The sequence below is a fragment of the Gopherus evgoodei genome, chromosome 24 (genome assembly GCF_007399415.2).
Source record: "Gopherus evgoodei ecotype Sinaloan lineage chromosome 24, rGopEvg1_v1.p, whole genome shotgun sequence".
Classification (NCBI taxonomy): Eukaryota; Metazoa; Chordata; order Testudines; family Testudinidae; genus Gopherus; species Gopherus evgoodei.
Window position 1 is genome coordinate 7859332 of NC_044345.1, and position 219876 is coordinate 8079207.

Below are 219876 nucleotides of genomic sequence, written 5' to 3' on the forward strand. Positions count from 1 at the left end.
TCCCGCTGCAGGGGCGAGGGAGACACCGGCCCTCTGATGTGACTGGATGAGCTTTTTCTGCTGCAGAAACGGGGCCGGAGGATGGTTGTGACGCCCCCCTCCCAAGGCCGCCCCCAGCTTTGACAGCACTTGCTTTACTAAAGTTTTATGTTAAAAAAGGAGAGAGAATCCTCTTAGGCTGCAACCGTTGGAGCTGCATTTTCGTTTCAATAAACGCAGACCAAGCTGGTCCTTTTTTTTTTTTTTTTTTTTTTTTTTTGCAGCTGAATCTGCTTCGTGCAGAACTGCCCCAGCATCTAGCATTAGTAGAGAGTTTTGAAGGGGGCGGTTTCTGGAGTACACTGTGTGGACTTACTGCTCTTCAACCTTGGTGATGACGGGAGCTGAGTTAGGCCAGTGCCGGGGGCTTTTGCAGATCTCAGCCTCTTATTGTCTCCTTTGCTGCGTAAAGGAGAGGTCTGGGCAGAGTGTGTTTAGCCTGCTGCCTGGAGAGTACCTAGCTGGCTCTGGGAATTAGCCAAAGCTCTATGCCTTGAGCCAGCTGGCTTTGGAGGTCTGTCAGTGCACGTCAGCGGAGGCTGCCCTGGTGTGAAGATGGGCATTTTCTGCCAGCTGGTGGTTTCATGGGGGTGGGCACGGGGAGATCAGACAAGGTCTGGGAGGGCTGTGTGCCTCAGCCATTGGTTTCTTTATTAAATAAAAGTTCTGTTGAGAGTTTTTCTTGTGAATCAGCCAAGTCCTTGGGGGCGCGTGGGGGAGGAAGAGGGGGCTTAGAGCTGGGCTGCAGGCTGCCAGGGCTCTGTTTCCTACGTTACCTATCACTCTGAGAGACCATGTTAGTCCAATTCCTCCTTGTGCCACTTGCGCCATGCTGTAGAATGGGGCTGATGATGCATAATTAGTGGGCCAGGGATTTTGCCGTTCATGGGGGTCAAGCTCTGGGTTAGTCGGCTCCAAGGGCAAATCGAGGTCCTTGGGGGATGCTGGCTGGAGGTGCCCAGCTTGGGGGGGAAAGGCGGTGGGGGGGACCTACCACCCCCATCCCTGCCATCACTCCCTCCCCCCGCACTGCTCCATCAGAGCAAGTCCACTCCCCTCCCATGGGTCTCGCTGGGCTCATTCCCTCACCCCTGTAGCCAGGAAATGAGGCTTGTTCCAGTTCTCTCAACCCGCTCGGGGGCTTTGCCCCTTGGGGTCTAGCAGGGTCCCTGGAATTTTTTAATAGAGCAGGTGCAGGTTTTCTAATGCTGTCACGTGACAGGCTGAGAAATGGCTCTGAACACAGGGCCTCGCTTCCCTTGGCAGCTATCTCCCTGAGCGGCAGGAGCCTTGGGTGGACGATGCTATACCCAGCCAGTAGCTGTCTTCTGCAAGACAGGCTGTCGGCAGTCACCCAGGCTAGGGCTTTAAACTGGGCGTGGCACAAGGGCATGGAGATTGGGCGGTGAGTTTTGGGTGCCTCAGGCAAGGGGTAGTGGGGTAACATCCCCTTCCTATTGCTCGGAGCTCCCACGCTGTGAAATCAGTTAGGGCCTCAGTCCAGGTCACAAGGCCAAGCACTGATTGCACAGTGGGCCTCTGTTCAGCTCTGGAATGATCCTGCCAAGGCAGACTCGAGGTGTCTCGTGGGGCAGTTGATCAGGGCCTCATGAACACCTGTTGAAGTTGTAGGGTTGAGTCTCTTTCCTCCCTGCCCCCTGTGCATTCTGCACTGACTGTTAAAGCCCTTCCTCCAACCAGACACAACAACTGTGCTTTCACACCCATTTAATGATGCTCAGTTACACACATCAACTCAAAGCCTCTGCTCGATCCTGCCAGTTCCAGGCCCAAGTTAAGTGGGAGCTAAGCCATCCCCCCACCCATCCCATCCTGTCTTTGCAGAATGCCCAGCTTCAGGAACTCTCATTCCAGCTCCGGACAGCAGTCTCGCTCCAGCTGGTAAACCATGAAGATAACGTCCTGCCAGGGTGGCAGCGCGGGATGATCTGGTCTGACAACCTCAAAGCCCAAGTAGCTGAATGCTCGCAACAGGTCTCCTGTGGGACAGAAGAGGAAGGGTTGCCATTATTAAAACCAGCTGTTCTGACCTCCACTTGGGATCACATGCCCCTTAACCTCAATGCTCGTGTTCCTCTAGAGAGACTAGACACTGACATTACAGGGGGATGAGGGCAGGAAGGATGGGGCACTACATGAAGTAGTTCTAATGCATAAAGTTGGGCAGTTAATTTCCACTGAAAAGCCCTGGCTGCGTATCTGAAGTCAGACCAGGGCCTCAGTCTTTTAATTGCAAAAGTTAAATAGCTTCTGTTACCTACAGATACTGTAGTCATGGCTCAAAATACAGCAGTCCCTATTATAACAGAGAACTGCAAAATCATGTACTTTGTTTTAAAACGGGGGGTTCCCACTGGACCTGCACCATCTGTTCTTACATACAGAAAAGTCAGGAGAAATACTCCTCCGACTGCTGGTCTCTGTGCATTCTACTTTCAGGGTATATAATAGCTTGTCCAGTAATGGCTGTATGCTGGGCAGAGAGCAGCCTCTGCTCCCGATAACAAGCCCCAGATTCTCAAACGGGGGGTCGGGACCCCTCAAGGGATTGTGAGGTTATTTCATGGGGGGTCATGAGCTGTCAGCCTCCACCCCAAACAAACCCTGCTTTGCCACCAGCATTTATAATGGTGTTAAATATATAAAAAGTTTTTAATTTATAAGGAGAGGTCACACTCAGAGGCTTGCTATGCAAAAAGGGTCACCAGTAAAAAAACTTTGAGAGCCACTGCACTAGGCTAGCAAGAAAAAAAAATTTCAGTGGAAACTTTCACTGTACATGAAGTATCAAAAACATGGCACAAGCAACTTGCACTTCTCTGTATGTGGAAGGCGATCGCTCTGTGTGTCTGGGTTCGCCTACCAACCGTCAGCCCGGAGGGCCCCTTACCGCGATCGCTGCGAGCCAGCTGGAAGTTCACAAACACAAGGTTCAGGGCAGTCTGTTCCTCCACGTAGTCCAGCGTCACAGTCAGGCTAGAAGGAAACACACCCCTGTGTTCAAACAAGCTGAGAGATAGCCCGGGGGGGGGTGAGTTTCAAAGGTGTGAGGTGCTCAACTCCCATTAAAATCCAGGGGGAGTTGGGGAGGCTGTGAAAATTCTACCCTCTTGATATGGATTCGATTGATACAGGATTGGTCTGTCTAGTTCTGTAGTACTGTGATTTGGTGGCCCTTGGGAATTAAATCACAACCACAAGCAGCAGCTGTATAAAACCCAGTTTGGTCAGCTGGAAAGAGACAATCAGGGGCGTTTCAAGCCTCTACGACATTTCCAAGAATGAATAGGACCAAGGAGTTGGATTAATTTAAGGGTGGGGGGGCTCGTTTAGAAGCTGGCACAACTGATATGGCTGAGAAGAGCTGCATAAAGTTACATGGGTCACGCAGCCAGCCCTTCCCCTGACTTTGTCAGATTGAAGGCACAGTCCCAGTGAGCACACAATGGGCGTGGAGGGTCAGCAGTCATTGTCTATGACCTTGGACACCGCGGGGCAGGAGCTGCTGCCTTTTTCCTGCCAGCCACCTAATGTTACAAGGTGTGTGGTGGGGGGTGATTTGCAGAAAGACAGGCAAGGGATAATTATAACTTGGTTCAGAAGACTTAGGCCCTGGGATCCTCCATGTCTTAAACGTCCCAGCGCTTAGAAAGAAATGACCCACAGATGGAATAAAGGACCAGCCAGCAGCATGTACCAGAGGGGCGAACTCTGCGCTGCCCTGGGGCTTGGCTGTCTCTAAGCTGCAGGAGGGCAGCTCTGAATGCTTTCAGGCTCTTCAGTGGGTTTGCAAATGGAACTGGATTTACTTTAGATTGCAAGTGTCTTGGGGAAGCAGGGTCCAAAGCAGGAGGGTGATGGCTGGGGCTGCTTTTTCCCATGGCCTCCAGACAAAGGAGGTGGGAAATCACAGAATCTCAGGGTTGGAAGGGACCTCAGGAGGTATCTAGTCCAACCCCCTGCTCAAAGCAGGACCAATTCCTTACCTTTCGCGGTTGTTTTGATCCAGGGCGCCACGGGGCGTGTCCAGGAAAAGCTTGCCGTCAGCCAGGAGTCCGTGCCAGTGAGCAGAGCCGCGGGGACCGAGTTGGAAATGGAAGTCCAGCTGGACAGGGAGACCGGGGAGCAGAAGGTCGCCAGCAAACACTGTCAGGTTCTCAGCCTGAAAGGAAGCAGCGAAGCCCCCGTTATCAGGTGCGCTGACTGGCTGAGAGCCAACACCTGTTAACACTGGGGTCTGCCAAGGGGACGCAGATCCTACTGAATGGGAACTCCCAGCCTGAACCCTTGCCCATGTGCTCCAGATGCTGGGGAGCCTAGACTAGGATCTAACCGAGAAGCCCTGGGATTTACAGGCAGGAAGCCAGCATCACACAAGGCAACTTCCTCCCTGCACTATTTCCCACCTTGAGAATCTGAAACTGTTTCTTGTTCAAAGGGCAAACGTTAATGATTGCTGCCCCTCCAGTTCCCCTGGGCCCAACACCCTATCTAGGCACGAACTGGCCACCCCAATCCTTCTCTGAAGATGTCCACGCAGTGTGCCGCGGCGGTCAAAAAAGCAAACAGGATGATAGGAATCATTCAAAAAGGGTCAGAGAATAAGACAGAGAATATCTTATTGCCCTTATATAAATCCATGGTAAGCCCACATCTTGAACTCTGCATACAGATGTGGTCTTCTCATCTCAGAAAAGATATACTGGCATTAGAAAAGGTTCAGAGAAGGACAACTAAAATGATTAGGGGTTTGAAGAGGGTCCCATATGAGGAGAGATTAAAGAGGCTAGGAGTTTTCAGCTTGGAAAAGAGGAGACTAAGGGGGGATATGATAGAGGTATATAAAATCATGAGTGGTGTGAAAAAAGTGAAAAAGGAAAAGTTATTTACTTGTTCCCATAATATAAGAACTAGGGGCCACCAAATAAAATTAATGGACAGCAGGTTTAAAACAAATTAAAGGAAGTTCTTCACACAGCACACAGTCAATTTATGGAACTTCTTGCCTGAGGAGGTTGTGAAGGCCAGGACTATAACTATTAAACAGAGTTTAAAAGAGAACTAGATAAATTCATGGAGGTTAAGTCCATTAACGACTATTAGCCAGGATGGGTAAGGAGCGGTGTCCCTAGCCTCTGTTTGTCAGGGGGTGGAACTGGATGGCAGGAGAGAGATCACTTGATCATTACCTGATAGGTTCACTCCCTCTGGGGCACTTGGCATTGGCCACTGTCGGAGGACAGGATACTGGGCTGGATGGACCTTTGGTCTGACCCAGTATGGCCATTCTTAAGTTCTCATTTCCTTAGACACAATCACTAGCTATGGAACGATCCCCTGGATGCACCCTGGACTCGGCCAGGCGGCCAGAGATTTCCTACCTTGTACAACTCTTTCAGCTCACCCTGGTTAGCCCCTCTGCCGGCCGGGCCGCCTCCCAAGGACTCAGGAACATTGGAGGCAGTAGCGAGGTCTGAGGGTCAGGCTCTCGCGCTCAGTCACGGTGATACTTGGAGGATGAGAAAACAAGAGAGAGAAGGACAGCAGTGAGGAAATCCTGGCCCATTTGCAAGTCAAGGGGAGTTTTGGCCTTGACTTCAGTGGGGCCAAGATTTCATCCCAGGTCTGTAACAAATTGCTCCTATGAGGGAAAATCCATTGTACATGCCTCAGCTCCTGATCCCTTATCATGCCACAGTCCTTTACTCTGTAATTAGCCGCCGTGTAGGCAGATGCTACCACCCACATTGTTACAGGCATCAGACTCTGGCACCAAGCATGCAGCCTGCTTTAAAGGGCATTTGACTGATTGGTGTTGCCTCGGAGAGCCGGATGCCCTGAGGAATCAAGTCAATGCAGCTGGAAAAGATACTTCGATGCTAAATACTGTAAATGATTCCCAGCTTGGGAGTAAAATCTGTGGTGTGTGTGTGTGTGTAGGGGTATTTCACCCTCCCCACTTCAACGATATACAGAGACGTTTGGGGGGGCTGATTTCAGAAGATGCTGAGCCCCCCTCCTTCTGAAAACCAGGCCTTTCTAAGGAGTCTAAAGTTGGGCTCCTAAAATCACCAGTTGCTTTTGAAAACCCAATGGTTGATTTGTGGTGTGGTCACGCACCGGGACCCAGTTGTGGGACAAATACAGAACAAAAGCCAGTCCCTGCCCCACAGAGCTTATAGTGCAGTAAAATCTTGGCCATAAGAGCTCAGATATACGCCCCAGGCACTCCCCTGTTGGTTTTTTGAAGGATGAATCATTCTCAAAGCTCCAAAGACAACAATCAACAAGTTACAGGCTGGCCCCGGCTCTGGAAAATGGAGACTTCTCCCCTTTCCAGACATTTTTACCAACATAAGTCCCTTTGGGTTTGATTTCCCACCCTCCCCCCCAGTGCCAAACAGAAGGAAAGCGACAGTTCCCTGTTAAACTTCGATAGAGGGGGTGGGAAAAGCAACTCACCTCCCGTGGGAAGGCACCATCCTCCTCCTGTAGATGAGGCGATAGCGATAGCAGTAATAGTAATACGCAAAGGGGGAGCAGATGGGGTATAAGTAGTTCCGTTTCCTCCCTCTCTCAGTATAAGAAAGGGAAAACAGATAGGTGTGGTCCCGGAGCAGCGACGTTTCTTCAGGCAATGCCTACCCGTGGCAAAGTGAGCCCCTGAGCCCCAGGGCCCCAGTTCAAGTAGCCAGGTGCTTTATGACCCAGCCATTGTGACATTCCCCCATGGGGAGGGCATCATTGTGACATGCCCAGCCAGGCCACACACCCCAGGGCCACATCTAGGTTATTCCTCTCCTGGGCATAAGTGTGAGATGTTGCCAGTGTGTGGCTGGCCTTCTAATACCCTGATCTAAGGGGGACAGAGCTGTAGTTGGGGGGCAGGGTCCCTCAGTCTCTGGCATCTGTCACATTCCTTCTTAATCCCCCAAACTGCAGGGTCCATATTGATGTAAACGATGGTTGGGGGTCTCTCTAAACCCTGACTCCCACTGTGGGAGTCCCACCCTGCTAGGCCCTAGAGTAGGTCCTTTTCTCTCTGCAGCACTATGCCAACGGGGCACATCCCCTCGGGTTTGGGGAGTCAAGGACTCAGATAGTTGGAGGCCAGATGGGACCACCAACTCATCCAATCTGACCAGCTCATCCAATCTGATCACCCAGCTCGCACAGGCCCCACATGCTAAACCCAACACCCCAAATGAGACCAAAGTTTATCAGTCCACGAGAGCCTACACTGGTCTGTGCCATGGCAGGGAATTGATGCTGTGAGAAATACCCAGATCATCCCAGCAAGTGATAATCCCACACCACAGAGAAAGTCGAAAACCAACCCCACTCCAGCCAAGCTCCCTGCCCATCTGAGCTGGGAGGCAAATTCCTTCCTGGCCCCACTTCTGGTGATCAGTTAAGCCCTGAGCATGTGAGCAAGAAGCGCCAGCCAGGCATCTATGAGAGATGCTTGGTGCCCCCTCAGAGCACAGCCTCTCTCCAGTAGTGACCATCCCTGAAGCTTAAGAGGAAGGAGATTAAAACAACCCAATCAACCCTCAGAATACAGGGGGGCAGCAAATCCCTTCCTGATCCCTGCTGGTGGCCAGCTGAAACCCTGAAGCATGAGCTCTAGAAACATAGGTGATAAATCGGAAGTGAGCCCCAGATCTGCTGAGCCCTGCCTCTCCCACCACCACAAGCAACCCCATCATACAATTGCACTCATATATTTGTCCAGCGGGCCTCTAGCAACTGGGGTGGCCCCCCCCTTTTGAACATGGACATGGGGACACCTGAGAATAAGTGGCCACAGTTGAGTGATTGGGGGGGAGGGGGCACAGACATGAACACAGGGCCCATGGGAATTTCTATGACCATGGCCATGAGGGCTTCTGGGAATTAGGTGGCAGCCCCATGACCATAGGCACAGGGGCTCCTGGGAATTGCCCCCAACACCTACTGTCCCAGAATACTGGGCACCCTTCCATTGTTTGGAACCCCAATGATGCTTTGGGGGGCAGAAAGCATGGACAGTGGGTGGGTCCCAAAGGGGGGAAAGCATGGGGATCCCTGAGAATGAGTTGGTGGGTCCTTGAAGGGCACTGGGAGAGAGTTGGGGGGAGCAGCAAGGAGACCCGAAGGAAGTAAGGCAGTGGTGTGGGGGGGGAGAGGTTCCTGAGAGGACAAGCAGGGGAAGGGTTCCCTTAGAGGAGCAGGGATTTCAGGGAGGGAGTCTCTAGCTAAGATGGGAATTGGGGGATAAGGCCAGGAAAGTAGGGGTAGAATAGGGATATTAGGGGATGAGAGTCCTTGTGGGAGGCAGGGGAGTGTGGTTATAGTGGGAGGTTAGGAGGATGGGGTTCCCTGGAGGCATGCAGATGGGGGTACAGTAGGGGGTTAAGGGGTCCCTGGGGGAGCAGGGAGGTGGTTTACAGTGCGGGGTTAGGGGATGGAGGTTCCTAGGGGGCAGGAAAGTGGAGGTATAATGTGTTAGGAGGATGAGGGTCCCTGTGGGAGTAGGCAGACGAGTATAGCAGGAGGGGGGTCGGGATCCCTGAGGGGAGCAAGCAGGCAGGGGTACAGTGGGGGTTAGGAGGATCCTGGTGTACAGGGGGTGGGAGTACAACAGGAGGGGAAAGGGGATCCCTGATGGGAGCAGGGAGGTGGGGGTAAAGTGAGGGTTAGGGGATGGGGATACAGTGAGGGGAGAGGGATTCCTGAGGGGTGCAAGGAAGTTGGGGTTCAATGGGGGAGGGGGTCTTGGTGGGGATAGGTAGGTGGGGGTTCAGTGGGGGAGGGGGTCCCGGTGCTGGTAGGTGAGGCGTTCGGTGGTGGAGGGGGTCCCGGTGGGTGGGAGTTCAATGGAGGAAGGGGGTCCTGGTGGGGGGCTGGTGGGTGAGGGTTCAATGGGGGAGGGAGTCCTGGGGGGTCCTGGTGGGTGGGGTTTCAGTGGGGGAGGGGATCCCGTGGGGGGCAAGTGGGTGAGGGTTCAATGGGGGTGGAGGGGCAGGTGGGGGAGGCAGGTGCAGGGGTTCAGTGGAGGAGGGGGTCCCAGTGGGGGGCTGGTGGGTGGCAGTTCAGTGGGGGAGGGGGTCCCGGTGGGGGGGTTCAGTGGGGGAGGGGGTCTCGGTGGGGGTTCGGTGGGGGAGGAGGCCCGGTGGGGGGAGCTGGTGGGTGGGGGTTCAATGGGGGAGGGTGTCCCGGTGGGGGGGTTCAGTGGGGGAGGGGGTCTCGGTGGGGGTTCAGTGGGGGAGGAGGCCTGGTGGGGGGAGCTGGTGGGTGGGGGTTCAGTGGGGGAGAGTGTCCCGGTGGGGGGCTGGTGGGGGGGTTCAGTGGGGGAGGGGGTCCCGTGGGGGGCTGGTGGGTGAGGGTTCAATGGGGGACGGGGTCTCGGTGGGAGGGCTGGTGGGTGGGGGTTCAGTGGGGGAGGGGGTCCCAGTGGGGGGCTGGTGGGTTAGGGTTCACTGGGGGAGAGGGTCCCGGTGGGTGGGCTGGTGGGTGGGAGTTCAGTGGGGGAGGGGGTCCCGTGGGGGGCTGGTAGGTGAGGGTTCGGTGGGGGAGGAGGCCCGGTGGGGGGAGCTGGTGGGTGGGGGTTCAATGGGGGAGGGTGTCCCGGTGGGGGGGTTCAGTGGGGGAGGGGGTCTCGGTGGGGGTTCGGTGGGGGAGGAGGCCTGGTGGGGGGAGCTGGTGGGTGGGGGTTCAGTGGGGGAGGGGGTCCCGTGGGGGGCTGGTGGGTGAGGGTTCAATGGGGGACGGGGTCTCGGTGGGAGGGCTGGTGGGTGGGGGTTCAGTGGGGGAGGGGGTCCCAGTGGGGGGCTGGTGGGTTAGGGTTCACTGGGGGAGAGGGTCCCGGTGGGGGGGCTGGTGGGTGGGAGTTCAGTGGGGGAGGGGGTCCCGTGGGGGGCTGGTAGGTGAGGGTTCGGTGGGGGAGGGGGCCCGGTGGGGGGCTGGTGGGTGAGGGTTCGGTGGGGGAGGGGGCCCGGTGGGTGGGGTCTCGGTGGGGGGCTGGTGGGGAGGTTCAGTGGGGGCGGGGTCTCTCGGGGCGTGCTGGGGGGCAGCAGGGCTCGGTCTATAAGGCGGAACCGAGGCGCTGCGGGGGGAGCGGGCGCGTCAGGCGCGCTGCGGGCAGCCCCGGCTCGGGGTCCTTCCTCTGGGCCGGCGCCTCCTTGGCCTGGGCGGTCGCAGGCGGCCGCGGCGGAGGATGCTGAGGCTGGGAGCGGGGTGGGGCTGCGGCCTCCTGCTGCGGGGGCTCGCGGGGGAGCAGCTGGGGGCGCCGAGCCGGGGGCTGGGCCTGTCGCTCAGCCGGGTGAGGGGTCGCGCCCGGGCTCGTCCCCTGGGGGCGGGAGGAGTCACCCCCGGGGCTCGGCTCTCCCTAGGGGGCTGGGTGGGAGTTCAGCCGCTGAGGCTGGTGGGGGGCTGAGTGTCAAGCCCCGGGCTGGTCTCTTGGGGGCGGGGGGGTCAGGCCCCGGGCTGGTCTCTGGGAGGTGGGGGGTTTACACCTTGAGTTGGTCCCTTGGGGGCGGGGGGATCACGCCCCGGGCTGGTCTGTGGGGGGCCGGGGGGGGTCACGCCCCGGGCTGGTCTGTGGGAGGTGGGGGGTTTACACCTTGAGTTGGTCCCTTGGGGGCGGGGGGATGTGAGGAGGGGGTCACCCCCTGGGCTCGGCTCTCCCTAGGGGGGCTGGGGTGGGAGTACAACCCCGGAGGCTGGTCAGGGTGGGGGTGTCATGCCCCTGGCTGGTCTCTGGGAGGCGGGGGAATCACGCCTCGGGCTGGTCTTTCCCGGCCCGGGGGCAGGTATTTAGGAGAGGTCACCGCCGGGGCTGATCAGTGTCTCCATGCAGGGCACAGTGGTGGTGGAGCGCTGGTGGAAGGTCCCGCTGAGCAAAGAAGGGCGCCCGCCTCGCCTACACCCCAGGAGGCACCGCATCTACAGGCTGGTGGAAGACACCAAGAACCAGCCCAAGGGGGAGCTGGAGGTGATCCTCACTCAGTCCGTGGACAGTAGGTTTCCACTGGAGGCATTTGCTTTCCATACTGAAGAGCTGAGGTGGTGCTGGGTATCTGTCATAGGAGTCCATATGTCTTTCCTGATTTTCACCGATCTGTTATGTGCTCAGTGTTATCTAATGGTTGGAACAGAGAAGTGCACCAGGACTCCTGGGTTCTGTTGCCAGCTCTGCCTCTATGTCCTTAGCAATAAAATGGAGAGATCACTGCACTACAAAGCAGAAGGGATTGTTGGATGTGGGGTTTTACCTGTTAAAACACAGAGTGGTTTTGGAGTTTAGGAATGAAGGAATTATGGAAGTAATTATTATTGTGCTGGTGCTAAGGCCTGCCCTCAGGTCTCAGACACAGACCCAGGAGTTCTGACTCCCCGTCCTCTGCTTTAACCAGTACACAAGAGCAACCACTCAACTTAGTGTCCTTTGGTTTTATTTTTAAATGCTATTAGTAATTTTTAGATATTCTTGTTCAGAGCTTTTACTTCACCATAATAACCTAACTCCACTTATGAGTGTGTACACACATACATGCTCATATGTTCTGAATATGAAGCATGATATAGTGAAGCAGCTGATAGTCCCCATACAGCGTTCAGTCATCTCTCACGCCTCTGTCAAAACATTTCTGCTATTAGGCTGTTTTCCAAACTCTCTTTGAAATGCCAGTTCCTTTTCCTGTGTTTGAAGTGCTCTGGCATCCTTCTCAAGAGGAATGTGCTGTGTAACTATAACAGCTCTCTAATGATCTGTGTGCTGGGTTTGCCAGAGATGTCATATTGTGCCCTGTGTCTCTGATTCACAGATTTGGGAAGCCGTGGTGATATTGTCTCAGTGAAGAAATCTCTGGCTCGTAACAAGCTCCTCCTCGAGGGACTCGCAGTTTATGCCTCTCCAGAGAACAAAAAAATGTTTGAGGAGGAAATGAGGGTGAGTTGGAGGAGGGAATTGCCTTTCCAGCCCACAATGTGCTCTCTGCTGTCCTAATGTGCAGAATTCTGCCATGAGCAATTTGAGATTCTCACTGGATTCAGTGGGAGCAGCATGCAATCTCCCAAAAGCTAGGATTTGGCTCATGCAGTTAACCTGTGATTTTTGTTGGGGGAAATATACCAGGCCCTGAAAGTGTAATGTCTTCAGCAAAACATCCAGGTAGTGCAACCTCAGAATGAAACTACTGCTCGCTTGGGGCTTTGTGATTTTTTTTTTTTTTTTTTAAATCCTATGTGAGATTTGCAATCAGGAGACTGTAAACCAAGAGTAATTTTGTTTTGTTTTTAAATGAGTTGATTAAACTTTTTTTAGGAAATTATGTGTGTGCACATGCATGTGTGTGCTTGTGCACACATTACTGGGATTTGAATTGCTGATTGTTTTATTAGAAATAGAAAATCTTGCTAGCGATGTTAAAGTTGTATTTGGGAACACTCTGTAAAGACTATTGAGTAAAGTCAATTGTTTCTGGTATCCCTTATAAAATGAATGGTGCGTAAAATGCCTTTCAGTTAATGTAACCTTGCTAATGACCAGGAGACCAATTATGAATTGCAAAGTAACAGGTAATTTAACAAATTCAGCCCTAGTACAATAGGCTGTTGGTCCATGATCGGAGCTCCAAGGCATTGCTGTAATTCACAGTCAAGGATTCTGCATTGCCAAAAGTCCTTTCTTCACAAGTGCTGTCTAATTCAATGATGTGACATTGAATACACTAGTAAATCTACCATACAAAGCCAAAAAAAAGTCCTGCTATTAAAGCTTTGTTGCAAAGTAGGGTGAGAACTGGGGCTTTTGACAATTGCTGGATTTGCTGGCTAGTGAAATGGGAATTAATGAGTTGTGACTCGCTTTTATAGCACACCTAAGACGTCTTATTCCTAAATACCCAGAATGGGGACATGGCTGACACTAAGGCATTTTGAATTGAGAGCTCCAAATCCTGGACTGTGCAGACATTAACTGGGAGACATTGTTAACTCTGTGTTCGTCTCACTTCCCCCCGCCCCCCCAATCTTATTTCTTATAGCTGCGTGAGGAAGGGAAGCTGGAGAGACTTCAAACCCAGAGTGGTGAAAAGGTGAGTAAAAGGTTGTTGTGGGGAGGGGGGGAGAGACACATGAATGTTCATGAAATAGCTGTGCAATTCAAGTGAAATGTGGGGAGAATCCCAGCCAACAAACCTGAAACTCCTGGCGTGTTAATGGGAACCTGATCTGATTAGTGATGCCCTTAGCATGGTGTCTTTCTATGTGGGGATGTTTGTTCATATAGCTTTTTTCCCCCCAATACAAAGCAAAGAAAAATACATAGACTGTGAGCCTGTAGGGGGAAAGAGCTTGTTTTATCTAAATTGCCATTCCATACCTATGGCATTCTCTAAATGATTGATACTATCATCCCTTCTAAAAGGAGAGTGAGGTAGCTAAGTTCATCCGGTTTTGAATCGGAGTTACAATGAAGGCTAAGTCAACCAGTGGTACCCATCCCTTAACGTGATCTTGGCAAGAGAGTTTACCAGACCTGTTCTCCATCAGTGACACTGAAACATCTTTACCCTGGACTAGCTCTTCAAACAAACAAAGCCGTTCAGTCAGTGCTGGCTTCATGGCACTGGACAGTGAAGAGCTGCTCATTCCATGAATGTTTGCAGTGTGGGTGACAACTGGGTAAACTCCACCCCCGTCCTGCCAGCGTGACTTAATCCTGACCTTCTGGGACCCTCCTGCAGTGGGGAGTTCATTCTCCATGGGCCATGCAGTCTTGGGTTCTGTTACTGCAGTGGCTTCGTGATGCAGACACTTGTTCGCTAGAAATTAAACTGAGACCCGGCGATTCCTTGTACTCATGCTCCCCATCTGTCATCGTCCTGCCCTTCCCTAGGCCATCCAGTTCCTGAGGAGCTGCCGTCTGGAGGTGGGGATGAAGAACAACGTGAAGTGGGAGCTGAACAACGAGATCGTCGCCCGCCACTTCCTGAAAAACGTTCGTGGTCTGGCTGTGATTGGCGCTTGCGTGCGGACTGAGGGTGGGGGAGGTGACTAATGTAGCTCCGCCCCCGGAATGCTGAGAATGTCCCAGACAGCAGAGCTGGCTCGCTGTAGGTTGGGATTCAGTGAGTGGCTCGAGTGGAGACTTGTGAAGTTATCATAACGGGTTAATCGGGATAGACCAGAAATCTAGGGGGAGGCCAAGGCTTCCGCATTCTCGCTAGACAGCTCTTGGCTGGGGTTAGGATTTACAAGGCCAAGCCTGTCCTAGTGTTAAGCCAGAGGGCATCTGAAGGAGCCTGTCTACTCCCTGCAGGTCTCTGCCATCTCCAGGCCTCCCAGCTCACCAACCCTTGGGCATCTGTCGCAGCAGATACTCCATGTCCAGCCCTCCTGTTTCCAGGCTTCCCCCGCCTGCGGTAGAGTGTTCCTTTTCCTTCCCCAGCAGGCAATCACATCAGTCTGTCCCCTGGTCCCAGCTGGGGCTGGTGAGCCACCTCCAAACGCCTGTTCTTAAAGGGGCCACGCAGGACTAGCTGGCCTCCGACCCCTGCTGCCCTTATAGCAGCAGACGGCCTTGTTCCACCTAGTTTAAGTGTTGAACGCCCACAGGCCGCCGTTTGTGATTAGACTAGAGGGACAGCCGCTGGCGTTGGGTTGGAGTGAGCATCCTAGGGCTAAGTCGTGGTGCTGGTTCTTTCAGCTTAACGTCTTCGTGAAGCCGCATGCAGTGAAGCTGCCTGATGAGCCCATCACGAGATGGGGCGAATACTGGTGTGAAGTGACGGTAAGTGCGCGTTTCTTTGGAAAGGGGGCAGATCATTTAGCTACAAACAGCTCCAACTTCCTAGTCCCTACCCTCCCTGTCACCCTTCATTGTGTTAGAGCCAGTGAAAGGGGAATCAGGACACAAATCCTGATCTCAGCTCTGGCCACCGGCTCGCTGGTGTCTTTGGGGAAGTCACTTCCCTGCTCAGTGCCTCAGTTTCCCCCCTCTGTGACACAGGGAAAATACTTGTCAGCCTCTTTGGGGGGTGGGAGAGGTGGCTTTGTTGCCCACTGAGCCTGCTTTGAGATCCTCAGGCACAAAGTTACTGCTGCATCCTACATCTGCACCACCTGACGTACTCCAGAGTGCTTTATAAACTAGATACCCACGAAAACGTAACCCCTTCTTGGGGGGCGGAGTATTAGCTGGGTAGACAGCCCCTCTGCAAGGCAAGGGGGAGAACTTTGGCCAAGCCACAGACAAACCCCTACTCTTGTGAGAAGTGCTGGCATACCCACAGCAGAGAGGAGCCAGGTTTTTAAGACTTCTCTCTCCCACCCACTCAGGAGGCGCTTTGTAAAGTACAGGGTCCAAGGCAGAAGAGAATTTCACCTGCTGCATTTCTATTCATCTCTTTTCCTTCCTGCCCACTTGGGGGAGGAGAGCCAGCTCTGAAATGTGCAGGACGAAAGCTGAATTGGTGTCATTTACAGCTGTACCAATTTGCATCGCCTCCTGCTTAATTTGCTATATTGAATTCCTGATGTGTGTGTGCGTAAGTGCTACGTTTCCATGTTGGTTACTGCAGCTCAGCAAGCTGCGGGCCTGTAATTGCCAGTATCTTCTCTACATGATGTAACCCCAAAAGAATAGGGAACAGAATGGCCCATTGCTGAGAGAGACAAGGGAGAAAGGAGCTGATGTTGCAGGTTGAGATTTGAAATGGAACTGGAGGGATGCAGGCGATTTCAGAGGGGAGTGGCAGAGGTGAAGGCCCTGTTACCCACCGTGCAGGAACAGAAGACATGGGGGGTGAGGGGGGAGTCAGAGGCAGTTTGTCAGGTCAGCTGTAGCAAGCCTATGAAGGGTTTTAAAGGTGAGATCGCTCGTTCGGCTAGATTTTGAAGCAACTCTAAACATCTTCCCCTCTCCGCGAGGCATTGGTGAGCCTGCGTCTGGACCTGCCCCGTGTGCTCTCTCACCTCAGGCCTAGGGAGGGTTTCCTGCCTGTGAAACCCTTAACCAGCGACCAACAGAAACAACCTGCTGTGGAGGGATCCGCAGGGGCCCAGCCATTTTCTGGCCCTTTGCCTTCAGTTAACCTGGAAGCACGGGGCCGGCTCATTGTCTGGGGCCCTAACCTGTGTCTCCGTCCTGGGCTTGTGTGTTGCAGGTGAATGGCTTGGACACCGTGAGGGTGCCGATGTCTGTGGTGAACTTCATGAGGCCAAAGACCAAGCGCTACAAATACTGGCTGGCCCAGCAGGCGGCATTGAAGGGGTAAAGGCCCCTCCACTCTGTCCTGGGGCGTTCTCCTCGGAAGGTTGAACTGTTGGGGGAATCTCCCTGCTGTGGAACCTGGACCCTTTGGCCTACCAGCTGAGAAGGGCAGCCAGGCCCCAGCTGGCCTCTCTCTGCTGGGAGCAGTTAGCTAACTTCATTTAAACTTTATCGGTGTTTGGGGGAGGTTCTCGCTGCGACCACAAAGGGACCCTCCATCCCTCCCAGGTGGGGCTCTCTGCACAGGACAAGGAAAGCACCCAACGTGCTGTACGTTGCTCCCAGTCAAAGCAGGACACCAGAACGCTCACAGCTACTAATAAAAGGCTCCTGTGTCCAAGCCCCTGGCAATGCGAATCGGCTGTGTCTTGCTGCTGTCGGGTTCAGTCAGACAACACCTCAGAAGTGGGGCAGCTGGAAGCCAAATGTCCTATGGGGAGCAGAGGGGAGAGCCCTGGGAGAAGCAGCCACCAGTGACTCATCTGATCAGTAGAAAAGCACCAAACGGTCTGTTCCCAGATGCGCAGCCTGATGCCCGGTAGTGCTGAGTCCAGTCCAGCCAGATAGGGGGAGAGGAAATGGAAGGTGGAGCGTCCCCTACAGGAAGTTACTTTACTGCAGAAACGAGACTCTCAGCTGGGCTGGAGATCCCAGCTCCCTTTCGCCACCCTCCCTGCCACGGGCATCCTAACAGGAGGAGGGAGGGACGCACCCACACCAGGCACCCTTCCCCTCAGCCCCTGCAGCTACTTCATGGGTGAATGGGGCTAATACCCCAGAGCCGCAGAACCACTGTGGTGTTCGTTGTCAGCTACTGTCACAGTGGCGGAGCAGTGCTGAAATGCAGCAGCTACAGTGCTGGAAGCAGAGTAACCAGAGATTCAGTCCCGCCAACCTGTCCTTGGGGCGTAGCCCAAGACAGGGTCCTCTGTGCCAAAGCCCCTTTCTGGTAGTTGCTCTCAGGGCAGTGTGGGCAGAGACGTCAATGCCCTGCCTCGAGTGTGATGGGGACCCCAGCTGGTTTGGTTCCTGATCAAAGGGGCAGGGGAAGGGAATGTCCATGTGGGGACTGCTTCCTCTACCAGCCCACACCCCCATCTTCAGTTTTTGACATCATCTCTGCCAGGGCTGAGCCCTTTCCAGGGGCCAATTGCAAACCCATCCAAAGCAACATGATCCCACCAGGGCATTCTCCCCTATTCACTGTAGCCCCCTTGCTGGGCTAGTCTGAGTCCTCATTGCTGGCTGGAGCCCACCAGTGCTCCCTCCTGCCTCTGTTCAAGGTTCCCTGCTCTTACTGAGGGGGTTAAATCCATCCATCTGTGCGCCACCTCTCTGCCTCCAGGAGAGGCTGGGCACATGCAATTCCACCTCTGAGGGGGAGAGGCAAGTTCTAAAGCTGAGGGTGCTGGTCAGAACCCTGTGAAGCCCGAGTTTAAAAGGCCTAACAGCATGTGCAAAGTCCTTGGGATGGACAGTCAGCCTGGGCCCTTTCCCGGGGGGCATGCTCCGGTGGGCAGGGAGGATGCAGTGTCCCAAACAGAGCTCAGGCCCTGTCTCTCCCCTGTGAAATACCTGGCCCAAAGAGCCACACACTGCAGAATGTGCTGCCCCTTATGCAGCTAAGGGGGAGCCCAGCATTGGGAAAGACCCTTATGACCTCCCACTGCAGGCTGGGACCTGATGAGATTTGCCAAGTGCGCCATCATCTCTGCCAGCAGACACAGGAAGGTGATTGCTGTGTCCTGCAGCCCAGGGTGCCCCGAGAGCTTGATTTGCAGAAACACCTGTCACCAGCCCCTGTTCTCTGGCAGTGCCCAGGCAGCTGCTTTCAGCCTGGCAGACCAAGGCCATGCTAGCCTCATGCACCCACCCTTAAGCAGCACGGAGGCCTCTGGCTAGAGAGTGCCAGTAGGAGCACGCTGTGGTTCTTGTCCCGCCTCTGCTACTTCAGCAACCCGCTTCCCCTCTGCATTTCACGTCTCCCGCAAGTAACCCGGAATAACATTGAGCCCCTGCATGTCGCTGGCTTTGGGGGTCAGACTCCGCCACACTCTGCCTGGGTTGGGCCCCTTGACTTAAATACATTTCTCCCTTTGTAGCTGTCTAGTACCTGGCACTGCCATCAACAGCTTCTTCCCTAGCCATCACCCAGCCACCGCTAGGCAGTTATAACTCACCAGCTTCCATGATGCTTTGCAGCTCAGGCCAGCAACCAATCAGAAAAGCCTGGCTCCTCCTTTAAATAGCTGCAAGGTGGAAAAGTCAAAGAGGAGACTTCCTTCTGCTGCTGCCACACAGTCTGCTCCAGCAAACTCTTTAAAAGGCAGTGCAAAGGGATAACCTAGGGGTGGAGGCTGGAGAACAGGTACGGTCACTCTCTCTTCACGTAAGAGCTCTAGCGCATCTTGCCTGAAGGATCCCAAAGCACTTAACGAACTGCTGTACAAACAGGATTGTTTGGCCAGTCATCAAAATGCAGCCACTTCTGGGGAGCATACGGCAGTTTCACAGCCCACAACTGCATGGCCACGTTTTGAGGACAGGAAATGAAATACCTGTGGCTTGTATTTTCAAAAGTGAGACGAGATTTGGGAGGCTTCTTTTGTGGGGGCTGCTCACCTCAAGCCATCTCAGAGGGAGCTTGTTTTCTGAGGGGGGGGGCACTTGGCCCTTTCTGAAAATCCAACTCCTTCAAGGTATCTCAAGTTGGGCCCCTAAAATCACTAGGCCTTGGTGAAAACATAGGCCACTGTAGCCCAGGGAAAGCGCAGGTGGAATGTAAGGGGGGCAGAATGTCCTCACACATGTTGGAATTTAGCCAGGACATGCTGGAGATCTGGATCAATTGTTGAGCCACTCAGGGAGGGGGACCAGGGATTTACTGTGGGACAGGGCCAGGATCTACTGGGGATTGAGGATCACCCCCGGTGAGGCATCTACTGCTCACTGCCGAGCAAGCAGAGAAGGGGGGTTCATGGGAAGCTGCTCAGGATCTACTGCAAATAAGGGTCCTTTGAAGGATCTCCTGGCAATTGGGGAGGGGCTAATAATTATGGAATCTCTTTGGGGAGAGAATGGAGGAGGACTTGGGTGTGTGGGTGCAGAAATCAGGGAGAAGTTAGCTGAAATGAGAACACAATGAATGGTATATAAGTGGAGATGTCCAGCCCTGGCATCCCTCTGTCTTACGTGCCTTAGAGATACATTCCTAAAGCTACCATAGCAGGCGAGTGTTGGCTAACACCCGGCACTGATCCATGCCCCTTAGATGAGTCCTTGTGCCACCTCAGAGACTAACAAATGTATTTGGGCATAAGCTTTCGTGGGCTAGAACCCATTTCATCAGATGCATGGAGTGGAAAATACAGGAGCAGGTATAAACACATGAGAAGATGTGAGCTGCCTTCCCAAGTGTGAGGTCAGTCTAACGAGACAATTCAATTGACAGCAGGATACCAAAGGAGGAAAAATGATACAGACTAAGATGGCTACCACTCTGAAACATGCCCCCTAGAGAGGTTTATACCACACAGGCAGTGGGAAATTCAGCCTCCTCCCCAGCTCCGCTTCTAGAGTCTGGTCTCTTCTTGCAGCAACGCATGCAAAGCCCAATCCTCCACCCCAGAGTGCCAGACCTCACCATTCAGACTACATAGTACTTTGCCCGTGCCAGCAGCGATGGAGGCAATGGCCCAAAGGCTTTGAAGGCCAGGCCAGTAAACAGAGATCAAACAAAAAGATCAAAGCTTTGTCTAGGACAGGCATTGGCAACCTTTCAGAAGTGGTGTAACGTGTTTTGGAAGGTCTCTCTAGAAGTCTACATATTATGTAACCAAACTACTGTTATATGTAAAGGAAACAAGATTTTCAAAATGTTTCAGAAGTTTTATTTCAAATTAAATTGAAATGTAGATATCAGTTTAGTGTGATCCTTGCCCTTGCTTTTCCTTGCCGAGTTTTCCAATGTCTGGCACGTATTTGGATACTTTAAGCTGCACACAGGCTTCTGAGTGATCAGTTGTTAACCGGCTGGCAGGAGGTCAGCAGCTGGAACCCCAGATCGGCAGCTGAGGTGAGTGGAACTGGCGGCTGGTGGGGCTGAGCAGGGCCGGAGGCCTGGATCCTGTCTGGCAGGGGGCCTGCACTGGAACTCCAACTGAAAGCAAGGTGAGTGGGGCTGCGGCGGGGACCCCGGCTGGTAAGGGGCAAGCAGCGGGAACCCCAAAGTGGCGGTGGGCTGAGCGGCTCACCCCAGCGCCACTCTGGGGTTTCGGCCGCTGGCTCCTCGGCCCTCTGCCAGCCTCGGGTTCCTTCATCCAGGCCAGCAGCGGGCACTGAGTGGGACCAGCGGTGAGATCCCAGCTGGCAGGAGCCAGCAGTGGAAACTCCAGACCGGCGGGAGGGTGAACCGCTCAGCCTGCCACTGCTGGTCTGGGTGAAGGGTCCAAAAATCAGCTTGCATGCCACCTTTGGCACATGTGACGTAGGTTGCTGACCCCTGGTCTAGAGGCTGATTTAGGTGAGAGGCTGATGGATCCACTAGTGACCCATTGCAGTCCTTTTTACACAGTAGCCAATCCTGCTTGTAAATCCTGAGGTGGCTGGTTCAGTCTCCCAGGATGTTCCATCCAAGAGGTCATTATTATTGAGCATCTCTATTGCGGTGGTGACTGGAGGCCAGCCAGGCCAAGACCCTAGGCGCTGTGGGCAACTGCATCTGAATCAAGGGAGGTGCATAGGCAGACGAGCCCTGTTAACTTTCTCCTTCAGAATCCATCCTGAATGTTATTGAAACTCACAAGTTAAATACGATCCCATGTTGGGAAAGAAATTGATTGGCTGGATGCTACCAGCGTGTTGCATACGATGAAATTACATTTTGTCGGCAATCCGCACGATATATGGGCTCTTTAAATTTTATATGGGGCCCAATAAATTGTTTGAAATATCCAGGCTCAGGTGATGTGGCTGGAACGCAACGTTTTTTATGAGTCGGCAACTGGGCTGGCGGCAGCGAGACGAAATGGAACCGAGTCACATGCGAATGAAGAGTCATAAAGCAAATGCAAAACTAGCCAGGAATGGCAAAGCTGAAGTCAAAGTGATTATGGAAATGCAAGAGCGGGATGTGTGTGAGTTGTGTCTCTATAGGCGGGTTTCTGTGTTGTGTCTGTGCATGTTTCTAAGTGTGTGCTGTGTCACTGTGGGTGAATCAGATGTCTGAGTGTGTGTCTGTCTCTCCCACTCTGTTGTGTACATGTGTGTCTGAGATTGACTGGTTTGTGCATGTCAAATCCTAGGCAAAGCTTCGGGGGATGTTGTCCCAGTGAGCACAGACACAGTGTTGTCCCTGCTGCACAGTCACATTGTGTTACCTCAGCGACAGGGACTGGTCCCTTCGCTGGCCTCTGAGATGAGTTTTTTGGTGGGTCTCAGCCTAGTTCCTCTAGCAAACAAGTGTCCCCACGACAGCAATCTGCCCGACAATCCGCTTCTTAGCAGAGAGGCCAAGGGCTGCATGGCCCCAGAGCCTGGACTGCCTGCTCACCTGGATGCTGTTAGTTGAGGCTGACTTAGATTCTTCCCTTGCCCCTGCCCGGGCTGTGCCTGCCCCACGACTCGCTTTCTGGGCACCAGTCAGTGGCACTGAACTTGCTTGTTTGTGTTGAAGCCGCTTGGACAGGTTGGTGCCGGCTGCTTCTCCCCAGCCGGGTGAGGCTGCTCTGGCTTTGCAGTCTCGGCTCTGTCTATTGTGCCATGGGGAGGCAGCTGGGCATTGGGAGAGCTGTTTGGGGCCTGATCCTACTCCCGGCCAATGGGAGCTGTGGGGGTGGTGCTTAGGATGGAGGCAGTGTGCAGAGTCCCCTGGCTGCCCCTATGCATAGGAGCCAGAGGGGGGACATACCGCTGCTTTCAGGAGCCACGAAGAGCGGGGTAAGCCCTGGATCCCGCTCCCCAGCGTGAGCTTGAGGGCCAGATTAAAACATCTGGAGGGCCAGATGCATCCCCTGAGCTGTAGTTTGCCCAGCTATGGTCTAAACAGACAGGCAGTGGGAGGGGAAATGGGGGTACTGAGCACAGGCCTGCCTTAGGTCATTCTGTGTCCTAGTCCACTGCTCTCCCCACTAGGCCATGCTGCCTTCATCTTCATTCATTTTCTTCCCATGATGCCCTTTAAGCACTCTGTGATGATGTCTTTGTGGCTGACTGGCATTTCTACCTTAGGCCCAGATCGTGTGCCTGTGCTAAGCCCTGCTGAGGCCAATGGGACCCTGTCCAGACGTGGGGCAGCTTGCAGGATTGGGGCAGCGCAGAGCAGAGGGAACGCTGTGGAAAGGTGGGTCAGTAGCAAAAGGCAGCTGGGTTGGGAGGACAGGCACTGGGAGACGCCACAGCTTTACCAGTGGCTTTTTAATGTCATTCCATCCCTCCTAGTTCCAGCCTCTTTATTGTTCTCTCTGCTTGATGCTTATACCCTCAAATAGCCATAGACTCTTCCCGCTCCCCGTCACTGCTCTTCCAAGCCAAAAAGATTCAACCCCTCTTGGAAACTGACCCCTCCAGCCCCCTGCTCGTTCCTAGGACCACTCCCTGCTGTTTGTCACTGATCACAGGAGGGAGAGCAGCCACCCAAGTGCCTTCCGGAGCAGGACACAGGCGTGAGTCCTAGCAGGTGTATATCATCCTGGGGACGGGATGGAGCAGAGCAGCCAACTCCTGCTCAGCCAAGGTCGTTTCTCAGCTCCCTGGTGTGTCTGAGGGACATAAACGTGGAAAACAGCTTGAAAATGGAAATCCAAAGGGGCTGCTGTGTCCCAGCGCAGCTGTGGCAGGGCATAAACCGGAGTCCCTGGACCTGCGTTTGCTGGATCTTTGCTTAACGAATGGCCCAGCGGGGGTTGCAATCGAATCCCTGCTGCTGAGCAGCCCGAAGTGAATGGGCTTTTCTTTTGTTGGGCCATGCAGCTGCCCCTGCTTTCTGCCGGCAAAGGGAGGTGCTTTTAATGGGCAGGAGATGTCAGGGTTTGATCAATGTAATAGCAGAGAGTCTAGCCACAGAGTTTGCTTTGATTCCCACCCCCCCACACACACACACACACATACACACACCCCCACTGGCCTGCTTTCAAATCCTCGAAGTGGCAATTTGCTGGATTTTGCAAAGAGCTGATGAGCTAACCATCAATCGTTAGTAAATAGTCATTAATAATGAAAGCTTGGCTCTTGCGTTGTGCATTTCATCCACAGCTCTCAGAGCTTAGCCGGTCAGATCAGTGGGGCAGGGACTGTGTTTGTTCTGTGTTTGTACGGCCTGCTCCGTCACCGGGGCGCCTGGGCGCTACTGTCACACACCTAATAGACACCGTACAGCACCTAACACCATGGGGTCGTGGTCCATGGCTCAGGCTCCTAGATGTTACCGTAATCCACCTAATGTACAACACCCAGCACAATGGGGTCCTCGTCTGTACTAGGGCTCTGAAGCCCTACCATAATACCATAATAATAAAGGGGTTTACAAAAGAAAGTCTGTGTTTTTGAGGCCTCCTCTTACTTGTGACTATTTATTTCTGTCTGTGTAGAGGATCCAGCCAAGTTCAGGGCCCCATCCTGCTGGGTGTTGCACAGACACAGAGTGAGAGACTGTCCCAGCCCTGCATGCAGTGCTTTTAAACCCGAGAGGGGAAAGAATTCACAAATCCCCCCACGCCACCCACCTGTAATCATGAGACTGCCTTAAAAATTTTGGGGATTTCGTTCTCTCTTTTTAAACTGGGCTTCTTCCAATTTGCCATCTGGATTTTGATCCTTGAGGAGCTGGGGTTCTCAAGCTTCTTTCTGCAACCACGAATCACTGTCCAAGGAGTATGAGCCTGAAATCCCCAGGCAACATTATCTGACTGTTCAGTGAACAGCCTGGCTCCGCAGGACTTTATATCCCCAGCCTGTTCACACAGCACCCTGGGTTTGTCTGCCGCTCTCTCTGCTCGGGCGTTAAGCCAGGATTCCACCCTGAGACAACCCCCCCTCCCCCGCGGAGTGAGGCACAGGGACAGACAGACATTGCTGAAGTACCAAACACCTGATTCCCACAGAGGGCCAGATTCTCTATGGCCCTGGAGCAGTTACTTACTCATGTGCCCTTGGGTCAAGATGATCCAAAGTGACTAGTGATTTGGGGAGGTCATGATTTTGGGGCCCCTTTATAAAATCTCTAGACTAGTCATTGTAAAAATTCATGGGGTGAAAATGTAGCCCCCTTCTAGCCCTACATTTCTACGGTTCTGTGAAGGCAGCAGCAGATCTGTCTGCCTCCCCTGGCCTGGTGTAAAGGAGCGCAACTCGTCTCATTTACAACCCACGTCTCTTCCCGTCCACAGAATATGCAGCACGTCTCCTCTCCAAAGCACCTGGCCAAGCCCTGGAGCCCTGGGCCATGGCTATGCTAGGGACACTTTGGCAGGCTAGGAGCACTTCACTGGTATAGTTCATGCCACCCCACCCCCAAGTGAAGCAAGCTACGCTGGCAGACAGGCGGCGCCACCTGCAGAGCTGTGCCCAGGCTAGGGAGGGCCTGACTCTTCATCTTTGAACGCCAGAGGTTGGCACTATTAGAAGAGCTGTTTCCCGTGTATCCATTTCATCCCTCTAATGTCACATCCTGGCGGGTAACGTTCTTTGTCTTGGGCGTTACCGCAGCTGTCTGAGCCGACCCACCTAGCCAAGTGCTCTGAGGGGATCACTCCTGCTCGGGTTTCGGCCCCTCTCATCCCCCAGCTTGAAACGATTTTTCTTGCCATTGCAATTAGCAGGTTTCCTTTTCTGGGGCTGGGACAATCAGCTGGCCTGCTAAAAGCACAGGAAGCCCTGGCACGTAACAGAGGGGAACATGCACAGCGCACAAAGAGGCTAATGGGAGCAGTCGACTTGAAGAGAAAAGCTGGAAGAGGTGCCAAAAAAGTCATTAAGTCCCTTTTCCAATGGGATTTTAGAGGAGGACGGCCTGAATATTCACGAGCGTGCTCTTCCTTTGTGAGAGACGTTCCATCAATTATCACAAGGTTGGCATCCGGGTGGCGTCAAGGTTATTCCCAGCATAATGAGAGAGGTGGGTCCTGGGTGGTGAAGGGACAGCTTTGCTTGGAAACTCCAGCAGAATTTCTGTACATGGCTGATTATTTTCCCTTACGTGCTGCAAAAGCTACATGCCTAGGCCGATTGCCTTGAAAACTGGTGTGCTACGTGGGGGGCAGGGTTAGTGTGAATGGTGAAAATTTGGGGTCAGGTGGCCAAGGGACCCCCAAGATACAGCTCCTCCCTCGCCAAGGGACCCATTTGAAAAAAATAACATGGGCCTAATTCTGATCTTACACCAGCACAAGGTGCTTAACTTGAAGGTTGTGGGTCGTTCCACTGACTTCAATGGGGCTACATACGTGCTTAACATTCAAGCATGGCTGAAGTTCTTTGCGGGGTCAGAGCCAACGAGCTGTGCAGAATCGCGCCCTCCAGCAGGCACAACGCTAATGAAATCACTGGTGTTACCCCACTGTCGAATCAGTGGGAGATCAGAATCAGCCTTGTGATTTATACAACACAGTTGTATGGTAACAGGTGCCATGGAAGTACCTAAGGGCTTGTCTATCCATGGATTTCCTCTGGAATAGCTAGTCTGGAATAACTAATTGTGCTTTACATTTACACCCAACCTTAATCCAAATTAAGTTTCAAGTGTAGACGTGTGTGTGTGTGTGAGAGAGAGCGAGAGAATGAAGGGTGGGGAATTTACAGAGAGCTCTGGAGATCTGTAACTCCCAGACCAAGGAAAAGCTCTTCGCCCATGCCCCAGTTTGCTTTGTTTCTGCTTGGCCAGCAGGGGGCTGGCACTGAGGCAAGCCAGGCTTGTCCTCCCTGCCGTGAGCTCACCCAGAAGCGCTTTGACGGTGGGTGTTGCCTTGCCACCAGTGTGCTTTGCTCCTTTTTCAAAACAAAATCTTTGCAAGCGAATTTAGGCCTCTCTTGCCATCCCTGCCCTGAAGCTGACAGCTGAGGAGCATCACTCTAGATGAGATAAGAATGTTAGGCAACGGTGCAAAGGGTATACGTACAGCTCCTAGCACAATGGGGACCTAGTCCATGGCCGGGGCCCCTAACTACAACAATACAGATGAATAACAGCTCTCTGACACAAGGGGTAAGTTACTGTCCATTGAGCTAATGCTTAAAGTCTAGGCAAATTAACCGTCATTCCCTGAAACAAGCCTCACCTCAGTCCCTGGAAAAACCATGGAGCAGGTCCTCAAGGAATCAATTCTGAAGCACTTAGAGGAGAGGAAAGTGATCAGGAACAGTCAGTATGGATTCACCAAGGACAAGTCGTGCCTGACTAACCTAATTGCCTTCTATGAGGAGATAACGGTCTGTGGATGAGGGGATGCACTGCTACAGACTAGGGACCGAGTGGCTAGGCAGCAGTACTGCAGAAAAGAACATAGGGGTTACAGTGGAGAAGCTGGATATGAGTTGACAGTGTGCCCTTGTTGCCAAGAAGGCTAACAGCATTTTGGGCTGTATAAGTAGGGGCATTGCAAGCAGATCAAGGGACATGATCATTCCCCTCTATTTAACATTGGTGAGACCTCATCTGGAGTACTGTGTCCAGTTTTGGGCCCCACACTACAAGAAGGATGTGGAAAATTTGGAAAGAGTCCAGCGGAGGGCAACAAAAATGATTAGGGGGCTGGAACACAGGACTTTTGAGGAGAGGCTGAGGGAACTGAGATTGTTTAGTCTGCCAAAGAGAAGGCTGAGGGGGGATTTGATAGCTGCATTCAACTACCTGAAAGGGGGTTCCAAAGTGGGTGGATCTAGACTGTTCTCAGTGGTACCTGATGACAGAACAAGGAGTAATGGTCTCAAGTTGCAGTGGGGGAGGTTTAGGTTGGATATTAGGAAAAACTTTCCCTAGGAGGGTAGTGAAGCACTGGAATGGGTTCCCTAGGGAGGTGGTGGAATCTCCTTCCTTAGAGGTTTTTAAGGTCAGGCTTGACAAAGCCCTGGCTGGGGTGATTTAGTTGGGAATTGGTCCTGCTTTGAGCAGGGGGGTGGGGTAGATACCTCCTGAGGTCTCTTCCAACCCTAATATTCTATGATAGTCTTGAGCGCTGCTGGGAAATAACTAATAGTGTTTCACGGCAGGGAGAGCGCTGAGACATGAGCCGGCCTCAGAGTGCTGTTTTATGGAGACAAACCTGTGCCCAGAAGCAGCTCTGGGATGAAGAAGAAATGTTGGCTTGTCCTTCCTGGGAACCAGGACGATGTTGGAGCTAACACACTTGTTGCTTGAAATAGTAAGACTCCCTGGCTCTTAGCATCTGCAGATCCCCCGGTGCTTTCCAAAGGAGGGCAGTGTCATTATCCTCATTTTACAGATGGGGAAACTGAGGCATGGGGAGGAGGAGTGATTTGCCCACAGTCACCTTGCAGAGCAGTGGAATAGAATCCAGGTCTCCTGAGAGCCAGTGTTCTACTCCCTACCCTCCCTCCTAGAAGAGAAAGGAGGCTTGTAAAAGCCCTGAGATTTATCCCCAGGACATTTAGCGGGAGGCTGGCTCTGCTGAAGGGGAGAAAAACAATCGCATCCTGTGCTGGCTCCCTGCACAGGGATAAATCTCGCTCACCCTGGGCCATTGCAGCTAAGGAGTTATGGTGGCTTAAACACCTCCCACCAAGCTCCAGCAGGCGTCAGCAGTGATTCATGCGGCTAGTTGATTTGTTACCCTTCCCTGGTTCCCCCTGCTTTGACTTCACCCTTCAGCCCCGTGGCTGGGAAAGGCAGCCCAGGACGTGGGTGCTGCACTCCGACACAAAAGCGAGCCATGTTGCACAACAGCATTATTGTCTACCATTTTCTGAGGTGGACCCAAGCCAGCAATTAAGTCACTGGACTTGAAATTAGTCCAGAAGCCTTTCTCCGAGAGGCCAGGTCTTGTCAGAGCGGCTTCAGTTTCTTTCTTCTATCGGCCTGTGCTCCGGGCCATGCACACGTCTCCTGCGGGAATGTGATGGAGATTTGCCACATTGGCGGTGGGCAACATGGCTGCTGTCACAAGGTGGGGTGTATTTCACACTGGAAGAAGGAAGTGCTGGGCTGGGACAGAGATGATCATAGAATCAATCATAAGACTGGGAGGTCATCTAGTCCAGTCCCCTGCATTCACAGCAGGACTAAGTATTATCTAGACCATCCCTCACAGGCGTTTGTCCAACCTGCTCTTAAAAATCTCGAATGGAGGTTCCACAACCTCCCTAGGCAATTTATTCCAGTGCTTAACCACCTTGACACTTAGGAAGTTTTTCCTAATGTCCAACCTAAACCACCCTTGCTGCAATTTAAGCCGATTGTTTCTTGTCCTGTCCTGTCAGAGGTTAAGAAGAACAATTTTTCTCTCTCCTCCTTCCTTATAAAAGCTTTTTACATACTTGAAAACTGTTTTCATGTTCCCTCTCAGTCTTCTCTTTTCCACATTAAACAACCCCAAATGGTTCAGTCTTCCCTCATGGGTCATGTTTTCTAGACCTTTCATCATTTTTGTTGCTCTTCTCTGGACTTTCTCCAATTTGTCCACATCCTTCCTGAAATGTGGTGCCCAGAACTGGACACAATTCTCCAGTTGAGGCCTAATCAGTGCAGAGTAGAGCGGAAAAATTACTTGTCGTGTCTTGCTTACAACACTCCTGCTAATACCTCCCAGAATGATGTTCACTTTTTTCAATAGTGTTACACTGTTGACTTATATTTAGCTTGTGGTCCACTATGATCCCCAGATCCCTTTCCACAGTATTCCTTCCAAGGCAGTCATTTCCCATTTTGTATGTGTGCAACTGATTGCTCCTTCCTAAGTGGAGGCCTTTGCATTTGTCCTTATTGAATTTTATCCTATTTACTTCAGACCATTTCTCCAGTTTGTCCAGATCATTTTGAATTTTAATCCTATCCTCCAAAGCACTTGCAACCCCTCCCAGCTTGGTATCATCCACAAATTTTATGAGTCTACTCTGTATGCCATTATCTAAATCACTGATGAAGATATTGAACAGAATTGGACCCAGAACTGATCCCTACGAGACCCCACTAATTATGCCCTTCCAGTTTGATTGTGAACCACTGATAACTACTCTCTGGGAATGATTTTCCAACCAGTTTTGCATCCAGCTTATAGTAGCTCCATCTAGGTTGCATTTCCCTAGTTTGTGTATGAGAAGGTCATGTGAGACAGTATCAAAAGCCTTACTAAAGTCAAGATATACCACGTCTACCGCTTCCCCCCATCCACAAGGCTTGTTACCCTGTCACAGTAACAGGGTTGGGGAGGGATAGCTCAGTGATTTGAGCATTGGCCTGCTAAACCCAGGGTTGTGAGCTCAGTCTTTGAGGGGGGCCACTTAGGGATCTGGGGCAAAATCAGTACTTGGTCCTGCTAATGATGGCATGGGGCTGGACTCAATGACCTTTCAGGGTCCCTTCCAGTTCTATGAGATAGGTATATCTCCATATTATTTTTTTATAAAGAAAGCTATCATACTGGTTTGACATGATTTATTCTTGACAAATCCATGCTGACTGTTACTTATCACCTTATCTTCTAGATGTTTGCAAATCAATTGACATCGGTTCAGTTCCCAGCTCTCCCCCTCCTTGTGTTTCATGGACTGCAGGCCAGGTGATAGCATGAAGGGTCTCCATGCTTGCAAGACCAAACTTGCTGTTTATTGCTAGAACTATTTACAAAGATGTTGTAACTGCAGCCAGCATTCCAGCCATGAGTGGACAGACTGACTTCCTGGTGCTTCCTCCACACAGTCTCCTCCTGTAACCTGTGCTCCCCCTCCAAGTTCCTGGCAGGTAGCTACCCTATGTGTCCTTGTGCCTGTAACTTTCTGTCCCTGGGCGTCCGTCCCACCATCCGCAGAATGGTGATAGATGATGATCCTTTCACTCAGCCTTGACTGGTCAGAACGTGAGCTCTTTGCAGGCGGGTATCTCTCTGTTCTGGGTTTGTGCAGTGCCAAGCACAATGAGCTCCTGAGCTGGGGCTCCTACCTGCTGTTGTATTGGGGCAGTGCCTTGAACGACTGAGCTTCCCTGACAGAAAGACTGGAAAATATGAGATAAATAATGTGAAGCTCTTTGCCCAGCCTTGTGGAACCAGCGAGAATAAACCAGATCTCCTGGAAGCACCTTACGTACTGGGTAACAACTGAACACCACAGGGTGCCACCCTAGTCCAAACACTAATGTGCAGCGCCTTGCACAATCAGCCCTGATCTCTGCTGGGGCCTTTACTTGCTGCCTGCTACAAATACTATTCCTAGTGGAGAAATGTTTCTAGAACTGTGGCTGATAGCTGAACACTGGCCTACCCTCTCAACGCTGCCTCTGGTGCTCAGCTGCTCCCTGAGGGAGAGCCTCAGACATCACAGGATCAAGCCCAAAGGAATGTATTTGTCCACATACATTGGCAAAGACAGAAAAAGGGTGGAGGACGAAGGGCAGGTGCGAGAGTGACTGATGGAGACCCTTGTGAGAAGCTAGCTGGTACCTCATTCCCATCACTACGACCACTGCAACTAGGGAAAAAAAATCTGCCCCATAAACAGCAACCCTCCTGCCATGAGATCTGCCTCCTGTCTTTGTCATTTCCTTTGCCAAGGAGAGAAGCCAGAGAAGGGAAATGAATCGTCCATGAATAGAACAGGGTTGACCAGCAGATCTATTTTAATGATGCCATCAGAACGTACAGCTGTAAAGCATGAAACATCACCAGCAACACACATTGGTGCAATCTCTCTCTCTGCCTCCAGAGGACACTATACAACTGAGAATTATTAGCCATATTGCAAAGCCTTCAGAATAAAAATAAACACATTCCAGAGAATCTAGAGGATAAATCTAAGAATCATCAAAAAAAAATCTCCTAAATTTCTATCCTGCTTCAGCAAGGAAAGAGTGGGTCACATCTCTCTCAATTCACCTGCTTTGCTTTTTCCGCTAGTTTTTTCTGTGTCTTCATCGGAAGCTCCGGATCCGTAAAATGTTCTGAAATGACAGAGAAAGGTGAAAAGAAATATTGGTGAAAGGCATCTTTTTGTCATTTGGCGCCTACATGCAACAGTGATAGATAGGCCGACCCGATAGGTGGCTGGACAGATGATAGATGACTGGGGATGGATGGTGATAGACCGATAAGGCACCTCTCCATTTCATTCCACACATGTCCGTGCTCGATAGATGGGTCTATATGGTAAATTTGCTGCCCAAAATATTATTAACACAATTTCAAGTTGACCTCCAATGCCTTGTAGCCTCCCAGATGCACCTAGAGTCAAACCTCCGAAAGCCAGGAAATACACTTAAGGGCCCAGATTCACAAAGGTAGTTTAGGTGCCTAACGCCCATTGGAATCAATCAGTGAATCTGTCCCTGTAACACAGCAAAGGCAGTTGTGGTGTATGCAGATGAATGACAGAACACAGAGCAGTGCGACACACCACGCCACGCCACGTTAAATACATCGGCATCAGCCCGCACTCTTCTCCAGCAGTTTTCAGCTGCAGATCTCAAAGGAGGGCCATATCATTATCCCCATCTGTAAAATGGGGAAACTGAGGCCCAGAGAGAGGAAGTGACTTGGCCAGCGGCAGATGGGAATAGAACACAGGTCTGGTGAGTCACTAGGCCACAGTGCCTACATGCAAGTACCAGTGTAAATGGCATGTTTCCTTACTCGTTTATTCTAGGGCAGCCCTGGCTGAGTTATACTGACAGTTCATCCCCAGGGGCTCTTGCCAGCTCCAGGGGGGGCAGAGTTAAGGTTGTGGAGTGAGGCTGGTGTGCACATTGCCATCAATCTTCCTCTTAGAGTCTAAACCTTCCTTTAGAGACTCTAACCAACCCAAGATCCAGTTTCTAACCAGACTCTTCCTTAGCGGCTTGAGGGAAACCTCGACAGGAGTGCCAGCACAGGCCAGCCCCTGGCATCTAGACCTCCGTCCCAGCGCAACAGAGCCAGATCTTTGGGAGAACAGTAAATCATTGGAGGCCCCAGTGGGCCATGAACAGGCTCATTCCAAACATCTGCAATGGCCGCAGGCCACACCTTCCACAGCGAAGGACGACTGGAAACCCGTGCAGTAGAAATAACAAGGCTGTAGTGGGGTGGCCACTGACTGAGTGCCCCCTCCTGGCCAGAGGTCATTCTGCAGTGCCCTGCTCCCAGCTTCTCCCCTCTTCAGCGCCCCTTAATAACTCTCAGTCAACAGGTAACGAAAACACATTCCCCTCATGGGGTCCCGTTTATTGAGCCTTTACATATTGACCCTTCAGGCCCCAACCCCAGTTCAGTCCTTCTCTCCCTGTAGGTAGGGAGTCCTCAGCACTGGCTCCCAGTTCAAAGACTCTCGGCCTTCCTCAGCCCTTCTCCCAGTCAGAGTCTCTCCCGGGAGCCTTCTGCTCACTGCAGCCCCTCACTATCCCAGCTCCCTCGGTCTCAGGGTCTTCTCTGCAGGAGCTTTTCCACACGCTCTGCAGTGTTTCAGCCTTTGCCTGGGCTTCCCCTCTTCTCTGCTGCCCTTCACAGGGTAATCCCCCTGCTCTGTCCCAGGAGCGGCTCATTCCGTAATCAGTCGCCTCGCCCCAGCCCTCCAGCAGCAAGCTGCTCCGTACAAAGGCGAGCCACAAAAAGCCAAAGGGCCAGTTGCTGCTATCAATACCTGCAGCGGGTCAATCCCGAGAAACTCGACTGATGGCTGTCCGGAGCTCAGAAGCAGCCAATGTGCGCCCATACGCCAGGGCTCGGAAGCGACTGTCTCGTTCTCCAAAATCTCACCTTTCGTCAAAAAAACCAAACGGGAACAGAACAAAACCACTGCAGCGGGGTCTGCCTGAGTCTGCAGACGTAGGGTGGCAAAGCACATGGTCCCAGAATACTGGGCATTCCAGGACTTCTGGAAAGGGTATTGGCCTGCCCCCTGCTGGCATGTCCCTGCCCCCTCGGCATTTGAGTTCACGCCAGACCGGGTGGAGCGGTGCGCTCTTAAAAATGGTGTCCCCTGGCCAATACTGGACAGAACCACGGCCGGTTTGGTCCCAGTGCCGGATGGGGGACAAACCAACCCAAAAGAGGACTTTCTGGTTCAAACCTGGACAGGTGGCCTCCCTAGCCGAGAGCCTGGGACAGTCGCTCAGAGAGATGTGAACTGTGTCATTCAGCTCCGCAATGGGTTAAGTCAGGTGCCCCACCATGCTGATTTCATGGTCAACACTGTTAACGATTTCACTCCTCTCACATAAGCGTGGAGACAAAGGGGCACAGACTTACTTTGCCCAACTTATTCTGAGTGGCATCTCATTTTGATGCCTCACATGGGTGGCATTTGGGAGATGCCACCCATTATATTTTCCCTGTCAGACAAGAAGGAGCAGAGGCTATGGGATCCCCAGGAGCACCAAGCAGCAAAATGATCATATTTTGAATACACACACTACCTACTGTGAGCCGTGTCCCACTTTGGCAACTCACAGACGAGTTTATTTTGTGGGTGAAGCTTGGAATAGCTCCACTCTCCTTCCCCTCCCCTTCCAATTCAACCCTTGCTTCAGTGGGGTTGCTCTGGATTTACACTGGGGTAAGCTAGACAGAATCTGGCTCACTTTCTCTAAACTGTTGCCTCAATACTTCTGAAGATGATAATAACACTAACAGGTCTTGCTTTTCATGTCTAACAGGATTAAAATAATGGTTTTACCTGCTGCAAACTCAGGGATATTCTCTGGTCTTCTCAGCATAACTTCTCTGAGGAAAAAGGGGGAGAAATAGACTTTAAACCAAGTTTTACTGATTGCTTTTGTGGTGGCTTATTATGTTAGCCCTATCTGAAGATGCAGAAGACAAACTGGTAAATTACACTTTTATATTGGGAATCAATAAGCCAATTAGTTACTGAAGAAAAACATTTAATTTATGTTTGCTTTCAATTTTAGGGAATTTTATATTTATAAAACCCCACAACAATTTAGACTGGCACAAAGCTAAGGAATATTTATCACAATTAAAGCTTCCTCACTGAATTACACAGCCCTGCATTGGGAATCGATAAGATAATTAGTAACAAATGGGGGAGAAAATATACATTTCACATGAAATAAAACCGCGAAAATTTCATCATGGTTAAATACTATCCCGGGATAATGTCCCAAGCATCTTGTAACCTGAAATCCTATTGAAAGCAATTAGATATTGGTGTGATGGACTGGAATCTGCATTCACCTATGCTCCTGCCGTTCAGCCTACCTCCGCAGGGAAAGGCTCAGTTCTAGCCTCACGCGGGAGTATTTCTGTTGGCTTTGCTTTACAGTAGGGTATGTGTGAAGATAACCAGGCACACAGTATCCATAATACATCAGGGTAAAGCTGTTGACAGCTTCTACAAGTAGCTCTGATTCTCCCTGATAAAATCCTGCTGGGTCAGCTGCATGGAATGGGGGTCAGAATAGATGCCTGGGGGTTACAGTGCACTTGCTAACTGCAACCTTTTCCATCCTGGGAAATGGGGGGAGATATTCACCGAATCATCTCATCTCTGGCTAATTGGTTGCATCAGGGTCTCGTCTTTTAAAGGGAGCTCAGGCCCAGCTTACACCTATGCTTCACTCCCTCCCAGACCATGGGACTTGTTGTCCAGGGAGCATGTGACAGAGTGAGCGAGGCATGCTAGGAAGACGGAAACAGCATATAAAGGGAGAACGCTCTGAAGAGAGCCACAACTGGGAGGGGGGAGTCCTCCAGGGCTAGGCTGGGTCTCAGCTGATAGGCCACTGAGTCAGCAAGACAATCCTGAGTTGAGGGCAGACTGCTTGAGCAGTTGGGGCTAAATCCTGCAGCAGAGGGGCAACATGGGCCCCTTGGTGGTGTAGAAAGCCCTATGCTGAGGTTGCTAAGCCCAGGAATGGCAGAGGGTGACCATATGGACTATGTTCCTCCTCTGAGTGAGAGGGAGTTACAGAGGGGAAAGATTCATCCAGGGCAAAGGGACTGTGAAAACCTCTGTAACCAAAGCAGAAGCCCTGAGCCCAGGGAGGGAAAAAGGAGCCAAGAGCCTGTGAGCAGGGGAGAGGGCTGTTTTCTGTTTGTCTTGGAAGGGAAAGATTTTTGACTTGGCGTGAGGACTAAGTCATACTGGGGAAGACCATCTCCTGAGGAGGGAAAACTGAGGCACAATGAGGCAACTGAGCCAATAGCAGCATGTCTAGTGTTGGAGGTAAATTTTCAAGACTTCAATTAGTACCAAGTGTCCGTGTTGTTGGGAAGATGAAATTACCTCAGAAATCCTGATAGCAGCAGCTCAACTTCTTTGTGAGACCTCAAGTACTTCTCATTGGCAATGCGAGTGTTAATCTGGGAGCAGAAACACAACAGCAAAGGTATGTTTAAGAGATGCAGCTCTGAACTGGAAGTAATCCCATTTCATTAGTCTTACGGTGCCTTGCTGAAGCAGTAGTGATACATAGCATTTACGTAGGCCTCTGTGTCTCCAAAGTGCTATGGGGATGCTAGGTAATCCTCCAAATTCCCTCTGTAAGGGATGATCCTGTAAATCAATATTTTTATGCCCATTACATTGATGGAGAAACTGAGGCATGGAAAGGTCACTTCTTCCACTAGGCACCAGCGGTAAAACCAGGAACAGAACCCAGGAATCCTGACACCCAGAGTCAGATACAAGACTACTCTCTGCTCTGCAGTGGAGTAGACAAGTGTGACTGAAAAGAGAATTGGGCGGTTGGTTACAGTGGTGTAAATCCAAAGTGACTTAGTTCAGATTTACACTGCTCTTGCTGACAGTACATTCTTGCTTGATCCAGGTCTAATCATTAGACCCAGGCCTGAGTCTTCTGTCAGCATTACACCGCTGTAACGCTATTGACTTTAACGGAGTGACACCTGATTTGGGTCAGTGTAAACCAAAGAACCAGGCCTACTGCCCTCCCAGAAAACAAACGGCATGTGCTACATTTGGGCTTACAGGGGGTGGGGAGGGGTGTAAGGAAAGGATTTTGCAATGGACTCTAAGATGGTCCTGTTTCATAAATAATCCTTGCAACAAATCTCTCATCCCTGCAAGGACTAAACAAACAGACAGGTTTCTTGCTGGGGTCCCCTTTGGCAACCTGTCGGACGGAACAAGGATCGCTGTTTTTTTGTGGGAGTTTTGCAAGAAAAGGTTTTCTCTAGTGGTCTAGAACAAAAGTTAATTCTGCCGATCTATAAAGCACCACAGCTTTTCAGAGCACTTGCTGTGCTTCATAACAATTATTTTCTAGTTAATATCTTCTTATTTCTGTGCTTAGAGTCCCTAGCTGAGATCGGTGTCCTGTTGTGCTAGGTGTTGTACATACTAGAAACAGTCCCTGCCCTGAAGAGCTTGCACAGAAACACAACAGCAAAGGTATGTTTAAGGGATGCAGCTCTGAAGTGGCAGTAACCCGGTTTCATTAGTCCAATGGTGCTTTGCTGAAGCACCAGTGATACATAGCATTTACGTAGTCCTCTGCATCTCCAAAGTGCTATGCAGATGCTAGGTCAGGACTGCACAACATGCAGCCCGCGTGGGCTCACTGTGTGGCCCGCAGGCAAGTGGCAGGGTGAGGCTGCTGGGTTCGCCCCCTGCCCGGGGGGGCCCCACCTCACAGCCCAATGCGTGCTGCGCTCCAACCGCCCTAATAGCCAGAACCGCTCGTGTCTCCGTCTCCCGCTTCCCCCTCCTGGTGTACAGCGGGTGCGTCACTTCTGGGGCCCGTTGAGGTGGGAAGCGCTGGGCACGAGGCAGAGCCAGTAAGTGCTGAGCGAGGGGAGGAGCGACCAGCCTGGGCTCAAGCCACAGCTTTTGGGGGGTGACTGGGCCGAGACCCCCCCCAGGCCTCCCCTTTGGTTGGGGGCGAGGCAGCTACTGTGCTGGCTGGTCCCAGGGTGGCCTCCGTAGTGATCGGGGCAGGGGGTTGAACTGTCTGTGGGCAGCCAGGAAATCCCCGGGTGTGTGTGTGTGTGTGTGTGTTGCACCTAGAGTGACCAGATGTCCCGATTTTGGTTTTTTTTCTTATATAGGCTCCTATTACCCCCCCCCCATCCTGATTTTTCACATTTGCTGTCTGGCCACCCTAGTTGCACCTGCCCTGCCCTGACTGCAGCCCCCTTCCCTGATCCAGGGACCTTCTCCCTCCCTGGCCCCCATCACACTGCCTCCTCCACCCCGGGCTCCCTGTGGCCCCTGTGTTTGTGTGTTGGACAGTCACATCTCATCCCTTCACACTGTCCCCCTTTTCCCCTCCCCTTATTTCATGGGGGGATGACGAGCCGAGCGGGCAGGCAGGCAGTGGCGGCGAGGCTTTATACTTGGGGGGGAGAGGGGGAGAGGTTGTTTCTGCTGGGCCAGGCGACGCCGGGGATGTTTCGGGGGGGTATTTCAGCGGGGCTGGGCAGCACTGGGGGGCTGTTTTGGTGGGACCAGGTTATTCAGCCCTCAGCTGTTTTCTTTGGAGTAACATGGCCCTCACCGCTTTACGAGTTGTACAGGCCTGTGCTAGGTAATCTTCACAATTCCCCCTGTGAGGGATGATCCTGTAAATCAATATCATGTATGCCCATTACATTGATGGAGAAACTGAGGCACGGAAAGGTCAACTCTTTCACTAGGCACCAGTGGTAGAACCAGGAATAGAACCCAGGAATCCTGACAGACAAGTTCTGAGGGTGACAGAGGGGCCCAGAAAGGTGGAGTTCAAGCAGCTCAGTAGCAGCACTGGGCATAAAACCCAGCTTTCCGGACTTTGCAGTCTATGCGCTAATAAACATATTAGATTTTATTCACTGACATCCCTAGATCTAAGGTTTAATCTAAATCAGGCCCTGGGGAAGCTGAATGAGTAATTATCACCTTGATGAGAATATTCTCCCTAAATTGGAGGAATGACTGAAACGCACTAACAACTGATCAAACATCTTTTGAAATCCTAAATACGTTGACTCTGCAGATGGCAAAACGGAGCAGCTACAGTTTATGTGCAAAGGCAAAATGTGCGCTGGCTGGGTAGGGTCAAAAGCACTTCAACAGGGTTTTCTGGTTGTTTATCAGTAAATTGGATTGCCAGCCCTCCGGCTCATAGCTTTAAATCCAGGAATCTGTGATCTATCCTTGAGACCATTCCAGCTCAACGTAACTAGAGCTGTGCAGATAATGGGTTTTTTCACTTGGCTGGCAACAAAATCAGAAAACATTTATTTTGGGTCAAACTGAAAAAGCTATTTTTTTCAAAACTTTTTGGGCATATCAAAGAAAAAAAATATTTTGAGTCCAGTGAAAGTTTCTTTCAAGTCTAAATGAAACATTTTGATTTGATTCTGAGCATTTTAAAACATTTTTGATTGTTAATAGCATTAAAGGAAACTCTGAAACAAAAAGTTGTTTTGAACTAAAAAAAAAAAATCAAACCATTTTGATTATTTTTGGACTTTTTTCCCCAAGGTTTTTCAACTAAAACAATTCGGCAAACCTGACACGAATTCATAACACATTTCAGTGTTGCTGAATCTGCATTTCTGGCTAAAAAAAGTTTCTTAGGAAATAATAGATCCTGGGACTGGACATCAAGGGATGGGTCACTCGATAATTACCCTGTTCGCTTGCACTGGCCATGCACAACAGGTCTGACCCAGTCCGGGTGTTATTTAGAACAGGATGAAAATTAACACTTTCAGGGGACAATTCTGGGAGTGAAACCAGGACTCTATCAAACGCTGTGCCCCCATCCCGATGCCTCGCTCATGCCACCGATGTCTTGCCAATAGCCCTTATACAGTCAAGACAGCCCATGGATCGGGTACGAAATCCAATCTTCCCCCGGGAGTGACTGGGACCAGCAGCACCCTCCCTTACTGGGGGGACGACATAGGGTTGTAGAACTAACCCTTAACATCCCCAGTTAAGGGGTCCTGGAGCTGCCTCAGGCCTGCACCCTGCTTTTTTGGGAGGGAAGAAGAGGAGGAGAAATGTCTCCCAGACTGAAAAAATTTTTGGGGGGGGATCAGCCCTCCTTTTGGGAGAGGGAGGGGGGAGAGAGGGAACACCCCCTGTGTTAGGGTGGGATTGCCCCATTATTTGGGGGGAGGTGTTTCTCTAGGACCCAGCCTCCCCCTCACTTTAAGGGGGTGCCCCAGCTCCCCACACACACCTTGAACTCCATGAGCTGTGCCTGCTGCTCTGGGTTCAGGGCCCCCAGATCCAGCCCCTCCAAGCCGGAGGCCACATCAGCCATTTTCTTTGCTCAGGCAAGCTGCTGGGGTTGCTATGGGGACGGCTCCAGCAGGCCCAGCCTTGTTCTGAATCCTGATCCTCCCTCCAGCCCTGGGGTGGGGCCTCCCCTTCCCCAGCAGCAGGGGAGGAATTTACTCCGGCCTCGCCTCAGAACTGGGGGCAAACCCCCCTCCCCAAAATCATGCCCAGATGGAGGGCAGAACCCCCGCAACCCAGCATGCGGGATGCCACCCACCCCAATGATCATGGGACTGAAAATGGCACTTGGCCCATGAAATTAGCCTCCCTGTCTATGCGCCGTCTCTGGCCAGTTACGCCGTCTGGTTCTCATGCGCTAGCCCCAGGCTGCAATGTTTGGGCTGCAAATCATTGTGGGGATATCGCCGGGGCCAACTATCATGATATTTAGTGTGGGTCTTGTTGTGTTTTTAAAAACCCCAGCTCTTGGAGTCATGGGAATGCCCAAGAATCTCTCCTTCTGCTTAAAGAGGAAAAAGTATATTTTTCACCCGTGAGATTGCAGAGAAAAAGTAAAAAACGTGATCCAAATGCTCCCTAAAGTTTCAGAAACCAGGAGGCAAATAAACAGAACCCACAACTCATTTGTTTCTTTAAAATCTCATGATTTTTAAGACAATCTCATTGATTTTTTTTCTTTTTTTAAAGGAGCATTCATGATTTTTTGCTTCATCAGGCCACCAGTACCAAGATATATTTATTTGTTTTTGTTTTCAAATATCAGTTTCCATCAGAACTTGAAAACAAATCATTCTAACCATGGAAACTTTTTGATTGGCGCTGAGATTGGCTTGGATTACAATACCCAAATTTGGGGCTGACTCAGGTCTTTCCAGTATGAACAACCCCAGGCACCTAATGATTGTGAGACTGAAAAAATAAAGTGTGAGGAGGCCGCTTTTCTTTCTGATTTATATTTTTCAGTGCATGGGTCACGATTTCAAGCTTTTCTCAGCAAGCAGGAGAGCTACAAATTAGTGTTTTAATTAAATAAGGCTGCCTTTTTAAATGCCGCGTGTCTGTTTTCTTTAAGCACAGATGGTAGGCGGAGTGAAAACTAAGCCTAAATCAGAGATGGCTAAGCCAAACTTATCTCCAGGTGAAGGATTTTGTCTAATTTGGCTCTGCTCTATCTCATTATTCCCTGTGAAAGGTATGGGAGGGGAAAGCACTGCCATCCCACGTGATCTAAATAAGCAGACATAGAACAGACTGCGTGTAACTTCTTAATCTTTTAGATGTTAATTTACACACACAGAGGTTGAAAAATGTTAGGGGGCAGTTCTGACAGGCTCTCCTGTGATGCTCCCGGGGCATATAGGAGCCATAAATAAACTTAGGATCATGGAAAAGCTGGATACGCACCCTTATACTGTCCTCAAACCTCAGCGTAGGGGATGTGGGGGGTATGGATAGGAATTGGGAGGAGGAGGAAGAAGGAGTTCGCATTGCCAGCTCGTGATTTTACTGCTAGTCTTGCGATATTTGGTGATCATCTCCTAGAGCCATGTGATTAAATGAGAATCTCTGCTCCCCTCCCCCCCAAAGTAGGGTGAGTGCAAAGAAAAGCTTGAAAACATGACCCCAAAGGCCAGAAAGCAAAGAAAAAGAACCTAAATATATCATTTTGACGATTTCATGATTTTTAAGCTAATCTTGTGGTTTTTAGGAGCCAGACGTGATTTTTAGACACATGGGGTTGGCAGTATGGGAGCTGTAGCCCTTGGTGTGCCTATGAAGAGACCAGGCAGTGGCCCAGCGGATAGGCAGCTCCGAAGAGGTCTTTGTAAATCTAGAGCAGCCCTAAGACCGCTCCAGTTTACGGCGGCGATGGCTTGGAATACACTCAGCACTAAGTGAAGTGGTATAAAGCCGTGCTTGTCTGTTTCCCCCCTAGGCTGCGTCTCCAGAACAGAACATCCCTGAAGCTTTAAAGCAAACCAGGTTGGATTCCTTTAAAGGCTGGTTATAATCAGCAAAGCAGTTCTTCAAGAAACCACATGTGAGTGTCCTGCTTTAATCATCTGGGTAATTTCCACATAGATTTTGCCTTCGTAACTTGTGGAGACCCCACAGATGGTCCCTCCATAGGTTCCAGAAAGCCTTTGGGGTCCTTTTGTCTCTTGCATCAAAGGCACCGATGAAGATCCTGCAGTTAGGATGTAGAATTGACAATTTTGATGAGTTGTAAAGCTGAGAGACTTAACTTGAAGAGCCATATGGTGCTCTTACGGACAAAAGGAAGGTACCATTCTTACTTAGCACTTCTAATTATAATAGCAGCCTTTGGAATATCTAGCTTCATTTCAGAATCTTAAAGCACTTTGCAAACGTTAATTAACCCTTAGAGTGTTAATACTCTCAGTCTACAGATGGGGAAACAGAGGCAGAGAGAGCTTGTGCACTCTCATCTCTTTTTATCTATCTGCTGTCTCTTGTCTTACACAGACAAGTGGGGCAAGGGCCACCTTCTCAATGGTGTGTACGGTATCTGGAACAATGGGGTGCTGATCCCTGATTAGGGCCTCTAGTGCTACCGTAATACAAAGAACAACAATTAAGTGACTTGCCCAAGGTCGTGCAGTGACTCAGTGGCAGAGTCAGGAAAAGAACCCAGGAGTCCCGAATCCCAGTCCCCTGCTTTAACCACTAGACTCCACTTCCAATTATCATTTCCACTTGAAAAGGATGCAGTTACATAAGCATAAAAACTGGCTCTGTCTCAAACATTGTTGCAGGATTTGGGGCTTACTGTAAATGTCACATAATAAGCCAGCCATGTATCTGCCCTATGACCAAATGAGGGCCCTCTGTGGAACTGTGTAGCATCGTGAACTCCAGAACCATTGGCGCTGCTGATTATATTTTAAAAACCAGGCAACCAGCAGTCTATTTCTGCCCTCGACACTTACCGATTCCTGCCTTCCTGTGGATTATGCTGCAAAGAGCTAAGAGAAAAGAGGAGGCATCTGCTCCCAAAGCCTGCTGCTTTTCTTGGCAAGGAGTTCCCAGGCCATGGCAGGAAGGGAAAAGAAATAGATCTCCGTCCATGGTTGGGCCTGTCTCTGCTCTCAAGGACGAGGAGAAGGAAGGGCTGAGGGTTCTAATAGTGATGAGTTTGTGGGGTCATGGTAAAGTTCCCAGGGACAAATGTCCCCATCATTCATTGGAGTTTTGGTAGACGTCTGAGCAGGGGAGTAATAGAGTGGGGAGACTCCCCTTCCGCCTTTAGGGCTAAGGTAGACGGGTCGGGCGGGGATTTTGCCCAGCTTGTGTCTTGTGGATACACCCTAATAGGCCCTGATTCTCAGCTCCCACTGGGGTAAATCAGGAGTAGCTCCATTGATGCCAGTGTATTATTATCAATCACCTTTATTAGGGTGGTGCCAAAGGGCCAAACGAGCATGGGAAGTCCAGTGTGGAAGGTGCTGTACAGACAGTGCAGTACATAGTCCCTGCCCCCAATTACAACCTAACTAGAGCAGCCAGCATGGGGTCGGGGGCGGGATGGAACACGCCAGCCGAGCGACCAGTGCACTGGCAGCAGCAAGGCCAGCTTTAGGGCAATTCAGCCAATTCCCCGGAATCAGGGCCCACACCCTAAGAGGGCCCCGCAATGTCCTGAAGGAACTGCCACCAAAGTCCCGCCACTGTCTTCAGCGGCAGCTCAATCGCTCCTGCGGAGGAAGGTCCCTCCGCTGAAATGCTACCAAAGGCACCAGCAGCCGATTGAGCTGCCACTGAAGTCCAGGTGCTGTCGGCGACGGCAGCTCAATCGTTGCCACTGTCTTTGGCGGCATTTCGGCAGAGGGACCTTCCTCCACGGCAGTGATTGAGCTGCCGCCAAAGACAGTGGCGGGATTTCGGCAGCAGCTCCTTCGAATCGGGCCCCGCGGTGCCTAAAGCCAGCCCTGGGCAGCAGATGATGTGTTAGTACCATGATCTTTCTAGTGTGGGTGGGTTTAGTTCAGAGAGGATCAGTTCCCTGGGCTGAAAAGGGAAGAGAGTGCAGGGCCAGGGCAGGGGACAAGAGAGTAAGAAAAGCAGGTGTGGCGTGATGGAGGATGAATGTAGTTGCACCAGTGTAAAATGGGTAGGAAGCAAGCCAGCAAGGACCCGATCCATCGTTGCATTTGTGTTTCTTACACCTGTGATAGACCCAGGCCAGTTGGGAATAGCAGAGTAGTCAAAGGCAAATATACTGGCCACTGGATAAGCAGTTTTCTGTTCCCTGAGTGGCCAGAGCAGGGGCTGCTCCAGGCTAATGAGAAAACCTGATTCTAATTAACCTGCTAAGAGTCAGGTGAGGCTGTTAAGCATCTGACTCTAATTAAGGCTCCTCTGATGCTATAAAAGGGCTCACTCCAGTTAGGCCAAAGGGAGCCAGAGGAGAGGAAGTGCATGCGAGGAACTGGGAGCAAGAGGCTTGCAAGAAGCTGAGAGTGAGCAGGCATACTGCTGGAGGACTGAGAAGTACAAGCGTTATCAGACATCAGGAGGAAGGTCCGGTGGTGAGGACAAAGAAGGTGTTGGGAGGAGGCCATGGGGAAGTAATCCAGGGAGCTGTAGCTGTCGCACAACTGTACCAGGAGGCACTCTAGACAGCTGCAGTCCACAGGGCCCTGGGCTGAAACCCGGAGTAGAGGGTGGGCCTGGGTTCCCCCCAGACCTCCCAATTCCTGATCAAACACAGGAGGAATTGACCTGGACTGTGGCTTCTACCAGAGGGGAAGGTCTCTGGGCTGTTTCCTGATCCACAGGGTGAATCTGTGAGGCGAGCAAATCCGCCAATAAGCGCAGGATCTGCCAAAGTAGAGGAGGAACTTTGTCACATACCATTCAAGGTGCATGCATGACACTGGCATTCTGGTTGGGCTGGATGCTTACTCTGCACTGGAGTAAATGGTGCTGATATCTCCTTGGCCCACATCCACCCAGCCCCAAAGCCAGGCACTTTGCTCAGCGTCTGTCCATAAGGAGCTAAAGCAGCTAATGCTAAACCGAGATTACAGCTACTGGCCGCCCTGTTGGCAAACTGATCGACATGGGACAGTTTGTGCTGACTCTGCCCATCTTTGACCGACTTCAGGCTCAGAACCCTCTGCTGGGACAGGATTCTGAAAAGCTTGTTCAGCTCAAGCTGTTTTGCTTAAAGATTTAATGTGCACGTCTGAGTATTAAAGATCCCCCATAAAGGGATTTTTAGATAGATAGATTAAAATGTAACTGCATGTCAGAGCTCATAATTTACTGGGGTGACTTGTTGGGAGAGGAAATATTGGCTGTCAGGGAAGTTAGGACTGGTCTGACACCACTAGGACAAAGGGACAGATTTACATTGGCACTTATGAGCTGCCAGAGCTGAGGCCAACCAGAAGATCACAGGATGACCTTTGCTTTGGGTTTAGTTTCATGCTGGGGGTTGGAAACTTGCTCTGAGTTGCTTCAGATCCCCACATTTAGAGCGAGACATCATTGAGTTTGGATGAGTGTCAGGATGACACGTGTGGAATCAAGGTGCAAGGTTTGCATTCAGACTTCCAGTCCCTGCGTCTTCTCTGCTGAGTATCTGGATATGGGTGGAGCCGGGTTTTTGGTTCAGCCAACTACAGGGCCATTGCAAAAGAGAGAGATCTGGTTGGACTGCTAACTCAGGACAGTTGGGATGGAACGGTTTGGCTCAGATCTAAAGCAGGAGAAAAGGAACTTGATTTGGTTTCTCCCCCAGGCTTGCTCAGCTCTGCAAACCTGGTTGAGGTTTGGGGGTCTGTAGCAAAGGACAAACTCAGGCAAGGCTTGCCTGGGTTTCCCAGTTCTCTTACGAAGGATCTGTACATCTCTAAATAAAGAGACCAAACGGTCTGTATAGTCCACTGCCCCTTACGTGTATGGGTAGAGGGGATGGATGGACCAGTGGTTAGAACATCGGCCGAGACCTGGGTTCAGATACGCCAGTAACGGAGAGGGTCAGATAAGGACCTTAGATAGATTCGTCAGCTGAGAGAGAAAGCCCTATCTCAGGCTACCACAGTCTATGCATTGGGGAAGTGAGCAACTCAGCTTGCCCCCTGCACTAGGATCTGCCATCCCTCTGATCCAAGCTGGTGTCATCGTGGTGATGTCACAACCTGTTGCAATATCATCACACTTTGGACAGACCTGTGAAAATCAGGGCTGCTTTAACCACTAAACCACTCTCCCGTCCACAGGTGGAACTAGAACCCAGGAGTCTAGATTTTCTTTAATCACACTCCCTTCTATGGGTGGAATTAGGCTGCAAGAGTTCTGCTTCCTACTGCCTGGCACTAACCACTAAACCACACTCCACTCTGGAGCTGAGACTAGACCCCGGGAGTCCTCATGCCCAGTCCCTGATCTAACCCCAGAACAAAACTCCTCGTTACTATATGAAAAGTAACAAGGGTGAAAATTGGTTGATCCTAAACTGTTTGTATTAACACTGCACTGGTGCCTACAGCAGAGATTCGGGGGCAGGACAGGACCGGTGGGGGTTGTTTTCATATCAAATGAGGAAAATCTGGTTAGAGAGTCCCTGACCCATGAGCTGACAGCTGGGTCCCTCCATGGCTCTCAGCCCTCTGGTCCAATCAGATCCCTCTGCTCAGCCGGCTCATTTTATAAATAGCTTTCTGCACCACGTGTCTCTTCAAAATGTCAGAGTGGGGAGAATGACAAAAGGTACTTCAGGCAAAATCAGGGACATGGAAAGGTTAAGACTCAAGCATTTCATAGGGAAAATATGGAGTTCTCTGAGATCCAGCAGCCTGTCTGCAAGGAACTGTTGGGTGAACAGCTGACAGGCCTGTGTTTATAAGAATGAGAAGAACGAAGGGGGATTTGATAGCTGCTTTCAATTACCTGAAAGGGGGTTCCAAAGAGGATGGATCTAGACTGTTCTCAGTGGTAGCAAATGACAGAACAAGGAGTAATGGTCTCAAGTTGCAGTGGGGGAGGTTTAGATTGGATATTAGGAAAAACTTTTTTACTAGGAAGGTGGTGAAGCACTGGAATGGGTTCCCTAGGGAGGTGGTGGAATCTCCTTCCTTAGAGGTTTTTAAGGTCAGGCTTGACAAAGCCCTGGCTGAGATGATTTAGTTGGGAATTGATCCTGCTTTGAGCAGGGGGTTGGACTAGATGACCTCCTGAGGTCCCTATTCTATGAGTGTATGATTCTATAAAGGGGAGGGGGGAATTGCACAAAGAGCAGGGGGTCATCCTGAATGTGGCATAGGAGCAGCTGTGGTGTTGTGGGTTTAGCACAGGGCTGGGAGTCAGGACTCCTGGGTCCTCTTCTGGGCTCCAGAAAGGAGCATGGGCTAGTGTAGGGGAAGTGGGTTCTACTCTTGGCACTGGGGTGGGGAGTGTTGTCTAGTGGTAAGAGCAGTTAACAGTGAGAGAGGACTTAGGGGTTTGATTCTGGGCAGTGAGAAGGATTGTGATCCAGTAGTTACACCAGAATTTTGTGTCTCTGCAGAGAGTCAGGCTTCCTGAGTTCTTTTCCCATCTCTGCCATAGATGTGCTATGTGACTGCTGTCAAGTCACATGTGTTTGTGCCTCACGGTCCCCATCTATAAAATGGGGTTAATGATACTTTAAGATCCAGGAACAAAAGGGACTATTCAATGCTGTGGTATTAAGTTGAGGACCTGATCCAGGCCATAAGTTTTATCACCCAGATAAACTGCCCCAAACCTGCAGGCCCCTGCCCTCTGATTGCAATGTAACAAAATCATGACTACTCAGGAGTGTCACAGCTATTGACAGCAAGGACAGAACTCAAATCTTCCTTCTCCAATAGCTCCTTGACTTAATGGAGAGTCTCCATTAGCTGTTAGCAGTAGAGGACCTATGACACACAGTTGTGTAGTTGTGATTCCATCCAGTAGAAGGAAGTAGTGCACAAAAGAAAATGTGCTTCTGAGAAAGTTTTTTTCAAACATCTTGTGCTGGCTGCATCCCAACATGGCTGCATTAGATCCAGGGCGTGGTCTCTGTACATCCCCCACAACCTTCAACAGATTGCTTTCTTAATTGCTCATCAGCTGTTTTCCTGACTTCTCCCGGGTGGCAGTTGCTTTGGATCCATGGAGCGACCAGCAGTGGGTGCCGATCTGCAAGACAGCCCTTCACATCCTAAGAGACTTGCTTCCTATTTACATTGCCGGGTAAACACTGTTTCCCCTTTCTACTGCACCATGGGAGTTGGTAAAACTGAGTGCTCTGGAACTACAGTCTGGGATGTAGGCTAGCAAAACCTAGGCACCTTCTGATATGGCAGATGCTTCTTTTTTTTAATTGTAAAAGGATTTTTTTAACTTGGTAACAAAATGTGCTTGTCTATTTCCTGACCCCCGCTTGGCTCTGGTGAAAAGGGGAGTTCCACACTTGGTCCCCCTCTCCTGCTCTAGCCACTAGACCCCACTCCCCTCCTAGAGTAGAGGTTGGAACCCAGGAGTCCTGGCTACTAGGATCCCTGCTCTAACCACTAGTCCCCACTCCCAAACATGAGCTTTATCCTTGTGTACAAAGCTCCACTGTGTCAGGGGAAGTCATCAACCACAGTCTTCACCCCAGAGCTTTAGACTCTGAGATACGCTGGGCCTCAGCCACAGAGCACTTTGAAGATAAGGCCCAAGACTTTGAACTGGATTTGCTATTCTATGGGAAGCAAGCATAGAGAGTGGTGCTGTGGTGCTGAGGAGACCCACTGTCATGTTTGGAACTAGCTCGAGTTCCCTGAGCGCAGAAGGCTTCATCCCCAGGTCTATTGCATTGTTGTGGTCCAGCTGAAAGGTGATGTAGGCCTGAGCAACTTGGGATGGAGTCTCCTCACGGACTGTAGACGGTAGGAAGGGCCTGGAAAGTGCGATGTGAGAGCTCAGCAGGAATCCAAGAGTATTCCTAGAGTGAGTTCACCCACTGGGCATGAATCTTCAACCAAAGGAGATTGTGCCATGATCCAACCCTTTCAAAATACTTCCACCAGTATCACCTCTGTCTTGCTTGCATTCAGCTTCAGCCAGATGTTCTTTATCAATGAGCTAATCTCCTCCAAGCACTGGGCCATCTTCATGGTAGCATGCGGAGAAGGCTAGGTTGGGCTATGCATCTTCTGCATATTGCGGCACAGGGGTCCATGTCGTCTGACCAGTTTACCCGGTGGCGGTGTTTAGAATAGGACTGGAGAGAGAACTGGTCCTTGTGGAGCTCTACAGGAGAGGGAACTAGTGGTGGAGATGCATCACGATTCTCTGGGTGTGTCCCTTCAGGAAGGACTCAAACCATTTTAGCTTACAACCCTGGCCCCCCCGCCACCTCTCTCGGAGAAGACAGCACTATCTCAGCGCTGACAGGGTAAAATGCACTGTTAAACAGTTGGTGTAAGAATCCAGAGGCCCGGAACCCAGCTCTGCAGGGGATGGTGCTTCCGTGCCACCATCTGGCAGAGCGGTGATCCATGCATGGTAAATCCTGTGGTGTTTAGTCCCCCAGGAAGTGCCGCCCACAAACACCTGATTGGCAGCACACCCCCGGGGACCTCTGATTGGTCCAGGCCCACTATTTAAGCATGGAAGAAGTTCTAGGAAGCTGTTGCTGCAACAAACCTTGCTCTGGACTCTGACTCTGTTTCCAGGCTTCAGCCCTGACTCCAGCTTTGACCTCTGGCTTGACTCCTGATTCCAGACTCTTGGTCTCTGAGTCTGACTCTGGCTTTGCCCCCGGCTCCAGCTCCTGTACCAACCACTATGCCCTATTCCTGCTCTGAGTCCTGGACCTGCCTGCTGGGTCAGACTGCCCATGTCCTGGTTGTGACAACGGTTTCCTTTTGCCCCACAGAGTGGGTGCCCTTCCCTAATGAGGGAGACATTCCTCTTGAGGTAATTGTGTGCAAAAAGATCACGTTGGTACAGCCTATTGGCATCTGTGGGGGTGGAAGATGCAGCACCATATCCCAATGAGGCAGCATCAGCTGAAGATGCTATCGGCAATGAATAAAGCCCTCAGTTCTTTCAAGGAAAACTCCCAGAACTTTGAGTAGAAAGAACCAACCTGTGAGTGGGCTAGAACCAACTCAGGAGTGAGTTTTTCTGCTGTTTTAGATGGTTTTGCTCATTCCACCGATGCCACCTAATGGGAGTTTTTCTTTAAAGTGAAAACTATTTTTTTTTCTCTCCCAAGGTCTGTCTGACGAAGTTCTAATTAAAAGAGGGAAAGATGTAAAACCAGAATGCCCAAAATAGCTCCCTGGAAAGGTCAGGTGCTCAGCTAGTCAATACTTTTACCAAGATTACACGCCGGCTGAGATCTTGTGTGACGACGACCTTCAGCCGCCTGGAGACAATAGCAGAGGGGACATATGAACAGCTGGGGAGCAGTTTCCCCACTCCCACCCCATTTTTCAAAAAGAAACCACTAGAGAAGTGAGGGACAATGGCGCACCCGCAGCCCAGCTCTGGCTCGTGGTTGTAGTCGATGGAAATCTTCAGGGGCTCTGCTAAGGTCAATGAGAGAATCAGTCCGGTGTTGTGGCTGGACGGAGGCCGGCTGTTTGGGGCTCCTTTTAAACAACTGCAGGAGCCAATGTGCCCCCTCCCCAAACCCTAAGTTGCACCCCTGTTGCTATGACTCCCAATAGAGCTTTGCAGGAACATAGAACAGATCTGCCCCAGCCATACCCCCACCCCAGCATGCCCCCTGTAGCAGGGGCTCCAGTGGTGGCAGTGCAGCGGGTGAAGATGGCTCTGCGCTGGGGTAGGAGCCCCATGTGCCAGGGGCCCCCTGATGGCCCCTTTGTGCCACCTTAGCTGGCATAAAGCAGCTCTCGGGCAATGCTGAGGACAGTTTGCCCCTGGAGTGACTCAGATCTGAGCCTGCCAGGAAGAGCAAGATGCCGCTGTAGAATTGGGAGTCACAGACTTCGGTGGGGTTGCAGCTGCAGAATCTGGCCCAGTGCCACTTTCCCAAACCTGATCATTCCAGAGGCACATGCCCCAGTGGTGGACAAATCTCCTGAGTGTCCCCGGTGCGCTCGCTGGGGGGGGGGGCGGAAATCTCTGCCCCCTACTCAAACCAGCGGGAGGCTGGGTAAAAATATGATCATCTCCTGACGAGTGGCTCCCGTGCAGAGGGGCTGGCGGGGGACAAGGGTGAGTCTAATGCAATTGCACCTGGTCTGTGAAAAAGAGGATCAGCCGACTGTTTACTCCAACGCAGAACGCTGATAACTTTAACACTCACTTGCAGTCATCTGGCTGAGCGGCAGGGCTAGCTTGAGGGTTCCTCGTGGGTCCCTCGGGTGTAGTGGCCACTCAGCAACAGCCCACAGTATTTTCCTTACAGAGTGGGGTGATCCTGTTAAGTCTTGGCCTCTCCTTGAGGGCCACAAGCTGCCAGGCCTGGGCTGCCAAAGTGGGGGTGAGTGCAGGCAAGCCCAGGGCTGGATCCCCTGGCGAACCGGGCAGGGAGCGGGTGACACTGCCCAGAGCTGCCAACCTGGCAGAGAGGCACAGGCAGCCGGGCGAGCCAGCAAACCAGCCCCAGGTCCCCCATTCCCACTGATACAGGAAGTGACTGCACACCCGTTCTCCTCCTACTAGGTGGTCAGGGAGTGTATGGCCGGGGGAGCTCAGAAACTCCTCCCTGTGCAGCCTGACCGGGTTCCGGGGCCAAGAACTGGTCTCTGAGCCCCACGCCCCGCACTGCTGTTCTCAAACTCAAAGAAAGGGCGCCGTTTTCCCTGTCAGAAGTCCTAACCCCCTTGTCCTCCCCACTCTAACCACCAGCTGCCATTTCTTCCAGAGCCAGGAATGAAACCCTAAACTCCTGACCCCTGGCTTTCCCCCAGACACGCTAACCACTAGATCACACTCCCCTCCCATAGCAGGGAATAGAACCCAGGAGTCCTGATCCCCAGCTTCCTTCCCACCACCACCTGCTGTAACCACTAGATAACGCTCCCCTCCCAGAGCAGGGAGTAGAACCCTGGTGTCTTTGCTCTACCCACTGAGAGATACTGCCTCCCTGGGCTCAAGAGAACACAGGGAGATGGTCCCTTGCTAAGCACTTAAAAGCATTGAAGTGCAGAGGCCCAGTATCCCAGAGCCTGGCTCAGCCAGGTGCTTTCTACCCCTCACACAATAGCATGAGGGGTGGGGGAGGAGGGGTATTCAGCTAGTGATTGGAGGCAGGTGGTTTTCAGCTGTGCTCTAGCGAGGTTTTGGCTGGTGCTGGCAGAGAGATGGGAGCAAAGTTTGGGGCAGATGTCACCCTGCGGCATTGCTACCGATCAGCTGCCTTTCAATCCAGAAGGGGAGGGGGCCCGATTTCAGTCTGGGTCCCTGTCCAGTGTGGCAGTGCTGGTGTCCGGGAGGAGCGACGTGGGCCCACAGGTCTGTGCTCCAGATGCGGTGGCAGAGGGAAGAATCTTGGAGTATTGAGTTTTACAGTTTAAAACTTGACCGTTATAAGGGCTGTAAAAGCCACACGGTTACTGGGATTGCTTTGAAATTTGAAGTGCCTCATGGGGATGCAGAGTAGGGTTAGCAAGCCAAATTTGGGGTCATTTCATCAAGGCAGTCCTGAGTTCCAGCCCTACCCCAACCCTGTTTCCTTGAGTTTCATCCTATCTAGCACTTTTTATCCATCGAGCTCAAATCATTTTACAAAGTAGATGGGGAAACTGAGGCACAGGGCAGGGACTTGCCCAAGGTCTCCTGAGTCCCAGTGCAGTGCTCTAGCCACTAGCTCTGCCAATGAATCCCCGACCAGGCCTGTTTGAGATTGAGAGCAAAAGCTGTGGGGAGAGGAGGATCACACTCTCTGCCTTCCCGGGGGGAGTATGGAGAGGGAGGCTGTGGCCCCTGGTGTGATCACAAAGCAGGGCAGGGTGACATGGGTGGGGCTTGCAGGAGCTCTCCGCTCGCTGGGCGCTGAGCGCTCTTGAAAATCTGGCCCCACGAGCCTCTGCCTCCTGCCAGTTTCAGCAGCATAATGCCCCTGTTTTCCTTGGGGCCACTCCTGCTTTGCCCTGCAGTCTGGGAGGTGGGCAGCTTAGGGTCAACACCCTGCTCTGCCACAGCCTTCCTGTGTGACCTTGGGCAGGTCACATCATCTGCCGTCTGCTTCGGTAGGGGGATCGTCCTGCCCGGGTGGGGTGGGGGGCAAACCCCAGCAGGGTGTAGGAGGTGCTGGGGGATCAGGGCCATACCCGTAACTAGCTAGATTGATCTGGGTGCATATTGCTCTGCCGTGGGCCGTGCCCTGCCCAGATCCATGCCCTGCCCCAGAGGGAGTCAAACTTCTTGGGAGCCCGACAGTCCCAGTCACTGGCTGCCCCTGGGGGGTGGGAAAGGGAAGGGCCTCTCCCCTGCAGGTCGCAGTCCCTACAGGCAATGAGGTGAGTGGCTCTCAGCCCCTCCCAGACAGCTGCCTTTTTGCCAGGCTCAGCCGAAGATCCCTGGGCCCTGGAGACTGGAGCCCTCTTGCCTCCAACTGGGGGGAACTGATGCCACTTGTGGGTAAGAGAAAGGGGCAGCGGGGGGGGGGATGCTGAGGGGACATCTCCCTCCTGCTGTGGCTGGTTTTGCCTCCCCTCCTCCCGACCTGCTCTGGCGAGGGGGCCCCCTGCTGACACGGCACCTGTTTTTGCCCCCAGACCTGAGCTCCTCTCTAGGGCTGTCAATCAGGGAGCCCCCCAGGGAGCATTTCCACATTCCTTCCCTGCTCCCCTTCCTGTCCTCTGCTCCCCTGGGCACCTTCCTCCCCCACTACGCCAGGATCTTCCATTCGCCGGGTGCCCGCATCCTGTCGGCATGCTGGTCCTAGCAGCAGAAAAGCCCTGGACTGAAGGGAATGCAGAGACAGAACCAGCCCCAGCAGGGGGCGCTTTCAGGCCCTGTGGGGCCTCTGGGAAACTGAAACCCAGGAGCGTTTTGCTGACTTTTCTGGGAGCGGGGTCCGGCCTTGGCGATCCAAGGATGCCACCTCTTGCCCTGACTCCAACAAGAGCCCTATGGGTCCTGCCCTCGAGGGGGCATCCAGAGGACCAAGGAGGAGACTGTGAAAGGGATCAGAGAGCAGCGGAGAGCAATGGACCAATGCAAATCCCAGTGTCATGCCCTGCTGGGCAGTAGCCCCAAGGCCAGGGCGTCTGCTAGCTACTAAGGGTGATGCCCCTCACAAGGCCCGTGAGGCTCTGTGATCTCATGGGCCAAGCCCTGTGCGCCGGCCATGTGGCTGGGCTGCCTGGGACTCGATCCGCCAGCCCAGGGAGGACAAAGAGCTCTGGGGTTCTTCGTACGGGACGCTTGGCCCCCCTCTCGCCTGGTGGCATTTCACCCCCTTCTCCGGCTCTCGAGTGGGGGCGGGGGGAGGAAGAGTGGGGCACAGATCACTGTGCAGGGACAATGCCGTACTGTTGGCACTGACTGCAGGGTGTTCCCAGCTGCACCCACGCTCACTGGGGATCAGCAGCCGGGAGCGTGGAGCAGCAGCTGCTGAGGGCACCTGAGGTCAGGGAACGGGGACAGAGGATCCTATAGACTTGCTTGGGAGCTGCTCTCCTGGGCTTAGTGAGACAATCCCTGGGCTGGCATTGCTTCACCGGAGAGGCAGCGTGGTCCAGTAGCTAAGGGCTGGGCCTGGGAATCAGGGGGGCTCAGTGACCTTGGGCAAGTCACTTCCCCTCCCTGTGCCTCAGTTTCCCCACCTCATTTTCTGATTAGACCCATCTTCTGTAACCCTGAGAGCTCACTCCCTCCCACAGCAAGAATCAGAACCCAGGAGTCCTGGCTCCCCCTCCCCCACTCTAACCATTAAACCTTATTCCCTCCTAACCATCAGCTCTGTGATGACTGACTGGGTTGCTGGTGATGTCACACTCCTGCTGCTGCTCCGCGCTGGCTTGAAATGTAACAGCTCGTTTAAAAAGAAGTAAACGCAGCCCATGAAAAGCAGGTCTTTTCTCCTCTGAAGCATACAAGACCCAGGCGAGGCAGAGGTAGGAATTCTTTGCATAAAGCTACTAGTAACTTTCCCTTTTTCTGCATGTCTAATGCCCTGGCCACTGCGGGCTCTAGCCCAACAGCTCATGCTCTGAGCTAGCTCCTATCCTGCGTGACTGGGCGCCAGCCCCCACTCGGGCTTCGCTCTCACGGTCACCCTGCTGAGCCCCTCCTGGCCTGCACATGAATCATTCCTGCATATAGCGGGTGGGCCTCTTGGCCAGCAGCAGGGACTGGACGCTGGCACGCCAGCGCAGAGTGCATGACCCTCACCAGCCACAGCCTCCCAGCCAAGAGCAATTGCAAGCTCCTGGTCTCTATGGATCAAGCCCAGAGCAGGCAGTGTAACAGACACCAAACAGCCTAGTCCCTGAGCATATCCTGAGCCTGCCAAACCAGCTCAAAAACACCGATTCCCTCCAGCAGGAGGCGGCTTTGCACCCGATCGCCATGCATGGAGAATGTAGCGGCAGGCAGTGGCACCAAACAGGCAAAGGGGCTGCTCCAGGTCTGCGTGTTTCACAGCTTTGCCCCGCACCCTTCTGCTGTCTGCCCGGGCAGAGAATCTTCCCTCAACCACCTCCCACAGTTGTGCCAGCTGAGCAGTCTCAGAGGGTGGGGAGAAGTGAGTTAGTGACCTGGGAGCAGTCGCTGGGGCAAGGAGAAGCCCCATAGTTATTAGGAACATAGGACTGGGTCATTGGGTCCTGTCCCTGCTACTGCCGGCAACCCCATCATAGGCTCCTGTCCGCAAACTGATCAAGCTCCATCTTCAAACTGCTGCTGGGAGGCTGGTCTGGACCCTGCCTCCTCGCAAGGTTAGAAACCCGCTTTTAATTTCCAGCCTCAGTTGGCTGTTCACCGGTTTATCCCCATTCGTTCTTGGGCCGACACTGTCCTTTAGCTTCAACAGCTCCTCTCCCGCCCTGGGGATTCCCTGCTTATGTGCGTTTAGCCAGCCATCAGCTTCCCCACTCAGCCAAGCTCTTCCACGCTCCTCGCCCGAGAGCGGCCCTCCATTCTCTGATCATCCCCATCGCCCTTTCCTGCACCTGCCCCAGAAAGGACCCGGGCGCCCAGAGCTGGAGCCAGGATTCCAGCTGAGGTCTCACCAACAGCATGACAGTTGGGTCATGATAGGGTGGACAAACCCGCCCCATATCCAGGCTGGCGAGTGGGGCTGCATTGGGAAACTGCTCAGTCCAGGCACTGTTTCCATCCGCAAGTGCTTGTGGGACCCGGGTCCTAGGCCCCTGCTAGAGTAGAGTCAGAGCCCAAGTCCCGCGCGAGTCAGGTGCGAGCCCTGTCATTTGCAGTGTGGACGCCGCTGGAGTCAGAATGTCTGTGAAACACCAAGTCCTCAAGCCCCAGGTCCCACAGACCCGGGCCTAGCGTGCAGAGTAAATAGTTGACTCCTAAGACACTTGGGGCACATCTACACCACAGAAAAGTCCCACAGCCGCGAGTCTCAGAGCCCAGGTCCATTGACTCGGGGCTAAAAATAGCCATGCAGATACTCAGGCTGGAGCCTGGGCTCTGAGACCTGGCAAGGGGGAGAGTCTCAAAGCCCAGGCTCCAGCCCAAAGCCAGACAGCTACGTTGCTATTTTCAGCCCCTGTGAGCCCAAGTGAGTTGACCTGGGCTGAGACGTGCTGCTGTGGGGATGTTGTATCCTGGGTAGCATCTGAAAATGTAATTGCTCTGTGCCTCAGTTTCCGCATCTGTCGTGGGGCTCACAAGAGTGTACGAGGCTGTGAAGTGCTCTGGTATTAGTGAAGGGCGCCAGGTGAGAACCAAAGAGAGGTACTGATTTCAGTCAGCTGTTTTTAGATCCAGCTCTTTAAATAAGCAGCTGGGTAGGTTTTAATTAGCAAAGAAATAACGAAGGAGGGAGAGAAGAGACTCCGGCACGGAGCAAACGGCAGGCAAAAGAATTTCTTCACCTAGTCATTTGGATTCGAGACTCCAGTTCAGTTCAGCCACCGTGGCGTCCTGAGGTGCTTTGAGCACTCCAGCTTCAGGCTTTATTATTATTATTTACTGTCTGCGTTGCAGTAGCAGTGTTGAGCCCCGGTCACAGAGCAGCGTCCTGTTGTGCCAGGCACTGTAGCCCGGATAAATTTTAAGCTGACATGGAAAAGAGGAATGTACCCAAATGACACTGTACGAGGCCGGTTTGCATTTTCCAGTGGCAGTGTTCTATACAGGAATGGCTCACCCAGCACTAAAATGCAGCTACCTCTGGGGTGGAAGGGTTGTAGTTTACCCTTCCACAATCCACGTGTGGTATGCAGGGTGCAGGGGAGATATGGGTGCTCATTCCCCACCATAGAGACAATGGAATCCAGCATAACTCCCCAGTGCCTTCCCAGCCAGGGCACCGAACTGCACTGGGGATATGGAGAGGGAAGACAGAGCCACCCACAAGAAAAGGGCAGCTATCTATCTCTTTCTCCATCCCCCTATGCAACCCTCTGTCTAACCCTGTTCACACCCCTGTATCCATCCATTCCCATGTACACCTCTCTGTCTAGCCCCATTCACACCCTCTACTCATCAGTCCCCATACACAACCCTTGCTCCATCTATCTAATTTTTATATAGCTCCTCTCATGGTCATGTCTGAGCCGCTGTTCCCCTTTCTGTGGTGACCACAGGAGTGTAGGATCTGCCCTTACCCTTCTCCCCCAGCCCAGTGGCCCCTTCTGTCTTGTCTTCAACCATTCACAGCCTTTGCCTGCTAGCCCACTACTGCTGAGCGTATAGCGACTTCCGTCTGGTCACCCATGGGTCATAGGCCCTCTACTCCCAATAGCTAACAGAGATTCCCCTTTACCTTCCAAGTGGAGCTGAGTAGGCAGGCCCCCTCCTTGCTACCCCCACATGCAGCTGCATTGATTATAATGTACTCATGCCAGGGTGAATCTGTCAGCTGCCCACATGCCCCCAACTTCACCACACGCCATCTGGTTGCTGTGCCCTGTGGCCCTTCTCCGTCCCTTGGTGAAGGGGTGGGTGGGATGCTGGCCAGTTGCCTTGGCAGAGCAGGGCACTTTGGGCTCCCTTCCCCCATCCTCCTGCCAGGAGCAGGCCTGGAGCTGGGATAAAAGGAGAAGGAGCCTGCACTCGCTGGCAGTCGGTTCAGAGCCCCCCGCCAAGCCGCCCGTCCTCTCCATCCTGGGCTGAAGCAGACAGATGGTGACCCCAAGGGACTCCAGAGCCCTCCAAGGAGTGGAATGAATGCCCAGGAGTTTGTGATTTAAAATCCTCACCAATTAAGACGGCAGCTAGAGAGCTTGGGGGGGGGGTACCACGCCCCCTTTGTTCAAGAGTGTCTCCCCATCGGGATAATGTGCCACTCCCAGAACCAGAGGGGCTCTGCACGGTCTGTAATATTTGCCAGGGCTGTTCGCCAAATCTGGGGAGAAAGGGTGAAACAGACAACGTCCTTTGTCTTCTGAGTTCTTCTTCACCCCTTTTGTATCTTTCTCTCTCGTTCTTCGAGTGGGGCAGGAAATGCTTCCCTCACTCCCTGCAAAATTTCAACAGCAACGAAAATCCTCCCTTGTCTGTCTAAATTGGGGGGGAGGGGGATTTTGTTAGGGGCAGGGAAAACCCACCACTATTGTTCCCCAGTTTTCAGCACCTGACATTTTCCAGTCTTTTCTGTTCCAAATATTCGGTGTGTTTGACGAAGGCTGGAAAATTTTCGCTGAGCAAAAGCGTTTGGGGGAAATTTTTCTTTTTGTCAAAAAGCCACTTTCCACCCCCAAAAAATGTTTTTTGATGGAAAATGTTTGCCCAGCTCCACTACTTATTACAACCTTTCCTTGCTGTTTCTCTCGCCATCTCCTTGGCTTCCTGTTGTTCTCGGCTTGTCTTTCTCTCCTTTGAGCTGTTTCTCTTTCTCTAGTTCCTTCTGTCTTTCCCTGCGCTTTTCTTTCTCTGTTTATCATCACGTTTTTTTTTTCTTTCTTCTTCCCTCCCTCCCTGAGCACTGGGTAACCAGCTCACTTGCTCTCTCTCTCTCCATCACCCCTGGAACGCAAGTTTCTCCAGAGCAGGGAGAGACACCCCACCCCCAGCCACCAAGGCTTTGCTGAGCTGTTTGCCAGCTCCCCTAATATCACATGAGGCCTGGCACCACTGCTAGCTAGGCCCAGTCCCAGGGTGCCTCAGGAACCCGGCCGGTTGTAGGAGTTCTCCAGTGTCAGGCTAATGGCATTGGAGTCAGACGCCAAATCCGTCTGGACATCAGGGATGGGAGGCAGGACACCTGGGTTCTGTCCCCAGCCCTGGGAGGGGAGTGAGGTCTAGGGTTAGAGAGGGGTGGGAGATGGGAGGCAGGACACCTGGGTTCTACCCCCAGCCCTGGGAGGGGAGTGAGGTGTAGGGTTAGAGTGAGGTGGGGGATGGGAGGCAGGACAACTGGGTTCTGTCCCCAGCTCTGGGAGGACCCTTTCTCTGAGGAGCTCAGATGCATCCTGCTCTCTGGACAGCAGTGGGAGTTGTCAGTGAGTGGCAGCCCCTGGCTGGTAACTCCCGGGGCCCTAGTCCCAGCTGAGCACTGCCCTGCCACTGACCCCACCCCCCTTCTAAGCCACTCCTGGCTACAGCAGCTGCTTGCTCTTTTAGACCATCAGGCACTTTCTGACCCACTTTTCTCAGCCCTTTTCTCTCAGAGCAAATGCCAGTTCTGCAGCAAGCTGCTCTGTGCAGCCAGCAGGCCCTGCCCAGGGTGAGCTTGTCAGCTCCATTACCAATGGGGCACAGGCCTCTCGGTGCCAGGGACCCCCAAGTGGGAAGAACCATGGGTGATGACGAGAGGGCCACAAACGGGCAACATTGAGCACTGGGGTGTCATCTAGTGGCTAGAACTGGGGACTGGGCATCAGGACTCCTGGGTTCTGTTCCTAATTCTTTGAGGGATTATACCCTGGCGGCTAGAGCAGCAGGACAGAGTAACTGGGATTCAGGACTCCTCAGTGGCTTTCTTAGCTCTAGGAAGGAAGTGTGGGTTAGTGGTGAGACCACTGGACTGGGAGCCAGGACTCCTGCCATCCATTTCTGCCTTCCTTTTGAGCCAAGACCCTCCCCCACTCTTTGCCTCAGTTTCCCTCCTTTGAAAAGGAGCTGGGGAAGTGGAATGAATGATTGCAAAGTGTTTTGAGGTCCCAGTCTGGGGGAGTAGAGTGATATATCATACCCCCGCCACCCAGCCTGAAATGCACAGATCTGTTCTGAGGCAGGACGATCTGGGGCACTCCAGACACTTGCTCAGATGCTGCCACGGTGTTCTCACCACTGCATCAGCCGCACAACACGCTGGAAAGGCTGGACAGTCAGCAAAGTGCCGGATCCAACAGCCAGGCTTAAGTTAGTGCTCAGAGTGAACTGCACACTGGGCACAGGGCAGTGCCTGGGCCTTAGGGGGCATGACAGTGTGACACACCGGGGGTCTCCCACAGGAAACAAGGAGTGGCTACAGCTGGAGCTCTTCTGTCCTCTGTGGACCAGCCCAGAAGGGGACGTGTGTTCCCCGGTGGGCTCTGCAGAGGGGGGATTTCACCTAACCTTTCACCCCACCGGGGCATCCTGCCTACCCTGTGCCCTCAGCATGGTACTGCACGTTTCCTCCACTAGTGGGAGCATGGCTGCTGCACATGGTGTGAAGGGGGAGCAGAACATTGCCTGGCCCCCAACCTGCGGGTCAAGAGGATTTGACTCGCCCCTGCTCTCAGTCCAGCACCTCTCCCCAGTGCTAATTCAATTCAAAGGTAATGAAAGAACATCAGGCCAGTAACTCCCCCATCCCCTGCTTTACTCACAGCTGCTTCCAGGGGAATCCTAAACCTGGTGCATTAGAGCTGCTGTTCTTATTTATTGTGTGTATTGTGGTAGCCTCAGCCAGCTGCGGGCCTTATTTCTTCTGTGTATTATGGTAGTATCTGCAGGCATTGACCAAGATCAGGGCTCCACTGTGCCAGGTGCTGCCCAGACACAGAGTGACCGAGATCAGGCCCTGTTGTGCCAGGTGCTGCCCAGATCCAGAGTAACCGAAATCGGGGGCCCGTTGCACCAGGAGCTGCCCAGACACAGAGTGATCAAGATTGGGGCCTGTCATGCTGGGTGCTGCCCAGACACAGAGTAACTGAGATCAGGGCCCCATTGTGCCGGGCGCTGCTCTGACACAGAGTGACCGAGTTTGGGGCCCTGTCATGCTGGGCGCTGCTCAGACACAGAATAACCGAGATCAGGGCCCTGTCATGCCAGGTGCTGCCCAGACACAGAGTTACTGAGATCGGGGCCCTGTCGTGCCAGGTGCTGCACAGATACAGAGTAAGAGATTGTCCCTGCCCCCGAGAGCTCACAGTCTTAGAGGTCTGTCTTCACTGCAAAGTTTACATAAGTGCTGTCCCTAACCCCATCCCGTCCACACACCCTCTCACCCAAGCCTGGTGGCACTTTAAAATCAAGGCCTTGGCCACAGGCCCATTTTGTACAAAAGCATAGCAAGATCCAGCCCCCGTCCCAAACAGTGCCCAATCTACATGGGCAGCCACAGCCCCCCTACCCCCTGGTGAAACTGACAAGTGGGTGGGGCTGAGGGCGGGGCTAACAAAGAATTGAGAGTTTTCACAGGGCCCCTCCCTTGCTGCAGTTCTCAGCCCATAGGGCTGTAATTCCAGCTGGCCCCCTCTCTAGCCCTTACCCACATGCTCTGTGGGTCACACTACTACAGGGCAGTTTCTAGGAGGGCCAGTGTAGTAAAGTGGTCATCAACAGGTTACCTGGATTACTCGGAATATTATTGGCTGGAGCCATTTCCCACCCCTCCCTTGTGTCTGCCACTCCCGGTAGCTGAATAAAGCAGCATGTGTCCCTTTACAAAACTGGGACTAAGGAAAGCCATAAGAACAGCAACTTTGGGGGACATGGAGGCATTTTAATGCAGACAGCGAGGAGTGGCAAGCAAGACAAGTTGAAAGACAAGTGCACCTGTGCCATTGGCAAGGCTCAAAAGACTACCCGAGTACTGCTCACTTGCGAACGCCCTCGAGCAGCTGCGGCAGGTTATGCTGGTGTGCGAGAGAATTCTAGGATGGTTGCTGACAGCTAGGGACTTATCCTGATGATAATGGGATGGAGGGATGGGGTGTATTGGTAGGTGTGTGAGGCTCAACTCAGCTCAGGGCCCCATTGTGCCAGGCACCGCACAGACACACAATGAGAGACAGTCCCTTCCCTATCTGAATAAAGGTTGCTGGCTTGCAAGGTTAAGGCAAGACGTTTGTGTTGCTTGCAGCGGAAGGGCGGGCAGATTTACTCTAGGGATTCGATTTGGCGTTCGTTTTGGGGGAGACGCAGTTCTGCGTTCAGTTTCCATCCATCAAAGAGCGAGACACCCAAAGGCACATGGAGCAGAATAACACCCAGTGAATTTAATTTCCGAGGTAATGGGCTGAGAATCTCGTTTGTATTCTGGACAGAGCGCCAGGACAGGCAAATGGATTTCGCATGATTTGGGGAAGGAAGTTCTGAGCACAGGACATGGTGACATTTTACTGATAGTTTTGTTAATCATGCAGAGTGTGCTGAGGCGAGACGAACTTTGGGAAAATAAATGGGCTAAATCCTCTTAATGAAACTTCCTGCCTCCAGTCCTGTGCCCACTCAGTGTTGGAACAGGAGGGACTGGGGATCAGGACTCCTGGGTTCTCTTCTTGGCTGTGGGTGGGAGTGTGGCCTCGTGGTTAGAGAAGAGGACTGGGACTCAGGATTCCTGGGTTCTGTTGCTAACTAGCTGTTGGGGGCTAGTGGTTAAAACAGGGAGACTGAGAGTTAGGACTCCTGGGTTCTGTTCTGCCGGCTGAGCTGGGGCAAGTCTCTGAGGCCAATGTTTCTGAAGGCTTGGGCCCGCATAAGCAGCTGTTTGGATGCCCTGCAGGTTTCCAGAACCGGTTGCTATGTTGTATCCACACTGTCTAAGCACCCAATGGCTTGGCCCCTCTAGAGGGCGGAATGCGATCTGGGGGATGGATGCCCAAACAGCGTCAGCACTGGGAGCTCCAATGACACTAGGCCAAGGGGCCACTGCTGAGGGAGTGCCCCCCCATTAAAGAGAAGGTCCCTGGAGTGAACCTTCTTCCACACCTCTGTGAGGGGGGTGGGGAGCATTGCTAGGATTAGACTGAGGGGAGGTGGTGGAAAGAGCTGGCGCTCTCACAGCCAGGGACCAGGGAGGGGTCAGTGAGCCTGGCAGGGCCACCCTTGGGATCAGCTGCCTTCCCATTGGGACGGGGGGGTCCCCACCCCTGCAGGGGGAAGGTCTCTAAGGATACAGCCTTGAGACACAGAGGGCACCCGGGTGTCTGAGATGCCAAGACGGACTGAATCACCAGTGTCAGGCCAGGGAGAGGTTATGACACCACTGCCAGCAACCCACGGCATGGGATCACGTCGTCTAGTTAGCTGGGTTTCCCTGACACCTGCCCCAACCACCCGCGCCCATCCCCAGCATGGCCACTCTGCACTGGCATCTGCAAAGGGCCCTAGAGTAGCTAGGCCTCATTAGCATATGCAAAGTGATCATTTGCATAGGCTACTATGCACCTAGTGTATGTTTCCCCTCTGGCTGGAGCCCCCTGGTTGCTCAGGCATCTTGGGGTACCCAGCTCCCACCTGATCCTCTAGATGGGGATGCCCAATAGCAGTTAGTATCTACCCTGCGCCTGACCTTGAATCCCGTTTGGTGCATTCATGACCCTGGGGAGGGTAATGTTCCTTGTCCCTCTCTGTGCCCCCACCTGCAGAGGAACATTACAGTCCTGCCTAGGCAGCTCCTGCCTGCAGCTCTGGAGGGCTGTGGGTGGGTCATCACATGATACTAACCCCCATTCCCAGAGAGTGGGATCCCTAGGGGCTCCCCACAAGCCTGGGGCTCAGGATCCACTTTTGAGTGGGGCTTGTGTTTGAGAACATGAGGGACGGCAGCGAGGGGAACCCCAAGCCTGGATGAGGAGCAGGGGCTGGGGGTTACCAAAGCTAGTGATGCCCTGGGACCTGGGTAGGGGTGGCCCCAGGGCTAGGACACATAACACCAGGACTTGCTGGGTGCCCTTGGATGAGTCTTTGTCCCTGTCTGGGCCTCAGTTCCCCATCTGGGTAACAGCCCCTGCTTTGTCTGGCTTGTCTGTTCAGACAGGGAGCTCTCTGGGGCAGGGACCGTGTGTGTTGGTGCAGAGCCTGGCACAGCAGGGCCTTGACCTCCATTGATGCCCCAGCATTGCACTAATACACCTAATGAAATAGGGGGTGGAGGAGAAATTGGGAGCTAACATCCTGAACTGAGACTGTGCTGGGACCCTGGATTTCCATAACTTGGAGATCCAAACTCATGGGTGTGACCTCTCTGGTTTCCAGCTGGCAGGGAATTTGACATCCCTTTCAGCATCCCAGGGTTTGCTGCAAATGCCAGGCCTGTCTCAGATGGATGGAGAAGGGCCCTCGGAGTGGCTGGTTTTAATTTTATGGGGCTGGAGGACAAGGCAGAGCTGGCTGGGCCAAATCCATGGGGAAACCCTGATGGGTTTCGTTCAAGCCCAGGAGCCTGCAAAGACCTGACAGGGTCAGCGTGGGATTGTCTAGTCTCCAGGGCTCAGTCCGGGCTGCCTTGAAATGACTCGAGCAACGTGGCCTCCCCCACTTACCCCACTGGCTTTGCCAACCTCCAGAAATAGCAGCAGCAGATGCATCTTGGGAGACATGGGGTTTCGGTGCAGGTAGCCAGCTGGTGCTAAAGTGACTTATCAGTGAGACAGAGGCGAGACTCTGGGACACTTTGTCCTGGCCTTGGGTGGCTGTTCAGTGTTACCGGGGTAGCTAATGTCAGGGGAGAACGAAGGAACGCGCATGTGTATATTTGTGTGTGTGTGATTGAAAGGGATAGCCAGCTCCTGGCATTTTGCAGGCTCTCTCTGAAAAATGCTTTGGGATCTCAGGCCAGTATTTTCAAGCTCGGTGCCAAAAGCCAGCCGTGTTTAGGCCCCTGGGTTCATGACCTAATTTTCTGCCTCATGTGGCTCCCCTGGGAGTTAACAGGAATAGCTGGGCCGGGCCCCTTACTGTGCGGCTCTGGGCAGGACGGCAGGGGGCTACCTTTAGGCGTCCGCTGTTGAAAATGTTGGCTGGGTTTATCAATATCAGGACAGGATCGTTATCCATGTGCGGCCTCAACTGGAGAAGGACAAAAGATGGTCCTATGGCTAATGCCCTGGGCGGGGACTCAGGGGATCTGGGTTCACTCCCTGGTTCTGGTACTGACCTCCTGTCATTTAAGCACATATGGGGTCAGCCCAATGGTCCATCTAACCCAGTGTCCTGTCTCTGACTGTGGCCGGTACCAAAGGGAGTGAACAGAACAGGAGGCACTAATGGAGTGAGCCACCTCGTCTTTCCCCCTCCTGGCTTTGGCGGTTTAGGGTCATCCCAGAGGATAGAGTTGCCTCCTTGGCTCATGGCCAGTAATGGACCAATCCTCCAGGAAGTTATCCTGTTCTTTTTTAAATGCAGTTATACCCTTGGCCATCACAACCTCCCCTGGCAATGAGTTCCACAGGTTAACTGTGTTGTGTGCAAAAGTGCTTCCTCTTGTTTGCATTAAACCTGCTGCCTGTTAACGTCATTGGGTGAACCCTGGTTCTTGCCTTGCAGGAGAGGGTAAATAGCACTTGATCTGTCGGTACCTCTGTTCCTCCGCTGTACAAGGACAATCATTCCGCTTGCTTGTTAAGACTGTGAGTTCTTTGGGGCAGGGACTGTCTCACTCTGTGTCTGTGCAGCGCCTGGCCTAAGGGGGCCCTTGATCTCAGCCACTCTGTGTCTGTGCAGGGACCGGCATAACGGGGGGGCTGATCGCTAGGCAATGCTATAATACAAATATTAGCAAACAGTATCACACCTCATTATGCTTCCGTTTCCACCCCTGGAAAATCCAGGTGCTGATACTTACCTTTGGGTCAGTAACTTATGTGTGCTTTGAATCTGCAGAGGGGCGTTTACATGGACAGTAATCCCATTGTTATTTTATTCTGTGTTTTCTTTGGAATCCTTTGGCTTGGGGACATGCCTGCAATTTACTATTCCTTGGCAAAAATATCTGGAGTCTCAGCTCCTTGGGGGCAGGTCCTGGCTTTGTACAGCGCCTAGCGCTCTGGCTTGCTGGTCAGTGCCTGGGGCTCCAAGATGCTACCACAATGCATTATATAGCTAATTAGCTAGAGTGAATCATGGGAGTAATAAATACAATTCCCCACGGGATGTTTGCAGGGAAAAGTCCTTCTCAAAAAGCTCTCTCAAGGTCGTTATTAGGGCCAGATCCCCAGCTGGTGTAAACCAGCAAAGTCCATGGGCTCCAAGCAGACGAGTTGGCCCATTTTTGTTTTTTTTAATTGATGCGATTCAATGGAAACGTTCAGGGGAAAGTGAAAAATATGTTCAGCGCGTTAAAAAAATCATAAATCAAGTCATTTTTCTTTTTTTGCACTGCTGCCCTCCCTCTGGGGGTCCAGTCTCAACACACAAGGCTCTGACTTGATCTGGGGCCTGAGCCTTCTTCGCTAAGGGCCTGTAGTGCCCCCGTAGCACCTCCTTGTGGTAGGGTGCAATGCTGCAAGGGGTCCTTGTCTCTGGCGCCTCCTAACAGCTGACTGCCTGTCACCCAGTTTTCCATAGCTTGGCCTTCTGGCCAAATCACATAAAGTTGAGTCCCCTTCCATGGTAACAAAAAGTGCAACTGAAAGTCCAAATCAAACACTCAAACTAAGAGTTTTGCTGCCCTCTCGGGTGCCACTGAAATCATCTGCTTCCTGGCCTTGGGAAGCCTCTCGAGTCTTTCTTCTTCCGCAGCAGAATTCCCCCACTGCCAGCTTAGTGTCAGGACCCCCAAAGACCAGGGAGCTCCCATCTCAGGGCCCTAACGTGCTCCCTGGGGGGGGTCTCCTTCCTGTAGCTAACTCCATTGCACTAGCTGGTACTACGCCTTGTCCCTCGGTGGCTAGATCACGGGCAAGGCTGAGGGGTAACTGCCAGGCAGTGCCCTGCTTAAAGGGCTGGCCAGCCCAATCCTTTTGCAGTCAGGATTATTATTATTTATGTTTCAATAACCCAGGGGTCCCCAGCATGGTGCCCGCAGGCACCATGGCGCCTGCAGGGGCATCTAAATGCACCCGCATTGTGTCCAGCAGTCGAGCATCCGCCGAAATTCAGCGGCATTTCAGCAGCGACGCCTCTGGATGACGCCACTTGCCGCCGACATGCAGCGTCATCCAGAGGCATCGCCGCCGAATTTTGGTGGCATTTCGGCGGATGCTCCACTGCCGGCACGGTCTTTCATCTGGCACCTGCCAGACAAAAAGGTTGGGGACCACTGCAATAACCCCTGGAGGCCAGCATTGAGATCAGGGGCCGTGCATGTACAGGGAGAGACATTCCCGCACCTGCCGAGTCTACAGTCTGAATACACCAGGCTGACAAAGGAAGGACGACGATTTCCGCTTTACAGCTGTTAGGTCAAGTGATTTGCCCAAGATTACCCAGGAAGTCTGTGGCAGGGGGAAGAATTGATTCCCCAGTCTCCTGAACCCCAGTCCAACATCTTACCCCCTAGTCCATCCTTCCTCTGGCAGCCTAGTGCAGAATGAAGCAAACGGTACTGCCACAGGCCCTGTTATTGACAGCAGTGGAAGGCGGAGGCGGCCTGTAAGAAAAGCTTTCTCTTTATGTGTTTCTGTCCCCCTCCCCCCACCAACACCTGCCTTATCCTTGGGTGGAAAGTTTAAGGGGATTAAACATGACCTCACAACAGGCACAGGAGTGTGGGTGATCAGTCTGCAATTTGTACCTACTGCCTGTTCAGACACTGCACGCGTGCGCGCGCACACACACACACACACACACACACAGAGAAAATGATCTCCCAGAACCCCCCCTCCAGCCCCTTTCTCCTCTGTGGAGAGAGAAGCCGAGATCTCTTAATAAAAAGTCCAGATGAAGGCCAAACAGCATCTCGCCAGCGGCCATAAGAAATGACACCCCTAGGAAGCGTAACATTCACATCACTCTGGCCCATTCCTCCAGCTCTGGATCCAGAAGCCAGCCAGCCAGGGGCAGGAGACACTGCCGGTGATCCTGTGTGCGGAGCAAGGCAGCGGCTTCTGTCCCTCCAGGAAAGCCAGGGCTTCATGACCAGAATTCGATAAAGGATATTAGCCAGAATAGTCTCCTCCCACAGCTTAGCCACCCCCTTCCCCTCCCCGGCTGTCAGACCAGCCCAAAGCAACAGCCAATTTCCGCTCTCCGCAGTAACATCTTTCTGCCTCTGGGCCTAAGGAAAAAAATAATACTCACAACCCTCTCCTGCCTCTTCGGGGCAAGCCCATTGTCTCTGATTAAAGAAAAGGGGTGGGGGGAATCTGGCAAAGGAAAATGGCCTGATTTCAAAACCCTTGGGAAAATTGCAACAGCAAAACAATTCTTTGAAAGCCAAATGAAATATGAAGGGTAACGCTCCCATGCACAGCCTGTAAGGTTTCTCCTCCTCAGCTGCAAAAACTGGGCTGGGGAGATGGCACAAATGTTGCCTTCGCTTTGTGTTTGATACATGGCCTGTCCCACAAAGCATTTAAAAGATGACAATTGGGTTTCTGAAGACAGCAGCTGGGGTTAAGGGACTAGCCAGCTGTGGGTTGCTTCCAGGATTACTCCTGAGGGAATTCTGGGCCAAACAATTAAAAATTCTGCACACAATATTTTAAAATTCCGCAAAATTCTGCACATTTTATTTGTCAAATAAATGTGGAGGCTCCAGCATGGCATTGTGGAGTGGAGATCACTGGCTGCACAGAGGGGGGAGATCATTATGCAGCTCCCCCCATGGGACATGTACTCAGTGGTGAGGCTGCACCCAACCCTGACACAGCGCAAGGATTGGGCCTGCCCCAGAAACAGCCCAGGGCCCTGCCCGTCCATGCCAGGTGCACTAGGTGTGGGCAGGCAGGCTCAGCAAGGCAGGATCCAAGTGTGGAGGGGCTTAGTGTGGGAGGGGGCTTAGGTGGGTGTTGAGAGGGTTCTGTGTGGGGCATCCGGGTGCGGGTGGTCCAGTGGGGGATCTGGGTGTGGGGAAGATCTGGATGCACAGGGGCTTGTTGGGGATTCTGGGTGCAACAATAATGGGACTGTGAATGGGGGGTCCAGGTGGTTGGGGCTCAGGGGGCAGGTCTGGATGTGGGGGGGGGATAGAGCTTGGCAGGAGGGTCTGGGTGTGGGTGGCTCATTGGGGTGGTCCATGGGGCAGGGGGAATGGGGCTCATTGGGAGGGGGCTCTGAGTGTGGAGGAGTGAGGCTGAACGGGAGGGTCTGGGCATGAAGGGGTCTGGATGCATGGGAGCAGCTCCCGGTATGGGGATCCCTTCCCATGCAGCTGAGGAGTGATGGGTGGAGGAAGTGGGTGGGGGGGTGAGTTTGTGGAGCTGGGGGAGAAATCTAGGGGTGGGTCTGACCCAGCCCTGGATGCCATGCAGGGGAACAGGAAGTCTTGTCCTCTCCAGCCCACTGGGACTAACAGATGAGCCTAACACAAGGGTAGGAGCCACCAGCCAGGTCTTCTCCAGTCCTGCCCCCTACTCCACAGTGATTTACTTCTCTGCCGGCTGCCCTGGGCACCCGAAACATACTGCTGGGGAGGGTCGCATGACTGTTCTTCTGGCTTCCTTTTGCTTCCCTGTCAGAGAGTCACTTTTCTGTGGGGAAGCAAAGAAATCTGAGGGGGACATAAATTCTGCACACATGCAGTGGTGCAGAATTCCCCTAGGAGTACAGGATAAATGGATATGTGTATAAATGCACGAAGACAGGTAGATAGAGGATGTGTATTAGGATGGAGGTAGGGATGGCTAGGTGAAGGTGTATGGGGATAGAGGGATGGCTAGGTGAGTGTTGGGGGGATGGCTAGGTGGGTGTTGGGGGAGGGATGGCTAGGTGTGGGGAGGGGATAAATGGCTAGGTGGGGGTGTATGGGGATGAAAGGAGGGCTAGATGGGTGTTGGGGGGTGGGGGAAGAGATGGTTAGGTGGATGGGGGTGGGAATGGTTAGGTGAGAGTGGAGCTGGCTTATCTGATGTCACTCCGTGTATATAAACTGAGCACTTTGACCCATTAAAATAAAATTATTTTAAAAGATTTTGGGCTGGTTGGTTACTTGCCTTGGTTTCCAAAGGGCCCGTTCTTTTTATTTTTAGCAACCAGTGAGGGGGGGCTGCAGCCCCAAATCATTTCTCTGAAACCCACTTCCCACAGCTGCCAGCTCCCAGCAGGGCGTCTCTCCGTCTCTGTTACTCTGATTTGATTAGGATTTAAATCGCTCATGTGTGTGTGTGTGCGTGTGTCTACGTGCATGTATCTGTGTGTGTGTGTCTGTAAATCTCCTTTATATGTGTGTTGCCATGTGTATATATCACTGTGTATCTATGAATAGGTGCATATCTGTGTGTACCTTTGTGTGTGTGTGTGTGTATGTTGCTGTGTGTATGAATATCTCCTTTATATGTGTGTGTTCTGCTGCGTGCATCTCTAGATGTGTATTCATGTGTGTGTAAGTGTGTTGTCATATCTGTGTGTGCATCTGTGTGTTGCTGTGTGTATCTCTTCTGTGTTTGTATATTTATGTGTGTATGTGTACATCTCTGTGTGTTGCTGTGCGTGCATCTCTCTGTGTGTATCTCTCTGTATGTATACATATGTTGTGCATTGTCATGTGTATCTGTGTGTGCGTTGCTGTATGTATCTCATGTGTGTGTGTGTCTCCCCTCAGGATATATATGTTTGTGTGTGGATCTGTGTGTATTGCTGAATGTATCATGTGTGTGTGTGTGTGTGTTTCTGTGTGTGTGCGTGTGTCTCCTCTGGGTGTGTATATTTGTGTGTGTTGCTGAATGTATCTGTGTGTGTTGCTGAGTGTACTGTGTGTGTGTGCGTGTATCTCCTCCAGGTGTATATATTTGTGTGTGTTGCTGAGTGTATCTTGCGTATGTATGTGTGCATGTATCCCCTCCGGGTGTGTATGTTTGTGTGTGTTTTATGTGTGTGTGTTGCTGAGTGTATCTAGTGTGTGTGTTGCTCTGTGTTTGCGTGCGTGTCTCTCCTCCGGGGGTGTGTGTCTGTGTGTGTTGTGGATCTGTGGTTTCAGGGGTAGCCAAGCCGGGGGTCCGACCCGGCTGTCCCGGGCGATCCCGGGTCCCGGCGCCGCTCGACCCGGCTCGCTCCATAGAGGCCCAGCTGGGCTTCAGCACCGCGGACAGCTCCACGAACAATGGGCAGTGCCCAGGGACCGGCTTAGAGACCCTCGCCAAATTCCCAGCCCGGCTGCGCCGTGCTTGTGGCTCTCCCGAGGCAGCGTGGTCTAGTGCTCAGAGCAGGGCTGGGCTTGGGGGCTTTTCTCTGCCCCTGGGGAAGTGTTGTCCAGTGGTTGGAGCAGGGCACAGGGACTCAAGATCCCTAGGTTCTGTAGCTGGCATGGAGGGTGGGGTATTTATGGCAGGGGAGCAGACCTCTGGACTCCTGGGTTCTCTCCCAGCTTGGGTGGATCTAGCAGCCCGAGCAAGGGACTGGACGGCAGGACTCCTGGGTTCTCTCCCAGCTCCCAAGTGTGGCCTTGACTCAGTTTTCACTTCTGTCAAACTGGGTTAACGAGACCTACCTCTGTACCCAGCCCCACGTCCCTGTGGCCTGTGGATGGATGGTGTTATGTAAATGCAAAATGGTACAGTGGTGACGCTATAGCAGAGTGATGCTTAGAACTGTGTCCTGTGCTGCACCCCTTCCACCCCCAGACCCCAGCAGGTGGCGTTCGCTTTGGTAAATAGTTTAAATAATAATAAAATAGATGTTTCTACTAATTTCTCAACCCATTTTTGTGCAGATTATCCCCCAAACTAAAAAGGCATCAGCTTCCGTATACCAACTCCCTCCCTTGGTCGGCCTCATCTCATTTTCTTCTGTGATCCACCCTTAGTTGCCTGCGTTACAGCAGTGCCATACTACCCAAAAGCAGGTGCTGGTCCTGGGATACGTAGCCAAAATCTCCTCTTCCTGTGATATACAGCAAGCTGCTGATGCTCCCCACCCCAGAGGTGGTTGCATTTCACTAGAGCTATGTGTAGAATGGTGAGGCAATTCAAAACAAAAGAGGCTTGAGAGATGTAAACCTGTGTATTGTATTATATTGTATTGTATTACATTTATTCATGCAAATACATGCACACAAAATACACAGACACATGACACTGGTGTGACCACGGCTGGAATTCTGTGTTTAGTGCCGATGGTTCAGAATTCAGGAAGGATGTTGATAAAATTGCAGAGGGGTCGGAGAAGAACCAGGATTGGAAAATCTGCTTTATAGTGAGCGACTCAAAGGCCTCCATCTATTTAGCTTCACAAAGAGAAAGTTAAGGGATTATTTGAGCACAGTCTATAAGTATCTACATGGGGGACAGAAATTTGATAATAACGGGCTCTTCAGTCCAGCCAACAAAGATCTAACCAGATCCGATGGCTGGAAGTTGAAGCAAGACTAATTCAGACTAGAAATAAGATGCACATTTTTAATTAACCCTTGGGACAGTTAGCCAGTTGGGCTGGTGGATTCTCCTGGCAATTTTTAAATAGAGGTTGGATCTTTTTTCTAGAAGACCTGCCTGTGGACGGGGCAGTGCGCAGATCCACCTGGCTGAACCTCCATGTAGGATCCATAGTGGGGACATGCCGCTTCCAGGAGCTGCTTGAGGTAAGCACCACCCAGAGTCTGACCCCCTCCTGCACCCCAACCCCCTGCCCCAGCCCGGAGACTCCTCCCACTCCCTGAACTCATTTCTGGCCCCACCCCAGAACCTGCACCCCCAGCCAGAGCCCTTATCCCCTCCTGCACCCCAACCCCAATTTCGTGAGCATTCATGGCCCGCCATACAATTTCCATACCCAGATGTGGCCCTCAGGCCAAAAGATTTGCCCACCCCTGATCTAGGAAAAGATAGAGAAGCCAAGATTTTCAAACGAGACCCGGGATTATGTGGGCCTCTATTACTGGCTTATGCTTGAGACTCCTTAAAGAGATCGGAGCCCCTGAGCATCCAGATCCTTTCAGGGGGGTCTCCGCTTGGGCCGCCCCAGTATTGTGGCACCCAAAACCACTCATCGCTTGTGAAAGCCGTGGCCTGTATATGCTCATTCATGTACATGTGCACACCTAATAAACCCAAACTAGAATATCTGTGGGGGGGTTCTGTGCTCTGTGATCTGATCTTATATGGTGCAGTATTTCCTTATATGGACCATCTACACTGGCTTCTCAGGAAGTGGTCCTTAGAAGACCAGCACAAGCAGTGCTGGTAGCAAGCTGGGGTCTCTATTTTTCGGTCCAGACTTGTATTTATTTGTATCAATTGGCCTGAGCCTGTCATTTTCTGTGGCACTGCCTGCGTCTCTCCCGGGGCTGGGAGTTTGCTCCCAGCCCCTAAATCTGACATCATTATGTGTCAGGGAAGGAGGGCGGGCTGGAGAGGAGGGTTTTGTTGGTAAAGAAAAGATTTGAATCAGAGCTCAAGATCCATTAAAGGGAGAAATCCAGCAAAAGCAGCTGAAATCCAGCTTGGAAAAGGGGTGGGGAAGAAGGAGGAGAAAGAAATGAATCGATAATTTATTTTTTTTTTAAACAACCCCCCAACAACCACCCAAGAATTTAAACTGGTCTCAACCTCTTCAAGGAAAGTTAATCAATAAACTAATTAACTGCTTTGCAAGCTCTGTAATTAATAGATCAAAAGTATTAGCGCCAGGGCTCTGAAACTGCAAAGAGCTCAGACCAACACCTCGCTTCCAAGGAGGCGGCATTGCAAGATTCTTTAGAGTTGATTTTTTTTTATTATGATTATTTAATTTTTTTGCACCAAAAAAAATCGGGATTTTTAATTTTTTTTAAAGGCTAAAAAAAATCAGAAACAACGAGGCGGCGACAGGGAGGAATTTCCCACCCCCCTAAAAAAAACCACATTTTTTTTTTTACAGATTTGGGGAATCTTGGTTCAAGCATCCAGAGCCACCAACCAGCCTCTGCTCCCTTTGTTTGATTCGCCGCTGGGTAGTGTTGGGACCGTAGTTAGGGCTGGGATTGTGTTCTCGCTTCTTCCGCTGGGGCCGGGTAGGCGATTCGAAGCTCGCCCCCAGATTCGCCCCTTTGGACCAATGAAGGAACCCGATGCTATTAAACTTTTCATCGGGCAGATCCCACGGAATTTGGAGGAGAAGGATTTGAAACCCATCTTCGAGCAATTTGGGAAGATCTACGAGTTGACAGTGATTAAGGATAAATACACGGGCATGCACAAAGGTAAGAGAGCCAGGCCCGGGCTGCTAGAACAATAAAGAAGATCCCAACAATGAGATGGCGGGGGGGAGAAAACTGGCTATGAAATGACAAAGCAAGAGCAGCCCAAGGAAAAAGGAGTCTTGGGGATGTCGGGGGAGATCAGATCAGCTGTGGCCAGGAGGGCAGAGAAAGTGGGGGCCGTGCGAAACGGCCATGCATATTAAAATGTCAGGGCTTCGGGGGTGGGGGCCATTCAACAATAAGCTGTTTGCAGCGAGAACGAGATGGTAACAGATGGCAGGAGGTACAATCAGATGAGAGGCATCATGGATAGAGGCCGGGGGTTGGATGTGCAGTGGGTTTAAGGAGTCGAGTTGGAGGAGGGGAAGGGACAGTTCTCCTCCACCCCACCCTGACTCCAGTGGGGTAGCTTTGCACTGGGGAGAGTCAGGCCTTGTGTGGGTGGGGGTGGTTTGTGACCCCATTTCCTTCTGCCCCTGGACACCTTTGAGTCTCCTTTTAGCACCAGGATTGAGTTATCATCTGAGTCCCAAACCCAGTGAATATTTGCCACGGGTGAAACTCTGGGCCCGGGGAAGCAGAGGTAAAACTTGCAAGGTTCTGATCCCAAATACCCAGGCTGGGCTTTGACAGTTCCCTCATGATTCCTTTACTCCTGTATAAACAGAGGGTCTGGCCCCTCTCCTGCCCCCTCCTCGTGATCTTGCCAAATGGCATATCCTTCGCTCCTGCTAAAGGAGGCCTGTCTTCAGCCTGAGGCCTCTAGGTCAGAGCTAAATTTGTCTCTGCTGGTTCATTTCTTGTCTTCTTTTTTAAACACACTTCTCTGTATCAGGGAGGGAGCAAATGGTCTTTAAAAAGCAGAAGGGGGGCTGCAGATCAGCATGTGAAATAGGTCCCAGGGAAAAATAAACAAGGGCTCTGGCCAATTTGTTAATTCAAAATAAAGTTAAGAATGGCATTGGTAAAAAATCCTGCTCTGGGAATATTGCTGAAAACAAAAGAGAAGGTAGGGCAGAGTTTGCTAAGGAGGCAATTTGCATAAGATCATTTTCTAGAATTTGATAACATTCCACTTTTTTACAAGCCTGGAATGAAAGCAATTGTGGAAACCCGGCTTTGTTGGAGGGTATTTTGAGCTGAATTGAGGGATTCAGCCCTAGGGATGGAGGCTGGCTGACAAAGGTTAGTCACAGCGTAATGTTTCATCGTTCGCTGTTTCAGGGCAGATTTCAAGCAGTGACAAAAAGAGAGGGGATCAAAGTGTAGGAAAATGGGGTGTATTTTACCCCTTTGTAAATCAAGTACATTGGCTGATATTTTTGTAACCTGAGGTGAGAAAGATCCAGCACGGGTGTAAAGCAGGGTAGCCCCGCTGACTTCACTAGATGCTATGCCCATTCAGCTCAGCTGAGAATCTGGCCCTTAGCATATTTCTATAGCTGGTACATGTGGAAAACATCAACAATAACAACCAGGCTTTCACTTCAGAGCTGGCTCTTGGGTCTTCTATGGTTTTAAAACTTCAGTTCTAACCCTGAGAGTGAGAGTGGTTATAGGACTGGAAGGCAGGAAGGTTTGAACATTACAAACAAACCACAGATAAACAATCGCTCAGATTTTCGCTAAACCAAGCGGATCCCCTTAGGTGCGACGAATTATTTTATCAAATACAAATGCAAATGATTTACATGCAAGCCACAAAGCAGAGAATGCTCCAGGACAAGAGTTTTGTGCTTAAAAACTAGCCAAACCTCCTTACGTAACAACGATGTTTAAATTATTCAAGGTGTGAAAGTAGCTTCCATTTCCAGGCAGTCCCAGCGGGGGAAGATGTAGCAGAGTGGAACTGGGCTAATGTGACACAAATTCAGCGTTGGTTGTTTTCCCTGGCTCGCCAGCGTGAGTGAAACTCGGGGTGGGGGGGCTGAGATACACCGCTGGGGTTGGCCAAGCTGACAAATTCAGGGAATCAAAATGGAGCGTCTTTGGGAGGAGAGGGAGCCAATGCGAAATATGAAGAGTTTCTGACTCCAGTCACCAGCACCCAGAGGAGCCCCTATGGACTGGATCAGTGGTTCTCAACCAGGAGTACTCAGAGCTCTTCCCGGGGGGGTACATCAACTCATCTAGACATTTGCCTAGTTTTACAACAGGCGACATAAAAAGCCCAACTAGTACCAACTAAAATTTCATGCAGACAGTGACTCGTTTATACTGCTCTGTGTTCTCGGCCCTGAAATGTAAGTACCGTATTTATATTCCGCTTGCTTTATTTTAGAATTCTATGATAAAAATGAGAAAGTCAGCCATTGTTAGGTACTAGCGGGGCTGTGACGCGCCTGTATTTTTATGCCTGTTTTGGAAGCAAGCCGTTTTTAAGTGAGGTGAAACGTGGGGGTATGCAAAACAAATCAGACCCCGAAACGGGGTACAGTCGCCTGCAAAGGTTGAGAGCCAGGGGACTAGACCCTTCTTTGTTTCTGTAGCAATGACAGCGCTAGGTGCTTTGAGATGAAAGCAGAAAGTCCATGTCTCCACAGAGTTTACGCCAGCTAAGGCCCAGTCCACCTAACCAGGTATAGCACTTCCTGAGACAAGCAGTGCCAGGGAAGCCCAGGGGCTAGCCAGCACTGCACCGGCCAGTCAGGAGTCTGCAGGATCAAAATAATGATAGTCCGGGCGGTTGGGAAGCTTTGCTGTAACCCCAGCTGCTGGGCTGGGCTGAGGTTTTGTTGTCCGTGTACATTGAAATGGCCGGGGAAGGGAAGAGAGAAATCCTGCTTTCCAGCAGCAGTGGAATCTGATCTGGGTGGCCCAACTGAAGCCGTTTTGAGTCGGAACGATAAATGCATTTGATTATTATTTTTTTAATGACTGTGTTTTGGTACCGCTCCCGCTCCAGATGGAGCGTAGGATAAACCCGGATTCATGCTCTGGAATTCGGCTGCCATTGCTGCTGGGAGGAAGTTAGCTCAGGAGCTAAGGCAGAAGGGATCCTCCTTGGCTAGGCCCTGGCAGATCTGCCCTGGGCAGCCCCTGGCTGAAGATACCATTGTGTGCTGGGGTGCCCAGAGTCCTGTACAGGGCCAGGCTGGGGTCGTTACTGTGGGATAACGAGGTGCGATGACCTTTTCCCCTGAACAATCAAGCCTGAGTAGAGAGGGTTTTACCCTCTGCTTGGTCACACTTGTCAAACCAGGGGCCTGGCCCTTTCCCACTGGCATGGAGCCATGCCACAGGGCAAGCTCTCCCAGGCCCACACCTCTGGGGGTCCCATGTAAGAAGGTGATGCGGGCTCTGCACACTCTGCGCCATCTGGCCTGGGCAGGATTGCCCCCCACCCCCAGAGTTCTGTCTCCACAAGGGGCAACACTGACCAGCAGCCTGGGAGATGACCACCACCCCTTCCCTGTGCAACCCCTTAATGACCTTCCCCAGAGCAGGACGCACCCAGCCACGGGGCCCAGTCACAGAACTGGTGGCTCCATGGCACTGTGTGCTCACTGCTGGGCCTGCCCAAGCCCCTAGCTCGACTCGGGCCCAGGTCTTGGGCCAGGCCTAGTGCCCGGGGGTGGATTTCTCTTGGCTCTGTGTACCCTGGCCCCAGGGGGGCAGAGGAGCTGGCAGACCCTGGAATCCAGCTCTGGAATCAGGGGCAGGACAGCCTGCCCCACCTGGGATCCGGGTGTAAATGGCTCGGCAGGTGTTCCACGCGTTCCCACACAGGATAAGAGTCTGCTATTGCTACCTGCCAGGGAGCTTCTTTCTGTCCCAACAGTGGAGGCAGGGCCCTATTGGTGCTGGCGGCCTCTGGGTTCAGCCCCCACATGGTGACGCCTAGGCAACTTGCCCTGTCCCAAGGAGGTTTCTAGTGGGTTGTTAGCAAGACAGGGGCAGGCTTCTGTGGTCCCTGGGCTGGGATACCTCCCTGGGCTAGCTGGTGCAGGAGGAGGGCTCCACAGGACAGCAGTCCTGGGCGGATGAGGGGAGGGAGAATGGCCTTGGGGCTTAGGCAGCAGCGCTGGGATGCGGGAGGTCTGGCTGCAATGTCTGGCTCTGCCTTCTTGGCCAAGGAACGGGCTGCTGCATCCTGAGTCAATCCTTCCTCCGGGAGCCACCCACTGATCTCAGAGGGGTGACTTGGGCTGCAGGCATGAGTCGGGGGATTAGGATCCGGCCCGTACTCACCCCGTGCCTCAGTTTCCCCATCCGTACCAGGGGGATACGGCTTCCCTATAAGGGGGCGGGTGTAAGACTGGACCCAGGGTGGTCTGGGAAGGGCTATGAGGAGGGGAGACTGGGGATCGGATGGCTATAGCTGGGCAGCACAAACAGAGGATTGGAGCAACACACGCACACCCCAGTTCCACCCCGGAGCAGGGGAAACTGGTGCATTGGCAGGGTCAGCTCCCCAGCTGGTGTGCACGGGCGTGCAAGGCGATAAGGGGGCAGTGCTGGTGCCACCCCAGCTGAGGATCGGGCCCCGTCATGTGCCTGGCTTCCACCAGGAGCGGCTGCGAGAGAACCGACTCCTCTGGCTGCTGGCAATGGGGCACCTCCAGGAGGGCCGGCTGGAGCCAAACTGCTTTTCCACCTCACTGCCCTCCACAGTGCTCTTGCTGGCAGGGACCGACGGTTACTCTCTAGCTAGGAAGAAAAAGAGGGTATTTTGCTCAGGAATGTTTTACAGAGCCGGTCTTCCCAGGCCCTGCCCAAGCGCCATGTGCAGCTTGAGTCAAGGCCACTCACAAGAGTGCCTGGCACACGCTCCTGCACCGTGACCCACACGCTCGTCGTTTGCTCTGAGCTCACTAGCAGCTAGTTCAGGGAGAGACTGAGCTGATGGGGGGAGGGAGAAGAAAGAAGGGAGGTGGCTCTTATAAAAAGAGGGAGTGGAGTCTAGTGGTTACAGCAGGGGACTGGGAGTCAGGGCGCTTGGGTTCTATTCTTGGATCCGGGGGGACATCTAGAGCAGAGGACTGGGAATCAGGACTCCTGGGTTCTGTTCCCAGCTCGGCTGCTTTTGCCCAGCATGACTTTGGGCAAGTCAGGTCCCTTTCTGTGCCTCGGTTTCCCCTTCTGTCACATGAGGATGAGACGAACACCATATGGCTGGGCGAATTAATTCATGTTCCCCAAATGGTTTGCACTCTCAGGTCAAAGGGCTGGATTTCCGAGCGACCCTCTCCCGCAGACTTTCAGAAGAGCTCAGTTCCCATTCGGGCGTCTAAGCAGCAGGCCGGACTGTCACAAGAGCAAAACTGAGCATAGCAGCGGGAACAACTGACTGCTGAGCACCCTGGGGAAACTGGCCCTGATTTAGGTGTCCTGGTAACCTGACCCAGCCCACCCAGGCCTGTAGTGTCTTTGGGGAGGATTCAGACCAGAACTACAGGAATAACCCAGGGTCTGGAACCCCCGCCAGCGGGAGAGACTGGAGAAGCTCAGGCTATGGAGTTATCCAAGAGAAGGTGAAGGGGGAGGCGTGATCAGGATCTAGGTGGTTTTTAGAGTAGGTGGCTCTTTAATCTAGCACCAAAAGGCCACCCCAAAGGGAGTGGCTGGCAGGTGAAGCCAGACCAACAGCCTAGAAATAAGGTGCACGTGCTTAGCAGGGAGGGTGATTAACCACTGGGACAGCTCATCTTGGGATGAGGTGGCCTCTCCCTCACGGGAAGGCTTTTAACTCCAGACCAGCTGGCTGTCTAAAAGCCGAGCTGTAGCTCGACCAGAAGTTATGGCCTTGATCCCAGAGACGCTGGGGGAGGCTCTTTGACTGGCGATCCGACCAGCTGGTTCTAACAGCCCCTGCCTTAAAATCTCCGACTCTGGGTTATGCCTGAGCAATCGGAAAACCTGGGGTTTGTTTAGTAACATCCGGCCTCCTCCTTTGCTGTGCCTTTGTGGCGACTCACGCTTACTGGGCGGGGCAGATATTTTTAGCTTTCTTTTTTTTCCCCTTTTATTGCCGATGGAAAATGTTCAGTGGATCAAGCTGGGGTGGAAAGGAGAGAGAGAGAGAGAGAGAGTGTGTGTGTGTGTGTGAGAGAGAGAGAGTGTGTGTTTGTGTGTGTCGGAGAAAACTGTGTTATTGCCGAGTGAGTTGAACCCGTAGTCAGGGATGACAAGGCCCATTAGCCCACCTGTTGCTGTTCTTTGTTTCTATTCCAGCCTTGCGCAAGGGCCTCAATCAAGATTCCCCTATGCTAGGAGCTGTAGGTAAAAGCAGGCAGGCCCTGCCCTTAGGGGCTCGCAGCCCCAGAGCAGGACTGCTGCATGCCGAACGCGCTGCAGAATGCACGGCTGTCTGGGCTGCGGCGTGGCTGGTGCACGGCACGGTCCCAGTGGGACAGGCCCAGACACGGAGCCTTGTCTACACCAGGGCAGTGCGGGGGCAAGCTTTTCCCCGCCGCTATGTCGCTAAGCCCCGCAGGGGGGACATTTGGGAGGCTGAGGTGGGGTTAGCCCATTCTATCCTTGCTGCCACTGCTGGGGCTGCTGGCTCGGGGCCAGAAAGTGGCAGCTGCAGAGGAGGGGTTGTGCTGCAGATGCCTGATCTCCATAGGAACTGGGCTGAGTCCTGCCAGACTCATTGCATGCAAGCCACCTGATTCTGACAGCTGCCAGCGCTTCCTCTGTCCTCCCACCCTCACCCCGGCTTGGCTTGCAGATGGTAACTGACAGAATGTGCCCTGGATCTGCTGCTCTATTCCCAGAACCCAGCCAGGTCTCTACCCAGCCCATCACAGGCCTGGAAGTTCCCCTTCACCCTGGACACACCATCTTCCCTGCCTCCCCAGGAGCTGAGAGGGTTTATTAGAGTTGGATATAATGCAGGATACCCTGTTCTCCTTTGAGAGGGGGATTTCATTGCTCTACCTGCTGGGGGTTCCTGCTGCGTCTCTCCTTGGTGGGAGCCATGCTCCTCTGGAGGCTAAGCAGATGAGTGGTTAGAGCAGAGGGCTCAAGGAGTCAGATCTCCAGGGTTCCACTGTCCCACCTCTGGAAGGGAAGTGGGGTTTAGTGGTTGAAGCAGGGGAGGGCTGGGTACTGTTTCCAGCCCTTCCACTGACTCAGTTTAGTTTTCTTTGCTGTGTAAACAAACACCTTGATACTTCAGGGCAAGTCATATCCCAGCTGTGTCCCTCAGTTTCCCTCCTCCCATGAAAAAGGTCAGCACTGCAGGGGTCTTGGGAGGATGCAGGCATACAGGATGCTATGATATCAACAGGAAGAAGGGGCTAGCACAGGGATTACCAAGAGGGTCTGGGGCTTGCAACCCCTGCCCCACACATCAGCAAGGGGGAGGTGTGCACAGGTGCCAGATTACCCTCATGTCTGCAAGGTGGGTCTGAGAACAGCCATCCCAGATTTCCACTTATTAGGTGTGTCCCGACTGCGCCACGCACTGTGAGAATCAGGTAGACAGCCAGGCGGGCACAGACATTAATATCCTGCTTGGAGGCGCTAGGACAAAGGGCCAGGTTGGTTTGTTGTATCGCTGGAGGCTGCACTGAAGAGGGAGGGCTGTTGGGGGTGAGGCTGCGATATGGGCTGGGGGGGGGCCCTTGGGATGATCCTATTTTAATCTCCCCAGTCCCGATTTGCCAGGCTCCAGCCCTGCTCTCAGTTAAATCGGGAGTCACTCCAGTGTGCTTCTGATCCACCCAGAGGGACATCACTGGACTCAGTGGCACCCGAGCCAGACTCTGAGCTCAGTTCTGGTGTAAATCCAGAGCGACTCCACTAAAGTCAACGGCGTGGCCCCTTATGCCAGTGGTGTGACTCCAGATTCACAACCGTTGCCTCTCCGAGTAGAATTTGCTCTGGAACTCTGGCGTTTGCTGCTTTCCACAGAAGCCCCAGTCAATGGCAGGAGACCGGCGATGCCCACGGTGATCCCTGTCTGCCCAAAACATGGGTTGAGCCTCTGAGGCCGCCTTGGGCTTTTGGTTCCATCGGGGGTTAAATCAACCATGAAGCTGTCTCTGTTTATCTCTTGGGGGAGCCGCAAGGCCCCGTGATTCTGACACTGTGGGACTGGAGGGGGCTGAGTTTGTTGATAGCAGTCAACTTGTTTTCCATTGACAAGTAGAATGGCCCACAGCTCTGGTAGGCGCAGAGAGCCAGGGTAATTATAGAGCGTGATGGGCCAGCGGTCAGGGTGAGACCCTAGCCTGGCCTCCCTGCAATGCTGCAGACTCCCTGGGTTAGCTTGGGCAAGTTACATGGCCTCACTGTGCCTCGGTTTCCCCATCTGTACAATGGAGATAAGAGACCTGCCCTGGCTTACAGGGGGCGGGGGCCGGAAGAATAAGTGTGGTAAAGATTGTGAGGTGCCCACACACTAGGCTGATGGAGCCTGGCACAATCATTCAGTCCCCTGGGCCCGCAGTTTCTGAGCCCCTGGTCGCGCTCCTGGCAGGGAACCCAGAGAGAGAAATTGCTGAGTTTTCAGCGAGGCTCAGCACCCACAGCCGGGGACAGCTTTTCAAAACGGCTGAGCGGACTGGGCCCTTGGGGGCAGGTGTTAGCTCCTTTTCTGTTTTCTGTCCAGTGCCTAGCGCCAGGGGGTCATGGCCCAGAACCGGGGCTACTAGATGCTGGGACGATGCCAAGAACCAATCGTGACCTTGCCAAGTTAGGAGCTGCTGGCTGCTGAGCACTTTGGGCAACTGGAGCCCTTCAAGTGAGCCGAGTGCTTGGAAGACTGGCCTCAGTTGGTCGTCCTGACACCATCAAATCTGGCCTAGCGTGACTTGCCCCAGGTCACTTTGTAAGTCTGTGGCAGAACTCAAAAGTGAGGCCAGATGCTTTGAGTCCTGGATCAGCATCTTAACGTCAACCCTGCTATCCAAATGCTCACAGCTTGCTTTCCCCAACCTCAACCCACCTCATCCATGGGAGTGAGGCACCTCAATGTCTTTGGGGTTCTGAATGCTGTGGTCAGCAGCAGTATTGCGACCCCGAGCCTGCAAAATGCATGAGTCGGTCCTCGAGAAGTCAAGAGATCAGCTTAAAAATCAGGAGATTTGTTTGAAAAATGATAAATGTGGGGGCTTTTTTGCAGATGATACAAAACTACTTGAGACAAGTAAGGCCAAAGCAGACTACGGAGCGTTACAAAGGATCTCACGAAACTGGGTGACTGGGCAACAAAATGGCAGAAGAAATTCAATGTTGATAAATGCAAAGTAATGCACAGTGGTAAACATAATCCCAACTCTGCATACAAAATGATGGGGTCTGAATTAGCTGTTACCACTCAGAGTCATTGTGGATAGTTCTCTGAAACCATCCGCTCAACTTGCAGCAGCAGTCCGAAAAGTGAACAGAAAGTTGGGAATCATTAGGAAAGGGATAGATAATAGGACAGAAAATACCATGTTGCCTCTCTATAAATCCTGATAAACCCACATCTTGAATACTGTGTGCAGATGTGGTCGCCCCATCTCAAAAAAAATATATTGGAAAAGGTTCAGAAAAGGGCAACAAAAATTGTGAGGGGTATGGAACGGCTTCCGTATGAGGAGAGATTAATAAGACTGGGCCTTTTCAGCTTGGAAAAGTGACAGCTAAGGGGGGATTTGACAGAGGTCTATAAAATCATGACTGGTGTGGAGAAAGTAAATGAGGAAGTGTTATTTACTCCTTCTCAGAACACAAGAACTAGGGGCTACCCAATGAAATTAATAGGCAGCAGGTTTAAAACAAACAAAAGGAAGTATTTCTTCACATAACGCACAGTGAATCTTTGGAACTCCTTGCCGGAGGATGTTGTGAAGGCCAAGACAGGGTTCAGAAAAGAACTAGATAAGTTCATGGCCATTAGCTAGGATGGCCAGGGATGGTGTCCCTAGTCTGTGTTTGCCAGAAGCTGGGAATGGGTGACAGGATCTCTGGATGATCACCTGTTCTGTTCTTTCCCTCTGGTGCACCTGGCATTGGCCCCTGTTGGAAGCCAGGATATTGAGATAGATGGACCATTGGTCTGGCACAGTATGGCTATTCTTATGTTCTTTGTCTCCTGGTTCTTCAGACGCCCCCGGCTCACATTTTCAAGTTACCCACTGTAACCAGGAGAGCTAGAAACTTACAGAGATTTTTGTTTTAAATGGAAGCTAAGTTTCTCCTCTAGTCACATGAATCCAGGAGCTGGGCCTTTGAGGGAGAACATCCACTACTGCGATAGCAGCTGCAGTAGAGTGGAGAGCAGAAGTCAGGGTGTTCTCTGTTGTGTAATAAGGATAAAAATGGACAGCAGAAGGGTGGTGACTGGGAAAAGGTGCTATGTAAACTCCATAGGGAAGAGGCTGTCTTTCATTTCAAGGCACCCGAGGAGGGTTCCCCAGACTCTCTAGTATTCATGTCCATTGCTTACTGCGCTCTGATGGGGCCCCTGACATTGCTCTTTTCCCCTTGTCCCTTTCAGTTGCTTCCTCCGTCAGCCCCTTGCTCTGTAGCACTTGGGTCAGTATCATCTGCAGTGCAAGTAGCAGCCCCAACAAGTCCAGGCCCCAATGCGCCAGGGGCTGTACAAACAGAGTGGGAAGCTGCCGCCACCCCGGAGAGCTTGCAATCAAAACAGACAAGAATACGTTTTAGCCCCTTTGTGCGTATTGAGGCTCAGAGAGACAAAGGCCCAGATCCTCAAAGGGAATTAGGCACCTAATTTCCATGGACACCGATGGGAGTTAGGCACGAATTCCCTTTGTGGATCTGGCCCGAAGAGACTTGCCCAGGGGCATGCAGGAGTCAGTGGCAGAGCTGGGAACTGATCCTAGATCTCCCGAATGTCAGCCAAGTGGCTTATCCCCTTTCTTTCCCCCTTCCCTTCGAACCCCCCCCCCCAAAATCCCCTTTCCCCTTCCCAGGCAGATGCACTATATTGAGCCAATCCAAAGGAGGAGACATGGGGCTGGTATGGGCCTTGCCAGCCTCGCTGTCACATTAGCGCTTGGCTCAGTTCCACCCCCATCTCCAAGCCTGGGAAGCTGGGTTCACGGTTCCCCCTTTGGCCCGAGGAGCCCGACACCCCCTAACTATTGTCCCTTTGTCCCAGGAGCCCTTTAAAGTGGGGGGATTGGGGGGATCCATCGTGTTGGGGGGCAGGGATCCGAGGCGCCCATGACCCTTCCCCTCTGCTTTCTCTCTCCTGCAGGATGTGCGTTCCTGACCTACTGTGCTCGGGAATCGGCCCTCAAGGCACAGAGTGCACTGCATGAGCAGAAAACGCTCCCGGGGGTGAGTCCTTGCAGGGCGATAAAGGAGGGCGGGGATGGGGGGAGGGAGTCGGACAGGGGAGTCTCTGTTATCTCTGGCTACAGCTGCCCAAACGTCAGCAAACCTCCAGCACTGGTTTTATTGTATGTGTCATCTCCCCCCACCCCAGTTCGTTAGCATTTGCGATAACCAGATGGCCCTCTCCATAAAATCTCCTCTGTGAGCTCCCAGCACGTGCCTGATACGGGTTTGATTGGAGTCTGGGTTGGCGGTTTGGGCCCTGTCACTGGCGTGGGGAGAGGAGAGGGGGGTGATTTTCCATGGGGGCACAGCTCTGCCTGGCTCAGATGAGGGGGGTGGAGGGAAGCGACCATGGGAGGAGAGGGGGGTGACAGATACACACCCTCCCACCCATGGACGTTGGTCGCCTGCCAGCGTCGTCGCAGCTCTAATCATGCCACCACCTCTCCCCCATGTTGCCCTCCGCCAAGGTGACTCTCTCCCAGCTCCTGAATCTTGATGGAAAGGCAGTATGGGGCTGGCTTTCTTGATTTCTTCAAAGGGCTGCGCGTCACCAGCTTAGAATTTCAGGGTCACAGCCGGTGGTTTGCTGTCATGGTGCCAGGCAGGCGTCTGTGCCCTCGGGCTCTGCCAGTCAGTTTGAATGGACTTTGGAGCATTTTGGGTGCCGGGTTGGCAGCCGTAGAGAGAATAGTCCTGTGTGTGGTCCCAGGCACAGAAGTAGTCCAGGGATCGTATAGGACCCAGGAGTCCTGGACTCCCGCTTCCCTGCCTAGCTGTATCACACTCTTCTTCCAGAGCTAGGACTGTCCTGACTCCCAGTAGGGGGAGCAGCTTGAGAGGGTTCCCCCTGCCCCCCCGGCAGGCTTGGTGCGCCAGGGCCCTGGCATGCCGACGGGCCCGGGCCGGGCATGTCTGGAAATGCATCAGGATTCTGACTGATGGGAAATTTGCTGCTGATGGACCACACGCAAATGTGCACCGAGGAGCGGGCTGGCGAGATTGGCGGATCTCAATCACTTTAATATGACGGCTCTCAAATGGGAGTGCCACGCCTCCGGGTCCTGTAGCAATACGTGTCCTGTCTTCCCTGCTAAACAGGCCTAGCCTGTAGGACTTGCTGTCTCCCTGGGGTGTCCAGGGAGTGAGTGGGAGGTAAAGACACCGGGGACCTGGCTGATCCACCAAGGGGTCCCCTCAAAGGCATCCGTGGTAGAGGAAGGTGCCCTGCACTGCTCAGGATTTCCATTTTCCTGCCTAGTCTCATGCTTCCTCCCGTGGTAACCTTTGGGGCTGATGCTTGTCCCCCTCCTTCCTCCACTTCCCTGGGGATCCAATGCTCAGGGGTCCTTGGCAGAGCTGAGCTCTTGGGGGCTCTGGCGGGTCCTTGCAGGAGAGATCTTTAACCTGGTGTCTCCCAGTCCGAGTGTCTGGCCCAGGGTGACTCAGATATCAACAGAGTCAGACACCTCAGTGGCCGTGAGGCCTGAATCCCAGACTGCCTAGTGCATGTCCCCAGGGCATCGAGCCTCAAAGGTCTTGAGGTGTCAAAGTCCCCACCACTGCCCCACATCTGCCACTGATCCTGCTGGCCACCCCCCAGATGCGGTCCCAGGGGCTTTAAGCCATTGGGGCCCAGACGCTATCTCTTTGTTAGGGCCTCTGGATGGCAGTTTGGTCCTAAACATCAATGAGGATCTGGGACTCTCGGCCACCACTCCCTTGTGCACAATGGGGGAACAACCCTGCCCTGCCCCACAGAGCGGCATGAGGATCCGTGCACTAAAGTCTGGGCAAGGTGCTAATATGCCAGGAGTGGGGGCCTGGCAAAGACAGAACTGAGGCCTAGTTTGCCCCAGGGCTTTTGATCCTCCCCTGGGTGTGATGCTGACCCTTCTAGGGATTGCCATCTCCTGGGGAAACCAGGGAGCCATCTGGGACCCTCCCCGACTTCCTTTGGACTCCCTCGATGGTGAAGGGGCTTGGCCTGTCTACAGCCGGGTCCCGGACCTCAGCTGAACAGGCCACGTTGCCTTGGCTTATTGATGGAAAGTCACAAAGGCTGAAGGTCTCCCCAAGTCCTGGAGGCCTGACCCCCCATCTGGCTCCCCAGGTCCAGGAGGGGGGTGGTTTCCATACAGAGTGTGACTTGAGATTTCCTCCCTTCTGTGGGTGGGGGATAGCAATCTGGGGACCCCAGCCCTGCCCGAGAGCAATGCCCTGCAGGGAGGACTGGCAGGGAAGCAGGAGCTTGGCTGAGGAAGTGCCCGGGATGCCCAGGGTGGGAGGGCACGGCGCGGCCGGGGAAGGTCTCCCGTCTCTCAGAGAACAACAAGGGCAAATAATAATGCCCCTCCGTGCCTCCGGATGGCACCATGGCAGCAGGCTGGGAGGAGAGCGGCTTCCTGGCATCCCCATAGCAATCCATAGCAATCCCCATAGCAACCATAGCATCTCCCACCAAGACACCAACTCCACTGGGGCCACGTCTTCCCACCCTATTGTGCCACGCTCGAAAGAGAGGACGACATCTCTTGCTTGTGCTCCCCCCCCACACACCAGCTTCCCATCATCCTCCCCACCGCACAAACCCAGAATCCAAGTGTATTTTGCCTGGGGAGGGAGGGGGGCCAGATACTTTGTTTCTCACCTCCTCCATTCTGAATGTTGGGAGCAGATGCTGCAGAGCAGGGGCTTTGTCTCCAGAGATTCCCTTTATTCTGTTTTTTCTGCCCCCTTTCGCCACCTGCTTTGCTTCCCTGGCCCTTTATGTGCCGGTGGATTGCTGCATGCGCCTGTGTCTGATTGGGATTGGAGTGTGTAGCCATGGAGCTGGAAGTGCAGCCTTTGGGTGTCTGTTTCCGTGGGGGGGTGGGCGTGGACACGGTTCTCTGTAGCTTTTAGCCGTGTGCCGACGTCATCCCATCCATGTGTATCTGTGTGTAGACGCCCATGTTTATAACACACTTTAAGTCAACACTGCCCTGCCCCGTGTGTTAGCACCTGTGCAAAGTAGGCCTGAAACGCCATGTGTTACACCCATTTGGGGTAAGTGGCTGGGCCTGGTGCAGGGCGATGGGGAATCAGGGCACCTGGCATGCAATCACATGCGTGTTTTTAGCATCTATGTGACTTTTGCTTACATCTTATGGCTGTTCTGTGTGTGTGCACGTCCGTGTTTTCTGTGTCTGGAGGGGACTGGATTCTCAGGGTGTGTCTGTTAGCCCAGGGCACTGGGTGTGTCTCGGTGAACATGGGGGGGGGGTTAGTGTGTAGCATTGCTAGCAGGTATGCGTACGGAACCCTGGGGTGACTGTGTGTCATCATTTTGATTGTGCAAAGAGGGTGTAAAACAGTGCCCAGCCCAAATGTCGTCCCGTTCTCCCCCCCCACCGCGCACTGGGAGCAACGGGACACCTGCTTTGCACAGGTGTGAATGACGACCCCAGTATGGAGACAAATGCTGGAGTCACTGCTCATCTCTAGACCCTACGTTCTAGGCTCCATGCGCTAGGCTTCTGGGTTGCTAACTCCACGCAGACCCCAGCTTATTGTGGGGGCTGGGAGGGAGGCCAAGACCCTGGCCGGGCGGTTGTGAAATACCAAGTGGGGAGGAATCCGGGACAATGCTAGGGGTCAAGATGGCATCTGCATAATGTGCTTAGAGCCATGGAACAGATTTGGACCCAGCCCCCTCCACTCCACACACACACACACACACACTCACACCCCTCCCTAACCACTAGATGCCTCTCCCTTCCCATGGCTGGGAAGAAAACCCAGGAGTCCTGACTCCCAGCTCACCACTCTAACCATTAGATGCCATTCACCTGCCAGAAATAGAGTAGAACCCAGGAGTCCTGGCTCCCATTCCCGTCATCTGTAATTCCTCCATCTCACTCCATGAGCTGGGGACGGAACCCAGGAGTTCTGCCTCCCAGCCCCTCTGCTTTACCCACTAGACCACACTCCCCTCCCAGAGCTAGAAATAGAACCCTGGCGTCCTAGCTCCCAGACCCTCTCCCCCTGCCCTCTAACCCACAGGATCCCAGTGGGGCATCTCCCAGACTTTTCCCTAGTAAAGGCTGGTGTGTGTGTGTGTGTGTGTGTGTGTGCATTTGCAGGGGTCTGCTCTGCTGTTCCCCTCCATCCCCACTTCCATCCCCCATCCCTTCTCCATCCTGTCCCTTTCCCCGTCGCTCCAGCTTTGTTGTTCCTGTCTCACTCTCAGTCTTTTGGGTTGATTTAAAGGAGCTCCCCTGCCCTTGGCCTGGCAGCTGTTGCCCAGGCAAGTCAGGGTGCCTGGCACCGCCCCCTCTCCCAGGGCAGGTGGTCCCAGGTCTGGGTGTCATAGGCGAGAGGCTGTGTGCTGGCTGGGGGAGGAGGGGCTTGAATTTTCAGTCCTTGCAGGGGGGGTCTCTATAACCACTACATGTGCAAGCAAACTCTGCCCGTGTAAGGATGCACACGCATGCAAGGGTACCTGTGTGACCATTTGCACCTGTATGCGTGGGGGGCGTGGGGATGTGTATTCAAGCACCAGGTTGCGTGTGTGGCAGACGTGTGCAAAGGGACGCTGCGTGCCTCTGCGCCTGCGTACGAGCGGAGGCACGTGCTGGCACCTGCAGGGCGTGTGTGTCTGTGAGGGAGGGCGCATGCATGCGTGTGCATTTGTGGGAGGGCAGGAGAGGCATGTGCATGTGCCGGGGGAGGCGTGTGTGTTCATGCATGCGTGCAGGGGATCCATGTGCATTTGCACATGTGGGCAAGCGGATGGAACCCTCCAGGGCCGAGCTCTGGGGACCAGGAGCGTCCTGCTGAGTCTTTCCATTCGAGTTTGCTGGGTCTCAGCCCACATCCTAGCTGGAGGGTCCACATCTCCAGTGCCCACCTGGGCACTGGCTGGCCCCCTGGTTGGCATCCTTGCCTGAGAAACTGCCATATCCTGGTGCCACCTGCATGGCAGAACTCTGGCATAGCTGATCCGTGGTGGCAAATGTGCCCGTCACCGCAGGCTGTGGGAGCCGTGGGTGAAGGGACCTGGCACTGGCAGGTTCCCTTTTGTTTCGGGGAGGCTGCGGGTGCCCGGCTGGGTTGTAAATAGCCCCTTCTGTTCCTGGCGGAGTGTGGACACCAGGAGCCCGGTAGCTAGGTAACCAGCAGGCAGATAATGACTCGTTGCCAGGTAAACATGGGCTGCGGGGCAGGTGCGCTGGGGACAAGGGGCGGCTGAGCTAACAAAGCCGAGGGCCTTTCGGGGGGGAACTCGCCCACAACATCTGGGAGCAGCGACGCCAGCCAGTCTGTGCGTGTGTCTGGGGCCAGGTCTGCTTCCCGAGTGGCTGCTGATGGGGGAGGGCTGGCGGCCTTGGGGAGCCCTGTGCCCAGGCGGAGGTACACGACGATCTCATTTGAGCATGTTCCACTCCCAGGATTCTTGACTCCCAGCTCCCCCTGCTCTAACCACTGGATACCACTCCCCACTCGGAGCTGGGCAGAGAACCCAGGAGTCCTGGCTCCCAGCCCCCTGCTCTAGGACATGTACGTGGATCTGTAGCTCCCATGATCACTGGTTCTGGGCTCCTTCAATCTAATGGGGAACAGGGGCTCTGCTCCTCTCCTCCACAGCCAAGCTTGGGGGCAGCAGATGACCCCCTCGTTAGGGGGAAATAGGGCCAGGGAGAGGGGGCAGCTTTGACCCCCTCCCCAACAGCCTGACCCTGCTGACCTCTGACCCCAGCAGATTCTGGGGACCCCAAGACCCAAAATATCCTGCACCCCAGATGCCCTTCCACTCCCTAACATGCCCCCCCAGCCTCCACCCCTCACATCCTCTCCCTGTGCAACTCCTGACCCCTCCCCATCTGGCCAGCCCCCCCCTCGGCTCAGAGTCCCCTTCCCACCACAGCTCTGTGGGATCCGAGGCGGGAGGCATCTCCCAGCATGGCCGGCTTGTGATCAGGGAACCTTGGATCTTAAACCAAGCCCATTTCTGCCTCCCCCTCCCCGGCTGACCCCCACCCCGGCTATGGGACCACGTGGGGGATGGGGGCTGGGACCACGTGGGCTCGTTCCCAGCTCCATTTCTACTAATACACTGGCTGGTGGTGTGAGGCCTGGGAGCTGCACTGGGGTTTTCCCGACAGCCAATTCCTGTAGCCAGTGCATGCCCCCTCCCTGCCCTGGTGCAAGTCAGGATTGAGGGGCACAGTCAGAGCTGTGGGTGGGGTGCCCAGGGCTGGGATAGCAGGGGGCGGCAGGTCGAGATTAAGGGGTACTGGCAGAACTGGGAGGGGACAGGGCTGGGATAGGAAGGGACTGCGGGTCAGGATTGAGGAGCACCGGCAGAGCCGAGGGGGCAGGGCTGGGATAGGAGGGGGTTGTGGGTCAGGATTGAGGGGCACCAGTCGAGCTGGGGCAGGGGAAGTTTGCACAGCTCTTCTGCCCCAGACGCCTCTCCCCGGCCAGCGCTAACCACTTCCCATTCCCACCACAATTCACCCCGAGCACTGAACCATGTCTCCAGACAAAGGGTGGCCTGGGGTCTGGGTTCAGATTCACTGGGGCTGAGGATGCAGGGTGATCTGCTGGGATCCTCCCTGGGATCACTTGATCTTGGGACACTTTGCTGTAATTCTGCTGGCAGCTCACTCCTGGAGCAACCACTCGCCCCTCCCCGTCCCTTGTCCCGGATCAGGTTCCTGAACCCCACCAGCCAGACGGCGTTACCGCTGCCATCCAGCACGGGGCTCGCGCTGCATGCCGGGACCTAAGGAGCTTTAGATTTGATTGGATAATCTCAGGATTTATGCGTGGTAAATCCCAGGCAAGGCGGGAGGGGCAGGTGGAATTTGGAGGGTGGGATTAGAGCAGGCAGCTCCTAGACAGCTGCCTTGTGATCTGGGGGGCAGGGGGATCAGGTCACTGGCACGTCCTCAGCCCAGCCTGCGCCGGCCAAAAGCCACCCCCGCGAGGAGGCCAAGCCACTCAGCTCCACCCTCACTCAGAGGCTGGCAAGGCAGCTCCTGAGGTCACCCAGTGACGGGGGGCCTCTGCTTTTGTGCATAACCGCTCAGAACCGTCTGCCTCCAGGCCACGAGTCCAGTTCCTGCTCAAGACACCACTGTGCAAACAAGGGGATTTGGAAAATCCAAAGCATCCCCTCCCTGCAAACAGCCCCGCAGGGCTCCCAGGCCAGTGACGGAGCACAGGGGAGCACGTGGTGCCTCGGGCTGGGGTGGGATCCGGTATGGAGCCGTGCAATCCCTTTGGGGGCTTGGGTGGGATGGGCTGAAAGCTGTATCCCCAAAGGGCCAGTCCCTAATTTATTTCCCCTCCTCGGGGTGTGTAGTGCCTTGGGGGTTTTCATTTCTAACAGCGACGGGCTCGCTAGCGGGTTCTTGCTCAGTACGATAATTGTGCTCTCCTCTCTGGTTAATAAGGGAACGGGGAATTTTCCCATCCCAGCTGTGGGCGTCAGGCTCTCAAATCTGGATTCCCGGGCAGTGGCCCAGGCCCCCATGGTCCCACATTGCACCTGGGCAGCTTGCCAGTTCTGCATGGGGTTAGGGGCCGAAAGGAAGCACATTGCTCCCTGGTCCCAGCAGTGGTGGGGTCACACTCCACTCGGGAGAGCTGGGGAGTTTGTAGCTAAGGCCCATGAAACCGCCCAGCCCTTCCTTGAACCCAGACACCGGCTCTGAGTCTACTGCGCCAAGCGCTCCATCCTAGGATGGCATTTATTACCATGGCAACCGTCCCTCACCCAGTTGCCCCAGTAACAGAGGGGATGGTCTTGGCAGCATAGCAATAATTACCCCATTGCATGTCTCTGTTCAGGGGTTTATCATCAGGTGTCATAAACTGTGACCGAGATCAGGGCCCTGTCGTGCCGGGCGCTGCCCAGACCCAGAGTAACTGAGATCAGGGCCCCGTCGCGCCGGGCGCTGCCCAGACCCAGAGTAACCGAGATCAGGGCCCCATCGCACCGGGCGCTGCCCAGACCCAGAGTAACTGAGATCAGGGCCCCATCGCGCCGGGCGCTGCCCAGACCCAGAGCTCCCTGGCTGAATAGACACAGGTGGGAGGAGAGACTGAAGCCCAAAGAGAAGAAATGATTTGCCTGTGGTCAGTGTCAGCCCTGGAATTGAACCCAGGTATCCTGCTTGTAGCCCAGTGCCCTCTCCACTAGGCCCGGCTGTTTCTCCTTTAGCATCTCCCTCGTCCCGTGGCTCCCAGATGCTGGCCATGCCGGGACCCAGCTCCTCAGCTGGTGGCAACAAGGGATGCTTCACTGCAGCCGGTGCTTTGCACCAGCCAAGCAGTTGTTGTCGAGCTGTTAGGATGCTGGATCTCTAGGCTTGGCCAGGTGGGATCTGGTCAGAGAGCTGAGGCTAGCCTCTTACAATACAAATGAAGCACGGGGTGAGCCCCTGTGCCCCCGCCCCAGCACAATGCCCGTTCTGCGGGGCGCTGCCCCGCTGCGGAGGCCAGCTGCCACCATGGAGGCAAGGGACTCAGAGTGCTGCTGTTGCACTGCACGACCAGCTCACAGATGCTGATGGTCTCTGCGGTACAGGAGGGCTCCGGCTTCAGCTGCCTCGACACCCTAGGTCCTGAGCACCAGCTGGGTGATCCTCCTGGGTGGCTGGACCCAGCGCCAGCCACAAAGACATCTGGGGTGGTGCATGGCAGAGTGTTGCTGTGTTAAACATAGCCGCCCCCCCCAGCGGCATCTCTGTGGCAGGTAAAGGGCACCTTTGCCTTGTGCCCTGCCCCAGAGATGTCTAACAGAGCTCGGTGAGCCATCCTTAAATAAACAGCTGCCCCACCCCAGAGGTGGCTGCATCTCAGTGCTGGGCAAGGGAGCCCTGTATTAATAGTTCCCTACGCCTCACCCCAGAGGTGGCTGCATGTTGCTGTCAGGTGAAGTGTACCTGGTACCTTTATAAGCATCCCCTGCACCCCACCCCAGACATGGCTGAATCTCAGCACCTGGCGAGGGAGACCTTTATAAACAACTACCAGGGGATGGCTATTTAGCGGGGTTGGGGGTGGGTATTTCTGCGTTTTCCCCTTGGGGCTTCTCCCTCTACCTCCCACTTGAATATTTTGGAGATCTGAAAAAAAAAACCTTTGTTCTTCTTCCCCTTTGCTCAAATCGTCCCCCTACCCTGGGGTTGTTTATAAAGATAAATGGTGATGTCAGCGTGGTTACTAGGTAACGCAGTGGGTAAATTGGGGATGAGTGGGCGGTTGCCATGGTTCATATTCTCTGGTTGCCATGGTTACCGGGCATCTGCTGCTTTTTTCTCCCCCTGGCGTGACGGCCCTGTGAGGTGAGGTTGCGATGACTTTGTCATGGACGCAGAAAGCGACGTGGCTCATGGGGTGTGTGGTGTGGGCACCCCAAAACCCCAACCCAGGCCTTGATCCTTCCCTGTGACATGAGACGCCTGAGCAGGGGCATCCCTGGTTATTGCAATTAATTCCCCTTCCCCGTCAGCCCCCGTGTTCCCAGCTGTAAAGCTCATGACTAATCAAAGCTCATGCCAAGAGCACCTGCTACGGAGGCTTGCGTATCCCCACCCCACTGCCCTGACCCCTTTAGCTGCGCCCCACAGTGCCGGCCTGCAGAGAACTGCTTGTGCAGAGCCCCGTAGGCTTTGGTCTTGGGAGGGTGCAAAGAGCAGCTGCCAGGACGGGGCACAATTCCCTGCCATGCAATGGGTCTCGAGGCCTGCACCGCAGCTGGTTGCCCCGGATGTACAGCCACAGGCCAACCCAGACTCAGGGAGCAGCTCACCGGGGTGCAGCACCAGCCCCTGCCAGCAGCATTCTGCTGGTGGGTCTCTGGCATGGCTGTGGGCCTTGACTCAGCAGGCCTAGTGGGGCTGAGCTGCTCAGCGTCCTGCCAAAGCCATCAGCAGACCCAGCCCTGGGGGACAAGGCCAGCTGGATGGCCCTGGCTGACGTCTCCCCCTAGCCCTCACCTCCAGAGGCACCCACCCCCGATGCCCTACCCGTAGTCAGTCTCTGTGGGGATTTTGGCTGACTGCTTGGGGACTGACCTCTATGTCTCTATGGGGCTATGCCCCCATGGACCATAGAGCATAACCCTGCAGTGATTCACTGGGGCTGGCAGTTGGCATGGTGGGGTGTCCACATCCCAGCCACAGGGGTGTTATAATGGGTAAGGGATCCCTGTATAAACAGCCACCCCGCCCCAGAGGTGGCTGCACCTCAGCGCTGGGCCATGTGCTCTCTCCATAAGCAGCCACCCTACCCCAGAGGTGGTTGCATTTCAGCACTGAGGTCTGTGCTTTCTGTATAAACAGCTGCTCCACCCCAGAGGACCCAAAGCCTGCCTGAGGGAGAGCAGCAGACACATCCAGTTCAAATCCAGCTCAGGGCAGTGGTGCCAGCCCTGGTGAAATGGGAGTTGTGGGCCTGTTTCTATCTGGTTCCCCATCACCCCTGTTTCACAAAGAAACATGGTGTGATGTGGTGTGGTGTTGCTTAGTGGTTAGGGCATGTCCCTAGCACTTCAGAGAGCTGGATTCTATTGCCACCTCTGCTGGGTGATTGTGGGCAAGTCCCTTCCCCACTCTGTGCCTCAATTTCCCCTTGTCTATTCAGGCTGCGAGCTCTTTGGGGCAGGGGCTGTGCTCAGCTGGGGCATCCAGATGCTACCATCATGCACGTTCAAATAAAGAAAGACATGCTCAGGGGGCACTAAGCTGCCTTCTTGCCCCCTTGAGGGTGGGGTGGGAGGGGTGCCTGTGAACCTTGCCCTGATTAGGCATACACCAAGGCCTTTGATCTCTAGGTCTGTCCTGCCAGCACCACCTTCCCAATGCGCTAAATGGGGCTGAAACCTCAGGGACACTGCCCGTCTGTGGGCTCGGCCTGTGTGCCCAACTCAGGGCGCCACACTGCTCTGAAAAGCCCCTGCTCCTTGGGTGGATGCCAGGCCCTGTTGTTTTTTTACCACGAGAGGAAAAAGCGGTCCCCATGTGGCACCAGTTGCTCTGGCAACCAGAGATAACCTGGCAACAAAGCAAGGCGGGAGGCTGTGGAGGAAGATGCAGGGCAGGGGAGCTGGGGTGTGTTTTCTCTTGCCAGGCGGGCTGGGGGTTGTGTCCGACGGGTTTACCTGCTCCTAAAACAGCAGTGACTGGGAGTCCGCTTGTGAGAAGTGTCTGGGCAGTGGGCTGGGCTCTCTGGCTAGACGCTTCCCAGGGAGATATGTGCCTTCAAGATGGACGGCTGGAGAGATTAGATTAGCGGCTGGATGGACAGTTATGGATTGGCTGGAAGGACAGGTGGATGGATAGGTGGGGAGATGAATGAATGACGAGATGGACAGATATGACAGGGAGAGGTGGATCCCACAGACAGTTAGAGCCAGCAGGCAGATAAAGAGCCCGGCTGATCTGAAAAGGGCTGGGGGTGAGGTTGCCAGACAGCCTGTGTCTAGCCTGCGCCGGGCCGGCCGGTGAGACAGCGTTTGCTTTGGAGTCAGTCTTTTTGCTGGGGAGGCTGACCGAGCGGGATGGAGGGATGTACATACACACCCTGCACCATCTCTGCCTGATCAATAGAGCTCAGTATCTTAGTAATAATCCATTGGGCAATGAGCAAGGCTTTAATTACACTGATTGGGTGGGATCCATGCCCCCCCCATCTCCGCCCACCATGTATGTCCTTCCTGGAGAGACACAAGGTGCAAAGGGCAGGCAGAGTGGGTGGGCAGTGCCCTGCCAGAAATGCCGGCTGCATCACAGGGCACCGGGATGCTGCAAGGTCAGGCATCGCCCGCACGGCCTGCAGTCCCCATCCCCCAGACCCAGCCTGGAGCCAAATAGCCACACTGGCGTCCTGGCAGTGCCTCCACCTGCCCATGCACATGACCAGGCGGAGAGTGCGGGAGCTGTAAGAACAGGTGCCCTTGGCTAGCGGGCGAATCCAGAGCCTTTTTCTTATTGATCTCCTGGATAAGTTGTGTTCCTGCTCACATCAGCCTTGTGCTGCCACGATGGCAGCACCCGGTGGCATTGTGCCTGTGGGGATGCTGCTCAGTCAGTAAACGGTTCCAAGTAAACAGGGGGCTGGGGCCACTGTCAGCTGGGCCCAATGATTTAGGGAAGGATAGATGGGAGGAAAGATGACCCAGTGGTTAGAGCTCTTGTGAGTTCAGATTCCTGCTGTCCCACGTACTCCCTGCGTGACCTTGGGCCAGATCCTCAAAAGTCAATGAGGTGAGGCAGTGAACTACTGGCACCTCAGTTTCCCCATCTGTACTCTTGGGATAAGAGCCCTGCCCTGCCTCTCAGGGGTGCTGGGAGGGTCAATATAGGAAAGATGGTGAGGCGCTCAGCTGCCATGGTGATGAGCCCAGATCAGGGGGCTAGCCATGATTGACAGCTGTCTGAACGGACAGTCACCCCTACAATTTCAATGTGGCATCCTTTGAACCCCCCCCGGCTCCTGGTGTATTGTCAATTGGGCCTAAATTTCTCTCTCAAAGGCAATGGCCAGTCACCTCCATGGAAGGCCGAACAGCCAGGAGCGTAGGGGGAAGGGGTGGGCCAGTGCACGGGCTGCTGGACTCGGAGCCAGGATGCCTGGATTTCATTCATGCCTTGCCGTGTCAACCCCGGGCCTCTGGCTGCTCCCCTGCCTGGTCATGCATCCACCCGCCTTTGGGATCGACGTGCTCAGAATCAGGAGTGGGACCCTCACGTTGTGGCCCCCAAACTTCCCAGCATCTGGAGATGACGGTCACCCCTGTGGTTTTGCTGGTGCAGTCGCACCCCAGCTGCTGGCTGTGGGGTGTCTCACTTTCCAGGTCCCCTTGCTCCAGACGGTGCTGGTGGGGTGAACAGGCATCCCAAGATTAAAGGCTCTGTCTTATATACGCAAGTCTGCCACCACTGCCCCCCGGAAAAAGGTTTCCTGATTTTTCACACTTGCTATCTAGTCACCCTAGGTGCTGGGAGCAGCAGTGGGGGTTACGGTATGACCATGCAGTGGAGGGGGGGGCTGCCTCCCCTCTGCTCTCTCTGCTGCAAGCTGCTACTTTCCTTTAATATGATTACAAATGCTTTTACAGCGACCTGCTGAGTTAATCTCACGGTTCTGCTTTAACGCTCCCCTTGCCAGCTGGCTTTGCTCCAGGAGGGAGCAGGGTGGAGGGCTCGGCAGGGGGTGCTGTCCCCTCCCAGTCAGGGCTGGACCCAAAGCCCCAGCATGGCTCTAGGGGGAGCTGGGCTGCAGGGAGCGGGGCGTTCACCACTCGTAGTGTTCCTGCAGGGCGTCGGGGAGGGGGTCTTTGACACTGAGTTGGGGGGTGTCAGTGGTTTCTGCTGGATACTCCGTCCCCCACCAGCTTGTGTCCAGCCAGGACAGGCCAGCTCTGGAGGACCAGGACTGCTCCGGCCCCGGGTTGGGGGGACTGGCTGGCTCAGGGGGGCTGGGAATAGGACATGGGGCTTTTCCCCTCCAGGGGGCTCCGGCTCTGATCCAGCCCCAGGGCAGGGGACTTGGGGCCTCGGGAAATGGGACACAGGGCTATTAGCCCCAGTTTAATTCCAACCCTGGCTGTTTGGTGAGTCTCAGGTCTGTAGCCAGGGACAGGCGCTTGGCTGGCAGCCACCGCAGAGAGGCCACTCCTGGGCTGGCTACAAACCGAGCTGTCCTTGGGGCCCCTCCAAGGCAGGGCTGTGGCAGCAAGTAGGGAAACTGGCCCAGTGCTGTGCAGGCCTGGCTCTCCCGGGGGTCAGTTGTGCACCTCCCACTGGATTAAATTCACACTAAATAATGGGGAGCCAGGACTCCTGGGTTCCCATTCCAGCCATGAGTGAGAGCCAGGACTCCTGGGTTCCCATTCCTGGTTGTGGGAGGAGTGTGTTATCTAATGGTTATAGCTGATGGGACTAGGTGTCAGGACTCCTGGGTTCTAATCTGGGCTCTGACGTGCCTGGTGACCATGGGCAAGTCACAGACACACCCTGTGCCTCAGTTTCCCCTCTGTATGATGGGATAAAGTGCTATCTCTCTCTCTCTCTAAGAGGGGCTCATGCCTTGTTGTTGGGGGTGGGGTGGGGTCTGGCTGCTGGATGGTTCCATCTCGGGGGGGTGGGGGGGATGGCACCCCGCTCTCTGAGCACCAGGGGCTGCCTACACACGTCCTCAATGTCTCCCCCTTCTCTCCCCCTTGCAGATGAACCGGCCGATCCAGGTGAAGCCAGCAGACAGCGAAAGCAGAGGAGGTACCCGCTGGGCGTGGGGGGGGGCAGGGGCCTGGAACCCCAGCTACCCGTGGTTAAACCCCCATCAGAACAAAGGGGTGATTCCCTGCCCCAACACACACACACCCCTTCCAGCATTGACCCCGGGCCTCCCAAGCAGTCTCTGGGGAGCAAAGCTAGGATCAGCTGGGGCAGGGTGTCTTCTAATAGTCCCCCCTTCACATTCCCGGGATTTCTCACTGGGGCTTTCCCCACCCTGGGCTCTTGTGACATCAGATTAATACTGGGCAGGGCTAACAGTGCTCCCTGTGGATACCAGGGGCTGGATAGAGAGATAGATGGGGTGAATGGGAATAGATAGAGAGATAGATAGAGGGGGTGTGTGAGGATGGGGATATAGATAGATAGATAGATAGACAGGGTTTATGGGTATAGATAGATAGATAGATAGATAGATGGGATGTATGGGGATAGATAGATAGATAGATAGATGGGATGTATGGGGATAAATAGATAGATAGATAGAGGGGATGTATGGGGATAGATAGATAGATAGATAGATAGATAGATAGATAGAGGGGGTGTATGGGGATAGATGAGAGAGAGAGAGAGAGAGAGAGAGAGTCTATGAGTCTATGAGATGGGGTGTATGGGGATAGATAGATAGATAGATAGATAGATAGATAGATAGAGGGGGTGTCTGGGGATAGATAGATAGATAGAGGGGGTGGATGGGGATAGATAAATAGAGTGGGTGTATGGGGATAGATAGATAGATAGATAGATAGAGGGGATGTATGGGGATAGATAGATATGGAGGGGGTAGATACATAGCTAGACCGATCAGCCAGGCTCTAGGGAGACAGAAACACAGACCGATCAGCATTCTAGCATCTAAGGACATGGACGGACAAACGAAGCAGGGTCTGGAGAAACAGAACTAAGGCCAGGCAGACGAATCAGCAGCCTAGGCCCTAGGGATGGAAAGATCCAGCCAAGTGTAGCTGTGATGCTGTCCAGTGCCCCCTGCAGACATGACCCCTGGGGCCTGCCCATCATGGCACCAGGCTTGGACCTAGTGGTTGGCTCCTGGCACCAGGATCCCAGCCTGAGGTGAGAGGAGGCGTCTGGCCCTCAGCAGGGGCTCTGTGACTGACACCCACCCCCTAGTCCCAGGCGGAGCAGGGTTGGGGGCGAATGGGCACGGCTCCCCACTGAGCACTGCCTCTTCCCTGCCAGAAGACCGGAAGCTGTTTGTGGGGATGCTGGGCAAGCAGCAGACGGACGAAGACGTCAGGAAAATGTTCGAGCCCTTCGGGAACATCGATGAGTGCACGGTGCTGCGGGGGCCAGATGGCACCAGCAAAGGTGAGTGCCGCTCCAGGGCCTCTGCCGCTGGCCCTGCCCCTATAGCAGAGGGGGAGCTGCAGAGAGTGTGGGGGTGGCGCAGTAGGGGGCGCTGTGCTACAGAAGCAGGGTGAGGATGCAGTAGGGGGCGCTATGCTGCAGGAGCAGGGTGAGGATGCAGTAGGGGGCACTGTGCTGCAGGAGTAGGATGGGGCGCAGTAGGGGGCGCTGTGCTGCAGGAGCAGGGTGAGGATGCAGTAGGGGGCGCTGTGCTGCAGGAGTAGGATAGGGCGCAGTAGGGGGCGCTGTGCTGCAGGAGCAGGGTGAGGATGCAGTAGGGGGCGCTGTGCTGCAGGAGCAGGGTGAGGATGCAGTAGGGGGCGCTGTGCTGCAGGAGTAGGATGGGGCGCAGTAGGGGGCGCTGTGCTGCAGGAGCAGGGTGAGGATGCAGTAGGGGGCGCTGTGCTGCAGGAGTAGGATAGGGCGCAGTAGGGGGCGCTGTGCTGCAGGAGTAGGATGGGGCACAGTAGGTGGCGCTGTGGTGCAGGGAAGATGCAGTTTGGCCACGGGGTCCCCTGAGGGTTCCCGCCCATTTCTCCCTTGTAATCCCACCACCACCGCCCCCGGGCCCTGCAACTATCCTGGGTGATGCTCCCTGGCTGCGCAGCTGGCATCCATCCCCACCACTGGCATGGACCAGGCAGGGGCTCACTTTTCCCTTAGCCAATGTTGCCTCCCAGACCCACTGCTCGCCTGCCACCCTTGCCCACTGCATGGCTGGGCATGCAGGGCTAAGAGGGTCCCTGCCAGCTCTGGGCAGGGCGGCTGTGTGTGGCATGAGTGGAGACGGGAGGGCACGGGTATACAAGGGTGCCTGGCTCTGGGTGGGAGTAGGGGGCTGGGAACATGTGTGCACTCAGGATGTCTGTGTGCTCGGGGGGTGCACTCAGGGTGTCTGTGCGCTCAGGGGGGGTGCACTTGGGGTGTCTGTGTGCTCGGGGGGTGCACTCAGAGTGTCTGTGCATGCTAAAGGGTTGCACTCGGGGTGTCTGTGCGCACTCAGGGCTTGCACTCGGGGTGTCTGTGCACGCTCAGGGAGGTGCGCTCAGAGTATCTGTGCGCACTCAGGGGTTGCATTTGGAGTGTCTGTGCGAGCTCAGGAGAGTGCACTCAGAGTGTCTATGCGTACTCAGGGGTTGCACTCAGAGTGTCTATGTGCTTGGGGAGTGCACTCGGGGTGTCTGTGTGCTCAGGGAGGTACACTCAAGGTGTCTGTGCGCGCTCAGGAGTTTCACTCAGGGTGTCTGTGCATGCTCGGGGGGGTGCACTAGGGGTGTCTGTGTGCGTTCAGGGGTTGCACTCGGGGTGTCTGTGCACACTTAGGGGATGCACTCGGGGTGTCTGTGTGCGTTCAGGGGTTGCACTCGGGGTGTCTGTGCACACTTAGGGGGTGCACTTGGAGTGTCGGTGTGTGCTCGGGGGTGCACTCGGATTGTCTGTGTATGCTCAGGGGTTGCACTTGGGGTGTCTGTGTGCTCAGGGGGTGCACTCGGAGTGTCTGTGCATGCTCGGGGGGGTGCACTCGGGGTGTCTGTGTGCATTCAGGGGTTGCACTCGGGGTGTCTGTGCACACTTAGCGGGTGCACTCGGGATGTCTGTGTGCGTTCAGTGGTTGCACTCGGGGTGTCTGTGTACACTTAGGGGGTGCACTCGGGGTGTCTGTGTGCGTTCAGTGGTTGCACTCGGGGTGTCTGTGCACACTTAGGGGGTGCACTTGGAGTGTCGGTGTGTGCTCGGGGGTGCACTCGGATTGTCTGTGTGTGCTCAGGGGTTGCACTTGGGGTGTCTGTGTGCTCAGGGGGTGCACTCGGAGTGTCTGTGTGCACTCAGGGTGTCTGTGTGCGCTTCGGGGGTGCACTCAGGGTGTCTGTGTGTGCTCAGGGGATGCACTTGGGGTGTCTGTGCACGCTCAGGGGATGCACTTGGGGTGTCTGTGCACGCTCAAGGTGGGTGCACTCGGGTTGTCTGTGTGTGCTCAGGAGATGCACTCGGCTTGTCTTTGTGCGCTCGGGTTGCACTCAGGGTGTCTGTGTGTGCTTCGGGGGTGCACTCAGGGTGTCTGTGTGTGCTCAGGGGTTGCACTCGGGGTGTCTGTGTGTGCTCTGGGGTTGCACTCGGGGTGTCTGTGCACTCAGGGGGGTGCACTTTGAGTGTCTATGAGCACTCAGGGGGTTTGCCTCGGGGTGTCTGTGCGAGCTCAGGGTGGGGTGCACTCGGAGTGTCTGTGTGCACTCGGGTTGCACTCAGAGTGTCTGTGTGTGCTCCTGGGTTGCACTCGGGGTGTCTGTGCACACTCAGGCCCTGCCCCCCCCCCCACCGCACTGACTCTGTCTCCCCCCAGGCTGCGCCTTCGTGAAGTTCCAGACCCACGCTGAGGCTCAGGCCGCCATCAACACACTTCACGGCAGCCGGACATTGCCGGTAAGGCCCGGCCAGGCGCATGGGCACACGGGGGCGGGGGAGGTGAGGGGGGCTGAGAGGGGGCAATTCCTGTCATGGGCCTGAGTGGGGAGCTCGGCATTAAATCCATCACCCAGACCCCTCATCTCCCAGGGCAGACGCTGGGCACTGACAGACCTGGCTGGATACCTGCCCCTGGGCACTCACTGACCCGGCTGGACACCCACCCACGCTGGGCACTGACCGACCCGGCTGGATCCCCCCCGGGCACTCACCGACCCAGCTGGACCCTGCGGGCACTCACGGACCCGGCTGGACTCCCCCCGGGCACTCACCGACCCGGCTGGACTCCCCCCCAGGCACTGACCGACCCAGCTGGATCCCCCCCGGGCACTCACCAACCTGGCTGGATCCCCCGCCCCCAGGCAGTCACCGACCTATCTGGACCATCCCCCCCCCCGGGCACTCGCTGTCCCTGCTGAACCCCCCTTGCGCTCACCGACCTGGCTGGACCCTCCCCCGGGCACTCATCGTCCCCCTGCCCGCTGAGACAACACGGGGTTAGATCCAGGCCCCTCTGAGCCCTTTCCCCATGCGTGGGGAGGGGGACGGGCTCCTCAGCAGCATCCTGGGAACGCACAGGGCCCGTCTACCCTGCACTGGGAGGCAGCCAGCCTGGGTGGACAGATTCGCACCAGCCCAGCGTGGCCCGAGCCAGTGCGCTGCCAGCCGAGTGGAGGTGGCGGCTCTGGCAGAGACACAGGCTCCTGCTCCCCGAGCTCAGAGCCTGAATCGCTGCCCCAGCATCCCAGCTGAGCTGAAGCCTGGCTAGTGCAAGTCCGTAGACACCCCACAGGCCTCTTCTGCTCCAACACCCCCCTCCCCTGGGGACTCCGAAGGGCACAGGCTGCGAGGACCCCACAGGCCCTTCCTGCCTCCAGGCCTCCGATCCCCCCTGCAGCCTCCATCGGGCACCAGATGGGCCGCACAGCCAGCGAACACCCAGGACAGCAGGACGCCCGCTGCCTATCCAAGGATCTCCAGCCCCCTCTGCCTCTCCCACCCTCTCATGTGGGCAGCTCCAAACCTCAGACCCCCCCACACCACCACCACCACTCCCCACCTGGAAGGGCCCCAGCTCAGCACCAGGGCAGGGGGGCAGGATGCTGCCTGAGGTTCTGCTGCCCCCTGATGGACTGAGCGCGCCACTGCGGCCTCGAGTGCCAGTCGGGAAGGTTCCGAGAAAACGGTTTTTAGTTGAAAAACGCCGAGGGGGCGACACCGTTGCCGTGGGAACAGGTGGACTGGGACCCATTTCTTGATGTGGGAAAATGACAGTGAGGAAGCGTCCGACCGTCCCTCTTCCACGTTCCTGCAGTGAAAAAACACCTGTTTTCTGGGTCGAGGCGACTTCGGCGTTTGCGGCGTGAGAGCATCGGAGTGAGCTGGAAATAACGTCTCGACTGCCCCAAAAGGACATTTCTTCCAGCTTTTCACCCCAAGTCAGGGCGGGGAAAGTGGTTCAGACTCTTGCAAACGTGGGCAGCACGGGCAGCTCGTTTCCTGCCCAGCCCCCATGTCATTCTGATCCCAAGCCCTGCTCATGCATAGACCTCAGAGCCCTTTGCAAACGAGGTTGGGCTCATTAGCCCCATTTGACAGTTGGGGAAACTGAGGCACGGACCGGGGCAGTGACTTGCCCAAGCTCGTCGAGCAGCAGAGACAGGAAGAGACCCTGCTGTCTGGAAGCTTAGGCCGATGCTCTATCCACTAGGCCCTATGACCCGAGGAGGATTGAGACCATCCCAGGCTTGTGGGGGAGGAAGCTGGAGCAGGTACCTGGCACAGGAGGGGAGCCTGCCACCGCCCCTCTGCATGCACACACTCCCCCGGAGGCTGCCAGGCACGGAAACTGCAGAAGGAGGGCTGGGGCCTGTGGGTCACTCTGGCTGGCTGAGGCAGCGGGGGGAAGGGGGCAGACGGGGCAGGGCGGGGGGGGGTCACTGTGCTCTGCTTGTCTCACTAGCCCCCCTGGGGGGGTTCCATTCCCAGGGCGCCTCCTCCAGCCTGGTGGTGAAATTCGCCGACACGGAGAAGGAACGGGGCCTGCGCCGGATGCAGCAGGTGGCCAGCCAGTTGGGCATGTTCAGCCCCATCGCCCTGCAGTTCGGGGCCTACAGCGCCTACACCCAAGCAGTAAGTGGCTCCCCGCCGACATGGGCACTGGGCTCTCAGCAGGGACACGGGGGGAGCCCAGGGCAGGGACAGCAGGGGCTGCAGGTCGGGAGTGAGGGGCACCGGCAGAGCGGGGGCAGGGAGTGCAGGGCGGGGACAGCAAGGGGCTGCAGGTCAGGATTAAGGGGCAGATCTGGGGGGCCAGGACAGCGGGGCATGTCCCCCCCCAGTCCTTGTGCCCTTGCAGACAGGCTTTCCCCCAGCAGTCCAGCGGACCCCCCCGACCCCATCCCGTCTCTTTCTCTCCCTCTGCAGCTAATGCAGCAGCAGGCAGCCTTGGTCGCTGCTCACTCCGCCTACCTCAACCCCATGGCCACCATGGCGGCCGTCCAGATGCAGCAGATGGCCACCATCAACCCCAACGGCCTCATCGCCACGCCCCTCACGCCTCTCACTCCCTCCTCAGGTAGGGCCGGCGCGGGCCAGGATCCGGATGCCAACCCCCTCTGGCTGAGGAGGGGCCATGCCGGGGAGCCAGTGGGTTGGGCAAAGCCCCCCCAGGTGGCAGGCTGCAGAGGGGGAGGGGGTGGGCGAGCCGGGAGCTGGCACCCGACCGGGGATCTCCTCATGGGTGGGGGAAGGGCCCCGAACCACCCCCCCCACCACATCTCTCACCCACAGGTACCAGCACGCCACCCGCCATCGCTGCCACCCCCGTGTCCGCCATCCCAGCCACGCTCAGCGTCAACGGCTACAGCCCAGTCCCCACACAGACCACAGGGCAGCCGGCCTCCGAGGCTCTCTACACCAACGGGGTCCACCCGTACCCAGGTACGCCCCCGCCCTGCCTGCTCCCCCCGCCCCGGCTCAGCCAAGGGCTCCCGGTAACCCCCTCCCCCTCGTCTCCCCTCGCAGCTCAGAGCCCGGCTGCCCCCGTGGACCCCCTGCAGCAGGCCTACGCCGGGATGCAGCACTACACAGGTCTGGTGCCCCGCCCCAGGGCTGGGGGGCCTGGAAGGGGCCCCGGGCAGGGGTGGGGGCTGAGGTGGTGGAGGTAGCAGCATGGTGGGATATCCCGGGTGCTGGCACCAGGTCTGAGCAGCATGAGGGCGCGGCAGTGCCGGCCTCACCCCCCAGGGCCGTCAGGGGCGGTGGGCAGCCAGGGGGACAGAGGGTATGGGGTGGGGGTTCCCTGCAGGTGGAGGGACTGGGAGAGACAGGGGCAGTGGGGAGCAGTAGGGGAAGGAAGCTGGGCCAGTGATGAGGGGAGGGGGGGCCAGATCCTTCCCTTGGGGGTGCGTAGGCCCAGCCCGAGGGGTCACTCACGCCCTCCTTTGCTTCTTCACCAGCCGCCTACCCCGCTGCCTATGGGCTGGTGAGCCCGGCCTTCCCCCAGCAGCCGGCCATCCTCACGCAGCAGCCGCCCCCTCAGCAGCAGCAGCAACGGGAAGGTAAGTGGGGCCCGGGGCCACTGCCCCCCTCATTTCACCCCAACATTATCCCCCCAGTGCTCCCTAGGCACCACCCCCCCACATCCTCCTCCCAGCGCCCCCTGGGCACTGCCCCTGACACCGTCCCCCCAGCACCCCTGGGCACTGTACCCCCAGCACCCCCTGGGCACTGCCCCCGACATCATTCCCTAGGCACCACTCCCTTATATCATGCCCCCAGGAACCCCTAGGCACCGCTCCCTCCAACAATGTCCCCCCAGTGCCCTCTGGGCCCCTGGGCCCCTCACATCCCTTGTCAATGCCAGGAGCCCTGCCCCAACAGCTCTCAAAGTGGGAGGTCCCCAGGGGGCAGATGTGGCCTGGGGTCACCAAGGACCTGCCTCACTGTGCACCTCAGGACTCCCACATCTTCCCTGAGGACCCCAACACTTCACAGAGGGAGTCCAGTGCATGGGAAATCTACAGAGATCCCCAATGGGGGCCAGAATGAGAGGATCTAGAGTGGTCTAGAACACAGGGTCCAGAGCAGGGGAATCTAGAGGGGTCTACACTGGGGAGTCCAGAATGAGAGGTCTAGAATGGGAGTCCAGACTGTTGGATCTACAGGGGTCCAGAGCCATGGGATCTAGAGGAGTCAAGGATGTGGGGGTCCACAGTTAGAGGATATAGAGTGGTCTAGAGCAGGGATTCCAGAGCAAGGGATCTGGAACTGTCTGGAATGGGGGGGGGTCTCCAGACTGGGGTATCCAGAGTGAAGGGTATAGAGGGGTCCAGGATGGGAGGTCCACAGCAGAAGGTTTTAGGGGGTCCAGCGTGGGGGATCTAGAACAGGGAGCCCAGTGTGTGGGATCTAGAACAGGGGCCCAGCGTTGGGGATCTAGAATGGGGCCTGCTGTGTAGTATCTAGAATGGGGCCCAGTGTGTGAGGGATCTAGAATGGGGGCCCAGCATGGGGGCATCTAAGGTGTCCTGAGCACCCGCCCCCTCTCACCCGCCTCCTCCCCGCAGGCCCCGAGGGCTGTAACATCTTCATCTACCACCTGCCCCAGGAGTTCACTGACTCCGAGATCCTGCAGATGTTCCTGCCCTTCGGGAACGTCATCTCTGCCAAAGTCTTCGTGGATCGGGCAACCAATCAGAGCAAATGTTTCGGTAAGCCCAGCCAATGGGCAACCCTGGCCCCTTCCTGCTGCATTGTGGGCCAGCGGCTGAGCAGCAGACCCAGCCAGTGAGCACCGGGGCGAGGGGCTGACCTCCCAGGCAAAAGATTGTTGCAACCCCTCGTGTAGACAGGGGCTGACCCTGAGCCTGATGCGGAGCTGGCTTCCCCAGCGGCTCTGCCCAGCCCAGGGCTCGCTCGCCTAGCTCCGTCTCCTGTCACCCACAGCGGCTGGCACCAGGGAGCAAACCCTGCATCGGGCACCCTCTACCTGCCACCGATAGATGCCCCCAGGCCCAAGCCTCGGGGAGGAGATCCTGGGCATACCGTGGCCCTGGTGCCAAACTGAGAATCTCGGTACGGAGCTGCCCACCCTGAGCCAGGCACCCATGGGGGCACTGCCCTAGCCGTGAACAAAGGGTCTCCCAGGGCCACTCAGCCTTCTCTGCCTCTCTCTACCTCCTTCCTCTCCCCCTGCCTCTCTACCTCGACCCGGCGCCCAACCCCCACCCCCTCTCTCTGCCCCCCCGTCCCCTCCTCAGGTTTCGTAAGTTTTGACAATCCCACCAGCGCCCAGGCTGCCATCCAGGCCATGAACGGCTTCCAGATCGGCATGAAGCGCCTGAAAGTGCAGCTCAAGCGACCGAAAGACGCCAACCGGCCGTACTAAGGCCCCAGGTGGGTGCCCTGCCTCCCCCATGCACAGGGACCCCCCTAAACACAGCTGGGGGGTGCACAGTGGGCTGGGCTAGTGAGCTGCAGCATAATGGGAGTGCGGGGATGAGACCCTGGCTTTGTTACCTTCCGCCGGACAAAGCCCCCTGCGGTAACACTGGGCATCTCCACTCTCAGGGTGTACAGCCCTGAGGCCTTTGGACCACAAGAGGGAAACAGCCCCCAGCCCTGGGCAGGACTGAGCCGAGAGCCCCGGAAAAACGTAGCAGGAATTTCACAGTTTGATTTTTAAAAAGGGTAAAATTTCAATGTCATTTTTGTGATTTCCCCTCTACACAGGCACAAACATCCACACACACATACATACAGGCACACACAGGTACATGCACACAGGCACACTCAGATACACACGCACGGGCACACACAGATACACATGGGCACACACAGATACATACGCACACGGATGAGACATGAGTGCACACAGATATGCACACGGGTGCACACAGATAAACACACATAGGCGCACACTGATACATACACAGGCGCACACAGATGCACGGGCACACACAGATACACACCCACATGGGCGCACAGAGATGCACACAGGCACATACATTGACACGTGCATGGGCACACTGTTACACACATGCACATTGGCACACACAGATACATGCCCGGGCACACTCAGATACACACATGCATGGGCACACTCAGATACACACAAAGAGATACACACATGAGGGCACACACAGGCACACACCTTTACACATGCACATGGGCACATATATAGGTACATGCGAACACATATATGCATGTGGGCACACATAGACACACACAGGTCCCCACAAATACACACACGTAAGCACACACACACACACACACACAGAGCTGGGCTCACGCACGTGGGCACACACATATATTCCTGCCCACACAGACGTGTACACACACATATACACGTAAGAACAGCTGCACTGGGTCAGACCAAAGGGCCAGCTGGCCCAATATCCTGGCTACCGACAGTGGCCAGTGCCAGGTGCCCCAGAGGGAATGAACAGAACAGACACATGGGCAGACGTACGCACACACATATACGCACATATGCGGGCACACAGGTACATATGCATACACGCACACTCGGAGACACATACACACATTCAAGGGCACACACATATTACACACACACACACACGTAAAAATACACACATGCAGTGTACAGGCACCCACCCGCCCATCCGGGCTCACACATACACAGCTACACATGCCCTTGGGTGCGCGCGCGCGCACACACACACACACACACACACACACACACACACACACACACACACACACACAGAGACAGAGGTTGTCTGACCAGCTCTGTCTGGAATCAGGGCACGTGGGACGTGGCAACATGTGACATTTGGAGAAACCTTTTTCCTGCAAAATTACCGTGCCGTTTCCGTTCCAGCGAGAAAGCAGGAGACCTGCAACCTGTTTATCAAGCCCTTCAAATAACCAAGTGTCTCGGAGCCGCGCCAGCTCCCCCCCCCCCCTCCCCCAGCAAAGGGCAGAAACACGCCCCTCCTGCCTGTGCGCACAGGATTATTATTTAGCTGCTGAGATCAAGGCTCCAGTGTGCTGGGCACTGCACAGACACAGGGTGAGCCACTGTCCCGCTCCAAAGAGCCCACGGGCTAAATCACCAGGGCAGTAAATGACCCTGAGGGCTTTTCTGCAGGGTGGAAGGAAAAGCCACAACATGACGAAGTCCCACTAGCTCAAGCATTAAAAAAACAGTGGTAATAATGCCCCCCTACAAATAACGCAAGCTAGCCCCATAGCTGTCGTGCATGTAGCCCGACCCCCCTACCCCACCCCGTCTATCGCAGAGATCTGTATAACAGCCTTTCACCCTGTATTTTAAGAAAGAAGAACATAACCTCCTGCTAGCAGTTCTTTCCGGCTGTGCTGCGCAGAGCCCTGTCTCAGCCAGGTGAAGACTCCCAGCGCGGCGTAGCGTGGGGCGGGGGGAGTCTGTGTGTGTCTGTGTGTGTCGTGGCACGTGAACGTATCCTGCTTTTGTTCTGATCCTTGTTCTCCGTGCGCGGCTCACGGGGGTCGTTTCTCGTTCTGCATTGGTTTGATTTTTTGGTTTGGTTTGGTTTTTGCTTGTTCATTCGTTTCGTGGTGTCTTTGTCATTGACCCGAGTTTCTTTTTTGCACATAAAAGAGACAGAGGGACAGCGGGGGCGGGGGGGACGGGCTTACCTGCGTCGCAGTGGCAGGCTCCATTGCTTTAAGGATTTACTGTAATCCGCATTGCATGTGCTCTTAGACGCCAGCCAAGATTGGGGCCCCGTCATGCCAGGCTCTGCACAGACCCCAACTGAGAGCAGAGCGCCAGGTGCTGCACAGACCCTAACTGAGAGCAGGGCCCCATCGTGCCAGGTGCTGCACAGAGCCCTGCTGAGATCGAGTCCCCGTTGTGCCAGGCTCTGCACAGACCCTGACTGAGAGCAGGGCCTCATCATGCCAGGTGCTGCACAGACCCTGATTGAGAGCAGGGATCCAGGTGCTGCACAGACCCTGAGTGAGAGCAGGGCCCCATCGTGCCAGGTTTCACACAGAGCCCTGCTAAGACTGAGTCCCCGTTGTGCCGGGCGCTGCAGACAGGAGCGACGCCAGGGTTTTTGGTGCCCTAGGTGGGGTTTCTTCCGGGATTCTGGTTGTTGGCGGCAATTCTGCGGCAGGGGGGTCCTTCTGTGCTCCTGGTCTTCAGGGCACTTCAGCGGCAGGTCCCGGAGCAAGTGAAGGACCCGCCGCAGAATTGCCGATGATGACCCATAGCACGGAAGTACCCCCCCGCCGCCGAATTGCCGCCCTCCCAAATCCTGGCATCCTAGGCAACCACCTAGGTCACCTAAATGGAAGTGCCGGCCCTGGCTGCAGAGACCCCCAGCCGAAATCAGGGCTCTCGTCATGCCGAGTGCTGCACAGGCCCCAGCTGAAGTCAGGGCCCTGTTGTGTCAGGTGCTACACAGACAGTGAGGGGCAGGTCCTGCCCCAAGTTGCTTATGGTCTAAACGAACAAAGAGTTGGGGGAGAGGCAGGGTTATTGACCCCATTGTACAGATGAGAAACTGAGGCACAGAGCAACAAAGTGACATGACCAGGTCACACAGGAAATCTGTGGCAGAGGAAGGATTTGAGCCCAAGTCTTCTGGGTCCCAGCCCAGGCCCTTCTCTGCAAGCCCATCCTTTGTTTCTCGGTGCCTGGAAACCGCCACAGTCCCTCCCTGTGCTCTCTCTTCACTGGCTGGGCTCATGTCCTGCTGGCAGGGCCAGTGTAAGGATGTTTTGCGCCCTAGGTGAAACTTCCACCTTGCCCCCCCCCATGCCCCCAGCCTGAGGCGCTCCCCTCCTCCGCCCTGAGGTGCACCCCTTGCGGCAGCTCCCAACCCTCTGCCCTGAGGCACCCCCCCCGCCCCAGCTCACCCCTGCTCCGCCTCCTCCCCGAGCACACCGTCGCCACTTCACTTCTCCTGCCCCCTAGGCTTGCGGCACCAACCAGCTTACGCACCACAAGCCTGGGAGGCGGGAGAAGTGAAGCAGCCACGGCGTGCTCCGGGAGGAGGCGGCGCAGAGGTGAACTGGGGCAGGGAGTTCCCCTGCGTCCCCCCTGCTCATTTACTGCAGCCAGCCCTCCCCATGCCCCCCCTGCTCCAGCTTCCTCCACCTGAATGCCGGCAGCAACTGGGGCGGTCAAAGATCCGGCTGCCGCAGTCGCTGCCGAAGAAAAAGCTGCCCCCGCCTCCCCTCCCCCCAAATTCTAGCACCCTAGGCGGCCGCCTAGGTTGCCTAAATGGTTGCACCGGCCCTGTCTGCTGGGCCTCAGCCAGCGGGGAGATCTAGGCTGCACCAGGGGTCCCTAGTGGCTGGGAGTCTGCCCAAGCCGATGGGGTTCACTTTGCAGGGTGATGAGTCTTGGGGGTAGTGGTGTGGGGGGGGAGCCTTGAGGCTCAAATTTACAAACAGGAGCCAGGCTCTGCTCCCTGACTGAACAGCCTGGGGGTGAGAGACCCCCGCAGTGCCCGATGGCGTCGTGCCCGTGCCTCGGTCTGGGCCCTCATGCTTGGAAACGGCAGCCTCCGCGTGTTTGGTCTGCGGGGGGGAACGTGGGCACTGGGACAGAACCACTTGCTGGGGCGACCAGGGCGGGTTGGATTACAGGTGTTTGTCTGAGGAGAGGCCAGCCAGCGAAGGGGGACCCGGGGCTGGGATAGCAGTGGGGGCGGGGGTACCAAACAGCCCCTGCTGACCCCATCTCTCAGTCACCCCCGTCAGTTAGCACTAGCTTCAGCTCAGCCCCTGCAAAGGCCTCATGCCCCTGCTCCTGCCAACAGGCTCCGGGCCTGGATGCTCCGGCAGTACGCCAGCATGGGGCAGAAAGCCACCCCTGGGGAGTGAAGGGGGGACCTGGTCCTGCTACCGTGGGGTGAGCTCAGGCCACCAAAGTGCACATGGGTCCCGGCTCTGGGGCTCCGTGCTGCTGGCCGATAGCGTGGTCCCAGCCTCCTGTCACCGGACAGCAGGCCTAGAGTGGCACGACGACCCCCCTCCGCCCCAGTCCTTCCCCCCAGCCTGAGAGCCTGGGGTGCCCACACCCCATTCCCTTGGCATCCTATCCATCGCACCCAGGCCCATTCTCAGATGGGTCCCTGACTCCCATATTCTGTATCTCTCCCCCCATACCAAGAGCCGTGGACCCCCCCCCCCACACACACACACCAGTGCAGTAACCAGCCAACCAGCTGGCATGAGGCACGCCCACTGCATGTGGCATGAAGGTGCCCATTTCCCATCAGCCGTGTCATTCTGTCCCATCCGTTTATTTTCTCATTCGCCTTTTTTTCTTCATCTCTTTTTCCCTTCTTTGCTGGAAAAAAGGAAGCTCGGGCATGAATGTGGGGGGAGTTATGGGGCTGAGACTCACAGGTTCCCTCCCCCCAAGCCTCTGCTGCCCACTTGCCCCCCCAGGACCCAGCCCCATCACTCGCGTGCTGCCAATCAGGTCTGGTGCCTGCTGAGGGTCAGGGGGTAAAGGGAGGCAAGCAGGTTAGCGGGGAGAGGCGATTGGAAGACCAGTGAATATGGCCCAGCGAATGACTGTGGGGGCCAAGCAACACCGCGCCCCCCCCCTTAGGGTTAGCAGGCGTTAGCCCCTCTCCAAGCTCCAACATCCTCACCCCTCCCCGGTGGCACTGGTACAGACCCAAAACGCCCAGCTCCATGATATCGCTATTTTCTGTATTGCGGCCCAGAGCGTGCCAGGCACTGCGCAGCCAGAGGGAGAGGCAACTCCCCCCCCCACCCCAAAGAGCTTGGTCTAGGCAAAGGGGAAGTGGCTTGTTTTGGGTCAGCCGACAGCTCAGTGGCACCAGGACTAGACCCCCGGCCCCGGGCCGACATCTGGCAAAGCAGCTGGTGAGAGACCCCATCAAAGCTCTGAGCCCTCCGGCGAGCCAGGCCTTTGACGGGGTCCCAACTCTGGCCTCCCCCAATCAGTGCCGAGGCTTTGCACGTTCCCGGACGCACGACAGATCAAAACACAGCAGTTCCCGGCAGTGACCTCCCCAGGGCAGGGGTTTGGGGGGTGGGGGGGGATGATCCGAAACAAACCACATTGCGTCTCTTTTAGTGTGTAAGAAACAAGGTGATTTACGTACAGCGCTGACATGAACTTTTCCCTTTTCTTATTTAAACCTCCCCCCCCCCCAAAAAAAATCCCAAATCCCGTTTTCTTTCTTTGTTGCTTTAACCCCCTCACCCCGGCAGGGTTACCAATCATATCTTGAGACGCCTCTGTCGCTAGCCGTCATTCGCTGTCACGAGAGCCGTAGCTCCACCCCCTTGTAAGTCGCACCCGCCGGACTGACCGACGTGGTGTAGCTCGCGCTCGCTCACGGGACTCTGCCGCTGCCTTGTCCCCTGTGGTGCTTGGATCCCCGTCATGTGAGCAGAGCTAGCGAGTGCACGACGGCCGTGCCGTAGCGGTGGTTGGCTGTGCCGTGAGGTCTTTTCTCTTGCTGGTGGGCTCAATGGCCAGTAGTTTTCGTTCGGTGAAATCCCCGGTCCAAAAAATAAACCTTCTTCCCTTCCCCAGCTGTGAAACCCAAACCAGTGTACAAGTCCTCTTGTCCTAGTCGCTAGTTCAGTCCCTCCTCTGTTATTTTTCTGCTCTGATTGTCCCCCTGACCCCCACCCCCACCCCATCTCTTAGAACTTTTTTTTTGTTGGTCGTTCGGTCATTGCTTGTGTCATGTTTGCTGCTTGTTTGGTTTGTTTCCTGGCCGTAGCTGAGCTGGGGTCAGGCCTGTTGCTGCGCTCTGTGTGTGTGTGTGTGTGTGTGTGTGTGTGTGTGTGTGTGTGTGTGTGTGTGTGTGTGTGTGTGTGTGTGTGTGTGTGTGTGTGTGTGTGTGTGTGTGTGTCTTAAAGTGCCTCTGTGCAGGCCCCAGGGGGCGGGGAGGGTCCCTTCCGCCTCCCTCTTTGCCACCTGAATGCCCAACACAGCAGCACGGCTCCTGGGCCACAGTAGGAAACCCCAAACCCACCAACCCCTTCCTGTCCCCCAGGACTCTAGTTGCTGTGCAGAGAATAAGCATAGGAGGCTGGGGCATGTCCTCTGCAGTGGGACACTGCAGCTGGTTACATGGAGCTCATGCACCCACTGTTAGCATGCAGCCACCTCTTAGGCAGGGCATGGCTGCTGTTTATGGAGGGGCTCAGGCCATCATTGCTACAATGCACCCATGCTGGGGCAGAGTATGGCAGCTGTTTATATAGAGTGCACCCCACACACACACTAGCAAAATGCAGCTGCCTCTGGAATGGGACACAGGGGCTGGTTATAACAATTGCACAGCACCACTGCACAACATTTAGAGGAAGTCGTGGGGAGGGAAACATGATCCGTGTCATGCAGCGATCAGCATACAGGAGGCTTTCTAGTGATTGGGGGAGGGACTGGGCATCAGGATGCCTGCGTTCGATCCCTGGCTGTGGGAGGTGTCTGTATAGTGGCTCCTCACCCTCCTTCTAATGAACCATCCCTCAGGGCTCCAGCCTCCCCTCACCACTCCGTGTGCCAGAGATGGGCGCAGGGCGGGGGAATGTGGGTGCAGATCCTGGCAGCACTTTTGTGCCCAGCCTCCTGGGAGGGCAGCAGGGTCACACCCATAGGTGTCTTGCTGGGCCAGGCCTTGCCCTTTCTGGAATCAACCCCCTCACCCAAGAATAGAGTGGTCATGAGTCTGGCAGATGCCCTGCAGCACTGCAGACTCGGAGCTTAGCTGGGCGGGCCGGGGGGGGGGAGGCAGTACCCTTGAACAGACCTGGGGAGAGAGATGCCCCACCCGGACCCATTGCCAGGGTGGGCTGCCCACACCCTTTTACCAGCACCTCCTAGGACTGGCAGGGCCTGTAAGCCCCAGGGGCACGTGTTAGGTCAGTGCCAGAATTGGGTTAGCCAACAGCTGTGACTGGGCACGATCCCCGCCTCCCGCCATACACTGCAGGCTCAGGCCAACTTCACCCCCCCATACACACACACACTAGCTGCCCACTGCTGGTGCCAGCTGAGTGGACAAGGTGCAGGGAGGAGGTGGCAGCATAGCCCCCCCGCCCATGTGCCCAGCTTGGCAGTGGCAGCTGCGCCCCCCCCTTCGCAGAGCCTCTCTACTACAGCTGACCCCAACATCACCCCCCACACACACACATCCCCTCCTTTGCCCTTCCATCCCTGGCATGGCTCCAGCACCATCGGTCCCCCGACACTACATCCCATTTGACAGCCTTGCTAAAGGAGAGTCGTGATTGGCTGTTACTTAGCAACCAGAGAGCATCCACTTCTGGTGCAGTGTTTGGGGGGTGGGGGGATTGTGTCTGGGACTTTGACCAGCCAAGGAGGTTACATTTGGGGTGGATGTTGTGTGGCCCTTGGCAGGCCATGGTGGTGAATGTGGGCAGACGGGGGGGGCTGGGTTTAGCTCCAGCCCATGGAGTTGCTGTGGGCTGGGTAAGGCCTCCCCATGGCCGCAGGGGGTGCAGGCCACAGAGCCACCAGCCGAGCTCAGAGGCCACAGCATCCAGTGATCTCGTGCGAACTGTGCTGGGGAATCTGCTTTCAGTCCCCTTCAAAGGGCCATGCCTCCTCCCACAGCCCCCGTGGGCACTGGGTTTTATTGGGGGGGTATGAAATGTCTTAGCCCCGTTGGGAGGAGCCACCAGCCAGCCAGTGCTCCCGGAGGGAATAACCTCAGGCCCAGCGCTTGGGGTGACGCCGGTCGCTCCTGCAGGGGTGTCCCCTCTGGGGCAGGCGTGGGAGCAGGCCCAGCTTTTTCTGGGGGCTCCCTCAGCCTGTCCTGCTACTCAGGGTGGTCCCAGGAGGATGCTCAATGGGGTTATTTGGGCTGTGGGGGCTGTGATTGGCCACCTAGCAGCAGGGCAGGCCCAGCATTCCCTGGCTTTGCCCAGGCTCCTGGCCCCTGGTCCCAGGCAGAGCCAAACCCCATCTTGCTGCACCCCGGTGAGCCGCTTGGTGACAGGCCCTAGTGGCTGGTCCCACACCCCGCCAGCCCCTCGGGGAGACAAGCCCATCAGGGGTCTTGAGGGCAGGGGTGATGCAGGCAGGCGGTTGGGGGGAGAGGAGAATCCCTGGATTTCAGCTGGAATATTCCAATAGTTGCAAGCATGGCCCCTGCCCACAGCTCTGCTGATGCCGCTCCCTCCCGACCCGTAGCCCCCTGCTCTCCCAGGCCTCGGCTCGCCTCCCCGCACAGATCTGTTGATGCCCCTCGGTGCCCCTTGCTACTCCAACTTTTGGTTCCTCTCAGGAGCTTTGGCGTGCCACTCACACCCAACCGGCAGCACCTGGTAACCAGCCATAATCCCCTCCTACCCCCCACCCTTTCCTCCCGTCATTCCAACCCCCACCCCAAAGTCCCAGCCCATCCTTTGCAGCGGGATGACAGGCAACCCCACCCCATGTCTAAATTGTGCCATCTCTGGGGCATGTGGGGACTCGAACCGGCTGGTGCCCTTCTGTGCATGTGCCAGCCTGAGACCCGGCCCCCATGCTCTGGTCTGGAGCAGTGCAGCTCGGGACACCATTAACTCTCCCTCTCTCTCTTCTCTGCCCCTCCCTCCTGCCCCCCCCCCCCAGGTCTGGAGCTCAATGGAGGAGGGAGCCCCCAACTGACCTCCACCTGGCCCATCCTCCCTCTCCCCCACCCACTGCAGCTCATCCCTCGCCTGTGCCTCATCGCCACACTGATCCCGGCCACTTGACCTGCCAGCTGGGAGGACGAAGCCGATCGGCGGAACCAAAAGCACCTGCCTCCACCCATCAGCCCCGGGCTGCGCCTAGCCCCACCAGCAGCCTGCAGTTTGGGGTGGGGGCAGGCTTTTCACCTGTGATCTCGGCCCTGCCTCATCAAGAGCAGAGGAGGGGGAAAGGAGCCCCCAGCCCTGATCCACCCTGCCCCCGGAGTAGCCATGAATTCCTGCCACCGTAGCCCAGGGGGGAACAGACTGGGCTCAGCCCTAGGGAATCAGCTGGAGGGCTTGACCCTGCCCCGGGGCGGGGGGGGGGGGAGGCCCTGTCCCTGTGTCCAGCTGGAAGGCGGGGGTAGGGGGGTCCATCCTCTCAGCTTTCTTCTCACCCAATGGGACCAAAAGCGGCTCCGAGTACCGAAGGCCTCTGGGAGGGGGAGCTAGACACACGAGGGGTGGGGGCAGAGCTAGCAGAGGGCATTGCAGGCCACAGCTGGATGCCTCTGATTTCAGGGGGTGGGGGGGCTGGCCATGGGGGGGGCGCACTGGTATATCATTTTCCTCCACTACTGCCAGGGGAGCCGGTTCCTCCATCTGGGATCCTCCACCACCATTCTGGTCAACCCGGGAGCCTGGGGGGATTATGCCTGGCCAAGGGTAGGAATGCTGGGGAGGAGGGGAGATTAAAGCTGGCCTTCCCCTGCCTCCCGGAGCCTCGCCCCAAGCCCACCTGGGCTCTCTGATTGCCTCTGCATCCGGTTACCACCTGCTGGGGCCCAGAGGTGGGGGGAGGAGAGGCCCAGGCCCTCCCCACCTCTATCCCTCAACACAGCATCCAGGGGCAAACCACAGCAGCTACGGCTGGCACAGCTGGGGGGGGGGGCAACAGCTTCTACATCCAGCAGCCAAGTGGGGGCTAGCACATGGCAAGACTGGGTGCCCCCACCTGGCCTCCATTGGGCTGATGCCCCACCTGCACTCCCCTCCCCCTGTCAATCAAGGCAAGCAGTTTCAGACAACTCCAAGCCCCCACCTCATGCACAATCAGCTCCCTGCCTCCACGGCCCAGGCAGAACCCCCTTTGTGGATTTCCGAGCCACAGCTGCTGCTTCAGTTCCACCCAGTTTTCCCACCATGTGGATTTTCTCCTCCTTGATGGTTAAAAATTTGCTGTTTTCAAATCCTGGCCCGGTCAGGAAGAGCCAGAGAAGCCGATTTCACCTCCTGCTGAACCCCACAGAGAGCCGCAGCGTCCTTTGGGTGGCAGAAGGCAAAGAAACTCTCCACGTACCATCGGGAGTGACAGTTCTGACCAAGGGGGCTCTTGGGGCTGCATCCAAGCAGTTGCCGGCTGCCCCCTGACCTGCCACGGCATTTCCTCCGCATCCGGCCTTAGCTCATTTCCCTTGTTCTGTGCAGCAGCCCTCTGAAAATACCAGCTCTGCACTTGAAATCCAGCTCACTGCCCCGAGAAGCAGCCCTGAGCCTGCGATGGTTTATGCTTGGGAGCAACTGCACGCTCCAAAGTGACACTGTACTTCTGCTGTCATAGTGTCTGGTGCCCCCAACTGAGATCAGGGCCTCGTCGTGCCAGGCGCTGCCCAGACACAGTAACTGAGATCAGGGCCTCGTCGTGCCAGGCGCTGCCCAGACACAGTAACTAAGATCAGGGCCTCGTCGTGCCAGGCGCTGCCCAGACACAGTAAGCAACAGCCCCTTCCTGGAAGGCTTTATCATCTATTAAAGAGTGGGAGGGGAAACTGAGGCACAAACAGGCACATGACTTGCTCATGGTCAGGGGTGCAGAGAAGACCAGAACCCAGGTGTTCTGGCTCCCAGTCCAGCCTCCAAGCCCCTGGGTCAGGCTGCTTCTCCAAGTGGGCCCAGCTGTAAAGTTACTCCAGTGAGATTGCAGGGTCTCTGCTCCCCTCCGCTCACAGCTCCCGGTCAGAAATTACGCTTCTCCGGCTTTCGTTCTGCTCTCCAGCCGTTCTGTTCTGAGGCCCTTGCCAGCCGGCACTTGTAAAATAGCATGAAACTCCACATGCTAAACAGCCTCTCATCTCGACCGTGCTCTGAAATCAACCTATACCACAGGAAAGAGAAGAAAAACTATGTTTACAGTCTCCTGCTAATCCAGTAATTGTAAATAATTTCGTTGAGATTAGCTGTGATCCAAAAGGATTCAAGTTGCTGCCATTTTCTCCTCTCCAATTTTAGAGAATTTTAATGGTTTTTCTTTTTTTTTTTTCTTTTTATTTGAGGGTGGGGGAGAGGGAGGGGGTTTATTACCTGGTACTTTTATTTAGAGGGGAAAAATACAACTTTTAGTGGGGAAAAAGAAGAGAAAAGTTGAAGTCTATGTTTCAGACGAAATCGATGCTTAACTTATTTGTTATTTATTGCCATTTACTTTAAATAATTTAATTTTTTTTCTGTCTAAATAAAAAGAAGTAAAATCAAAGAAAAGTCCCTGCGGCTGGGTTTTTAATATTATTAGTGGCTTTAGAGAGAAAAAAAGACACAGCCAGAGTAACAGATGCAGGGCAACTTGAGCTCGGCACTCCTTCATGCCAGGCACTGCATGGACACAGAGGAACCGAGATCAGGGCCCCCGTTATGCCCTCACTGCCCAGACACAGAGTAACAGAGATTGGAGCCCAGTCATACCAGGCGCTGCCCAGACACACAGTGACTAAGATCAGGGCCCTGTTGTGCCGTGTGCTGCACAGACAGAGTGAGAGACAATCCCTGCCTCAAAGAGCTCACAATCTAAATAGACAAAGGCTGCACAGGAAACTGAGGTACAGCAAGGGGAGGTGACGTGTCCAAGGTCAGCTCAGTGGCAGAACCAGGAGTCCTAAGCCCCAGGCCACTGCTGCATCTAATTTGCTGCATCTGCCCTGCCCACTAGACCATGCTCACTTCATTGCAACACCCACTCCGCTAAACCAAACCCACTTTCCAATAATATAAGACCACCTGCCCACAGCACTGATCAGCTCAATGTCCCAACTCCCCACGTCTAGAAAGTCACCAGAACAATAAAAGGGCAGACGGGCTTCGAGAACCTCAACTGAAGTACCAATACCCCATCCCCAAGGAGCAATGCTGCCCCAAGAACTGGCTGTAGGCACAGAGTCTCAGGGAGAAAGTGACACCACCCCCTGCTGCTTGCAACAGCTCCCCAAAAAGCGACACCGTCACAACACTAACAGTGATGCAGCCTTTCTCCTGAGACTAAACGCTTGTAGCAAGACTGCACGTAACGGCACCGCCTGGAGAGCCCTTGCTGTAACACTTCGGCTCCAGCTCTGTTGAGCGCATGACGTCACTACCAGCTGTTGGCGTGGCAATAGCTGGCTGGAGAACGCTCCCACCCAGAGATGGTCAGATGGGATTGCCCCGGGGTGGGTGGGGGCTGAAGGCTCACGATGCAGGCAACTGCTGCCTTTGAGTCAGGACTGATGAGGGCCCCTCCTGTCCCGCACCAGCAACCGCAGAGAAAGCAGCAGCTGGGCTGGGCGACGGCTCTGAAAATACACGAGGAGCCCACTCCCCTGGCAGCTGTTTGCTCACAAAGGAAGCACGGGCACTTCCAAAGGTTTCCCTTGCTCAGGCCATGGTGGTGGGGGAGAGGAGGGAGGAGAGAGGAGCATGTGATGACGGCCAGCATGCAACCCTTGAGGCCAGGAAGCGAAGGCAGCCATCTTCGGAGGGAGCATGTGATGAGCCCAAAATTAACTGGCAGAGCTGAGATTTGGACCAGGACACCCAGGCTCACACCTGCCGTCTGTGCAAAGCGCCCCAAGATCTAGATCAGGGTTATGTCTCATGAGAAAGACAACGCCCCCCGGCGGCAGGGCATCTCCTGCAGCACAGCGCCCCAGAGCACCACAGCCCCCCCCCAGGGGTACGGTGCCCCCCCAGCAGCCAGGCATCCCCTGCAGCACAGTGCCCCAGAGCACCACAGCCCCCCCCCAGGGGTATGGTGCCCCCCCAGCAGCCGGGCATCCCCTGCAGCACAGTGCCCCAGAGCACCACAGCCCCCCCAGGGGTATGGTGCCCCCCCAGCGGCAGGGCATCTCCTGCAGCACAGTGCCCCAAAGCACCACAGCACCCCCCAGTGGTACGGTGCCCCCGGCGGCACGGCATCTCCTGCAGCACAGCACCCCAGAGCACCACAGCACCCCCCAGGGGTACGGTGCCCCCCCCAGCGGCAGGGAATCCCCTGCAGCACAGTGCCCCAGAGCACCACAGCACCCCCCAGGGGTACGGTGCCCCCCCCAGCGGCAGGGAATCCCCTGCAGCACAGTGCCCCAGAGCACCACAGCACCCCCCAGTGGTACGGTGCCCCCGGCGGCAGGGCATCTCCTGCAGCACAGCACCCTCTAGCAGCACACTGACATTTCCTACAACAACCTGGGCACCTCCCAAGCAGGCTGTGGGGGGCCCTGGCTGTGCCCAACACTGAGTGCCCGTATGATTCATAGACTCAGACTCTAGGACTGGAAGGGACCTCGAGAGGTCATCAAGTCCAGTCCCCTGCCCTCATGGCTGGGCCAAATACTGTCTAGACCATCCCTGATGGACATTTATCTAACCTACTCTTAAATATCTCCAGAGATGGAGATTCCACAACTTCCCTAGGCAATCTATTCCAGTGTTTAACCACCCTGATAGTTAGGAACTTTTTCCTAATGTCCAACCTAAATCTCCCTTGCTGCAGTTTAAGCCCATTGCTTCTTGTTCTATCATTGGAGGCTAAGGTGAACAAGTTTTCTCCCTCCTCCTGATGACACCCTTTTAGATACCTGAAAACTGCTATCAGGTCCCCTCTCAGTCTTCTCTTTTCCAAACTAAACAAACCCAATTCCTTCAGCCTTCCTTCATAGGTCAGGTTCTCAAGCCCTTTAATCATTCTTGTTGCTCTTCTCTGGACCCTCTCCAATTTCTCCACATCTTTCATGAAATGCTGTGCCCAGAACTGGACACAATACTCCAGTTGAGGCCTAACCAGCGCAGAGTAGAGCAGAATAACTGCTCATGTCTTGTTTACAACACACCTGTTAATGCATCCCAGAATCACGTTTGCTTTTTTTGCAACAGTATCACACTGTTGACTCATACTTAGCTTGTGGTCCACTATGACCCCTAGATCTCTTTCTGCCATACTCCTTCCTAGACAGTCTCTTCCCATTCTGTATGTGTGAAACTGATTGTTCCTTCCTAAGTGGAGCACTTTCCATTTGTCTTTATTGAACTTCATCCGGTTTACCTCAGACCATTTCTCCAATTTGTCCAGATCATTTTGAATTTTGACCCTGTCCTCCAGACCAGTTGCAATACCTCCCAGTTTGGTATCGTCTGCAAACTTAATAAGCGCACTTTCTATGCCAATATCTAAGTCGTTGATGAAGATATTGAACAGAATCTCCATCTCTGGAGATATTTAAGAGTAGGTTAGATAAATGTCTATTAGGGATGGTCTAGACAGTATTTGGTCCTACCATGAGGGCAGGGGACTGGACTCGATGACCTCTCGAGGTCCCTTCCAGTCCTAGAGTCTATGAGAGCCGGTCCCAAAACAGACCCCTGTGGAACCCCACTTGTTATACCTTTCCAGCAGGATTGGGAGCCATTAATAACTACTCTCTGAGTACGGTTATCCAGCCAGTTATGCACCCACCTGATGCACAGGCGTTATGTGCTGTGCGAAGCCCTCTCATTTAAGCCCCCAGACGTTGCACAGCCTGACTGCACCGGCAATACACAAGGATGCGCCTTCCAAGGAACCAAGTGACTCCACGAGATGGCAGCGCAGGGCAAAGTTTGTGCCACTCTCCCAAGTCTTGCATACAAGAGTCGATGCTGCTTCTGGTGGGGTCTCAGGCCTCTTCTGGATGAGGAGCCAGCAAACGCTACAGGTGAACGTGTACATAACTGGCATAGATGTGGTTTCCTGTGGCAGATCCTTGGCCACCCACAACCATTGCAGGCTGTTGGATCTTTGCTTTGCATGGGGCACCTTTGGGGGTAATGCACCTTGCTGTGACGTTCACGGAGACCTGACAAAGCTGCTGCCACTTTGTGGGCTGCTGCTGAGGCACCAGGCTTTGGCTGCTCATAAAATATGGCCTCAAGCAGCCTTGAATCCACCAGATGAATGAGATGCTCAGGCCGAGGCAGCTGAGCTTTCACGAGTGTGTTTTGAAGGCCGTCCCTGCACCAACATCCGAGGATTGTGCTAGTAGGAGTCTTGTCGCACCATTCATCCATGCAAACAGACCAGAGGTGGCACACGTGGGATCGATCCAGTTTCCTAAAGTGGTGACCCTACGCTGTCCATCTCTCACATCCAATGAGAGGCGTTGTGTCAGCATGATGGCCCGGCAGACAGGCTGCTTAGTGTCTATTTTGGTGCGACAGTGCCCCAGATGCAGCCAAGGCAGGTCCAGGAGGACGTTGTTGATTTTAATAATCAGGCATACGTGTGTGGCCTCCAGCACAGGTTGGGCACTTCAGACTGACTGTAAAACCAAAGCGACTGACTGCACGGGCAAAGCATTCAGCTATAAACCGGACATGAACTGAGCACGCAAACAGTGCTCAGCCGTCAGCAAAGAAAATCTCCTTGATGGGTGAATCTGCCACTTTCAGGCGAGAATGGCAGCTTTGCAGGTTGAAAAACTCCCCCGCAGTGCAGAACTGGCTCTAGCCTCCTCTGTCAATCATCTCACGTTTATAGGTTGACGATGTTTGCGTGCAAAACCTCCCTCTTGCTCCCAGAGAACGGGGAGGTGCCCTGCAGTGTGGTAGCCACCCTGCTTATAGACCTTGGCAGGAACGCCACCTGCTCCAGGCATTGGGCCCAGTTTGATTGCTGTGACGGCCTCAGAGGAGGTGGGTACCAATGCCCGCTCTGATGTTAATGGGCAGTACGGAAAAGGGAGTAGCCTGTAATGGACACGCAGGGCAGAGGGCTTGGATCTCAGCAGAACCGGCCTCTTCTTCTGGGCCTGCTCTGCTCCATCAGTCTTCCGGTCACCTTCTCTGCGTGAGGCTGGCCTGTCTCGCCCACCCATGCACATACACACGCCTGGGTAGCCCTAACCCTGCATAACCACCCTGTGGAGATGTGAGAGCTTGGACTTCTCTCTACCGAGCCCTGGCTGCGCCCCACGGCCTGCTGAGGGCAGAGGAGAAGAGGCTGTTTTTTTAGCACTTACACAACAGGCATATGGGAGCTGCAGGCCAGCACTGAGGAGCATCAGCAGAGCTGTGGGTGAGGGAACCAGAGCTGGGATAGCCAAGAGCGGGTTGTGCCTCCCAGGGTAGCAGGCACTCCTTGTGAGGGGAGGGGAAATTCACAGTCTTCATGGTTCAGAAGCAGCCCCCCATCTCTTGCAGGTGTCAGGCATTAGTCTAACAAATCGGTGTCCAAAGCTGAGGGCCACTCCTGTCCCAGCTCCTCTGCCACGGCCCTGCCCACAAGGCTTGGCTGCTGGCAACACCCCCACTCCAGGAAGGCCAGACAGGCCTGGCCTCCCACCCCGAAGGAGGCCTGGCCATGGAGTGAGGGCCATGGTGCAGAGGTGGCAGCAGTCAAGTGACACCCACAGCACCCTAGCTTGCTGTGCTGTTGGGGAAGGCGCTGTCCTCTTCCATCGCCCACGGGCTTCTCCAGGTGTCACACCTCGTGCTCTGGTGGCTGGTGGCTCCTCCAGGCCAGGGAAGCCCAGGTAAGGCGGGGTGGGAGGGGCAGCCAAGTTCTTCATGCACAGGAGCCAGATGTGCCACAACAGCACCACAAGAACCGCCTGCAGGGGCGGAGCTCGGCAAGGGAGGGGTTGAGACTGGAGGATGGAGCCTGACATCACTGGGGAAATGGGGCAGGGCCAGGGGGCAAAATGGGGGCCGTCCTCACCAGGGGCAGGTGTGAGAACAGCACAGATCATAGGGAGATGGGGTGGGACTGGGGGGGGAGGGGAGACAAACGGGGGGGGGCGGCAGTGGGGCCTCCATTCCCCCAGCCAGCAGGATCTAGGCCCAGGGCAGATGGGGCAGTTCGACAGGTCCCTGAGGCTGTTTCTCTGCTCACTTAGACCAGATCAGAGCGAGCTCCACAGATGGGCAAGGATCCCCCAGTCCAGTCACTGCCCCATCCTTCCCCAGACCCTCACAACCTCCCTCCCCCTACACGTACCCTCCCAAACCCCTCCCCCACACGACAGACAAAGGGGGCCGGAGAGGTTGAACTAGTCGTTTCATCAATAAATCAATTTATTTAAAAGAGTATGTTACAATTAATTACACTAAGTGACTTGACCAAACAATTTTAGAGTGGTTAGCTCTACAGAACAAGGAATGAAACACTGTTAGCAATCGGGTTTTTGTTTTTTCTCCTTCTTCACATTGCTGAATCACAAAAATAAAAAATACAAGATACTGCCGTGAAAATACGATTAGAGTTCTCTCAAATAAATTAAAACGAGTGTGGCTGGGATTGAAACCTGGGTTATTTGACTGGCTCAAAAAAAAAAAAGGGGTAGGGTGGGGGGCACGTGATACAAAATTTCTGTAAATTTAGTAGCAGGCATCAGTTCAATCCCCCTCCCATTCCCCCACAAGGGGGAACTCCCCCCCACCTTACATCAAAAGCTCTGACTGTTGTATTATTGCTGTTGTATCTGTTGCTTTCCTCCCACGGATGAACCTTTGCACAACACGCTTCAACCCAGGGTTGGGATGGAAGAGGGACGGCCAGGGTAAGGTATAAAATGCAGAAGGGATGAACTGGGGGCACTGACTTACAGAGTCCCTCGGCCCGAAAGCTCAATGTAACAGACTACTTATACATACACAATGGTCTGCGGCCTTGGCTAGAGGGCAGTTGCTTTGTTGCCACCAGCTAAGAGCTGCAAGGTAACAGGTCAGGGAACTTCTAAACTGGAGCAGCTGGAATCTAAGCCAGGAAGAAGAGGATAGTGGCTAGAGAGGGTCAAGGGATAAAGCAGACACGGCAGCTGGGTGCTTGCTAAACTGAATTCTGAAGCTGTGTTAACATTTTTTGTACACCTGCATTTAAATACAGTTCCCTCTAGAAAGGTGCTAGGATAGTGTGTCTCACCTGCAGACTGGGCTAGGGTGTGGGAACTCTCCAAACGCAGGGAGAAGTAAGGTTCCAGAGACTTTCCACCTCTCTATCTGTCAGGTTGTGTGCACCAGGAATGAACAAGAGGAGAGGCCTGGTGCTGCAGCCCAGCAGGGAGAAGAATGTGCAGGAGCACGCAAGGGGCCTTCCTGCTAATGGGAAGCTACTGTATTGTGTCCAAACTACCTAGTTGCTGAACTGGTTTGGTGCAATCTGACGGGTTAACTGGAAGCAGAAGAGCTTCGTGCTGAAGGTCAACTACATCTTGGATACCCTGCTTGGGTGAGAAACATACCCCCAGCCACTCCCCCAAATATCCAGCCCTACCCCACCCCACCCCACCCCGGTTATTTCAAACAGGGACAAATTCTGTTCTCAGCCACCCTGCCCAGGGCTGTGCCAGAGGGCAGCAGACTCCGCTGTAACAGGGCAGTGCTCTGTAAACCCATAACAGCCTTTTGGTTGGAGTCCTTTCCAGCACTCGTGACCAAGTTCCATGCTCTCAGCTGGAGAGCTTTGCAGTCAGAATACAGGATCGCTTGGTAAGCGTGAGGGCTATGGAGGCTTTATACAAATTTGTTTAGAAAAACAGAACAGTCTCCATGAGCTAGGCTGCCGTCAGCTTTAATAATACATGCTTCACTTCCAAAGCAGAAGTGTAGGGGTGTGCATGTGTGTGTGGTGGGGAGGGGGATCTATAAACCACTTGTTTTTTTACAAATGCATCACTCGCCAACTTCGGTTTGCAAGCGGTGAAAAGCTTTTGCACAGATAAAAATGTAATTTTCCCAGAGAGCACTTGGCCATCTAAGCCACTCAAAACAGGTTAAGAGTCCATAAATCTAGCTTTGAGTTAGTTTCCCAGCCCTGAAGTAGAGCTCTATGCAAGCTCTCACCAACAGAAGCTGGTCCAATAAAATATATTCCCTCCCCCACCTGGTCCCTATAAGTGTGGAGGAAAACACAGCAAAAAAGAAAAATCTGCAAGACAGCAAAAAAGCAATTACTTTGCTTTGGCCATTACTGCAGACCATCAGGATCAGAGGAGGAAGGGGGGCTGAGAAGTTTATTTCTCATCTAATTAAGGCTTCATCAGCTGCATCTTCTACCTATTTAATTTAGAGAGCGTTTGAGGAGAGCAGTTTATTATACCAAGTGTAACCTGACCTATTTAACTTGTGCTCAGGCTTATAGGTCTGACTTCAGAGCAGCCAAAGCCTATCAACTGATTTTTTAAAAAATCTGAAAAGTAAAGAGCCTGGAAATGGAAGGACCGGGGTTGCATTTTTAAAAAGTGCCTTGTGTTCAGATAGAGAGAGAGCCTCAATGCTTATTTCTGATGGGACCAGAAATAGGACAAATTAAATGAGCCAAGGATTTGTTTTAAAAAAAGGAAGAGAAATTGACAGATTACCCGTTTCTTTCCAAATTTAAACATACACAAACACACACAAAATCAGCATTTCAGGACCAGTCCTGTGGAAGTGGAAATTTCAGTTCTTCCCCCTCAGGCCCCAAAATCTGACACTCTGACGTGAACAAAGGTGCTTGCTTTCTAGCTCTCTAAACAGACAGAGAATGAGCAACATACCTAACAATGGTTAAATGTCACAGCACAGAAGTCAACTGGAGGAGGTTACTAGTTCTTAAGTCGCCCTACTTCAGTCAGCAGTGAAATTTCATGTTTATGGCTCTCGCTCCATTTTTGTTTTTTTAACATGGGTCCCGCTGCAGAACTTACTACTGCAAAGAGATTTCCAGCTTCTTTAGCTATGGAAAATTTGAGTATTGGCACAAGTCCTTCCCTAAATCCAGTGGACTGAGAGAAACCTGGCAAAAACAAACAATGGCTGATTACAGAGCTACTGCCTGTGTGAAAAGGGTCATAAGGAATAGGGGAGAATCTCCCTTCCACTACACCCCACCCCTGGATTTTAGGGAATAAGTAGAGGCAAGTTAAATCTTCTCAAGGTGCACCCCAAAACTGGGGGAGAGGAGACTTGGAGCCTGAATAAATTACAGACAGGGGAGGTGTTTGGGAAATGAGAATTAAGCATTTGGGCAGGTGGCTCCCCTTTTGGGGAACTCATGTAGTGAAAACTGCCCCCTCCTGCCCATGGAAACCAGCTCCTATCCAAACACCACAGCTAGCACATTTCACCCGATAAACCCAATAATTGGTTTTCCAAGCCCAAAGGTGGCTCCAGATCTCTGGGGCTCCCTTATTTCCTTCCCAGCAGGAGACTAGCTGGACATACTTACAGCCGCACTGGATGCCAAGGGAGCTAAGACTGGGAGAATACAAGTTGCACAGAAGCTGCATTCCTCCCATAACACTGCAGAGCAAGTCTAACGTCCACCGTCCTCTCCTGCTAGCCCTGAGGAAGAACCCGGCTTAGCATCCCTCCAACAGGTGCTTGGCTGTGTGCAGAGAACTGTCAGCAAAGCCAAGCCGGCCGTGCATGCAGAGCAATCTGGGTCCAAGCCTCCCCCTCTAACACAGATCAATGCTGGAACATGAACTCCTCCAGAGGCCCCCCAAAGCAGTACTTCTTCCTGTGACATATACACCCGCTGAACTCCTCCGATTTGAGTCACATGAGTAGCCGAGCTCAACGAACAGAGACTGGGGAGGGGCTCTAAACACTGCTGCTGAGATCTTTCCATCTGTTCTGATTAAAACAGAAGGAAACGTAGAGCCCCTGTCTCATCAGCAATGAGACAATCTTGTCTCTCCATACAAGAGACATTGCCAGTAGCTTATTCAGCCCTTTGGGTAATTTGTTGGGAGAGGCTAATACTGCACACTTGGATAGGGCCTCCCAGTCAAGGGTTTCAAAGTGCTTTACACAGGTGGGTATGAACACCTCATTCCGCTGGTGGGGAAACTGAGGCACAGAGGGGGAAGCGACTAGCCCAAGGTCACCCAGAACGTCAGTGGCAGAATCAAAAATAGAATCTGGGTCTCCTGCTCTAACCACCAGAACAAGTTGACTGCCTCACACACCAGGAAGGGACTCTTCAAGCTCTAAAGGGCTCCTGTGCTGGAGGATACACACTCCAGCAAGACAGCCCATCCTCCCGCTACTGAACGGGCAGAGGGGCACACGATCCCCCAGCGCCTTGAAGACCTGCCCGCCTGCACAAGACGAAAACGCCTTCCTGCCATCAGAGGTTGATAGAGCCACCTGGAAAGGTAACAACAGCTGTACCGTGTTCTGACTGGTCTCCAGGGGGTGGAGGGTATTTAGCAGCAGGAGGATTAATCAAGGGAAACGAGCAAGCTAGCTTATCAAAGAATGGCTGATCCAGGGAATTTGATGAAGGATGGGGATGGTCCTTTTGTGGGCAGCTTTTCTTATGGCCTTCCAATTCCACTCCTAACACCAAAGAGGGGCAGGAAGTTGGGTACATAGACCCCAAACTCAACATCCCTCTCAGCCTAAAGCGCAAATACTGTGCTACAGAAAGATGCTTAAGGGGAGAGCAACTTTGGAAAGGCACAAGAGTTCTTAGCCCAACGGCACTTGTCCTGGGCCCCAGCCACACCCTCTGAACAGGTTTCAAACATGCACCCAAACTTTGGATTATCTGCCCATGGCCAGTGGTCTGGGCTGCTCTACACTGTAAATGACTCTCTGCTACATAAACAGTTGCTACAGGACACAAAAAGCTTCTTTTAAATTAACAAAGAGAAGAACCTTGCGGCCCAAAAGAGCCACTAGTAGCCTGGGATTGCAGAGGAAAAACTAATATTGCTCCCCAAACTCACCTGGCTTCTGACCAGCTTAGATCTAAAGTTGGTGTAAAAAATAATTCACTTCACGTTCCAACCAATATTTTGTGCTTCCATCACTACTTAGGTCCTACATCGCATGCACCATGTCCCCATACATAGGGCTGGAAAATAAGAACAGCCGCACTGGGTCAGACTAATGGTCCATCTAGCCAGTACCCTGTCTCCCGACAGCGGCCAGTGCCAGATGCTTCAGAGGGTACGAATGGGACAATTTCGAGTGATCCAGCCCGTCATTCAGTCGCAGCTTCTGGCAGTCGATGGTTTAGGGGCACCCAGAGCGTGAGGTTGCATCCCGGACCATCTTGGCTAATAGCCATCAATGGACCCATCCTCCATGAACAAATCTAATTCTTTTTTGAACCCAGTTATACTATTGGCCTTCACAACATCCCCTGGGAACGAGTTCTACAGGCTGACTGCGCATCATGTGAAGAAATACTTCTTTTTGTTTTTGTTTCAAACCCGCCGCCTATTAATTTCATTGGGTGACTCCTGGTTCTTGGGTTATGTTAAATCAAATGACTCAGGGGAGTGAGGAAATTAAGCCTGGGGCCTTTGGAAGCCACAGACCAGGAAAGGAGGTGGGAAGTAAGAGGGATATTTGCAAAAACGTTGATAACGTTTTCACAGCTGCCCTGAATCTAGACTTCAGCTGCTTCTAAAAGCACTAACCCCCATCCCCAACAAGTTTCTTATTTCAATGAGCCATGTCAATTTCAAATCCAGTTCTGCTGCAGAAAACGTAGAAGCTGCTTTCCTCATGCCATCTACAGGGCACAAAAGCTGGTTTGCATAACCTGTTGGCCCAGACACTTAAGTTGCATCCAGCAATACCAAATTAAAGGAGGCGGGTTTCTTTGCACCAAGGCATCCAATGGGTTAACATATTGAAGCCCCTTATACAGAGCCACCCAGCTTCCTCAGCTCAATTTGTTTTCATTGCAGAAGGGATACGTAATTAGTTCAAGATCTAAAGTACAGAGTTCCTACTGCAGCCTTTAAGTCTTTGCACTCACTCAGACTGGTGTACCTAAGCTACCTAATTCACACCCAGAAATAAGACATTTGGAGGAAAAAATTTAGAATCCAGTGTTCTGCTGGCCTCTAAGTGCAAGGCGAAGGTTTCTCCTAAGCTAACGCTGCTCCCGCTTTGAAATTGTGACTCGAAGGATGCTATCTGTCTTTAGAGAGCATTTCCTGGCAGACCACACTGGCTTCATGCCGTGACAGGCAATGTCAGATCCCATGTGTGGCGAGCTGGGTATCGCGAGCCTCAAGGGCCGTCCTACTTTATTAAAGAGACAGATTCTTCGAGGTAAGGGTGTATCAAGTTAGAGCAAGTAGGAAGCCCTGCCCAGGCCTCAGCATCGGGTCTTTCTTTGCAGCTTCTCAGACAACCCAGCTCAGGGGAAAGCTGCCAACTGTCCTTTCTGAAGATGGTAAGTCAATTCCACTGCTCTTCTCCTCTTCCCCTCCTGTCCATATTGACTGTTCATTCACTCCCACTCTCCTTAGCCTCTCGCCTTCAAGATCCTCAGACTCCCTTTGATGTTCTTCCTGAATCAAAAGGGGGGCTGTCAGACCTCTCCCCTTGACCCACCATGGAGCTGAAAGTGCTGAGTTCCAGCCCTGCCTGCCCAGAAGGCAAGACAAGGAGAGGGGACTTCGCTGGCACAGAGTCCCACAGCAGGGCAGTACTATACTGCTCCCATGCCAGCTGGGCCTCACACTCACAGACCAGGTCCCTGGCAAGGGCACCGTGGCCACTGGCTGGAATGGACGAGTGAAGAGTTACCACTATGATCCACAGGGACACAGCCTAGATCAACTCGGGAAGAAGTTGCCAAAATACCAAATCGAGGCAATAAATCAACCTGAGCGTCTATAAGGATGACCTGACTGCTCACGAGCAAACTAACCTCAGGCGTCCTCTAGCCTACGGCTGCCTCCTCAGATCCTTCAACCTGCAGCTGGCTCCCTGCGTCCAGTCCTAGAAGCACACACCCGGGGCCAGGGGGAGGTGAAGCAGCAGGAATTCATAACACCCTGGCCTATACAGGGCCAGAACCTCCTCCCCTACAGAAAAGCCTTTGCACTGAGAAGTGCGTGGAGAAGCTAAGCTCTGCTCAAGGGCAGGCAGAGGGCACATGCAGGAAAGGAGAGGAATTACTCAGGCTGTTGCTTGGCTGGCTAGAACAGTTCAAATTCTCACAGAGACGGGGCTGTTTAAAACCCGTCCCTGCTCGGGGAAGCCAACCTGCTCTGCCAGACCTCGTCTCCCCTACCCTGCCTGGGCTGACAGACTGCTGGCAAAATACAGGCGTCAGCACCGCACCCAAACAATGCTGCTTCTGTCCTGGAAAGCTGCAAGGAGCAGCCAAAGCCATCAGGAAGATACCAGCTCTTTGGCTTCGACAGCTCTGGGCTGTCTCATCCCCGCCCCAAAGAGATCTGATCAAGCTGTGGGGAAAGCCACAGACGGAGCCTCACTTCTCTTCCAAGCTGGATGGAGCCAATTCTGCTTTGCGGTTGTCCTTTTTGCACCTCTGCCTGAGGACCAGAGTGCCAGCACAAGGACTATGCACCATCCCAGCTCCACTTAACCCTTCAAACTATGATTGCTGTGGGCCTTACACTTAGAATAGGCCTTAATCTGGCACTTTGGCACAGAGGTAAATTTCAGTCTTTAGGGCTTTGACCCAAAGTCCATGGAGGCCAATGGGAAGATTCCAACTCAAAACCCATCTTCCCCTTAGCTTTCCGAGTCCCATCAATTACAGCATCACACCCTTCGTGAACATTTACACCCATAAGCAGCCCCACTGATTTTAAATGCTATCCAAGGTAAGGATGCATGATCAGACCATCAGTGAACAAAATCCTCTCTCTCTTTGTCCTACTAGTTCTGGAGCCAGCTGCTTTACACACTTCTTAAAAAGGTTCAATGCAAAAAATGAAAAGAAAAAAAAGAACCAAAATTAAAAGCTTGTAAACGTGTCAAGGTCCTTTGAGAGGAGAGGTATTTCCCTGTAATGTTACTTTTTTTCTTTTTTTTTTTTCCGTTAAAGTTAGTTTTTAAAAAAACACGATGGATTCGGAGGAAAGAGATGCGTGTAAAAACGCAAGCTTAGAAAAGGTACTGCTGCTGCTATGAAATTTTAAAAGAAATATATATATGTATATACGTGTGGTATTTTGTATATATAACTTTCCTTTTTTTTTTTTTTTTAAACATACATACATATATATGTCTGAACAGTGCAAATGGATGGCATTTCTATTTCCAGTTGTAAAAAATATAATATAAGCACAATCCATCTTCCAATGGAGGACCCAAGTGAAACAAAAAAAGAAAAACAGAATACCCTTGGGTGGATTTTGTCTGTTGGTGAAAAGTTTTCCCCTCTTGTTACTCTGATAAGCCTGCTGGTTTTTTCCTAGTTGCTTAATTCCATAACCATGAAATTCACAAATGGTTTGTTATTAATAATATTTAGTTTAAGGGCTTTTAATACAACAACAGAATTTTTTAAATCTTTTTTTAAGTGTTAATTTGGGGGGCGGGGTGGTTACATTCTTCCACAACAGGAGGGGCTAAGTGGTGGCGTCTCTCTGCTGTGATCTGGCCATCTGAAAGATATTCTGAAAGAGAAGAAAGGGAAATTAAAAAGACATTACTTACAGTAAGCCTCTGGGTTTGGCTCTTACTGCCTCGCTAATCAACAACCCTCTCGGGGCAAGTTAGACAGAGGGCAGCCCCATTTGCAGATGGGGAAACTGAGGCACAGAGGGGGTGACTTGCCCTGACATCACTTGAATTGTCCACGGGAAAGCAAAGAACAGACCATTGAGTCTTAATTCCAATTCTCAGTCCCTCACTCTAAGCACTAGACCCCTCCCCATTGCTGGGTCTCACCACTAAATTAAACTCCCTCCCATGACTGAAGGGCTACCAGGATTAGAAAACCTGCCTCATACAGAGACTCTCAAGGAGCACAATCTATTTAGCTTAATAAAAAAGAACGCTTAGGGGTGACTCGATCACCATGTATAAGTACCTACACGGGGAACAAATATTTCCTAAGGGGCTCTTCAGTCTAGGAAAGAAAGGTTGAACACCATCCAATGACTGGAAGTTGAAGCGAGACACGTGCAGACTGGAAATAAGGCAAATGTTTTTAACAGGGAGAGGAATGAACCTTTGGAACAATTTACCAAGAGTCGTGATCGATTCCCCACCGGTGACCATGTTTAAATCAAGACTGGATATTTTTCTAGCAGCTCTGCTCTAGGAATTTCTATGAGGCGTTCTACAGGGGGTCAGACCAGATGATCACAGAGGTCCCTTCTGGCCTTGCAGTCTATGACTATGAAACCTCCTGGGCCTTGTCACATGAGACTCCACTAATGCTTCTCAGTGCTGACCTGCAACTCCGCCACCTGCTACACTAGTCCTGCCCCCCACTCGTTCACCTCATTCTTCATCCACTGCCCTCTGGACTTATCCAGCTTTGCTAACGCCTCAAGCCCCAGTCCTGGACAGAGCCCGGCAGTGAAGCTAGATGGAATGAAGGCTCTGCAATCGACCGTTCACTTGTGAGCCAGACAGCACCGCTATGGGGAACGACTCTAACCTACCACATGAAACAGCCTCCCCCTCAGATTCCCACACCCATCATCATCCTAGGTTTGTCTGTCTAAAAACACAACAGCGCGGTGGTTGAGAGCAGGCAGATCTGCGAACACACATGCATGGATTCCTGGCCAGCGCTGGGTGCTGAAGTGATTCTGGTACGCGGAGCTCCAATCCCCAGCACCTTGGGATGCACAGGCTGCAGTGCTCTGCTCCCACTGCACTGCCTGCAGCAGCAGCATGAGCAGGGTTGATGGATGACACTAACAACCAGTAGTAATTACCGTCACTGGAAGCAAAGGTTGGACGACCAGCCTTGCCGCAGGCAGCAATAGCAAAGATCTACTCCCCCTGGGCGTGCAGCTGTAAATTACCCCCCTCTCCCCCCAGCAAGGAGCGGGAGCCTTTGCTGAAGCTGCAGTCGGTCTCATGGAAGTGTGTTATAAAGGGGAGAGGTTTATACTCCCCTCTCTCTAGAGGTATAACTGCCATAGCGCTGGGTTGGCGAGTGGGCATGGGAAGCCGTGCTCTGGAAGGGAACCAGCATCTGGCCTGAAATAGGTGAATTCCCAAGAGAGGGAGGGAGGGAGGGGAATCCAGACAGGTTGCACACACCTTGCACCTCTTTGAAGTAAATTCATCCGACTTTTGAACAAGGCTTTTAAAAAGCAAAGTTCCTGGTTGTGCCAAATAGTCATTAAAGATCTCACAAGAGGGTTTTGCCCAGGTGTCCTTTGTCTCCCCTCCCCCTCCTAATCCCATGACCACTGTGCCCTGGTGCCCAGGCTGTCCACTCACAGTCCCCACTCAGAGGTGGCTGAATTGCTATCTCTGCAGATTGCTTTGGGAGCCTGCAGAGGGAACAGACACACACGGCTTCCCTCAGTCAAGGCTGCTCCCCCGTCTCCAGAGTTTCTCTAATTTAGTGCTTATCACCACAGTGTTTAAGCACTGGTCACCCATGTGACTGAATTAAACCACCGCTCTACTCTTCCATACTGTCACAAGGCGGCATGTAACAGCCTCAACACCACATGACACTCAGGGTATGTCTCCACTGCAAAGACAAACCCTGGTACCGAATCTCAGAGCCCAGGTCGGTTGACTCTGGCTCACGGGGCTTGGGCTGTGGAGCTAAAAATAGCAGTACAGACGCTGAGGCTGGAGCCCGGGCTCAGAGACCCTCCCCACTTCCCAGGTTTCAGATCCCAGGCTCAAGCCAGAGCTGGAACGTCTACACTGCTATTTTTAGCCCCATAGCCTAAGCCAATTGACTTGGTGCCTTAGTTTAGGACCTATGAGCAATTAAGTGGAAGGCATCGGACAGAAATGCAAGAACATCTGGAATCTCAGCAAGGGGAATTATCTAGAGCCGAGTTCTCCAGAGCCAGAAGGGGCATTGCAGGCAGAGAGAGAAACACTAAACAATTTTTACAGACCAACAGATCAATTCCAGAAATTCCATGCTGCTCATTGTGTCCCCGCTACCCCTGCACATATGGAATAGGCCACAGCAGTCTGCAGAGACTTCGCTTGACAAGATTTCTGGCAAGTCAACAGCACGGGCCTATGCAGAACCAGATGCTGCATCCAAACACAGCTGGAGGGGAGGGACGGAGTCGAGTGCGTACAGAGATACTGCAGGTGGCCTTTACATCAGCAGTATAAATGGCTCTACTCATCTACCCTCCTTTATAACATGGACTAATGAATCCTCGTGTGCATTTAGGGCATCAACAGGGAGATGAGGAGTCAAAGATTGCCCTGCAGGAGCCTTTGGCACAGCTGAAAGGATGGAGACTGCAGCACAGCTAGAGCTTAAAGCGGAGCAGAAAACGGATGAGAAGTCTCAGGAAACCAAAGGCCTAGGTTCTTGCAACACAATGGCACAAGTGTTGGGTTTGGCTTATGGGGAGTGTGCGCAACGTACCCTCGGACTGCATATTAAGATGTGAGCAGCAGAATAAAACCCTCAAACTACATCTATCCTACAGAGACACAGCATATGCCGACAAAGGTACAGGATCACAAATGACATTAGCTATGTTGATGGGAGCACTTCTCCGTTGGTGCAGTTGTGTCTACACTGCAGGTTTGGTCAGCATAGCTATGTCATGCGGGGGGGGGAGGGTGGCTTAGATAGAAAACCCCAGTCAGGCAATGGAAACTTCCTGGGTGCACCAGAGGGCAAAATTTGAAGTTAAAGGTTTAAATCTCTCTGTAGAACCAGTGATAAATGCTTCATGTAACTGCTTAGCAGACAACAGCAGGGCAGCTTTGCTTAAAAGATTCAGCTACACAAGATGGTTTCCCTCCCCACTATTCAATTAACCCCTTGATTACTGAGATGGAAAAGAGGTAAGGACCTGCCAATCAAGTGGTACCAAGATGCCCCTCCAGCACTACCATGGGAAAAGTTGGCATGCCGCTTCCGGGATTAGCCTGTAGTCTTTAAAGAAACTGAAAAGTAAAAAAATGTGTGTTCCCTTTACTGCTCCTTTCTGACCCCCTTTCCCTCTCATCTGGGAATGGAGAGAGCTTCACAGGTAAAGTCTCATTCCAGGTCCTCCAAAGACCGCCTGTGTCCAGGACCCGTCAGGACTAAATATTTCCAATGTAAGGAAACAAAGAACATTTCTTAAAGCGGCATGGCAGTCTCTCCCCCGCATGCAGCCACAGGAAATATTTTGCTTTGCAAGTTTCCTTTAAGGACGAGCTGCCACTATTCTGAACACTATTCTACACTAGCAGGGATTGGCATGGAGAAGCAGGAAGTAAATAGTAGGTCCGCAGTACAGCAATCAGACCGGCTCAGAGAGCCCAGATGCTGTTTGCTTTCACCCCAGTTACCTTGCTGCATATAGTGTCTTTACTGAAGTTCTTGTTATCCTTGTCTGTCGCTTCCTCCTCCACCTTTACGAGAAAAAAAAAATATAAAGGATATAAATAAAAACTGATGGAGGGGAAGGGGGATTAAAACTTTATTTCTATGGCACGGGTGAATTTAAGGATGGGATTTTGGAGGCTCCAATAAGCACCCCAGAGCACCAGGCAATGAATTTCAACCGTCTACTAATCTGTTAGGAATTGACTAAGCCAGGATCAGACCTCTGTTCATGACACACGCTCAGCCCTGCTCTGACATGAGTGCAGAAAGAGATGCCAACATTTGGACTTAGCCCGTGGAGCAGATCAATATCTCCCAAGCAGGGAACAGTAACATGAGGGGCCCAGTGCCAACCTGAAGACCACGGATGGAGCTAAAAGTCTGTATACACTGACCAAAGTGCCTCTTCTCCCCCTCGCTGCGTAACCATAGTGCCCAGCTGTTGCATGTGATAAAAAGCCAAAAATCCTGCTAGCTACTGTAGCGAATGCTACCCCCTAGGAAATCCAGCAGTGCACATGGCAGCAGCATGGTTATGTACAGATGAGAGCTATCCAGACTGCCACAGCATATTCACATACCAGCCTCAGATCTCTGGGATATAGGAGCCCATACAAATATCAGCACATCAGTCCTCACAGAAATACATGTCTGCTCCAGGCCCATCTGATGCTACAGGCAGCTTGTGTTCAGAAATGGCATCCAACAGTGTTCTAATAAGCAAAGCTAGTCACTTCTGGAGGCTGCCTGCTTCAGGATCAAGCGACGACAGAAGTGACAGAGTTGATCCTCAGCGGTAATGGGTTGAGCAGAAGAACTCAGAAGCACAGAACAGACTAATGGCCCATTCAGTGCAGTATCCTGCCTCCCGCAGTTGCTTATATCCAGTTGCTTATGTGCTGGGATGATTGAGAATCACTGAGACAACACAGCAGCACAAGTTTTCCAACAGACACCATGTGGCGATTCAAGACACTACACGTGATGATGGCCTAGCACATTGCTAGTATCAGACCTCAGCATCCTAAGCAGAGCAACTCTGCATCATCTCCTCTAAGCCAACTCCCTGGGGGGCAGGTTGCCAGCTACCTTCTCCTGCCATCTCCCTACTACACTGCAGTTAGCTGTAGCAGGAAGCCATAGCATGGGGACACAGAGCCAGGCAGCAGTCACACGGGGGTAGGGAGACTCTGGCAGGTTGATATGAGGTGGCCAAACATCTCCTCTAAGGACCAGGAGAGGATGGAGAGGTGCATGCAGTAGAAGCAGAAAACAATGAATACAAACAAGTGAACAAGCAACAGGTGGGGTGGGCTTATTTGCGAAGGTCTCCTTGGCTTGGAAAGAAGCCCCAGCACCAGCCAAAGTCACACCTAAAAATTGAATAATTTACCAAGAGGACATCATGACTGACAGATTCTGAGCAGGCAACCGGGACTGGGAATCTGGGCATAATTAAAAAAAAAAAAAAAAAAAGATACCTTTGCACTTCTACAGAGCTTTCTTCTGCAGGATCTCAAAGCATTTGATGAACAATTAAGCAGTCCTCAAAACCCTCCTGGGAGAGGGAGGCTTTGCTCTCTCCTTTTAACAGATCAAGAGACTCAGGCAAGGGAGTGACTTGCCCAAGGTGTCACAGCCAGTGACTTGCAGAGATGGAGGCTTGATTATCGCATGCCACACATGCACAGCACCACTTCTTCAAAAGAAGTTACGTGATGCAAAGAATGAGACGGTCAGGCCCCCAGAGTCCTGACACCCAACTCCCTGTTCTAGTCACTCGCCAATACTCCCATCCAACAGCCGCAGACAAACCCAGGAGTGACTCCCAGGTTCCTGTTCCCAGAGCTGGGAATAGAACCCAGGAGTCCCCACTATCAGCCCTCCGCACTACACAACCCACCTCTCCTGGTTTGGGCACTAAGCTGATATTGTGAACCAGTATGAAAGCTTGCCAGGAAAGGGTTACTGTCAACCCACAAAACGTATTAAGCAATTTCGGTGCAGTTTCAGGATCTTACCTCCTTCCGCCACTTCAGCTCACAGAACACCCGCTCGAAGCACTCGTGCATGTAGTTGAACTGCAAAGACAAAGCAGCCTTCTCTCAGGTTGACATAAAGCGCAGCAGCAACAGCACTAGGCAGCTCCAAAATAACAGCCGTCCATTAGAGAGCGGGGCGAGAGACAGAAGCTTTACACTCAGCTTGTGTACACAGCAGGGGAAGGCAGAGGTACCAGCTCTACCCAGCAAGAACTTACTGTATCTCTGGCTCCTCCAAGTGGCTGTCTGGTTACGCAGCGCAAGGAAAAGTTGAGCGTCAAATCTTCTCTCACACCAAGAGATCAGGGCAAAGAGAATTTTACACCAGTTTCTAAAATCTGGGCAGTCCCTCTCCTTAGTGCATTTGCAGTTTAACAAGGTCACTTACATAGGGGGTGAAGATTTTAACCCATCGAGGTTTCTTCTCTCCTCGTGCGTATTCAAAACAGAATGCCATTCCCTCTTCGTCTGTGTCCCACCGCTGCATCTCGTCCCACTCAAATGCTATTACCTGGTTCTAAACAGAAGAAGAGATCGGGGTCCAGAGCGGGCCATACTCCGAATCAGGAGGCAAGTTAGCGCCTGAAATGCTACAGGACAGATCTGAACCAGGGCAGGGCAGAGTGCAGGGGAAGAGACGGAAAAGACAAGGGAGTCCCAGGAATGCTGCCGAATGGTGTGCAGGGGAAGTGGCGATACAGAGAGGTTCTGCTAATGCTGCAGAGCGTGCTCTGGGAATCCAACATAGCAGCAGTCTTTGTAATCACACAGTAGGGCATTTACCACCATTTTAACAGCCACCTCCTCCTGTTCTCAACTTTACTCTTCCAGCAGCTGCAGCACCCCAGGAATGGGGAACCAGTATTCTGCCTCTTCCTGCAGCACAGCTGAACTTGCTCAGACCCAGGAAGCCCTGCCATGTCCTTGAGTAATTTACCTCTAGCTGACCCTCCTCTGTGCAGGCGTGGAGTTTAAAGTGCTTGATGCTGATGGCTGTGATCACATGACCCTTTCGCCGGGAGTCGCAGGAGCAGTGGGGGAAGATGATCTCATTGTAACCCTCACATGTCCGCAGCATGTTTAAATACTGGAGAAAAGCAAGAAAGTGATGTGTTGGCAGCAACAATCCCCCATCACCCCAACCCTCTGCAATCCCTCAGCGTCCAGCAGACCCTTACTACAATCCCAGCTGGGAGAGACATCCCTGCTCTTAACCATATGGATACCACCAGATTCAGTCCACTGCCAGAAATTTGGCTGAGGTTTGCGTGGGCTGAATTCCTGCAGACTCGAGCACCGACTCATTCCATAAATGCTTTCTAAAAAGCTGGCCCAGCTGGAATCACTAGATACCACGGCTCTGAGCATTGTGGAAATCCTCAGGAATTTTTTATTTTATTTTATTTTATTTTTTAACATAGTCACAAATGGCCTAGCTCTCACTCTGAGATCACCCTGAGTGTGGATCTCATTAATATCATCATCCTTCAGTGCAAATTGCTGCTTACACTGTCATGTTCCCCAAAATCCCTTGCTCAGTTTTACCTGACTCTGTCATCAGTCAGGGATGACTTGTCATACAGAGCTTAAAACTAACATACTGTGTGCAAATATTGCTGAAGGCCTGGAACAAACTCAAAAGAGAAACCAGGACTTGGGGCCCAGAATGGGAGGGAGGGAAAAGTTACAACAAGATGACTTCAGGCCAGAGCATCAACCTGGATTTTCAGACCTAATGCTGACTCTCTTAGTTATGGGTTCAAATCACATAGTTAAAGACACTGTCAAGTAGTTTCAGGCTCACCATCGAAGGTTTGCGTTAAAGGATTTTAACAAAAACTATTAGGGAAATATTTACATGGGATTTCTTCTCTTATTTAAATTAACACTTTTTAAAAAGTGCTGGGAACCCAAACAAAGCAGCCTTGTGATAAGGCAGGAGAATCAGAAAGGGAAACTGACTAGAGACAGAACGGGAAACTGACCTAGCGAATTTCACTGAAAGCTCAGTGAGATGCAAGCAGTAATCAATTAGATTTCAGAGCATCAATTACATGTGAAATAGCACTTCTGAACTTCAAAGCACTTTCTAAATACAGCACCTCACTGAGGCCAGCTTTACACTTACAACTTTTGCAGTATAAAAATATTGGTTAGAGGAGCAATTATTTTTTTTATCCTAGACAAAGCCCTAGTGTATATGTAGCTATAGCAGGAGGGAAAAGTGATTTTACTGGTCTCAGTAAACTGATATAAACCTGCGTAAGCTGCATCCACTGGGAGGCTGCCAGTATAGCTATGCAAACACACTTTTTCTAGTGTAGACTAGGTTAGTCACATCCCCATTTTACAGATGGGGGAGAACGAAGACAAAGTTTCAAGTGACTTCTCCAAGGGCACAGAGGGAGTCAGGGACGAAGCTGAGAAAAGAACCCAGGAGTCCTGTATTCCAAATATGAATCTTAATTTCTCCCCCTGGCTTTATGATTTGAAGCGTTTTATGTAAGGTTTCGGGGACAAGAGCCATGTCTTCCAGTGAGTTTGAGCCTCTCCTTGCACAAGAGGGCTCCACCCACAACTGGGACCTGTAGACTCTACTGCAATAGGAACCGTTATTAGCACAGGTGAAGAGTTCCAATGATATTACCTTGACCTTGGCCTTTTAACCCTATTTATGATGTCTGCAGCAGTTGAAAAGCCAGTGATGAACCAGCCCATAAAGGAATGAGGGGGCTCCAGGCTCACTGGAGTGTCCCACCAGCTCAGCGGTGAAGCAGGCAAGGGGAAGGGGATGTTTAGTATTCACTGTGGTAAGCAAATACACGGATTAGGGAGTGATTAGAAGGAAACTCTTGGCTAAAGGCACAACAGCCTCTCAGATGACCTAGAGCTCCACCCAGAGACGTTTCAAGCTCCTCCAGCACTGATCTGTGACAGCTGTTACCGTCAAAAAGGGTCAACAGGGCTCCCATTATTACAAGCATGGGCGGCGGGTGGAGTGCTGAGCCCTGAGACCCCCTGCCCCCTCCCAGCTGCAGAAACCTCGCACCTTGCCCCTGCCCAGAGGAGCTCCAGGCTGGCCGAAGCCCTGAGCTTCCCCACCCCCCTCCAACCGCCGGGAGGAGCCCCAGGCCAGCCGCAGCCCAGAGAACTCCCCCACACCCACCCAGAGGAGCCCCTGCTGGGCTGGCTGAAGGCCTGAGGCTCCCCCTTCCCCCTCCACATGCCCGGAGGAGTCCCAGGCCAGCCGTGGCCTGGAAGGCCCCGCCGCCGAGCGTAGGAGCCCTGGCTGGGGTGGCCGAAGCCCCAAGCTGAGCCTCTCCCGGCTCAGACCCAACCCGCCCATCATCTGTAGAGGATGCTTTTGATATGCTCCATGCAGGTTCTGGGGCAGCTGAGGAGGAGGTATATGCCTCTTCAGGTGCCCCGGAACCTGCACGGGGCATAAAGCAAAAACTTCACCATCAAACCTTGCAACTGAAGGTTCGGCAGCTGCAGCAGCGCCGGGGGGGCCAGCGCCTCCCTGGCCTATTATACCCGCCGCCCATGAGTCTGAGGTACAGTAAGAGCTGGCAAAGACTAACTGGGAAGAGGATTTCAAATTGGGAGGTCGCTGGCACCAGAGACCAGTTATCTATAGGCGGGAACACTGCTAGAGGCTGTGAGCATCCACCAAAGGTGGTCAGGGAAATAAAACCTGACAGGCTAGAGCTCAGAGTCAGACAGGACAGTGGGAGGTCCCATGTTTATTCAGTCTCAGCAATCCTAGAGCAATTCAATAGGTTATTCCATGTACAAGCCCAACAATTCTTCTGACCTTGAAGCTACGTCTTCTGCCTCTGACAACCCCAGCAGCAACAGGGAGGCTAGGAGTGGAGCTCAGCTCACAGTGTGGTGACGTGCAAGGCAGGAGAACACCCGAGCTTGCTTGTGCGCAGCCATGTTGGCACAGATGCGGAAGCCGGAGGTATGTAAACAAAGTTACACTAGCGCCACAAGCACTGGCTATGCAGACTGCTTGGCAATGGGTTTTATAACCTTCCCCTGAAACGTCTGGTACCGGCCACAGAGAGAGGATACGGGAGGAGATACACTCCTGGTCAGACAATTCCTGTTCTTGGAACAGATCAGGATGGAAACAGCCCTTTGCTCATCAGACACTAAACAGGCAGAAGAGCTACCATAAAGGACCCCAACCGAGTGATTTATAAAAAGCCTAAGTGCTGTAGATTTACCTGCTCAATGTTTTTTAAACAAGAATTGAGTCCTGCCCCAAAAAGTACACATCACACAAGTAAGGGAGTTTGACTCAACTCGACGCATGATCTGGCATATGGACATTAGCTCCATACAAACTAACTCACTGCGTGTTTTGGGAGCGTCTCTTACCAGTTAGCACCGTGATAACCTTGCATGCTGGGACTGACATAGCAACCTGGCATTCCCCTGTGTAGTCAACCAACGCAAGTCAAAACAGACCCACAGTGCTCTTCCAAACACAGCTTCCCTTGGAAAGCGGCACTTTTACAGCTTCACTGCAGCCCGGAAAGACACAATCCAGGGCCAATGCACCTGACCTCATTTGCCAGAGGAAACAGCCATTTCCAAGTAAGGAGAGAATAACAAACATACCATGACCATCTTTTTCTGCTCAGACAGCTTCTGTAACTGGTAGGACTTTTCCTCAGCCTTGATGCAACCTTTCTTCACATCATCTACAGCCTACGTGGAAAAAAGGGGGAAGGAAACTGAGCAAAGGTGAGTCTTCAACAGACGATTAAAGGCACTACTTTTACCTGGCATTTCTACGGCATTGTTGTGTGCTTTACCAATATGAATTCAGTGCACAGCACCTTTGGGCAGTATGTGACATACTGGTTTTACAGAGGAGTAAATGAAGGAAAAGAGGTGAAGTGACTTACCAAAAGAGACAATGGGTCAGTGAAAGCACAGACAAGAACCCAGGAGTCCTAGCATATCTAGTGGTTAGAGCATAAGACAGGGAATCTGGACTCCTGAGTTTCCTGTTTGCTCATCGAGGGCATGAGCCTGTGATGAGTAGCAGCAGGATCCTGTACTCTGTTTCTGACCCTGCCCGAAGTCATTGAGCGACAGCGGGCAAAAATCATTCAACCACCAATTTCCATTTCTTACACAACACGGATGTACACAGGACGGGGACTTCCCCACTCAAGCTCTTCATGGTGCTGAGGCATTCGATGTCTTGGAATTCGACCTAGCTACAGCAACACGAGCGGCAGCTGCTTTAAATGGCTTGTGATTAAGTTAGTTCAGCATTCCGAGGCAAGGAATTCACATGCACCTACCTGGTGGAAGAAGTAGGTAACTGCGAGGTCATTGTCATTCAGGAGGGCTTCCTCTTCTGTAGTGAAGAGCCATTTCCTGATAGTCAGACAAGTCCCCGGCACCGCCGACGTGTAGTTCTGTACATAGAGCTTGTGTGGGAATTCATTGGGCGCCAGTTTACGCACTGCAAGACGCATGGGAAGAGTAGGATGAGCTCTTTGGGGGGCAAGAACCATCCTTTTGATCCGTACCTGTATGGCACCTAGCACGATGGGTTGCTGGCCTATGACTGGAGCTCCCAGGCGCTACAACAACACAAATGAATAACTGTACACCAGGAAAGTCCCACTGCCTCTGCTAACACAGTGCAAAGTCAAGTGAGTGAGCAGTCCCCATGGAGCAGATGGGATCAAGACCCCAGCTCTGCTTTTTCCAACATCCTTCCCCCATCTGAGTTTTGCCTTAACAATGTCGGAGCTTTACGAGGCTAGTTATTTGCAGGCTGAACACACAGGCACCCTGGCCATCAGGAATTTGTATGAAACCAGAATCCACACACTTGACCTGCTGTCTGGGGAATGCTGCTCCCCAGGGGCTGTACCTCAAGCCTGTGTGGAAAGCAGCTGTATAACGCAGAACTTCAGCTGAAAGCAGCCACGCTTGGAGAAGACAGACCATATTTGTCAGACCATCACAGTTTGTTTTCACTCTTTGTGACGAGTACAGGGATGTATCCTGCACAAGCCTTAAATTTTGGGTCTCTAGCCTGGGCACTGGGGCATTCAAGCCACCGGAGAAAACAATGCAGGGAAGAGTCTTGCTTTGGCCCACGGGAGTGGATAACATGGAACCTAGCGGGGCTACGATTCTTATGATCCATTGTCGAGCGCTTCAGAACAGTACAATACATTTTCTCACACACACTGAAGCTGCTTTAAGATTCTCCCAAGCGACAGAAGGATCTCACACACTATCTGGGCAGTTTGCCATCAGAACCAGAACAAAGACTCGTACAGAGGACAGTAATGAAGGAGCTGCCTTCAGGCTATTCGGTATCTGCTTGGGATGGTTGGTACCACAGGCAACGTGCCTTTGTTGTGAGTTTACTGTATTGAAAAAACACTTTGCTAATCGAGGGAGAAAAACACAGTGTGAGCCAGCATGACCCACCTGAGTGACTTTTCAGCCCCACGTTCAGGAAGGAACTCTGTCCTTGCACTATCACAGATGGAGCTCAGTTGTTTGCAGAGAAACTAAATGGAGCGTGTACAGTATATACAGAACTGTGACTATTCAGAATGAGTTTTACCAACACACCCGCCACGAAGGTTAACTAGAGCATATACTTTTCAATCGCTTGAGAAGCACGGCACTCGTAAAAATAAGAAATAACTATTATTAATACCTTGTTCTTATATAGCACTGTTTGGAATCACACAGTGTGAAAACTTCCTGTGTGAAGCTCTGCCAAAACACCCCAATTCTGAATTCCTGACAACGCCTGACATTCCTATGTGGGTCCCCATCACAGCTCTGTCAATACATTTCAATCCCGTCCTGCAGCATGCTCTTCCATTCCAGTCCCGGGCTCCCCAGACACAGATCTGCCAATGCCCTGGGATCCTGCCCTGTCATCTCAGGGCCAGGTATCTCTGACAAAGCAACTGTAACTCGGTGGAATCAAATGGTAATTTTGTGATTGTGGCTGCTTCACAGGAGACAGGGATGAACCACTACCCTTTGATGATCCAGGATCAAGATTTGCATGCCAATCTAGTCTGCTGTGTCACAGATATTTTAGAAGTGCTTTCTTAAAAAAACTAAAAATGCCTCTGCAATCCAAGCCAGACGTGTCTTCCAAAGCAAAAGCCAGCGGGAACAGTTTGTACTATCTCGGCCTATATTTCACAATTAGCAACGTAGCACAAGGCACGCCTTCAGCTACGTAAGAAAGCTGTTAACATACAGATTGTGGGAACAGGGCTAGGAATCAGGACCCCTTGGCTCAAAGCCTAGCACATACAATCTAATACAGTCACATTTAAGTTACTGGACTTCCTTCTGCTTCAGCAAATCCAGTTTGAAACTGGGAGAAAAACAGAATAGCTGCTGCTGATTTGAAAAAAAAAAAACCAGATAAAAATCAGCATGCTTTACTTATCTCTAGCAGGCAGGGAGGTGTCATCATCTAAACCCCGAGAGACTCCCGCAACCGAGGCTCAAATGCCATCAGAGTTCTCAGCACTTCATCCTCCTAGGCACTATAAAGAGCATCTTAAGCAAACTGGAATCCTTAAAACTAAAACATGTTTTCGTTTCTCACAGTTTCGTTTCTCACAGTTTTAGTCTCCTTGAACTATTTAAAAAAGGGAAAGTCAAGCATTAGCAAAAGCAAAAACTATCAAACTTCGAGGGCTCCTCATTACCAGACTCTCCAAGGCCTGGCAGGATTTCCCCTGGGGGCTCTGGATTTTGAGAGCAGACAAGAGCAAAACAAGAATGCCAGCAGGCTCTGCTGCTGCAGAACTTTTGCATGGTTGGGTTGGGAGCATTACGAGACTTACCAAAGGAGTGATTGATCACTTCAAACAAGGCAAAGTAGTTTGTTGTAGTGCTGTCCATTCCTACTTTTGCAGCCACAGCCTAAAGTGCAACCGAAAGGAAAAAATTGTGTCAGCAAAATAGGGCTCAGCACTCATCTGACCTTCTTCAGGGACAGGGCCAGCCTAGCTTCACACATGTAATTTACAAGTCACCGATCCCGGGTATTAGTCACCAAGAAAACCTTTAACACTATTCCTGTTCAGTCACACAACTAGGGCTCAGAGTCTCTCACTCTTTCCTTCTGTAAACTGCTGCAGATTTCAAGCACTGCCACAGCTGACAATTAGGTCATCTTTTCTTCTGCTGCCTCAAGTTTCAGTTCCTAGTACACCAGGCACAGACGCCCTCCCCCACTTCCCCTAGGAGTTTTTCCAGCAATACTTCAGTCCTGCATGCTGATAACAGAGCCATGCTTAAGTAGGACCTCGATACAAGCATGCAATTCAATAGACTGTGTCCTAAATGCATTAATATACACAGAGTCTGATTAGACAAGCACAGTTTTTCACTGCATAAATCTAGAACCCATGAGAATTTGCTGGCATGCCTGTCCTCTGGCTCCGTTACTTATCGCAACACTTTAATTTGTTCAGGTTTCCCCCATTAATTCTCTATGAGCTACTATTCTCAGTTACAGCAGTACTGGCTGCATTTTGTTAACCTACTTTAAATGGATCTCTTGGTGGCAGCACCACACTCTAGGCATACTCACGAAGCAGTAAACAAGTTAAGATCGCTATGGCATGAGATGTTGCAATGACTTCGATGGGAGTTGAAGGGTCAGGCCTTAAACCTACTAGTCCAACTATACAAGGCAGCTAAAGACTAACCCCACGCTCACGATTTCCCCAACGCAGACTGCTCCTATTAAGACTCAAGTCACTGCCCTACTAGACAGCTGCACAAGAATCATATGTTAGGTTTGCAAGCTCTCACTGCCTGCCGACAGCTAACTCTCTGCAGCCACAAGATAGAATTTGTCTAGTGATTAGAGAAATCCTGCAGCAGCTTTTAAGATATTATCAGTGAAAATAAACAGAGCGGCGACTCTGCCCTTGCAGGAGAAACTGCCAAAGGAAACATCACCACCAAGATGCAAGGTTGGATTTCTCCAGCACAATCCCCCCTGTCATGTTACTGCAGGAATAGTTCCACTGGAACCGACCACCACGGAGAAGAGCAAAGGGAAAGGTTTCTCTCTGCATGCAGAGTCTTGCTTCAGGTTTGAGCCACGTTGATCTATTTCAGATCATTAGAAAGTTTGACGCATATATGCACTTTACCTGATACACCTGGTCTGTAGTGCTGTTCTTTTTGACCCTGACTGTCACTGCTGTTGTGTCTGGTAGTGCTACTCTTAGTTCCACATCTGACACACCATTGTAATTCTGGAAAAGAGAAAAGAACATGTAATCCATCAGAGTCCTTTCTTCCCATCATGCCACAGAGCATCCAACCAGGAATCTAGGTACTGCAGGAGATACAACAGTCCTAAAGAGGAGCTATTTTACTCCAGAGAAGTGATCCAGAAGTGGCATGGCACATATGCACAAATTAAGTTGGCTAAGTTTACAGGAAGATTTATTTTTCTAACGGTCAGCCCAGCAAACCCACGCTGGGATCTGAGAATTAAAACAGGCTCTTTCTGGTTCACCTGTCGCTATCAGGGGTATTTAGTTTATCTGACCCCCATTATGATAGTATCTGAGCCCTGCACAAACAGTAATGTGTTATCCTCACAACATCCATGTGAGGCAGGGCAGGACTATTATCTCCCTTATAGAGGGAAACTGAGGCACCAAGACATTAAGTGATTTGCCCAAGATCTTACACAGGAAGTCTGTTGTGGAGCAGGAAATTGAACCAGGGTCTCTTAAACCCCTGCCCAGTGCTCTAACCATGGGATCATCATCATCCCTCTCTGAGGGTTCTGTAGACAAATTCTGGCCTGTGTTAATAGATGTAACGGACCAGTGTCACTATAAATACAGATTTGCTAAACAGAAAGAGGTCATTTTTACATAGGCACTTTTCAGAATATAACCGCACTTCAAAATGAATCTTCAAGCCTCAGAAACTAATTTCTGATTGCAACAAAGGCAACTTCTGAAAAAAAGGAAGAGGTGAATCCAGCAGCATCACAAGACAGGAACTTGAATGAACCATTTCAGGTCACGATTGGATAGGATTTTCCACGTGCGTGAATCGTTGCATTCTAAGTTTGCCAGTGAAGGAAGAGACACTCTTGGATACAGCAGCTCTACATACCAGAAGAAGTTTGGGGGGAAAAAGCAACAGCTAGTGGGAAAATAACTCACAGTTCCTGCTTTGCAATCATAACTAAATTATTCCGAGATAAAAAATTAATGTTTATAACATCTATTGCCTTGGCTTCCAAAGGCTGCAGCATAAAATATGAGTAACATGCAAATGCAAAGCTACTCAAGCTACCAGAGGCTACACAGAAGCCAGCAGTGCTGCAAGAGGCAACATTAACACAAACAGCCAGCAACAAACCCAATCAATGGATCTTACACTGGGCCCGCCAAGGGGACATGGTAGGAAAGGCAAGGGCCCCCTACCGAGAGAGCGTGGTTGCTTGTTTGTAGAACTCCAGGAACGGACAAGAACAGCATCAGAGCTGTTCTTCACTGCAGCAATCCCTTGGAATAGCTGTATCAATAGCAGACGGATATAACAGGGGCACATGGCAACCTCTGACAAGTCTTTTGCCCCCATTACGATGGTACCTAGTGGCCAACCACGCAGCTTTCTGGGGTTACAGATACATCAGGCTACTACTTTTTTGCCATGATTTTCTGTGTGTAACTGGGCAACAACAGATAGCTAAGCAACTACCTGACCTGCTCTCTTTGGCTATACTTTACCTAGGGGTTTAGTTTGTTACAAACAACAGTCTGAAGGTAACAGTTATGAAAGAGAAAACAGAACATCGGATTGACACTCCGGCGTAGTCTCTACCATGCCCACTTACCTCGTCCGATTCCGATAAGAACTCCTGCACGATGTCGCTCTCCCCAATGACTCGTATGGAACATACTGCAGGACAAAGAGAATGCTGAGTTAGTGGACCACACCTGGAAGAGGGCACAAGAGCCTTCCACCCCAGGGGGCTGATCTGAATGGAGGCTGGGTGAAGGGAAGATAACTGTCAGTCACTGGTAGGTGGCCTGTGTGAAATGAAGTGGTACCGAAGCCACTGAGGACAGGGTCCACAACGCTAACAGAGACTGATTTATTCCTTTCTTGAAAGACTTAACAGAGAGGCTGTGGACTCAATGGCCATGGAAGGCATGGCTGAGATATATGAGCGATGTGGGGGAGAAGCTTGCTGTGCTAACACCCAGGCTGTACCCATTCTATGCAGAGAATCCTCAGGCTGGCAAACTGGCAACTGACCCAAGCACTTGCATGGGCACACACAGTCCATCGCACCCAGCAATAGCCAATCCCTGCTGCTTCAAGGCAAGCCAAGTACAGGGCTATACCTTGGGGTGGAAACTCCTTTCTGATCCCCATTTACAATGCCTTGATTGACACATGTGGGGCATGGTCTCTTACTAAGAACACTTCCGAGGTCCACAGATAAAGTAGGGGATTTGGATGCGGCGTTGCTACCCAGACAGCATAAGCAACTGAAGCTATAGATTCCAGGCTCTAAGCCACAGAAGCTTAAACAGAGACGCATACCACCCTTTAAAACATACAGCAGTGGCAAGGCCAAGTTATGGCAGTCTGGCTGGGATTCCCTAAGAAAAAGATCTTAAGAACGATTCCCTCCACAATACCAACTTGTCCTTAGCTCCCTCTTACCCCCACTCTGTCCAGCATGTGTGTGTTTACTGGCAAGGCATGCAACACAGTTTGTAATGCATGGGGGGTGGTTATTTAATTTACGAACACTGTTTTGTTGTTGGAACTGCTCGGTAAGTCAATAACACACACGTCGCTATGGCAAGTGAAGTTTGGTTTTTCTTGCAGTGTTTCCCTTGGAAAATCGAGCCTGGTTTTAAATGAGCCCCTCTCCTTTGCTGGTCGGCTTTACCGCCATCTCCGTAAGACCTTTCACCTGCTTGGAAGCTGACAGCTTCAATGTAGCACTGGGCTTGTGCTTCTGGCTCAGCTGGCCTTTTACCTTTCTCCAGATACTCCTCGAGCCCTCGGCGCCTGGCATCCAACTGCTGCTCCGATAAAGAGAAAGGCCATTTCCCCGGCAAGCGTGGAAAGGTGAAATTGGCAAACTCCCGCTTCAGGTTCTGGTGGAGGATGGCAAACTCCCGGTACCGCTTCGAACACAGCTGCCTCCCTGCCATGTAAACATTGTAAACCTAGCAGGATGCAGAGGGAAAAGAAGGACAGGAAAGTTGTCTAGTGCAATAAAAAGCTTCCCAAATGTAAACAGATGCACTGCTGCCTTCCTGAGTCTGCAGACAGCCTGAAATTAGCTGAGAGTTGTGAACTGCCTCAGTCATCTCAATGGGGTGTTGACTTCAAAGCTTAATGGTAGGTTAGAAGATTGCTAGCAATTTAAATCATTCTCTGTGTCATAGCTGATCATTTGGTCGGAGAAACACACCAACTAACGAATCCAGGCATCACTATTTGACACAGCAATAGACTAGTGTGGGGGCAGTGAAACAACTGGCATAAGAAAAAGGAGTTCAAGCTGCCTTTCACCTACAAAAAACTGCACCCTAACCCGCTTTCCAAATGCCCCAGCTGTGCACTACCCAGATGCCAGTGGCCAGCTTCCACCTTCTACAATGAAGAAAATTTGAAGGAATCACAAACTGAACATCAAACAAGAAATACTGCACTGATTAGATCAATTGTTTCCATAGCCAATAACTCCACACACACACACACACACACACACACACACACACACACACAATACATATATGTATACATACACACACTTAAAGCTACAGCTGAATTTCCAGTCTGCTGCAGAATTCAGCATCAGAGGGCCACAGAAATCCAGGGCTTTTGCTGCAATGTTTAAGTTCAGAATATACAAGGCCTTACTTAAAACACAGACATTCCTCCAGAGCCCAAAGACAGCCTCTGATCAAGGATCAGGCTTAGACTCCATGACTGAATAGAGACTCTTGGTGCTGTCAGGCACTCCCAACTGGGCAAGAGACAATGGGGCAGGGGAGAGTGGTTCAAAACTTTTGGAAACACCTCGTCATCCAACTAGCTTCTGTGCTGCGCACATAGCTCTTATTTCATCCCAAGGTCATTCAGAAAATGGGATTTGGCCTCTGTAGCCTGAGGGGAATTTGACATCAGCAAGGAAAGGAAAACGATCTAGAGCGAAGGGGGGTTTAGCCAACACATCAGGGCACCTTTCAAAGATCTAACACATCTACAGATCATGCCTTCACCATTCAGCCAGCCTCCAACTTTAAGGTCAATTAGTCCTACACACTACATGTGGCAAGGTCTTTACAAAGAATACTGTTCAGGGGTCCAGAGATAAGCGAGGGATTCAGAATCAGTGTTACCACCCAGACAGCATAAAGTCCAGGCCCTGCTGCAGGGCCGCGAGAAGGTTTCAGGGGGCCGCCAAGCAGAGCCAATGTTAGTCTTGCTGGGGCCCAGGGAAGAAAGCTAAGCCCTGCTGTGCAGGGCTGAAGCCCAGGGCCCTGAGCCCTGCCATGTGGGGCTGAAGCCGAAGCCTGTGCAACTTAGCTTTGCAGGGATCCCTGTGGTGTGGGGCCCCCCAGGCAACTGCCCTGCTTCCTATCCCCTAACACTGGCCCTGGCTTTTATATACAGAAAAACAGTTGTTGTGGCAAAGGTGGGCCATCGACTTTTTACAGCGGGGGGTGTACGCGGGGGGCCTCAGAAAGAAAAAGGTTGAGAACCCCTGGCATAAAGAACTGATGCCACACACCAGGTTCTTATCAATTTTGCAGATGTCCTGGCATTGCTAATATGCCCACAATGATAAAGAGGCACCAACCGATGGGACACTGCCTTAATCAGCTTCACAGGAGGAAAGGAATGTGCTAAAGATATAAACACGCTTACACCCTTTTGTGGGTGCAAGTTAAATTTGCACATCAGCAACCATCTTGCCAAAGTCATACATCAACTCCCCTTTGCATCTGCAACACTAAAAGCCCTGGCAGGTCAGAGAAGTAGAGTATTTCAAAAGGCACCACCCTAGACACAAGAGAGAACCTTCCACAGCTGTTGGAAAATCAAAGAATTCTGAGTTCCATTTCGCTTCCAAGATCTGTACAGGGTATTGTCTCGGAATCTGAATCAATTTGTTTTCAGTATTAGCCATAGGAATAGCTAACCTGTGACCTGCCCCCCCCCCCCCCCCAAAAAAAAGATTTTTTCAAAGCACAACTCTTGCGTTATTCAAAAGCATATATTCATGACGTGATGCTGAAGAACCCCAGAGGAGGGAAGAAACAAGGAGGCGAGGTCAGTATTAGCTGACCTCTGTCCAGCTGAGAACATACATTGCATTTGTCTAGTCATTTTAAGTTTGCATTTCATTCCAGCCACATCGCAGGCTTCCTGCGCACAGATACAGCTGCTGAAGCTTCCTTGCAAGATTTCTTCTCTTTAGACTAAGACTCGTGTTTCTATCACCTTTTCCCTCTTGTCCTGTAACTGGGTACTGAATTTAGCCATCTGCCTGGCGTGGGTGCAGAGCCCAGAACTGGAACAACACGGGGTGCTACAGGATAGAACTGTGATATGGGAAACTTGCACACTCCCTGTTAGCACTATGTCTGGCCACTGCCTTGAATCCTTTGTTTCCATGAGGATCAAATCTGCTCCATTTGAACGCACACAGTACATGTCCTAGGTTACAAGCCTCACACTAGATTCTGCTTCTTGGCGATGAACCAAGTTCTAGTCCTCGCCTTCCCAAAAACATACACGCTTCTGTGCGTCTGCCGGGTTCCTGGAACAGTAACACTCTGTCATGTTCTCCATGGGAAAATGCCTCCATTTTCTATGCTGTAAGGGAAAAAGTAGCAAACCGGGAACCAATTTGTCATTTGTCAGCGCCTTACACGCCGAACTGTAACTGCAATGCACACAGCGGGGACTGCTCTGCTTCAGTCAAGCTTTCAGTCTGGGCAGAGCAATTCAAAACCTAGCTGAGTTCACTTTAAAAATTTCTTCACCAGGCACGATTGCCTTGCATGCCCCTCCACCCCATCCAAAAAGCAGTACCTCATCTGACCCTGACATCCCATCTCAAGACCTTCGGCAACTGTATATCCAGTTCTCTGTGACTGAAACAGCAGCTCTCTAGCCACTAGGAGGTGAAGGGAAGGTTCTGGGTAAGGTGATGAGGCAAAACAGAGAAAAAAAATCCAGTCTGGGCAGTGAATTGGCCAAGGCAGTTTTTACACCATTTCTCCCCCACCCCAGGCAATGTACTATTATAACCAGCTTTTAAAGGACCCTAGCTGCCTGAGTGTTTAAGTCCTGGGAACCAATGCTGGAAGAATTTTCACTTTGACACTGATCTATGGACCAGTCCCAGGAGCTGGTGACCAGTAACTGTCCTCTTGACAATAAGTGCCTATTTGAGAGGGGAAGAATACCACACTTGTGGTTGGCTGTCTCTGTCTCTGACAGTCACTTATTGAAAACAAAAGACCGGATGGAATTTCTTCTCTTTTGCTTTAAGATTCTTTGCTGATTTTTTTCGTGGTTCAAACCTAACAGGTATGTTGTCAAAGCACCGTTTAGCCACACAGATAACCACTAAGGCTAAAGGTGCTGGAGGGCTCTGGCCCCAACAGATGGAGTACAGGACACAGCTCAATAGGTATACTACAGAGGCATTCAGGGAACATAAAACACAACCAAAGGAGCCAAGTAAAATGGCCTAGATGAGGCCTGGCCAATTAATATCACTGGAACATGCCCAAAATTCCACTTTGGGACCTGTAAGCCATTAAAATGAGAGTCTCAGTGTAAGTTTGCCCTAATTCAGTGAATAGTTTTACATCTCTCTGTGTTGCTTCCCAGCCATTATTCCACCTGTAATAGATGCCTCACTTAATTCTGGCAGGTTGGAGCCCTCTCAGCCATGCCCCAGGTGAACACTACAGGAGCGGTGCCCAGGAACATTCACATCTCCATTTGCTCATGGTAAAATTACCATGACCACGGGTCTCTGCAACGTGGTGTGTCCAAGCTCTCTCACGTGATCTGACAGCGTGGCTCAAAAGTGAGAAGAAGGTTGATCTCACATCATGAAAGCATCAGAGTCACTCACACTAGTCAGGAGCAATTGGAAGAGTACTCGAAAGCAGCCTGGGATTGGAATGGCAGGTGGGACTGAGGACCAGGATTGAAATCCATCAGCAGAGCTTGTAGGGATCCCAGAACTGCAAAAACAGGAATGTCGCAGACCAAGATTGAGGTGACAGTTGTAGGGGTGAACCAGCAAAGCTGCTGGGTGTGTTACCAGAATTGCAGGGGTGCTGAGGCAAGGACTGAGGTGCATTGGCAAAGATGCATGGGCCCAGAGGGGGAACAGCAGAAGATGCTGCAGATGAGGACAGATGTGCATTGGCAAAGCTCAACGGGCTCAGAAGTGCTAACAGGAGTGAAAATGTGTGTTAGGCACATCTATAGATGCGACTCAGACACACAAGGAGCTGAGTCTAGTAAGATGGTGCCATTTTCACACCGTCGCGGTTCTGACTACAAGCAATCTTTAAGCGATTCCACCCCTCCCAAAGCTCTTGCTGCTCTGTGGATTTGTTGTGAATAAGCCTCAAATCTCCTTTCGGAGTCAGTAGTGTATTCTCAGTTCAAAGCACAGCAAATGCCAGCAACACACGCTAGATGGAAATACATGCAGCCTAGCTGCCAACAACAGCCAGCACCAGTCTTTGGGCAGAAACGTGACTAACAGATTTTTCCCAATTGATTCAAACCAAGAACAGTAATCAGTAAGTCAACTTTAACTGCCACCAAGAGAAAAATAAAAGGTTATTCTGTGATCTGCAGCAATTAGATTTTCTTTCAAAACTTAACAATGGAAGGGAAGTGCGTACTTTAATCATGCACAACTCAAATTAGGTTTTCCCCTCTCTACATCTCTGGGAGAAGGGAACCAGATTGGAAACATGCAAAATAGCTAGTGCATTCCATTCCAAGCTGCAGCCAGACATCCGTGATAAGCCAGAGTCAATAGCAAGCCTCAGAGGACCCATCCGCTTAGGCAGCAGTTTCAAGACAGACCATGTTATTTGAAAGAATGAGTGCCAGCTCCCACAGTGAAGGCAGTCGGGCAGGGTCTTCCACCCAGGAGGGAGGTGGTACTTTCCACAGCTGATCCCTAACTAATGAGACCAGAAAGGGAAAGAAATACACACACACACAATCTTAACATTTGTTATAGCACAGAGCACACAGAGGTTACACACTTAGCCTGCTTATCAGGAGCGTTGAACATGCAAACAGCTACCACTGAATTAAGTGGGAGTGGCAGATGCTCAGCAACTGTGAAAATCATGCCACCGTAACACCTGTATGTGAAATCTTTGGCCATTTCCCTGAAGATTAGTGAAGGATCACTCATACACACAACACATTCTCAGGAAAGGCAGCAGAGTGAAACCGACACAATCAATCACTCCAATTTCATTCTGCTGCGTCAGAAGCTGCAGGGATACAAACATGAGAGGGGAGTTTTTCTTCAATGATCATACTCCTTAGGTATCTATCACATGTATTCTAGGCACTTAATATAAAACAGGATATAGAAGTATATATGAGCTAACTGATGGTACTGAATAGAAAGGTCAACCAAAGGCCATTTGTCAAAGTCACCTTCTGGGACCCACTGCTCAGAGCTACCCCACTTGTATGAACTGGCTGAAAACTGACAGATAACCCAGTTCAGAAAAAGAGTAAGTATCCCAACAGGAACATGTTGGCATCAAAAAACCACCACCATAACAGGCACTAATTGGCTTCCTTGCTGGCAGACTCCGCAAAGAAGCCAAGGGACTGAATGAACCATGGAGGCCAAGGTCATCTCAGCCCTAGAGGAGGTTCCTCTGTTATGATGATTTTGGGAGGCTGGAAGGGACCCAGGTAGAGAGGAAAGCTTGCACTACTGCTGCTCTGTGAATCAGAGGCCTTCATACATGGGACTGTTACACCCTTTACATACACTAAAACTGAAGGAAATAATGGGATCTGGAGTTCCAAGATATGGTCAGTATTACAGCCTCTTTGGGGTTGAAGGAGAGGGTCTGACAACCAGAATCCAGGGATCAGATTAAAAACCAGGCCTCTCGGAAAACTCTGACAGCTCAGGACCTGATCAGCAGGAAAACAACTCAATTCTGGACTCTACAAGGCATGCTCGAGTCAATACGAACCACAAACTTCTCGCCATTCTGCTCCACGTGTTTGTATGTGGGGATGGAGATGGGCACGGCCTGCTTTTCAGTGTAGTCATAGAACGACTGCCCCAAAGAGTCGTCGCTGGGGTCGAGGTTATCAGCCTCATGGGGCGGAACGGATAACACTGTCAGTATTAACTCCTTCTCTCCTGCTCGAATCAGGTCCACCACCTGCTTGTGCGTTGCCCCTTCTACATTCACGCCATTCCTGGGAAGGGAAAAAACAAACAATCAGGTCATAAACAAGGCAGATGTGCCTAAGGAGTCTCAAAACCAAGCCAGGATCAGCCCAAAAAAGTGTGAAAACAACACAGCGCTTCTTATTTACTCCCTTTACAACACTATTTGCTGAAGCTGCCTAATATCATGCAGTTTGACATCCAATGTCCCTTCAGTGACTTCCACCAGTCGTGAATTTGAGCCAATGTCTATTTAGGTTTTGCAAAAAATAAAATAAATAAAAGGGGGTGGGGTCAAGAACCCTCTTGATGAATGGAACTGATTTCAGTTTTATGGCAGTGGAAATAGGATTTGCAATTTAACACTTCACTTGCAGTGCTGGGAAGCCAAACACTACCTGTGGTACATGCCAATCCAAGAGAACTGAATAGATCGGATCAGTAAAGATGGATGACATTTTCCCCAGCAAACAGTAAATTTGCCAAAAAGTCCATTTTTCAGGGCACCGAAAACTATTTGCAAATTCAAGGCAAATTCAGCTAACAGATTCAGCTGGAAATTTTCTCTTTTTTTTTTTTAAGAAGTATTTTTCCAAAATCAAAAGTTGTATTTCACTTAGAAATTTTTCTAATTTTTTTTCTAAAAACAAAAGAAAAGGGGGAACCTCAACCCTCCCAAATGACCCAAAAAGCAAAAATACCAAAAACATTTTGTTCTGGGTTTAAATGTTTTAATTTTTTTAATTTTTTGTGCAAAACATAAAACAAAAAATCAGTTATGGGCTGAACCAAACCAATTCTCCCCCACCCCCCCAAACGCACACGCACTTTCAGTTTGGCCCCTGGATAGAAAAATCAAATTAGTCGCTCAGCTATAGTAACCAGTTTAGTTTCACTCTCCAACCTGTGAAGTCCAAAAAGTAAAAGATTCTTTGATGGTAAAAAGCCCATTTGATTTTAAGCCATGATCAGTTTTTGATATTACAGTATCTTAAATAATGCAGTTGAGGCATTGTTTAATACAAATATGCTCCCCGTAATTTTCAAAATAGGCTTTACATATGAGAACTACAATTCTTCATCTTCCCAAAATGCTCATTGCCAGATAGGTCCCTGGAAGATGAACTTGCTGCTTGCAACTTAAAGCACAAATCTAAGGTGGTCCAAGATTAGGGAAGCAAAGCTTTATAATGAATAATGTGCATTGTTCCAATCAGGCAAGGGAAGGTTGACCTCAAAACAGAAAGCAGGTTTAACAGATTTTAAGGCCTGAGGGGATCATTATGATCACCTTGTTGACCTGCACAACACCGCTCAGAGAATTTCATTCAATGATTTCTGTACCTAATCCCATAACTAACAGTTGAGTTAGAGCAAATATTTAAATTAGGAAATAAACCCAATGTAAAAAAACAGAAGGCTTGAAACTCTTGACACTAAATGGTCTCTGAGAACTGCAAATATTATTATTCTCTCAATAAACAGCCACTGGTCAGTCAATCCCTGCTAAGTTCTGGTCCAAGGATAGCCCGAGAGACAACAGAACACACCTGGTTACCAGTTTTGAAAGGCTTTTGTTTTGTTGTCAAATAAAATCTAGCCAAATATAGCTGTTTTCTTCTCTCTTCCAGTTCTGGGGAGGGGGAAAAAAAACCAGTTTTTCTCCCAGATAAGAATTCAATTTAGCAGCAAGCCTCCATAGATGGTGTCAACGGAACAGTCTCCGCCAGGGTTTGGTATCTAAAACATCCAGTTGTATAAACAGGAACAGTCCAAGCCGCATCCTTGCTAATCAGCCCAGATGCACTGGAACTGGGCTGCAGGCTCCAGGCAGAGAGCGCATGTCTCATCTGAAAAGACTGTCCCTCTTCTCTTCATTAACTACACAGGCTACTCAAAAACACACTTGGAAGGGCATGAATGCAGAATTGGCTCAGGGATAGGGTGATGAGAAATTCCTTTAATCTTGGGGTCGCTGATTCCAATCCAACTAAAGTCAGAGTGACCAAAACTAGGCCCCCCGATTTGTTTTCTTGCCACATAGGAACAGCTTTGTCCTATCAGGCTAATTGTCCATCATGTCCCATATACTTTGCCTCTGGCCAGGGACACCTGATGCTTCAGAGGAATGCAAAAGAAAAGCTGTGCACACTTGGTTATGAAACACTGCCCATGCAAGAGGAGGAAGAGAATTTTTTCTTAAATACTTCCCCTTAGGCAATTCTGTATCTCCCTCCTTGAGCGTGAGAATGGATTTTCATCGTCTAAGTGCAGAAAGCCACAAACACCACTCACAGAATTATCCAAGCCTGCTTGAAATGCAGCCACTGTTTTTAGCTTTCTGTTCTTCCAAAGTCTCCCTAACACTGAAATCAAAAAAAGGCAGCTCTGGCCACTTAATATCCAGTACCTTTGATTGAACTTTTACTTACAGAAAGATACCTGAAAAGATTGTCTAAACTTACAAATCCGATCCAAGGTTCTGAACCAAGCCTCCAAAACTACTTAAGAGGGAACGCAGAAATAGAGAGGATCAAACTGTCACAGCCCAGTTCAAATCACCCGCTAAAGCAGTCGTTAAAATACTGTTCAAAGCTCTATGAAGCCATATCATTTTCAAAGACAAAAGTGAACCTTCCCCACACATTATCTTCAGGTTCTTCTGGGCTTAGAGGACTTTGCAGAACAGCGAAAGCTCAAACGCTTTGAGCACCTGAGGAAGGTGGAAGTACTTTGCGTACAATGGTGCTGGTACTCAGGGTTTGTACACACTATACCACGGACGTCACTCAGGAGCGTGAATAAGCAGTAAGTTTCACTGATCTAAGTGCGGGTGTGGACAGAGCCCTCTCTCACCCGCCAACACAGCTACCGCCTCCCACGGAGGTGGTTTTATTATGCCGACAGGAGAACTCCCCCCATCGGCATGGACCGTCTTCACCACTCACATAACAGTGGTGCAGCTACACCGCTGTAGTGCTTCTAGTGTAGACTAGCCCTTAGAGCTGGGGGGCTGGAGAGCAGCAGATACTGCCAGCCGCCAACTCTGAAGGCAACATCACTGCCATCAACAGCACAGAAGTAAAGGTAGTAACATCACGATTCCACACACACACAATAGCCTCCCCTTTTGGGTTGGGACTCCCACTGTTACAACGCCTTGAAATTTCAGATTTAAATCTCTGAAACCATGAAATTTACAATTTTTAAAATCCTATGACCATGAAATTGACCAAAATCTACCAAGAATTTGGTAGGGCCCTATTCATGAGACAGCAGTGCTATCCAAGAATTGTTTCCTTCAGTGCGAAGTTAGTGCTGTTAAACCGTGCTGCAATGGACAGCCCTAGAGACTGACGCCATCTGTTTGTCCAAAGACCATGCTCAGCACAAGGGGCCACAGGTCATGTTTTCCTCACACTGTCTGCCGCCTGCGTGCATCAATCCAGACCTGAAAGGGGGAGCGGGGAGTTGGGCAGAGGAGAGAATTCAGTTACCGTGGCCCATTCAATCCTGGGCTTCCCAGAGAGACTGCCAAAGACTGCCAGTTGTGATGATGGTTTTGGTAATATGGATGACTGTGTAATAGGAACTGCCTGAGAGCCATCAGATTCATTTCACAAGGGCTACAGATGGAAACAGTTTTCAGTCATTCCCACCCTGAGCTGGATATGACCTAGGATCCCAAAAGAAAAAGCTCAATACTCATTCCCTGTCACCAGAGCCATCCCCGTCTCTCTCCTGACGGAGGTCATGCCAGTGAAAAACTATCAACTGCCCTCCTCTCCTCACTCCCAATTTCTAGCGCTTACTTAACCATGCCTGCTTCCAGGCTGATCTGAAAATGGCTGCTTCCTTTTGCAATCGGATACATACAGCCCCAGTCCCCTTCCAGAACCACACTTCCTCCCAGAGCTGGGAACAGAACCCAGGGGTCTCACCTCCAAGTCCTGGCTCTAACTACTGCAATCTATCATTTCATTTGCACAAAAGTAATTGTCTGTGAAGTCCCCCCGCCACCCAGTCACTTAATATATCAACCCAACAGGCTTCTTTATAAGCCCAGACACGATTTCAATGGCAGTTCTGCTGCTGCTCCACTGCACTGGCCCCCAGCTCTGCACTACGAAGACGCCGAAGGGAGCAGTGCAATACCACAGGGACCAGACGACTAGCACCTGCGTAATAAAGTCACCATAGCAACTCAGCCAGGAGTAATCACCTTCAAGACAAAGAATGGGAACAGTACATAAGCAGGGATCCTAGTTTTCTGTGATATAAAGACCAAAATTCTATGATGAAAAATAAATCAGTCAGTGAACAAACAATGAAACACTGAACTTTAGTTTCCCTAGCCACAATATACACAGGTATCAGTCGAACACAATGTTTTACTGATGCACAGCAGAACCCCGTTTATCCAAGCCTCTGTTATCCAGTGGTCTGTATTAACCGAACCACCAGCTGGCCAGGGCTGACAGCGGTGGGGCTAGGGCTGACAGCCAACACACCAGCCACCCAGGGCTGGCAGTTCTGTTAATACACAGAAGCGGATAATGGAGTATGGATAAACACAGTTCTACTCTGTTTCCATTTTTTCACAAAATATAAAAATTCGCTATAAAAATGCAAATTCTGCATTTTTCCGTGGCAAACTGATTTCTAGGATCCCTGATCAAATGGCATGAACAAATCAGAAGCCTCCAGAAGTGGGAGATCAGCTTAGCCAAACTACGTAGTATTTATTCAGTGATAGAATTGTTTGGTTTTACAGCGTTTAAACACACTGGTTCCTAAGACAATTGGATACCAGAGGATTTTTTGGACATGAGTGTGTTTTGTTTTTACTTCCACCCTTCCAGCAGACTCACCCTGTCCCAGAGGAGAACTATTCATCCTCCAACTCAGCTCTTATCCAATCCAAGATGTCTCGCTGCAAGACAAAGTTGTACTGAGCCCCAAGGTGGGAACTCTTAACAGGAAGACTCACAGCATTCACTACCAATGGGCTGGAGAACCAAACGATCTGCCATGACAAAGAACTTACCTCAGTGAGAAAACCACAACCTGCTGGGTGGCATCAGACAGACACCTGCAGTCCACAGCCCTTCGCCAGATTTCAGTCAGACCCAGAGTGCAACTGACAAAAACTGGTCGCGCTTTTTCAGCTGGTACATCATTGAACGTACAGTGGTAAGAGCAAGAGACTAGGAGTCCTGAAGTCGGGAGTCTATTCCCAGCTCTGCGACTGTGTCTGTGTGATTACGGGTAAGGCACTTCCCCTCTGTGCCCAATTCCCTCATCTGTAAGGCCTGGATCATAAAGACCTACTGCACAGAGGGGGTGGGAGGCTCAATGAATGTTCGCCAAGTTGTTTGCTGAAATCTTTAGACAGAAGAAATTACGGAAGGACCAAGAATAGTTTAATGACTACAAACTCTGTGCCATCTTCTAGAGTTCCAACAGCTAAAGCAGAGGATAATTTAATCCAACTAAGAAGAGCCTTTTTAAATCCCCCACACCCCTGGGGACTCTCAATGCCATGACAAATTCCCCAGGATCTTCCTCTCCTACCCTTCTCTCTTTTTTTAAGTCTCATCAGGAAAATGGTCAGTGACAGTGAGGAACAAAAACTGCTCCTCACCAGCCAGGCTGAAAACATTTTCCCCTGTAGCTCCAACGGACAGGGTCAGTCAAGCTCAACGTGATCCACGGTGGCCAAGAGTGCTAGACAACAGCACAGTGAGGTACGTAGGAAAGAAGAATGCTTACCCCTCTTTCAACATAAGCCTCAGCTTGTACAGGTTTGCACGTGCTGGTGATACAGACTGCTGGAATTACATTAACATAAGACAATGACCTAGGGGCTCTAGAAACAAAACTTCCGAAGCACTAAGCCAAAGAGACTGACCAGAGGTTCCCGGTTCACAGGCTACCATGGCTGGAAAGAACAGGTGTCTGAAGTCCCCTACCCCCTTTTACAGTGTCACTTCTGGAATGCCAGGAGTTGCAAGGGGAGGGGAAGCAATCCAACGGGCACTGCTTCCAGGAGTCCCCACCAGTTTGCTGCACCCCAAGTGCATCTTTTAGCAACGAGACCATGTGGAGGGTCACTCAAAGAATACTGCACTCCAAAAAGCACTGAACTATGTCTGAATCTGGGCGCATATGCAGGAAAAAATCAGCAACCACGTTGGCAGTGACAGGAAGAAGCAGAGTGTAGTGCCATGACCGATCATAATGGTCCTTAAATCTATGACTGCTTTCTGGGGGCCTCCGTGTGGCCAGGGGTGCCTCTGCAGTGCTCTGCCCATTTTCTCCTTCACAGGGCTCCTTAAACAAACCTTACAGTCCCCTGGAAAATTAAAAACATTCCCCACCTGGGATCCAATTTATTCAGTCCTCAGGTCCCCATTGGCCCCAGGTCCCAACCCAGTTCAGTCTCTTTCATTTCTGGGGGCTTGTCTACATCAGAAAGTTGCAGCGCTGGTGAGGGAGTTACAGCGCTGCAACTTTGAGAGTGTCCACATCTGCAGGGCATCACCAGCGCTGCAACTCCCTGTTTGCAGCGCTGGCCGTACTCCCGTTTTGTCTCGGGTGTAGAGGATCCAGCGCTGGTGATCCAGCGCTGGTAATGCAATGTAGACACTCACCAGCGCTTTTCTTGACCTCCGTGGAAGGAGGAAGCCTCTGGTAATCAAGCTGGTTTCCTTTCCCGGTTTGCTCTCTCGGTCCCGGAGCCAGCCAGCAAACCGCGGGGAAGGAGACCTGCTTGCTCGGGGTTCCGGGACCGAGAGAGCAAACCGGGAACGCCGCGGTTTGCTCTCTCGGTCCCGGAGCCAGCCAGCAAACCGCGGGGAAGGAGACCTGCTTGCTCGGGGTTCCGGGACCGAGAGAGCAAACCGGGAAAGGAAACCAGCTTCGCCGCGGTTTGCTCTCTCGGTCCCGGAACCCCGAGCAAGCAGGTCTCCTTCCCCGCGGTTTGCTGGCTGGCTCCGGGACCGAGAGAGCAAACCGCGGCGTTCCCGGTTTGCTCTCTCGGTCCCGGAACCCCGAGCAAGCAGGTCTCCTTCCCCGCGGTTTGCTGGCTGGCTCCGGGACCGAGAGAGCAAACCGCGGCGTTCCCGGTTTGCTCTCTCGGTCCCGGAACCCCGAGCAAGCAGGTCTCCTTCCCCGCGGTTTGCTGGCTGGCTCCGGGACCGAGAGAGCAAACCGCGGCGTTCCCGGTTTGCTCTCTCGGTCCCGAACCCCGAGCAAGCAGGTCTCCTTCCCCGCGGTTTGCTGGCTGGCTCCGGGACCGAGAGAGCAAACCGCGGCGAAGCTGGTTTCCTTTCCCGGTTTGCTCTCTCGGTCCCGGAACCCCCCTTGAAGCCGCCCAACAGCGCTGCAGTGTGGCCACATCTAACACCACTTGCAGCGCTGGTTGCTGTAAGTGTGGCCACTCTGCAGCGCTGGCCCTATACAGCTGTACTAATACAGCTGTAACAACCAGCGCTGCAAAATTTTAGATGTAGACATGGCCTAAGCTGGGGGAAGTGGAGGACAGAGAGGTTTCTCAGCCCTATTTCCAAGAGCTAAGTCACTGTTTGATGTCTCTGCAGGAGCCAAGTTCACGCTCTGTAGCTGCTGCTTCAGGTCAGCTTTTCTCAGGCTCCTGTTTTCTTGAGCATCTCGCATCTTACTGTCATGCCCTCCTCTCAACCGCAGCCTCCTGCTGCCTGTTGTATTGGAATCACCTGATCCCTCTCAGGTGGGCCTCATCTTGTAATCAGGGCTGGTATAGCTCCAGGCTCTCCAGCCCATGGGCAAGCCATCCTGCTAGAGGGAGCCAATTGCGGTACATGGTTTTCCCAGTGTAAATGGGCCCTGGGGGATATTGACATAGGCACCAACTCCATGTTTGGAGCACCCACAGATCAACTCCTCCTCCATGTCCCCCCCAGCCCTCCTGCCCACCAGGGCACTGAGAAGCTCCTCCCCTCTCTCCCAGCACCTCCCGTAATCAGCTGTTCAGCAGCATGCAGGAGGAACTGGGGGCAGGAAGAGGTGGGGAAGGGGGAAGGAAGAGGTAGGACGGGGACTTAGGGGAAGAGGTGGAGTGGGGGCAGGGCAATCCCCCTCTGGGAAGTGGGGAAGTCGGTGCCTCTGGACACTGATGTTTTTTTGATAAGGCAGGATCTCCCCACATCACTATGCTTAAAAAGGAGTTTTTCCAAGGTTTACAGTATTTATAAAGTTCTTTAGAAAACACTTGAGGATTTTTAATTCTCCTAAATCATCTCAAGAGAAATGCCAACATATCCCAGAACAAGGACACTTAAGGGAAAACAGGGTGGACAAAAATCAATGATTTAGGGGGAATCAGTTTTTATTTAAATCACATTTTTTGATTTTGTTATTTAATTTTTTTATTAAAAACTGTTTAAAACAAAATCTGAATTTAATACAAAATATGTTGAGGACTAAGCTTGTTATAATCTCCTAAAACATTCAAATAAAAAGATAAATATGCTTGAGCCTCCATGAAAAACTCAGTTAAAGGCTGAGGGGAATCTAACTTTTATGGTTAAGCTTTATAAAAAGAGCACAACAGTAGTAAGTAAGCAATATCTCATTCATTCTCTAACATACAAAATATGTACAATTAAGAAGCTGAAAATATTAAGCTACGTAACTGCTTAAATAAATGTATATCATTATAGTGGACCCACCTAACAAAAAGATGTACCAAATCTAGTGTAAAGGCTCTATTTAGCAGTAAATCAACATATTTCAAATGTGAGTGTCCCGTTCTTTAGAAAATAACTGAGGTACAAATAGGAAAGTTGATTAAAATTGAAGATTTTAAATGGAAGCTTTCCCACATGGTGATTTCAAGTCAATCCAGCCTGAGGGGAAAAATTAGAAATCAACTTTGTCCTCCTCTAGTGGAGAGCAAAATGTCAACAAAAGATTAACGCTAAAAGCTGCCCTCTCACCAGTATGCACCATTCAGCCAACAAGTCCCAACCATCCCACTAGTGGAGGAGAAAGTTCCGGGGACCAAAATATTTATAGGTTTTAAAAGTCACCTCTTTCTAAGGAGCCAAGCCAGCAGCACCGTTACTCTCACCATGATTTCATGCATCATCCATCTCTGTTAACAGAGGACTCTTCCCCATCCCAGTCCCTCGCCTCTTTCTGTTCTTGACACCTGACTTTGGAGCATGTGTGATTCTGGCTCTATCCAAGATTCAGAATTCCTCCAAGTCTGTCTGTCTGTCAAGAAATATTAAGAGTCCCATAAAATTCAGTGACTCACTAGCAAGCCACTCACACTCACTGCCTGCCCCTTAACACCAATCCGCCTCACTAAAATCTCTCCCCGTTAATAGATTTGTTTTGAAGTGCAGAGTCAGGAGTCCACTCACACAACGTTCTTTTATTACAATAATGGGAGCAGGCTGCTAACTGTGGGGTGGAAAGAGCGATAATCTTGACAACTAGAGTAACAAAGATCCCATGACAAGGACAGTAACCATACAGATCAGCAGCCTCCCCAGGAGAGGCCTCTGCTGGACATGAAGCTGAATCACCCTGTAGCAATGTAACAGGCCTTTCCCCACAACTGCTGCATCAGCCTCTGAGACAGAAACTCAGTAGTCTGCACCTCTCGCCCCCTACGCCTCTCACACTCTTACCCAAGCTGGAGTCCTGACTTCCCACTTCCATAGGCCACTGTGAAGTCCAGAAACACCTGACTAAATAACATTCATTGATCACCCTCCTTCGCTAACTGACCCCTTCTACCCATAAAGATCTCACCAGTCTGCTGTGGACTGTACCAGTTCCTATCCTCAAACATCTAGCACAGGCGTGGTCAACTCGTGGCCCCAGAGCCACGTACAGCTCGTCAGAAGTTAATATGCGGCTCCTTGTATAGGCACAGACTGGCCACAGCTGGAGCTACAGGCGCCAACTTTCCAATGTACCGGGGGGGGGGGGTGCTCACTGCTCAGCCCCTGGCTCTGCCACCGGCCCTGCTCCCACTCTACCCCTTCCTACCCCCTCCCCTGAGCCTGCTGTGCCCTTGCTCCTCCCCCTCCCCCCCAGAGCCTCCTGCACCCCACGAAATAGCTGATAGGGAGCTGCGGGGAGTCGCTGATCAGCGGGGCTGCCGGTGGCTGGGAGGTGCGGAGGAAGCTGACAGAGGGCTGCTGATGTGTTACTGTGGCTCTTTGGCAAGGTACATTGGTAAATTCTGGCTCCTTCTCAGGCTCAGCTTGGCCACCCCTGATCTAGCACTTTGAGGTAAGGACTTCAATTGTATGGCACAATTCACCTACTAGACAGCACAATACCGGCTACAGCAACAGGTTTTAGTAGTAGTGCCTAGAGGCACCAGTACTGGGGCCCCAAGTGTGCAGGGTGCTGCATAAGCACAGACAGCCCTGCCTCTAAGACAGAGGTGGGCCAATTACGGCCTGCAGGCCACATCTGGCCCGCAGGACCCTCCTTCCTGGCCCAAGAGGCCAGCTCCCGGCCCCTCCCCTGCTGTTCCCTCTTCCCCGCAGCCTCAGTTCACTGTGCCGCCGGCACAATGCTCTGGGCAAGGGGGCTGTGAGCTCTTGCTGGGCAGCACAGCTGCAGAGCCATGGCCTGACCCGGTGCTGTGTGGTGTGCAGTGGCATGGCTGGCTCCAGCCGGGCGGTGCAGCTGCCTGTCCTGGTGCTCTGGGTAAGGGATCAGGAGTAGAGGGCACAGGAGTTCGGAGTGGTCAGGGGGCGGATAGGGGTTGGGGCAGTCAGAGGACAGGGGAGTTGAATGGGGGCAGAGGTCTCGGGGGGGGCAGTCAGGTTGGATGAGGCAGCAGGGGGCAGTCAGAGAGAAGGGGTGGTTGGATGGGGCAGGAGTCTGGGGGGGGCAGTCAGGAATTGGAGGAGGGGTTGGATGGGGGCAGTGGGTGGCAGTCAGGGGACAAGGAGGGGTGGATGGGATAGAGGTCATCAGGGGATAGGGAACGAGGTGGGTTGGATGGGGCAGGAGCAGGGCCGGCGCTACCATTTAGGCGACCTAGGCAATGGGTTAGGACGCCAGAATTTTGGGGGGGCGCTATTTTGCCAGGGGGGCGGCACTCGGCTCCGGTGGACCAACCACAGTCATGCCGGCGGTCGGTTCACTGCTGGAAAGGCTCCGGTGGAGCTGCCACAGTCATTTCAGCGGAGGGTACGCTGGTCTAAAGGCTCCAGTGGACCTACCGCAGTCATGCCTGCGGCAGGTCCACCGGAGCTTTTCCAGCAGCGGACCAACCGCTGGCATGACTGCGGTAGGTCCACCGGACCCGCGGGGGGTGGTGAAATGGCCATCCGCCTAGGGCGTCAGAAACCCTGGCGCAGCTCCTGGGCAGGAGTCTCCGGGAGGCCATCAGGGGACGAGAAGCAAGGGGGCTCGGCTAGGGGAAGGGGCCTGCAAGTCCACTCAGTCCTACTTCTTGGTAAACCAATCGCTCAGACAAACAAGTTAGTTTACATTTTCAGGAGATAATGCTGCCCGTTTCTTGTTTACAATGTCACCTGAAAGTGAGAACAGGCATTCTCAAGGCACTGTCATAGCTGGCATCACAAGACATTTACATGCCAGATGCACTAAAGATTCAAATGTCCCTTCATGCTTCAACCACCATTCCAGGGGACATGCGTCCATGCTGATGACAGGTTCTACTCAATAACAATCCAAAGCAATGCGGACCGACATGTTCATTTTCATCATCAGAGTCAGATGCTACTAGCACAAGGTTGATTTTCTTTTTTGATGATTCGGGTTCTGTAGTTTCCGCATTGGAGTGTTGCTCTTTTAAGAATTCTGAAAGCATGCTCCACACCTCGTCCCTCTCAGATTTTGGAAGGCACTTCAGATTCTAAAACCTTGGGTCGAAATCTCACATGGTACCTTCTTCGCATTTTAGGAAATCTGCAGTGAAAAAGTGTTCTTAAAATGAACATGTGCTGGGTCATCATCCGAGACTGCTATAATATGAAATATATGACAAAATCCATAAAACAGAGCTGGGGACATACAATTCTCCTCCAAGGAGTTCAGTCACAAATTTAATTAATGTATTTTTTTTTAATGAGCGTCATCAGCATGGACATGTCCTCTGGAATGATGGCCAAAACATGAAGCGGCATACGAATGTTTAGCATATCTGGCACATAAACACATTGCAATGCCAGCCTCAAAAGTGCTATGCAAAGCAAATGCCTTTTCTGACTTTCTGGTGACACTGTAACTAAGAAGAGGACAAATTTGTTTGTCTTAGCGACTGGCTGAACAAAAAGGAGGACTGAGTGGACTTGTAGATTGTGAAGTTTCACATTGTTTTGTCTTTGAGTGCAATTATGTAACCAAAAAAAATCTACATTTGTCAGTTACACTTTCATGACAAGGAGATTGCACTACAGTACTTGTATGGGGTGAATTGAAAATACTGTTTCTCTTGTTTATTTTTACAGTTCAAATATTTGTAATAAAAAATACACTTTGATTTCAATTACAACACAGAATACAATAAATATGAAAATGAAGAAAAACATCCAAAATATATAATACATTTCAGTTGGTATTCTATTGTTTAACAGTGCAGTTAAAGCTGCGATTATATATTTTTTTGAGTTAATTGTTTGAGTTAACTGTGATTGACAGCCCTAACTTTTATCCCTGGATATTGTTACGTTACCAGGTCCTTCCTCGCCATAGGAATTAAACGCTGAAATTCCTGGGGAAATGGAGAGATGGTCTCTCTTATTGGCTGAACTATTTTTCCCTGTGTAAAGCCCCACACCAGTAACATATACATGGCTCTACCCCAAAGAGCTTACACGCTAAACAGTAATGTTTCAGACAGTGGAAATAGTCTCCAGGGCTATGTCTACACTACAGCCTATGTTGGCATATTTTATGTAGCTCAGGTGTGAATAAACTACCCCTCTGAGTTAAACTGACATAAACATTGGTGTGCACGGCACTACGTCTGCAGGGGAGCGCCTCACGCCAACGGAGCTTCTGCCATTTGCGGAGGTGGTTTTTTTATGCCGATGGCAGAGCCGTAGCAGCGCTGTATGTGGAGACACGGCCTTAGGCTATGTCTTCACTAGGAACACCACAGTACCACAGCTGTAGCTGCTCCACTGTAGTGTGTCAACGTAAAGCAGTGGTTCTCAACCTGTGGGCCGCTTGCGGCCCAATCAGCACGCAGCTGCAGCCCATGTGACAGCCTCAGGGCCATGCAGGTAGTATATATATTGTGTGGATCTGGTCCACATAACCCAGACAGAGCTGCATATGCAGCCCACAATGGTAAATAGGTTGAGAACCACTGGTCGGCAACCTTTGGCACGCGGCTCCCTGGCAGGCCAGGCCATTTGTTTACCTGCCACGTCCGCAGGTTTGGCCAATCACCGCCCCCACTGACTGCGGTTCGCCATCCCAGGCCAATGATGGCGGCGGGAAGCGGCGGCCAGCACATCCCTCGGCCCGCACCACTTCCCGCAGCCCCCACTGGCCTGCGACTGCGAACCGCAGCCAGTGGGAGCGGCGACTGGCCAAACCTGTGGATGCAGCAGGTAAACTGGCCCGGCTTGCCAGGGAGCTTACCCTTGTGAGCCGCATGCCAAAGGTTGCCGACCCCTAGTACAGACATTCAGGACAGCAATGGGAAGGATTAACTACAGCGATTGGATAATCCACCTCCCCGAGAGGCAGTAGCTAGGTCAACAGAAGAATTCTTCCATCACCCAGCATCGCCTCCACCTAGGGTTAGGTTGGTTTAACGCCACCACTCAGGGGCGTAGATTTTCTTTACACCCCTGAGCAATGCAGCTCAGTTGACCTATTTTTTTTTAGCGTAGATCTGGCCTAAATGGGAGCCTCATGACTTAAGACCATTAGAACTAGGCTGGACAGAGCACTGGAGCACAAACAACAGAACATAACCCTGCCCTGGCAGCTCAGTTAGAACCTAATCACTATTTCACATCTCTAGTATGCTCGTAACAAAGGAAAGCACTTGTACGCTGACCTTCTCCTTCCCAGCTGAAAATCAAGTCCTAGTTTTAACATTCCTTGCGTAAGATAAATACTCATTAAGTAGAGACAGCATAAGCAAATTAAAAGTCCACTGACTTTACCACTGCTGCTATCTTCCTCACACTGAGGAAAGAGCCTGGATCATTTTGTAATTGTTTTCACACAAGCTTCTCATGCCACTTTAAGGAAGTTCTAACAGCTGTGTGTGTATTAACAGGCTCAGCATAGCCTATGGTACAGTTCCCATTCTTCTGTTGTGCTTTCGGAAGCAATAAAAAGACTAAATGAATGCTAGTGAGAAAGGTTTTGAAGTACACACAAAAACTCGTGCTAACATTTCAAAAGGTTTTAAAAACAAATATTGCTATAAAATGAGTAAGATTTAACTAGGCAAATGAAGAAGACTTGGCCTTACTAAAGGGGGCAAGTATTTTTGGGCACTTCAGAAATAGAGCTTGATATCAATTCTGGAAACTGAACAGCAATTACTTTCTCTCAGCTTAAACAAGCAAACAAAAATCGCACCAATTAGGAAAGAGTATCATTTAGTCCAGGTCTACACTACAGAATTTGTCAGCATAGCTCTATCCGTCAGGGTGTGAAATAACCACACCCCCATCCAGCACAGCTATGCTGGCAAAATCCTCAGCGTAGACACAGTTGTGCCAACAGAAATCTGTCTCTGTCAGCATAAACAATATCGTTTGGGGCAGTGGTATTATTATGCTGACAGAAGAACTCCTTCCATCAGCATAAGCTGCGTCTACACTAGGGGGCTATGGCAGTACATCTCTACCAGCACAGCATTTGTAGTGTAGATAATGTCTTAGTGCCCAGCTACTCTAGAGTATTTACAACGGCACAACTCCACCGATGCAGCTGTGCCACTGTAAGCTCTCTCACGTATCCACTCTAAGCCAATGAAAAGAGTTCTGCTGCCGTCTTAAGTACTCCACCCCCGCACGCGGCAGTCGCTATGTCGGCAGGAGAAGGTCTATGTGGGTGTAACTTAGGTCACTCAGGGTGGTGATTTATTCACACCCCTGAGGGACATAGATTCTAGGACTGGAAGGGACCTCGAGAGGTCATCGAGTCCAGTCCCCTGCCCTCATGGCAGGACCAAATACTGTCTAGACCATCCCTGACAGACATTTATCTAACCTACTCTTTAATATCTCCAGAGATGGAGATTCCACAACCTCCCTAGGCAATTTATTCCAGTGTTTAACCATTCTGACAGTTAGGAACTTTTTCCTAATGTCCAACCTAAACCTCCCTTGCTGCAGTTTAAACCCACTGCTTCTTGTTCTATCCTAAGAGGCTAAGATGAACAAGTTTTCTCCCTCCTCATGACACCCTTTTAGATACCTGAAAACTGCTATCATGTCCCCTTCTCTTTTCCAAACTAAATAAACACAATTCTTTCAGCCTTCCTTCATAGGTCATGTTCTCCAGATCTTTAATCATTCTTGTTGCTCTTCTCTGGACCCTCTCCAATTCCTCCACATCTTTCTTGAAATGCAGTGCCCAGATCTGGACACAATATTCCAGCTGGAGCCTAACCAGCGCAGAGTAGAGCGGAAGAATGACTTCTCACGTCCTTGTTTCAGTCTTCACCGAGAAGTCTGAAGAAATGCCTAACGTAGTAAATCCTAATTGGAAAGGGGTAGGTTTAGAAGATAAAATAAAAAAGAACGTGTTAAAAATCACTTAGAAAATTTAGATGCCTGCAAGTCACCAGGGCCTGATGAAATGCATCTTAGAATACTCAAGAAGCTAATATAGGAGGTATGTGAGCCTCTAGCTATTATCTTTGGAAAATCATAGGAGGTGGGAGAGATTCCAGAAGAATGGAAAAGGGCAAATATAGTGCCCATCTGTAAAAAGGGAAACAAAAACAACCCAGGAAACTACAGACCAGTTAGTTTAACTTCTGTGCCACGGAAGATAATGGAGCAAGTAATTAAGGAAATCATCTGCAAACACTTGGAAGGTGGTAAGGTGATAGGGAATAGCCAGCATGGATTTGTAAAGAACAAATCACATCAAACCAATCTGACAGCTTTCTTTGATAGGATAACGAGTCTTGTGGATAAGGGAGAAGAGGTGGATGTGGTATACCTAGACCTTAGTAAGGCCTTTGATACAGTCTCACATGATAGTCTTATCAATAAACTAGGCAAATACAACTTAGATGGGACTACTATAAGGTGGGTGCATAACTGGCTGGATAACCGTACTCAGAGAGTAGTTATTAATGGTTCCCAATCCTGCTGGAAAGGTATAACAAGTGGGTTCTGCAAGGGTCTGTTTTGGGACCGGGTCTGTTCAATACCTTCATCAATGACTTAGATATTGGCATAGAAAGTACGCTTATTAAGTTTGCAGATGATACCAAAATGGGAGGGATTGCAACTGCTTTGGAGGATAAGGTCATAATTCAAAAGGATCTGGACAAATTGGAGAAAATGGTCTGAGGTAAACAGGATGAAGTTTACTAAAGACAAATGCAAAGTGCTCCACTTACGAAGGAACAATCAGTTTCACACATACAGAATGGGAAGAGACTGTCTAGGAAGGAGTACGGCAGAAAGGGATCTAGGAGTTATAATGGACCACAAGCTAAATGAGAGTCAACAGTGTGATGCTGTTGCAAAAAAAAGCAAACATGATTCTGGGATGCATTAACAGGTGTGTTGTGAGCAAGACAGAAGTTATGCTGACATAAGGTGTCATGTAGACATAGCCTAAGGCTCAATGCCTTTCATATAGTATTCTCCTCACTTGGTCAGAAGGTGCAGTCTGGGTTCTGAGAAGAACTCCAAAGAGAGAGTACAAACTGGAGAACAGGACTTCAATCATCTTGCTGATTGCTGCTGATTTTTCTGACAGCGCTGTACCTCATCGCTACTTTCAGTTCCATCACAACTCTCCTAACAAATCTTGTAACACTTACATAGCTCTTGCCACATGTGACAAAATGGGTATTTTTTGTAATATTTGTATGAATCCTAGGCATGCTTCAGTTTCCCTCCGTACATTGCACTGCTACCCAGTGGGTGCAAAAGGGTTAATCCTGCTTCTGGAAGAAGGTAGGAGGGGTGTGCGTCACCTCGCTGTCTGGGGGGAACGAATACAGTCAGTGAAGAACTGGCTCAAACCAATCCAAATCAACAGAGGGTCCAGCAAGACAAAGAGACGCCCTAACACAGTGGTCCTTAACATTTTACCGTGCGTCCCCTCTTTACCCCGTCCACGCTCCTCCCTGACCTGTGGTTGGGAGCCAGGGCCATGGTAGGGGGCTGAAGCTGAGGCCAGAGCCACAGCTGGGTACCAGGGTGTGGCCATGGGAGCCGGGGCGGGGCTGGGGACAGAGCAGGTCTGGGTACAGCTCTCTCCTTGTTCCCCTATGAGGCCTGGCCGAGACCCTGCCACACCACCTGAACATTCTTCCATGCCACTGCCCCAAGGACTCAAAACCTAACAGCAGGAAACTGCCACAGGCTGGATGGGGGACTGAGCTGGAGAACAAGGTGACAGGTGACTGGCGGAAGGGCGACCCTTTTGGAGGGACGCAGGAGCCTGGAGCCAGGTAAATAAAGAGAGAATACGGGACGAGAGCCAGAGGTGGGGTCCATCACAGCTTGACTGGCTCATCACGGCACTGGTTTAACCAGAGTGGACTATGGCATAACTTCTGCCTCTCTGTGCTACCCCAAGGACGTTCAGATTCTGTAGCCAGGTGACTCCTCAATGATTCCTTTGTTCTGAAAAAGGCTGCCTGTGTCGCTGTAAATACTCCGAGTACGGTGCAGGCCCAGTACAAGCCTGCCCTAGGAGTTTGGCTTGACTGGATTCACTCGAGGGAGCCACAGAGAGAGACAGGGAATGCTGGGGCTAAAGAACCAGTCTTGGAGGCCACGGGCCTCCCCCTGTGGTTCTGTGTGGGTCCTTGGGGCCCGGCACAGTAAAGGGGTCACTCCAAGAAGACTACTTACAAGCTGGGGCATAGCCCAGACCTATCACACCATACAAATAACTAGAGACACATCTTCCAATTTCTTAATCTGTTACTACCGTAAGGTATTACAGTAAAGTAGCAAAGTACTGGAATATTGCTAGTTTAAAAGGACACAATTAGCTTTCAGCCTATGGTTCAGGCTTTGTAAATAAACATTTCAATCCTAGTATGAAATACGTTTTTCTAAGAGCTTTTGTTTTTAAAAAAAACCATTTCCTCCACTGTCCTACTATATCAGAACCAGAGTGTGAAATTGACTAAACACAAGGGAAACTGACCAACCTATACTTTCATTTTTTCAACCTGCAGGAAATGCAAAATTCTGAACAAGTGGTGAAAAGCAGCTATACATTATTTCAGCTTCAGTAGTCTCAGGTGCTATTAGTCATACATATGGATTTTGTTTAAATATATTATGGAAATGTTCTGTCAGCTTAGCTGGATACAAGCAATAGCTTTTCAACTGCATGCTTGATGAAAAGCCCATAACACAAGAATCCTTCATTAGAGCGGATTTATAAACACTACTAGAAAGACAAAAACAAACTGTCACAGCAATATACAAACAGTGAATTATGTTGAGGAAGAAAGTCAATCAGCTGGTGTTGAGAAAGATTTTGGTTTTGTATCCTTACAGGAAACAAAGAAGGTAAAACAATCAGACCTAATGCACTGTGCAAGTAGTTATGCATACAGACTTACAAGTGGAGGAGTCTTTCAAGCAATACAGGACTAACAGCAACCACTCAGAGGAAAATGGTGAATCAATCTCCTGGTAAAACAGAAAACCAAGCATCCCTCTTATTCATTTTATACATTCACAGGCCTGGAATTGAGCACTATAACTGTAACAGTGTAAAACACTAGTATGTTCTTCAGCTTCTCATCAGCTAAAATTACAGGAAGACTTTTTAAAAGTTTCCAAGACTCTGAACTGCAAAATTTCAAGGAGAAAGTGAGGTATAATCAGGGAATGTTAAATCAAGTACTTGGTGAGCTATAATATACCACGACCATAGTATTGAGCACTAAAGCGGAGATCTGCAGGGCTCAGAAAAGTCACTCAGTTAAAGGGAGTTCTGCCTAGCTCAGCCTGTTGACCATTTCGTAAGGTGATTTTCTGGCCATTTGCCCTCTCGGCAAGCAGTAAAACTCTGAAAAAGCAGCACACACAGCTGCCTCCTTGTTTTTCTAGAGACGGCGTCTGTACTTTTCCAAAGCAGAATAAGCTTTCCGTGCCTCAAGTCCACGCATGAAGTTAGAGTTCAGAGCAAAGAGATGAGTTTAATATCATTCAGAGAAGAAGGAGCTAGTCTTTTTATGTGACAGCACTGAAAAAACAGAAGCATGTGTGCACCCACATATATAGGTCCAGCCAAGCCCAGAGGGTGTTGGTACAGACCCCATTGTGTTACTCAGGTCCTGAAATAACCTGCAGACATGTATAATTTCTCACCTATTATGAGTAATTTATTTGGCTGTTAACATCCCAAAGGCATAACTGGAAAAGTCAATTAGTAGAACACTCAAAATATTTTCTCTAAGTGCTCATCTAGTCCCAAATTACCATCTGAACACCTCCAACATTAACAGATTCATCCATACAATACCCTATGAGGCAGGAAAGTATTATCCTCATATTATAGACAGGGAACTGAGAAGGAGATTAAATTATTCTTCACGTGTGTGTGTCAGGGCATAAACCAAACTCCAAGGGAAATTTTTCCTATAAGGGGATTATTCAATAAATGCCCACTTCAGGCTATTTTGCATATTCCTTTGAAATAGCACGTACTGTTGGGAGACAGGCACCAGCACAGATGGACTACCTGTTGGATCTGGTAAGCCAACTGCTAGCGTTCCTGTGTGTGGCAGAGCTATGAGCTGAATTTAGCTTTGGCCAATGGCTTAACCACCAGGCAATTCTTCTATACGTGGCTCACTGATATTTAAAACTTGACTCCTTCTGTATCTATTAGATCATCTCAAGCAAGCTTTGCTGTAACCAGTGACTTGCATACCTTGTGAGACACTTTTTAAAAAAAAAGATTAGTTATGACTGTCATTCAAGGTGATAATCAAGGAACTAAATTTGCTTTCTTTGGCCATGTCTACATCTAAAATTTTGCAGCGCTGGTTGTTACAGCTGTATTAGTACAGCTGTATAGGGCCAGCGCTGCAGAGTGGCCACACTTACAGCAACCAGCGCTGCAAGTGGTGTTAGATGTGGCCACACTGCAGCGCTGTTGGGCGGCTTCAAGGGGGGTTCCGGGACCGAGAGAGCAAACCGGGAATGCCGCGGTTTGCTCTCTCGGTCCCGGAGCCAGCCAGCAAACCGCAGGGAAGGAGACCTGCTTGCTCGGGGTTCCGGGACCGAGAGAGCAAACCGGGAACGCCGCGGTTTGCTCTCTCGGTCCCGGAGCCAGCCAGCAAACCGCAGGGAAGGAGACTTGCTTGCTCGGGGTTCCGGGACCGAGAGAGCAAACCGGGAACGCCGCGGTTTGCTCTCTCGGTCCCGGAGCCAGCCAGCAAACCGCAGGGAAGGAGACCTGCTTGCTCGGGGTTCCGGGACCGAGAGAGCAAACCGGGAACGCCGCGGTTTGCTCTCTCGGTCCCGGAGCCAGCCAGCAAACCGCAGGGAAGGAGACCTGCTTGCTCGGGGTTCCGGGACCGAGAGAGCAAACCGGGAAAGGAAACCAGCTTCGCCGCGGTTTGCTCTCTCGGTCCCGGAGCCAGCCAGCAAACCGCAGGGAAGGAGACCTGCTTGCTCGGGGTTCCGGGACCGAGAGAGCAAACCGCGGCGTTCCCGGTTTGCTCTCTCGGTCCCGGAACCCCGAGCAAGCAGGTCTCCTTCCCTGCGGTTTGCTGGCTGGCTCCGGGACCGAGAGAGCAAACCGCGGCGAAGCTGGTTTCCTTTCCCGGTTTGCTCTCTCGGTCCCGGAACCCCGAGCAAGCAGGTCTCCTTCCCTGCGGTTTGCTGGCTGGCTCCGGGACCGAGAGAGCAAACCGCGGCGAAGCTGGTTTCCTTTCCCGGTTTGCTCTCTCGGTCCCGGAACCCCGAGCAAGCAGGTCTCCTTCCCTGCGGTTTGCTGGCTGGCTCCGGGACCGAGAGAGCAAACCGGGAAAGGAAACCAGCTTGATTACCAGAGGCTTCCTCCTTCCACGGAGGTCAAGAAAAGCGCTGGTAACTGTCTACATTGGATTACCAGCGCTGGTGATCCAGCGCTGGATCCTCTACACCCGAGACAAAACGGGAGTACGGCCAGCGCTGCAAACAGGGAGTTGCAGCGCTGGTGGTGCCCTGCAGATGTGTACACCTTCAAAGTTGCAGCGCTGTAACTCCCTCACCAGCGCTGCAACTTTCTGATGTAGACAAGCCCTTTGTCTGCCTTCAGTGCCCTCAACTCCCACAAACAGACAACATGCTAAGAAGATTAGAGAGGCACTTCATAGTCGTCATGCTGCAATGTCAGCTTTCAAAACCAAGCATTTTGAGCTAGAAGTTACAAAGGGGAGATTCATATCAGAGTATCGTGCAGTTAAGCGCTTTATAACAAGTGCAGAAAACACAATTAGACGCTGTTGAGAAATGGCAGATATGCATAATGCTTAGCCACATATTGCAAAGTAGTTTACAGATGTTAAGCCTCAACCCCACAGAGATGCCATACAAAATATTTTAATTGTTATGGAGCCAATAGCACAAAGACGGAACAAAATGATGGTCCCTACTCCAAAAAGCTTACGTCTAAGAATGGATGAATACCGCACCCCAGTATTTCTCATTTCTATGGAACTCCCTATTCTTTGAATGAGGAATACTGCAGAAAATTAAGGACCCCATTTGCTAGATATCCTGTTTTAAATGGTACACACTGTATTTACATTTTATATCCCTTTTACAGATAGATAAGCTAAGGCACAAAAAGGTGAAATGATGTGATCAGGACCACATATGCTATGTTGTAGCCATGTCAGTCCCAGGATATTAGAGACACCCAGCAATATTTTTTTATTGGACCAACTTCTGCTTTACTGGACAGAAGTTGGTCCAATAAAAGATATTACCTTGCCCACCTTGTCCCTCTTGATCGAGACCACACAGCAAGAAAGTGGAAGAGGTGGGAACAGGACCCAAGAGACCTCCTCCCAGCTTCATGCTGTAAAAGAATGTTACTTTGCTTTGTTATCGGGCAATCGCAGGGAATTTGCCTCAGCTTATGTGAATTCCAACAAAGCCCATCTCGGAAGCACACAGCTTCAGTGCTTTTGAAGATGCGAAACACTATATAAGTTATTTGCAAGCACAGATGTATTTAGGCACCTAAACAAATGGCCTGATTTTTAGGGATTGTCAGCACTCAACCATTCCTATTCAGTCTCAGGATTCTTATTTATCTGCCTAATCACAGGCCATGGAGGCTGGGACGGAGGGCAAGTGGGCCACCTGGACCATGGCTCAACCACTTTTTGGCTGGGCCAAACTGTGTGGCACACCAGCTCACAACACCACTTCTTCAAATTTGGAAGGGGTGGATATAGGGGTCCATGGGCAGGAAAGTCAGGCTGAGGGGGATGCAAATCTATAGCTCCTCACACATACACTTTAAGTGACATTCCAGAGCCCCTGTGCTTAGGTGTGAGTTAGCTTCAACACTCAAATCTGAAAACAGTCCATCTCTACCAGTGCTATCTCTGCAGTGTCAGATGAGCCTCTGCAGAAATTAACTTTAGAGAGCAGGTTACACTATAATGGAATGAATGACTTATTCAGAGTCAACATACTAGAAAGCATTGGATTCGGCGTGCCCCCAAATCAGCAAACAGCAGCACACCTAGTACAAATGTGTACCTCCTGAGTCCCAGGGAACCCCACCCTCACCACTGCGCTTCTGTGGAGAGGAAGGAAAATCAATGCTATTTCTGGAGTCACTTTTTTATTGTTTTCTCCTCCAACTTGCTGCAATACTATTACTTCCTGGGGTTGGATCCAGGGAGAACATAGTGAGTGTGAAGAGACGCAGGATCCTCTGCTCCATGCTGACAAAATACAATCCGGAACAATTAACCTTTTAAGGTGCCGATGCACCTAAGTTAACAAAAGTAAGATCTGATATTTGCTTTCTTGCATGGGGGATCCTCCTATTTCCCTGTTTCACCAGTGCTACAACAGAGACACTGGGAGAGATTAAAGTGATTTGTCCTAAGATCACACACACAGTCAGCGGCAGAGCCAGACACAGGAGTTCCAAGTCCCAGTTCTCTGTTCTGCCTATTATTCTATAGTCCCTCCAAAAGATGGGAATAGAACCCAGGAGTCCTGACTCAGTCCTCTGCTACAGCCATTAGACTACACGACCTTTCCAGAGCTGGAGCAGAGCTCACTAGAAGTCCTGCTTCACAAGCCTCTGCTCTAACCACTAAACCACATGTTGCCATGTGAAAGAAACTAGGGGTCAGATCCTGAACTGGTGTAAACTGTCCTGACTACACTGGACAATTTATACCAAGTAAGGATCTACCCACAAGTAACCTGGTCAAACAGCAAATTCTTGGCTCCCAGGGCTCAAACCCCAAAGTCAGCCCATAGCCTTGAAACCTATTTCAATAATTTTAAACATTCAATTCTCTTTAGTGTTTTCCACAGGGAACACGAGCAGGTGGAGGATTTTAGACTCAGCATCCTGTAATGCATACAAATATTCCTTCAGTCGATAAATACTGTTTTCTAAATACATCCTCTAACTGCAAAATTCACTGAGTGTACATGTTCTCTGCGACGGAAAGTCAAAGCACAACTATCTGGGTCACACAGCAGAAAGCCCATTGTGGATACAAGGCTCCTCCAACCCAGGTTATGAACACCCACATAACCAAGGGCCTGTAAGAACATTTCCCACCCAGTGGGACTAAATATAAACAACTCCGCCTTCACACACTTAAATTCACAAAGACTGGAAACCAAGGCATTTTTACTGCTATGAAATACTCATATTGAATAAGTATTTCAAGATATCTGACTCTGCACACATATTGATCTTTACGTATTTTTAATTTATCTTACAGTTGAACACAATTAGGGGGAAAAAAATCACAAGCAGCCAGAGGCACCACAGAACCCAACTGAAGAATTACAATGGGCTGGGGAAAATTAAGTTAAAAAAATCTCAACAAGTCAAGGCCAAGCTATAAAGGAGGCTCAATTAACACTGGAGACATAGCCTACTAGTTTAGGGCCAAATTTTAAGTTGTGCCCCCCCCCCCCCAAATCAGACTCGATATAATAAAGATAAACATGTTTCTATTCAGAGATTTTGTTGGAGGTTGTATTTAAAATATCCTCTGTAGGATTTAAATATCTCACTGCATAGGACAGGTGAAAGTGACCAGAAACCAATGACAGTCCAGTACCATTGTCCAAGTGATGTGAAATGAGAAGTAAAATCAGTTCCACTTCCAGAAAGTGGCTCCCTCTGCACTCGCTCCTCTATGTAGGGGCTGGAGGGGGGGAGGAGATTGAAACCCTATTCTGGAAACATACAGGTGGGGAGAATATCCTAGGTTCTCTCCAGAGAGGGCTTTCCCTTCTCTACACGGAGTATGTGCTTTTTTTTTTTTTTTTTTTGGGGGGGGGGGGAGGGGAGATCCTTCTCTCTGCCAAGGGTTCAATTCTCCTTAGGCACCTTGACCTATGTTCCCTCCAGTCCCGGGGGCAGGGGGGGACGGGGGAACGGACAACTTCTCTCTGCCAAAGGTGCAATTTCACTTATGCACCTTGACCTATGTTCTCTCCAGTCCCAGGGGGGCAGGATCCCTCTATGTGGGCAGGAGTCACCAGTCTCATTGTGGGGAGAGGGGAGATTCTCCCAGAGAGGGGTCTCTGTCCTGGTTGAGGCATATTCCCATTCCCAAGGGAAGGCATTAACCCTCTCCCCCACAGCATATGCTCAAGACTGCCAGGATGCAGACCCCTTTGCACACCACAGCTCCCTCTCCCCACAGAAATCTCTCTGAGCCCTTCTGCTGTCCCCTAGCCACCTCTCCCCAGAGCCCTACTCCGTATCCTCATCCTCTAGTCTCCCCACCCCTGCACACACCTCCCGGGTACTCCATGTACACCCCAGGGTGGTCCCCTCCCTGCTGGTCTCCCACAGAGGAGTTTCTCAGAAAGGTCACCTCTCCCCATCTGCCATCAGGCAGCCCCCCCATGCTCCCGACCTGTGGCCCTGAGCTCTCTAGGCATATAGGCTGGAGTGCACAACTCGCCCCCCAAAAGGTCCCTATTTAAATGCCCCCCAAGATGACACCCCTCCCTTACCAGGGCCCCACTCCCCCAAGGAGTAAGAGGTTTTGATGGGAGAGGTCGCCCTCCCCCAGGTCAGCCACCGTCCCAGCTCCAGGATGTAGTCTCCCCAGCACATCTCTCTAAGCTCAGCTCCACTGGGGCTGGTTCTCCCCCAGGTGAGGTCCCCTCCCGCTCAGGGACCCAGTCCACGGGCGCTGCTGCACCCCCAGGTTTGAGGTGGTTTCCATCAGGCACAAGTTCGATGGTTCTCGGCACCGCCACAATACAAAGTGGCCCAGTCCCGCCCCCCCCAAGTATCACATCCCCAATACGCGGTGGGGGGGGTCCCCTCCATCCCTTCCCCCCCCCGTGCGGAGCGGTGCCCCGCCCCCCGGGGTCTCTCTGGAGGGCCCCCCCCTACTCACACCTCCAGGATGCGGTCCCCCTTGCGCACGCCGGCGCGGTCGGCCGCCCCCCCGCCCAGCACGGCGCTGACATGCTGCAGCGGCGCGTACAGCTCCCCGTTGATGCTCCGCAGCTGGCCGCCTTCGCTCACTTGGCCCCGCACGTTGAAGCCGTAGCCGGACTCCGACTTGACGATGCGGACGACGCGGGGCCCCCCCGGCCCGGTCCCGCCCCCCCCGTTGCGGTGCGGAGCCGGCGCCGAGCGCTGCACCCCTTCGCCCTCCTCATCCGCCATCTTGGCAAGTAGTTCGCGGCCGTCGCCGTCACGCGATCCCCTCACCGACCACCGTAGCCAGGCCGCCGAATTGCTAAGGGAGATGTAGTTCAGTGTGTCTGAGGGGGCGCACAGCACCATGGGAAATGTAGTTCAGGGTCGCTGAGGGGCGCGTGGCACCATGGGAAATGTAGTCCAGAATTTCTGAGGGGCGCACAGCACCATGGGAAATGTAGTTCAAGGAGCGTAGGGCGCATGGTACCGTGGGAAATGTATTCTATGGGGCACACGACTGCTGGGGGAAAGCTATTCCGGGGGCACTATGAGAAATGCAGTCTAGGAATACTGAGGGGATTCACAGGACCAGGAGAAATGTAGTCAATGGAGCCTGATAGGCCTTATGGGAAATGTAGGCCGGCGATCCTGAAGGGTGCCCTATGGGATATTTATTCTGGGGAACTGAGGGGCACATGGCCTCAAAGAAAATGTAGTCTGGCGAGCCTGGGGACACATAGCACTATGGGAAATGGAGTCTGGGGTTGCCTTAACCCCCAAGCCTCATGGGAAAAGTAGTTCAGTCATGTCCCAGATGCAGAGGCTCATGGGAATTGTAGTTCCACAAGCCCTGGACTGCCTCATGGGAGATGTAGTTAATTAGGAGCGCCCCAGCCACAGAGAGAGGTGAGTGCTGGGGGTTGTAGTTTTGGTGACTGTATGGGACCTGTGAGCCCTGACCTGAGCCTTCTCTAGGGCGGGAGTGATCTCTGACCCCAACCTCTCACCACAGATGGCTGCTGTCACTCATTGCCATAGCATGAGACATCTCACCAAGCCACACTGAGATATCATTGCATCATGATGTCATCACGTTTACTCGCATGACAACCCATTGCACTGGAATCCCATCATGTGTCATAACATCCCATCACATCAAAAAACCACCATCACATCACACGAATCCCAGCTTGTGGCAACACATTATGTCGTCATGGCTGCTGTGATGAAGTGCCATGGTCTCACATGGGGAGGCTGACAACACATTGTGGTGTGACATTGCCCCCACCATACTGCGATGCCATTGCTTTTTGAAATATCATCATGCCCCCACATTCAGCCTTCACTCTACACCGTGTTGTGTCAGAAGGCTGTTACACCATGGTCCAGCTCCCAGAAGTTCCATCACAGCCCATTAATATTATGTGTATTGCAGTAGCCCCTAGAAGCCCCAGTCATGGACCAGGACCCCATGGCGCTTGGCACTGTACAAACAGAAACAAAGATGATCCCTGCCCCAAAGAGCTTACAAACTACATATGGGGCAACAGATCTTCCTAGCTGGTGTGGCACCAGAATCCTCCTAGGCTAGCCCCAGTGAAATGAGGTGTCCGAGAAAACTTCCAAAATATCTGCTGCTGCTTGGGCTCCATTTACTGGAGCATACCCCATTCCGGCATACCCATCATCCAGAAGGTGGAGGTGCTATGCTGTTACATCATTGGTTGCGGAGAGTATGTGACCTTGCAACACTAGTCAATTCCTTTCACTCTGATATAGTCTCCCGCTACCAAGCAGGGCAGGGAACCCCCCTCTTACCCCACCATAGATTCCACCACAACAAAAGCCAGTGGCAGCTGAGCCCAAAGCATTTAGCTCAGAAAGTCTGTTCCAGCAGGAGACGCAGCAAGTTCTCATTGTTCAATAACGAGACAGAGAGAAACCCAAGGATACAGAAAAGTGGGTGTTGTCAACTGCTGTATTTACTGTCAACACATATGCACTAATATGGCTGAATCCCACTAATGTTTGCAAATGATGCCAGCTGCACCAGCTGGGGGAGAGCTTCCAAGGCTGCACCATGCGGTGCACCTAGTAGGGGTCGTGGGCTATGCGGCATTAGACAGATCTCAAAATGTTCCTGCTCCAAAAGCCCAGCCCCACTGCATGTGAGCAAACAGAATTCCCTGCTTTGGCATCTTCTCATTCCAATTCCAGGAAGAGAGTAGAGTCTAGTAGTCACAGCAGGGAACTGGGAGCCAGGACATCTGGGTTCTGCTAACAGTCCAGGGAAAGAAAATGATCTAGCGGTTAAGCGTAAGGGGACCAGAAGCTGAGACTCCTAGGTTGTATTCTTGGCACTGCCACTAACTGTCCAACCTTGGGTGAGTCTCCTCATCACCCCCTGCCTCAGTCTCCCTGTTGGGGTATGTAAGGGTTAAGTAAAGACCAGGGATCCACTATCATGGTAATAGGGAGTAAAGGCACAAGCAGGTACCGTCTCTTTGCTTAATAAAGTTGCCACCCTTTTCCCTTCCCTGCTGCTTGTTAAGGATAGGTAAGTGTTGCAGCTGCATGAGAAATATGGTTGTCTGAAGGATAGCACTTCTTCACACAAGTGTATCCCCTCCCTCCCTTCCTTTCCCAGCTACATAAATAAGCTCAGGATCATGCCCCCTTCCTCTCTCCCCTGTGAGCTGCTGATTAAGGAAACTTGTGGCTACAATTACTGCAAAGAAATCTATCTTCAAGGTAAAAATGTCTGTATAACATGCTTAATGCTGTGAACAGGGGAAGGTATAACTATATTCAGTATATAGCTATTAATATTCATTATATGGGCACTCATCAAATAAGGGTTTGAGGGGGTATTATAGTAAACTTACATTTTAACTTAGACAAAAAGTGCGATGTGACTCGTTTGGGGCTTACTTGACAATTGGGTTGAGGAGAACAGGTACAGCCATAAAGAAACCCACTTACTCAATCCACCTCTGGGTGCTCCTGCTCATTCTTTCGGTCTCTGACGCTGCCCCGCTGTATAAATAGAGCTAACCATTTTGGCCAGGATACTAAAGCAAGCCCCTGTTTTTACAGAAAGCCCCCGCATCCTGCAGAGCAGACAAGGCCTTGGGTCTCTAAGATCTTGTCTAAATCACCCTGAAAGAGCAAGCAGTGTAGAACTCCATGCATCTGCCTCAGGAGCATAAAGGGCTGCGTCAACCCTGAACCAGGAATCAAATCTCTGGCTCCAGGGCATTGGGGCTAGAAATTCAGGCAATTTATTCTTAGTTCTGGGTCATTCTATGAACCCCTTTGTAACAGTGGGGGGGAGAGAGGGGAGAAACAGGGCAGGGAGAGGAGCACAGAAAGTGACCCCTTCTGCAGCATGTCTCCCTTGCCAATCTCCGGCCCTCCCCATCAAGTTCTCATCACATTCCCCATCTGGGACGATGCAGGGGCTGTTGCTCGAGAATCCCTGCTACAAATGCTACACTGAATCATTGTGTTGTGTTAACCTATTCTCAGACCCATGTGACTTGCTCCCTTCTTTTTCCTGCTCTCCCTGACCTGTGGACCAGTGCAGCCAACCTGCCCCTGATTTCAGGGATGCCACAGCAGGATCAGGCAGGTGAGTGCAGTATTCACCCCTCTATGGTTTAAGGTTAGTTACTCCATAGTAGCAGCTTCTCAGAGCCACCGAAAGGGAGGTGAATGAGGGGTTAAAGGACAAGGGATTTTTTTTGTTTTAAAGACCTAAAACTGAGGGTTCTTAGACAGCTCCAGACAGTGCAGAGGAGATGGGGAATTAGGCCCAAAGTCTCAACCACATCCCAGTCTTTGTAGTTTAATTCTCCAAGCACCTTCTGATGCAGATGGTATCATCCCTCACCTCCCTCCCTAAGCCAAGGTGCCACGTTCCACCCCAGTACTAGCAGCATCTGTGCGATGACATGACCAGATCCCTAGATGGAGTTTAGGCAGCAGTTTTAGCGTGGTATGGGAGCATTCAAGTGGGAAGGTGAGACAGTGAGAAGGCTTCGAAGATGGCCAATGAAATCTCCATCGTGAAGATGTCAGCGTTTGAGAGAGACAGATCAGTGTGAACCAACCGCCGCCACTAATGCCAGTTGCATGTTACTACTTAACCTGAGGCAGCAGGAGTCAGAGAAAAAACCATAGATAATTAGATCCCTTGGTGACCACAACTCTCTTTAAGAGAATCTGCTGAGCTGCCTGGCCTCTCAGGGAGAGGGGTGGTGGGAACAGTAGCCCCGGGAAAAACACTTCAGAAGCACAGCAGTAGGGTTAGCTCCGCTTAGACACAACGCTCAGGGTACATCTAACAGCAGTTGGGTGTGTGACTCCCAGCATAGGTAGACAGACAGGTGGTAGGTCTGCTCAAGCTGGCGTGCTAAAAACAGCAGGGGGTTACAAAGTTGAGAACCCCCGAGTTTGGCAAAGCACAGTATATGTAGCACCTCACCTTCACCCCACTGCCATTGCCTCTGAGCACCTCACAAACACAGATGTCTCACTTCCTACCCCATGGGTGTGGTGAGGAAAATCATCATTTGACAGCTGGGAAACAGATGTTAAGAGGTCCCGTGACTCGGCCCAACCTCACGAGGAAGATGTCAAGAGCTGCAAGTTGAATCCATGGGTCAGTGAACAACCCTAGCCTGAGGCATCTCCAGACAGCTGTAGAAATCACAGCAGTTCCAAGGAAAGCGACAGGCTACTGGAATCTCTGTCAGACAATCACGATCTCACTTAATACAGAAATTAAGAATTCAAACACCATCATCCTGATAAACCACACAGGAGTTTATCACAATAAGAGTCCATGAAGTTGTGTTTCCCGCAACCTCTCAAAATGAAATGCTCCACTGCCTTCAGCAGCTAGAAGATTAGATACTTTCTAGGTACTGTAGGTGGTGGATCAAACTTTCCATGGTTTTGTACTTAGGCCGTTTTATTCCACAAGCAACAGCAGGACAGTATCAACAGCTGCACCGATCACTGCATCTACAAGGTAGTTTCAGTTAACAGTACATACTGCCCAAGCAAAGCTAAAATGAAAGGTGCAGGTGTCCCTGATCTGCTGAAATGATCAGCCTCCCCCTCTGTCCCTGTATGAGGCTGAGAGGCTCTCCTCCAGGAAGAACTGGGTATAGGCTAACCATGCAGTCCATGGCTATTGGTATAAAACCTTTAAAAACATGCATCAGCGCAGGCTGTAGCACAGGATGGAATAGCTCAGGGGCATGGAGCCGTTCACTTCCAGGATGCTGGTATTACTAGTGTCTGAAAACTGTTCCCACTGGATACTGATCAGTGACCCACATCAAATGTTTACATCCAGCCTGACTCCAAATTCCCATAATTAATGTATAAAAACACAAATTCCACATACATCCCAGCACGTATGCACTATTTATATAATTTATTCAATCCACTACAGATTATTTGGACGGTTATGTAAGGCTTATGGTTTTCTGCACTAAAGGAGGTTATTCGATAGGTACCTTTTACAAGACTGGTTCTGCCTCTCTCTTTGCTAGTTTATAGAGATACATGTGTCAGATGCGGACATCTTTCCACAGCCAGAGATGTAGAAAAAAAGAAGGCTGCTTCTTTTCAAATCACATATGAGTTATATAATAACTTTCAAGTCCAGAAGAAAAACTGGTTGGTATCTTCCACTGAAAACAGAAAAACACGCACGCACTAAATATGCTACATAAAACTATGGCATTAGCACTAGTGCTCGTCTCCAAGCGAATCTGAAGACACTAATAATTTACTGAAATAAATACAAGTAGGAACCGGACAACCTCTTCTTTTATACCTACACAGATCTGTGTAAGTTTGATCTCTCTGCTAGTGAGGAACAGACTATTGAAAAGCCTCCTGTTGGATGCGTCCCAATGAACAGCCACAAGCAGCACTCGCAGCGACCACAGGGAGGGAGGAGCCAGACCTTAAGAGGACATCAGTTGGGAGTCCACTGGTTTGGTGCAGATTGGGAGAGAAACATGGGAATGTGTGTGATTTCAAGGTGATTTTGGGTGCTGATCTTTTCTTAAAAAGATTAAAAATTTACATCCATCTTGGTTAGTTGCAATTAAAAAAAAAAGCAGGATTCCACTGAGGAATAAAGAAGGCATATAGTATCTTAAGTTGCTCATAGAGCAATATCAGGCTTAAGCAAAGGAAGAAATAGTAAAAAACTGTACCAGGGAAGGTCAGCCTAACTCTGGGGCTGAGTGCAAGCGGGTCTGTCTGTTATATACACACATGGATTAGATGTTCCCCAGACACATCAGATACCATGCTCAACAAATTTGCTTCTGCTGGACTCTGGAAGCCCCTGGGGGCAGCAATATGGAAATGTCAGTTCAGCAGGCCTTGCTGTTCTGCCAATCACCCCAGGGGACAGCTTGGCCCTTAAAGCACTACAGTTCTCTGGAAGCATTGCCCACCATTTGTCCAGCAAGCACAGGGGGCGGCAGTAAAGTTCTGTCAACAGTAACAAATGGTCAGTTTCTTCAGTTCAGAAGCCATGTCCAGGAGAGCTCATGTTTCCAGCACTCTGATGAGAGGGAGGGGCTTGGGTCCAAGGGGCTTCGCCACCCTTTTACTACAAAGCAAAGAAAGGAAAGCACTGAGGCGCGGATCAACCAGATGCATTGGAGCTATGATTCAAATTATGATGCATGTCTATCAATCTGGGCTCTTTATCCCACCCTCCCACCCCACCCAGGATCTATCTATCTGGGTTATTACATATCCCACCCGCATCAGTCTCTGAGCATCTCCCAAATATCCATGCATTGGGTTTGACAAGTCTTGTACCCTCTTTACAGACTGGGAAACCGAGGCAGAGGGATATAATTGCTTTGTCCCTTGCCAATGCCTTCCATCAGCGGTCTTAGTGCTTAACAGTGAGTCAAACTTCACAAGCACTCCCACAAAAAGGTATCTCCCCATTTTACAAATGGGAACATTGAGGCACAGAGTGAAAAAAAAAATGACTTGGTTCAAGGCAAACACTGAGGTAGTGACAGGATTAGAACCCAAACCTCCTGCCTCCCAAGCCAGTGCTTAGCTCACACCTCCCTGCAGAAGAAGCAGCTTGGAGTTGGACACCGTAAAACCTGGCCTCAGTCTTCCTCCACAGGTCACTGCAGCTCCCTGCTTACCTGCTCACGGACTCAGATTTTGAGCGAGCTCTGGTGCTATGACTGCCAGGGTTGGTTTGCTTCTCAATCAGGTGCTCAATACGATCGTGCATCTCCAGATTCTGAAACACAGACCAGACCAAGAGTTTCAGTTCAGTCTGGAAAGAAAGGCCAAAGCGGTGGCACGGAGTTGATTATGCCACCACCCAGCGAACAGAGCACTAGGTCAGCAATTCCCATGCGTTATCGGTTTACCACCTTCCTAAAAAAATAGTTGTGAATAGTGCTGGTGGAACATCAAGTTCACGTACCACTGGTGTTATGTGCACCATAATTTGGGAACAACACCTGTGCTACATTAACCCATTGCCACGTGTTACAACACTAGATAAACAATAGACAAGTTTTATTCCCTGCACTAAGGACCTGAGGTCAACCTATCTTTGAACAAACTGCATGTTAATTAGGGGCCGGAGGAGGAGTCGGGGGCAGATAAATTTCTTGGGGCTTTCTTCTAATTCATCCTCCTACATGCAAACTGCAGCCTACAGTGCACTCTGATACTTTCATGATCAAAGCTGAGCTCATAACCCTGTGCCCCCCCAATCAAGGATTCATTAGCTTGGCAGTTCTATAAGAACATATGGGATTAAATCTGAATTTAACTTGGATTTTAGATTGAAGTGAACATCAAATAGACTCAGTTGGCTGCAGTTGCACCATTTCAGTTTTCTGCCTTCAGGTTCAGGAAAGGGGAGACATGCACTCACTGCCCCATCCCTCTCTGCTGATTAGCGAAATGCCAAGGCACCATGAAGGGAAGAGACTGGTTAAAAGCTACCAGCACATGCTCAATTTTAGCCAAAAAAGGAGATGTATTTGCATTCCAACATCAGGGAAGCGCAGCTTTGCATTTTGCACTGTTACTATCTGGCACAAACATGCCACCAAAATAAAAGCTCCATTGCTACGGAAGCACGCTTTATGAGATGGTGGACTAGATTTGAGATGCGTGCGCTGCAGTAACCCAGCTTCACTAAAAGAGACAATATAGCGTAAGAAAGTGGCTCAGCGGAAACCATCCAAACCTACAGACTTCAACTCAAGCATGACCTGTCCTTGCTTGTGCAGTGGGCACGCTGCATGCTAGGGCTTTGCTAGCCAACTGGGGGCCCTTCAGTGCTTTCAAGAAAAAGCAAAGTTCATTCCATACATTCCGATTAGTTGTTCCAAACTTTAAAGTGACTTGCCAAATAATCCCACGTGACATTTCACTGGCTTTAAAGTTTGAGGGGATAGCTCCTATCAGTTAAACAGGAAAGCTCTGATCAGCTAAAGCAGGGCTCTATCACCCGCACCAACAGGCACCTTGAGAAAAACAACAGCTAGAAAGGCAGCTCAGCCAATCCAAGGAAAGTAACAAACGTACCTCAGCTTCCAAGTAGGCAACTCTCTCTTTGAGCTCCTGAATAATCACATCCTTCGCATGAATCACTGTTTTGGAATTCTGAAGCTGTAAAGGAAAAAGTTAATCAAGGTGACTAAAGAAAGCTCAGACTTGCCTACACTAGACAAGGTATTTGGAAAGCATAAAAAACGAGGAGCCTTTTGAGGCTCACACCAAAAACTAACATTAGCTACAGGTTCTGTAACTTTGGATCTGGGAAAAGAAACTCAAAGCTCTGGGCAAGAGTCTCAGAACTTGTGGAGAGTCTAGAATTAACTATTTCACTGCCAGAGATTCATTGATGGGCCCCACTGCAGACATGGGCCAAATTCCCTGCTGGTATAAATGACAGCAACTTATTTTATTTCCAAGTTAACTAGTCTTGCTAGGCCCTAGGGTCCGATTGCCATCACTGCGACCATTCCTTCAGAAGATCAGACCTTTCACACCTGGGTCCCTCGGGGACCGATTACTTTGGAGGGCAGCAGAGTGGAAAGTGCATTGTGATATTTTCAAACTCCTCCCTCTATCACGCGATCAGGCTTCGTGTGGCGTTCGGCTCATGCTAACTCAGCCAGGAGAAACTGAGCACACCTTGTGCTGCCTTGGTCCCGTTTCCTCCTCACACCAAAAGGAAGCATGGCCTTCCCTTAAAGAGGGACTAAAAATAGATGTATGCCACTCAGCTTGGATTCTGCAAACTCAGCATCTTTTGTATTATTTGCATTCCTGTAGCCCTAGGACTCCAATCATGGACCAGATCCCCACTGTGCTCAGCATTGTCCGAACACAGAGGAGAAAAAAAAGACACTGCCTGCCAGCACCGATATGTTCCCTAGCCCCAGCAAGGCACACCCACCTGCTCAATCATCTGCCGAACTTTGCGCTGCTGACTCTTCAGCATGTCATCAAGATGGTGTATCTTCTCCCGCAAGGTAGCCACTTCCTTCTCCAGTTTGGCCGACCTAGGAAGGAGACATACGAGTGAGTCAGAGAAAGCCATTTAACCTCTCCCGATTAGCAGAGGAATACGAGACAGAGTTTCACTATAGACATCTTGCCACCTCCCCAGAGCTGTGTTTGTTCTGCCACGGACGGTCAGTTGTGCGTAATGTCTTCTGTACACATGCATGCACCCCAGCCACATGGCAGAAAAGGAGCAGTAATAGGTAGAGACAGTAAGGGAGATGGGATTTTCTCAGATGACGACTCATGGAGCTAGACAGTTGCTGCAGACAGCAGATGCGCCAACGGTAGCAAAGATTGAGTGGAGAGATAGAGGCCAGTACCACTAACCGAGCAGAAAAAGACAAGATCTCAGTTTACCCGGAGTAAGGTGTTCTAATAAACAGAGGCCATTTCCACTTGGATCCTGTAGCAAACAGGAAGCTAGTGGAACTATCTGAGAATGGAGTGACGTGGTCAGGTTTTGGATGTGGGAGATTTGCTTTTTCTAACAAGGCCATGTGAGGACTGTACTAAAATTCTAGGGAAGGTTTTTGGGGCACTGCAGGCTGCAGTAGGAACAGGCAGATTAGTCATCTTGAGAAAACCCTGATATTCGGCGAACAGCTACACCCACCCTTCACAAGAACACGAAGTCATGCCCCAGCGAGCTGACAGCCTCCTCAGCTCACTGCCGAATTGGCGACTGCCTAGGAGGAGTCTCGGCATCCCTGCCCAAGGCTGAGCCTCACCTATCCTGTTCGGCGAGTTTGTCATTTTGCAGGCTTCTCAGTTTCTCCAGCTCTGCTTCACCTTCTTTCATCTTCAACAGCAAACTCTGATGTTCCTGCAACAGATCAGAGGACAAGTTACAACAGATGCTCTGGCCTCTATTTCAGGGCAGAGGCAAAGCATCGGGCTATGTGAATCTGTAGTGCTGGACAGTCCTAAGAGTCAGCCTTTGTTGTCAGCAGAAATGCTGATCCTGTAGCTGGTATCTCAAATTTAATACTTGTGAAAGGAGAAGAAAATTCTCCATTTCCTTATAGGATGGGGCAGCAGCAGTGCAAATCTCCCCCACACTGCACTCTACCACTGTGCCTCACTCCTGCCCTAGACGGAGCCCCCAATAGGGGCGCTCAGTCTCCATGGCTTGTTTACACCTTAGCCCCTCTGCTGAGGATGCCAATACAGGTGCCAGCTGGAACTTGTTACCCAAAAGCCATCAACAAATGGCTACCTGGCAGACAGCGGGCCAGCTTTCTGCTGTAGAGGAGGCACTTGTGCTACACCAGTGTTGCTCTGGAGCTGATCAGTGTCCAGCACCTTACATGTTGCAAGCACTAAACCCGTCACCCTTCGCAGCAAGCACCTGACAGAGCGGCCCAGCCACTAGACCATCAAGCAGGCCCCATGTTGATCTCTAAGCGGTACCTTCTCCATCCCTGACATGAGCCTCTGAACTTCCTCCAGCTTCACTTCCTTCTCTGTCATGCCCTCCTCCGCCTTCTTCAGAGCTGCACTGGTTCGCTCTATTTCTTTCTGGTATTGAGAGGTTGTCATCTGTAACACAGGACACAAAAGATGTTTCTGATCCTCACACAGTCAATAAAGACAATGAGAAAGCCCCTTTCAGTGACTGCATTTTAAAGACAGGATGGATGGAATTTTTAGTCTTGCCAGGTGTATTTTGCTGAAGGAAGCCAAATGACCCAAAGTGTGGAGAGAAGGAACCTCTACAAAGCTTTGTCTTCAGACTAACTGATGCATAAATCCTATGGCAATGGAGACAAAAGGTCCATCACAAATGCCAGAAAACTTCTCATCATTCAGGCATGCGAGTTATGGAAGTTTTCCATCTCGTTTCAGATGAACACTCAGGGGATGTCTACAACTGAACCATTACAACAGCACAGCTGCGCTGCAGTAAGGCTTCTGTGCAGACACTATCTACACCGACCGGAGCGGTTCTTCAGTCAGCACAGACAATCCACCTCCCGGAGAGGTGGCAGCTAGGGCAACAGTAGAGTTCTTCTGTCAACCTATCGCTGTCCACATTGGTTGGCTTAACTACATCACTCAGGGGTGTCAATTTTTCACACCCTCAAAGACGTAGTTATGCCAATGTAAGATCTCAGTGTAGACCAGACCTCAGCTTGCATGACATCCCCTAGCCCAGGAGTCAGCCACAGAACTGGCACTAGAAGTCAGGCGTCCTGGCTCCCAGACTTGTGGGCTGATCATCAGATGCTTCTGCTGTTCTGTAGAGAAGGACTCTCCCTTCTCCACATCCACCAACCTACCAGGCTTGTCCAGAACGTATAACTGAAGTGGACGCAGCTGCCAAACCAACTGATTAGCATCTACACAATGTCCATTTAAACAGGAAAATTACTTTTCAGATAACTAGCATAGCAGATCTCAGGAATCATGCAGATTTCCAATCCCTGGAGTATGTGTCAGGACTGCCACAAACTCAATACATTTCTGCAACTCCCACCATCCCAAACTCTCTCCAGGCAGCAGCAGAGCCTGAGTCTGCACTTGAAATTTAGATCGACCTAGGTACTCTACCTGTGCTTCCCCGCCAGTTAGTTCCTTTAGCTCTTCATCACCCAAACACAAACTCCTGGTTTGGAGAGGAAGGGAACAAGCAGATCTCTGTGGGGCCTCCCTCTAGGAGCACAAATATGGGGTAATAGGATTTCTTTTCCCAGCCATTTTAGTGCTAAAGGGATTTCTCTTAGATAACAATTCACTCAAGCTCCATTTCTTTTCATGGAGCCTGGAACCAATGGCACAATGGAACTAAAACCTGAAGTATCCCTGAACAGGGACTCCCCTCAGCCCCAAGAGCTCATTACATTTAATGAAGTCTCCACAGACGTATATGCCAACATGACAAAGCCACATAGTTTTTTCCTAAACAAAAGGGAACCATTAATCCCCAGTGCTGGGAAAAGGAGAAAACCAGGAGATCCTGCTGCATCCACACAGGAGCTGTCATTTTAAGTTACTTTCACTGCAAAACCTGCCTATATCCCTAAAGCAGCATGTAAATACAGTCACAGCTGAGTGAGAATGAACTCAGCTGCCACTTCAGAAACCCGCCCACATGTTTCCATTTGATAAGTTACTTGATGTGAAAACATGGCTGAGTCCCAGCTGCCCAGTTTGTGCCACATCCCTTCACCACCAAGACATCTTGTGATCTTGTAACAAGCTAAAAACCTCTCTGTAAGAGGAAGGACTGTGTTATGGAGAAGGCACTGGACAATTCAGCAGATCTGGCTGGGTTCAATGCTTGGCTCTGCTTCAGAGTCCCTGTGAGACTCTGTTCAAGGCATTTCATCTCTGTACCTCACTTTCCCCATCTATAAAACGGAGATAATACTTCCCTCATTCAGTTTGTTCCAAGGCCAGAAGGGATTAGTCTGATCATCCAGTCTGATCTCTTGCATAACAAGCATCCTACCTCCTGAACAAGGACTTGAAACCTGGACCCTCACATTAAGAATCTGATACTTCACCACCTGAGCGATCCAGGTAATTCACTGCCGTATGCAAGATGCTCATATGCTTGTCATGAGCACTAGGCTGTCCTATACTTAACTAACAGGATAAATAGAAATTGGAGGAGACTAAGGAAAATGGCCAAAATGCCACTTGTCTTAGCAAGCACTTTGCCATCACCCACTAAAGTCATTATGATTTTACCTTTTGTTTAATTAACATTACCTGGAAACAGTCGTTGTATAAATCAAGACCAGTTTGTGAAAATTTCAATGCAATGTGCTTATTTACAGTTTACAGATTGTACATATTTAGTTAAGACTTTACTGGCAACCCTGTGCTCAACTTGACCTTTCGACCTCATGTGGGGAAGAGGCTGGCTGTGCTGGCTGGTGTGAACTAGCCAGAATTTTGTTTTAATCAGTCATTAAAAGCCACTCAAGTCTATTTACTCTCTGGGTTTCAAAACCGCCTGAACAGCAGCTCTTCAGAAGTGTGTCCCAACCATACAGGCCAGCACAACCCCAAACTGGTTTCAACTATTATGTATTCTTTGTATTGTGCTTTCAGCCAGGAGCCCCAGTCATGGATCATGGCCTCATTGCACTAGGTGCTGTACAAACTCCAAACAAGTTTGGATGTTGCTAGCAGGAAAGGGGCAGTGCAGCTCAGATTGTCTGGGGGAAAAAATGGGAATTGACAGTTGAAGGATTCATGATTTATAGCCTCTAATACATATCACACCCTCCCATCCTGCTTTCCAACACAGCTTGTATCAGCTCCAAAAGGAGGGGGCTGGTCAGTTTCAGAGAGCTTTGAAAGGTACTTAGTAGGATGCACTTGAAGCTGGTCCCTCATTCAGACAAACATCAGGCTCTTTCAGCAGTTAAACATTGCTGTGTATTCACCTCAAAAGCTGTCTTGTCTGACTGATGCCGCTTCTCAGCCTCCTGCAGTTTCGTGAACAATCTCTTTGCTGTCTCACGAATTTTTTCTGTGTCTTCTCCTGAATAATCATCCTCCTGTAAATACAGCATGAAAGCTTTATTTGTCTCAAGTTGGACACTATCAGGACACACATTCTTTTTTTTTTGAATGTGGAAGAGCCAATGCTTTTGACCAATAGGTTACAATATTCACTACAAAAAAAAGGCTGCAGAAGCTGTGGCAAAGTTTCATTTAGGCAAGTAAGAGAACAAGCTCTCAAATTCCACACCGAGTCAGGTGTCTTAGGGCCCATCAAATAAAAAATTCATGTGACTTTCTTAAGTCTCCTTTCAGCCCCTCTCATGGTGTCTCCAGGATGCTGTCATGCATCACCCTTAGGCATCCCAAAACCATCAACTGAATCAAGTCATGACACTGACTGATTACTGAATCATGCCCCCCTCAGTTATGGCTTTTAAACTATTGGCAAAAGGGCTACAGCATTGTATTATGCCACTCTGCAGCATGGAATGCCATTACTGTAGAGATAGGATGAGATAGCTGTAGATAGTGCAGTTTGCAGAAAATTGAGCAAACTTCAGATAAGATGGACTCCTTAATTATCCCCGCATCCAAAAGGCTCCTGTGAAAAAGAGCCTTGTGCTTGCAGAGATTTAAAAGAAGGTGAGCTGGTTTAAATGCATTTGAAAATCAGACCTGACTTCTGGCTGTATCTGGGTTTGGTTAGAACAGTACCTGTGAGCTTTGGAATGCAAGGTAGATCTTAGAGCAGTTATAGGTTTGAAGTTACCTCTGAAGTGAAGATTTAAAAAGAAAGCACATCCAACTGCTCAAAATATAGTTTCCCTTTTTTGGTTACATACCTGATCCTCCAAGGAGTTCCTATGGCAATACCCTGATGGTTTGCAGATTCCATTCTGTTTTTCGAACATGACCTATTTTTAAAAAAATCATCAAGAACTGTGATCCTCCCTCATAAAACTAGGCTTAGATGTTACAGACAGAACACTTCCATCAGCTTTATCTCTTTGAATTGCTGTAACAGCTTTAAAAAAAGGGGGGGGGACATATTTTTTGTAATAGGTTTACAAAGAAAGAAAGTGCACTAGTGCATTTGAACAGCCAATGCATTTAGCTTGCTGAATCTTTCTCGTTTGCTTCTGCACATTTCTCAGTTCTTCCTCCAAAGAAGGTCTCCAAACAGGCTTTTAATCACCCAGGGGGATTTTTATTTCTAGGCCACATTTTGCTGTTATTTTTATCCAAACATGGCACGTTTCCTCAGGAAAGGAAGTGCCACTGCAAGTTGACTGAAGAAATGTTCCTGTTACCTTTGTACATTGCAGATTAGTCTTAGCTCCTTGTCTGCTCTCAAGTTTACTACTTATATCTTCCTGCAGCTTCTTCAAAGAACTTCTAGCCTGGTAAATGCAAGTCAATTTAGCTTCGTCTGTATGGACAACAGCGTCAATTATTCTTTTCAATATACATCAAATGCACATGTAGGTCCCAAAGACAGGGGGTAAAGACATTACGTGCTAGTGTTTGAGGCCAGACAAGCAAGCAGAGATCTTTGTCTTGTGCCACAGAAGTCCCTGATTTTACTAGATATTCACTAGCAAGCAGCACTGACTACAGGTGTCTTACTATTCTGTCCTTTATGCTTTAGCAAGGATATGTCCCAATACGTATGCTGATTTTTCATTATTGTTTAATTTTCTCTGCAAGAGTACATTAAAAACGACAACAAATACAAGTGACTAACAGATCCTTGTTATTCCATGCATCTGATCCCATATGGCTGAAGCCACATGGGAGTTTATTGACAAGTACAGTCTTGACTTGCACCTGCGATACAGAATTAGTCACTAGAGAAAATGAATCCGGTAATTTTTACAAGGTCACTCCTCCAGCAATAGTGACACCAAGGCTGAAATGCTGATATTTCAGCATGTACTTGCTGCATCTATAAGCACCTTTCATACAAGGATCGCCAAGCACTTCCCTAGCTTTAAAGCTCTCAGCCCCCTCTGAGGTAAGTATTGACTCATTTTAGAGGAGAAATCGGACACAGGAGAGCCAAGATCATACAGCAGGTATGACTATGCTACGTGGCACGTTCTCTCTCAATGAGACCAGTCACTGATCCAAGGTGCTTATAAAGCACAAAAGCTGCTTCAACTGTTTTGAGGTAATTCAGTAAGAGGCCTCTTCTACACAGTTTATGTATGGGTACAATAATGATGTCTGTTAGGGGTGCATTTATTTATTGATATAGTTATACCAGTACAACTCCTAGTGCAAACACAGTTCTATGCTTATTTCTCCTACAGCAGTTTTCATCAGCAGATCTCAAAGCACTTCAGTCTTTTAATGTATTTATCTTCAACTCCTCTATGAGGCAGGGCAGCATTATCAGCCCGTTTAACAGATGGGGGAACTGAGGCACAGATTGGCAAAATGACTTTAAGGTCACACAGGAAGTCTATGAAAGAGCAGGGAATTAAATGCAGGTGCTCCCACATCCTAGGCAAATACCTTGACATCCTTCCTCATTCTACTGGTATAGCTTATTCCCTTTCCCATACAGATAAGAGTTTAAGCACTACAACATGCGTGTTGAATAAGGCCGAAGTCACACCATGAACATGACTTACTTGAAATCTGTGACTTATACCAAGTATACATCCAACTGGAAGTGAGGGACACCCTGACCAACGCACACCCAATGAGAACTTATTGTAATAAGTGAAGAGTGGTTAATAAAATTGAAATCCCAGAGACTTCGCACATGAATACAAAGATTAAAAGCATCTTGGTGGCTTAGATAAATTTCAATGGCTCTAACAGTAATTACCTTACTAGCAATGGAATGTGTCCACACACAAGCCAACAGGGGAGCAACAACTGAGAGTGGGGGCATGGCTGTGAATGGAGCTGGGGGAGGAGCCAAGCTAGGGGCAGTGCTTCCTCCCTGCACCTCCATGGGGGCTGGCCTAGGCTCTGCCATGCCTCCTGGACATGCCTCCATTCCCTCCTAGAGTGGCGCACCCCACAATTTGGGTCCACTGCTCTAACAGAAGAGACTGCTAAAGCCTCTGCGCTTTTCAATTAGTTTTCAAGCAGTTCGACCAGGTCTGTGGTGCAATTACCACAGTGAAGAGACAGAATAAACTATTTTTATTTTCTTTAGGGGAAATGCATTTTGTCTCAGAAGCTGGAGGCCAAGATTCAGAAGGCTAATACAGAATGGAGGCATAGGAACTGTCTTATTCACTCAGATGTTAGGCTATCTAACCCAGTATCCCACCTCCCACAGAGGAAGGTGCAAGAAGCCCCCACAATGGAGACATTTACGTTTATTTAAAAGCCAAGCCGGAGACAGACCAGCCTAGACCCCACTATTGCAAAATATGGCAAAGGTTTAAATCGCAACCAGCTATCTCCCATCCCCATCCCCACAAAGGTCCAGTCCCATCACTGCTGCCAGCTGGACAGGGAAACATTAACCTTTGAAGAGTCAGACATCAGATTTTCTTAGGCAGGTGGAGCCTTGCCTACAAAACTGCCTTCTAAGAGGCAGCTCTGGGTGCCATGCCCGGATGTGGCTGGGGAGAGCCTGGCCAAAAGCCATGCAGTTCTCACACAGCTGACTTGCACTTTACCCAATGCAGCACTGCAAAATGCCTCTGCACTGTGGCAGTGTCAGGCCACATCTACACTTACAAAGTTACAGTGCACAGCTGTACAGATTCAGCTGTGTAAGAGTGCCTGTGTAGAGTCGTTATGCCGACAGGAGAGAGCTCTCTGTCAACATAATAAAACCAGCTCAACAAGCCATGATAGCTATGTTGGCAGGAGAGTGTCTCCCACCAACAGAGCCCTGTGCACACAAGCTCTTATGCTGGCAAAACTTATGTCGCTCAGGAGTGTGTTTTTTTTGCACACTCCTGGGTGACAAAAGTTTTGTTGACATAAGTGCTAGCGTAGACACGGCCTTAGTCTTTGGAAAAACAGCTACACAGGTTTCTGCTCAGGCATGGGGCGGCGGGGTTACGGGCAGATTCCTGTATGCGAAGAGAACACCTCTGCCATAACACAGATTTTTCAAACATTGCCACGGGAAGTTGAGGGCACCAAAGCTTTGAGATAAGCCTCCAATAGGAAGCTGTGAGAATTCAGACTTTGATTGGGTTAAGTCAGCAACATATTGTACATGAATTCTGAAATCAAAAGGCTACCTCTTGAATGTAATGAACTTCGCTTTTCAGCTGACTGACGTTCTGTTCATGCTTCACCTTGTCCTCAGCCCTTGCTTTTAAGTAAACCTGAGTCAGAAAGAAATACCCCAATGAAATAGCTGTTCAATTACAGAAGATACAAACGAGAATAGTTACAGTCACAGAGTCAGGTACAATATGGAAAATGAGCTCTCAAAACCCTCTAAGCCAGGCTCTTTTTCTACCTCTATTCCTTCCCTCATCAGGACATTGTAGCTGGGATTTGGACAACCAATTCTCATTAAATTTAACTGGCTTTGAAAACTTCAGCCTCTAGCATGATCATTTCAGCAGAAGTAGTTACGGATGACTACTGTCATTAGTTTTTCCTCCTCTTTCTAACTTTTATTCACTTCCCAGCTTTTACATTTGGATGATTGTAACGCATTTGTTTATTTCTCTAAGCTCTCCCTTAGGATTCCCAGGGTGTGAAGACTAAACATTCCTTTTTGTTTTGAGTTTTAAGAGTTCCAGTTTAATCAAGTTCATTCCATTAAGCCTGGGAAAGTTACTCAGCAACTCTGCTGAAGTTAATTTACTGAAACAATGCAAGGTTTCCACATTTCAAAATGGTTTCTCCAGAAACAAATCTCACTCTGCAAGCATTGCCACAGGCTCTCCTACCCAAGTAAGGATACCACGAACCATGCTTGCCGAGATTTCTTGTTTGCACAGCCAAAATCTAAACATTTAGTTTACACCTAAAATTAAACAAGATTAATTTAGTCTCAATGCATATTGGGCACCTCTAAATTAATTGGGCAAATTAATTATTCAGATCAGCTGGGAACCATGGTTAACACTAACCTTGATGATCTCCTCATGACCGTCACTGGATTTGATGCATTCTGAAGCCAGTGAATGGCCATTACTTGATCTGTTGGCCACCATAGCAAAGGCCCTTCCAACAGGCTGCAAGAGACAACGTAGTAAGACATTTAGATATTGAGATGATTTGTTTGCATAGCTTGTCTGGACCTAGCACAGCCAGCTTTCTAGTCGGATCAGCATCAATCACTTTATTAGAGGAATGCTGTGTAAAATGCAGTCTGGACCCTGTGGGACAGGCACCGTTTTTTTAGTCTTGGGTTTATACAGCCCCTGCACAATGGGACCCTTAGAAGCTACAGTAATTAAAGGATGCTCCTTTAAGCGATTTGCAATGAGCTCAGGAAATCGAGTTCTCTCTAGCATATCAAGCATAGCATAGATTGACTATGATCCCTTGACTATGATCCCTTACAAAGTTCTTTCCCCTCCAAAAAGTTATTGTGAACAATAGCTTCTACATACAAGCCAGAACACAAGACATTTCCACTCATTTTAAGATCACTGGTTTTTAACAGCCCTTAGCATGGAGTCCGCTGGTAAAATTCAAAACATGGCACACAAAGGTAGCAGTGATTCCTACATACAGCAGCATGTTCATGCCTGGAACACACACCTTTTGTTTCACCTGATCACGTCGCTCGCCTGGAAGGTCATTTTGCAATGTCAGCCGTAGCACTTTCACACTGTCCTGCAAGAAAGATGCAAGATTTTAATTAAAAATGGTTGATGTTGCTCCATGGTTAGGTTTTAAGATGTTTTTTGTATCCACATCAAACATTTGACCCAGTTATTTACATTTTTTCCAAAAATCAAATGATTGTCTGCATAGACACAAGGGCAAGCCCTGTCTATTTAGCTCTCTGACTGACTACAGTTGAGGCAGTAAAATAGTTAGGAAGACGAAGTGAAAAGGAGATTGGAAAGCACCTCATCCAAGCCCCCCAATAGACCTGAGGAAGCATTGGTGGGGTTAGAAAGCAGTCAGAGGACCTGGCAATGATTATATTAGTCCCCAGACCGGAAAGACTGCCCCTGACCATATGTGATACTGGCTGATCATTTAGGGGTTGCCATAGTTCCAAGGCTGCTACTGAAAAGTATGAAAGTAATTGCTCTGCATTAGAACCTTCCCTCCGACGGGAAAGACAACAGTGGTGACACATTTATCCCTTCCTTTATTCTTTGAGGCTAGCTAACCTCACTGCACTCTGCATGGAAGTTGAGAACACAAAGAAATTGAAGATGGTGCAGAATGCATTTGTCCATTGAAGCTATATTTCATTCCAACAGGGCTCCACATGCTATTATTTCCAAGTGGTATATAAAGGAATTGGCTTTAATCTATGAAGCAGGTTTGGGACCTGGCCACCAGAGAGACCTCTGCTATCCCATAGCTGTGATCAGTATAGTCAGGGCACTCCGTTTAAAAAGCAACAAAGAGTCCTGTGGCACTTTTAAGACTAACAGATGCATTGGAGCATAAGCTTTCATGGGTGAATACCTGCTTTGTCAGATGCACGAAAGCTTATGCTCCAATAGATCTGTTAGTCTTAAAGGTACCACAGGACTCTGTTGCTTTTTACAGATCCAAACTAACAGCTACCCCTCTGATACTCAGTTTAAAAAGGCACTAGTTGCAGCTGAGGCACTCTCTGAAGGCCTCTGTGAGAGGCTGGGAGAACGTCTGTGCCAAACTGACAACACCATCTTGCTTTGTCAGGATCCTCCGAACCCAGGAAAGGGATGTAGACAGTGGTGAGCTGGAGCCAATACCCAAAAACCAGTTGCTAAAATTAGACGTCCGTGGAGAACCGGTTGTTAAAGGGGCAGGGAGTGGGCAAAGAACTCCGGTCCGCGGGCTGGACCATCCTGTTGCTCCCAAGATGGGGAGGCAGAGGCTCCCCCAGCCCTTCCCCCACTTCTCCCCAGTTGCAGCGGGTCCAGCCGCCGGCACCAGCTGGGCAGCTCAGCTGAGCTCCTGAGTCATCCTGCTGCTTTGAGCTGCCCGCAAGGTAAGAGGGGAGGGGGCTGCAAGCTCTAAGGTTGCCGGGGGTGGCAAGTGGGTCAATTTGCCCCAGGACCTGCAAGGGCCCCCGGCCCCACAGGTATGTCTCCCCCCGCCCCAGCCCCTTCCCCGCTTCCTCCCCCCCCATTAAATCAGAAATTTTTATAGGGAAACAGTTAAGATTTTGGCAGCTCATCACTAGGTGTAGATGCATGATTTGCTCATGGGAGTGCGCCGAAGAGACCCAGAGCTCAGAACAGTGACCAGATGACACTACCCAGACCAAGGGGGCTTAGAAGCATGTGGGATCCAGCAGTTGTGTCTACTCATAACAAACTGGGTATGCTGCAAAGCCCCTCTTTTCTCTGGAGTTTAGGGAGAGGCGGCTAGGAGATCACACAAACAGCCCCTTGTTGATTGCTGATGGGGAGTGAGTAGTTATCTATTAGATCTGACAACTGGGGCTAGACCCGGAGATCAATCCTTTCTAACATCCAGAACAGATGGGCACTTAAATCAATTTGCACAGTTAAGGTTGCTCAGCTCTCCTTCAATATTTTCCTCATGCACTAGGAAAAACAAAGTCAACAGCAACACTTCTGTTTCTCTGCCTATCCCAGTAGAAAACTTAACTCTTACCACTTACTATTCTGCTTCCACAAAACACCCAAGCCTTCATAGGTTACCATGCAGCCTTAAAGACACACACACAGGGAAATAAGTTAAGAGTAGAATTCACTCTTAGGGTATGGTTTTCTTTTTCTTTTCTTAAAAGTAGAACTTTTAACACGTCTCCTGAAAACACATGTCAGAGATGGCTCGGTATTCTTGGTCCTGCGCAGGGGACTGGACTAGATGATCTCTCAAGGTCCCTTCCAGCCTGCCATTTCTATAATTTTATGGCTCCAGCTCAGAAACCCAATACTGATGTGTGTAAATAGGGCTGTTGGAATTTGACAAACCCGCTGCCACGTAGACATGTAAGTTTTTGGATATCAAAATCTATGATATGGTTAATAAGATGCTCTCAGATTGGCACAGTGCAAGTCAGTTGTGAAATAAACTATTTACTCAAATTCCAAAACAGGAAGTTATACAAAGCTCTGTAACTACAGATATACTGCAATTTACACCAAAGTACAATATAGAATTCCCATGTAAATTCTTTACAAAGGGTTCTGAAATAAACCATTCAATTTCAAAAGCCATCTCTGTTTCCAAAGTATCTGAGTGTGTTCCTCACACAAATTTTAACTATGCTATTTTGTAAGTTTTGTTTTTTCCTGGTGTTAAGCATTTAACACATTTCCATTCTTTTCTCCTGTTAAACCCAATTTTCTGATACAGCCTTAAGCTATGGTTTCCCTACCACTGCATCAAATATTTAATAATGTCAACACATGTATTTGTTTGGAATTTATACTCCAGCAGATGTTTACATAAACATGATTAAGTAAATATTTGAGAAGCCAATTATAAAACAAGACAAAAATGGTGGCAGTTAACTATAATACAGAGATGTGCTTTCAAAACAGTTCAAGCTTTAATATGATTTAAGGTCAATGGCGGTCAGAGTTTTACAATGGTGAAAGCAATTTTGCAGAAATATATCATCAGTTTTATGGAATATTTCTCCAGAAGCCTCCTCATGCATAATGTTTGTGTGAAGCAAATTAGGAAGTTGCATTGCAAAGCAATTTGACTAACAGCGATCCAGTCCAGGTCACAATAGGATCACCTCATCCGGAATCATTTTCTTATAACAGAGAAATATATCAGAATACTGGACAATCTATAACCTTCACGCTGACTAATGTAATGGTTTAGTATATCACATCAGCTAGCATTTGAATCTACAATACTCTGCAATTAGCTAGCTACAGAATAGGCAGGCTTCAAAGAGTGCATCTAAATCCACTTGCAATAAGACATATGCCTAAGTATTCAGGTGTTATGACTTTCACTGGGACTTGTGCTCCTCAGTCTTCAGATGACTTTGAAAGTCTCCCCCTTAATACATCGACTTCTGCTTATTACAGCTGATCTGTATTTTTAATTCATATTCAATCACTTGACATATCCGACAGAGCAAGGAGTTCTTTGATATAAAGTTTATAAACCATTACACTTATCACTAAAAAGTAGGTTCATCTTTAATTCATATGCAACAGTATTTGTCTCATTTAATAGGTTTATACACTTCAGCATGGCAGAAACAGGTTATCCCATTCAGATCCTTGTAAGAAAGAAAAAAGTTTCTTGGAACAACATGCTCATTTCTCAGTCTCATTTGAAGCCTTGTTTATAAGTGCAAGATTCTTGTCCATAGAAACAACAAAGTGAAAGGCACCTGGATGGGTTTTAAGGTATCTCATAGTGTAAAAAGTCATCTATACTGCATGCTTAAAAGTTGGGATTCCTTAAACAATCTTTTAACAGCCTCTCTCTGCAGCAGGCAAATGGTTAAAAAAACAGACTTGCTAATGCTACAAACTATGCATATGTGCTACAATGCACACCTGCTATTGTCTAAGCACCATAAAAACTGCTTCAATGCTATATAAATTTGCTGCAAAAAAGGAGCAAAGGAGTGACTATTCCTATGACTTGCAGCCCATGGGCTATTTGTTATCTACAGAGCTGCATTCACCAGTCTTAGTAATCCTCATAGCTACCTGAAGCTCAGTCCAGAATTTTGGGTTTCCAGAAATTTTCTAATCAGCTAAACTCACAAGCACCTCACAGCACCCTATGCAACTGCTCCACATCTGCCTTTGTCGGCTACCTCTCACATAAATTCAACAGTGATTAAATTTGCAGACAAAAAAAAAAAAATCAGAGGGACTAGGACTAGAGATGGATTGAACCAAACTGCAGAGTGACCAGGTGCTACTAGAGCAACTGAGGCCATAAGCAACAAAGAGGACAGTCACGCTAATAAACATGATGCTGAACATCCAAGAAATTAACAGCATGGATACAGAATGGGAGCGATCTAATCAACCAGACCCACTCCTTGCACTGGAGCCTGGTTATTTCCATCATTCCTTTAATAACATCCTATTACTTTTTCCAACACAAACAGGTGCCTCTAGTTGCCATAGGGAAGATACAAAATTAAAATGGAGATGCTTGGAGAGACTAAGAATTGTCATCTTAAGTAGCGAGACACAAGATGGAAGTTTGAGAGCCACTACCGTAGACCAAAGATACCACAAACACACAAAAACTGGTATAATGCTTTTTGGGATGAAAGGGCTAAAGAAAATCCTGTAGACATAGGAAAGATAGACAAGAATTTGGTGAATCTTTCCCCACATCCTTCCCATGTACTGCTTGTATTTCTACAACATTCTATTACAGCAAATAAGCATCTGCTCCGAATAGCTGGTGGCAGAGCAAAGAAAAAAAATTCTCGATGGAAAAAATGTTGAGAACTGACCGCAAGCTATTATGTAACCACCAGGGAGAACAGGGACTGTCTCATAAATAACATTCCTGGAGTGGGGCTGGCACTTTAGTCAATCATCCCAGCTATAAGATTCCATGCATTCTTTAAAATCTTGTCAAACTAATTTTTCCTAAGTCAATCATTTGAGAAGTTTGGAGCAGACACATCACTGATATTATGCAAGTTTAACAAAGAAGCTAGACAGACCAGTTCCAAGCATACCCAACCTTGGGCAAGCATGGATCCTTCATAACTCTAAATAAAAGTGTGTCACATTTTTAAGAAGAACTTCCTAAACATAATTCAAACACATGTCTTGAAAACTTTTGAAATAGAGGTGTGATCAGGTCACTTATTCTTTCTCTGATCTTATAGAAAAGCAGAGACCTCTCCAAGTCCACACAGCACAATGTTTTAATTTTCACTGCTATTTGTACTAAATGAAGATTAATCTACAAAACTGCACTAATTTACTCTTGTCAGTAACAATCATTTTGCATTAAGTTTCTGGTAGATTTCCTTGTGCTCAAAATCAAGGTGCCATGAGCATAAAGAAACCCTACCTGATTAAGTTAATTTTCTGGGAGAATTAAATGAGTGAAGAAAAAAAAAAAGGAGTTAGAAGAGAATGCTAAAAATGAACTCTAGTAGCATGGCCAAACCTTGCTGTTGTAGTACATGTAAATTCAGGCACTCATTTACCTTGTAAGAATCCTAAGCGAAAAGGAGACCACCAGGCACAGAAGTCTGCACTAATCTCTCTCCCCTACAGTCAAATTCAACTCCTCCAGAGATGCATTTGGCCCATTTAACTCCACTGCCTGCAATCAAGTTAAAGCAAGGATGAATTCCACTTGTCTACCTTCCAGCTACATTTAAAACCATGACTATGATGATTCTCCCTCCTTCCCCCACCCGGCTCTTTTAGGAAAAAACCACTAACAATTTAGAAACTAAGGAAATACATATTACTGCCCCCAGTTATTTTCTACAAGAGGCAGAAGGTGTTCTTTGTAGCATGACAGGTTTGTCTGAGTTAATGAGTAAGTGTTACATACTACCTATTAAAAAACCCTCGTGTTTGGAACAAACCTCACATGGCAACACCTTAGTAAATATCATATTAACCTTGAGCTATTTGCTGCATAAAGATTATGCAACTTGCTCAATTTTATTTGCTTCCAACACACCCTGAATTGCACATGTTTAAAGCATTTACTACAGGGGTCATGAATTAAGGAAGAGCCAAAGGAAACCTGACAATTTTTGTACCATTTTCTACTTGTGCTTCTGTGAAGAATGATCTACAGTTAGGGGAGATTTATGTGGGTTTTAAAAAATGGCTTCTCCGATGTCAAGAGTTTATTCTGAGCAGGCAGCAGTGATGGAGTGGTATCTGATTTAACAGTGTGACATTCTCAGATTCTTCAATGCATAAGATTTAAAATAATCTAAATGTAGATATTTCTGCCACAATATAAGGTAACTGATATCAAAGTGGAAATGAAACAGCATCGGTAGCTGAATTAGGATTCACATATTTTGAAAAGTCCAAATTTTAGACCTCATTTGTGATCGTGGCATATTCATTGCTGTGAAACCCACCAAGAACAAAAATAAGCAGGAACACAACAGATGCAGATTAGTTAAATCATTAAAGGAAGAGATATTGAGCACTGCTCATAAAAGTATGTTTCACCTATCTAGCCTCAAGAGCATCCAGAAGCAAGAAAATTAATCTAGGGAAAAGAGAAGAAGGTTAGTGGAGTACTAAAGACCTTGGTTAAAAACAGAAGATTATGTTGACATAACTAAAGAAGTGAATGGCAAGTTACATAAAAACATTATCTTTTTTAAGACCAGGGAAGAATGCCCGAGACTTAAAGCCAGGAACCCGACACCAGCATTGAATCACTTGGTGACCTTTGACAAGACACTTCATCTGTGTCAGTTTGGCAAATGGGAACAGGACTGACCAGAATGGGATTATGAAGAGTAATTAGATAATGTTTGCCAAGTGTTGAAGACACAAGGTGTGATAAGGTTATTATACTACAGTACCACACAACATGTATGCAGTACATGCATAACACCACAACTGTTCCATATATGGTAGGGAAGGGCTGCAGGGAGTTAGGATTCTCTCATTAGAAGCCTCAAAGATGAGTCACCTTCAATAGGAACAAAGGCCCGAGGACTGATACTGGCCAGGATAATGAGAAACTGAACATGAAACAATTAAAGTTCTGTTGAACAACTGCACAGGAGAAATCCAGTGTACATTTATGGGAGCCATGTTTTTCCAGGCTGGATTTCTCCCCAAGACATTAATAATCTAGCTTCTTTTTCCTGTCTAATATTTATATAGTAGAAAGAAAATTGGATCAATTGACTGACACACTACTGACTGCAGGACCGAGATGGACAATTTGGTGTGCCCTGAGCTGTGTCTAGAAAACTTGTGTTCTGGAAAACCTAATTTATCAGATCCAGTACATTTCTGCTTCATCACTAACCCAAAGAACAAACATATTGTCAAGAACTAAACCACACCAAGATCTGGCATTCCTATCAATGAGATCTGCTGAAAGCAATTTAGAAGGACTTTGAACAAAAGAAAAACACACACACACACACCCCCCAAAGCCTAATTGTAAAGTGACTAACAACTAAAACCAGTCCCTCTTCAGCTGTGTGCAACCTTGAAAGCATGTCTCTCTCACCAGCTGAAGCTGGTCCAATAAAAGATATTACCTCACTCCCCTTGTCTTTCTAACAACCAAAACACATTTACTACCAGCAATGGCTGATGCCTAGATTACTCAAATCTTGTTATTAAAATCTCCAATGTAATTATCACCCTGACTACAGACACATAAAGCACCACAAAAGTCTATTAGCACAATCTGGATATAGTTATTTGACATTTGTATTATATCAGAGTCATTTGCTGCCTGCATGACTTTTCCTACAAATGTAGTAAACATTACATGAGCCATATCTGTGTGCAGGACATCAAGCTGTGCTATATGAACTGTGTATTTATAACTATTTTAAATAGATAAATAAAGGTGTAGCAGGCAATGATTCATGTGGTGTAGTGTTTATATTTCTCTCTAGGTCCTTATCTGGCCCCATCATCATAGACCCAGAGTGCCTAAAATTTATTCAGACAAAAAATATAAAACAGAGTAAAACACTAGTGAGGATGGCTAAAGATTTCTGATTAGCCTGGAGAATATTCTGATCTACAAACACTGCTGACAGCATTTAACACTTGAAGCACACCCTTGTGCCACAGGGAAAAAAGTGCTACTCTGAAAGAAAATAAACCTACAGTACATTAATACAAGATTATAGGACATGAACACTTTGAGGATAACATTTTGATAATCATTCAACAAGGCTTCTAATATTTTTAGAAGCCAAAATAAATTAGTAGAAGGGGAAAAAAACATATCACTGAACTACTGCATTTGTAAGAGACTGAAACAAAACCCTGCCTGTTGTGCATTAGGGTCTGATAACCTGCCCTGGTTTCAAGCAGACCAAGAGCCACCCGCTGTCTATGGCAGCTTTTAACAACCAAGGAAAGTGACAGAAAGGTTTTCTGGTGACTGGAGCCTCTGTAACCCCATGTCAGAGCCTTCCTGCTTCTCCCTTGCAAAGGGCAGGACAGGGGTCTTCATCTCAGACAAGGGTCCCTCTCCAGAGCTGGAACCAGGTGCGCCCCAGATCCCTCCCCCACTGCGTGCCAGCCGCCACAAACCCTACACCCAAGCCCAAGGCCACTTCCACCCCGAGGAGGAGGCGAACCCTGGGGAAAGGGGGGGGACCCGCAGCCAAGCCAGGAATCAAGGGGCTCGACCCAGCTTTGAGCCCCCACCCCACTCACACGCACAGGAGAGAGGGCGCCTCCCACGAGGGGTGCAGACCAGTCCTGAACTAGGGAGCCGGGGGGCCCCCCTGGAGCCCCCAGGGATGATGGGGGGCCCCCCCGGACCAATGAGGAGGTGGAACCAGGTGGAGGAGCCCCCAGGGATGACGGGCGGCCCCCCCGGACCAATGAGGAGGTGGAACCAGGTGGAGGAGCCCCCAGGGACTGAGTGGGGGCCCCACAAAGCCGCAAGGGCGGAGCAGGTCCCCGGAACTGAGGGGGTCCTGCAGCCCCGCACCCTCAGCGTGGGGGGAGGTCACGGAGCCCGCGCGGGGGGGCGCCTGGCCCGTTGGGGGCTCCCCGCCCCCCAAGGGGCTCCAGCCCCACAGGCCCGGGCGGGGGGGGAGGGGGGCGCTCACCGGATTCTCGCCGCCCGGCCGCCCCTCCGCCAACGTGCACACGCTCCGCACCGCGCTCATCGCCCCGGCTCGGCTCTCACCAGACTACACGGCGGGCGGGCCCGCCCGCGCGAGATATACAGGCCACGCCCCCGGCCACGCCCCCCGGCGCCTGCAGGCCGCGCCCCCCTCGCGCTCCCCGCCTCGCCTCCTCACGCGCCGCCTCCCCTGAGCCCGGGGCTCGCGCTGGGGGTGGGGGGAGCTGCCGCCGCGCGCGGCGCCCCGGGGAGCAGGGAGCATGAAAGCAGGCAGGGCGGGGTTTGCATGTAAATTAATGCAAAGTAGGGCGGGGCCTTGGATGTTAATAGTAGTAGGGCGGGGTATTGCATGTGAATTAATACGAAGTAGGGCGGAGTGCGGCGTGTTAATACAAAGCAATGCGGAGTCTTGCATTACATTAATACAAAGCAAGGTGGGGTCTTGCAGGTAAATAAACGCACGGCGGGTCAGGGTCTTCCTGGTAAACTAACGTACAGCGAGGTGGGAGTCTTGCACATGCAAAGAATCGCACCGTGGGACGGGATCTTGCGTATAAATTAATGCACCGAGGATCGGGTCTGTAAATTGGTGTGGAGCGGAGCGGGCTCCTTTGTTCAAATCCCCTACTATGGCTCCATGGACATTAAGGACATTGTAGCCACCTTAAGGCATGGGGGGGCCCGCATTATGTTTGCACTGCAATGTATGGTTCTGGTTATCAATTGTTTGCTCTCGTCTATTTGCATCGGCAAATTAAAGTCTGGGCTTTTAATTATTAATTAAATGTATAATTACTGAACTCTTCTAAATTCTTATGTAATTATTTGCATTGGAGGATATTACGTGGAAAAAATGCATGACTATTATTTATGTTTTCTAAGATATTTATCCTATGGATAAGTAATTCACATGTACACACGACATGGTTTTTAATATTTACATTACAGTTATTTGATACAAGGGGGATGCTGCATTTATAGTTTGCAATTGCTTTCCACTGACTTTAATTGGAATGCAAAAAAAAAAAGCAAAGTTTCAGATATTTTCAATTTGTGTTAAGAAATTACATGAAAATCAATGCAGGATTTTTAATTGTAGTTTCCAGCCATTTGTACTGGAAGGTATATTACATGCAAATTAATTCACAGATTTTTATTATTTTTTAATTAAATATATGGACTTACATGCAATGCATAACTTATATTTGCATAATTGAGGCTGCATGTATTGTTTATAAATTAATTCTGCAGTCATTTGTATCCAGAACATTACATGTATGTGGTCCTTGAACTTGACGAATCTTGCCTTTGTTTGCATGGGGCAAAACATACATAACATGACTGAATTGTTTTCTAGTCATTTGCTTTGGAGGGATATTTAAGTAACTTTAGCTGCTGCAGCCCAGAACAAGAAGGAAGGGAGTGAAGATTGTGTCCTGCAGAAGTAGTATGTCAAAGAGAAGTTTAATGGCACAGCTGATTAAAGAAGACATAGAAGTCAGCTATATTTACTTCTGGGTGGTACATTCCATTGGAGCTGCCGCCTAATTGGCCTATCCACAGAGATTATTCTGAAGTTTTGCTTAAGTATCTTCAGAGAAGGCTAATTGTCATTTTTGATCTCCTGCCATGTATTAACATCATGCTTTTCTAGCACCTTTTCAACCAAGCATATTGGTTAATTAAGCCTCACAGCACTCCCTTGAAGTGGTGTCATAGCCATTTTACAGAAGGGAAACCGAGGCATGCAGGTCATGACTGATTAAATACCTCATGTCACCCAGCAAGGTTATGGCAGGGTCAAGAACAGAACGGATAACACCTCTGTTTTCATTTTTAGGGTCACATTTCCCATCCAGCATCAGCAAAATAACATAGGTGTCCAGCTTTCTAAGCCCCTGCTCTCACACCCAGGCCACGCTCCCACCCAAAACCAAGAGTAGTAGAACCCAGGAGTCCTGAGACCCACTCTTTTGTTCTAGCCACTAGGCCAGACTTACACTAAGATGCAGTAACAGTAACAGAACCCAGAAGTGCTGACACACACACTGTTGATCTAACCACTCAACAACATTCCCTCTCCTGATTTCTCCACAGTTGCTCCTGAGGGCCTGGAGTTCTCCCTAAAGCCAGATTTGCTGCAAAGAAGAATGGGTTAATTGTTGCACTGAATCTGTCCCGTTCACCCTGGTTTGTTGTGGTGCTTTTCTTTGCAGGTACTGGGTGAGTAACCAGCCAACTCTCTCTCCTCTGTTTGTGCTTCAGCAGGCAAGGACTTGGAAAGAGCTGAGCGATTGTTTGGGGCGCGGCAAGGAAGTTTCCAGGAGCCGCTGTGCAAAGCAGACTGTCTCTTTCTCAGAGTTGAGCAGAAGAAAGAAGCTGATTGGGGTTTTATGTTTGTGCCAGCTCACTGCTGTGTGTGAGAACAGAACCTGGGAAGAGAGGGCCACAGATTGTCCACGTGAGAGAGCTTCATGAAGCAACGTGAGGAGCGGGGGGAATGCTCCACAGCCCTGTTTACTTCTTGATAACAAAGCCCGTGGACCCGACATGCAGCGGGCAGAGACGCTAGCCCCTCTATGCTGCATCTTTCTGAGCATGGGCACGTGAATTCTTCCATCCGCCTAGATAGCTGGCCCCTGTTACTATCATACCCGAGCAGGTCAAAGTCTTCCATGATCCTCACAAATCCCTTGTGGGCAGAGCCATGCTGTTGTCCTCCTTGTATGGATAGGGATCTGAGGCCACAGAAAGACTTCCGGGGACGTTATTGTGAACTCCAAAGTGCCTTAAAGTCCATCTTCGCCGCAAACCCGCCCCCCGCGGCAGCGAGTCTCAGAGCCAGGGTCAGCTGACACAAGCTTGCAAGGCTAAAAACAGCAGCGCAGATGTATGGACTCATGTTGGAGCCTCCTCCCTTGCCAGGTTTCGAAGCCCTGCCTCCAGCCTGAGTGGGAACATCTCCATTGCTCTTTGAGTCGGTTGCCGTGGGCTCTGAGACTCTGCTACGGGTTTGGATTTTTTCTGCAGTGCAGCCGTCCCCTTAGAAGTGTTAAAAGTCCCCTTTACAAAATGGACGTAGGCACTGCGGGGCAGATTTTGAAAGGTGTGTAGGCGATCAGTGCAGTTTACAAAAGGGCCTTTGGGACTCCCACTAGGCACCTAGCTGCATCTTAGTCATCTTTCAAAATCTGGCTCTTGGTGACTTGTCCACAGCCCCATAAGGGACCTATAGCGTAGCAGGGACTTGAACATAAGTCTGCCCCATCTCTGGCAAGCACCGTAACCATTGCACCATCCATCCTCTCAGCCTGCTGCTCCCTTCACTGTAAGAGCCTTGTGGTGGTGGTGGCCTGCCAGCCCCCGAGACTGGTACCCTCCATCTCCACAGAGGGACTAGCCTGGGCAAGTCAAGCTTTCCCATTGCTGTTCTGGTAATGGAGCTTAGTGTTGACCCCTGGCAGGGCCCTCCTCTGGGGGTATCCATTGCCTAAGGCCTCTCTGCTGAACCTGGCTATTGAGCTGTGGGATCTGGAGCGAGACCCAGTGACCAAACCCAATTCACACCAGCCTCCCGATGGGGATCAGAGGAGAAGGATTCCCAGCCACCCGTCCAGAGGCTGACTCCCAGTCCTCTGAGCCAGCCAGCTACCCACAAGACCAAGCAATGGGTCCCTCACTATCTCTTCCTGCAAGGAACCGTCAACCCTTAGGCCTCAACATGAGCTCGGTGCCCCTCTCCACACAGCCTGTGGGTGGGAGACGTTTAATACGATTCCCTCCCTCCCCCGCTTAGAGACACTATCACAGCATAGAGCCTACCTGGCAAAAAATTCCCTCTTCCTCTTCACCCCCGGCGTTGGGGCAGGGTGCTTCTTGGCCCCCCTCAGCTTCAGGGCTCAGCGCCAGCTGGGTCTGCAGCCTCCAGAAGGCCATTTCTTCCCTTCTACAAGAAGCATCTGCAGCAAAGCCACCTCCTCGCATCCCAACTCGCAGGGAGCCAGTCCATCCTCCTCCTCTGCCAAAAGGGCGTGCCGTTTCCCTTCTTTTCCTCCTCCTCCACTGTACTGATTGCTGCATTCCAGGAGGATGAGCTCAGGGGGACCTGATCCTGCAGCTGGGTGAAGAGAGGCACTGAACCGGAGCAAATTTCTGTCTTGCCTCTGTTCACGCCAAGCAAGTTGCCCCTTAGAGGGGGTTAAACCCGAGAGGGGAGCCTTGCTCAAACCATGGAGGCAGCAAACCTGAGAGACAGATCTCTCACGTAGCTGTGGAATGAACTTCTCTAGAAACTCAGGCCCATCCCAAACCTCCCCACCTTCCGCTCCAAGGCCAAGGAGCGCTTCTTTGATCTGTCTTCTCTAACATAAATGCAGAGCAACGTGCGCATCTTAAAACAACCCCCCTACAAACCTACCCAAACAAGACAGGCCACTGTCCACGCATCCCCCCTTGGGGAGAGGATGAGACACCAAACGACACGTAAACCGATGTGGCATCACGGACAGGTGTGGTGGAAATTAGGGAGTTCAGTGCCTTTGAGAATCTGGGCCTCGCGTACTCCGGTGATAAGCACAGTGTAAGAACCTCTATAGAATAAATATAAGAACTGACTTGATTCTTCATCACCCCCCCTGCCCCCAGTTTGCACTGACTCCACAGAAACATGGGATTCCTTATTTCTCATTAACAAATTTATTGGTGCATAAGCTTTCGTGGGCTACAGTCCACTTCATCGGCTGCATGTAGTGGAAAATACAGTAGGAAGATATATATATATAGATACACACACAGAGAACATGAAACAATGGATGTTACCATACACACTATAAGGAGAGTGATCAGTTAAGGTGAGCTATTAGCAGCAGGAGAGGAAAAGAACTTTTTGTAGTGGTAATGAAAATGGCCCATTTCCAGCAATTGACGAGATGTGAGGAACTGTAGGGGGTGGGGAAATAAGCGTGGAGAAATAGTTTTACTTTGTGTAATGACCCATCCACTCCCAGTCTTTATTCAAGCCTAATTTGATGGTGTCCAATTTGCAAATTAATTCCAGTTCAGCAGTCTCTCCTTGGAGTCTGTTTTTGAAGTTTTTTTGTTGTAATATTGAGACTTTTAGGTCTGTAATCGAGTGGCCAGGGAGATTGAAGTGTTCTCCAGCTGGGTTTTGAATGTTATAATTCTTGTGTTAGTCTCTAAGGTGCCACAAGTACTCCTGTTCTTTTTGCAGATACAGACTAACACGGCTGTTACTCTGAAACTTATTTCTCATGTTCATTTGGTATCTGCTGTATCCAGGCAGAACCACCTGCCCCCCCGCCTCCCAAGAGAGACCTGGTTCTCAGAAGGTGTCTAGCCTAGCTGGACAGACCCAAGATGTTCCAACTGGCAGCTACACATTTCAGTGTGTCTGTGTTTGGGGGGAACTGTCCATTAGGAGCTGCAGCTGAGGAATTTTGACTAACAAGCCGGGAGGGGGTTGCAAAAACCAGCCAAGAATTCTCCTGTCATGTTTGCAGAAAGAACCACTGGGGACAAAACTATGGGCAGGGCATTTGCTAAAACAGAGGTTGTGAGGCATATTGATTAGAGCAAAAGGACTGAGAATCAGGGCTCCTGGGCCCTATCCCCAGGAAGTGGGGTGGGGTGTAGGGGTTACAGCAAGCAAGTGGGAATCAGGACTCACAGGGTTCTACTCCCAGGCCTTCCATTTCCTCCTTAAGGGCCAGTTTTTCAAAGGCTCAGCACCCATCATTGGAGCTGGATTTTCAAAAGAGCTGGTCTTTTGAAACTCCAGCTCCCAGTGTGGCAGCTGACATCTTTGGGAAAAATAGCTCTACGTGAA

The 219876-nt window shown here is 51.3% G+C and overlaps 6 protein-coding genes across 16 annotated transcripts; 2 read left to right on the top strand and 4 right to left on the bottom strand.

Annotated features, from left to right (window-relative positions):
• Nucleotides 1-1752: 1752 nt before the first annotated feature.
• Nucleotides 1753-7671, bottom strand: OAZ3 (ornithine decarboxylase antizyme 3). Its single transcript, XM_030542178.1, is given in 7 exon segments — nucleotides 1753-2039; nucleotides 2951-3036; nucleotides 4047-4222; nucleotides 5442-5507; nucleotides 5509-5569; nucleotides 6523-6722; nucleotides 6724-7671. Coding segments are annotated over 7 exon segments (783 nt in total). The 5' UTR covers nucleotides 6784-7671; the 3' UTR covers nucleotides 1753-1905.
• Nucleotides 7672-10258: 2587 nt separating this feature from the next.
• MRPL9 (mitochondrial ribosomal protein L9) lies at nucleotides 10259-19785 on the top strand. The gene is made up of 7 exons (XM_030542606.1): nucleotides 10259-10363; nucleotides 10901-11060; nucleotides 11868-11992; nucleotides 13089-13139; nucleotides 13943-14044; nucleotides 14753-14836; nucleotides 16212-19785. Exons 1-7 carry the CDS (start codon nucleotides 10259-10261, stop codon nucleotides 16320-16322), a joined length of 738 nt encoding a protein of 245 aa, XP_030398466.1. The 3' UTR covers nucleotides 16323-19785.
• An 11297-nt stretch (nucleotides 19786-31082) lies between these two features.
• On the bottom strand, nucleotides 31083-39718 carry RIIAD1 (regulatory subunit of type II PKA R-subunit domain containing 1). The gene is made up of 4 exons (XM_030542179.1): nucleotides 39609-39718; nucleotides 35702-35778; nucleotides 34130-34176; nucleotides 31083-31421 (listed from the first exon to the last, which is right to left on the bottom strand). The coding sequence occupies exons 1-4, from the start codon at nucleotides 39690-39692 to the stop codon at nucleotides 31348-31350; spliced, it is 282 nt and encodes a 93-aa protein (XP_030398039.1). The 5' UTR covers nucleotides 39693-39718; the 3' UTR covers nucleotides 31083-31347.
• Nucleotides 39719-73414: 33696 nt separating this feature from the next.
• Nucleotides 73415-118674, top strand: CELF3 (CUGBP Elav-like family member 3). 5 transcript variants are annotated; one of them, XR_003997679.1, is made up of 13 exons: nucleotides 73415-74174; nucleotides 85339-85421; nucleotides 99646-99694; nucleotides 100913-101041; nucleotides 103422-103501; nucleotides 105533-105676; nucleotides 105971-106121; nucleotides 106337-106636; nucleotides 107005-107106; nucleotides 108115-108258; nucleotides 108808-108943; nucleotides 110848-110915; nucleotides 118143-118674. XR_003997679.1 is itself a non-coding variant. In XM_030542305.1 (13 exons), the coding sequence occupies exons 1-12, from the start codon at nucleotides 74030-74032 to the stop codon at nucleotides 108933-108935; spliced, it is 1371 nt and encodes a 456-aa protein (XP_030398165.1). In that variant the 5' UTR covers nucleotides 73415-74029; the 3' UTR covers nucleotides 108936-108943; nucleotides 118143-118674. The 5 variants fall into 5 exon arrangements, 4 of the variants coding, with proteins under 4 accessions (XP_030398165.1, XP_030398166.1, XP_030398164.1 ...); XM_030542305.1 differs by lacking the exon at nucleotides 110848-110915 and having other exon boundaries at nucleotides 106337-106486; nucleotides 106571-106636; XM_030542306.1 differs by lacking the exon at nucleotides 110848-110915 and having other exon boundaries at nucleotides 100916-101041; nucleotides 106337-106486; nucleotides 106571-106636.
• A 7837-nt stretch (nucleotides 118675-126511) lies between these two features.
• On the bottom strand, nucleotides 126512-185441 carry SNX27 (sorting nexin 27). 4 transcript variants are annotated; one of them, XR_003997712.1, is made up of 14 exons: nucleotides 185086-185441; nucleotides 159088-159319; nucleotides 152835-153027; nucleotides 151674-151738; nucleotides 149962-150066; nucleotides 148639-148717; nucleotides 146095-146258; nucleotides 145400-145489; nucleotides 141705-141854; nucleotides 141156-141284; nucleotides 140747-140806; nucleotides 140119-140170; nucleotides 138689-138751; nucleotides 134829-134847 (listed from the first exon to the last, which is right to left on the bottom strand). XR_003997712.1 is itself a non-coding variant. In XM_030542549.1 (13 exons), exons 1-13 carry the CDS (start codon nucleotides 185358-185360, stop codon nucleotides 134800-134802), a joined length of 1653 nt encoding a protein of 550 aa, XP_030398409.1. In that variant the 5' UTR covers nucleotides 185361-185440; the 3' UTR covers nucleotides 126512-134799. The 4 variants fall into 4 exon arrangements, 3 of the variants coding, with proteins under 3 accessions (XP_030398409.1, XP_030398411.1, XP_030398410.1); XM_030542549.1 differs by lacking the exon at nucleotides 140119-140170 and having other exon boundaries at nucleotides 126512-134847; nucleotides 185086-185440; XM_030542551.1 differs by lacking the exons at nucleotides 140119-140170; nucleotides 185086-185441 and adding an exon at nucleotides 168403-168781 and having other exon boundaries at nucleotides 126512-134847.
• A 4627-nt stretch (nucleotides 185442-190068) lies between these two features.
• On the bottom strand, nucleotides 190069-218144 carry TUFT1 (tuftelin 1). Of its 4 annotated transcripts, XM_030542120.1 has the most exons (14): nucleotides 214015-214068; nucleotides 210421-210539; nucleotides 204876-204950; nucleotides 204239-204343; nucleotides 203393-203479; nucleotides 200483-200572; nucleotides 200015-200086; nucleotides 199112-199225; nucleotides 196125-196253; nucleotides 195443-195537; nucleotides 194605-194710; nucleotides 193728-193811; nucleotides 192320-192420; nucleotides 190069-191757 (listed from the first exon to the last, which is right to left on the bottom strand). In XM_030542120.1, exons 4-14 carry the CDS (start codon nucleotides 204320-204322, stop codon nucleotides 191694-191696), a joined length of 1026 nt encoding a protein of 341 aa, XP_030397980.1. In that variant the 5' UTR covers nucleotides 204323-204343; nucleotides 204876-204950; nucleotides 210421-210539; nucleotides 214015-214068; the 3' UTR covers nucleotides 190069-191693. The 4 variants fall into 4 exon arrangements, with proteins under 4 accessions (XP_030397980.1, XP_030397977.1, XP_030397979.1 ...); XM_030542117.1 differs by lacking the exons at nucleotides 210421-210539; nucleotides 214015-214068 and adding an exon at nucleotides 217854-218144; XM_030542119.1 differs by lacking the exon at nucleotides 210421-210539 and having other exon boundaries at nucleotides 214015-214107.
• Nucleotides 218145-219876: the final 1732 nt, after the last annotated feature.

Bases quoted from the DNA above. Each gene is read 5' to 3' on its own strand.
- MRPL9 (XM_030542606.1), top strand. From the start codon at position 10,259: ATGCTGAGGCTGGGAGCGGGGTGGGGCTGCGGCCTCCTGCTGCGGGGG. The intron at 13,140-13,942 runs GTGAGTAAAAGG...GCCCTTCCCTAG, and splicing joins AAACCCAGAGTGGTGAAAAG to GCCATCCAGTTCCTGAGGAG. The intron at 14,837-16,211 runs GTAAGTGCGCGT...TGTGTGTTGCAG, and splicing joins AATACTGGTGTGAAGTGACG to GTGAATGGCTTGGACACCGT.
- RIIAD1 (XM_030542179.1), bottom strand. From the start codon at position 39,692: ATGGCTGATGTGGCCTCCGGCTTGGAGGGGCTGGATCTGGGGGCCCTG. The intron at 35,779-39,608 runs GTGTGTGTGGGG...TTCTGCTCCCAG, and splicing joins CACAGCTCATGGAGTTCAAG to ATTAACACTCGCATTGCCAA. The intron at 34,177-35,701 runs GTAATTTCATCT...CTTTTTCCTCAG, and splicing joins CTGCTATCAGGATTTCTGAG to AGAAGTTATGCTGAGAAGAC.
- CELF3 (XM_030542304.1), top strand. From the start codon at position 74,030: ATGAAGGAACCCGATGCTATTAAACTTTTCATCGGGCAGATCCCACGG. The intron at 101,042-103,421 runs GTGAGTGCCGCT...GTCTCCCCCCAG, and splicing joins GCCAGATGGCACCAGCAAAG to GCTGCGCCTTCGTGAAGTTC. The intron at 106,637-107,004 runs GTCTGGTGCCCC...CTTCTTCACCAG, and splicing joins CGGGATGCAGCACTACACAG to CCGCCTACCCCGCTGCCTAT.
- SNX27 (XM_030542549.1), bottom strand. From the start codon at position 185,360: ATGGCGGATGAGGAGGGCGAAGGGGTGCAGCGCTCGGCGCCGGCTCCG. The intron at 159,320-185,085 runs GTGAGTAGGGGG...TTCCCTTCCCAG, and splicing joins GGGGACCGCATCCTGGAGGT to GAATGGCGTGAATGTAGAAG. The intron at 151,739-152,834 runs GTAAAAGGCCAG...TTTGTCCTGCAG, and splicing joins CGAGGAGTATCTGGAGAAAG to TATGTTCCATACGAGTCATT.
- TUFT1 (XM_030542117.1), bottom strand. From the start codon at position 218,111: ATGCAGCAATCAGTACAGTGGAGGAGGAGGAAAAGAAGGGAAACGGCA. The intron at 199,226-200,014 runs GTATGTAACCAA...CTGTATTTACAG, and splicing joins GGAACTCCTTGGAGGATCAG to GAGGATGATTATTCAGGAGA. The intron at 193,812-194,604 runs GTGGGTGTGCCT...TTTCCTTTACAG, and splicing joins TTCGGCAGATGATTGAGCAG to CTTCAGAATTCCAAAACAGT.